The 259,067-nt window shown below is 41.9% G+C and overlaps 1 protein-coding gene and 1 pseudogene across 1 annotated transcript; one reads left to right on the top strand and one right to left on the bottom strand.

Annotated features, from left to right (window-relative positions):
* Window positions 1-1,767: 1,767 nt before the first annotated feature.
* LRRC1 (leucine rich repeat containing 1) lies at window positions 1,768-145,447 on the bottom strand. Its single transcript, XM_053668353.1, has 14 exons — window positions 145,000-145,447; window positions 92,207-92,324; window positions 60,890-60,968; window positions 57,672-57,761; window positions 38,620-38,676; window positions 38,267-38,330; window positions 37,796-37,870; window positions 29,412-29,556; window positions 27,187-27,305; window positions 25,656-25,739; window positions 14,259-14,374; window positions 6,364-6,536; window positions 5,348-5,484; window positions 1,768-3,229 (listed from the first exon to the last, which is right to left on the bottom strand). The coding sequence occupies exons 1-14, from the start codon at window positions 145,156-145,158 to the stop codon at window positions 3,071-3,073; spliced, it is 1,575 nt and encodes a 524-aa protein (XP_053524328.1). The 5' UTR covers window positions 145,159-145,447; the 3' UTR covers window positions 1,768-3,070.
* A 75,348-nt stretch (window positions 145,448-220,795) lies between these two features.
* On the top strand, window positions 220,796-222,310 carry LOC119059735 (formin-binding protein 1-like; annotated as a pseudogene).
* Window positions 222,311-259,067: the final 36,757 nt, after the last annotated feature.

Below are 259,067 nucleotides of genomic sequence, written 5' to 3' on the forward strand. Positions count from 1 at the left end.
TAACAAAGCTTTGGGTTCTTTAAAATGTCCTAACTGGCTCTTTGGGAAGTCGGGTAAGTCGACACCCATTGCTGCAGGGAGACTTCAGCTCTCTAGGATGTCACGGCCCTGGCAGCAGTGTGCCCGTGGCCTGCCGTCTACCCGCCACCCCAGGGAGTCCTGTCCGGCAGCATTCCTGCAGCCTCACCACACACCAGCCCTTGCAGTCACCTTCACAAGGTCACCACTGGCTGTTCGGAGTGACTTTCTGACAGGAGGAACTTTTCTCAGCCTCCACCCCACCCGCCAAGCATGTCCTCTGGGGTGAGGTCGACTTCACAGGAGGGCAGGGCTGCTCTGAATGGCCCCTGCGAGCGACTCCGCCCCCGCTGCCTCCCCTGGGATGTCCGACCAGGAAGCTCTGGGACACAGACGGGGCTGGCCCGGGGCCATTCCTCCTGCCTTTCCAGGAACATAGCAAACCGCCCAGGCCAATACTAGTTTCCGTTTTCTGACCTGTGCCTCTTTCCATCATCAATGACTTTTAGTATTTTACCCCGTCTAAATTCTGACAATTTTATCTGTTTAGGTGTAACTTCCCTACTAAGAAGAGGAAATAGGGGGCTATGAAAAAAGTGGGTGAACAGGTCTTACTAATGTTTCCTACGTTCACCTGTCACGCCCACAAGACCAACAGGCAGGGCCTCACCCTCCCTTTTCCTACCGGAGGGCCCTCGGGGGTGGGGGCTGACCTGCTGCCTCCCACACACTGCCCCAGGGGGGTCAGCCACCAGCCTCACAAGGAGAAGGTAACCTTTCACGTCATTAAGTTTCCCTCATAACATCAAGAGCGGGCTCCTTGGAAAAGGCGGCCTGTTCTCCGCTGGGTCTGACAGGGTGGTGCCATTGCCACGGTGCAGAAACCCAGGGCCCCAGCACCGGAGGGTGAAGAGCCCTGCAGGGCTGCCCTGCACAAACAGTGAAAAGTAACTTTTCCCTTTCAAGGAAGGAGGGAAACGGAATCTCAAAAACTAAAAGCAAAACAAGATAACCCAGGTAAAGGTGAAGAACAGGAGACAGGCCAAAGGAAACAAGTAATTAGGCACATGAAGTTTCTAGAAACATTTAAACACACATGCACCTCTAATCCACTAAAGCCATGATAAACTGAGTAGTAAAGTGTGGGATTTATATGAAAGAAACAAAAAAGAAACACTATGGAAGTTCTACTTGTTCTTCAAGGTCAAGATGGCTCTCCCCAAAGAAAACCAAGGCACTTCTCTATCAGCCCAGGAGCAGTGGCATCATCTTCATAAAGCAAAACCGACTTGGCCAAAATCTTAAACTGGAGAAAAGAAAATGGGTACTCAGATTAGGGAGCAAGGTATAAAACTGAGAAATCAAAATCCACGTATGTGCCAGGTACTTTCAACTCAATAAATAGATTAAATATATACACAAGTATACAAACAACCTAAGAAGTAAAGTGAATTCAGTAAATAGATGCATCGTAGTGAAAGATGGCTTTGAACCTGGTTGATTGAAAGCAGGTTTCTGAGGCCTCCACTTGGCTGGATGCTGCAACCCATAGCTCTAAGCCGGAGCTGAAGGCACCTGGGTCCTGTCCTGAGCAGGAGAAGGACCAGGGGTGCGGGCCCCACAGCAGTGAGTTCAAAACCGAGCAGGTGTGCAGGTGTTTCGTGGGAGGGAGCGCACTGCCAAAAATCTTGGCCACCTGCTCTCACTGGAATATGCGTGGTGATAATTAATTTTAAAAAGCTCTATGGCTAATGTACATGGTGACTTTATTTCATGGAGAGAGAACAAAAAAAACAACAATAACATGATTTTCCTAGACACCACATAGTGACTGTTATTTTTCATTCCTCTTTCATCACATCATATCAAAAAAAAATTCAATGGAAATACACCGATATATACCCCACACTCCTTAAATTAGCAGAATTAAAATTAAAGCTTGAAGCAGTATTTTGTACACTTTGATTTAAACTCTATTTACAAATTGCACTTATAAAGATAGCAATCTTTCTAATATAGTGTAGGTTATTTTGCTTTATTGTGGTTTTATATCTCAATATAAAACTTCTAAAGCTTTCTTCAGTAAAAATCATACTTTTGCAGTACATAGTTTATCCACTGAATCTGAAAACCAGTTTTCTCTTTTTGTGCTTTTCTGTTCTATCTTATTTCACGAATGGTACACACCTTCTGAGTAGGAATGACCAGACACTGCACTCACTATGAGAGACTCACTTATTAAAAGTTAAAGAAATGAAACATGGTGGCCTAATCCTTTGGTTTATCTTCTAAAAAGCATCCAATATAATTTACAAATCGGAGTAACTCTTCTTTTTGGTTAAGAACAAATTTGCTGGGCGGATCAGTAATTCAAATCCAACGCTGCTTTAAAAAGTGCCACAGTCCCAGTCCCGCCTCCCCGCACGCGAAGCCACCGTGCACGCTGGTTTGACACAACACAGGATACAGTAAGGCACAGTGTATGGTACAAATAAAAACAAACACTCCAGGATTTTTTTCCTGCACAAATACTAAAATATGTACCGTTTCCAAGATAAAATAACAAAAAAGAAATACATATTTTTGTTATGAAATACCTATACAAAATTTTAAAATTTACACCATCTGAGCTGCCAAAAAGGTTTAAAAAAGTATCGATTTTCCCCATACGTAAAACTATCTCTCATCAGTAGGCCCAAGAGAACTTGGGTTCAAAATGTCCCAGCACTTTGTGGAGGGAGGGGGACAGAAGTTCCCCGTCTTGCTCTCCCGTACCCCAATACAAGACAAAACAAAGGCAGACGTTTACAGTAGTGTATTCTACTAGTACAAACAACCGAAGTTTAGGAAAAGAAAAAAACCACACTGGGAGACCACTGGCTGACGGGGCAGAGTAAGGCACTTCCTTGCAGAGAGCAGTGTCCCGACACGTGTCGTGGGGAGCTGGTGCGCGGGGTTCTGGTGAAGGCAAAGGACCGCCGGGGGCTCCTCGCAGACGGGAACACCTCAACAGCAGGGGAAGACACGCGAGGTAAAGCCAGGAGGTGAAATCCTACACGGAAGTGGTCACTCGGTCAAGGGCATGGTTGACCTCGTTTTTGTTCGAGTCCAGCCCTTTAGCAGCATTCATGTCATTCCGTAAATTCTCCACTGTCTTCTTCATGTTCTTCAGTTCCCCGGGGTGTGGAGTGGCTCGCCTCAGCAGTGTTCTCTACAAACAAACGGTGCAGTGAGTGCTCTGGTTCTACTCCACTGCTCTCAAACACGCAGCCTCCGGGCGGCAGCCTTCCAACTCGGGCACTGAGCTGAGGGGCTGGGAAGGCTTTCTCTGGAGCTATGAGTATTTTCCAACTGCTTACAGTTAATGGGACATGAAGTGTCAACTATAACATACCTACTCAAGATACAGGACTACTTTCAGGATAAAAGAGTACTTTTTAAAATATGACATTACTGCATGATAACAATAAAAGTCTATGGACCATGAGAAAAAATAACATACAACATGTAACTGTGGTGGAAGAGAAAAAAAAAGACTAAGGGTTAAAAAATTCTACGTTAAAAATCACAATGAGCTCTATTTCCTGGAGTGGCTCTGGCTTCCTTCACCCTTGAGGCGCAGGAATTAAAAAGGGAAGCAAGAGAAAAGGACTTCTCTTCTTATTTTGCTGCTGTGTGTGCCATTTATGTCACCTACTAACAGAGACCATCTTCTTCTAATAGAGACCACAGAGCTAGAAGGGAAGTAACAGGGTAGGAGCAAAATTTTAAGTAGATAAAATCCCATTTGGTGACAGCTGAAATAAGAGACGAAGAGATAATCATTTAAAATCCAGCCTGTTTTGAGGGCTGCAAGTGCTCCTGAAAAGCTGTGCTTATGAAAATCCCAATTAGGAAGGAATTTAAGAAGCCAAAGTCAACTTGCAGGAACATTTCAAGAGCTGTCACTGACTCCTGGACATGTTGGGTGGCTGACGAACACTTTGAAGTATGGATATAAGGCTGAGAGGTGCTTTCAAATCTACCCCTGATTTCTGAATGAAGACTCAGTAATCCAACTGAGATCACAAGCATTCTGCACAAAGGTGAAGAGCAGAAGGGTGACATGGAAAAGAGAGAGAAGCTACAGCACATCGTGAAATGTGAACGGAGTCAACACAATACAGCTTTATAAATGGTGTGGGGGAAGATGAGATGAGACTTAATTCACTGGGAACAGCAACAAAGAAAAATCTGTTGTGGACCACTCTGCCTGGTTCTAGGAATTATAACTCTGCCCCCTATGGCTAAGGGCCAGGGACCACCTTTGGAATTTGAGGCGCAGGAGACAAAGCTTGTCTCTGGTGGCAAACGCTGCCTCAGTTTCCTCTCCCATGCCCCCAAAGCTTGATCAGAAGTCAATGACGGGTAAGACCCCTGACAGTGAGGGGCAACCTAAGCCAGACACAATCACTTGAGAGGCCATGATGGAAGGACTCAGTGGGATGGGAGGGCACTGCAACAAAGAACAATGGACTCTCCCCCCCTCACCCCCTGGCTTTGACAAAGCTGGAGTCCCCATGACCTCTGGGAGAAGCACTTCCTGGCTCTAATTCCATTAAGCCTGAATGCCTGATGGGGAGGGGTGTAGCTCCTTGCCTTGCCTTGCTAGAGCCTGTCCTGGGAAAAACCTGGCATCACAAAGACTTGCTGATAAACCTGTGAAATCTGCTCTGCTAAGAGTGCTTTCATTCATATAAGGGTCCGAGCAGGAAATTAGTATGTCTCCCAAAATTTTGGCAACCCCCTTCCTGACAGACACTGACTCAGACTAAGCCCTCAGGTTTCTTTGAAATGTTATCCACTGTTTGATCCTTGCCGCCCTGTATTCCTGTGTATTACAGCCCAATAAAAGCCCTTGGAGGAAGGGGCTCAAGGCCTTTTTCCCCTGAGAAACTGGCCACCTCTCCTCCCCAAGCAGATCACATCATGTCTCAGTCATGTTTACTCTCATCCGTGGCACATGGGGGGACTTTCGAGGAAAGTCGCCCCCACAAAAATCAATTTTAAGAAAGCAGTGGGGCAGGAGGGACAACAATAACAAAGAAAAAGAAGCACTGTGAACTAATCAAACAAAAAACCCCACAAAATTCCATCTGCCTTAAACACACTTGGTAAATCCATACCTAGAAGTACCTTGTTTTGTCTTCTAAAAATTCTAAAATGCTAAAGGCAAAAGAGCAATCAGACCAGTGAACACACAGGAAACCCTCATTAGGTGCCATTCTTCATCTTGGAAGGCTTTTACATTTTGAACTTCCACGGAGGCCCAGAAGGTCCATTTACAAACCGTTTCATTGTCGTCTTCGTCTTTCTCATCTTCCAGAAATCGGATGGCACTGACTCTGTTCACGGCGCGCTCATTCCAGGCCTCGTCGGAGACGTCGTTCACCAGGCTCTCCAGGGCCCCGCAGCGAGGCAGGTTCTCTGTCACGACAATACCATGTCAGCAGGGGCTCACGTTCATGACAACCACTAAGTAGTAATTCGAAAAATTAAAAACAAAAAGGCCTGGGACAGAGTTGCCCTTTCCCTTTCTTTATACTGATGCATATTCTTCTACTTGAGATCATATAAAATACCTGCTAAATTAATGTTACTATTTCGTTACGGAATGGCATAATAATTCAGAGTCCTTTTTCATGCTTCTCTCCTACCTACTAACTTCAAAAACTCCCTCATGAGAGTCAGGAGGCTGCGCGTGTCAGAGACCAGTTCCTGCCAGAGGAACACACTCTAGCGCGTGTTTCTCGGAGGGTCCGAGGGCGAGAAGGCCAAGGTGCCTCTGAGGGCCTTCCATTCAGGTGACGCCCGTTCTCCCAGAGCACTCCACTTCTCTTCCATCAAAATCAGCTCCCAGCAAAGGATTTACAGTATCCATTCGACGCTAGTGGGCATATTTTTAAAAACTACACATAATTTACAAATCAAAGATAAAATGACTCAAAACAACTCACTGGCCTAAAAACACTTTGCCCGCAGTGTTCTATACTAACCCTCCAAACCATCAGTGTGGATTTTCAGGACTATTTGTATTTTCACCCTTAGCTGTCACACACAACCTAAAGGGTGTTTAAGGAGTTTCGGACATGCTAAACAGGTGCGAGGGGTACTTTTCCTGTGAAGATGCAGGGGAACCTTCCCAGAGGAGACCCAGAGTGACCGCACATGGACTGGCTGAATTGGACAAAATACAGTCACATGTGACAGTGAGAGGACTGAGAGAGAGAGACAGAGAGAGAGAGAGAGAGAGAGAGAAATTCTTAACAATTCTTATGGCCAAGTGAACAGGGTCTGTGAATTCACCTGGGCAAGTAGGTTCACAAGGCAGCTGAGGAAGTAAGACACAGGTTAAAACCTTCTCTCCTGTGGTGAGGTCGGTGTCTGTCTGGAACGTGAGCAGAGGCTGGGACTGGTTGTCAGACAGCCACAGAGCCTTCAATTTCAAGGCCGTCAGAGACAAGGGCAGATGCAACAACCTGATTTAAAACGAACGAAGACATCAGGACCTCAAACGCTGTAATCAAATCAATTTCTGTCAATAACAACAGAAAACATTGAAAAACAACCTCCTGGGATTAGGTTCAACATTCTAGAAAATGTTACGTTTGTCATAAGATACCAATTTACTCTTTGCAGGCGGACTCTTCATTAGGTGACTGTGCCCCCCTTCCCATCAGCACCCCTAGGCCACAGGACAAAAATGAGGAACTTACAGAACCCATTTTTCAATCCTGTGCTAGGAGGTTTCAATCTAAAGAGAAAAACAAAGTCAGTGTAATTGTGAAAGCCCAGCTCTCTCACAGTCAATGGCAACCCGGTCACCGACGGGGCCGACAGAGCCCATGGGCTACCGGTTCCCAGTAGCACGTGGCAAATCAGAAGAAGAGAAAGGAGCTGCATGGGTGCTGAAGAATTTAAGTTACATTTAAAGGCTAAAACATTTTTTTCATGGACTCCATTTACTTTCTTTAGGGAGGTTAGTTCAGGTATTCCATCTTAAACCTTTACCTTTCAGTTTCTAGAGGCGCCCGCTTCTCAGACTCCTGGGTGGTAATTAATATCCACATTAGATTGTTTCAGTTTCAAATGAGGCAGCATATGCCAAGCATTTTAAAAGTTGTAATGGGACACCTGAAGATTAGTTCCATATTTATTCATACGTTTTCACAAATATTGCACAGCTTGGCTGCACCCAGTTAGAGCTACTCAGTAAAGACCACTGCCAGAAAACATGTGTCCGGCACTTGCCAAAGATTACCTTCCTGCAGTGACCCTCACCCAGGAGGGGACATACGGCAATGTCTGTAGACATTTGGTGGCGGTGCTATGGCCTCCAGCAGGTAGAGGCCAGGGAATGTTGCCAAACATTCTAAATGGATAGGACATTCCCCATACCAAAGATTTATCCGGCCCCAAATGCTAACAGTGCAAAGGGGGAAAACACTGCTTTAGTGAAAAACCAATGTTTTATGCAACTCTACTAATTCTCTTTGAAAACAACCAGACAAGGATATATCTGATAAAGTATTTCCAGTCTAAAGATGGCTCCATGTATTCCATTATGAATCCATCTTAGAAGTGACTTCATAAGCTTGATAATAATAAGCTATTCACACTCTGTTAAGTACTATAGAGGCATATTTTCTTAAAAGAAAGCTCTAGCCCATTAATCCCATAAAGAATGATAGGGCAGCATTTGTTTTGGGGTTCCTTCTTTGATAAAACTATACACCCACCTCCAGCTAACATATCCTTGTACAGGATAACAACCTATACGAGTGCATCTTATCAACAGATTAATATTGGATTATTAGACATATGAAATATATCCAATTTGAGACATATGTCTAATATGCCTGTTTTACTGTACTTTGCTTTATTGTGCTTCAGAGAGGTTGTATCTTTTATAAAATGAAGGCAGAGAAAAAATTACAACTAGCTTCACTGCAATATTCACTGTACTGAGGGTCTGGAACTGAGCCCACAGTTACCTCCAGGGTCTGCCTGGATGCCAGTTTCAATTAAATTATGGGAAATAAACTATAACTCTTGTAGAGATATGAAGGAAAACTGTACTCCAATATTATAAAACTAATCTAAGGAAACTGTAAGCGCAAACTGGTTAAGCTACTTTAATGAATGAAATAAAATATTCTCAAAGAATGCATAGAGAATAACAATTGTACTATCAATAAACTTTTCATAAGGACAATATGTTTTGCAAAGAATTTCCAATGTAAGAAATTACAAAGCTGAGAAAACACTTTCTTTCTGTAACAACGAGTCCCATGAAGACTGGTCCATCCCACACGTACGCTGGGTGGAAAGTACAGTGGACCAGCACCTCACGTGGGACCAGGTTTGAAGTCGATGCATGCACGAGAACTGCTTACGTGGAAGCACCCTGGAAAAGTCTCTGTGCATTACACATTACAGTATTCATGAATGAGCACCAAATTGGGCAAGAAATGCATATTTTTAAAATCCTAGAATCCACCCAGTGCAGGAAATACATGCTCAGACTGTGACAAGGACACCCCGGGGACCCAAAGGCACAGCAGAGCCCCAACTCCACGCCCCCTTGCTCCGAGCTGCCTGTGAGCTGCTCATGCTCACACAGCCAATGATCTCTCCCTCCACCCAAAGGCTGTTTGTTACACATACACGCAAAGGCAAGAGGTTAAAGACAGAAGACATGTATTTGCCGGGCACTGTGACAGGATTTTTAAAAAGACGTTAATACACTATGAAAGCTTAACATACACTAAAGTTATTTTTCATTTTACTGAACAAAAGGATAAGTTCTTTCAAGTATGTCCCTATTTCTTTTTTAAAGGAGTTAAGCTAATGTCTTCCAGAATGTTTCAAGCTTCAAGGTGGACAAGAAATCTATAGTCTGTATCTCTGGCCTTCTTCATCATGACAACATAAAGAAAAAAATTGAGATATGAAAGCTGACACAAAACACAGATACTCAAATATGGTCACTGTACCTTCTCAGACTAACAACTGGCTTCATAGCTAAATGCTAAAGCAAAGGTATAACCCTGGCTGGTGTGGCTCAGTGGACTGAGTACCAGCCTGTGAACCAAAGGGTTGCTGGTTCAATTCCCACTCAGGGCACATGCCTGGGTTGTGGGTGCCAGTGTGGGGGCACACAAGAGCAATCACACCTTGATGTTTTTCTCCCTCTCTTTTTCCCTCCCTTCCCCTCTCTCTAAAAATAATTAAAATCTAAAAAAAAAAGCAAATAAAATAAAAGGCCAGAGAGAGAACATCAATAGTAAATAGCTGTCTCTGAGGATGACAGAATCATATAGCAACAACTAAAATAGGTCACTGGGCTCTACCCTAACAGATCCATGTAAGATTAATTGGTCCAAATGCCAGTTTTCCTGCAAAGAATCCAAGTGCCAGCTTGAATACGGCTGCTGCTGACTGAGCCCAGACAACCCACAGGCTGTTCACAAGTGTCTTGTGGACAGAGGCGTCCTGTGATGTCAGAGAGAAAAGGACCCTGCCTCCTGCCCAGTCTGCACCCAGACGGTGCGGGATGGCAGGGCCGCTCACTGACGGCGGCCTGGGGGAGGAGACACACACGCTCCTCTGTTTCTCTTTGGTGAGACATCCCAGACACACCTGGAAAACAGAGATACTACACATCCCTGCTTTCCAGACGAGTTAATAATACATTTTTGGTTTATCCTGGCATCTTCTGTACACTACAGAACCAACACAGTAAAACAGAGCTCCATGTGTACACATCTCTGTGTTCTATTTAGGACCACATGCCCCCACCCCAAATAAAAAGCCCAGACGTACTACTTACATCGAGGGCACAAGGATGAAAGCAAACGAATGTGTGAACCCTGAGCCTCTCGTTTCTGGCTCTGGCCACGACCGACCCAACCTGAAGTGCCCTTCCCGTCCCCTGAGACACCACAGCAACTGCTGGTCAGATTTATTTAAGAACTAAACAGGGCCTACTGATTCATGTGACACTAAGTTTCCTAACGGTCGCATACTTTTTATAATTAAATGTTTCATGTTTGTTACCTCCTACTAGAACATCTAGTTTTAATGTTTAAAGATATATACAGAGGAAATAATCAGTGAAAAAAATAGCAATACCAAAATATCTAAGTGAAAGCCCCCTGTAACCCCAAGTCTCCACCTTTCCTCTAGTGGAACTACTATTGATATTTTGGTGAACTGCATTGATAAGTTTTTTAAAAAGCATGAACAAAAATGAGAACACTTATTACACTTGCTCATTATTCTGTATCATGGGCTTCCTGTGTCACTACAGAGAAACAGCTCCTTCTTTAATTGCTTGGAACTTTATAATAGAGCTATACTGCTGTTTCGTCTTTTACTATTTTTTAATTTTCCCAGCTTTACTGAGATATGATTGACATACAGCACGTGTAAGTAAGATGTGTAACATGATGATTTGATACACTTCTATATTGTAAAATGATTACCACAGAAGGCTTAACACCCCCATTACTTCACATAATCACCATTTTGCATGCATGTGTGTGGCAAAAACACTTAAGCATCTACTGTCTTGGCAACTTGCGAATACATAATACAGTACTGCAAACTGCAGTCACCACGCTGCCCACCGGGGCCCCAGCACTTGTTCAGCTCATGTTTAGATGTGCACCCTTTGGCCAGCACCTCCCCATTTCCCTCAAAACCCCGGCCCCAGGCCCTGGCAACCACATTCTACTCTCTGTTTCCATAACTTCAACTCTTTTAGATTCCACATGCAAGTAAAATCATACAATATTTGTCTTTCTCCATCTGACTTATTTCATGCCAAGGTCCATCCATGTTGTCATAAATGGCAAGATTTCCTTCTTTCTAATGGCTGAAAACTATTCCATTATATATCATATATGTGTTATACATACACACACACACAAATACACACACACCACATCTTCTACTGATAGATTCTTAGCCATATCTTGGCCATAATGACTGATGCTGCGACAAACATAGGAGTCCAGATATCTCTTTAATACTGTGTTTTCATTTCCTTTGGATATATAAGGTCTGTCCAGAAAAAGTCCAACCACTGTTAATATAATGAGAAACGTTTGCACAACATCCATTAAGCCTGAAAGCCAAGGAAAGTGGACTGGAATGCACATATGTGAGCAATGACGACTTCACTGTACTAGCCAGTGGGGGTGATAGATGCCACTGAGTGAGCATGTGTACTGTGTGGTCATGGAATTCAAAATGATTGAGCAACTAGAGCAACTAATCTGCATCAGATTTTGCATTAAGCTTGGACATTCCTCTGCAGAAACTATCCAGAAGGCCTCAGCTATGGGCAACTGGTAATTGACAGCTTTACACAACATGCCTGCTCACGCATCACGTCTCCTGCAGAGTTTTCTGGAGGAACATCAAATCACCCAGGTGACTCAGCCTCCGACGAGTTCAGGGGCACCCAGATTTGGCATCCTGTAACTTCTGCCTTTTCCCCAAACTAAAATCACCTTTGAAAGGGAAGAGATTTCAGACTGTGAATGAGATTCAGGAAAACATGACAAGACAGCTGATGGCAACTGGAGAACTGTGTGAGGTCCCAAGGTGCTTACTTTGAAGGGGACGGAGGCTTCCTTGACCTAGGTACGATGTTTCTTGGATCTTCTTCAACAAATGTCTACTTTTCACATTGTGTGGCTGGATAGATACCTTCTGGACAGACCTCATATACCCAGAAGTGGAACAGCTGGATCTTATGCTACTTCTAATTTTAAGTTCTTAAGGAACCTCTATACTATTTTTTATAGTGCCTACACAAGTCCACCTTCCCAACTAACCATGCATAAGGGTTCCCTTTTCTCCACTTCCTTGTTATTTCTTGTCTTTTTCATAATAGCCATTCTAACAGTTGTGATATAATATCTTTTAATATTTTTAAATCAATTTTTTGTATTATAAAATTCAAAGGTGTAAACTATTTCCCCACTGACAGCCATTGTTTCTAGTATTGGGTACACTAACACTGTGAGGAAGATCCTCAAATACCCAATTTCGTGTATTTGGTGGATACTCCTATGGGGATGAGTCTGAGAAACAAAGAAATGTCCCTGCGAGTAACTGATGCTATGAGACACTTCCTCTATTACTGTACCGCAAGATTGATATTTTGTTTCCAAGTGGCATTATATAGTTATCCTTGCTGTAACTCACTGCACCAAATTTATCAAAGACAATTTTTGGAAACTAAGGCATAGTCTCCTTGTGCCGTTTGCGGTTTTGTGTGCCTCAGAGAAGGGCAGAGACTTCTCTCATACTTGGTGTGATTTCTCACGACGTGAGTGACATTTCTGCAAGCTGAAAAGCTGACATGGTAGTCCTATGTTTTTATTAGTTTCTGTACTTTAAAATAAGTAGTAATTAAATATATTAATAGGCTTAAAATTTGGTCATTAATCTATATATATATGGAATAAATGACATACTTAAGTGACTCAGATGACACCTATGTAACTCAACTTTTTAATTGGCTTTTCTCCACCCTGGCTCTTCTCTGGAGAACTGGAGAATGAAACCTTCAGTCTGGAGAAAATCTGTTTTTAGACATTAGAGCCATCTTTCCACTTAAGAACTAGTGGTGCAAATTCATGCTCATCAGGAAAGCAAGAACCAGGGGAGGGTGGGGGTCACTGAGTTTCTACTGCTGGAGGTGAGAGGTCAGGAAACCACCCTTCGCAAGCTTTAAATCGCATATTAGGCTGAAGTGCAACAAAAATGCAACATTCGACTCATTAATCCAGTGTTTTCAGTCACTAGTTAGTGGTCTTATGAATCTATTAAGATGTCCTGAAAGCATTAACTTTAAAAGGGTGAGCACTCTTGAGGCCATAACTCATCTCCAGGTTCCTGCTGAGTGCTGCTGTTTACTCAGTGCCGCTGTCTATACTCCATTAGCGAGAATGAAAAACGGCAGGTGAGCCCGACCTAAGTGACCAGCTAAATCGGCACTTAGGACACAATCCCCCAGACACTCTGGATCATCTTCCCCTGCTCCGCACTCTGTCTCCTATCTAACTCTACAATCCTCAAAAGCAGTTTTTAATTACTCTTGGCAGTGCCGCCTGTGACACACAGCATTTCAAAGGGGCCTGCTATTAGTGCTGCAAAACTAACATTTTTAGCATTTTCCCAGGTATTTACTATGCACCAGGTGCTGTGAAAGGACATGATACACTGGCACATTAACCATAACATCCAACTTTAGGTTTAGGAGGATTACATACATGGAGACAGACAACTAACAGTGCTGTGTTAAGGGTAACAAAAAATGCAGATTCAGAGAAAGAAATGCTTTCTGGAGAAAGTAAAAGCATAAGTGATGAAGAATAAAAGTAGGGAAAAGAGAAGAAGGTCCGAGCTAGACAGAACAGCTTGTGTAGACTCAGGTGAAAGAAAGTGCATATGATATTTAAGGTGATGAAATTGGTTCAGAAGAGATAAGACAAATCAATATGCTACAAAGGTGAAGAGAAGATATACTCTGGAAACTAGTGGGTGAATAGTCCAACATGCCCTCTGACCCCAGAACTTGAGAAATGGTGCTGCTACGATCCTGAGGACACTAGTCTAATGGCTCTTCACTTTTTTGGATTAAGCATCACTTGGCAATTCTGACATTACTTATGGATCCTCTTGCCACGGAAGTGTCCCTGAATGCAACCTGGCTAACAATTTCAGAGGGTTCAGAATCACTAGCAAAGCATCTCAAGACCCCTGACTGAGAGTCATTCAAGCTCATTTTTTAGATGAGGAAACCATGAGGCCCACATGACTTACAAAAGCTAGGGTGAAACCTACGTCTCTCAGTTCTCGGGCAATGCTCCTTCCCTGACATCACCGTTCTGCGCCTTCCCTGACATCACCATTCTGCTGTTCTGGGACTCACGTCTGCAGCAACGTCCCCCTGAACTACGAAATACCCCACGCCCAGGCTGTCCCTGGCCCTCTCTACCCATCGGGCTCAGGCACTGCACCACCTGCACTGGAAACTTCCTGAGGCCCAGGTCATTCGACTCCCTTGTATGTTATTCCATCAGATGAAGCAAGGCAAGAAGATGGCAAGGCCGAGTGGCCAAGGCTGAGGTATGTGAACATTTGTTTCTTTCTCTGAGGCAAAGCAAACAGAATATGCTTACCTGTTCCCTGCCACATCCAGGACGTGAAGCTCTGTGGCCTGTGACACCTCAGCAGGTATCCGAGTTAGTCTGTTGTCACGCACGCAGAACACAGTGAGGCTGCAGCACCCACCGATCTGCAACAGGGAGGAAAACACATCATGTTTCCAGGTTTTGGGGGGAGAAACGGTGGTGGGCTTGTTTATCAAATGGCAAGAAATGACACATAAAATTATGCCACATGATTTTAAGTCTCACTGATGATCAACTATGATTAATTTAAATTACAGAAAACACTGAGTGGTCCAATGTGCTTGTAAAATTCCCTATAAAACAGTAAACACACATGTTCTAAATTAAATCAAGAAAATAAACAAACAGTTCAAAAATTTCATTCTGGAAAGGAGTTATTTTCCACTGCTGCAGTGCAACTACATCTCTTAAATACGTTAACCAAGCACACAGGTCCAGACAAATATTATTGGGCCATATGGAGGTTTAAGAATTCTAGGTTTCAAAAGTTAGGCCAAAGATCAAAAGCCGCACCCCTGAAGACCTGTCCATTACACTAACTTCAGTGTTCTCAAGTGTTTCAGTTTATTAAAAAGGGGGGGGCCTCATCTGATAAATGATACAGTACATTAATTTCCACCACACAACTTTTAATACCTTCCATTCATCACTTAATACGGTAAATTCCTTTTCCTTTGACCAATGAAAAATCAACAAAATTTTAGCTGATAGTGAATTTGGTAAATGCATATATTAATCTCATCGGCTATCATCTACTGGTAAAAGCATATATTAATACCTACATCGCACCAAATTTGATGATCACTTCCTTTCTTTTTTAAGCAAGCAATTCAAAGGTAACTGAGCTTCATGTAAATCTGGTCTTCAACAAAATACATAAACACAAAAGAATTCAAGGATTTTCTTGAACAAATTGGCTGTGGTTTCTACAGTCAGGCAAGCTACACTGAGGGGCGAAGAGTAACCGACCCAGCATTCTGCAGGAACCCATACAGCGCCACATTCTTCCTGTGCTCACTGTCCGCGGAGTAGCTGCTGGGAAAGGCTCATGAAAGGACCTGCTGATGTCTCTGTGACACATGGGAAAATACGCCACGGCCTTCCCCTTGCTGAGGGGCAAAAGACTTGATGGAATCTTCAGTGATGTCTGAATATAGCTTCTGACCTTTTCTATTTATGATTCTGGTTAGTATATGTATAGGTCTTAAAAAGCAGAATGCGTACTTTCTGAAACTGCTACACAATCTCCTTCACACAAAATCTTAGTATATCTTCCTTTTGGATTAATGTAAAGATTTTGAAATAATATCTTTAACCACAGTGTTTAATCATAATGGATATAAAAGAAAAATAAACAGAAGAAAACACAGACTAACACTCATCTCTTATCACTGGGAAAATACCACGATATGAAGAAAGGCTTTGAGATTATCCCCTTCATTTCTCAGTATTCGCATGTCCCGTCAAAACGGGCTTAGTCACTGTCCCCTTAACATACGTCTTACATTTCTGGTTCAGTTCTTCCCTATAGAAATGCCCTTCTATTTTACCTTTCTAAATCTTACCAATTAACCAAAATTAGCTACACCTCCTCTACTTCACAGTTTGCAGAACCCCCTGGGCCACACTGACACACTGCCCGCTCTCTGCGCGGCTTTCACAGTACTGGTCTGTCCAGACCTCTGACCGACCCTCTGACTGAGCTGCTGTTTAATTTGTGCACTTATATATAATCAGGATGCCTGGCGAGTGTAGTACCCATTCTATCTACTCACCTGTGAAGGCTATTTACCAACCAGCCTTTCTCATTTAGGTATGTTTATATGTTTGTATTTATTCATTTACTTCCTAGTGAAAGACTGCTACTTAAAGTTATTATCTGAAGCTGTACACAGCATTTTTCTTCTAGAAAGAATCACTTAAGTGGCCTCCCTTACATTTCATCAATACAGGGCCCTAATACCGTGTCCAAAAAGGATCTTCTGTGGGGCTAAGGCATTCTTCCCTCCCTTGGCAATGGCAATCATCGAGTTCCACCAGGTGCCCAGGAATATTATAGAAAAAAAGAAATCAAAACGTTGAATCTTTGGAGAACTGACACGATTAGATTATCTCAGAGACGCTGAGATGGTCCCAACAAAAACCTACTCACGGGAAGACTCCAAGGTCTTCGTGGAGAGGTACCTGCGCCAGAGCCTGGGCTCACCAGGGAACAGTGGCCTGCCTCAGCCCCGCTGTCCCCTTCAGGGAGGCAAAATGGCCAGTGTCAGTTACTCTCACACATGGCCCTCCTGATGGGACAACAAGCTCCTGGAGGGTGGACAGAAACGAGACTACAGTGTGATTCTGGGCACCGTCATAAAGTCCACTATCCCAGCCCCTGTAGGATACCTGTTTGGGGTCCTACTGCTCTTCCATGTGGACATTTTCAATTTGTATCATGTGTATATACTATTTTTTAAATAATTAACTGGTTAAGCTTTATCAGGAAGGGCTCTAAAAGTTTTCGGAGCAGTAAAACTTCTGAACAAATGATCATTCTTTAAGTGTTTGGGGGGAAATAATGTGACCTCCCCATGGAGTGTGTGAGCTGTTATTGTGCTTATAGTTTCTTTTTTTGTCTTTTTCCTCTCTCTGATCTCATACAAATTTGAGGTGTAAAAGGATGGAAATAAATTGTATTCACCAGCCTCCTAAGCACTCTGGGTTGTCAAAGCCAGCAGAGTGACCTCTGATCTCTATTGTCTATGGTTTTTGGAAAACAATGCTAACAAAAAGCCGGTGTTGTAACTCGCCAAGGTCACGTGTCACTCAAACAGTGCCCTCTTACCAAATCAGCCAAGAAGAGATGGCACAAACCCTGGCTTTTAGAAAAGATTACCAGAAGTCAAAATCATAACTCAAAAGACACAGTTCTTCACAGATGTCAGAGGAGTGCGGGGCAAAGCGGGGAGTTCGTGCTTTGAGATCACATGCACCTGGATGAGAGTCTAGGCTTGATCGTGTTTTGGGGGAGTGAATATATTATTTTATCCAAAAATAACAGTAAGAGTTCAATTAAATGAAACCACAAATATATTGGGTTGGCCAAATAATTTGTGGTTTTTTTTCTGAACAATGGCCCTAGCAGTGCTTAGCTGTCTTTAACTCCACTCAAAAAAATGTTGTTAAATGGTATTGTGACAGCTGTTGTATAAGCGTGAATTTTTAAAAAACATTTTCAAAATTGGTGAATTTTTATGCAGCCATTTTAATATTGTAGATGGAAGAAGATATGCAACATTTTCAGGGTATTATGCTTGGTTATTTCAAGAAAGACAAAACTGCAGCTGAAACACACAAAAAAAAAATTGTGCAGCCCTGGCTGGTGTAGCTCGGTGGATTGAGCGCGGGCCTGCGAACCAGACAATCGAGGTTCGATTCCCAGTCAGGGCACATGCCTGGGTTGCAGACCAGTTCCCTGCAGGCCAGTTCCCAGCAGGGGACGCACGAAAGGCAACCATACATTGATGTTTCTCTCCCTCTCTCCTTCCCTTCCCCTCTATAAGACAAAAAAAAAATTGTGCAGTATATGACACGTTTGATGTTGTGACTGACGAACACGTCAAAAGTGCTATGAGAAGCTTCTCGGTACTACTGCCACTTTGGCCAAATACCTCTTTGCTGTGGGGCTGTCTCACATATTGCAAGATGTTTGGCAGCACCCCTGGTCTCTGCCCACTAGAAGCCAATAGCAGGAGATAGCTGACATACTCAAAATCTCCATATCAATAAAGTAATTGGTGAAAATGAAAAGTTCTTTTATTTTACAGAAAAAAACTAAAAGGGACTTTTTTGGACAACCCAATAATTTAGTGTGCATCATAGAACCAGTCTATTGCTATTGCCAAATAAATGTGGTAGGTACTGTTTTTCAAAGAAGTGAAAATCCCATATCCAAATGAAAAGGTCAATCACCACTCGAGTGGCTACAGACTACTATGCTGAAGGGGCGCTGACGCTGTGAGCTCTTCCCTGAACCCACCTGAACCTGAACTCTTCAAAACATTGTCTCGCATCACCACCTATGCCCCTTCTGCCCCCTCCCCTGCAATCACCACTCCGCTGGCCTTGTCCATGAGTCCTTTCTCTTTCTGCTCAATCGCTCCACCCCCTGACCTCCCCCCACCGACAGAGCTGTTACCCGGCTCTCCATCTATGAGTCTCTCTCTCTAATTTGCTTGTTAGTTTGGTTTCTTCATTAGATTCCACATATAGGTGAGATCATACAGAACTGTCCTCCTCTAACTGGCTTGTTTCGCTTAGCATAATGTTCTCCCAGTCCATCCATGCTCTCACAAAAGGTAAAATTTTCTTCTTTTCTTACGGCTGAGTAGTATTCCATTGTGCAAATATCCCACAGTTGTTCTATCCACTCATCTACTGATGGGCTCTTGGGCTGCTTAAAAAATAATTTTTTTTAATATTGAAAAAAAAACTTTTATGGGACAAATAATCTAAATGTGAGATAATAAGAGGAGTACACAAATTTCTAATGGCAAAAGAAAGTAATTGTCAAAGAAGTAATCTGAGTATTAGCCTGGTAAAAGATGAAAAACCTATTCTGTTTGAGAAGGATTAAAAAGATAAAGTATGTGAGGTAGTAGTTGAAGGGATTCTCTCCATGTATTTGATTATTTAAAATTCAGAGACAGAAAATTAAGCAAAACTTATTTTATAGATTATATTATGGTATATTCACTATCATTTAAGTCATAATGTTATATAATGCTCTACAAAAAGTTTTAAAAAGCCATACATAAATAAATAAATAACACTGTCTCCTTGACAATGTATCACAATGATATTTTGTGTTAACACCTGTGAAGAATTGGTATGAGTTTAGTGCTACATTATTTTTAACATTCACATATATTTTCACTTTCTCTTTTGGGTTCGGGAAGGAAGAGTTTACAGGCTCCTTAAAGTAGCCATTAGAAAAAAAATGTCTATATCACTTAGCAATTCAGGGAAGCAGAGTCACTGTTTAAATAACTTATTACCAGTAACGTAGGAAGCTGGTATTTTTAAACCTCCCTCAAACCACATAATAGCACTTTTCCAGGATCCAAGGGGTTAGACTTGGGTCCTCTGAGAATTACAGATTATAGCTGAGAATCCTTGTTTAGCTGTTTTGTGTCTCTGAAGTCAAGATGATACTGTCCTCACCCGTCTGTTACTGATGTAATCCATCTCAAGGAGATGGGACCTGCAGACCATTAAGCAAACCTTTAGTTAGGTCACCTTTCACTAAGTATTAATTGCCTGCAGGTTACTTTACCCTAGAGAAGATAATCAGACAGATTCAACGATTCAAAGACAAGCCTACCTTTGTCTGCCTATATTCCCTTGTGTGAACGCCTGTCTTAAGCATAAAGGAGCTTTCACTCCCCTCTGCATCCTCCCTTCAATACCATTTGTGACAGAACTACACCCACATTTCAGTGGCAAAAAGGAAAATGTACAATAAGCAAAAATCTGGTGAAAATACAATTTAAACAGAAATATTATGATGTGTAATTTTAGAAATCAAAGACTATTTTTGGCCTTTTCAAAAACATCACAATCTGTGGCATATTATTCAAATGTTCCCCACATCATAAATATTTTGGAAACCCCATGGTTTTGGGACTCTGAATTGTTGGGCCACTGACATCAAAATATCCAGTAATAGCTATGACACTCTTCTTTTTTAATTATAAAAAAGTAACTTATGTTGACAGGAGAATAAAACTCTTGCACACATACACACATATAATGGGTAAGTTATTTAACCCCTCTCAGTTTTACAGCTTGTTAGATATTGATAATGATTTACCTACACTTCACACAACTGTTGCAAAAATTAAACCAGAATAAGCATAAAAGCGAACGGTGCCTAGCACGTGTCAGCTGCCCAACTGTATATGCTTGCACCGTGCTAGGAGACATTAGCTGCTCCTGTATGCACTGTGAGAAATGGTCTTGTGCATCATTCTTAGTGCATATCCATAATTGTGCCCTTAGGATCAAGGTCCTAGAAGTGGAACTGCAGAATCAAGGGGTGTGCACATTATTTAGGTTTTTAATACTATTACCATATTCCCTACCAGAGAAGACATAATAATTTATGCTCCCATAATAACATGCACTTCCCTGTAGCCTTGCCAAAACTTAGTATCATTATTATTACCATTTTTAAATCCTGGAAATCTGATAGGTCAAAATGCTTCCATGAACATTTCCGTGAATATTGATGGGGCTAACATTTTTTCATATTTATAGCCATTTCTGTTTTTTTCTTCTAAGAGTCATTTACTGGGAAGATCCACTTTGCTACAGTGGGAGCATCTTTTTCTCAATGATATGAAAGAACTTCTAACAGAGTTAAGAAGAGAACGCATTCATTTGCACTGTTTAAGTGCCCCCCTCCCCGCCAGGCTGTCTGTGCCTTCTTAAAGATCAGAAATCTCATTTTTATATAGACAGATGCATCAGCTATTTCTTTTATGACTTATTTCCTCTTTCAAGTTTAGGAATGCTTTCTCCACCTTGAAATCCAATGGTCAAGTATAGTTTATTCTAGTATTTCTAGATTTTATATCTTTTATTTAATAATATTTAAAATTAATAGGAATAGTCTAAATTATTCACTAAAATAATTTTAAATTGTAGTAAGAAGGCAGAAAGCTATCCATAAAATGCATACTTGATCACTAGAGACATTTCTGAATACCACAGTAACATTTATGAGTAATTAATGCTGACAGGTCACCTGATGAAGAAAACCTTTGATGAATGATCTGCAAATCCTATCTGTCTCATTTGACTGGCTAGGTGTGATGTAGTTAGGGTCACTGCCATTTTGACTTCATGCAGATGAAAGGCTGGGGCCTAAACTTGGAAATGTACTCAATTTCTTCCAGTCAGAAACTCTTTAAGGTGCAGGCTGTTTAAAGTTAGGATTTGTTTGGGGAGCATTACGAAGTCACTGGCTGTCTTTCATCACGCCCACAATCACACACACACTGACACCCTGTCTATCGGCAAGTCACACCGCAACACGGTCTCTTCTTCATTCTTCCCTCTGCCAAAGCTATGAGATTTTTAGGGGACCTCCTTTTCCCAGAAGTATACATACTTAAGCGACAAGATGAAAAGTAAAAGATACAAACAAGTTGCGTGAAAAATCAGAAGCATGCCACATGTAGCACATAAAGCCGATCTAGCCTTTCCATCAGAGACAAAATGGTGCCAACAAACTGGAATTTAGTGAAGACAGATGAGCTGCCAAGTTATGCCTTTGAGAGTTTCTGAGTAACTCAAAATGTAATTCATAGAAAAGCATTCTCTTGAGAAAAATGATCTGAACAAACTGACATAACAAAAAAGGTTCCAGGCCATGCAGTCATTTAAAAAAAACTGAGTTTAGAGGAAAATGCCCAACATTTTACAATGAAGTACACACAAAGCAGTCAGCCGATTTGGGTCTTCATGCACTTATGAAGCAATGGCAGTTAGAGATGCAACTGTGGTCTGAACAATACTTACAAGAGAACAAGTTTACCTGACTTTTCTAAATTTCCAAGCAGCTAACAATTAAGAAAACAAGAGACATTCATTGATTTGCAAATGTTTACCACAAATAACACCACGAAACACAAACAATCTATTATTGTGACCCACACAGTACAAACATTTTCCCCTCAATCATTTGGGAAAAAGTGCAAATAAATGCTGCTATACACTGAGAAGCTGTGCTATAAAATTGATAATATACAATACTATCAAGTTTTTAAAAAGACAAAAACTAGGAAGAACTACACAGACCAATGGCAATTAATACAACTATGGATTTTTGGCATATAAATTAAATTGGTCAGCATTTCTGTTTAGGTATGTCATGCATGCAACGTAACTGCTCAAGAGAAAGTAGTAAAGTTTTGAAAGAAAAGAATCCAATCAGAAAAGTGCAGAATTTGATCAAACTGTATCAAGGTTGGAGACAGAACGAGCATACACACACACACACACACGTGGTCACTGGGCATAAGCCACATGCACACCCACACACACACCACACACGCACAGGGCCGGAGGGTCTACCACATTCACTGCACAGACTCATGGCGTGATGGTGCAGCCCGACCAACATGACGCAATTTGAGGTCAGGAGGCCCTGGGGGACTTGGCTGCTCAGCCCCAACGGTCAGAGGCAAGCGTTCAACCACTTCTGCTGGGTTACCAAGCTGTGACCCGCAGCAGAAGTGGAGACAGATGCTCAGTGCACTTCCTGCTCTGGGAGCTCAGTGTGTGAGTAGGAGGGAAGGTGTGCTAGAGAAGATCCAGCTCCCAAAAGCCTAAACATTCTCCACTTTATCAGGCAGCTGACACAACAGGCACAGACTTCATTCCTTTATCAAACTCTGGATGCCAGAAAACCACTCGTAATTTCTCAGAAGACGAATAAAATGTGATAGCTAACTAAAATGCTTTGAAGCTAGAAACACTTACACTTTTGAAATCATGAAAAGCTGTTCCTAGTAACTTTATGCAGACACACAGCAGGCACTAGACATAACCCTCTAAAAAGAAACACGAAGTATGGGTTTCGGTCTCTTAAAGTGAACAGAGGACTGACCCTACAATGATGGCGACAGCCTTGCAAAAATAAAATTCTGAAGCTCTTGTCTGGAAGGTATGTGTTCCTTTCAAAGAAAGAACCAAAAAAGAGAGGGAGGGAGGCTAGGGGTGGGTGGTGAAAGTGGGGATTGTTAACACTATACTTTAAACTGCTCTCTTTGGTCTTCTCCTTGAAATATCCCTAAAATGTATTAATTTTCTACAATGTCCAAACTAAAGATAATTTGGCTTTTATTTTAACCAAATTATGGTCCTGCCACACTGCAAGGTCACACGGATGAAAAGGCTGGGCTGAGTCAGTAGTAGCTGAGCGGCCACACTGTTTCTGGCCAGTGAAAGCACAGTGAGCTGGCTGTGGGAGCACACCTTTTCAGCCCAGTCCTACAGACTCCCAGCTGTAGAAGCCTAAGTACCGAGAGCTCTTCGTTGGCCTCAATTTCCCCATCTGTGAAATGAAGAAACCCCCATGACCCTCAAAGCTGCTGTGAGGATTCAGTGAGTTAACATACATGAAAGCACCTAGTCAGCACATGGTGCTGAGGAAGGAATACTTTCTACTTCTCTGTGTGTATGTGTCCAATCTATCACCTGTCTATGTGTACTATTCGACAAGAGTAAAATCAATGTTCAGCTCTGTGTTCTGGTTTATCACTTAGAGCCTGGAACCAAAATGTTTTAATTAGCAGAATCTCTGAGTTGTGTCCCAATTATGTTGAGATGCAGACTGAAAAGAATTGGGAACAGTTTTATTTACAGGCCAGTGTTCAGATTAAGGATGTGTCAGAATATGATCACATTTATTAGGCTGGCCAAAAAGTCCATTACTTTTTTTTCCATATGATGGCTCTAGGAGTGTTTAGTTGTCTTTAACTTCATTCGAAACAATTTTGTTAGACTGTATCATGACAGCTGTGATATCAGGTTGCATTAAAAGCAAAAAAACATATAGACCTGGCTAGTATGGCTCAGTGGATTGAGTGCTAGCCTGCAAACCAAAGGGCTACCAGTTTGATTCCCAATCAGGACATGTGCCTGGGTTGCAGGCCAGGTCCCCAGTAGGAGGCACATGAGAGGCAACCACACAACGATGCATCTTTCCCTCTCTTTCTTCCTCCCTTCCTCTCTGTCTAAAAATAAATAAACAAAATCTTTTAAAGAATTTATCAAATTGGTGAATTTTTGTGCAGCCATTTTAACATTGAAGATGAAAGAAGATACACAACATTTTCAGAGTGTTATGCTTGATTATTTCAGGAAAGGTAAAAATGCAACTGAAATGCAAAAAAAAAAAAAAGATCCATGCAATATATGCAGAAGGTGCTGTGACTGATCAAATGAGTCAAAGGTGGTTTGTGAAGTTTCTTAGTACTACTGGTATCATGGCCAAGTAACTCTTTGCTGTGGGGCTGTTTTACCCATCGGAAGATATTTAGCAGCACCCTTGGCCTCTACCTACTAGAAGCCAACAGCAGGCTATGTGAGAGAACCAACATATTCAAAATACTCAAATCAATAAAGTTACTGGTGAAAATGAAAAATGTGTATTTCATAGAAAAAATTAAATGGGCTTTTTGCCCAACCTAACATAATAAATGTCCTTGTGCTTCCATTCAGGAACGCTTGCTGTCCAACGCAGGGAGCAGACTGAAACACAGGGCAGAGCACCAAGATGAGAAAAGGAAAGAAAAAATCAGGCCAAGTTCAGACACCCTGAGAAGTATCCCAGCAAACTAAGAACCCTCAAGTTCTGGAGGGTTAGATGGTGGCTTTGAAATTATTCCAAGACAAATGTTGGAAAGAGTCAAAACAGAGAAACACAAAGGAAATTGCACCTGGCCCGTGTTTATATCACACCACCCCACGCCTTTTTATGCAAGGCCCTGACAAAGGGGAATGGACTCACCAACATCTGATGGAGGGAAAAATGGTGGCTTACACTTACTTTAGGCTATGTTGCTAATAAAAATTCATTTAATAATAAATTTTTACTGCTAATAAAAGCTCAACACTACCCATCTCAAGTTCTCCTAGTTCCTAGCAGAAAGTAAGCCTTCTTTCTAAACAACATACTAGACACCATTGTTTAATATGCAATGGACTTCTCGTTTTCAGCATTTTAACCTCCCTGACAGAACTTAGCCTCTAAGCCCACAAAGCTATTCTCCCCAATGGACAGTGGCTGTCTCATTTCTTCTGCTTGAAGCACTGACAAGAAAAAAAATCCTAAAAATCTGGCTGTGCTTTCCATCTGCCTTCCTCTAGGTGAACGCTTTCGAGAAGAGTTCCTTCACTCTCCTGGATGTGGATACTGCCCAGGGTCCGTCTCTGCCCGGAAATAGGGTTGCATCAAGATCCATTTTTGTAATTTCAATGGCTATGGGGTAGTTTAGTTTCACATTAAATTCGATCAAATCTGAAGTCATCCATTTCCTCTGCCAAAATCCCAAATCGCCCATCTCAGTCGATGGCGTCACTGATCTCTATGGGTCAAGCCCAAAATGTCAATCTCTCTCTTTCTTAAAGGAAAGACACCCACCTATTTTCTTCAGTGTTACTCATGATCACTCTTTGATATACTTCCTCCAACCATCTCTATACTCACAGATGAGAATACATGCCTTTGAAAAACACCACATAAGTCTTTAAAAAGTACTTGACATTTCTGATCCCTTCTGTGTTATTTCTTGGTAATTGTTACTTTATTAGTTTTTTTAAAGCACATACCTCTTTGGGTAAAGACACTAATTTATTTCTGTCTGCATTCAAGTTGCTCAACTTCTTAAGTTTTCCAATGCTTTTAGGTAAGGTCTGTTAAAATAATATTTTTATTATTAACTTTTAACACAGCACAGTACAACTGATCTTTTCAAAAACATAAAGAACATAATTTCATCCAGTAACAGCCATAACATTTCTTCCTGAACATCAGATATTTGTAAACTGCACTCGGAGGACATGGGATGAAATGTTTTGCATTTCACTGGGAACAGAGAGACACCTGGTAAAAAGGAAATGAAGGTTCTTCAACTCAAGTGAGAATTTAATTTCTTCAAGATTCCCTCTTCCCTGCTTATACCTTTGAGAACCACACTGACATGATTGATTGGCTGCTTGTGGAAGCCCCAGTGCTGGGGCAGGGACTCATACTCTCAGCAGGCGCTGTGACACCAGGGGAGGAGAGGGGGCTGCATGGGCTGGGGTGTGGATGGAGCACAGGGTCCTACAGGAAAAGGCCAGGGCCAACATGGGGGTCTCAACACGCTCAAGGAATCCAAGGGTGAATGTTACTTTAAAATTGCTATAATTACTTTGTAAGCCTAACACCACAAACTAGGGCAGAAATTTGGTCACTTCCACACCTGCCTGAGGAGTCTGAGCTGCCTGAGGGGGATGCTGCCAGACCCCCCTGCTGATTCTGTCTTTGAATGAACCCTTGCTGTCTTTTTCTGCTTTTTCACCTACAGAGCACTACTTATCTTGATAAAGAAAGAAGGAAAAAGAAAAGGAAAAGTTGGGTAAAAAGTAAAGTGACAAAATAAAGACAGCAAAAATGAAAGTAGACTGGAGAGAGTCGGCTACGAGACCATTACGGAGGAAGAAAAGGAGACGATGAAGTGGTAATGGAGGACAGCAGCAGGCAGCGAGAAGGCAACCAGGACTCGGTGGCCCTGCTGACCTACCCCGCAGGTGGTACATGCCAAGGCCTTTACCCCAGGAAAGACAGGGAGCCTGTGTCACCCTCACCCTCAATTTCTAGGGTGGGGGGAGATGGCAGATCCAAGCCCAGCAGACACTATTCTCTGACTCCCCTCAAAAGAGCATTCCTGCCCCCAGTCCCACCCAGGCTTTCCCTGGCCGGCCATCATTTCTTCCCCTTCTCTCCCATTCTTCCCGCTTGCCAAAGAACCCAGAGAGAACGGCAGTTCCTCTGGAGGTCCTCGGACGCAGCAGCAGAGGCACTGGCAGCAGAGGCACCGGCACCTCCCTGGTGACCCTAACAGGTGTCAGTGCAGTCCCCGCACTGTGAGCGCCACAACTGGCACGCGCTCCCACGGGGGGGGGGGGGGGGCTTCAACACCATCTTCTTCACCTTTATGACATGGATTTGCTTCCCAAGTCCCCCTTTCAGAGTAACACAAGGAAATTTCCATTTAGTCCACCCACATCACAAGTAAGTAGAACCCACCCTAGTAGGTCTTTATAAATATAGAAATCACATTATCAATATTCATTTGACTGTGCAAACCACACTCACCGGGAGTCGGTTTTCCGTGAGAACTAACTCAGTGAGGCTTTCACAGTCCCCAACGGTTTCAGGCAACTGCATCAGTCTGTTCTGATCCACCTTCAGGATCGACAGTTTCTTTAGTTTTCCTGTAAAAGCATTATTTCAACTCATTAGTTACAATTGTTTTCTTAATCATCACTTTGTTATTTCCTATCTGCTGTTCTTTCTTGTTTTAAATAGTTAATTCATTTTTCCTTACCCAGGTGTTCACAATGAAACTGTATCATTCTCATTTCCACCACTAAAGGTTCGGAGTTAAAATAAATTGTTCAGAGCATCAAAAATAGCCAGCAATTAGAAGCACGTCATTTAAAAAGTCACTACCTAAAAATATCATGTCAACACTAGGAAATTTAGAGAAAAACAAAGAGCTGGCTCTTAATGATGCTTTAAAAATAAGAGATTTTTGTGTACAGAGAAGATAGACTTGTATCTTAGTCCAAGAATTCTCCTTACGCCAAAAAAAAATAATAAAGTGCAGTTTATTCTATGACTTATAAATGAAAATGACTTAGTAAAGATCCCTATATTGAAGTATTTCTACATGCCCAGAATAAAATGGTAATCTTTGAAAAGTCGCATTACAGAAAGGGTCCATTCACCCAGGGCAGGAAGATGGGCTTCCGAGTGATGCCTTCAGGCCACGCACGGAAAAGAAGAATCTGTTTACTGTAGCCTCCTCCGAGTCCCCACTGAGTGAAGAAAGTCCTGAATCTTTCAGATTCTCACTTTCACCTACCACTCAGGGGACTCGGCCTACAGAGCAGATGCCCTTTGTTATCTACTCAGACTGGCTGGCAGGCTGGCATTTTCTCCAGGATAACAAGAAAGCAGCCTCTATCTTAAATAGACATAAAACAGGAGAAAGGGAAATGTTGAAATGATTAACTCTGTGTGCCCCTACAGGGCAAAGCAGAACGAACCTTCTCAAGTCTTTATTTAGCATAGTCAATAATCTACTAACACTGTCCCCAGAGAGCTTCCACCTGTCCTGTCAGGAGACACACCAGCATTCTCTGCAGGGCACAGTGAATTGCACCTTTGATGCATCTCACCCAACAGAGGAGTCCCCTTCACAATCACTAGTAGCAAATGGTCCTGCAGCCCCACCTGGAGCACTTTTAGTGACAGGGTGTCCCTTCCTTCACCAAGCAGCCCAAACTATTTCATAACAAATGTTTCTTTTAAAGCCCTTTCTTAAATCATGGTGAGATCTGCAATCCTTTCATTTCACCATTTGTAATAGAAGACGAAATAAATCTTCAAATGCTTGAAGTCAACCATCTCATGCCTCCTATTTTTTCCCATTACAAGCAAGAAAACACCTCCAGTTCCTACAATTGCTTTCAGATGCCGCAGATGATTCTCAGGGAATATTTCTACCTCAAGTCAAAATCCCCATCAATTTTCCAACCGGCCTTAACCAAAAGGCGATGACTATATTGCTGCCGTTACCGGTTACCACTTCCGTGCTGACAAAGCAGTGGTGGTCCTGGGTCATACAGCTTCTCCGACTGCCAAAAATCTTTCAAAAAACCTCCTTCGATGTTTTGAATGAGGGTTACATAAAGGTCAAAGACAACAATCCTATGACAACTATACGGTTAAATATAGCTTCTTACACCTTCTAAGCAGCTTTGCTATGATGAAGCTGCCGTCCACACCTCTGTGTTTATTTTCTCAAACTAGACTGAATACCTTTACAGTAAAGGAAATGTCCCAACTAATTTTTTTTAAAAAAAATAGAATAGAATGGTTAATAAAAAATTATTCTCAAAGGGCTCAACTGCAGAATACCATGCTACCTTTAACAGCACTTCCCCAGGTTATGCAGTAAGGTCAAAGCTACTTCTCCTAAACTATTTAGAATGCTCAATTAGAAAAATTCTTAGTGCTTGCTCATCTACCTGAAACATATTCTATTCTTTGAGCTAATCCCTACTGAAATCATTGAGACAAGGTGTGGATGAAATGGATATGAGTCAATAATTATGAATATAATACCTATAATTGCTACCACACCAGGGTGAAGGAAATACCTGCATATAGAAAAACTTAATTGTATTAGTTTTTGCATTCCCTCTTTAAAAACATAAAGCAACAAGGAAACTAAAGGCACCCCCAGCTCCTGAGTACGGTGACCAAAGCTCAAGACAACAGCGAGCCCCTTAGCAGTTTTGTTCAATACTTACCAATGCCATCCGGAATCGTTTCCAATAAGTTCTGGGAAATGACTAAATCTGTTAATGAAGTCAAGCCACTGATTTCTTCAGGAAGTCTTTCCAACTTGTTTTCAGAGACATCTAAGCAGAGCAGGTTCTTCAAATTTCCTATTTCCTACATCAGTGACACAGAAAAAGAAATTCATGCTTAAACCTGGCACAGCACAGAGGCTTTTGCTACAGTGCTAGTTTACAGTCAAATCCTAAAGCCATCCTAAGGATGTTTCTTCTACATGTGAAGGTTAGAGTGCATTTCCAGACCCGACTCCAATGAAAACGGGAAGCTGTGTGAATCCCAGACACAGAGCCGGGAGGGACGCCAAGCCCTCCAACTTCTGGCAGGCAAGGAATCTCCACTTAACGTATGAAGAGACTGGCACCGAGAGAGAGCAGGTGACTTAAAAGTAACACAATTGGGGGGGGAAAGGCTGGAATCCAGTTCTCCAAGTCTGGACTCCACCACTTAGTAACCATATAACACTTCAGGGTGACCCTGTGATTTTCTATGTTGAGAAATCATCTACTTTTCACCTGCCGTGACAGGTTGTTGTATTTGTTACAACAAACATCAATGCAGATGCTGGCCAGAAAAACTGGGGTATACAGACCCGCTGACATATTTAACATCAAGAGAAAAGAGAAGCACACTGTTTTTAAGGAAAACAGTCTACCCAGGCATGGGACAAGTACTTGAATGAGTCTAGCAGCCTATTTAAGAGTACCTCACCTTCCAGTCACAAAAATGCATAGTTTCCCTCCTGTAACTGCTTCCACTTTTCCATTCCACTGCCACTCAATGAAATTCCCACTCTCAGTACCCTCTCACTGGGACCGTAGCTCTGACTCTTGGCCTCTCTCTACCCAGGTCTACTCGACAAACTTCGCTTCCATATATCCCACCTGGAAACACACATAGTTCTGGTCATGTAATCAAACCATGCTTCTGCTCAAAAAAAAGTCTTGTGTCTCTTCAAGTACAAATTCCTCAATCTATATTTAATTTAACCTAATTTAAATATGATGCACAGATTATCTCTTAGCAAAAACGCATTTTATGACTTGCCCCTGAGGAAATCGGAGGAATCAGTCTACATTTCTACTGATTTCATGCCAGACCTCTGAGGTTGTCCTACTATTTTCATTAATCCCTTTTAATATGCCATTGTATCCTTTTCTTTCTGTCATCAATAAACACAAAAATAATTCTGACTACTTGAGACTGTCTGATATGGTTAGTACTGATTTAATAGACATTTTAACAAAGAAGATATTTATTTTTTAAAGCATATTTTATTGATTATACTATTATAGTTGTCTCACATTTCCCCTCCCGTTTATTCCCCTCCACCCTGTGCCCCCCTCCCACCAGCATTCCCCTCCTTAGTTCATGTCCATGGGTAATGCATATAAGTTCCCTGGCTTCTCCATGTCCTATACTATTCTTAACATTCCCCCTGTCTATTTTGTGCCTACCAATTATACTCCTTATTCCCTGTACCTTTTCCCCCATTCTACCCCTTCCCCCTCCTTGCTGATAACCCTCCATGTGATCTCCATTTCTGTGATTCTGTTCCTGTTCTAGTTGTTTGCTTAGTTTGTTTTTTGTTTTTGTTTTGCTTAGGTTCAGTTGCTGATAGTTGTGAGTTTGTTATTTCAGTGTTCGAATTTTTTATCTTTTTCTTAAATAAGTCCCTTTAACGTTTCATATAATAAGGGCTTGGTGATGATGAACTCCTTGAATTTGATCTTATCTGAGAAGTACTTTATCTGCCCTTCCATTCTAAATGAAAGCTTTGCTTGATAGAGCAATCTTGGATGTAGGTCTTTGGATTTCATGACTTGGAATACTTCTTTCCAGCCCCTTCTTGCCTGTAAGGTCTCTTTTGAGAAATCAGCTGACAGTCTGATGGGAACTGCTTTGTAGGTGACTGTCCCCTTATCTCTTGCTGCTTCTAGAATTCTCTAAACAATATCTTTGCTGTATAGAGTAATCTGGGATGTATGTCCTTGCCTTTCATGACTTCGAATACTTCCTTCTAGTCCCTTCTTGCTGGCAAAGTTTCTTTTGAGAAAGCAGCTGACAGTCTTATGGGAACTCCTGTGTAGGTAACTGTTTCCTTTTCTCTTGCTACTTTTAAGATCCTCTCCTTATCCTTAATCTTTAATAATGTAATTATGATGTGCCTTGGTGTGTTTCTCCTTGGGTCCAACTTCTTTGGGACTCTCTGAGCTTCCTGGACTTCCTGAAAGTCTATTTCCTTCACCAGACTGGGGATGTTCTCCTTCATTATGTTTTCAAATTAGTTTTCAATTTCTTGCTCTTCCTCTTCTTCTGGCACCCCTATAATTTGGATGATGAAACGTTTAAAGCTGTCCCAGAGATTCCTAAGCCTCTCTTCATTTTTTTTTAATTCCTGTGTCCTCATTCTGTTCTGGTTGAATGTTAATTTCTTCCTTTTTTTCTAAATCGTTTATTTGAATCCCAGTTTCCTTTCCTTCACTGTTGGTTCCTTGTATATTTTCCTTTATTTCACTTTGCACAGCCTTCACTTTCTCTTTTATTTTGCGTTCACACTCAACCATTTCTGTGAGCATCTTGATTACCAGTGTTTTGAACTCTGCATCTGATATGTTGGCTATCTCTTCATCACTTGGTTCTATTTTTGGAGCTTTGATCTGTTCTGTCATTTGGGCCATATTTATTTTTCTTGATGCATTGCGAGGGGCAGAGCCTTAGGTATTTGCCACAGCAGGGCTACCCATTTCTCTACGTTGTGGTGCTGTATGTCAGCGTGGGGTCCGAGAAACAACAATGCTGCTTGCTTGGCTCTGGGCCAGCTTTTAATCAATCCCCCACTTCCCACAAGCAAATTGGGCCCTTCCGGTGCTGATTCCCAGGTTGGTGGGTTTGTGTACGTTCTAGAACCCTGTAGATCTCTCTAACCAACTCTCCTGTGAGGCTGTAAGTTTCTCCCACCACCACAGCCTTCACTAGTTTTTACCACTAGAGGTTTTGAGGCTTTATTGCCCCACACTGGAACCCTGGGTTGTGCAGTCTGTCTCACTCCCCAGTTGCTCCTCCTGTTTACCAGCACACAAATGTAGGACCACCTGGTCCACCAGCCAACATGTTTAAATAACACAATCACTGGTATTTTAATGTCTTTGTGTTTAGATGTGGCACTGTGCACATAATCATTTATGCACATCTGTACGCAATTATATTCTCCCCTATCATGTCTAATAACTGATATTTTATTACTTTCCTGACAGCTTCCTGGGTTTTTTTGTCATCCTTTGTCCCTGAAGCAACTAGAATTCTCTCAATCAGGATTTCTCATATTTTTCTACAGCACCCTAAGTATTAATCAAATCCTCACCCACATCACAAATTCAGCCAAGACCTCAGACAGAATCGAGTTAGTTCCTAATTCCCTCAGCGGTAGGTGATGTCATGGAAATCCCAGTGCTCTCCCTACAACAAGTAAATCTGTACTGGGGAACTCCTTTCTAGTGCCAAGACCGCCCTGCGTTCATGCAGGATTCCCCACCTAGAGTGCATGGCCCGTCACGGCTGGCTGTCGCTGCTGAGTAGAGGCAGCATCACAATTGCCTTCAAATAGCACCGAGACCATCATGAAATCTACCCTGATTTTTAAGACTGGCTATACTATATACCAAAGAATAAAATTCAGTATATTAGAAAAAATAAGAGGAAAATGTCCATTTGTTACTGTTTATTTGTTTGCTTGCTTAAGTTTTTCTCTCTCAACTAACCAGAAGGCAGGCCTGCTTACTATGATACAAGATGACAATGTATTCAGAAGTCTATACAAGACTTCATTTTATTTGGAACACAGTTCTTATACTTGGTAACACTAGAAAACACCTGAACACCCTGATGTTCCAGCTATAGCAACAATTACAAGGCAAAATGTGATCAAAATTATGCCAAAAGCCACATCGCAAAGAGTGACAGAAATGTATACCATCAGAATCAGGGGTCCTGGGGAGAATTCTGGTCAAGACGGAGGCATAGGTAGACACACTCAACCTCCCTGGACAATGCTAAAAAGAATCACAAATAACCTCAAAACAAAAAACACCCAGAACTGCCATAAAATCAAATTGTATGGAAGTCCAACAACCACTGACTTAAAGAAGCCATATTCATCCAGAGGGGTAGGAGGGGAAAGACAAGGAGCCAGGGAGGGGAGAACGTGGTGCCCCGGCAGCAAGGCAGGGGCGGTCAGAGGAATGGACAGTCCCACATTCACGTGTGATACAGAAAAGTTGGGAAGGATACCTGGGGAGCAAGTAATCCCAGCTCCAGGCCAGACCACGCAGCCCAGGGTTCCAGCACCAGAAAAATAAAGCTTCATAACTTGTGGCTATGAAAACCAGTGAAGGTTGGGGTGGCAGAGGAAACCGCCAGTCTCTCAGGAGAGTCTGTTTAAAGGGCCTACATGGTGCTAGAATGGACACAAACCCACCCACTCTGGGAACCAACACCACGGCAATAGCTACGGGGATGCCAGCCACACACAGGAAGTGGGTGAAATGACTGGAAATAGGATGAGTGCCAAATGAGCCTCCAGCAGCCAGGCAGCAGCACTGTCCCCTCTTGGACCCCTCCCTCACATACAGAGCCACAAGGCAGTGAAGCTGGTTGCCTTGCCCTGCCAGATACCTAAGGTTCCACCCCATACAACTTAACCAATGCGCTAAAACAGGGAGTCAAACCACCTCTACTTAATACACAGAAACAAACACAGGGAGGCTGCCAAGCTGAAGAGACAAAGAAATATGGCCCAAATGAAAGAGACCAAAACCCTAGAAAAAGAACTAAATGAAACAAACATAGCCAACCTATCAGATGCAGAGTTCGAAACACTTGTGATAAGGATGCTCAGAGAACTCACTGAGTACCACAAAAGCATAAAAGAACAGGAGGAAGTTACAGTAGTAAGTGAAATAAAGAAAAATCCAAAGGGAACCAACAGTGCAGGGAAGGAAGCCAGGAACAAAAAGAAGAAATAAACTGTCAACCACAACAGAATAAAGAAATAAAAAATAAAAATAAAAAAACAAGGAGAGAATAAGAAAACTCTGGGATATCTGCAAAAATGCCAATATCTGAATCAGATGCCAGAAGGAGAAGTGGAAGAGCAAGAAACTGAAAACTTATTTGAAAAAAAATCATGAAGGAGCCCTGGCTGGTTTAGCTCAGTGAATTGAGTGCCAGCCTGGAAACACAAAGGTTGCTGGTTGGATTCACATGCCTGGGTTGCAGGCCAGGTTCCCAGTCGGGGGTGCTCGAGAGGCAACCACACATTGATGTTTCTCTCCCTCTCTTTCTCCCTTACTTCCTCTCCGTCTAACAATAAAATAAATAAAATCTTTTTAAAAAAAGAAAAAATAATGAAGTAAAACTTCCCCAATCTGGCCAAGGAAATAGACATACAAGTCCAAGAAGCACTCAGTCCCAAATAAGCTGGACCCAAACAGGACCACACCAAGACATCATAATTAAAATGCCAGCTCATTGCTATGCATCTATTCACTCTCAGCCCCGAGCTCAATTAGGACTTCCGCCAAGATGGAGGTGTAGGTGGAAGCATTGTACCTCCTCGTACAACCAAGTTTAAAAACAACAAAGTTTTAGCAACAAAAACGCAGCCAAACCACAGAAAACTTAACTATCCAGAAGTCTGACAACAACTAACCCTTCAGCCAAACTAGTAAGAGGGGCAGAGCCAGCAGTAGAGTGGGATTGGGCAGGAAAGATCCACCAGACCAACCGGGCGTACGACCCAGGCACCAGGCACGCCGGCAGCCATAGGCGGATCCCAGGTGTGGAGTAGTGGGAGGACCCACTGAGGGCACAAGGTGGTGGACCCTCTAAGGGCTGACCACAGTCACACATTCACGCGCAGATAAACAGTGAAGGAACGAGCAGTGAGACAGACCATGCAGGGCCCAGTGGCAGGAAGCAGCAGAGGGGACCGCTATTGTCCCACTCTGACCCCACCCCCACATACAGAGTCACAAACCAGCGACCTGGGTGCCCCCCCCCCCGTGAACTCCTAAGGCTCCACTCCTTATATGTAACAGGCACAAACAGATAAAAACAGGGCTCAAGAACAACTCAGAGCCCCAGAGCCAATAAATCTAAGCGAGGAAGAAATAGCCAAATTTTCAGATGCACAGTTCAAAACACTGGTGATCAGGATGCTCACAAAACTGGTTGATTTTAGTCACAAATTAGAGGAACATATGAAGGCTAAATTAATTGAAATGAAGGGAAATACACAGGAAACCAATAGTAATGGAAAGGAAACTGGGACTCAAATCAAAGGAGTGGACCAGAAAGAGGAAAAAAATGATCAAACAGAAAAGGATGAAGAAACAAGAATTCAAAAAAATGAGGAAAGGCTTAGGAACCTTCAGGACATCTTTAAACATTCCAACATCCGAATTATAGGGGTACCAGAAGGGGAAGAGGAACAGCCACGAGTGGAAACCTTATTGGAACAAATAATAAAGGAGAACTTCCCCATTCTGGCAAAGGAAATAGACTTCCAGGAAATCCAGGAAGCTCAGAGAGTCCCAAAGAAGCTGGACCCAAGAAGGAACACACCAAGGCACATCATCATTACATTAGCCAAGATTAAAATGAAGGAGAGAATTCTAGAAGCAGCAAGAGATAAGGGGACAGTCACCTACAAAGCAGTTCCCATCAGACTGTCAGCTGATTTCTCAAAAGGGATCTTACTGGCAAGAAGGGGCTGGAAAGAAGTATTCCAAGTCATGAAATCCAAAGACCTACATCCAAGATTGCTCTATCCAGCAAAGCTTTCATTCAGAATGGAAGGGCAGATAAAGTACTTCTCAGATAAGATCAAATTCAAGGAGTTCATCATCACCAAGCCCTTATTATATGAAATGTTAAAGGAACTTATCTAAGAAAAAGAAGATAAAAAAGATGAACAGTGAAAGGACAGCAAACTCACAGTTATTAAGAATCACACCTAAAACAAAAGCAAACTAAGAGGACAGCTAGATCAGGAGCAGAACCAGAGAAATGAAGATCACATGGAGGGTTAACAACAGGGGAGTGGGAGAAGGAGAAGAGGGGAGATGGTACAGAAAATAAGTAGCATAGATGGTAGGTAGAAAATAGATAGGGGGAGGGCAATATTAGTATGGGAAATATAGAATCTAAAGAACTTGAGACACGTGGTCATAAACTAAAGGGGGGGAATGGTGAGGGAGGGGGTGTGCAGGGTGGAGGGGAATGAAGGGGGGAAATAGAACAACTGTAATAGCATAATCAATAAAATATATTTAAAAAAATAAATAAAATGCCAAAGGTTAAAAATAATGAGAGAATCTTAAAAGCAGCAACAGAAAAGGAGAGGTACCTACAAAGGAGTTCCCATAAGACTGTCAGCTGACTGTCATAAGACCTCAGAAGAAACCTTACAGGCAAGAAGTATTCAAAGTGATGAAAAGCAAGGACCATTTATAATCTACATTACTCTATCCAGCAAAGTTATCATTTACAATTGAAGGACAGATAAAGTGCTTCCCACACAAGGTAAAGCTAAAGGAGTTCATCATCACCAAGCCATTATTACATGAAATGTTAAAGGGACTTATTTAAGAAAAAGAAGAAAATCAAAAGTATGAACATTAAAATGATAACAAACACAACCATCAACAACTGAATCTAAAAAACAAAAATAAAAACAGGAACAAAATAAGCAAAAAACTAAAACAAGACCAGAGTCATAAATATGAAGCTCACATGGAGAATTATCAGCAGGGAGGACGAGGCAGGAGAATGAGAGAAAAGGTACAGGGAATAAGAAGTATAATTGGTAGGTACAAAATAGACAGGGGGAGGTTAAGAAAAGTACAGGAAATGGAGCAGCCAAAGAACTTACATGCATGACGCATGGACATGAACTAAGGCAGGGAGTGTTACTGGAGGGAAGCGGGTCCCCGGCAGAGGAAGGCAAAGGGGGAAAAATTGGGACAACTGTAATAGCATAATTAATAAAATACACTAAAAAAAAATCAGGGGTCAAGGTAATTTATAAATTTGCTGATCTTGAAGTAAACCATATGGGTAGCAAAGATTACGACTTCACAAACTAAAGGATATATTTACTATCTTTAGAATAGTGAATTGAGGCTTTCAGTTTTCCTATGGCCACACAGCATGATGAATGCTCGACATATTTTTGGTTGACAAGATCCATTTAATAGAAAAATCTCAGTAGACACATGAGGGTAGTGGTGTCTACTGTTTCATGTTTTGGGAGAGAAAACGGGAAATTACCACTTACCTGAGGTAATTCTGACAGTTGATTTCCATCCAACCAGAGGTCCTTCAGATGTAAGAGAGCTCCGATAGATTCTGGCTAAAACAAACAAAAATAATAATGTTACGGTAACAAAAATCCAACTTGTAGTCTTCTATTAAGAAAGACAGAATACTATTTCCATGGTTAGTTATTGGGTATCACAGAGGATGTTTGTTGGAATCCCTCCAATATCCAGCCCCCTTCCTAAAAGCACCAACACCCGTCGAGAATACCAGTCGTTTCCAGTTACACTCATCATCTCTGCTCCTGACCCTCCACCCCCCGAATCACGGGTCTTAATCCATGTGAACTGCAGCACACTCATTAACGATGCCGAGCTACATGTACGGAAATACTGGTTTGTACGCATCCCTACTGATCTCCTTCAAGATATTTTGTGTTTATAACTTAAGGAAAAAGTTAAATTCAAACCACTCTTCAATATGGACTTACCAAATTATATATTTCATTGTTTCCTAAATCAAGTTCTTCTAGTCTCCGTAGCTGGGTAAGAGAGCTATTAAAAAAAAAAAAAAACTGCTCTTAGAGAATACTTAGAAATGCCAAGCAATGTATATTCCTCACTAGTTTCCAAAAATAAGATTAATTAGGATTGTATTAATAGTGCATAGGAAGAACCATTAAGAGAAGGCTGGCATCTCCCAAACTTTCCATGAGACATAGAATGTCTTTTTGACAAAATATTGTAGTACATTTTTTTAATGCTTGAAGAAATTCATTTTATACAATATCCCCTCTTTTGTATCAAAATTAGAATTTGATACAAAATTCCCCCAGAGACTCACTCAGGAAGATATGTAAGAAGATTCTCTCTCAGTTCCAGTGAAGCCAGGTTATAAAGACTAGGAGTGAACAGAAGAAAAAGGTATAAGGAAAATTCCTAAGATTCTTCCCACTCCCCTTCCACATAACACACACTCTGAAGTACAATTCTTGATAAAACCTGCATATCACTTCCCAGGAAAAAACTTGCACCACCATCCCACCCCTACTCTCATTAAAAACAACATAATCTTCACCTCCCAGATATTAATTTTAAAAGAAAAAGCACATGGTATCATCACTGTAAGGCACCCAATTATCTCGTTCATTTGATATGTGAAAATAACTCACAAGTAGTCACTGAAAGAGTACGACTCCCACAACCAAGACAGAAGCAGTGTAACATGTGCTCCTACTAAACTTCAAAAAGTGAAAAATTTACTGTTACCATAAAAAAGCAGTAACACCTTTAATGTCACGGAGCTTAGAGTTCCTCCAAACACCAGGGAAAGACCACTCCTGTTTGAAAGTGGTGGGCACCTCAAGCCAGAGCCCAAATGCTCTACTTAGACCATAAACTCACAGAGCAAGTGGCAGGAGCTCTATGGAAATAACTGCCATTTAAATGCATCAGGGAAAGTGCAATAACATACCTCACATGATGCCTGGATCACACGCCTGACTCAATAAATGTAGCTGTAGTGATGTTGCTTTTATTTCTATTAAACCCCTGAATGGTACTCTCTTCAGCAGATTCTATTGCCTCTTCAATGTAATCTATGCCTATTAGAAGGACCGTGAAAGGAGACAGATGTCCTCCCCAGACACTGATTAACTGGGTGGCAATTCTGAATCACCAGAAACCTCAGCATCCCAAGTGATGTCAGCACTGGCACAGAGAAGACGACTGATTTGCCTATTACTCCAACAGGCAGTGTACTAAGCTCTGTACCGATTGAAAACTCAAGTTTTTGCTAATATCACCATAGTAACATCCAGATTTGGAGAATTTCTGTGTGTCAGCACACAGAACACAGGAGTCAGGCATTATCCTAACACTCTAATCTCCCTTAATCCTCTATTCTCCTTTCAACATACAAACCAGAATCACAGGTACTAACAAAGCTGGTTTCAAAACATTGGAAAATGTAAGCTTGACTGCATGAACAGCATATTTACATACTTAAAAAGCCCATTTGCTTTAAAATGTATTTGAACTATACTATGACATGCACAAATTCTGTATCTCCTCCAATTTTAGAAAACTGAAAAATAGTTTTCACAATTAAAGCAAATAAATGAAACTCTTTAGACTGTATTATTTCTGAAAAATAAAAATCCCTGCTAATGAATAATTATGACTTTAATAACATTCTCCAAATAAAATGTAACCAGGTGGAAAGCTGGAGCTACCTAGGTCAACTTTATCTGGGCCAAGTTTTACACCAAAGAAATAACAATTGCTTCCAAAAGCAATCAGTTGATAAGGGTAATAAGTAATATTTGAAAAGTCATTGTAAAAGTAAAGATTTCAAAACAAAGGGCTTTGTTTTCAGTTTTAACTTTTCATGTCACCCCTAGCCAATTTTATTGGGAGGTAGTACTCATTTGGCTACTTTCACAATATTTTAAAACTCACTGGCAGAAATGTCATTTTATACATTCATTATTTTCACACCTATTGTGACACACTAAAGACATCCACTAATACAAGGAGCAAGAAGTTCTCCTTTGCTTCAAACAAGGAGTAAAGTTCTCCTTTCCTCAGTGGGCCTCATTAAAGGCACGTTAAAAAGCAGCTTCACGGGCCTGGGAGCCCCCTGCCTCAAACAGCAGCCTGCAGCTGGGGGACAGCTGCCTGCCACCTCTGGCAGGAGGCGCTGAGCGGGGCTCCTCACACACACCATCCCGTAATTGGTAACGATCCAGCACTAGGATGGCGGGATTAGGAAAGTGAGGCTTTGTGTGAGGTCCATTAGAAAGTGCCAAAGCCACAGTTCAAATCTGGAGGAAAGTCAAAACTGCAGCCTCGTGCTTCACTGCCCTGTGGCAACTGCGGGCACTCTAGTCTCTGGGACTCTCAGAATACATCTTACCTTCTTAACCACGGCAAGGACGGTGGAATTTCTGTTGGTTTATGTACTTTTAAAAATACAATACACATTTTTAAATTATCTTTAAATATTGTCTGGAAGGTTAAAGGCATAGGCTATAGTAACTAAAAGCAAATAATGCTTGAGTAAAAACACTGCAAAAATGCCAACACATTTGTGGACGTATGTAACTCAACAGAATGTCACATTACATTAAATGCACAGTTCCCACTCCTGCACATTAACATCCAAATATAACATCCTCTTCAGTAAGAAGAGTCTGACTACAAAACCTCTTGGTTTCTATTGTTTTTGGATAGTAGGAGAAAGGTGAATGTGCAGGTGTTACAAGAAGTATCATTTTGGTACCCTTTCCAAACTTGAAAATTAATTACATAAAATAATAGCCTTTCTGAGGCAATGCTCCCCCATAATTGTAAACTATTCGAAATGAAGAACTAGAACATCTAATCATATACCAGGGACCCATGGATGAAAAGTGCCACTGTGAAAGAGCATGTTGCTTCTCAAAGGCAAGATGCCAGATGCTTGAGCTCAAATCCTGGGCTGCCCCTCATGAACTAGCTGGATTGGCTTGGCTGACATGCTCCACCACTGTATCTCAATTTCCCCTAGAATGAATATAATCAAATCTACTATAGTAAGTAGGGCATGCATATTCTCCAGTCACGTTTACAGAGACAGCTTTGTGTCTCATTTCCTTGAGACAGCCTCTGTTCCTAAGCAGTCAGGTACCTCACAAGGGCATGTACTTGAGTCAGGGTCTTCTAGAAGATTGCTAAAAGATACTATTAATCACAGAAGTCATCCCCACTACAAAAACTTCTCAAAGAACAAGCCCTGCAGACAGTGAGCCACTGGCATTGGCCAGCTGTTAACTAACCATATATTGTCCATAATTGGTGACCAGTGGGAGGGACAAGGAAGAGAAAGCAGAGGAACAGCTTTGACTACAGATTCCCACCTCCCATATAGCCCAAACCTCAGGTATAATACGGACCAGTCATTCCCAGTTCAGAGAATCATTTTAACTGATTCTAAAATAAAAGCAAGGGTTCAGTGCTCATCAGTTCTTGCTTAGGATAGTTTCAGAACAAATGCAGAATTCTACCAGACCATTCTAAAATGTGGTTCTCCAAACTGTTCTAGAACCAGCTGATATAAAATGGGATCTGCCTGAATGTAGGTTTAGACAGAAACATAAATTAAAAAATGAATCAGTAAATGAATGAATGAATGAATGATCTCCCTTCCTAGTCTTTCGGAATATAGTATCTTCAACTGAGACTTCAGTACAGTGCCCCACTTCCCCTGGCAAACAAAGCAGCCCAGTCAGTTCAATACAAGTATCTTTGCACTTTTTAGAGCACCTAATAAAGAACCCAGTGCTGAGAGGTGTTAGACTGGGGGATGTGAACCCAATTCTGTCTACTTCAGAAGCCCAGAGAAACAAGAAAACCCAAACTCCGCATGCATTTAGCAGCCACTTCAGGTACAACACGACACTGTATGGACAAAGAAAAGTGATAAGTATTTCTAACACTTTTACAAGTGTGATGAATATTAGACACTTGAAGTATAATATGAGAATTACTGATCTTTAATATTCCCACTAATAACAGCATCAGCAGCTTACGACACAACACATTGTTGTAGGTGCTTTACAAGAATTAACTTTATGGACAAGAAAACTAAGGCACACAGAGGGAACCTGAACAAGGTCTCACAACTGGTGAGTGGCAAAGCCAGGACTCTCTAAGGAATCTGCGTTTTTATTTTTATTTTTATTTTTTATCCTCACCCGAGAACATTTCTTTTCATTGCTTTTAAAGAAAATGGGAGAGCAGAAGCAGCAAGAGAGAAAAAAAGAGAGACAGAGAAACATCAATGTGAAAGAAACACGGATTGGCTGCTTGGTGTACGCACCCCGACCAGGGGTTAAACCTGAAACCTGGGTATATGCCCATGTCCCTTTGGTCTACGAGACAACGCTCCAACCAACTGAGCCACGTGGGCATGGGCCAGGAAAGAAATCTGCATTTTTAATCACTATCTTCTCCAATCTTTATGTCAACTTTGTGATTAGGTAATACATCAATATTTATATAAAGCAAAATATTCGGTAATAAGTTTTCCTCCCATCTTTGTCCCCATCTATCTGGTATTCCACCACCGAGACCCTTCCCACAGGAAATCACATTTTTGTTAGTTACACCTGCATTCACCCAAGAGTTTTCTTTGATGTAAAGACAAGCAGGCATGAATATACAGTCTCATTCTCCTCCTCTTCACATGAAAGGTAGCATCGTATACATGCCTCACACTTTGCTTTCCTCCCTTTACAGATTTGTCTCACTTACCTGTACATACCAGTATTTTTCTTAAAATTGCATAAAATCTCACCATCTACACTCACCTGAATGTTTCTAAACACTCCCCTATTAACAGCTGTTTTACCCTCTGATTTTAACTTCTGGCCAATTAAATATGTACACAGTGTTGTTGGCATGACCTCATCCTCCTCCCACAAAAAGACATGATTTTCTTCTCTCACCATCACTCCCACCTTCACTCCCACCTTCTCTCCCACCAGGTGGGGTTAAAACAAAGCCTAACAAGCAAGCCCTGCAGGAAAAGTGTCAAAGCCTTTCTGCTAAGCACACTAACGCTTAAAGTTTTACACAGTTCATGATGGCGGGGACAAAAGTAACACTCTTTTGTAAGTCAGAATGTAGATCAACTGTATTTTTAGGGTTCTATTTCAGGGACTGGGTGAGTGGTTACTGTAAAGAATTTACATCTGTTCTCTACTATTTTAAAAAAAATGCTTTTTAATCCTCTTGGATTTTTTTTTCCATTTTGGTGGCCAAAATCATTAAGTAAAAAATAAAACAAATTAAGGTAGCCCAAGAAAACAAATGGCAGTACACTATAAAGCCATTAAAATATAAACTCTACACAATTTATGGCCATGATATTTGGGGGAAACAATATTGATGGAGATAGGGGGAATTGTTTAAGCACTCACTGATTTCTGCTTTTTAGATATGAAATTATTATTTAAGAAATCTCAGGTTGTATATTTCCCATGGTGCCTCTGTTCCAAATATTTTTCTAAAAATTTTATTTGTTTTTGAAACAACACACATTTTATAGAAACTCCAAGGCCTCACGAGACGGCATTAAACATGTAACAGTTTTCAAAAAGGAGACGTATTCCTCCTAGGCAGCAGGCACTAATACATCATGGGCAAGCAGCCCTGGAGGAGGCCTTATGAGCAGGAGCCACGTGGCTCGCTGAGTTTAAACCCACTAAAATTAAGGTCACCATCCCCTAGGGTGGCAGGCACAAAGTCAGACCCACGTGCTCTACTTCCATCTGCCAGAGAACCCAGGGCTATCCACTGGCTCTACTTCTATTAGCAAACTGTCATAATTAAATGTTTGTTGGAAATAACCACTTAGTGACTGACAATTATGTTTTGGGTACTACGCCTGTCCATTATGTATACTTCTTCTCCTTTAAAAAATGCTGTTTTTTTAAGAAAAAATTTTCAATTAGACAAAGATGTTTAGATATATTTAGGTTATATAGAAGGTTTTGTACCCTCCTAACCTTCACTCCCACTCCACATCACCTGAACGTTTTGGAGGCTTTGGCTCTGTGTACCTGTCTGGTCACCATGTGTGAGTAACTGAGACAAAATGACAAAGCATTACCCGTAAGGCTGCACCACAGTTTTTCCAGTGAGAACAAACTCGGTCGGTTTCCCAGGTAAAGTGTCGTCCTCCAGCGGCGCCAGGCTGCAGTATCCCTGAGGCCCATCCTTTCATTCATTGAGCTCTAGGTCACATAGTATAAAACTCACCTTTTAATGGACGCAACTCAATGGTTTTTAGTACATGCCAAAGACTGTGCAAACAGAACCACTACCAAATTCCAGAAAATTTTCATCATCCGAAAATAAACTTCCTGCCTCTCAGAAGTCACTCCTTATACTGCCCCTCCCCTGCTCCCCAGCTGCTGCCAACCACTAGTCTAATTTCTGTCTCTAAGGGTTTGCTTACATTGGGCAAGTCACATAAATGAAAACATACAATATGTGGCCTTTTCTGCCTGGTTTCTTTTACTTAGCATGTTTTCAAGGTTCATCTGTGTTGTAGCATGTATCAGTACCTCATTACTTTTTATAGATGAATAAAACTCCATTATATGGAAAGACCACACCATAGTTTATCAGTTCATCGACTGATAAAAATCTGGGTTGTTTTCACCTTTTGGGTAATTATTAACAATTACTAGGAACACGTGTGCATAAGCTTTTGCACAGACACATTTTCAATCCTCTTGGGTATATACAGCTAGGAGTGAAACTGCTGGGTCACACGGTAACTATGCTCAATGTCTGGAGGAAGACCTGCCCCCTCAAACAGGGGCCCATCACCTTACATTCGCACCAGCAGCATGTCAGGGCTTCAGTTCCTCCACATCCTCACCGTCGTTTGTTTTCATTCATTGTTTTGATTGCAGTCACCCAGTGGGTGTACAGTGGTATAAGATTGTGATTTTGCCCTTATGAGATGTGATTTTCAAATATTTTCTCCCACCTGTAGCTTGTCTTTTCACCTTCTTGATGGTGTCCTCTGATGCACAAAAGTCTTTAATTTTGCTAAAGTCCAATTTATCCATTTTTCTGGGCTTTTGGTGTTATATGTAAGAAACCAAGGCCTAATTCAACGTCATGAAGATTTACCCCTCTGTTTTCTTATGAGAGTTTTAGCTCTTACATTTCAGTCTTTGCTCCATGTAGAGTTATTTTTTGTATGTAAAGTAGGAGTGTAACTTCATTCTATGTGGATGGATATTCAGTTGCCCCAACAGCATTCAAAAAGAAGGTTTTCCTCAATGAATTATTTTATTTAGTACTCTTAAAATTAGTTCACCATAAATGCGAGGGCTTATTTTTAAATTTCCAATTGTATTCCACTGATCTGTGCATCTGCCCTTATGCCAGAACCACAGTCTTGATTATTGTAGCTTTGTAGTTAAGTTTTAATATTTGAAGTGTGAGTCCTCCACTTGGCTGTTCTTCCTTAAGATTGCATTAGCAATTCTGGATCTGTGATATTTCAATATGATGTTTTAAAATAATTTTTAATTTTTTTAAGATTTTATTTATCTTTAAAGGGGAAGGAAAGAAGACAGGGAGAGAAACATCAATGTATGGTTGCCTCTCGTGCATCCCCTGCTGGGAACTGGCCTACAACCCAGGCATGTGCCCTGACTGGGAATGGAACCGCGATCCTCTGGTTCGCAGGCCCACGCTCAATCCACTAAGCTACACCAGCCAGGGCTCAATATGAATTTTAAGATCAACAAATGAATTCCGGAGAAGAAGCCCAATAGGATTTTAATAGGACAGAGTTGATTCTGTAGATCAACTTGGGAAGTACCACTATCTTCATAATATAAAGTCTTCCAATCTGTAAACAAAAGGTATCTTCCCATTTATTAAGGTCTTCTTTAACTTCAACAATCTTTTATAATTTGCTGTGTATCTATTATACACTTCTATTCAATGTATTCCTAAGTATTTTATTATTTTTGGTGTTTCATAAATTAAAATTTTTATTAATTTCTTGATTGTTCAAAGCTAGTATATAGAAAGACAGCTAATTTTTGTGTATTAATCTTATATACTATAATCTTTTAAAAATATATTCTTTATTGATTGAGTTCTATCATATTTTTCTCCCCTTTACTCCCCTTCGCCCTGCACCCTGTACCACCAGCATCCCCACCCTCCTTAGTTTATGTCCATGAGTCATGCATGTAAATTCTTTGGCTTCTCCATCCATTTCCTCTACTATTCTTAACTTCTGCCTGTCTATTTTGTACCTACCAATTATGCTTCTTATTCCCTGTATTTTTTCCCCCATTCTAACCCTCCTCCTCCTTGCTGATAAACCTCCATATGATCTCCATTTCTGTGACTCTGTTCCTGTTCTAGTTGTTTGTTTAGTTTGTTTTTAGTTTTTGTTTTGCTTAGGTTCAGTTGTTGATAGTTGTGAGTTTGTTGTCATTTTAGTGTTCGGATTTTTGATCATCTTTTTCTTAGATAAGCCCATTGCATATAATAAGGACTTGGTGAACTCCTTTGATGATGTCCTCCTTTAAGGACTTGATGATGAACTCCTTTAACTTGACCTTGTCTGGGAAGCACTTTATCTCCCTTTCATTCCAAATGATAGCTTTGCTAGATAGTTAGCTTGGATGGAAGTCCTTGCCTTTCATGACTTTGAATACTTCTTTCAAGCTTCTTCTTGCCTGCAAGGTTTTTTTTTGAGGAAGCAGCTGACAGCCCTATGGGAACTGTCTCCTTTTGTCTTGCTGCTTTTAAGATTCTCTCATCTTTTATCTTGGCTAAAATAATTATGATGTGCCTTCGTATGTGCTTCCTTGGGTCCAACTTCTTTGGGACTCTCTGAGCTTCCTCGACTTCCTGGAAGTCTATTTCCTTTGCCAGACTGGGCATGTTCTCCTTCATTATGTTTTCAAAAACGTTTTCAATTTCTTGCTCTTCCTCTTCTCTTTCTGGCTCCCCTATGATTCAGATGTTGGAATGTTTAAAGTTGTCCCAGAGGTTCCTAAGCCTCTCCTCACTTTCTTGAACTCCTGTTTCCTCATTCTGTTCCGGCTGAAAGTGTATTTCTTTCTTCTGCTCCAAACCACTGATTTGAGTCCCCATTTCCTTCCTTTCACTGTTGTTCCCTGATCATTTTCCTTTATTTCACTTTGCATAGCCTTCCCTTTTTCCTCTATTTTTTGACCATACTCAACCACTTCTGTGAGTATCCTGATTAGTAGGTGTTTTGAACCCTGCATATGATAGGTTGGCTATCTCTTCATCACTTAGTTCTATTTTTGGAGCGTTGATGTGTTTTTTCATTTGGGCCATATTTTTTTCTCAGACTACCTGTTACATTGTAAGGGTAGAGCCTTAGGTATTCACCAGGGTAGGGCAAATGAGGTCACTACATTGCGGTGCTATATGTGGGACAGGGGTCAGAGACAGAACAGTGCTGCTTGCTTGGCTCTGGGCCAGCTTTCAGTCACTTCCCCCATTACCCACAAGCACACTGGGTCCTTCTGGTGCTGATTCCCAGGTGGGTGGCCTTTTGTACATTGCTAGACCCTGTGGGTTTCTCCAATGAACTCTCCTGTGAGATTTGCAGATTCTACTACCACCGTAACCCCCACAAGTTTTTAAAGTCAGAGGTTTTGATGCTTTATTTCCCTGAGCTGGAACCCCGGGTTGCATGGTCCATCTCGCTCCCCAGTTCTTCCTCCTGGTTTATCGGCACACAAATGTGGAGCCACCCAGTCCAGCCACGACTATACTGTGCATCTTCTCCACCCTGGCTGCCTGTCTCTGACTCTCCTACCAGTCTAGATAACTGCTTCTTCTTTAAGTCCTTGGTTGTCAGACTTCCACACAGTTCCATTTTCTGGCAGTTCTGATTGTTTTCTGTTTTTAAATTTACTGTGGTCTTTCTTTTGGTTGTGCCAGAATGCAAAGTGCATCTACGTACGCCTCCATCTTGGCCCTAAGTCTCTGAACCTATATACTGTAATCTTGCTAAATTCATTTATTAGCTCTAATAGTCTTTGTGAATTCTTTAAAATTCTCTATATACAGATCACATCCATCTGTAGGCCAACTCATTTTTAAAAAGTAAAAAAAAAAATGTAGTGTGTGATTTACTTGAGTAGAAATTAATACAACTGACCTCAAGAAAAATATTTTCAGTATTAAAATGCTGTTTGGAAGATTAATTTTTCTCACATTTTGTCAATACCTGAAAACTTCCCAAAGTAAAATTTTCCTTCCTGACTTTAAGTGAAATCTTCCAACTTTTTTTAGTGATAGTGCTATAAAAAGCCATTGTTCACTAGGTACTGTTTCCAAGGGCATATCTGAAAAATCCATTGTATTCCATTTTCCTAGAGCCTATCAAAACTTGGAATTTGATAGGCTACTACTCTAAGAGCCTATCAAATGCTTCCCTCCTCTTCAACTGCTGCCCTTCCATGCTAACTGGAATCTTCAGTGAGATGTGATGCCTGTCCAGAAAAAGTCCAACCATTCTTAATGTAACAAGAAAGGTTTGCACCACATTAATATAACCTGACAGCCAAGGAGAATGGAATGAAATGCACATGTGTGAACAATGACAACTTCACTGTACTAGTCAGTGGGGGGTGGTAGATGATGTTGAGTGAGCATGTGCACTGTCTGGTCATGGAATTCAAAATGACTGAGCAAGCAGAGTAGTGAATCTGCATCAAACTTCGTGTTACTCTCAAACATTCCTCTGCGGAAACTATTTGATGATCTAGAAGGCCACAGCTATGGGCAACTGATGATTGGCAGCTTTATCACAAGAGTGTGCCTGCCTATGCATCATGTCTCGTGCAGTTTTTGGTGAAACATCAAATCACCCAGGTGACTCAGCCCCTCTGCAACCCAAATTTGGCACCCTGCAACTTCTGGCTTTTCCCAAAACCAAAATCACCTTTGAACGGGAAGAGATTTTAGACAGACCATCAATGAGATTCATGAAAATACAACAGGGCACCTGATGGTGACTGGGAGAACTGAGTGAGGTCCCAAGGTGCCTACTTTGAAGGGGACCGAGGCATCATTGTCCCATGTACAATGTTTCTTGTATCTTCTTCAATAAATGCCTCTATTTTGTATAGTGCGTGGCTGGATACTTTCTGGACAAACCATATGTACCTCCCAACTTTTTCTAAAAGAGATTTAAAGAAGTCTTTAAAGAGTACAAATATGTAAATCATTTCATGAAATAGAAAATTAGGGACATGGGAGGGAGGAAGAAACTAATGTACACACTGTGAAACAATAGGAAGCAAAGAAAATGCAGTTTTCTTCAAGGAAAAAGTGAAGTTTAAATTCAAGCTCTACCACCTGCCAGGAACACAGACCTGGGCAGATTACTGATCCTCCTTTCACAAACAAAGCTAATTCAGCTCGGGGTGGTTAATGCTAACCTGTGAGTACGGGTATTGTAATGGGACTCTATGAGCCTAACAGAGCACCCCACCCCACTGTAAATGCCAGGAACATCTGTCTCCCCAATGCCTTACTTCCCTTCACCACACGGAATTAGTACAGCTGCTCTCACTCATCAGTGAAGTTAGTATTGAGCTTTCTGCAACATAAGCAGAAAAGGAAGTGTGATAAATGTCCAGAACTGTTACTAAAAGGAATAAGTTCACCAGTTCTTTTAGTGAGCTATTTTTCCCCTAAAAATATATACTTTTAAAATCTCTCCCTAATCACTCCTCATGTTAGGGGAAATTAACCAATCTTAACAAAGAGTAATCATTCTTTATTAGAAGGTTTTAGAGCAAACAAAAGCAGTTTATTTCATGGCTGTTTCTTTATGTGAACTTTTTACACAAACTGAGTGTACAGCACTGACACAGAAAAGCGACTACGTGGGAAGAGGCTAATGTGGTCCTAGTAAAAAGCTTCTGCAACTCAACTGGATTACTTACGGTGGCAGTTAGAAGGCGGCAGGGTGTAGGAGGTAACACAGTGTGCTTTGTCATACATACTCGCTCAGTATGTCAGAGCAACACCAGGTTCAGTACAAACACAAAGAGTTTAACTGAGACCCCCACAGTTTCAGGGTACAAGGTGATCCAGGTGCAGACACTAATTATACATATGCACAAGCACTGAGCAATGAGACTCCCATGTACGAAGGACTAAGGTGCTTATTAAGTGGGAAGTAAAGGGTATATAGTCAGGGAACCTGTGAATTTGTAATCTATTTCACCTCTTCCAGTCACTGGAGAAGGACTGACAAAAGAGGTAGACCTTTCAATCATTAAGTAAGAAAAATATGTCAGTTTGGAAAGAGAAGGCAGGTAAAAAAATTTTAAACTCACTAACATGAAAGGATCTGAAGCTTTCTGCTGGGTTTGAGCAGAGCTCAGCCCAGTAAAAATGGCATTGCAGTAAGAAACCCCATAATGAATCTGCTACAATAAATAAGTATTGGGTTGGCCAAAAAGTCTGTCACCTTTTTTTCCATAGAAGGAAAGACACACTTTTCATTTCCACCAAAAATTTTATTGATTTGGATATTCTGAGTGTGTTGGTTATCTCCTACCTCCTCCGCTATTGGCTTCTAGTGGGTAGAGGTATGAGTGCTGCTAAACATCTTCCAATGCAGAAGACAGCCCACAGCAAAAAGATATTTGGCCAAAATGTCAGTAGTACCGAAAAGCTTCGCAAACCACTTTTGACATGTTCAATCAGTCACAGCACCTTCTCCATACACTACACAAATCTTTTTTTGTATTTCAGTTGAAATTTTTACCTTTCTTGAAATAATAAAGCATAGTATGCTGAAAATGTTGCATATTTTCTCCCATATTCACTATTAAAAGGACTGCACAGAAATTCACCAATTTTGATAAGTATTTTTTTAGTGCAACTGTTATGACAGCTGTCACAATACAATCTAACAAAATTGTTTCAAATTAAGTTAAAGACAACTAAGCACTACTATAGCCATCATACAGGAAAAAAAAAAAAAGTAACAGACTTTTTGGGCTACCCAGTACTGTTAAGTGTCTGAAACAGCAGTCTCAAAACTTAACTTGAAAAATATTTGCAACAGACTTATTTTAAGCAATTATTATATGCAACACCAAAACAAAAGAAAATGTTAAGCTAATGACAGAGCTATGCTGATGCAAAGAGGATTCGGCAGGGACCACCTCCCAGAGCACCAGTTCTCACTCCCTATAATGCCCTGGAGAGACTTCAGTGGCATCCCTGGGCCCAACAAGGCAGAGATTGAGAACCACTGGCTGGGAGCTTAACTGTCTCCCAAATGTTGTATTGTAGAATGGTGGTCCCTATGCATTTAAGAGAATACCTTCAAAATCCTTTTATTTATTTAAATAAATAGCCCTGACCAGTGTGGCTCAGTTGCTTGGGAGTCAACCCTATAAGCCAACAAGCTGTTGGTCCGATTCTCAGTCAGGGCACATGCCAGGGTTGCAGGTTTGGTCCCCGGGTCAGGTCATGTACAAGAGGCAACCAAATGATCAATTGATGTTTCTCTCCCTCTCTCCAAAAATAGATAAATAAAATCTTTAAAATAATTGTAAAATCCACTGAAGGTGAGTTAGGCTTCTCACTCAAGGTTAAACATCACCTTTACTTTGAAGGACTGAGTAAGGTATTAAGGTGCTACCACACAAAAAAAAAGAATAAGCAAATTTGGGATACTTTAATCTTAGTAAAAGAAAAATGTGAGATTTTGCATGAGGTAGCCAGTATACTTCTGTGTGGTTCAAAGGATGTTCATGACCAATCCTCATGTCATTACAAGTATTACAGAGATTCCACTATTTGAAAGATCTGCTTTATCAAAGTAACCACACTAATGGTTAGCTGTCATGTAGCCATATGATGAAGGATGGGAACACAATGCTTTGCAGTGGAATGAAAGCAGAGCAACGAGCGTGATGCCTGGTTTCTTCCCATACACTAACTGATTACATGCACGCCCAAGTATTCACAGTAGTTTATTCAAGGGAGCAACAAGTATGGCTACTGTGCACTAATGCGTCCAGAGAAGCTTCACAAGCTGACCAGAGCCCCACAGAGAATCTTACATTTGAGAGAGACAGCACACTCAAGGTCTGTCTGACACCACAGGAAGTAACTGGCTCAAGTAGTTCAGGTTCATGTTAGATAAGCACTACATTCCTTTCGAGGACATACTATCATTACACACTGGGTTTTCAGCAACTGCTGAGATAAAAGGCAGTTGCCAGGGGAAAAATCAACACAGAACAGGAAATGAGTTGTAGTTTGAGACACTAAGCAGTGCCCAACAGTACCAACATCCCATAGTAAATAATTGGGGATATGTAAAAATGAAATAAGAACATTCTTTCAACTTGAGTGTGTTGCTTTCTCAAACAGCCACTAGGCTTTAGGACAAAAATATTATCAAGTTGTTTGGATCTAACTACTTAATAAACGGAACTAGCAGGTATTGCCAGGGGCAGTAAGAAGAAGTTACTGAACCCCAAAGGGCGCCCTGGGAACCAACTGTTCTATGGTAGTGTCAGGTAAAGTAGTAGGAAAACATGGGACTCAAACCAGGAGAGCCGTACTCCCGGTCCAACTCCGCCATCACTCTTCAGATTAAATGACTGTGGGCAAATCAAACACACGACGGGACACATGCTTCCTGGTGCCCCAGCTTCCGGGTACTGCAAGTCTGTCCCCACACAAAGGTGAGCCTCTCTTCGGGCTGCACCCCTGCCCATCCTGAGGGTGCCCGAGTCCCTCAGAAATCCATACTTTCCTGGTTAATGCCATGTACTCTGCTAGGAGGCAAGAAGAGAAACAGAGGTCCTGGTTCACGGATGCTCGAAAGAAGTACACTGAGGTGGCTGGCTCACTTGACCAAATAAGCAATGTTAATTTATACAAAAGCCTCCACTACAGAATCCACAAAGATAACAAGTATCAATCACTTAAGTGGTCATTTCTTGTCTTTTTCTTTTTTAATATATACATTTATTTTATAAAGATTTTATTTTTAGAGAGGGGAAGGGAGGGAGAAAAACACCAATGTGTGGTTGACTCTCATGCACCCCCTACTGGGCACGTGGCCCACAACCCAGGCCTGTGCCCTGACTGGGAATCCAACGAGCAGCCCTTTGGTTCACCAGCCAGCACTCAATCCACTGAGCCACACCACTCAGGGCCTTCTTCTTTTTTTCTAACTGAATTGGGGTGACACTGGTCCACAAAATCATAGAGGTTTCAAGTGTACAACTCAGTAAAACAGAAATCTGCACACTACAGCATGTGGCCATGGCCTCCTTCTACCCCATTTCCTACTGGCCTTTTCCCACCGCCACCCACTCACACCCCCCTTTCCCTCTGGCCATCACCACAGTGTTGTCAGTGTCTAGGTCTTATATATGTTTGATTTTTTGCTTAATCCCTTCATCTTCTTTCATTCAGCCCCTCAACTGTTTTTTTTTTATTTTTTGGAATATCAAATACTGGTGCCTTGTTCCCAAAACCAAACTATCTGTGAGATGTTGTTTAGTTTGGTTAATAATAGCACTAAGAAACCATTTGGGAATGAATCCTTTGGGAAACTGAAAAAATCTATGCCATGAAAAAAGTTAAGTTTCAAATAATGATTTGCTTAAGTGCAGCATACTAGAGATTTTTCTCAACAATTCACCATTTCAACATTCAAGTATCTTTTCAACACGATCTAGGAAACCAGCGGTGCCCAATCTTCTCCAAAGAAGAGACTGTTCTTTGATTGTTTCTTTTCTAAAAAATATATTTTATTGATTATGCTATTACAGTTGCCCCATTTCCCCCAACCCTGCACACCCCTCCCACCCACACAGACAGGATATTAACTTTAACAGGATAAATCTTAAATCCAACAGGTAGAAATCATAAAGTATTTTGCTATGGCAACAAAAATTATTAAAAAACAGGAATAGACCTGGCTGGTGTAGCTCAGTGGATTGAGCGGGGGCCTGCAAACCACACGATCGCAGTTCGATTCCCAGTCAGGGCACATGCCTGGGTTGCAGGCTGGTTCCCTGCAGGCCAGTTCCCAGCAGGGGATGCACAAAAGGCAACCATACATTGATGTTTCTCTCCCTCTCTCCTTCCCCCCTTCCCCTCTAAAGATAAATAAATAAAATCTTTAAAAAAAAACAAAACAGGAATAGAAAACTACTTCCCATTTAATTTCACAAATTACCCTAATAAAAGTCAGTTGATTCAATTATATCTGACTTTCCCTTGCCATCCATATTCTTTTTTTTAAATCCTCACCTAAATATATGCTTATTGATTTTAGAGTGAGGAGGGTGGGGAGTGAGAGACAGGAAGAAAAAGTAGTGATACGAGAGAGAAACATCAGTTGCCTCCCACACACACCCCAACCAGGGACAAAACCCATAACCTAGGTATGTGCCTGGACCAGGAATCGAACCCACAACCTTTTGGTTTATGGGAAAACGCTCCAAACAACTTAGCCACCCAGCCAGGGCTGCCCCATGTTCTTGCGTCCTGGGTGATTGCTCACCACACGGTCCAGGCTCAAAATGGAATTTTATTTTGGAAACAATCCGTATACAAAAGGATGTAACAGTAATGCAAGTTGATTAAGTCTCAAATCAAAACAAAAAAACCAAACACCCACTACTACTCTTATTACTGGTAGAAAATACAGAAACACGAGAAATCCTGGGCATTGACAAAAATAGGTACAGATATCATCAGAAAAAATGAGGTTAAAATCGGATTAAAATATTATAATTTATTGTAAAATCATTATGAAATATTTTCCACTGAAATAATGCAGTGGGGAATCAAAGGAGCACCCTGGTTTAATAAGAATATATTTTCTCTCAAAACATTAAACCTGTTACAAAAGACACGAACTGGGAAAGAAGGGCAGTGATAGGCCAGGAAAGAATGGGAGGAAAGGTACAAAGGAACTGCATTCCAGAGACCCTGAGGGGCACAGCAGGGGCGGCGTCAGTCTGGGTGTTTAAATGACTAATACCAGGTGGGTCCAAAGTAGATTTACAGTTGTGAATACACAAACAAGAGTTTACTCTTGTATTATTATTTATTATTATTTATATTATTTTCCATACAAATAACTGTAAATCTACCTTTGCCCCACCCAGTATGAAGGAATGTAGAAGTATGAAGGTAGCTGTGCTGCAGCACACCTACCAAGGTGTTTTTTCCCACTGCTCAAAACCGGTTGTGAACTCATCAATTTTGATGCCTTTTTTCCATTTAAATTACTTTACTGTTGTTCAATTACAGTTGTCTGTATTTCCTTCCACCCCTCCAAACCTACCTCCTTCCCTTGCTTCCACCCTCCCCCATGTGTCCATGTGTCCTTTATAGTAGCTCCTGAAAACCCTTCTCCCCACTGTCCCTTCCCCACTCCCCTCTGGCTATTGTTAGATTGTCCTAATTTCAATGACTCTGATTATATTTTGTTTGCTTTTTTCTTTTGTTGATTATGTTCCTGCTAAAGGTGAGATCATATGGTATTTGTCCCTCACCACCTGGCTTATTTCACTCAGCATAATGCTCTCCAATGCCTTTTAGTGCTTCTGCCATTTTGGTTTCACCTCTTCCACATCAGCAAAATGTTTCCTTTCAAGGACTTTTTCACCCAGGGAAACACAACAAAAGTTGCTTGGGGCAAGATCAAGACTGGGTGAATAGGGAGGATGGGGCCTGTACACTAGTAAACCACCCATCATGAAACAGGTCAATGCACCGAGTCTTCAAAAACAAAAACCCACCGAAGCCGCATGCAGCCTCTCACAACAATGCCAGCTGGTGCACTGATACGAATGGGTTCCTAGAACACTCACCTAGCAGAAGTAGCCCACAGTGCAAGGGGTATGCCCTCCAGAAGATAATTCTAGTTTTGGGGGAGTCCCCCTCATATATTAGAAACATATGAAACTTGACACAGGAAAAGTAAGTGTAAGTGCATGACATCCACAGTAAAACACTGCTATTTCCACTGCAGCTGATACCATAAACTGAGGAGTACTTGGGGCTTATCTCATTCCCCTCCGGAGAGCTAAAGAGCACAATGTTTAATCAGCATGACTACTGTCACAGTGGTAAAGCATCGGTATGCACCTCGAAAACACAGGCATGCTGGCTGAAACTCGGTCAGCCAGGCGTCTTCTGTCTACACAGAAGAGAAAGGAGGGGGCAAAATTGACTGTTCAGAACTCCTGTACACCTCTAGAAAGAGAAACTTTGCAGAACAGACATCTGCCAGATACACTGTCGTCCTCAAAAACCAAGCTTCTGTTTTGTCTTAGAATTCGTCCAGGACAGGTGAACACAAAGGAGAGCCTTCAGGACACTAGGGAATGCGGGTCCACCAGGTCAGGGGGGCCGCCGCGGCTTTCACCAGCCTGATTTAACCCAAAGTACGTCCTAGAGGCATGGAAAAGGTCTGCTAAGATAATTCAATTAATTCATCTCCAGAAACACAGAACACAACATTTACTCAGCAGCATATACATCTCCCTCCAAGGAGTTTACTTCTCGCCAGGGCTGTGCCCTCTCCGACCTCTGGGCCAGCACGGTGGAAACACGCCCGCCACATTCCACCCCTCTCCGATTCCATGCCTGCTTGGCACACACACCATCCTCACTCCCTAACCTCAGGTCGACAGCGCGCAAACACAGCAGGCACAGCCGTCGTTTAGGGGCACGTCCCCTATGTTTTCCAGTGGAGTTTCATTGGCTCCCTTCCCTAACATGGCTTAAAATTATCCAGAGTGGTAGTCTCTAACAGTATTTACTCACCACCTACATAACACACGGTGCTTTGTGTAAATACTTTGGAATCCCATCAGTATGAAGAGAACTTCCAAACAAATTAGGGTTTTCACTAGTAACAGGTAGCAGCATCCTTTTTAATCATTAAAATTTAGGGGCAATCGGTTGTAAAAACAGAGGAGGTGATTTTTTTTGAGATTTTATTTATTTATCTTTAGAGGGGAAGGAAAGGAGAGAAGGAGAAAAACATCAATGTGTGGTTGCCTCTCATGCGCCCCCTGCTGGGAACCGGCCTTTAACCCAGGCATGTGCCCTGACTGGGAATCGAACCGCGATCCTCTGGTTCACACTCAATCCACTGAGCCACACCAGCCAGGGCTCGCTATGATCTTTTTTAAGGGTGATGGTAAAGACTGAGTAAATGGCTTTCTGAGCTAAAAAAAAAATCAGAATTTAAAAGGCAAGGAGGGCGTAAAGGATGATGACCTAGGCACCCTTTTGTTCTGATACACACAAACTTACTTGCCAATATTTTCAGGTAGGGATTGCAATGAGATGTCATTTACAGAAAGACATGTCAAGTTCTGTAGTTCAGGAAAGCTTTCTGGTAATCTAAAACAAACAAAAACTGTTGTTAATTGGAAAATAAAATATAAATACAGTGTATACTAAACATAATTCTAGTGATTTCGTCTATATGCTAATTGAAATAACCTCCTAAAAACTGCATTACACATACCATGTCTGCCTTGTCTTCTGTATGTGAGACACATATAAGGAAAAAAACAACACACAAGTGCAGGGGCACAACACGTACTTGTTGACGGGTGATCCAGAGATGATCACCGGAGAAAACATGCAAGCTTTAAGAATAAAGGGGGAGAGTGTGTGACTGATGAGTGCTCTACGAAAAAAAATGATAATCACTGCAGCTAAAAGTGAAGACTTTATTGATAAGCGGAAAATAAAGAGAAATTTTAGCCCACACAATTATAATAAAACACATGACAGCTTCTCAATGTTTTTTCACATACTTTATAATATCCAGAGCAAAGCTATGAATCACTCATAAATGATCAGCTGATGACCAAATGCTACTTTCTTGTTAGTTTTCTTTTAATTTGACTTAAGATGTCATTCACTCGAGATAATTATATGTTTCTCTATGTTCTACACAAAAGAATTTTTCATACTTTCCTTAAACTATACTGACTAGCAAGGTTTCAAAATAAATTATTTAAAAACTTACAAAGAAAGTTTACTTTAAATACTTCTATGGTTACCAGAATTTAGGGAGGAAAAAAACCTAACTGGAGGCAAAAGATCTCACTGTATCTAAAATGCTGAGGGCCCTCATACAGGAATCTAATGCCACAACACATCACTCACAATGGTGGTGGGCAGGCGGAGCACTTCCTGCTTCAGTGATAGTATCTAGATTAGAATCTTACACTTTTTTCCCCTCCTTCCACCTTAGTTTTTTGGAAAACTAAAAACTAAATTACTGTTTGACATTTAATATAGATTAATTCCAAACTTCAAAACGAACCCCAGGCCCTGCAAGATGAAAGTTTTAACTGAATTTTTATAATCACTGAACTACAGTCTTATTGATGGCTTTTACAAAGCTGAATCCTCTTCCATAGTATAATAGCAGTAAAATTTTTTATCTAAAAATGTTATTTATTTCAGTTAAAATGGCACAACTTATCTTTTTTGCCTGAGTTTTTACCAGAATCTATACCATTTTATAATTTTTAAAAATAACTAAAATGACCCCAAACATAAGAAAATGTATTTTTAAATGGATGATTTGTTTTTTACTGGCTGTGAACATTAGGAGCCAAACTAGTATGATGTATTGAGGAAGCAGACTTAAGTTTAGGAGAACGGAATTCTGGTCTGAGATGCCATTGGGAGGCTACATGATCTCAAAAGGTCATTTAAATTATTTGACCCTCAGTTTCTTCAGCCATAAGATATGTAGACGAGCTAAGTAATTTTTAAAATCCTTTCAACTCATGAATATTGTCTTAATTCTTAAAACAGCACACCTGCCAAATCCTACCAAACATGAAGCTAAGGTGAAACCCAGTAAATCCTCATACCATGTGGGTGTGTTCTACAGGAGACAGTTTTAAGGTAATGGTAAAATTCTATGTCAGCACGTTAGAAAAGGACAGCTAAAGATGTAGAAAAGGGGATTCAGCAATGTAATGGTTAAAAAAACTCAAGGGCAGCATGATGAATATTTCCCAGTTGCCTAACTCTACTAACGGTGTTAAGGACAAATAGCTTAGTTGAGTTCAACAAACATTTACTGAACGCTTACTCCATTCCAGAAATTATAGTAGGGCTGGAGATACACCAACAAATAGTAGAGGACCACAAGTTAGCTTTCTCAGTCTCATCCAGAGTCTTGGTCCAAGAAAGAAAACAAATGTAAATTTCAAGTATATGAAATAAGTACGCACAGAAGACTATGGAAGACCAGGGGAGGAGGGGACCATAGATTAATCAAGACATGTGATGCTCGAGCCGTACCTTAGAGAGGGTAAAATGGTTGGCATCACCCAAAAGAGAGAAGCATGAAATGAATAACCTATGAGCACTTTGTTACAGCAGAGCATGATGCCTGCCACAGGCAACTGAGGGCAATGAAGGGGGACAGACAGACAAGGTCAGAGGGGGTGGGGGAGACAGCACAGCACATTGGGGAGCTCAGACTTTATGTTAGAGGAGCAGAAGCCACTGTAGCGTTTGAAGAATAGGAAAAACTGTATGGAAGATGATTAAGGAAGAGGACAAGACTTGGGGACAGTGATGAGTTAGAAGCTACTAGGTTAGAGCTTAGTAGATTATTTTTCATAAAAATAAATGCTATTAGTAACTTAATCACTGGATTCAAAAGAGGAAAGCCAGAAATATTTTTAAAAACATATATACTTTTTAAAAATAAGCAGAAATGAAAAAAAATTAAACAGGACATTCCCCAACACTTCATATGCTAAAAAGTCCCAATCAATTTTGAAATGGGTGAGACAAATCCCAAATTTTAATTGAAACTTGAAATCTTGATATTCCTATATCCTTAAAAAAAAAGAGGAGAGGAAGACAGGAGGAGAGAAGGGAAGGGGGAATAGTAGGGCAAAGGTGGACTCAGTAGTAAAAGGGTGACAGGTGGCTTTATTTGGAGAAATAAACCGAAAGAAACCCTCACAGCTATTGCTAAAGTATGAAAATAATGGGGTCAGTAGAGTTGTTTTCTTTACTTTCTTTCTTTTTTTAAAATAAGTTAGAGGAAAGATGAGATACTAAATGTGCTTCATTCCTGGAGTGGAAAAAACCTCTCTAACAGGACTTCTCCTTAGATACCTATGGAGTAAGTTCTATGGGAGTTTAGAACTCTGTCTCATCCCTCAGACAAAAGGGGTCAAAAGAGAATTCATGAACTACTCCAATTCTTCATATTGCTTCAGAAATGCACTCCTCACTTCTGTTTTGTACACTCCAGTGGGCCTCACCCAATCCTCCAACATCTTTTCAATATTCCCTCGATGGCACAATTGTACCTTTCACTGTAGAGAGTGCTATTTAAAAGTAAAAAGCTGTGAAGGTCAACCATCCTTAAAGACAGTAATCCACCTAGGCACCTCTAAGACAACCTGTTTGTGTTTTTTGCTTGGCTCTCAAAAAGACATCCTTAGTACAACAGACAGAAAAGCAAACAGAAAGTTTACCTGGTCAGTGGGTTTCCGCTGAAGTCAGCTATCTGTAGTGCTTTACAGAATGAGATGCTTTCTGGAATTTCAGGAATATCTGTGGGAGTTTAAAAAAAAAAAACACAAGCTACCATTTACCACCGCTGTTAACAGTTTTCATCATCCTCAAGATGGACCACAGTCATATGAGAATATATGAAAATCATGACCTCTATTCAAATATGACATTAATTTCTACAGTTTTCCTACATTTATTTTATATTTGCTTTCCTACTAGAGGACAATGTGCTTTGTAATAGAACCGCATTAAAGAAAACAGTAAAAATAATACAAAACACCAAGTCCCATCACCCTGTCAAGTATCACTAATGGCATTCTGTCTGATTCCCATTAGCGTTTTTTCCCTTTTCATATCACTATATCAGTACCAAGGATTCTGAAGTAGGCATTTTAAAATTAATAGACTTTCTTCTGGTTTTAAACGTAATTTGTAAAACAAACAAAAGCCCAAAGAAAAAAATAAAAACTGCCACATTCCCATCACCCAGAGATACTTTACTCTGATGTATTATTGCTGTAGTTGCCAGTCAAACATACACATACGCAGAGTATGTGTGTATAAATAAATTATATTTCAAAATACTAGGTTTGTACTTATTTGTCATTTTCAGTTTACATTATTCTACAAACTGTTTCCATCATTATTTTTCCACATAGTTTGCCATTCTTAACAACAGAAGAGCCCAAAACATATAATTTCATACTTCATTTAAGTATTGGACATGTATGTTGTTTCCAAGTTCCTGATATTATAATTGCATTATGTCCATTTCTGATTATTTCTTTAGGCTAAGCTCCCAGAAGTGTAATTACTGTGCCAAAGGCATTAACATCTCTATAGCACTTAATAAATATTGTTAAATTGCTTTGGGAGGGGGGCAAGTTAAATATATTTATAATTCTATTAGCTTGTACAAAGTACCCAATTCACCATCTCTCCCCTCCCCTCTCTCTCTCTCTTACATTTTAAAAACTACCAAAATTACTGGTAAAACAGTCTGGCAACATTTTATTTTGTTTTATATTCCTTTTATTACTAATGAGGTTGAGTTTTTCCCCCCATATTTAATAGTAACTAAATATGGATTGATTTTGAAATGACCAAAATTGTTTATTTTAATTCCACTTTCTCGTGGTACGAAACCTAAGGTTATAGCTTTTAGGCTTTAAAAGTTTAGTTCACAGCATTTAATTTCAAGAATACATTTATCCTGGACACATCAGCATTAAGAAAGGGCCAACACAGAAAGGGTTCGCCTAGTCCCATGCGGTTTCTTCCACCAGCCTGACAGACGCAAGCTAAGCCAAAACATACCTAAAATTTCTAAACTGGGGGTGGCAGGGAGAAGGGAGAAATAAAAGGAAAAAATGGAAACCCTGGTCCGAAAACCACAAATTAATCAGAGGCTACATAAAAGCTTTTGGTTCAAATTTAAAAGCCGAAAACGTTTAAACGGGTGGCAGCATTCCCCTCACGCTATTCTCTGCCTTGCGTGGCCATACAAGGTAGTGAAGAACGAACACCACAACCCTACTTTCCGAAGTATGATAGAAATATCTACAGAGCTCACCCACAGTTGAGTATGGAATAGAGTTTTAAGACACAAAGATTTGTGGGCCCAGAGGTACAAATACAGTGGCAGATCCTTTTGCATACATTTCCTTATTTAACCTCAACATAAATTATTTTAATTTATAAATAACTGTACAAAATGGACACTGAGGCTCAGAAAGATGAAGTGACTTGCCCTTCATTACAGGCCTATTTCACTGAGTGCTGGCCCTCCCACACTGAAGAATGCATGAACATACCTGAACCCCTTACAAGATGAGCACCACTATCTACCCAGGCAAGCGAGGCAACAACATGCCATGGCCTGCCTTGATCTGAACGGTGCACTCCATGACAGTCCCTCCTCCGCCACTACTTCAGGCCCTTATGAGCAGTCTTTTGTTGAGACTGAGAAAAGAGGAGTAAATGCTGTACCCGTCACCTCGCAAGTGCCAGGGAAGAAGAGCAAGTGGGACATTAAAATACAAATTTTACAGCAGCTTCCTGCTCTAGCCAAGAAAAAGATCAAGGAAACAAAGAAAGAAGACAGGTACATCAGTCAGGTAGACCTGAATATTTCTCAGAGCGTCAGAAACATCACTGAAACTTGGGAGCAAGGCCCTATCCAGGGAACACAGGAATGCCGGCTCTAAGAAACTGGCTGGCGCTGGTCTGGCATTTGCGGATCTGAGGATAACGAAAGCAACTACCAGAGAACACTCAGTCCAGACAGAGCTGACCAAGAGGTTTGGTTTGACAGGGAAGAAAGGCATTCCCTCCTTACACTCATCTGTTTACATACATAGAAAGATGAGCAGATCAGCGAACAGAAGATAGGTCTCCTGAACAAAGACCATTTCTTTCACTAAATGCATGTTCCTACTTTGACCCCTCCAAAAATGCATTTGTCTATAAAAAATAAGAGGTTTAGACAAGAAAGGTAGTAGTATGGTTTAATGAGTCCTGATTACTGTTTGCTTTAGGCTACTAAAGGTATCAGCATAGACAACTAATGAAGGGGAATAGCTATTCGTCCTTAAACACACAGCTAAAATGTCACATCCTCAAGGATTCCTTAGTGGGGGCCCAATATTAAGTTGGATTTCCTGCTCTCAGTTCCTTGGGCTTCACCTTTATGAGAGCTATTTCAGTTTTAGTTAAATAACTGATGATGGTCAATCTCCCTTACTGAACTCTAGGCTCACTGAGAAGAAAGACTATGTTGTCTCCGAGGCTACCTCCCAAAGCTGACATAGTACTAAGTATAAAGCAGTCCATAGGTGCTGAGTGAGTGAGTGAGTGAGTGAGTGAGTGAATGAATGAACGAATGAGCGAGGAACTAACATTTCTAAGCCTCTGCAAAGACAATCCCTCATAAAATATCCTTACAGGGTAGGTATTTTACCAAAAAGAAAACTGCTTAGTCTAAGATCTCTTACAAGAGAAAGTATAAAGCTTACACATTATTGCCAGCTGAAATCCTTTTTTAATGATTTCCAAATGTTTTGCTCAGGACAAACTGAGAATTAAGACTAAATATATAAAAAAGTAATATAGATCTACAAGTTATATATACTTATATATCTTATGTACAATTTACATGTTTTAATATGTATAATTTATATATGTATCACTTTCTCAATGAAGCCTAAGCTGACCACCTATCACATTTAAAAAAATTATAATTTGAATCCTTTCTTCTGCAGCCTCCTACCCCAATTCCAAATCCTTTTCATATTCTCTATTTTCCCTAGCCATCTTTTCCTTTCCACTTACTATTACCAACCTAGTTCAGGCCCCATTCACCAGGATGACTCCAATATCCTCTTAAATGATCTCTTCCTGTATCTGATCTGACCTCCACCAAATCCAAACAGCCATAAGAGCAACCACTTTTCTATTAGGTTTGTGATCTTGGGCAAATGACTTAACTCACTTATACCTTAATTTCCTTACCTGACAAATGGATCATTGATGGACACTTTTATGTAACTCCAGCATATCATATCTCAAGTGCTTCAGAAGTTCAAAGAAGAGAATAAATTAGCCAAAGGGCAGGTATGCTTTGAACCAAATAAGAGCAAACGGAGAAGTATAGGCATGAATATGACATTGGATACAAAGTGAGGAGAGGGTCTGCCTGAACTTCAGGATATAAATATGGGAGTATCTGGAGAGAAGGCCGGAAACAAAGCCAATTACCAAAAGCCAGACTGAGTTGTTTACAATTAATTTGCTGCACACAACAGACCAGACCAGGCAGCTTTGACTCTAGAAACGTTATAAGAAAGAAGTGAACCAGGACAGGGTTGCTGTCAGCTCACTGAAAAGTCAGGGAAATGAAGGCCTTGGAGGCAGGTTCAGGGGGTTAGCCTGGATCAGCTGCCACTGCCCACTGCTCCCCTGTTGCAAGTTGTGTGGGTCCCTCAGTTTAGGAGATGCACAGCTGTGAGGGAAGAAAAGGGGGAAGGGAAAGACTCACGCATGCTCCCAGAAGAGAGTGTGCACTGGGACCTTCGGTTTTGTTTTGTTTTTTTAAAACTTTGAAAGGCTGGGAGTTTGGGGGGGTGGAGTCTTAGGGGAGTATCTCAGTAGAACAGTCATCAGTTTTCCAAGTGTCTCCCTTCAGGGTCCTGGTCTCCGCTGACTGGTCAGTGCCAGTGCAGGGGATCATTAGTCACTGCAGCCGGCCCTGGTGCCACCTGCCTGGTTTTGCTGCTCTTCTGGGCCTGGACCCAAAATACAGCTGAGGCCTAGTCTCTCTAGGGAGGAAACGCAAAGGGGTCTAAACTGCATGACCCGCGAGATGCAGGGAAAGGACGGCCACCCTGGGGGTGAGGACTGGCACCGCTTTCACCGACTGCTAGGCCCCTGGAGCTTTCCGCCCTGGTGACCTTCTGTATCGGCTGTGAACTGCCTGTGCAGTTCGCTCAGCTCTCCGTCTCAGGTTCCCATTCCTCTTGCCGAGGATGTGCCTCGCGTCTTACTCTCCTGCCTCAAAACTTCTACATAAGGTAAAACAAAAAAATCATATTTTTCATTAATTCAAACTGGCTTTGTCTCATGTGTGTACATGAATAAAAGCATGAAATTTGACACTTATAAGATGTCTGAGAATGACTGTAAAATTAAGTAATGTCTTCCTTATAACTTTCCTAAGATAACCTTCAATTCAGATCCACTCTACGCTATCATTATTTTTTAATCAAAATTACTTTAAATGAGATGTAGTTATACTTTAAAAATATAGTATAGTATATATTAAAATGTATATATTTTTAAAGATTTTTATTTATTTATCTTTAGAGGGGAAGGGAAGGAGAGAGGGAGAGAAATATCAATGTGCGGTTGCCTCTCATGCGTCCCCTGCTGGGAACTGGCCTGCAACCCAGGCATGTGCCCTGACTGGGAATCAAACAGCGATCCTTTGGTTCGCAGGCCCGCACTCAGTCCACAGAGCTACACCAGCCAGGGCCAAAATGTAGTATATTTTTAAATGCTAAAATACAGTATAGTACATATTAAAAATTAAAATACCAGATCTGTAGTTTACCAATATGACCATTACTATAGCTGGCATACAGGAAAGTAGATAATCAGGCCTAAACTCTATCAGTTCAAAAATCTTTTTCAACACCACCAGAGAGTCAACAATCCTGACTCCATTACCCCAAGAATATTGCTTTCACCACAGATACTATAACTGAAAAGTGATTTAAAAAAACATTCTCTGCCCTGACTGGCATAGCTCAGTGGATTGAGAGCAGGCTGTGAACCAAAGGGTCGCCAGTTCAATTCCCAGTCAGGACACATGCCTGGGTTGCAGCCAGGTCCCCAGTATGAGGAGTGTGAGAAGCAACCACACACTGTGATGTTTCTCTCCCTCTCTTTCTCCTTCTCTTCCCCTCTCTCTGAAAATGAATAAATAAAACCTTTTAAAAAAAGAACATTCTCTGCCTTCCTGGCATTTGCATTCTTTTCTCGGCACCCACTTTAACACGCCAAGCTGAGATTCCACCTTCAGCTACAGTACCCTCACACAAGTAACACAGGCTTACTCTAGATTCTTTTAGAAGGCATTAGGACTCTCTTCCTCAAGATGGACCATGCCTTTTCCAGAAAAGCTATTGCCATTTAAAGGCCCTTTTGTGATGGTGACAAAGAGGGACTGGAAGAAGCAACCTCTCAGGTTCTTCCAAGTGTGTGTGAGTGCAGGGACTTCCGGGCACTTCCGTGCGGGTGCGCACAGACAGCCTGTCTCCTTTATGATCACGGCTCCATGAACAGTGCAATGTCCTTTCTGAATAAATTAATTACTCTCTAGCATTTATTCCTGTTCTATTAAACAGCATCTCTTCTCCTGGGTTCAAGACCTAGCTGACGTCAGTAAGTCATAATACCAGGTTCTCTTTACTGAGTGTACCATGAAATACTAAGAAAACACGTCTGACATTCTTTAATTTTTTCTATTACAGTTTACGCTCAACATTATTATGTATTAGTTTCAAGTGTACAGCATAGCGTCTTAGACAATCATATACCAGGAAAACCACTTTGTAAAGTATATCATTGTCTAAATTTTAGATACTTTTGTGGCTATTCTCTGCCATTTTCTAACTCTTTTTGACACCTTTTGAAATAGAAAGTTAAAGGTAACAAACAAGAAATGCTTAATGAGAGCAAATCATTACATCCACCTATTAATCTTTTTGTAAAGCTGCAAAGAATAACATTTGAAACCTCAGACATATGATATGGACAATTACCATGTTGAAATCTTATTATTAAAAACAAGGCAAGAGCAATCATCTACACTTATTGCAGCAGCACGATTAACCCCACAGCAATGTGACTGTTAGCCTAATTAGTACAAGGTGCTAACAAAGTCAGGGTCCTGGATGCAGTCCAAACACACCAGTTTCTTTCCCCTGGTTCCAACCTCACTGCACTCAGGGGAGCCTTTGCCTAAAAACTTGTGCTGGAAAAACAGTCAACAGCTGATCCTTACTGAGCATGTACTGAGTCTCAGGCACAATTCTAAGCACTTTGCACAAATTAACTCATTTAAATCTTCACAACTCTAAGAAAGTTACCGTTATCATTTCCATTCTCTGAATGAGGAACCAAGGCCCCGAATGGTAAGGGCCTAGCTGAGTTTGCACAGCCACTGAGGAGGAAGGTCAGAATCTGAACCTAGGCCTTCTCACCCCAGAGCCTGCACTCTTCACCATAAAGTTACTTTGTCTCTATAAGGAATGAGTAAGGTCAAAGAAACCACAAAAGTCAACCCAAGTACCCTACTGCTACAAGCCACTGACATGTGCCACCTATGAAAGCCAAAGATAATGCTGTCTCTCAGTCTTCAGAAGCTCAGTAGAAGGGAGACAAGGGGGAAATGCTCCATTTCATCTGACCTTTTACAACAGATTTAATCTTCTCCTTTACTAAGTCTAACTAAGCAAAGCCAAACTAATAATTCTTTTCAAGATAACACAGTAACGACATAAGCACCTCACGTTCACTGCAGCATTATTTATAATCGCCAAGATATGGAAGCAGCCCAAACGTCATCATCGGTAGGTGAGTGGATAAAACAACTATGGGGCATTTACAGAATAGAATACCACTCAACCATAAAAACAGAAATTTTACCCTTTGCAATAGCATGAATGGACCTGAGGAACGTTATGCTAAGTGAAATAAGCCAGTCAGAGAAAGACAAATACCATACGATTTCACTCATATGTGGAATCTAATGAACAAACTGAACTGACATACAAAATAGAAACAGACTCATAGAGAGCAGGGTAACAGCTACAGGGGAGGGGGAGAAGGGTGGAGGGATCGAGTGAAAAGGAAAAGGACTCGTGGACATGGACATGGACATGGACAACAGAGTGGGGACTGCAGGAGACTGTAGGGAGAGGGGTGTAAGGGGAAACAAATGGTAATGGAAAAAACACAATAAAAATAACACAATACACCTTATAAATATCAAAGTAACAGAAGAAACTCTAAAATTTTATTCTGTGGTATGACTAATCTTTATCAACTTCTGATTATGACTTAGTATTGAAATTAAGTACGTTATTTAAGTATGTAACATTAAAATGTCATAATTATTTCTTGCTTAATGCAGTTCCTACAAAAGAATAGAAGGAATTTAATCAGCACAACCAACCAAAAGGCAATATGGTGTCCTAAAGTTTCCATTTATTCCCTGAATCCCCACAAATAGATTAGGCCTTCCATATGCCCTATACTTCTTTGAAGCACTTTGCTCTAAAGTACATAAAATTTACTCAGTGCCTTGCTTCCTCACTAGATGTAAATCCTCCACTACCTCGGGAACCAGATCTATATTGTCCCCCAAAGTCTCCCCAGCATTTAGCAGAGTGCAGGCCCTTAGCAGAAGTCCAGCAATACTTCCACACTACTCTGGGCCTGGAATCAGAAAACAAATTCCAGAGCCAGCATCCTCACCTAACACAGGTAAACTTCAACTGCTCTGAGCCTCCATTTCCTCATAAAAGGGAGGTCTGGGTTCTCTGCCTCATCCACTAACCAGGGTACTGACAGGTAGAACAAAATAACGTACATGGTAACTTGGTAAAGTACACAAATGGAAAGAACTAAAAGGGAGGAGAAGGCAAAACTCCCCACTTGGTACAGACTGGTTTTGTTGAGTGTGGGTCACTTTTTATATCAACATGAGGAGTCCAGGGCATGTGTTTCCCTGCCCTCATCTCATCTCCAGCATATACTCAGACCAGAGGGGGAAAATATCATCAAGGACTCTGTCAATGGCTTTTCAGTTCAAAGCACCATCGGCTGCTAATTCACCAAAATGACTGACACAAAGGGAAAGAGGAGCGGCTCCCGCTCCATGTTCTCTAGCCTTTTAGAAAACATGGAGTTGTTCTTCTGGCCGTATAGTTGAGAACCTACAAGAAAGGTGATATTGTAAACATCAAGGAAATGGGCACTGTACAAAAACGAAAGCCCCACAAATGTTACCATCACAAACGTGGAAGAGTCCACAATGTCACCCAGCAGTGAGCATTCCTGTAAACAAGTTAAGGACAAGATTCTTACCAAGAGACTGATGTACGTTTTGAGCGTATTAAACACTCTAAGAGCAGAGATAGCTTCCTGAAATGGGTGAAGGGATAAGAAAAAGAAGGAAGCCAAACAGACAGGTCCCTGGGTTCAAGTGAAGCGTCAGCCTGCTCCACCCAGAGAAGCACAGGGTGTGAAACCAACAGAAAGGAGCCTGAGCCGCTGGAACCCACTCCCTATGAGTTCATGGCATGATGAGTGTGAGACAATGAAAGACTTCTGTACTGGTAAACATGTTTCTCTTAATTGTGTAGAGTTGTGGTGTCCCTTCCCCCCTAAAAAAAATTTAAAGAAAAAAAAATAAAGAGTTCTGTCAATGTAGAAAGAACTGGGTCTTTAAATAAGTCTCTTGTTACCAGTACCGAATCTTAGACAAAGAAATGTGTAACTGAGTGAACAGTAAGAATTTGAGGACAGTATCTCAATACCACATCACTGATGTTAAACCAAATCAAAGGCAAACAAAATATAATACAGCTTAAACAAACACAAAAAAGAGAAAAAACATCCCATGAACTGCCCTACAAAGAGATCCGAGGGGAGAGATGACTAACACAAAGAAACCCAGCAACTCGCAAGTGTGCACATGGATGTAAGTGTGCGCGTGGATGTAAGTGTGCATGTGGATGTAAGTGTGCGCGTGGATGTAAGTGTGCGCGTGGATGTAAGTGTGCACGTGGATGTAAGTGTGCACGTGGATGTAAGTGTGCGCGTGGATGTAAGTGTGCACGTCGATGTAAGTGTGTGCGTGGGTGTAAGTGTGCCTAAACTCTGCACTGGCACGCAAACAGTCACTTAAGACTTGTTCGAGATGAACAATGTCCCAACTAGAGTTTCATTACATCTGTATTTCTGGTCCATAAAGAGAAAATGCTTAAGACATGACCTACAAGTAAGACCATTTGGGTTTTCCTTCTCATAAAAAAGATCAACATTTATATTAAGAACCTTCTATGTCTAACAAGGTGAAAATGCTGTGATGACACAAAAGCAAAATACAAGATTATAAAGAACTTGATCTTCTTCTCCTAACACTGTCACCTCGTATTAGAGGGGCATTAACTTAGTGGATGAATATTCTTGTCCACTGAATTCTCCAAATGTTACAGCAACTCCTGGTAAGACAATGTGCACAGCACCTCACCCTGCCCAGGGCTGAGGTGACACTTATGTGCCAGCTGGCCACCACGGTACCAAGGGTGCAAGTGCGTGTGCATGCTGTGTACACACACACCCCTTTCAACCACATAAGCACTGCATACTTTTCAGCACAATACATCTACTTTAGAGGAAGACTGAAATTGCTACCCAACTGCCTGTTGCTCCCTCTGAGAAGCCTCTTTCGAAATTAGTCACCTGAGAGCTGCTGTCACTTACCTTAGACACAGTGGAAAGCCTTGGGCACTGAGAGGATAGCATGGGACAGACTCAAGATGAGGAAAAGGGCCAGGAATGGCTCTGAAAAGAGGAACCACCCCTCTCCGAGCCCTGCTATACCACTCAGTTATGCAGCTCCAAGTAAGCAGAACTGGCATTTTGAGGGCCTGTCATGTACCAGGTGTTGTGACTGGCATGTTGCACACATCATCACTAATCCTTAACACAGATACTGAGACAGACTGTGGTAGTCCCACTAACTAATGCAGAATCAGGCTCAGAAACATAAACTAAATTCTCCGACGGTCACTCTACTGACATGCAGAAGAGCAAAGCTTTGAAATTCCAGTCTGTCTGCCTCACAGCCGAGGGAGACTGTGCAGTAACTGTGAGGATCTGGACAGGCAGATTCAGTCAGCTCCAGATACGCTAGAAGGATAAGAAATGCCAGAGGAAATGCACATGGAGACAGAGGACGTCACGAGCATGAGGTTATAGGAGGCCGTGTGGAGGAGCGGTCTGAGGGGAGAGGAAGCAAGTGAGTCTCTTGTTATGGGGACAGGGGCACCCAACATGCAAAGGGAAAGAGAACTGAGGGAGCAGAGACAAGACAACCAGGGAACAAAGTCATCAAGAGCGTTAGTCCATGTGTTACTTCCAACCAACAGGTAAGGATGATGTGCACTTCACTGTTAGGAATCTGCTGTCACCTTCAAGAGGACACAAACAGCGGTACGAGGGGAAGACAAATTGCAAAGGCTGAGACGCTGGCGGGTAAAGCGGAAGGGGGTGCAGAATGGTAGCTGCAAGTCTAGTCTGAAACATTGTATTCATGGTTGGCAAGACAAGGAAAATGGAAAGAAGGCGACAGTTTTCTGATCATGAAGTCCAATTTAATCATTTAAAAGAACTGTTGTTTAATCAGAGAGTATATCCTCACTGGGTGATTGAAAGCTCTTTGTCTTTTATTAAAAAGTGACGATAATAGTCTTTCTTAGCAAAATAAAGAGTTAGCAATCCTGTGTCACAATCCCATTTTTAAAAAATTATACTGCTCCATTAAATCCAAAAGCCTGGGAACCTGGGGTAGAGTTTGTCTGGCAATTAGAGGGAGAGAAAAGTGGTTTCTAGATTGAGGAGAATAAGGTCATTGTGCTTGGGTCTGATTTGTTTGGAATACCTGCAGAGTGAGCAGAGAGGCAGTTAGAAGTGAGACGGAAGGAAGCTGTGGAAGCTCATTCTCATTTTTGCTCAGATAGTAACAAGGAGGGCAGCACACTTGTGAGGGGAGGACTGGAGAGCGAAGGCTTCAGAACCCTGACAACGTGGAAGGGACAGAGAGGAGGCTGGTTGCAGCAGGCTGCAGACTGAGTTCGAAGGCCCATAACTTGAGAGCAGGCTCATGGGATGATGAGTTCCACCAATCCACAGCAGAAGCAAATGGCAAAATCCCAGTTTTAAGAAGGAAATGAGCTGCTACAATATGAAACATTCCCAGCCAAAGAAAAAGAAAAAGAAAAAAAAGAAAGAACACTGCATCTTTTAGGCAATGCTGCAGGGAGGTTGGGAGGGTCACATTGGCATGACATGTAGGATCCCATTATGTATAAAAACCAGGAACAGAGACCTGGCCAAAGACAGAACTCCACCGCTACAAGAAATAAACAACTAGCAGTGAACAGAACAAGCATACAAAAAGAGAGGCTGACAGCCTGCAGCAAAACACTGAATGTTGAGACTTTGGGCATACTCTGTGCATCATACTGCTTCATTTAGAATTATTTACTACTCGGGTAAAACAAGGTCCTTGTGTGCCAAGTGGGCTGACTGATTAAGACAGTCTGAATGCTATGCTGCTGGCTGCCTGACTCAATCCTGCTTAAAAATATCTGGGATTGTCAAACAAGACTAAATATGAATGCATGATCCAAGTCTGCATTTGCTGCCACAGCTGTTCCTCTGGGTATGCAGGAGGGAAAAATAGCTAAATGGAGATTTTTCTCAAAGGCACCATCCCACTTACCATATTATGCTAACCAGCACAGACTCACCCAGGAGGCCTCGGCCAGCCTGGCAAAGGCCCAGTCCCTGCCCAAGCAGCCTTTCCAGTGTCTGTCAAGGGAAGATGGGCACAGGCACGAGCAGAATGGAAGACGGGACAGAGGGACCCTTTGTCGAAGTTTTATTTTACAGTCTTGGCACATGTGCTAGCAAAAATCTTTCTTAGTTCAGAAGGTTTTCACCTAATCCAGCCACAATTACCAAAATAGCCTTTACGCCTCAGCTTTTCCTCCCCAACAGAGATTGCTAAATATACAAAAACATGTCTTAGGGTACAAGATCCTGATTCAAAAAAAATTTAACAAAAAAAATGTACAAATTACAGAACAATGAATGTTAAATTTCATATCAGATAATATGAAGGAGGAGGAAAAAACCTGTGAACAGTCTGGCACTCTTTTTACCTACCCTTTTCTGCAAACGTAATATATTTGATTCTCAATAACTACCTAAAATTCAAGATAACAGTGACTACCAAAAACTAAAGAACAATATTTGTATTCATCAGCTATTTTATTCACTCAAAAATTACAGCTTATTTTAATTATTCCCATATAATATGGGCAAAATTACAAGTACTGGTTTATGTTTCAAAATCCTCTTGAAAAATGAAGTCTTCCAATGGATGAATGCTTTGATTCCAAAATTAAGTCTTCAGCTCTCCCCCAAGCCTCCTCCGCCTCCCACAGAGCACAAGAATCTTTCCCTTCTCAGAACTGCAAATTAGCCTCTGTGGTCAGGCCCGCTCCTTTGCATGAAGTCTTTGGGCCTGATTCCATGCTGTCTTGTGTTACCTTTTTAAAGTATATCTTATCTTTCCAAACAGAATCTGTAATTCTTGTCAGCTGGGATAAACATCCTACTAAACTTGGGTATTCGCCTCACATTCCCACACCACGCACAGTGTTTGTAGACTAAGACTCAACCGCAGGATAGAATGAGTCATTCAGATTCCTAAAAACACTTTCTGGGCAAAGCGCAGAATAGATAAGAGGGTGCAGAGTCAGAAGTGAACAATACAGATCTCCAGAGGTACAGGGAGAAGCCATCTGGCCCAGATAAACTAGCAAGAACACTGATTCTCAACAGTTCTCACCAGCTTGTTCCAAAGCACATCCATTCTAACCCAGGTCTAGTAAAACCACTGAACATTCCAGAGGCTGGGGATTCCCAAATTTCAGAGTACAGAGGAATCACCTAGGGCATTAACCTGATGAGAGGGCTGGCCCCACTTCTAGCAACTGATTCACCAGGTCTAGTGTCCAGAGAAGGAATCTGCATTTTAACCCAGCATTCTTGGGAGATTCAGACAAAGACGGTCTTAAGACTGACTCTGAGAAACTGTGAGGCATTCAACTTAATTGGTTCTCAGTCAGACCTGACAGCATATCAGATCATCTGGGTCCATCATCACCTGAGACTTCCAATAAGTCAGCTAGGGGTGGGATTTGGACAGTATTTTTTCTTTTTAACCACCTCAGGTGAATCTGATGTGCTACCAGGTTAAGAACCAATGTTAATAAGGCTCCGGTCATTTTAATGTATCTGACTCCCATCCACATTTTACCTCCATAATACATATATATGTCTGCTCTCAGACTGAAGCAAAGCCAACACTTAAAGGCTGCCTGTGCTGAAGGCTTTGTCAGACTGCCTCAGATAAGATAACAAAGGAAAGGTACTTTGTTGTTTCCAAAATGACGAAAGGAGTGGGGAAAAGGGTGGAAAAGGATGGAAACAGTGGGGGAACTTAACTGCCTTCTTCCCATTTTTAAATAAAATCAGTTATTTTAAGAAATCACTCTACCTATAACACAGTACAGCTTTTCAAAAGTAACCCTTAAGAAGAAAGAAGTTCTATTAGGAAACAAAGTACAAAGGTACCACATTATACCATGTATAATGCAAACCTTTTTGCCTGAATTTTTGAGGGAAAAATAAGTATGTGCATTATACATGGGTAGTACTAATTTCATATCTATCTATCTATATAAATGTTTTTAATTCTTTTATTTATGCTTATGTGTTAAAAGTGTAACTCTAGAAAGCAGCTCTGATATCCATATGCAAAATAATACCCTGGAATACAATAACTGATTTTACTGAACATTTAAAATTGATTTAAAAAATTAAAATGAAAGGTTTTTTTTCTCTGAGTTTGGGGCAAAAACATGGGTGCACAATATACGTGGGCGCTCATTATACACAGCAAAATATGGTATTCTAAAAAGACCTCAAAAACATGGTTATATTATTCAAAATAATACTGTAGAAAAAGAACTTAAGGGCTTAAAAGTTATAAGCTGTCACCTAAAAGATGAAAAGTTATGATATTTATAATACATTTAACTTCTTAAAAAAATACAGCAGACCTTATACATTAAAATGTGTATTATCCCCTTAAAATACAAGGTCTGTCCAGAAAAAGTCCAGCCATTGTTAATATAACAAAAACAATTTGCCAAACAATGTAACCTGGCAGCCAAGGACAGTGGACTGGAATGCATGTGTGTGAACAATGACAACTTCACTGTACTAGTTAGTGGGGGTGGGAGGCACCTTTGAGTGAGCGTGCACACTGAGTGGTCATTACATTCAAAACAACTGACTAAAAAAATAAACCTGCATCCAATTTTGCGATAAGCTTGAACATTCCTCCATGGAAACTATTCAGATGACTCAGGAGGCCGCAGCTACAGGCAACTGGTGATTAGCAGCTTCATCACAACAAAGCACCCACTAATGCATCACTTCTTGTGCAGAGTTTTTTGGCAAAACATCAAATCATGTAGGTGATTCAGTGCCCCGATAGCCCATATTTGGCACCCTGAGACTTCTGATTTTTCCCAAAACTAAAATCACCTTTGAAAGGGAAGAGATTTCAGACCATCAATGAGATTCAGGAAAATACAATGGGGCAGCTGATGACAAGAGAGCTGTGTGAGGTCCCAAGACGCCTACTTTGAAGCAGACTGAGGCACATCATTGTCCTACGTACAACGTTTCTTGTATCCTGCATCCTCTTCAGTAAATATCTATTTTTCATATTACATGGCCAGATACCTTCTGGACAGATCTTGTCTTATTCATTATATGAAGCATGTATAGATATCCCAGCATTGCCACAGGATGAATGTTTTGGAGATCTTTCTTCAAATTACAATGAGTATTTCTCCAAATAATGTTTTGAGAAAATCTTGCAAAACAAATGCTGTCTCTGTGAATTACAGAAAATTCGAGACTGGGAACCAGTATAAAAATAAACCCTGGATTTCAGCTGAATCTCACCCTTAAGATGATATATTGGGTTGACCAAGGAGTCCATATGATTTTTTCCATAAAATAAAAGGCACATTGTTCATTTTCACCAATAACTTCATTGATTCAGACATTTTGAGTATGCCACCTATCTCCCATGTGGTATAGCTTTGATTGCTTTCAATTAATGTCTTGATTTGATCACTATCAACTTCAACTGGTCTACCTGACTGTGGAGCATCATCCAACAAGAAATCTCCAGCATGAAACTCAGCAAACCACTTCTGACATATTCTATCAGTCATAGCACCTTCTCTGTACACTGCACAAATCATTCTTTGCATTTTAGTTGACTTTTACCTTTCTTGAAGTAAAACATAATATGCCAAAAATGTTGCTTACTTTCTTTCACCTTCAATATTAAAATGGCTACATGAAAATTTACTAGTTTTGATAAGTTTTTATAAATGCATGCTGATATGACAGCTGTCACAATACAATCTAACAAAATTATTTCCAATGAAGTTAAAGACAACTAATCACTACTAGAGCCATCTTACAGAAAAAACAAACGAACTTTTTTAGCCAACCCAATATTGTGGCAAGTCTGGTCCCATTTCCTAATGTCCTAAAGCAATCCACACAGCTCTGCCTCCCATCCCACTTTAGGACAAAAACAGAAAGAAAAGGTGAAAGATTAGCTTTTGCTGGAAGGGTGATCCAAGTTATTATAACAGACGCATGAATTTTTAAATGGGCAAAAATCATTTTCTGTACTTAAGCCATTATTCCACAGATTCAGCTAACGATTAGGAAGGTCAGCCTATAAAGACATCCTTTTGCCTAAGTGCTGTTTAGGATCTTGACCCTGATCAGGAGCTGTTTAGGTTCTTATATGAGTGGCTCCTAGCTCCAATTCTAACTTTGAGTTTTACTGGAGATAAAAGTGCAGACTCCAAGGATGCTGATCATCACACTTTCACTGAGTAGTCCCTGGGTAAAATGGGAATAAGGAATTTTAACGAGGATTCTGATGTGCATGGTCCTCGAGCCCCCCTGGAGAAACGTGCTTCAAGTGCAGGAAGAAAGACCACAATCCAAAGTCTATAAATTTCATCATACCTGGAAGCCCCTCTTTCTGTGGTCTGATGATCAGCAGGGCATTTTGATTTACTGATATCTTTTTTACTTTGTCATCCTTTTCTTTTTCCTCATCTTCCCTTTTAAACCTACAAATACGGTTTTGCTCACATGGCTTCAACATCTCTGGGAGTAGACTGTAGCTTGTCATCTCTTGGACAGTATTTTTCTTTCTGCTATGCTTGTGAAAACATCCAGCTCTGACATGCCAAGAACGCACAGGGAAAGTTTTTAGTCTGTTTAAACTTAACACAGACATCCCAATGTGCTTCCTTTTAAAAACTTAAAATGCGCTATAAATATCACATCTTGTAATTTCATGGAAGTGCTGGGCCTATCATCTCTGATTTATTCTGTGCCTGTCATCTACCAGTTTCTGAATTAACTTCATTCACATAATTCAAGAAATCTGCATCTCTAGGCTGGATGAGGGGCAGCAGAGCCTGTACTTGTCACACAGCACCCTCCATTTACTAAGTATATAACAGTGTTTGCCTGCTACGATCGAATCTCATAATCCAGTGGGGAAGGGATACATCATAAAAATAAGCCCTATATTGGGGTTTATTTTTAATATTAATTTAATTTTAATGCTAATATTATTTATATTTAATGTTAACACTAAAAACTTAATGTATACTTAAAATATTTACTATTTTAACATTAATATTAATTTGTTATTAATTAGCACTATATTGTGAGACACCCAGCCCCGGCCCCTCAGCCAGGAGTCTGGAAGTGGGAAGAGCAGGTTGCTGACTTTTCCTTTACTTGCCTCTACTGACTTTTTATAATGGCCACATACAGATTTTATAACTTAAAAAAAATCTCAAGGTGAAATAAACTTGGAAACATAATGGATAACACACAATTACTAAAGGGTCTAGGGGAAGGAACATTGCCTGTGTGTTACCCTTAACATGGAATAACAAGGCTTAACACATCCACGGTCCACTCTGGTCCCACCATTGCTAATGACCAGACTCCAGAAAAGGAATATTGGTGACTGGCTACCCCTACCTCTTGCCTTCTGGGTCTGCCTCAGTGGCAGCAACAATGCCTGGATGGTATTTGCACAACAGACACTGATCAAAAAAACATTATGACTGAAGAATTATAAAATTCCTCCACTAATTATATCACAGTTAGCTGTTCAAGACATACGCTGTTATCATAATTACTCACATCCCCTAGAACTGGCAGATCCAGCCAGGAAACTGATTGCTCTTGTTTCCTCCAGGAAATGGTAGTTGCTGGTGTTTTTCAAGCCTTCCTCTGATCTCTCAGAGTCAAAGGGAAAGCATTAAAAAAAAAAAAGCAGTATGTGTTGCAAACCACTTCTGACACTGCTGTTGCTGACACAGATGACCTCTCTGATGCCAAACAAACCCAATGGAAACTTTTAGGTCCACACTTATTGACCATTCTTCCCATTTTACACTGGAGCCTTCCTGGTTGCGCTTCCCGCCTTTGGTTCCATAATGAAGTTCCTGTGATCCTGTTTCTCTACCTATCCCTTCCCAGTCTCTTTCAAATTTCTTTTCATCAGCCCTTTAATGATGCTGCTTTCCAAGGTCCCAGCTTTCTACAGCCAGTGCCTAAACAGTTTCATGCATGATAACTTCACCCATCAATCTGCAAGCTTTAGTCTAGACAATGGGATCGATTGCCTCTCTGATGTTTAACATGATGACACTGTTCAGCCATTCGCCTGCTGGCCCTATTCCACAATACCAGTCAACACTGCTGACAAAACCTCCTGCTGTTCCTTTTCAGAATCTTACAAGGGGCCCACTCCCTCTGCTTCCCCTTAAATGATGGTATTCTACATGCTTACCTGCCCTTCCAGCTCCACAGCCTCTCATTCTCTGGGAGTGATCTCATTCATAACCACAGCTTCTACCATCACCCTTACAAGGGTGACACTAAAAATTTGATCTCCTGCTAAAGTGTCTCCCTGAGCCTCAGAACCCTACATTCCAGCTGCCTACTGAACATCTCCATTTGCATTACCCAAAGGCATCTCGCCCTCTAGGTGTCCACAAATAAACTCTACTCACATTTTAGAACCCTACATTCCAGCTGCCTACTGAACCTCAGAACCCTACATTCCACAAATTAACTCATCCTTCCCCTTCATGTGTGATACTTTCTTCAGTGTCTCGTATCTCTCCAGTGGTTGGTAGCAGTAGTTTATTCCAGACCCAGACCTCTTACTCCCCACCCCCTCCACACCCAGCAAGCTTCTCACTTGTCACCTCATGCCTGGTTCAGCATCTCCTGTTCTCCTGCTCTCCTCTCTAGTCCTCACACCCTCAACATGGATGCCTGGCTACCTGCATCCAGCCCTCAATCAACTCCAGGCTCCCTGCCAATGCCAGGGTGGCATGTGAGCCACTCCCCCACTGGAAAGCCTTTCATGGCATCCCACAGCTTTCAAGAAACATTCCTTAGCTGAGCACACAGGCACTCAATGACCTCACTGCTCTCTAACTCCATCTTTGCCATGTACTCCAGTAATATCTTGTATTTCCCAAATTCACCACACTATTTCAAACCTTCAGACATACATTCATGTCATTTTATCTGACCAGAAATGTCCTTTCCACACTTTTTTCTCCACCTGCTACTAGTTCCTTGGAGGTTAAGTAAATGTCATCTTTTCCAGGAACTCTTAATACTCCTCCTTTACCCAGGAATGATCAAGACACCCCCAGCCTTGGTCTCCCCCAGTTATACCTCTGCGACAGGAGTCCCCACTGCCATGGCATCGCAGATGGATTTGGTCCTTCCACCCTTGCACTCTGAATCTCTTGACAGCCATCACTAAACTGACTTGCTCTCTCTGCTTCCTAGTACAGAAATCAAATGCCTGGTTAAATATTCAAGAAATGACTACAACTCATTCTAAAAATCTGTGCCTGTTCTTATCTCCCTTATCTCAGTGAAACGTACATTCAGCCAAGATTTCACAAATGCTTTGTTGTACTTTTCATAATGAAAAATGCTGCCTTCATTTAGAACATTTGAGTTATCTCTTAACACTTGGAACCCTAAATAAAGGTCAGAACAGTTGCCAGCCCAGCAAGCGGGGATTTCGGAGATAAGAATAAAGGCAACTGGCAGTAGGGAAAGGGCTCTTCTAAAAACTAAAGCATCTGCTCAGAAAATGCCGGCGACCTTCATGGAGATCTCGTTGCCATGCTCTGACTGGTCAAACCTAAAGTCTGACCAGTCCATGACAAAAGCCAAAGGCAGGGACCTTGATGTAGAGAAACAGCCATAGTTACCTTCTCTCTCTAATTACCAATGTGCAAAGCCCCCTGGATAGAGACCTAGAAAAAGAGTGTGTGTGTGTGTGTGTGTGTGTGTGTGTGTGTGTGTGTGTGTGTGTTGTGGGGGAAGCATGGGACAAGTAGGCACTCCTTGAAACAAGGTGTCCCTTGTGATCGTGACAAAGCACACTCCCATGTCCTCTGATTCGAGGCTAACCTCGAAGTGGTCTAGGCCCTCGCCACGCCGTGCACCATCAGTTTCTAGCCAGTTAGACAGACGGACCATGAAGTAAATAGCACAGTGCATTTAGATGAAGAACTGAGGAGTGCCAATGACTCACTCAGTCCCCTTGATTAAGTCTTGCTGCCTCTGACTTAGTTTACGCCTCTGCCGAGAAATCTCCGTCCCCTCAGCCCCTCTGGCATTACTCTAGTTTCCCTCCAGCTCTGGGCTGCCTTTCGTTGGGGACATATGTCAAGTTATTGGCACTCGATCCTCCCACTTTTGTCTAATTTGCTTATACCCACTAGCCCATCTTGACCCACCACTCATCAGCCTTCCGGAATAGAAGGCCTGTTCTTTAGCATTTTACAGTACCATCAAACAAAGGTTGAACAACAAAGTTAAACAGTTCAAGATACCAACTATTCATGTATAATGGTACTTTTACCCAGCACCTTCCCAAACAAAACATCTGTTAGGTAAACAAGGACCTGACTGCTTCCCAGTCCTTCTAGAGCAGCTGAGCATTTACGCTTGGTCTGCTTCTGTCCACATTCTTTCCTAATGTGCCTCTACAACTACAGGGTCCACGGGACGAATTGTGCCTCCCTACTTTATTTCAACATGAGAATCTTAAATCAGAGAGACTTCTAAACTGCTTACTCACCTCTTTGTTCACTCTGACTGGATGACTTTTAACTTATCGCATCCTTCTGGAAATTCCCATCTTGTTGGTTATCTACCTTTACAAATCCTACCTTCAAAACCTACAGCTTCCCAGTTGATGTTAACATCAGAGATCAATTTAGATACTCGCCAGAAAGACAAAAATGTAACAGTTAGTGATTAATTTGCCTTTTTTAAACATTTAAGTATTTAACCGTAATGGTATGGGAAATGTTCACAACCTAAGTGAATAAAAGGTAGAGATATTTATGTGGTATATATTTCCAATTTTGTGAATAAGTTAATGAAATAAAAAGATAAAACACACAAAACACTAACAATTATTTCTAAGTACTAGGATGTAAAATTTTTATTTTGGAAAGGCAGAATTGTGATTTTGGAGTCTAACAAACCTGGGATCAAATACCAGCTCCACTACTCACGAGCTATGCAGTTTTCTCACCTACAAGAGGGCACAAGCTTACTTCGCAGAGTCGGTTTAGGGATTAAATGAGATAATACACACGGTGTGCTTAGCCTCATAGGTGGTACAGAGTCAGCATCCTATAAATAGTCTAATGATGAAGATTTACATAGTTTTCTTGGTTTTTAACAGTGTTTCTTTATGTTTCACTATTATTAATTTTCAACAATTAGCATGTACTTTAAAAAACATAAGTGGGAAAGAAAATGATCCTAATAATTCATTTGTCTACCCTTCTCAAGGGGCTCTTAATATCTTCCTCATCTTCTCAGGAGAGGTCAAATGTAATTCACTTTATCTGTATGAAGAAAAAAAGGAAACCTGGTAAATTGTGCTCCTCAATGTTACAAGGCAGCAGTTCAAAGAGGGGAATTGCTGGCTGCTCCAGACAGAGCCTCACTGGTGAGATGAACTTGGGTGGGTTAATCAGGTGAGAGTCATCAAGGTGCCAGGTGACAAGTCTGTTCAGAGAAGGATATAAGAACATGTATGACACTAAGAAAATTCAAGTGACCAACCTGAATGCCAGGGGAACCGGTTACAGATGTCAACACGTCCGCATATCGCCTCTCTTCAATGCCCATATGGAGAATGAACTACCCCACCACAGTGCCTGGGAATACTCACACCCAAAGAAAAGAATGTGGGATGATCTTGATCATTAGCAATTAGAGGTGACAAAGTCGCATCCATAAGGGAGTATAGTACACCTGCTTCCAGACATCTCGGATGCTGTCTAATCTCGTTATTTTTCTTTCGAAGGTAAAACCCAACACAATCTTCGTTTTTGACTTTCCCTGTTCTACGCTTCTGGCAACCCACCTATCTTTTCTCAAGATGGCACAACAATGACCTCTGAAGTATTACATTGGAGCTGGGAAAGTCCTACCTTCTCTCAGTAGATGATATTTCATTTCTGGCCGTGAGATCTACAAACCACATCTTAGGATGGGCCTCTTCCACAGGTGGTTCAACAAATTAACTATGTAGGTTTCTACAATTTTAAGTGCCTTAGAATGATTTTTCCCTGCATTTATCCTCAGATTCAAAGAGTACATAGTCATAATATTGTCTCTATCCTTTCTCTAACATAGAGGAAAACCTTGAGCCCTAACTTTATCTTCTTTAATATGCTCCCAAAATAAGTAAAAGTGCCACTCCTCCGGGTTTCTTATGTCGGCTCCACCCCTGTCTAGCAGTATGATTTGGGGGCACACCACAACTTCTTCAAGCCTCAGTTTCCTCATCAGTCCTCCTGAGATGCTACTACCCACCCCAGGATTAGTACACAGATTAGATAAAAGAAAGATGTAATGAAACAGCACCATGCCCGGAGTATGGTACTCACTATCGAGACATCACCTCAGGTAGCAACCTCCCTCACCTGTACCACTCATTCCTTCAAACCTGCTTGTGTCCTTACCCCCACCCTGTATTCTTACTCTCACGGTCCTATTAAGATCTTCATAACCCAAAATGAAAGACAGGAATAGGATTAATTACAAGAGCTGTTCACTAAGTACAAGACACTGTTCTAAGTACTTGACATACACAGTCTCCTTTAAGAGTCACAATAATTTTATGAAACAAGTGCTTATTGTAATCTCCATTTTACAGAAGGCACAGAGAAGTTAAGTAACTTGTGAAGATGGTGATTCTGCCCTGAAAACCTTTAATGATGCCACACTGCCTCCTACAGCAAGCACTTCAACAGCCATTCCTCAAACATAAAGCTGTAATTTTCAAAGCATACTTTAAATCAGTTTCTAAATACTCAAAAACATCATGCATGCTTGCATAGGCTTTATGCTAACTATTTGCAAAGAGGTGCCCATCAATCACATTAATCTCTGTCTGGGTTTATACATTCTCGTGCAGATGTGGCACCCTGTCCTCTTTGGGGAGGCATCTATATTTCCTATAAATGCGTCACACACTGGAAGGTTGTTACAGTGCAATGGAATTCTGTGTGTGTTTACTAAGCCTATGTGTGATCAGTGACATAAAGGCATACAACTCCAGCGTTCAATTTAATGCCAGCTGCAACAGATGATGCTGTGCCTCGCCAACAGCCAGGTTCTCTTCTTCATGTACAAATACTTAACTGCATTTCCCAGGACCTTTCACTTAAGTTGAGGACACTAAATTGGCCAGTTGAACATGGATGGGTATGATGTACCCCACTTCTGTCATGGCCCATAAAAATCACCTATGCACACCCCGTTTCTCCTCCTCCCAAAAGGACCGTGGAGTCCACTCACAGAATGAGAATGTGGCATCACAAGGAAAGAAGCTTGGATTCTTGGCCGTATAAAGCACAGCCTCTCATCAACCACCTCCCCAATCTACACTCCCTGCCACACACACACACACACACACACACACACAGGACTATAAGTTGAGCAATAATAAAGTTCGGCATTGTGTTGAGCCCATCAGATTTATGCATTTTTAAAAATCAATAGTCTACCTTGACTAAAGCAAATAGTTTCGTATTTCAACCATCAGAGCAAATTCTTTATAACACAGTAGTAACCAGCTGTACAAGAAAAAAAAAGAAAATTTTATGACAATTCATATCATTTTAGTTCTTATTGTTGTGTGTTGGGTGCTTCTTTGATTTTTTGATAAATCTTAAAATTTTCAGTGAATATCTCAGACAAGCACTGAGATACTTGCATTTTAATGACACCATTGACTCTGGAAATCTATTACAAACATTTGAAAAAAATTTTCCAATAACAATTGGCAGGACTGTTACTGACATTTAGTTAAGGATTCTACTCATTAACTCCCTCCAAATTTGCTACTAAAGTATGAGAATGTTTTTGTGCAAATAAAGTAAGACATTTATTATGCTAAACAACAGATCTTATTTTTCATTTTCCCAGAACACCGTGATAGCGCACACCATAAAGTATGAGAATTTTTAAAGACTACCTGATTTCAACCTTAAACCAAATGTGCTCCAATTCCTTCTTCAAGCCTATTTCAAATCAGTTACAGTTCCTGACACCTCTCTTCACGCCCTGAGCACTTTATTTACATGACACACAATAGGTGTCACTGTGCAGGTGACACACATGCAGTGTCACTGATGTCTGTTGTGCCTGCAGATTTACCTCCCTGGAGGACAGAAGAGTTCAGCAAAGAGCCTTACACAAATACAGTAATTGCTCAATAAATTTTGCTTTAAGTAAAATATAATAATTCTGAAATGTTGTTGATAATGGAAGCTTTTTTTTTTAAGGCAAGGGTCCAAGACTTTTTCAAAATGAGTAAGAATTCAGAATCATAACTAATTAGCTTTGACTAGATAGAAGAGATTGAGGACTTATTCAACAGTTATGAAACTAATTTAAAAATCAAATCATTTCTATATGTAATACTCAGGTTACAGTTCTTAGCACTGTCCCCATTCACCCTTTCCTTCTTGGCTCCTTCGTCCGTGTCCTACTGTGTGTCTTTTCCAGCTCCGTAAGCTCAGAGCACGGTCTGCAGTCGGAGCAGCACGCCGCTGTCACCACCCTGACCAGGAGATGCCCTCAGGCTTCGGGTGCCCGGAGGCCCAGCATCACTCAGCTCAAGTCAGAGTCACATGACAACACAGGTGACCTCAAAATCAAAATGAAGCACTATGGCTGCTCATTCTCAATCACTTTCAGAGTTGGAAACTGTCAAACCGATACCTACCTGAAATGGCCAATTAAATAATGAGCAAAAACTGTCATCCTACATGTTGAAGTTTTGTTTTATTTCAGGAGAAGTCACTGCATTTATTTCTGTTTCTCTAACTTATCTTATTCTGTGCAAATCCACCATCATTTTGGGAAATTCAGCATTTAACAAAGAGCATTACGTGTAAAGACTAAAGGAAGGAATGAAGTGGGGGGAGGGGAGAGGAAGATAAGGAGCTACTTAAAATAGACAAAGCTTTTAGGGAACCTGGGACTAAGTGAAGAGCTTGTTGACCTAAAAAATATATTCGGAGGTGTTGTTCTCAAACTCAGAGGTTCCGTCTCTATTACAAAACTGCTAATTTAAAAAAAGGGCAGGAGTTATATAAATCTACAGCTTATTCAGCTCAGTCATGATAGTTCTTATAAAATTAACCATATTCGCATAATAAAAACTGTTCACTTATATTTTTTTGAAACTGCTATATGAGACAGATTTTGAGTAACAAGATTTTCAGTGTCCTGGTTTATTTATCCAAGTTGGCATTAAACAATGTTTGCTTGCTTTTTAAACAACTCCACTCTAGCAAGTGAAACTACTGGTCTGAAGAAAAGCAAAATAATATACTACAAGGCAGAAAGAGTTCCAAAAACGTTTTGAGTAGAGACTGTTGTAAGAATTTCCCTTTTGCTTTAACGATTTATAACATTAAGTTGTACAAATTTTCAGGTTCATTTGCTAAAATACAATGGATACTTCTTTATACAGTTCAAAAGAAAGGTGAGGAAGGATGTATTTGTAAAGATTCTCCCCACCTTTTCAGTGTTCAGTGTTGACAACACATAGATGTGAAGATGTACAGCAACCAATGCTCCCAGGAGCAACTGCAGCACAGAAAGGTGGTTAGGAAGTACCACAGAAGTCCGCTCTCTCTCCATCTCCATTTTAAAAATAATTAATATCACCTGGAATTAAAATGTGAGTAGAAGGTACTATTTTTCTATATTAACCCCTCTTCCTGAAAAAAGAGAAGGTAAAAGTTAAGACAGAGAAAGGGCTCGTATCAGGGCAGTAGCAGTACCCGCAAAGGCAAGAAAGCAAATTCTGGGTTGGAAACCGTCTGGCTCTCCAACCACAAGGTGGAGTGGCACAGTGGGGCTTTGCTTCACTGGATGTCTCCTGTGATGCTTTAACAGTCACAGACTTACCTCCGACAGTATTAAGTCCAGCACGAGCAGTGTGCTAAACAGAGCACTAAACTCAGGCTCAAATTAGGCAGTGAGAAAGGAGATTAACAATGGTTGGACTGTGGCCAGTAAGAAATCTGCATGGGTAAAAACTGGCTTCTGCCCCACTTGTGGCATGGGTATATGCAGCGATTTCAAAAAACAAAAAAGCTAAACTGTTTATAACTCCTAGGAAGACTTCTAATTTATACTGGATTTACTGCTTGCTAGAAAGTTTTTTTTTTTTTCCCAGAGCATACTCAGAAATACCAAGTGAGCTTATATAAGGTCATTTTGGCTGCCTTCAAAACTGGCTTTAGATTTCACTAAACAACCCACAGCTACACACCACCGACACTGATCATGGGTGGGCAGAAACCAACTAACCCAGGTCTTAATCAAAGTCTAGCCTCTAGACTTTGCAGGATGATGACCCTACTGGTAAACAGGCTTTTCAAATCCACTAACTCAGAAGGGTTGGCCCGGTACTAGGGATGATTTGCACTAAAACTATCTCTTAGTTTCTTGTTAATGCAAACTTGCAAAATAATTAGCCAGAGTGCACAGACTCTGGTCATGTTTTTCTGAATGCAATACTACTTGCACCATGTGTGAAATAAACTCATGACCTCATTGGCATAATATGCTATTACCAATCAGTGCTTCCCCAACTTCAGCCATCCGTGTTCCACCTTCACAATTTTTGCCGTACTCGTGGTATAGCATGTGTGTTCTGTATGATTTACCTCATTCTTTTAAACCATCTTTTTAATTTTTGAGATTTATTTTTAAAGGAAGCAAATTTCCTTAAATCACTAAAATGAATAAGAACTATCACCCCAATATACAGAAGATAAATGTAACAATAAATACAATATAGTGTTTTTAAATTTTACAGAAAGCAACCAAAAGGAAAAATTTTTAAAAGGTATCTTTCTCACTAGGATTCTATATTAAAAACTGCTGTTTTGCAGTGTCATTTAAAATCATCTCTAGCAGCACCAGTGCTGTGTGCCTTACTTACACTTTGGGAAAAACTGAACTAAATGGATAATGATACAGTACTATGATGTAAGTCAAATTACAGTATAGACTATAAAATTCAAATTACTAAGCCTTTGGGCAGGATTAATTATGCATTAAGGAAGTCTGCCCTAGATTTTTGGATAACAAGATAGTACTATGGGGTATTAACTCTTCTCACACACCCAGAATCATTTTCTTCACACAGCCAAGAACTGGTGAGCAGAGAAAGACTAAGTCCAGGCTTTCGGGCATATGCAGCTCAGACCTTAATGCAAATCTACATGTTTTTTTAGATATTTTAACAGCATATTCAGATATGAATACTCCATCCTTCAATCCGTATCCAAGCAAAACACTTAGTCTCTTTCCTTACACATATATTTTAGCTATTTGCATGAGAAATTTGTCAGGTTCATTGCCTCTCACTGGCTTGTGAGGAAGCAGGGCTTTGTCCACAGAGCAAGGCCCAGCTCTGTTGGGTGGGGCCCATCCAAAATCAGCGGGTGGCGAGTGGCAGAGCCTGGGCTCCCACGAGAGTCTTCTCTGGAGGGCACATCTGGCCATTCTGGGGACAACACTGTACACACTGTGCTCGTCCCAAGCCTACTTTTATCTCAGAAAAGGTTCCCGCAGCCTATATATAACCGGTAAGCACTACCGTCTCTCTCCCAAAGCGCACTCTTCTCTTTTTTAACACAACACACAATTCCCTTGACTTTGTGCCTGAAAAATCAGAAAACAAAGCCACAACAGTCAGGGTTTGGAGGTCTTGGCAGCTCTTCTTGGCCTAGGAAATGAGCCTGTAAAACATTCTCTCCTCCTCATTCACAGATTTGGGGGTAGGGAGGGAGAGGACACAAAACTTGTCTTTTTCCATCATTTGAGCAAGGGACATCAAACTAATTTTGCTCCTAGAATCAAAGCCAACTTGAGCTCAGGTCAGCTCTACAGCTTTCCACATTCCCCGTGGGAAGGTACAGGGCCCGGAAACGGAGTGAGTTTGTGCTCACAACCACACACAGGGGACTTGTGGGTAATATCTAACATCTCGTTACTCAGTGTGTTCAGTGGACCAGCAGGGTCAGCATCCTCTGGGAGATTCTCAACAACGCAGAGAATCTCAAGCCTCCCTCCTGGCCTACTGCATCAGAATTGCATTTTAGCAACACCCTATGATAATTCATTGCATGTTCAAATGTGACAACCACTGATGCAATGGACTTGAGTGATATGACACCAGCATCATGCCTTCCTCCTCCATGGTCAAGCAGCACTTAATTCCTACATCAGGAAATAAAGGTCCTACCAGGCACAGGCCAGCCCTGGCTATGGCCCTGGGCAGGGATTCAAAGAAACAACGGCTGATCATGGAGCAGGCAGCTCAACTGGTACAAGACAAGACTACAGGCTCATACAGGCCTCCAGATCCAGGCTCCAAACCCTTGCCAATGCCTGTACCCACACAAAATAGGAGTTCTCACACTGACTCGCAGACTTCAGACTTTGTAACTTTTATTTACCTAGTCAGTTGCCTAGGCAATTCAGATCAATGAGATTTTTATCTATAAAAAAATGAGGGAAAGCACAGTAAGATTTGCCTGACCTGGAAACAGCCCAAAACCTATGCTCCTGTTGGTGAGAATAAACAGTGATCTTGTTGTGCTCTGTCATCTCTGCAGTTTTTTCACAACCTTAAGAAAGCCCCGAACCACCATCCTGTTCCGTGCTGCCCCACTGTGCCCTTCGCCACCTGCCCAAACATACACACATCTTCGTGCTACTGAGCCGGAGCGAGGTTCTGCCAGTAGTGGAAAGGGGCAGTCAGCTCCCCTCGGCATTCCTAAAAGGGCCTGAGAGAAGAGGTGCAGGACCTGTCTGCAGGACAGAGTTCTGTAGGTGCCCTCACAGAACTCTACCACATGCAGAAGGAACGGCGAAAATGAGGGCAGGGTCCAGGGACAGAACACTTTTTTGTGTCCTGCCACGGACTTCCACGGAAGCTTAGCTTCTCTTATCAACATGCTGGAAGGTATAAATGCAGACAGATGCAGGTCATCCTTCTTTCTCGGTATGAACGTTTGAAAAGAAACAGTCGATATGGGAACTGGTAAAAGTGGTGACTGGCAATACCTGCTTTCTACAGAGCATCCCGTCCCATTAGAGTTCATCATGCAACTGGGAACTTTCCAGCTCTACGTTTTCTCTCCCCGCAAATAATTAAAGCCAATATGTCACTTTCTCAAGTATTTCAGGACACCTGCATATTTTCCTTTCTCGTGTCCTTTTCCAAATCGCTATTTTATTTATTCAGATTGTATGATTTCAGTGACCATTTTACAAAGTCACAGCTTCCTTTCAAAGCCAGCCACCCTTTATAACTGAAATACTGGCTAAGGCAAGAAAGAGCAGTTTGAGTTATGTATTCCTTAGAAATGTGCGATACAGAACAGCCTTAGAAGCAATTCTGGCCTCCAGTGCCCACTCCAAATATACATGCCACCGTTGAGGGAAACTGCTCACCAGCCAACCGAGTCTGTGCTGAGGGGTGCAGCCATGCTTTGCACTGCTTGCCACCCCTGTCCTGGGGCAGCCACTCTTTAGGGTATCCAGCAACCTGTGCCTTACAGTTTATGATTGGCTTAGAAAGATAATCTGTTTGACAAATTCTTCACCAAGAAATTTGTCAAAAACACATGCCAAAGCAGGCACAGAAGCCAAAATGTACATGGAAAAAGACCACAACACACTGGTTCCGGAGAGGCCAGTTCCAAGCCGGTGAGCAGGAAAGGAGGGAGCACCCACCAACAGACACAGACACAGACAGCAGAGAGGCCACGAGAGCCTAAGGTGACGTCGGATGCACGCTCCACACCAGCACTTTCGGAGTCCCCGACCCCACCGCTACCATCAAATCCCCTCAACCTGAGCAGAGTTGGGTCCCCTTATTTACAAATAAGCCTCTATAAAACGTAACGGGCAAAACAAATTATTTTTTCACTTTTCCCAGTAGCTCAAGGTAGGAAATAATTCTCGTGAAAAATAAAAGTAGATCCTATATTAAGAAACACATAGCTTAGCCTAAAGACAATTTCTAATTTATGGGAGGTTATAGATGACAGCAATTTAAAACCTGTTGAAGGTGGGGTGTGCAATCCTTTCTATTTCATTACGTTTTCAATCAAGTGCTGACTGTCACTGCTGCCTTGTAACAGCGACCACCGAAAAATACTGTATCCGGGCCTTGAAATTGCTGTGGAAGACGTGAGACTGAAAGACCCAGACCCAATGTGCACTGAGAAGAAATGCAGAGATTTGTATAGGAAAGCAAAAACAAAGCAGGTATGTGGTATGAGAGAAGGACAAGGATTGTCATTTTTATAAATAATTCCAGAGGGAATTACACCTGAGCCCTTGCGAGAACTGAATCCCATCATTTAAGGCAGGACCACTGGGATCTGCCACTTTAACTAAAAGTAATTAATCACATATGTGATGACGAGCAGGTTACCCACCCAGGCAGGGAGTGCTCTGAGGGCAGCAAACATGAGGTTAAACCAGGGAACTCACTTATAAGAGAAAGGGTAAACAGGACACAAATACCCTATCAGAATGTTCGATAGAAACAGAGCAACAAACATTATAGTGAAATCTGGAAATCAAAATAAACTCACAAATATACCACAAACTCCAGGGGGTAGGCCCATCAGTGGCCAAACTAGAAATAAATTAAACTGGCAGAAGATGCCTGAACAGCAAGCAGGCCTGTTCACTGCAGGAGACAGATTCTCACAGGAGCTCACCAGGCACTGAGCCAGGGGCAGTTTCCCCTCCCCTGGCCAGCCCCTAAATACCGGACAGGTGACCACACCACCAGCCCTCACTGTCACATTCAGTAAAATGAGGGACCTAGATAACAAAATTTCTCAGATAACACTCTATGAGTCAGCCTGAGCCTACTTTGAAAAAGTTATCATTTAAAAACTATGTTAAGAAAAGTTTTGGGTAAATACCTATAAGTTGACTAAACTATTCCATAATGGCATTAATTTTATCCCAAAATTTATACATAGCTTTCCCATAACCATCAGAAAAAGTACCTCCAATAACATTTACCCAGTTACATTTATTAAAAATCTCCCCCCAGTATCAGAAGAGACAAATGGACAATTCAACTAGAATCTTTTTCTTACCATTTCGAGACACATCCAGTTCCACCAGCTGCATGAAGTTTGCTATTTCTGGAGGGAGCCGCTGAATTTCATTATCACTAAGTCCAAGCTTTCGTAATTTGACTAGCTGGAAAAATTGCTGTAAGACAAAATAGTTTCACAAAGGTCTCACATATATTTGCAACATAAACTTTTGTCTAATAATAAATTTAAAACAATATGTCCTTTAAACATCAGTGAGAATGGCACCAATGTCAACTTCCTGATTTTGATACCATACTATAGTCGTATGAAGATGTTACCACTGGGATAAACTAGGCACAAAAGAGGTCTCTGTTCTATTTTTGTAACTCCCTTATTAACCTATAATCATCTCAGAGTCTAAAATTTTTTTAAATGAGTAAGTAACTTAATGAGAATATAAGCTAACTAGATGGTAGTCACATTTTCTACTTATGAAAACTATTGTTATTGAGTTGGCCAAAAAGTTCATTTGGTTTTCTCTGTAAGATGGCTCTAATAGCACTCAGCTGTCTTTAACTTCATTCAAAACAATTGTTAAGTTTGTATGTGACAGCTGTCATATGAGTGCATTTAAAAAAATCAAGATTGGTAAATTTGTATGCAGCCATTTTAATATTAAAGATGGAATAAAGTACATATTTTGACATATTTATGCTTTACTATTTCAAAAAAAGGTAAAAACATAACTGAAATACAAAAAAGTGTGCAAAAATGGAGAAGGTGCTATGACTGGTCGAATGTGTCAAAAGTGTTTTGGGAAGTTTCATGCTGGAGATTTCTCACTGGATGGTGGTCCATGATTGGGTAGACCAGTTGAAGTTGATAGTGATCAAATTGAGACATTAATTAAGAACAATAAATGTTGTATCACACGGGAGATAGCTGACATACTCAAAATATCCAAATCAATAAAGTTATTGGTGAAAGTGAACAATGTGTCTTTTATTTTACAGAAAAAAATCATAGACTTTTTGGCCAACCCAATAAATCTGCAATGCTGCTCTGGCTGCTGTGACTCAGTTGGCTGGAGCATGTTGGAGCACTGTAGCACACACCAAAAGGCCGCCAGTTCAATTCCTGATCAGGGCCACAGTCCTAGCTGCAGGTTCATCCCCAGTCCGAGCACATACAGGAGGCAACGGATCAATGTTTTTCTCTCACGTCAATGTTTCCCTCTCTCTCTACCATCAACCTTTCTCTCTCAAATGAGAATTTTTTTTAATCTGCAATGTTAAATAGACATATGCAAAAATTAGAATAAATATTTTAAAGACATTTTTTAAAGGAATTACTGTGTATCACAAAATATACAAATATCCCACAAATGTGTCACAGAAAAAATTATTTTGACTAATCTAAAAAAGAGTCCACACTAATATTTCAATTAACCATGACAGACAGAGCACATTCCTTTTCTCCCCCACACTCTTTAAAAACTGTACAAAAATGACACTAAAATAATTTATGCAGATGTAAAAATATGGAATAAACTCATAAATACAAGTAGAAGTAAGAGGGCAATGCAAACTAAATATGCAATAAAATCCCTGAAGCTAGAAAACAAATTAACAAATGGTAACTAACAAAAGAAACAAAGCAAAGCTGAAATTTAAGTCTGTGGAGTAGACAATAAGAAATTAGGTCCAGGTGCCTCTGCAGGACAAGAAACTGGTTGAAAAAAAATATGAGAAGAATAGTTAGGTCCCCATAATCTCTTTTCTACCATTTATAACAAAGAAGGAGACTGGAAATTTCCCTTCTGGAAGAGTTGACTCTCAGCACAGCTCAGAGCAGGAGTGAGGCATCCTACTAAAAACAAAGAGACTGAGTCAAAGCCTGCTCAGTGAAATCCCACCCGCCTTTCACCAGAGCCAGGCTCCCAGACAGGAGGACAGACAGATGCAGATTATACTACAGAGAGGCCCCACATTATAAGCCTCTCCCATGTACACAGAATTTCCAATCTTTTTTTCCCCTTCAAGTGCCTGCATCTCTCATTTATAAGGAGCCATTTCTCCAGACACGTGAAGAAGGTCCCTAACATGCAAAAAAAAAAACTTTGCAAGCACACTCACCTCAAAAGGAACAAATATGACGTAGAAAGCAGAAAAAAAAACTTCATCAACCCAAAATACAATTAATATCCTCAGAGAAATAAGAGATGAAGCAACATAATGCCATAAAAAAAACAGTAAGCCCTTAGAAATTAGAAATTATTGTAGCATCAATAAGAGTCCAATAAAAGAAGTGAAAAAGTTAACAAAATATAAAGTTAACAAAAAGACACAGAGATGAAGAAATGGGAGAGAAAAAAATGGGAAAATCAGAGAGTCAATCTACAAGGTACTATATACTCAACTAACTAACAGGTATCCAAAGAGAGAGAACACAGGCCACTGTAAAACATACATTTCCAGTTTGAAAGAGCCTGTAACATGGCCAGTGAAAGGAATGAAAACAGGTACTGAGGAATGTTGTAGAGTTTCAGAACTCCGGAAAGAAGAAAATTCTGTTTCCAGAGATCTGGGGTAGCAGGCGGGGAATCATAGCAAAGAATTGGGAATCAGAGTGGCACTGGACTCAAGAGCAACCTTGAAAGTGAGAAGGCAATGGAGCAATGCCTTCAAAATTTCAAAAAAAAAAGAATTCCTAACCTAGAACTACATACTCAGCTAAACCACCAATCAAATATGACAGAATAAAGATGAAATGACAGATGAAAGACATTTTCAGATAAGCCTGTCTCTAAAAATGTATCTTCTGTACACCTTTCTCAGGAATCCACCAAAATGTGGAAGTAAACTTAAAGGACTAAGATCTGAGACCCAGAAATCAGTCAAAATCAGAGAGTCAAGAAAACAGAGACAAAGGAAATGCCCAGGATAAAATACCAAAGGAAATTCCAAGATGTCAGCCAAAAGGCCCTAATAGCAACCGGTCCACAATGGAGAAAATATGGAGGCTCCCAGAAGAAAGTTTTGAACATAAAAATAAAAACAAAAAACACATCTGATGAATTATCTGATGTATTTGGAAACAGTGAGATGATTTGTTTGGTAATTTATTAGAAACAGGAATAGAGAAAACAAAGGCAAGATGAAAAAATGAGTTTTAAATTTCTGGAAAAAATAGAAAGTATAAAAAGATATAATCCTAACATAAAATCTGGCTGTGAATACTTACAGTCATTATACTTTACTATCTATATATTAGTAAAACCAAAATTTATTTTATGTCAATACTGAAGGATGGGAAGGAAATTACCATATTTTTTGGACTATAAGACACACTCCCCCCCCAAATCTGGGGGGAAAAGGGGGCACATCTTATAGTCTGATTGTAGCGTGCCTGGCTCGTGGGGGGGGCCTATGTTATTTATATTATTAAATATTTTACTACTTTTTTTGCTTCAAAATTTTTTTTCCTGTTTTCCTCCTCTAAAACCTAGGTGTGTCTTATAGTCTGGTGCATCTTACAGTCTGAAAAATTCAGTAAATGCTAAATCTCATCTTCCATAGAAATGAATCAACAGAAAACTTCAAAGTGAAAAATAAGTAAACTGTAAAAGCAAGCCAATTAGCAAGTGAAGGCCAATTTCAGTAGAAACAGTTGAGAGATGAGGACTCTCAAAGCCAGAAACTGGAGTGGAGATGGGGAGGGCAAGAGACTACTATTCACTGTCACACTCATGGCTTGTTGAGTTCCTAAAAATTATTTGTGTCTACTACTTTGCTAAAAAAATAGAAACTGAGTTTATACAGGAAAAAGTCTCTATGATAACAGGGTACTCTGAATGATATTTTGAAGCATGCTTATATTTTATGTTATTTTTTATTTAATTTATTTGGTAAAAGGAATTGTGTACTTCCATGATCGAAAAGAAAGTACCATCATTTGTGGAAGTTTTTGGTGTTTTTATAGTGTTTCATTTACTTTTTAAAATTTTTCATTTACAGTTTACATTTAATATTATCTTGTATTAGTTTTAGGTGTACAGCACGGTGGTTAGACCATCACATACTTTACAAAGTGATCCCCCCGATTATTTCCAGTGCCCGCCTGGCACCATATATAGTTATTACAGTACTACTCACTATATTCCCTATGCTGGACTTTACACCCCTGTGACTATGTTGTAACTACCACTTAATACTTCTTAATCCCTTCCCCTTTTCCACCCAGCTCTCCAACCTCCCTCCCCTCTGGCAACTATCAGTCTGTTAAAGGCTCCATCATCTGGAAAGCAACTGCGCAACCCCTAAAACATAATTTTTCATGTCCACTGACATAATGGTACTTTTGAACACTGTCCTTCTAATATAACTGAAAATAAGAAAAACAAGCTACGATGCGTGATATGTCTTCATATTATGAGTAAAAACTGGAAAACATGCATGTCAAATAAGGGAAATGACTAGCATGTTAGCATGTTAATAACTTGATATTAAGCAAGCAATAAAAATAGTTACTATAAAGACCACAGTACTTGAAAAAGGTTTACAACACAAATATAATTTTTACAGGAAACAAAATTGCAGGTACACTACATAAAAAACTATGTGTGCATGTTGACAAACAGGAAGAAAACACAGGAAAAGGGTATACTAGGTGATAAGGAAAATGCATAAACAACTTAAAATTTTACTTAAAAAGGTATTTTAAAATAAAATGAGCTATGAATCTTCAAAAATGAACACTACCAATTAGCTGTATATTCTAATTAAGGTACTCACAAAAGGACTAATCCTTTGGATTTCTTTAATCATACAGTTGAGATTTAATTTCTTAAGGTATTGAAATGTCTTTATGCTAGTGGTACTAAAGCATTAGCTGACACAAAAGCCATTCAAAAGAGCCACATATTTGAATAATTAAGCTTATGCCAATTGTTCAGCGTCTGACAGCTTCATAATGCCTCAATGTGTTTACTCAAGCATGAAAAGCTCACTCTGTTTTCCAGGAAAGGCATAATAGCAACAGCACAGAAACCATCACCAGTTCCATACATTCAAGGCCCATTCAGAAATAATATGAGAAATCAAGTCAATAAGGTACTTACATCTACAGTGAATAAGAAATTAGTTTTAGGTCTATAGAAACAACAGTGTACAAATCCCCACATCCAGCAGAAATCATAACAGCAAGCAAATTTAATTTTTGTTCTGCATGTTAAAAGCATCCTTAAATAGAGCTTGTCACAAATGCTACTTTATTCTACTTGGAAGGCACATGCCAGATGTAAAGAACAACCCTATCTGCAGGATTCCCAAATGAAAATAGTAATTCCTCAATGCTTCCCTCATTACCCTGATGGGATCTTAATTTGGTATCCAAATACTTTAAAATAACTATTTTCTTATAAGATTGACACAATGCCACTAATACTTAATCTTCAAGTTTTCAGCTTTCTCAGATAGGGACACACACACACACACACACACACACACACAGAGCAAGCTAGAAAACCTCCTGCTTTCTCTCTGAGATTAGCCAGGGCACACGAAGAACAACTCATGTAGCTGTCCTGGCACGGCGCCTCGGCGCAGGGATCATGTGACGGCACACACAGACACCATTCTTCAACTATCCGTGTTTGATTATAGCACACTGGCCCCCTGGAGCACATTTTGTACAATTATACGCAAAGAAACCCACATTGCCTTGGCTTGTTAGGCGACACCACAGTCTTCTTATAGCCACATTGTCTGTAGCAGATGTAGAGTCTTTACTTTGGCTGAACAAAATATTTCTTTTCCCCAATCTCCATTTTTAACAAGATTCTTTTTCCTTCTCTTTTGATACAGTGTTAATACCTCCCCCCTTCTTAGAATGGGACATAAGGAAATCTGTCCTACAAGAGCTGTTTACTTTTTTATTACTATATGGCCAAGGATCAGTCAACCGTCCCCTCATTTGCCCAAATGTCTCCTCCATGATGTAGAGAAAACATAAACCACTGTGGTGGATTCACCTACAGGACAACAGTGGAAACAATGTTAGTAAACTTCTGAAAACTATTTGACTCCAAGCCATAAATGACACTAAATACACTCACAGATTTCCCTGCTGGAACCATTCCTACCCTTCAACTAAATATTGACCCCTTTCCATCCTACATAACCCACATCACGCCCTACTCCTGTGCCCAGTGACCTGAACTACCCTTTTAGGCAACCCCCTTGGCAGAGATATAGCCAACCAATGATTCTAACCAGGAGGTAAGATTAACACCTCTTACAGTGTTTATCATTCAGCAATGTTCTTTGCTATCAGACTTATAAAAAGGGACTGTGACTTCATTACCCAGAAGTCCTGGGTATATACTTTAAAAAATCCCTCAGATATGTTATTCCAGAATACATACAAGAATATGCCTGATAGAATTATTCATAATAGCTCAAAGCTGTAAATAACCCAAATTCTCATCAATGGTAGATCTGATAGAGGAATATTCTTAACAATGAAATTCTAAACAGCAATGAAAATGATAGATTACTGATAGTTATAATATGCAGGAATTTTACAAGAAATATTCAGCAAATGAAGCCAGATAGAAAAGAATACATACATTATTCCACTTACATAGTGTTGAAAAAAAATCACCAAAACTAAACAATTCCCCTTAAAGATACGTACAAAGGTGGCAAAAACTATAAAGAAAAGTGAAAAAAAAAGTGATTACTGTAAAATCGGATTAGTGATCATATAAAACACAGGTGTGAGAGAGAAAAGTGCGATCAGGAAGGGCACACAATGAGCTTCTGGAGTCCTGGCAGTGTTCCATTTCTTAACCTGGGCAGTAGTTACAGGTTAAGTTCATTTAATAATCTGTTATAAGCTTAACATTTATACCTTATGTACTTTTCTATATATGTACTTTGCTACACAATAAGAAAAGTTTTTAAATTAACCAGGAAGGAAAATACCAGACCATTTGCACCAGAAGTCAAATTCTTTATTTCAGTGATTTTCAACCTGTGTGCCCCAAGAATTTTAAAAAATTCAACATCTGACTATTTAGGGCACTGACCACTTTTCCCTTAGATTGTCAAATTAAAAAATTACAACAGCTAATGCAACAATAGCCATCCAGTATGAATGAATCAAAATTATACCTACTTTTTGTCAGGTCTGCAGAAAAATATACTTTTTTGATATGCCACAGAATTTTAGTAATTCGTTTATCTGTGCCATTAGATGAAAAAGGTTAAAAATTACTACTTAACCAGTCAGTTAATTACAATAAAAACATGGGCATTATACAATATCTAGAGGAGGAGGAGAAGTGATCGTAGTAAGTAAAACAATAACAGTAATGATAATGTTACTGCTATTATGATAATGCCATTATGATGACATAGCCATCAACCTTTATTGAGGAATTTTCTATGCGTTGCAGTGAACTAAAGACTTTATATGGATTACATTCTTTAACTGCAGTGAACCAAGGACTTCTCATGGATTTCATTCTTTGATTATCTCAACATTGCCACAATGCTGATACCTACATGTATTGGATTGGCCAAAAGGTCCGTTTAGTTTTTTCCATAAAAGAAAAGACATGTTTTTCATTTTCACCAATAACTTCATTGATTTTGGGTATCTTGAGTATGTCAGCTATCTCCTGCTATTGGCTTCTAGTGGGTAGACACGAGCCTTCTGCTAACCAACTTCCAACGCCTAAGACAGCCCCACAGAATAGAATCGTTTGGCCAAAATGTCAGTAGTACCAAGAAACTTCACAAACCACTTTTGAAACATCTGAGCAGTCACAGCACCTTATCCATACACTACACAAATCCTTTTCTTCTGCATTTCAGTTGCATTTTTATCTTTCTTGAAATAATAAAGCATAATAATGCTGAAAATGCTGCATATTTTCCTATCTTCAATAATAAAATTGCTGCACAAAAACTCGTCAATTTCAAATATTTTTTGGATGGATTTGTGGTTTATTTTTTATTTTTGTTCAATAAACATTTTCTCCCCACCACTTCCTTCCACCCCAGCCATTCCCACTTCCCACCTGTGATCCTAATCCGCTTTGGTTTTGTCCATGTATCCTTTATGCGTGTTCCTGACAACCCTTCCCCCTTCCCCCCCATTATCCCCTCCCACCTCTTCTCTGGTTACCATCAGTTTGTTCTTAATTTCACTATCTCTGGTTATATTTTGTTTGCTTGTTTGTTGATTAGGGTCCACTTACAGGTGAAATCATATAGTATTTGTCTTTCACTGCCTGGCTTATTTCACTTAGCATAACGCTTTCTAGATCCATCCATGCTGTCACAAAGGGTAGGAACTCCTTTCTTTCTGCTGCACAGTATTCCATCCTATAAATGTACCAGTTTTTGATCCATTCACTTACTGATGGGCACTTAGGTTGCTTCCAGCACTTGGCAATTGTAAATTTTAATGTTTTTTAATGAACACTGATATGACAGCTATCACAATATTTGTTTTGAATGAAGTTAAAGACAACTAAGCACTCCTAGAGCCACCATTTGGAAAAAAAACTAAATGAACCTTTCGACCAATCCAGTGTCAGTTAGCTTCTGATGCACAACAAACTGTCCCCAACTGAGTAACTCAAAAAGATATACCTATTTTATTTCGCACATTTCCGTGGATTGGCTGGGCGCCTCTGCTGCTGTTACCTGAGCTTACTCATGTAACTACATACAGATGGAGGGACACAAGGGCTGATACACCCTGGCCTTGCTCTTACTTACGGTCTGGCAACTAGTGCCAGCTGTCAGCTGATCCTCTGTTCTCCACAAGGCCCCTTGTCCTTTCCCTTAAAATAATGGGGCAGCTTCCCTGGATACTGACCTCTGAGGATGATTCAAAGGGGCAAAGAAAGAGGCTGCAAGGATGATTGGGACCTAGGCCTTGAAATCTGCATAATGTTATTTCTGCCACATTTCGGGACTGGTCTCTACTGGTAGATAAAAGAAGCAGCAGAAATCACACTTAACAAGGCATGAGATGGAAAAAAACCTAGCAGACTGTTTACCACAAAATTAGATAGAATATCTTAGGAAATTCCATGGTTGATCACAGAGTAATGACTTTTCTAAAGGAAATTTTAACAGAAAATGTAATAATACACCAAATAAACTTTGGCTAAGATACAATTTTTGATATATGAGAAGGTTATATAGATAAAGGGTCAAGCTCAAGAAACAGTCACAGAATATTAGACTAATCACTTGGGTAACAGAGACCATTCAAATATTTCACATCCAGAATTTGAATGTGAAAGGTTTTAGCCAACACTCAAAAATAAAAAGTACTGATGAAATAAGTGTTACTAAGACATTTTTTGGTGTGTTTTGGCAAAGAGGTGTGCAATGGGCACGTCCCTGAATGAATCACTTGACCTCCACTCCTCTGTTTCCCTGTGTAAAGAAATAAATAAACATTAAATGAGCAATGGGCTCTTTTTACTTCCAAAAATTATAGGGTTGCATTTCAAAATACCTTCAATGCACCATTAAGAAAAAAGAAAATCCTATTAGTACACAACATATTAAATATGGGGTTAAAAATGCTCTAAATTACAGAAAGCAGATTAGTGGTTGCCTAGGAAATGGGGAATGACTGCTGATGGGCATGGAGTTTCTTCTGGGGTGATGAAAACGCTCTAAAACTGACTGTAGTGATGGCTGCACAACTCTTCTAACACACTAAAAACCTCTGAATTGAGCGCGTAAAATGGGTGAACTGAATGGTATGTGAATTATATCTCACAGATGTCAAATCGTGTATAGAACTGGTAGGCACCTAGTGAAAGAGGAATACTTTATAATAAAAGACTAAGCGAGGACTACTGGATACTTTTATTTCATTGAATCCCTATACGCACCAATGAGGTAATGTTTTTTTCTCTCCAGTTAATAAATGGGGAAAAAACTGAGATTGAGCAACATTTAGTGGATTCCCTGACACTGGTTTTAGTTAATAAAATTATTTAAGGAAAATTCCAAAAGCACAAGCACGTTGGGGGATCACAGAGTAATGCATTTTCAGGTAACTACGTGGCAAACAAAACACATTAGTGAAACTATATTCTAATAAGAGGAGTAAAAACAAAGTCGTGGGGCAAGGGGGAATTAGGCTAGAAAAACAATAACTGCTAAAACTGGGCTAATGCTGTATTCCGTCCTGATTGGTGAGCTGAGAAGGAGAGGAAAGCGAGCTACAGAAGCATGCACGTGTGCACGCACTCGCAGTGTTGCTGCCAATTCCACCGGAGCAGAGACGGCAGACGCGAAAGGACAAAAATCTACACAGACAAGGGAATGAATCAACTTCTAGCGATCTTCAACGGGTATGCCGCAAGAATGTTTAAAACATGCAATACCTGACTACTTAGCCAGGGGCACTCACCTCTTTTCCCTTAGACTGCCAAAAAAAATTTTTCTTTAAAAGAATAGCCAACACAGCAATAGCCATCCAGTGTGAATGTATCAAAATTATACCTATCTTTTCTATCAGATTGGCAAAAAATATATCTTTTGGTTTGCCATAGCATTTTGGGAATTAGTGTATATGTGCCATGCAATGAAAAAGGTTGAAAATCGTGCTTCTAGAGAATCATGGGCATGGAGACCTACCTCCAGATAAAAGTCTTAGGCAAAGGGAAGGCTGAAACAGACAGAGGAAGCAGTAGACAAAAATTTGATATAAGTTTATAATATGGTGTAACAAAAACGCATATAAAGGGTAAAAAAAAAGCCTTGGTCTAGTTTTGGAAGCAAAACAGGAGATACCACCCAGTAGCAGGGCAGTGCTGGTGAAAATTCAAAAAAGACTAATTACACTGTCCATTCAAGTGGCTATACAAATTTTTATCTGCAGATAGACACAGAATGGAATTCAAGAGACTTACAAATACTTAAGAATCACTGACACACTGCTGCATGGGCCAGGTAACACAACATGCAAGATGAGATAAAAGGTTCAACCCTTCAATAAAACTAAACACTTCTAAAATGTGAAGCAGGGAAAAATACATTTCCTTGACTATTTATTTGCCCATAAGACATAAAAAAATTAAATACATCACAGGAAAAACTCTCCTGTTCTAACATATGATTTTTTAATCCACTCATAATTCAGTGGCACAGGTACCCTTTCTTTTTTTTTCTTTTTTTTAATTTTATTTTATTGATTTTGCCATTACAGTTGTTCTATTCCCCCTTCATTCCCCTCCACCCCACACCCACCATTCCCCCCCTTTAGTTTATGACCATGTGTCTCAAGTTCTTTAGATTCTATATTTCCCATACTATTCTTGTCCCCCCATCTATTTTCTACCTACCGTCTACTTATTTTCTGTACCTTCTCCCCCCTTCTCCTCCTCCCACTCCCCTGTTGCTAACCCTCCATGTGATCTTCATTTCTATGGTTCTGCTCCTGATCTAGCTGTCCTCTTAGTTTGCTTTTGTTTTAGGTGTGGTTGTTAATAATTGTGAGTTTGCTGTCCTTTCACTGTTCTTATTTTTTATCAGTGGCACAGGTGCCCTTTCTTTATGCAACAAAGAAAATGGTACTGACTCTCCCTTACATGGCCCTAAAAAGTCACAGAGAAATCAAATTTCAGAGAAGCAAATTAGTTCCCAATGAAGTTAGCAGGTATAATTGAGCATTTTAAATAAAGATACTTACAATTTACTTTCCTTGAAATATTTGCATTTCCAATTTTTCTGTCTTCTGGCCTCCACTAATAAAGTTTTATAACGTTTTATCCTCTCTCATTGGCTAACATATTTTCACATTTTCAAGGTACTTTTTATACATTATCAAGCTGCCATCGTTAATAAACCCTAACAAAGATATTATTGACCCAAGAATACCACCAGCTGCCAAAATTAAAATATCTCAGGGGTGAATCAGTTTGAAAATCATAAAACCAAGAAGGACTTATTTATTATCCTATGATCAGACAGTGGATAAGGCTGGTAGTGGTATTTACAATGGTTTAGAGAAGAGAAGCTTTCACTAAAAGTGAGATGGGTCAGGACGGCGTTACTTGGCTGAGGCCCCGAATGTGGGGATAAGCCGTGGGCACGGGAGAACAGGCTGAGCACACAGGTAGAGAGAGTGAGCAGGATTCAGAGTGAGCAGGATTCACTCGGCACAGGGAAGGGTCAAATATGACAAAGAGAAAAGAAAGACATCAACCCGAAACACTAAAAACAAAACACAGGATGGTAAATGCAAGCAATAAACTACTATATTGCCATTAAAAATCTTACTTCTAGAGAATTTTTAATAATATGACATACATATGTGTTCCAGGGTTATGAAAAATGTAAAATTGCATATACACTATAATCCCTATTTTGCTTTTAAAAATATAATAGGAATTTTAGGAAAAGAACTCCTTTTAAAAAGGCAAATCTGGTGAGAAAAAAAGAACTTAAGCCTAATCGAAGATTATTTCACTGTGTTTTTGCACCACAGAAAACCAGATTTTATTTATCTCATTAAAGAAATGTTTCTTTAACAGGTGTCCCCTTCAAACTTGAACCAACTACATCTTCAAGCAAAACGTGAAGGAGAGAGAAATAACCAGCTTACACACAAAAAGAAAAAGTTCTTCCAATAAAAAATCAAACAGACAATCAAGTTTATTATACTGATCTTCTATTTTCACATAGAATTTCCAATATGGTTAAATTTCTCATATATTGTACTCAGGAAAGCATCACATGACTCAAATAAAATAAAAGTTTGTTCAGTGGGCATTCTGTCTTATATTCAATACAATTTACCCAAGCTAACAGCAGCAGTAGTGCATATATGTAGTGCCTAGTATATGGAGGGTTTTAAAGTGGAGGAAAAACATTCAAACAAGATGCAATCCTTACTCTCATGGGACATCCTGCAGCTGATGCACAAGAAAGGTAGATGAGAAGTTAAAATATACTTGAGGGAGAAAGTGAATCATAATAAATGGGGCACAAAAATGCTATGAAAGGATAAGCAATGTCTCTTGTCATAAACGCTCCTTCAGGGGAAAAAAGTCAGTTAGGTGGTCTCACGGTCAGTCACGCCAGACCAGTAAGATTCCTGAGACATCAAATACAAATGGATTATTCAAGGTGTTAGGAAAGCTGCTTCCGCATTTTCATAGGAAATACACCAACATCTGGATCAACGCTCTTAAGTTTTCTGAAGTAACAGGCTCAGCTAAAAAAAAAAAACCATCTGGGTTACAGTTGGATAAACAGAATGCCTTGGACTGCCTATTAGTTAATGTTTTTCACATTCTAAAGTAATGAATTAATACCCCTGGCCAAGGTCTGCTCTTTCTGGATAGCAAGCAAGAAATGGAGACACTCAGTCACTGACACAGTACTCACAAAATTAATCTGAGTTAACAGATTACGACCACTCAACAGTAGCCCATAATTGTCTACGGCAACATTTAATGGCACTTTTGGTGCATACTAATCATAACTACAAAGAAAAAAAAGACTTGTCTCTTTTTCTCAATAATGCTGAAGATGACCACACTGTTGTAAACCAGTTAACAAGAGACCTTGAAGGGAAGGAAGGAATCTGACCAATTAATACGACATACTTCAGACAAGACTCCATCTCTAACATAACCTGCATGGGTCCTTCTGAGGGCCCACGAGACTCCAAACAATTTATTTTTTTTTAACTTTTTTATTGATTATGCCATTACATTTATTCTATTCCCCCCCACCATTCCCCTCCACCCTGCATACCCCTCCCCCACCATTTCCCCCTTTAGTTCATGAACACGTGTCTCGAATTCTTTAGATTCTGTATTTCCCCTACTATTCTTACCCTCCCCCCTATTTTCTATCTACTGTCTATGCTACTTATTTTCTGTACCTTCTCCCCCCTTCTCCTCCTCCCACTCCCCTGTTGCTAACCCTCCATGTGATCTTCATTTCTATGGTTCTGCTCCTGATCTAGCTGTCCTCTTAGTTTGCTTTTGTTTTAAGTGTGGTTCTTAATAACTGTGAGTTTGCTGTCCTTTCACTGTTCATCTTTTTTATCTTCTTTTTCTTAGGTAAGTCCCTTTAACATTTCATATAATCCTGGCTGGTGTAGCTCAGTGGATTGAGCGCGGGCCTGCGAAACAGACAATCGCAGTTCAATTCCCAGTCAGGGCACATACCCGGGTTGCAGGCCGGTTCCCTGCAGGCCAGTTCCCAGCAGGGGATGCATGAAAGGCAACCATACATTGATGTTTCTCTCCCTCTCTCCTTCCCTTCCCCTCTAAAGATAAATAAATAAAATCAAAGGTAAATAAATAAAATCTTAAAAAACATTTCATATAATAAGGGCTTGGTGATGATGAACTCCTTGAATTTGGTCTTATCTGAGAAGCACTTTATCTGTCCTTCCATTCTAAATGAAAACTTTGCTGGATAGAGCAATCTTGGTTGTAGGTCTTTGGTTTTCATGACTTGGAATACCTCTTTTCAGCCCCTTCTTGCCTGGAAGGTCTCTTTTGAGAAATCCGCTGACAGTCTGATGGGAAATGCTTTATAGGAGACTGTTCCCTTATCTCTTGCTGCTTCTAGGATTCTCTCCTTCATTTTAATCTTGGCTAATGTAATGATGATGTGCCTTGGTGTGTTTCTTCTTGGGTCCCACTTCTTTGGGACTCTCTGAGCTTCCTGGATTTCCTGGAAATCTACTTTCTCTGCCAGAATGGAGAAGTTCTCTTTTATTATTTGTTCAAATAAGGTTTCCACTCATGACTCCTCCCCTTCTGGTACCCCTATAATTCGGATGTTGGAACATTTAAAGATGTCCTGGAGGTTCCTAAGCTTCTCCTCATTTTTTTGAATTCTTGTTTCTTCATTCTTTTCTGTTTGATCATTTTTTTCTTCCTTCTGGTCCACTCCATTGATTTGAGTCCAAATCTCCTTTCCATTACTATTGGTTTCCTTTGTATTACCATTCATTTCAATTAGTTTAGCTTCCATATGTTTCTCTAATTTGTGACTAAAATCAACCAGTTCTGTAAGGATCCTGATAACCAGTGTTTTGAACTGTGCATCTGAAAGATTGGCTATTTCTTCATCGCTTAGATCAATCGGTTCTGGGGCTCTGAGTTGTTCTTGAGCCATTTTTGGTCTATTCACGCCGTTAAGTAAGCAGAGCGAAGCCTTAGTTGTTTACCAGGATGGGGCGACCCAGGTCGCTGGTTTGTGATGCTGTGTATGGGGGTGTGGTCCGAGAGGGAGCAATGGCGGTCCTCTCCACTAGCCCAGTCTGTCCAGTCACACCATTCGCCCGGGGCCTGTTTATCCAATCGGAATTGTGCGAGCCTGCTGCCCCGCGCCGGCTCCCCTCTTCACTGGTTTATCTGCACGCAGATGCGCGACCGACCGCAGACAGCCAGCCGCGCTTCTTCCCTGTGTGCTCCTGTAGCTAGCCCGCAATCTGCGCTTTCGGCTGCTTGCGCACCACCCGTTAGGGGATTTTTTTTTTTTTTTGCCAACCTGCTCCGCTGCTGGCTTCACTTCTCTTACCGGTTTAGCTGAGCATTTCGTTGTCTTTGGACTCCGTATTGTCAATTTTCTGTGTGGCTTGGTTGTGTTTATTATTGTTAAAAATAGTTGTTCTTAGATTTGGTTGTGCACAGAAGCAAGGTGGTTCCACCTACACCTCCATCTTGGCGGAAGTCCAGGGCAAACAATTTAAATTTATAACTCAGTCTTTGCCTAGACTAAGAAGTCACTGTTAGGCCCTAACCAGATTTAAGGCATTTAAAAATATAATGATCGCTGTAGAGTTCAATAGTGAAGAAGGGTTTAACTCACCTGCCCAAACATTTTCTAATATATTCTAAATACACATTAGCCACAATATATATTTTCACCCTTCTACAGTCACAATTTAAGATTAAAATTATGCAACTGAATAACTTTATGAGAAGTGTGTCTTTCCACCCAGACAGGCTTGTATTCAGAGTGTTTATAGCTCCTATGGGAGCATCCTTGCATCTTCAAAATAAATCTCTCATATTTAAATGTCTCACACATACTAAATTCAGTGTCCTACTGGCTGACCAAAACAGTTAAGTGAAAAGCAAGATGGAAAAAACTGAGTAGAATCCCTAGCAACTCACAAACAGTTCTACAAAACCAAAGCAGAGCTCATGCTGATCACCACATTTTAGCTCCACCAACTGAACTAATACTAAATTCCAGTATTAATCCAGATGAAGAACCACAAACACAAGGCCTAATTTTGAAAACTTTCTGAATTGCCCTACTGTTTAAGGAAGAAGAGAAACCATTAGGTGTCCAAGAGAAAAAGTTCAGCTTCTGTGCTCTGCAGTTATGTCTGATTAAGTGCTAAAGTCCAACAAGTCTGCGTTCTTTATTAAGAGGACAGGCAGAGGACTGTCAGAGCCACTTCTTGAAGCTGCTCTTTTTGACATTCTTTAAATTTTATTCTACTATTTACCAGCAACCAAGATAAGAGGCCAAACTGACATTCCTAGCATTCATTTAATATATGAATGTACAGCAATGCCAGACGGTGGCCACACAACAGGCCACTCCACTCACCAACCACAGCATCTAAGGACATGATTCTTTCTCTGCACCTAAGCTCTTCGAAGTGCTGGTACTGTGCTTGTGTGCTGACCAGCTAGTTCCCTGGGTTAAAGACAAAATACCAAGTACTTATTCAGTGTTTTATCTTGAGAGTTCTCAGTTGTAAATCTCTCTAGTAACATGTGATCAAAAAGAAAATTCAAGAAAAAAGTAATGTAGAAATCTTATGGGATATGAGGAGAAAGTATCCAGCCATGTACTATAAAAAAGAGAGACATTTATTGAAGAAGATGCAAGACACAAGATACAAGGAACATTATTCATAGGACAGTGATGCCTCAGTCCCCTTCAAAGGACAGGTTGCTACCTTGGGAACTCACAGAGATCTTTGTTGATTGCAGCCCATACACGTTCCAAATTCTCAGGTATTCTGCTTGTTGCAGGCCTTCCAGAATGTGGATCACTTCCAAAAGATTCTCAACCATCTTTGAAGCATTTGGGCCACACTTTTACTTGCACTGCACTCAATGCATTATTCCCGAAAGTCTCCTAAATCATCCAAAAAGTTTCCGTGGAAGAATGTTCGAGCTTAATGCAAAATGATGCAGATTCATTGCTCTACTCACTTGGTCATTTTGAATGTGATGGCCACACAGTACATACACATGCTCACTCAATAGCTTCTACTGCCCCCACTGACTAGTACAGTGAAATTGTCATTGTTCAAGCATACACATTCCAGTCGACTCCCCTTGGCTGCCTATTACATCGATGTCACACAAACTGTTCTCATTACATTAATGGTGACTGGACTTTTTCCGGACAGACTTCATACTCCCAAACACAAATCTCCAAGTAAAGAATAAGAGAACAGCATTTCTTCAGCTCCTGGACTTCTAGGAAACAAGCAACAGCTCCCAACTATTCAGACAAAATGGCATGAACAATTCCCAGAGCAATTTTCTGAGGTACCTCTGTGGTCCTGATAGCTTCTGTACTACCATTTCCCTGGCCTCCTACTCGTAGCTGAGAGTCCAACTCTTCACCCAGATGTGTATAATTCATTCATCTATGTCATGGTTCACTATCATCACCAATGGGGGCTGACCCTAACCTGGTACCATTACCAACTTTTCCCTCAGGAAAGCACCTTAAACAGCCTAGTACTCTGGCCAACAACTCATCAAAGACTTCTCTTAAGAAAGAATATCTTGTATGCATGGGTGAAAACAATTTAAAATTAAAATGCTACATTACCAGAGTAAACTCTGAAAGTCTGTCTAATTTACAAGACTTTCCAACACTTTACTTTTTACAAAAGCAGTTCGAAAATAGTAAGAAATGTTTCTATAATGTACAAGATACTAGGCTAGGGGCACTGCATTTATTATCTCATTTCATCTTAAATACATCCCCGAGCCAGGCAGCTACTCTAATTTCAGAGATAATGAAACTGAAGCACGAAGAGGTTATACAGTGGGCCCAGTTTACACAGATGTGTCAGGCCAGGATTCAGACTTGTGCCCAGAATCCCATCTGTCTACTATAAACAGATGCTTCTTTGCAAGGCAAAGAAGCACTGTGGAGCCCCAAGTCTGTGATCCAAGCTCTCCAACTCACTGACTAGCTATGTGACTTCATGCAAGTTGTTCAACCTCTCTGTGCCTTGATGTCTTCATCTGTAAAAGAGGGGTAATAATAGCATCTATCCCTCATAGAAGAGCAGCAATAATTACATGAGTGAATACAGGTAAAGAATTCAGAACAGTGCCTGATGTATGAAAAATGCTTACTAAATGTTAGCTAAAATTATTACTATTATGTCACCACATAATATACACTCTTATATATCCAAGCTACTAACATTCTTCAAGTGTAATACTGGAATCCAGTTATAACACCTTTACTGTCCTTAGAATATACTGTTTTGATGGAGCTAGGTACTAAACAAGAATTTTAAGTCTCCTTTCATTTTCAAAAGCAGAGAGGGATAACAGACAAACAAAAACATCGGACACAAATGAACAAAGTGCTGGGACCAAATGCTTAAAGAGCTCTAAGAAGAGACCTAAAGACTAATTAACAAGTCCAGTAACCCACAATATACCAAGTAAATTTTTTAAACAAGTATTTCATAATAAAAATCCAGAGAGTGAAAAAGAAGTGAAGACTTAGGGGATGGGCCTGATCTGGGCACAAAAAGAAACTTAGGGTGGAGAAGAGAGCTGTGCACAAGAGAAGATGGAGACCACTCTGGGTAGGCAGCCCCTCATGTGATGGTCTGCCTGGCTCAGAACTACAGGCTGCTGCCGTGTGGCAGGGTCCTCTAGTCCTGGCCCTGTAAATACCAAGCAGCAAAGCCTACTCGAGTGCTCAAGATGGCAAACGGATTCAACTAGACCTCTGGGCTCCCTTCCAGCATTGACAGCCTGAGATTCTAATTGGGAAAAAGGAAGGAAAGCAAGTGAGACAAATTACCCATGTTTTCTTTTTCTTGGCCTTTGAACTGAATGCCTCCAGCTCTCCGATGGGTTACGTTCCAAACATTCATTTACAGGTCAGAGTTGGAAACTCAGAATGTATTTCCACATGCACAGGAACGTTACATGTTGTGATTAAACCTGAGTAAGTCTACTAAAGCCTCCTCTACCATTAGCAATACAAATGTCCTCTCAAAGCCTTCTGATGTCTGAGCACTAGTTATGGAACAAAGCACATATTCTTTAGCCTCATATTCGGGGGTCTCCTAACCTCAGTATATTCTAATAACATCATCAACACCTTTGTAGGTGCTTTCTCATATATCCTGCCACCAACACCACTGTCCAGTGATGTCATTAAGAAATGAACTTTAGAAAGGCAATCCAGCACATAAAGCAATGGAACCACACCTGAAACCCAGTCTCTCTGGCTTCAAGCCCCAGGTCCTGTCTAACCTCTGCCCCACAACCACCCTAATGGCCTTTCTAACTTCAGTGTCCACACCCACAGGTCCATGGCCCCATGTTCCAGCCCCAAGTGAATCACCTGCTGTGCATAATGCCTTTACTGTCCCCAACACCTTTCTCCAGCTATCAACATCTTACTCATCCTCAAATGCCACAACCTTTACCCAATCACCTGGGCAAAATTATAATTGCTTCTCCACAGCATTTCATCTCCGCCCCTTCGCTAGATTAATAAGCCCCCTCGTGGCAATAAAACACATTATACACACCATCCTGTCACTCAGAACACCTAACACAGTTGTGCTACACCACAGATATTCAACAGGCAGATGTTGAAGGAAATGGCATGCCACTATTTTGACTATTTTTTATTACAACACTTATTGGAATATGAGTTCTAAGTTCCAATTCAAGATCTTTAGAGCACATCTGTGCTCTGTAAGCAACCCCACCTCCACCCCCACCACCCTCAGTCAGGAAAATGGGGGGAAAGCAGCATTTGTGTCAGAACACAGAGAACCAAACTCACCAAATCTGAAAAATTACTGGGGCAAAAAAATACAATAAAAAATGAGCTATTAAAAAAAAAAAGAATACAATCGCGGTTCGATTCCCCGTCAGGGCACATGCCTGGGTTGCAAGCCAATTCCCTGCAGGCCAGTTCCCAGCAGGGGATGCACAAAAGGCAACCATACATTGATGTTTCTCCTCCTCTCTCCTTCCCTTCCCCTCTAAAGATAAATAAAATAAAAATCTTAAAAAGAAAAAGAATTACTGGGGCAATTGTTAAGCAAGAGGATTCCCGGGCCTCCACCACAGACCTGTGAATGCGTCATCTCCAGGGGAAGGCCTGGGAATCTGATGGCTTACAAAGTGCTCCCAGCTCATTCCTTTTATCAAGCAAGTTTTGGAAACACTAGGTTTGATCACTGGTCTCAATCCTGGCTGCATGTTAGAATCAGCAAAACATTACACAGTGCCCAGGGGCGGGGATCAAGGGGTGTTTAAGTCTTAGCCATCACCATTGTCTGTGGTCCACAGCACGTCTGTGGTATTAAATTTTCATAACAAAAGGCACCGCTAGGAAGAATATGCCTAAAGAGGCTGGGGCAGCACAAGAGGGTGATAATTCAAGTAAGGTTGAGGAGTACTGTATTAAAGTGGTAGACAAGAGAGTAACTTGACATTTGAATAAAAGATGTCCCCCTCACCCCAACACTTGTCCTACAGGTGCTGTGAACTGCCTATGGATTTCTACATAATCTGTTAACTGTGGAACAGGTGCAAACATGACCTCAGCACCTTCAGAACAATGCACGTTATTGAACAGAAGCTTTTCATATGGTTCTCCTGGAGACTGTTGGGGGGTCCTTTATTCTCCTTTTGCCACAGTATGGTGGAATACCCCTTTTTATTTCAAGCTGCTTGAAGGGCAGGAAAGATTCCTGTGTTCTTAACATAAATCAAAATTAGGCTCTAGGTTGGAAGAAGGTATGGCATTTATATATCAAAATAAAAATTCCAAATGCAGTCCACGAGTGGGCCTCTCCCACAGCACACAGACTGGCCAGCTGTGGTGATCGGATGTGTAATCCAGAGAAAGAAAGAGCGTGCCTGACCAAGCACATGCGCAGGCAGACTGTTGGCAGCAGGTGGTGGCAGCTCCAGAGTCTCTGGGAAAGGAAGCCCATGATGTAGAGTGCTCTTTTGACACTGATGGAGGAAGTGGTCATCACAGGTGAGCAAGGACAGGAAATACAACTATGATCGTGCCCTTCCTCTGCTTGCAAAATCCATCAGGACACTCCGCCAGTAAGGGATTCAAATGAGTAAAAGCCAGCAATAACCAGAAAAGGAAAGAGAAAGAACACAGCAATATAAGTGGAATGCAATAAAAGCACATACCATACATAATAGAACAGAAAATAGCATCAAAAGAATATTAAAAATCATACTTTTGAGCTGGAGAATAGCTTAAAGATTATCTTGTTTATATGGCCCTAAAAGCTGGCCCACCTCCTGTCCTCCACTTCCCCTGTAAACTGGTTCCTTGTCTGCTGCATAAGCATCAGGTTCCTGGCATTCACCCTCGGAGAATTTGATCCCGCAGGCCTGCAGTGGGCCCATGCATGTGGCTTTATGAAGTTACTCAGGTGACTCTGATGCACAGCCAAGTCTGAGGGGCACAGTTGTAGAGCTGGTTTTAGAACTATGGTAACCAGCTGGTTAGAGGACGGCACTGACAAGAGAACCCAGCTCTCTTCTTCGTCATATGAAGGTCTTCCAGCTCCTCACTGACTGCCACTCTCTTTTTCTAAACCGGACACAGTACAACTGCTAGCACTACTGGTCAACAAATTCTGTTTTTCTGAAGCCACTAACAACATTGGAGAGTGCCACCTACCCTGTTTCTACACCTCCAGGAAAAGGAAGCACATCTACGTTTATCACACTTCCCAATTTCCACACAAATGACTTTCTGCCAACTCCCAGTGCAATTTACAAAACAATGTCAGCAGACGGAGCTCACTAAACAGTAGAGGGAGAGGCTAACATGGTATCCAGGATCCTCGGCCTAAAAAAGACAGGCTGTCCAAATTAGCTGACTTCTATGTAATTATATTCTTAAGGTAAGGCAGCCAAAATTTAGATCCACTTTTCAACGATTTCTTCCTCCACGTAGACCCACAAAATTCCACATGCAAGTATATTCCTCCTCCACTAACTATTCAAGATTTGGAACCAAGTGCCATTATGAAGTGTACTTAAGAACCATTCAAATACCAAAGAAAAAGTTCATGTTCTGTCCCATGTATGGCTGCCAAGCAAAAATGAGTACTGCACAGGATACTGGAACATGCTAGGTACAGAGTGGCCGGACCAGCAAGGCTAGTTAGTGAAGACATCTGCTTATATCCCATGAAGAACTGAAAGGGAATAGAAGATTTGCAGAACGTCAAATGGCCTATGAGCATCTGAAGGCCTGTCACAAAGAGAAAGAATTAAGACTTGCTCAGTACACCCCAGTAACAGGAAACCAATGGAAGAAAATCGCTCTTCTATCTAAGGAACCAAAATGTGACAGTGTCTCCTGGGCATACAGTGAATTCTCTGTTCAGTCACAGGCCAGATGACTACTTAGCATGATTTTATGAAGGTAACAGGTGAATCAGATGGGAGGTTCATCCAGAAAGTGCCTTTTTTTTTAAGAGAGAGGGAAAGGGAACCAAAAAAAGAGGGAGAGAAACATAGATATAAGAAAGAAACATCAGTCAGTTGCCTCTCATATGTGCCCTAACTAGGGACTGAACCCATGACCCAGGCATGCACCCTCACTGGCAATCAAACAGGTGACCTCTCACTTTGTGGAATGACACCGGACCAACTGAGCCACACCTGTCAGGGCGAAAGTGTTTCCTTGACCTTAAGAATCTGCAAGCTCAATTTCCCTGCATTCTCTTCCTCCCACTCAACAGTTACCAAAGTTCTTGGATAACACCTTGTGATATGCACTTTGGCCTATAATTAACCAGCACCAAGTACAGTACTTGCAAGAAGCAGCAAAACAATCTACAGGTTATGTAGGGTCAGAAGATGGCATACAGAAAGTTAAAACATGATGTCACATCCCCTGGTGACTTAGAAGAAAAATAAAGGAAGCACTGACCAAGTCAGGCAGTAAAAACATAGCACTACTTTTCATGGGTCCTAGGAGGAAGGAGAAAGAGTTTGGCAAGACAATATCGCCAACTTGCCTTCTTCATGAGGATACACGCTGGAGTGTATTAAGTTCCTTATGAAAGGACTCATGCCCACCCCCATGAATTACAAACAACTTTTAAATATGAAATTTTCACTGATTCCTATCAATATTTTCCATGCTCTATTTGTAATATGAAAACAAGCCCCCGTAGATGAGAGCAGCATTATGAGCAGGAATTTCATGTTAGAGTGAAGTCCTGTGATGCCTCAGACCAAGAGCATCCTAGCCTCAGCTTTAACTATGGCATGATCGCAGTGAATGTCAGGGGAAATGGAGAATTCAGAAAACCTAGTAGTTTGAACTTGCAAGATACCTCTTAGCATTCAACCTATTTTTGTATATTTGTGATGGATAAGCTCAAAGAGCCACCGGGATATAGCATGCAACAGGGTTTGCTCAAACACTCTATCTAGCACACCTGGGAGGCTCACACCTCAACTGTGCTCACCCTTCCCACCCATGGGAATAGGCTTGCAACTCCCAAGAGCAAACATGGGGTTAATGTCTGTAAGAGCAGGAAGTCACGGAAAATAAATTCTCTGTGCAGCCATTCAGTCTTCCCTGGCATTATAAAGAAGCATATTCCACCAGGATCTAGAATAGATAAATGGAATTACAGAGCATTTAGTTATAGTCAATGAGATTTCAATACTTTGCCAGTGACAAATAAGGTGACCATTTGTCTGCTAGTCCTGAGTGAACCACAGCCAAATGTGAATCAACCACTCACCGCCCACAGGTCTAGTAGGACCTGGACAACTGCCAGGCAACCACACTGGTACTGGATACTTGCCCTACCTGGCAGCCTCTAGAAAGACATGTTCTCATTGCTCACAGTCACTTACTTACAAGGATAATGGAAATGCCAACAATGTTCTTGGCTCTCAAAATGTCAAAACTACCTTCCTGGGTTAGACTACAGCAAGCTGAATGGAACAAATCTCATCTTATTTCTCCTTGACCTCTTTTATTCCAAGGGTATATACTTCATTCAAGTGCACTTTCTCTCACTTTTTGTAGGCCTTTATTTTAGTGTTGCCCATCTGTTTAAACACTCAAGAAGCAAGTTTAAACTGCATTCCTCGGTCTCTCTCCGGCATCTGAGCCTATGCTATTGCTGTATCCTCCCCAACTCCTCTGCAATTTTCCTCCCCCGATTGCTATGTTCTTCTTGTCAAGGATCTATACTCCTTCCTAGCCACCTGACACCTTAACAATGAATGAGCTGTTCTTACAGAACCTAGAAATATCCAGCTGGGGCAAGAACAAAGAAAAACCCGTCTCTCAATTCATGACAAGTGCAGTAATCATATTTTTTCTAAGAAGTTTTATTTCAAAATATCATTGGCAAAGCCTAAATACTTTGACTGGCTCTATTTTAAAAAAATAGAAAAACAGAACAATCTCACAACACTAGAAAACAAAAAAAATTAAAGCATAGCATTAGAAAGCAAAGTATTAACTTTGATATCTTTCCAAAGTCAGTCTCACAATGCAGCACTAATAACATGGGCCAGAGTGGCTGCTGAAAAAAATGCCCCTTTTGCAGCCCTTGTGCAGGAATTTAACAATGCAGGAATTTGCAGAGACTTTGTGAAAAGCTGTCAAGGCACAATAACCTGGGAAAAAGCAGAGAGGATGTATTAAAAAAAAGAAGAGCAAGTGATTACTTCTCAAAAAATATCTGGGACCATCAGTGTTCCCAGAGTACCTGAGGGCAAAATGAAGCAGCACAGTCATCATATATCATACCACCTCCCACCAAGTACAACGGGGGCTCTTGGGGATGGGCAACAGGACACCTTTGGGCACAGGAGGCACAGTGCTGAACATCCAGGATAATTTGAGGAGGCCATCAAAAAAGTTTTCATTTAAGAACAAAAGAAGAAAGTAAATGTAATAATGAAGCAGCCTGGATTATGTTTATCTATCACCATCATAAAATATAATTAGTAATATTTTTATGAAGAAAGGGGCCTATGGAGGTAAAGTGTCTATACTGAGGCCCAGGAGAGTCGTATTTGTCTCTGTCCATAGAGAAGAAACAGATGCCAGCAAGACCAACTGCTCAGGGTTCAAGGCAGACACATGAAAAGCCATGGAGCATTCAAAGGATGCACAGCATTAACACAAATTATTTTCTGCAGTGCAAGCCGAACAGTGAATTCTGCATATTACAATAGGCATGTAATAAAGAAAAAAATTTGTTTTCAATTGTTCAAATAAGATTGGTGCGGGTGACAGATTCTTAAATCCTCTCTCAGATGATAAAGAGAAAACAGGCTCTCTGGCACCTGGAAAAAGTTTAGTCAACAGATCCTAAGGACAGTGGTCCCCAACCTCCTGGGGCCACAGACCAATACTGGTCTGTGCCTGTTAAAAACCCAGCCCCACAGCAGGAGGTAAGTTTGAATGCAATGCACTTGAATCATCCTCAACCCCTCCACACCCCACCCCAACCCATGGAAAAACTCTTTCACAAAACCAGTCCCTGGTGCCCAAAAGGTTGGGAAGTGCTGCTTAAGGAGACCCTCTATGTGGCCGCCACTGTGGGACACAAATGAGTGGCAGCCCACACTGCCCCTGCAATGACACTGCTGACATTCGAGTGTGTTGCGTTGTTCTTTTCTACCTGGTCATATCCACTGCACTTTAAAAACTTTTTTTTTTGCCAAGCTGTGATTTCACTGCATGTACACTTCAATGTGTTGCCTTTTTCGTGTAATGTTCCTAACACATCACGAATAATATCCTATGCCCTTAGAGCATCTAGAATTCTCTAAGGTATGTGATATGGATTCCCGAACAAAATGGAGAAACTTGGGCTAAAGGATAAAATAAGATGGTTCAAAGCTGGTTGATCAAAGTCAACTCCAAAAATGCTGACAAGCAGACTCTTTAACTACCTTTTAGAATAATGATGAGGTTATAGTGCAGGGCTTCACAATGTTCAATACTTTAATGACAATAACTGACATTCACCAGCAGTGTGCCTACTATGTGCAAAGCTCAGTGCTAGATGCTTTATATGCATACAGGGTGGGACAAAAGTAAGTTTACAGTTGTTTATATGGAAAATAATATAATAACTAACCAATAATAACACAAGAATAAGCTGTGTTTATTCTTGTATTATTCACAACTGCAAGCCTATTTTTGCCCCTCTGTTTATTCACTTTATTTTTATACCAAGCCTGTGAGATAGAGATTTTTACATATTATACCTAAAAAAAGAGTGTGAAAGTTCAAAGAGGTTAAGTATGTATTCTGCCATGTATAACATGCACTTTTTTGCCCAAATTTTTGAGGGAAAAATAAGGATGCATATCATACACAGGTAGTGCCTGAAATACCTTGTATCTGTTCTTTTATTTTGTAGTTGTTACATAAAATTTCTTGTGCTCAAAAATAAATGCTAAAATTCCTTTATAATACTAAAAACAACTATCTAAATATAAATAAAAATTGAATTAAAAAACTAAAACAAAAGATTTTTTTCCTGGAAGTCTGGGCCAAAAACATGGATACGCATTATACAAGGGAAGGCAGGTGCATAATGTATTTTTCAAGTACTTTTCAAGGCTCCATTGAAGGACATCTACCTCCCACCCCTTCCTAGCTCTTCCTTTCAGAAGCATAAGTCCAGGGAAGAACAAGAAGATTATTACGACAAAGATATGTTTTAAGACATAACGCTGGAAAAGATTATCCAAACATCGTTGCTCCAAACTGCTCTTCCATTTTTAACCTTCACCTGTCCTGACACTTAACTCTGTCATTTAGCTCACCTTACCAGCAGGCCATCCCAGTTCTCCTCTGACCCTTTGTCTCTCTCTTCCATGGCTCTCAGCAATCCCCCCCTTTTTTTTTGATCCTACAGAGTTTTAGTGCAGGCTCTGGTCACCCCCCACGTGAGTCACTGCTGCCACTTTCCCAGACTCTCAGCCTGCAGTGCAGTCACTCTGTGCTCCCGCACTCACAGCCACTGGCAGGGTCAATGTTCTCCCTGACAACTCCAAACTCAAGGCAGGTGTCCTACGCCAAAGCATTTATTTGGCTGCTCTACATAAGTTCCTATGCTGTCTTGGATGACTCTTACGCCAAAATATAAAAGCATTTATGAAACTGAGATTAAATGGGGATTTAAGTATCCACTGCCATTTCTTAGAAGGGACAGGAAGTGAATTTGGCAAATCACTTCAATTACCATGATTGCTTATCTCAGAAAAGAATCAAGGGCATATTTTAAAAGAAAAAAAAACCTTAGTTTAGAAAGCATTTTTGCCTTAACTACTCCCTCCTACATCTTTCTCCATGCCCATAACATCACACACACACACACAGAGTCACATATAGAGTTCATCACTGTTGTAAAAAAGATAATGTACAATATTATCTGCAACTTTCTTTTCTTACATTAAAAATACATCAAGAAAGTTCCTCCATGACAAGCAGTAGCCATGGCATGCAATTCATTCAAACCATTTCCCTGACAAGCACTCACTTTGCTTTTTTCTCCTGTTCCTTTTTTCTGTTAATCACAAATATGCATTAATAAAAATCCTCCATTTATTGGTTGGCCAAAAAGTTCAATCAGTTTTTCCATAAGATGGCTCTAGCAGCGCATAGTTGTCTTTAACTTTATTTGAAGCAATTCTGTTAGACTGTATTGTGACAGATGTCATAGCAGAGTGCATTTTTTTTAAAAACTTATCCAAACTGGCTAATTTTTGTGTAGCCATTTCAGTATTGAAGAGGGAAGAAAATAAGCAACATACTCAGCATACTATGCTTTATTATTTCAAAAAAGACAAAATGCAACTGAAATGCAAAAAAAGATCTGTAGTGTGTGGAGACGGTGCTGTGACTGATAGAGCGTATCAAAAGTAGTTTGTACACTTTCGTACTGGAGATTTCTCACTGAACGATGCTCCACAGTCAGGCAGACCAGTTGAAGCTGATAGCAATCAAATCAAATCAAGACATTAATTGAGAACAATCAGCATTATACCACACAGAAGATAGCTGACATACTCAAAATACCCAAATCAAGTGTTGAAAATCATTTGCACCAGCTTGGTTATGTTAATCACTTTGATGTTTGGGTTCCATATAAGCAAAGCGGGGTGGGGTGGGGGGGACACCTTCTTGACAATATCTCCCTGTGTGATTCTCTACTTATACATAACAAAAACGTTCTGTTTTTTAAAACAGACTGTGACAGGAGATGAAAAGTGGGTACTTTACAATAACACAGAAGAGATCCTGAGGCAAGCAAAATGAACCACCACCAACCACACCAAAGGTCAGACTTCATCCAAATAAGGTGAGGTTGTGTATATGGTGGGATTGGAGGGGAGTCCTCTATTCTGAGCTCCTTCCAGAAAACCAAACGATTAATTCCAACAAGTACTGCTCCCAATTAGACCAACTGAAAGCAGTATCCAACAAAAAGTGTCCAGAATCAGTCAACAGAAGACACATCATCTTCCATCAGGATCACGTACCCCTAAGACCACAGGTTCCTTTGATGACCAGGCAAAAACTGTCACAGCTTGGCTGGGAAGTTCTGGTTCACCCCTCATACTCACTAAACATTGCACCTTTAGATCTCCATTGATTTCGATCTTGACAAAATTCTCTTAATGGATAAAAAAATTTCAATTCCCTAAAAGACTGCAAAAGGCACCAGGAACAGTTCTTTGTTCAAAAAGATCAAGCGTTTTGGGAAGAAGGAATTGTGAAGTCATCTGAAAGATGGCAGAAGGTGGTGGGGCAAAACAGGGAATATGTTGTTCATTAAAGTTATTGGTAAAAGTGAAAAACCGTCTTTTCACTTATTTTTAAACCGAATTAACTTTTTGGCCATCCCAACATATCTTGAAACACTGGTGTTTCTATTTTTAAAGCCACATGCCAGAGTGGAATTGCTGGCTAGATTTTCAATTTTAATAGATACGGCTAGAATGGATTCCAAAGGGGCCATATCACTCACATGTCCACCACTGCCCTACATCTCAAAAGCAAGTTTTTAAAAAGATCATTGTATTAATGCTTGTATAGCCACAGACTATCTTAGGAAAGATACAAAGTAATAAAAGTAATAAAACAGCTTTTTCCTCTGAAGGAAAGTACAGACCTAGAAAGAGATACAGGAGAAGTCTACTTTTCAATGCACACTTTTTGGGTTGTCTTAATGTTTTACCATATCCGTATGTTACACATTCGAAATATAAAATGCTCTTCAAAATATCTGTAGACATTTACAAAGAATAAGTATAGAGAGCCCCTTACTTAGAGTGGTTCAACTTCAGATTTTTCAACTTTATGGTGGTACAAAAGCTATACTCAAAGTAAATTTTATGAGAGATCCAACACTTTGTTGTGAAATAGGCTTTGTTTTAGATGATTTTACCCAACTTTAGGCTAATATAAGTCTGCTGAGTATGTTTAAAGTGGGCCAGTCTAAGCTACGGTGTTCAGCAGGCTAGATATATTAAATATACTTTTGACTTGATATTTTCACCTTATGTGATGGATTTATTCATATTAAATGATGTGAGGTTTAAATGCATAGAATTTAGCCTAAACCTACCTTACTCTAGATTCTAGGGACACAAAAATTAAGGCAGTACCTTCCCTCACAGAACTCTGAGTCCAGTACAGAAAAAGACTTGTTTGCCAGAAATTCACGATGCCAGGTGGCAGATAGGATGCTCAGGGCGAGGATGCCCTCTGAGCTCACTCAGGAGCTGGTACTGCAGGTGAGGCATGAGACAGTCACTACCTGTGACTGAAATTAGAAGTGGAAACCTTAGGTGGGATTATGAGCTGACTTTTTTTCCTCTGCCTCTTTAAATATTTCTATATTTGTCAAGGTTTCCAAAATGGGCATTATAACAGTCAGAGACACAAAAAAATGAAAAAAACTCCACCCAAAAATTGTCAGATCAAAAATATTAACTTAAGTGAATTTTTAAGTTTAAAAATTCAGGCACTAATTCAAATTCTGGCTACCTCCTTTATCTTAATCTATGAACACAAAACTAACATCCTGAAATAATTTCAGGAGGAAGAGAGCTGGGTTTTTAGAGGGCATTCAAACTGTTTCAGATTGTTCAGCACATATAAAAGCATTCACAAAAAGTAGTAGTGGAATCAAAAAGAACAGGAAAGATGGAGGCAGGGTTGGGGGTGGGTTCCCCATGTCCATTATCCTCTCTGGTCCTTATGAAGTTACTTTCAAAGAAGTAGTCATATTACAGTGTATCCTAAAAAAAGTTAAAATCTTGAAGAACATACTTTAAGATACTGTGTATATATGTATTATAATAAAGCTATATTCGAAAGCAATGACTACAAAGTTAGCTCCATTTTGATTTTGGTAAATTAAAATGAACACAGAAAGACTTTTCACTGATATAGATTTAAGTTTATTGCCAGCATGTAGGTCTCATTTCTTATTCGTGATGATTTACATAGCTAAGAAATTAAAAAGTGTAACTTTTACAAGCAAATGAATAAAATAAATGTATTCTTCCTAGGAAGGAGCAAAAAAAAAAAAAAGACTTTTCACTGATATTTACAGGCACTAGGCACTCAGAATTTCCATCTCCCCACATGTTTCTCTTGTATAAACTCAAGGGCCTGCTGGGAAAGAGAGCAAGGGAATTGACTTCCAGAACATATCACTGTATGTTCAATCATGTAATAAACACAATTATTACTTCATAATAAGGAAAGAACATAGACCCAACATCTATTTTGTAGTCCAAGCCTGAACTACCTTGAATGTATTTACTAAGCCAAAATTAAAGCCTCTTTCACTGAAAAACAGCTGAAACTAGAATTGCATTAGACACACCTTCGTGCATTTGCCAAAGGAAGGAGCTCACGTTATAAAAACAAAACTTTCAATTAAAATTTTAAATGATTAGCAAGAAAAGAATGCAGAGTTATTCCACTTCAAAAGTTACAAAGAGGAGATAAAAACTAAAAGCAGCAACATGCTTGGGTACTCGTTAAACCTGCTTATATCCTGGACACAGGAAGTGTTTTGTTTTGACAGAAGCATGGGCCAAAACCAAGGCATTATTTTTCAGTGCTAGCATTAAAAACAAAAATAAAACATTTTATAAAAACCAGCCTGCCTGTCTTCCAGGAAGATCTAGAGTACCTTGGCCAAAACAAAAAGTTTCACAGGGAGGACCGTCTGTGCACAACGAACCTTGTCTCACGTGTCTGTGGACCCAGGGAAAGGAGAACTTAACCCAGGTTTGTCCACTGAAACTGAGCCTTAATTTCCCTATAGGCACAACGAGCAGAGACCAAGTCATAGTCCACAAGGTCCCACAGCCTTGTCAGGCCAGATCTGTGCACAGCTGTCACCACATTCCAACGACCTGAGGACGACTGAACCTGAGCTAGGCCTCACAGACAGCTCCTCCAAACAAGCTCAGCTCTGGGTGCATGTGCACATGCAGGTACGTGAGAGGAAGAAAAGAAAAGAGAGAAAGGCAAATCTCAAACTGCGGCCCATGAAAGGGCCCATGGTAGACTAACTTGAAACTACATGCTACATTATAAACAGCGGCATTAAATAGAACAAAGGGGTTGCCATCATCCCTGGAGTGCAGGGATGTGCTGGACTCTAGAGCAGCGACCTTCAACCTGTGTGCTGCGGCAGATGTGTAGTGCCACAGGAGTTTTTTTAAGACATGTACTACCTAACTATTTAGTCAGAGGCACTGACCTCTTTCCCTTAGATTATCAAATAAAAAAAATGACATGAGCCAACACAACAATAGCCAGCCAATGTAAATGAATCAAAATTATACCTATTTTTTGTCAGGTTGGCAAAAAATATGTATTTTTTGGCTGTGCCACAGAATTATGGTAATTAATGGAGGTGTATATGACAAGGAAAAGGCTAGAAATCAATGCTCTAGAGCATAGGAAAAAGTATAAATATGATCCTTATTCTCAGGGGTTAGTTATATTCTCCTTCTTGACAAATATGCCAGAAATTCACAGTAGCCTTGGGGACCCTTACTTTCCAAACACAGGCAATTAATGGTATGTGCCAAACACAGCTGGGTGCTTATGTATAGTAGGGGCAATCCTCATAACCACCATCTCGTGATGGTTTCACCAGATTCACTTGAATCAGCGATTTTCAACCTTTCTCATCTCATGGCATACATAAACTAATTACTAATATTCTGTAAGACACCAAAAATATATATATTTTGCTAATCCAACAAAAAATGGGTGTAATTTTGATTCATTTATAATAATAATGATAATAATAATAATAGCACAAGTATCTACCCTTTTTGCTCCAAAGGGAACTTTTAAAAAACCAAGTGACAGTAGATAGAAAATTGATGGTGGGGCAAGAATAGTATGGGAAATATAGCATCTAAAGAACTTGAGACACATGGTCATAAACTAAAGGGGGGGTAATGGTGGGGATGGGGGGGTAGGGTGGAGGGGAATGAAGGGGGGAAATAGAACAACTGTAATGGCATAATCAATAAAAAAATAAATTAAAAAAAAAACAAGTGCCTATATTTGTATATAAGGATTTCTGGTACCAAGAATTAACCAATCAGATGTAACCTTATTATGCAACATGACCAATAAAATGCATCTCTATTATAGGACCTATATATTTATACTTATGGTTCAAGACAGGGCATTCACACCGGATAGCTATTGTTGTGTTAGCAGTTATATTTTTTTTATTGGACAATCTAAGGGAAAGAGATCAGTGCCCCTAACTAAATGGTCAGTTATTGCATGGTTTAAAAAATTCTTGCAGCACCCCAATTGTAAAATCCCTGACTTAAAGGACGAGAAAACTTAGCCTCAGAGATCTTAAGTAACTCTGAAAGATCACTAATCAATTATCTTAATCAATAGTGGGTGGAGTTACGACATGGACCTACGTCTGGTGAACCCCAAAGCCCACTACAGAGTGTTTCTCACAGTGTGGCCTTGGGACCACCAGCATCACTCACCTGGGCACTTGCTAACACTACAGATTCCGGGTCCCACCACTACCCCCATGTAATAACAGAATCTCTGGAGATGGAGCTCCAGGATCCTTATGTTTTAAAAGAACTCCCCAGATGCATCTGATCAAGAACCTAGTTTAAACCACTGCAGTGCCTTTTAACAGACAGACAACAGGTATGCACACACAAGTTTGGCAACCAGTGTGATGTGTGCACGTGCTGCTTAGCACTCGTGCCGGCATTCAATCTCACACATCAGTCTTCGAAATCATCTTTAGGGAACCTACATTCCACTGGGGCCTAGCCTGAAGTTTCCAGAACTCAGTAAGCCCAGAAAGATAATCATGCAGATCTCAAAGTCTATTTTAGTCTTTCAAAGGCCAATAGAAATTGTACATTAATCTCCAAAAGACTAAGTAAAGATTGAAGTAGAATGTCCTTTGAAAAGGAAAAATTTAACTGTTAGCCACTTAGCCTATACAGTGTGATTAGAAGCAAAGTCTTTAAAGCCACGCTGAAAACGTGTGGGGACAAGTGTGACACACACCTGAACAGGCAGGCTGTGGTGTTCCGACATCTGGGCACCTCCTGTCCGGAGCTACCTCTGGGGCTCCCTGCTGCAACAGTGTCAGTGCCTCATCTCCTTTGTACACTGAACTATGCTATTTCCCAGACTGATCCCTAACCTTACTTTTTACACTAGTTCTTCACCTGTCCCAAACATCAAGTATACCTTTTCAAAGGAACAAGGATTTGCAAAGACATACAATGGTCAAAGAAAGTTATGTGTAGGTGCCCTGAAGATACGCAGTATTTTGAAATGTGAGTAAAATCTACTAAGTAATTAATCTGAAGGTCAAACATGTCCTTAGATGTGCAAATGCTTAAGTTTCACAACTTGTAATTATAATTCATATAGTCAATTCACCGAATTTAAAATCAAAGAGAATATAAAATTTTATTGAATCTATACCCAAAAAAGATCCTGACCTACACATTACTTTAACCAGCTAACTCGAGCTGAAAGCATGAACTGAAGTGATTATTTCCAGTATCCACCTGGCACCATACATAGTTATTACAATAGTATTGACTATATTCCCTATACTGTATTCACATGCCTGTGAAATTTTCTAGCTACCAATTTGTACTTCTTAATCCCTTCAATTTTCTCCCATTCTCCTAACCTCCCTTCCCCTCTGGCAACCATAGAAGTATTCTCTGTATCTGTGAGTCTGTGTCTGTTTTTTTTTCATTTATTTTGTTCTTTAGAATCTGCAAGTCTTTGACTTATTTCACGCAGCACAATACCCTCTAGGTCCATCCGTGTTGCTGCAAATGGTAACATTTCATTCTTCTTTATAGCAGAGTAACAGTCCACTGTGTATATACACTGTGTTTTCTTTATCCACTCATCTATTGATGGGCACTTGGGCTGCTTCCATATCTTGGCTACTGTACATAATGCTGCAATAAACACAGGGATGAATATGTCTTTTCAAATTAGTGTTTTGGGATTCTTCAGAAAAAAATATCCAGAATGCCTCTAATAACTGGGTTATACACCTGAACTAATACATTATACATCAACTGTAATTAAAAAATGAAAAGTTGTAAAAAAGAGAAAAAAAATGAACTGAACAAAGACAAGTAAATACAGGAAGAAGAGAAAAGAAAAAAGCCCAAAGAAAGAAAATGCTACAAATAAGCAAAAGAGGAAGCACAAATCGAGAAGAAATGAAAACAAAAGACAGGCTCTGTGTGTAGCGAGAAGGAGTAAGGATGCAGGAGGTTTCGAAGGAACTGGCAAATGTTTTATCACAATCTGCAGTTCATTTGAGCCACAGGCTTCAGATTACTATCATCTCCTATTAGCTCCCACAGAAAAACTAATTAGCTGGTTAGCCCTTTATCTTAAAACCTCCATGCTCCAAGATGAATGGGATGACCGGGAAGGTAAGGTGTTACCAATGCGCTGGGATCCAGTTCCTACCTCCTGCCACAGTCCTAGGAACTTCCACAGCGTTTGTAGAGCAGGAGGTGCAAGTGGGCAGCTCGCACAGCCAAATTCAACCTACACACTTGATTCTATAGCCCACAGCCCATTCTTTAAATAACTGAATAGGGTGCCAACACTTTAAAAAAAAGGAGACTTTACATAAAAATCTTGATTTCCAGGAAAAAAGAATTCAGTGAGGCAGTAAGAGCAAGCCATCCCCACTTGACAGGGAGGGGCCAGCAGCAAGTGGTGGCTGTCCTCTTCGGATGTGGCATGTGCCCTTCGGTTTGCCACAAGTTTGTCCATAAGTAGACCTCCTCATCTTACACACCCCGCCTGCCTGTGCCACACGTGTGCCTGACTTTGTGGCTCCTGATGCGCTGACCCATCCAATAAGCAAGCCTAGCAGCTACAGGGCTTCCTGAAACTGACGACCTCCACACCCACTGCACGTCACCATCCACTCCCAGGTCCACCCTGGAACACTGACCACACCCGGAGCTGCTTCCTTTCTCGAGTGCTCCGGATCTAGCCATGACCTCTCCCATGGCCTTATCCCCACTATTTTTTCTGTGACCACCCACCCCTGGCTGGAACTCCCTTCTTTCTCTGCCTAAATAGCCTCCCAAATACTTGTTCATCAGAAACTTCAGTTGACTCATGCCCTCTTGTCCTGCTTCCCTCTATTCTGCAGGTGGAACTGGCTCTACAGTCCACTTTCTCTGTGCTAGGCCTGTAGGACTGAGGACTCCAGAGGGAAAAAAATAGAGGGTTGCAGCACCCAGAATTCACACCAACCCCAGCAATGCCCCATAGCTCCCTCTCCACCTTCACCACCCCCAAAGCACCCCGTTCACCCTCCGCCTCCTTTTCTAGTGGACTGCCCTATCTCATCCTTCACTGAAAATAACTAAAGCCACCAGGTTTGCTCTGTTATTTATCCACATGCATCTTTTCCCTCACTCCTCAAATTCTGACAGTGAAACCCAGTCACTCAAACTGAACACTCAACTGTTAACCTTGACCCGTGAAACCACCAGACTCCATTTCCAATTCAATCACCAAAGCCTGCTCCTGGTTTGCCTCTCCATCTCCGCCAACCTTATTCCCTTCAAATCCATCCACAAGGTGCCACCAGGCTAAGCTCTCCAAATTCAAGCCTGACAAGATACTGCTGGACGTCAACTCTGTTGATGACACACTTCCATCTACAAAATAAAGGCCAAGCTCCTTAACCTGGCATTCACTGTGCCTGCCCCTTGACAACCTCTCGTTAAACCCCAGGCTTCCAACAGCACTTTGCTGTGTGGTGCCCCCTGCCCTCCACCTCCAGGAAGCTGTGCTGCCAGCTCCACAACCGAAGCCTCATCACATTTGCTCAGGTATGTGGTGCCATCACCAAACTCTGACACCTAAAGTCAGGGTGTGTCAGTCACTTTTGCCTCACCAGTGCCTAAAAGCACAGCAGGACTTCAATGTATGTTAGCTGCAGGAGGACCTCAAGACCAGAGTGGGTCTGCCAAATTGGCCTATGGCATGAAAAAGCACCAGCGTGTCAAGTCTGAGCCAACCAGCCAAGTCATTTCCCATCTGACTGACCTCAGTAAGGAGCTCAGCCTCAGTCAGTTTTCTCATCTGTAAAACAGGACTTCTAAAACCCCTCCCATATAAGGCTTACATGAGGACCAAACAAATTCTATCTAAGTGCCCCGTGGTCCAACTGGAATACCGCAGGCAGTCAGTAAAGCTGTTGATTTTTTTCAAAATAACACCTAAGAGTTCATTCCGCTCTTCCAAGGGGAGGGCAGGTTACCCAGTGTGTGGGCAGCCCAGGCCCAAGGCTTCGGAAACACTTCCTGTCTTTGGCCATTTTACTCCTCATTAACACCTCTACCCAGAGGCCAGAGGGAGAGCAGCCCGCCCTCTGTCAACATGACTAATGGTGTTGTCTTTCTGGGCTACCGCTGACCCTCTGCCAGCAGGACAGGCTGACTCAGACAGCAGAGCCCGCCCCTCCCTCTCAGGTGGACAGAAAACAAACGCAACATGCCTGGGGAGCCAGTTCTGAGCCCGCAGCCACACAGTTGGTCTGGGCAGGAGGCGCCAGGCTCAGAGGAAACTGGCCTGCAGCTGCACTGCTAGCACGGTCAGACCCTCAGAATGACGCATTATGCCAAGGCACAAGGAGAAACATTTGAGGGTGTATGCATCCAAACTACTGCACAAAAAATACACAAATTTTATAGAAGAATACAAAATATGAATTTGCAATGCAACATAAATTTTTAAACAATTTCCTGTGTATAAGGCCCCTGATTCCTTAATGCCTAGAACAGAGACACGTAAACCAAGCCCCTGATGACAGAATAACAGAAACGAACAGATGCGTGACTAAGTCAGACCCTCATAAACAGCATGAGCACTGTAAGCTGCAAGGGGCTGGAGGACACCGAGACTGGGCCTTGACTATAGATCTGAAAGGGCTTCACAGAGGCGGCACCATCGGCACTAGAGATAGAGCATTTCCAGCAGAACACACCACACGGACAAGGCCACAGAGCTCTGGAACACGTGAGACCACCAAGTCACAGAAACTTAACTATTAAAAAGTACGTCAAAATTTAACAGTTTTGAAAATAAGCATATGTAGTAATTTAATCTTTATGAAGTCCTATTTGCTTATGTTTTTCTTCTCTCATAAAAATTTCTCACACAGAGAACAAAATCTAAGAAAATGAGTATATGCACAAGCTTTTTTTTTCCAAAGACAACTTTGAAACAAATTATTCCTGCTACAGACTTTTCCTGAGCAGATGGTCTCTGAGGCTTTGGCAGAGGACAAAGGGCTCACCGGAGAGAGACACAACTCTGTGCCACTTGCTGACGGCAGAGAAGGGCGTCTGCGAGAAGCAGGCAGGCTCACACTGTACACCCCTCGTCCTTCTTCTTGCAGCAGACACTGCATCCCACACCTACTTCCAGCTCCCTCATTCCTATTCCATGCCCTTCTTCCCTACCTGCTCCCACCATAAAGGAGTAAAAAACTGGGGCTGGCCCTGGGACTCTGTCTGTGCTTTTCCTTAGAATGTCCCAGTGAGGAGCAGCAGGAGAGAGGCCCTGGAAGTCCCACAGAAGTCACACCAGTGCCCACAGCCAATCTGCTAAGCCAACCCTAAAACCACACTCTGCTGAACCCAGGCTTCCTGACCTGTGAGATCACTAAACACCTCTTTCATTTAAGGCAGTTTAGGTTGAGATGTGTGCTATTTGCAGTCAAGAGTATTCCACATACACACACTCCTGTTTCTCCAAGGTTGAACCCTGTGTCCATAAGGGGAAAACTACCAGTGAACTGAAATCACAGAAGTTACCTGACACTACTCTTCAACCAAATTTACTTGGAATCTACACCTAAACATTGAAATAAAACATTTTAGAACATACAAAATTTAAAAGACCACAAAAACTGCACACCACACTCAATAACCCTCTGCTATATTTATCTTACAAAATGTCTTTACAGACCTTTTCTTTTTAAACAGCAAATTATTAAAGGGAGGTGCAAATGGGTAAGACCGAAGAACAGGGGCTGGACTGACTCTTCACCTGGCCTCTGTGTATCTTCAGTGAACCACGAGTTACTGTGCCAGAGCTGAAGGGCATAACACTTTCCCCGGCCCTCCTCTTGCTATTTTAGAATGAAGTTATATTGAAAATTAGGTATGGTAATAACCATAACACAATACTAGGTAAGGTGAGTCTATTGTAAAATGCACATTTTCTATTAACTTAATCTTGTTAGCACTCATTTGGGAGGGTATTGGCGTATGTATAGTTCCAGAAAGTACATTAGCACGTCTTTATAATACTGACATTTACAGTCAGAACTAATAACTGCCTCAACAGCTAATTCTGTGATATCATGCTTTGACAACAGAGACAGTGTACTAGCGGAATAATTATGAGCAGGATTACAATGGGGGCACTGCTACGATAAAACCAGTGCTCATTATACTCGGTAAGACTTCCCTCCTTTTCCCAAATAGATGTGTTTCTAAGAGTGTACAAGGATACAGCTATAAGTTACGTTCTAAAGGTAAAAAATTCAGCACCAAAAAATGGGTGCCACTAATCTTCTTTGACAGATTATGCTTGAATGAGCACATTAATATTTATTTGGTGACCCAATTCTTAAAAAATAATATTTCAGCTCAGTAGTCTTTTTCTTAATGATGCAAAAACATCCCAGGAGTCTTGGGTGCCTCTCTATTCCCTGTCACAGACCAGACACGCTTCTGGCTCATCAGGTAGTTTTTGGTGCAGACAACATGGTCTCCCCAAGTGTGACATGTGGTTAGGAATAATGGCTCTTGAACCCAACCACACTGGTTTGACCCCCAGCTCTGCTACTTCCTAGTGTGTTACCTTAGCTAATTAACTTCTCTGTGTCCCAGCAGTGTCCTCAGTAGTAAAATAAAGTTTTTTATGTAAAACGAAGCTATAATTGTTGTGAGGTTTAAATGAGCTAACCATAAGAAGAACAGTGCAAGGCACACTGCTCAAACAGCATGTGCTGTCTTTGCTGTAATTCTCATCACCCAGGCTTCCTACCCTAAGCTCCGAGTCTCATAAAAACGCTCACCACGCCCCTACTCCAGTACTTACCAGTTCCTACACTGTCATATTCTCTTTCCCAGTCCCCTTAACCTGGTGGTAAATGGCTCTGCCATCCCCCAAGTTGATAAAATCGAAAACCTACAACCAATACATCATCAGGTCTTGTTGATGATGTGGACGTTACCGCCAAGATATATCTCATCACCCACGGCCACCATCCTAGTCCAAGTCACCAGCAGCTCTTCTCTGGAACCTTTCGATAAAAAGCCTCCTCTCCCGGTCTCCCCACTTCTTTCTCTTCCTCCCTGCAGACTAGTCTCTAGCCAGCAGGCACAGTGAACTTTCTAAAGCACAAATCAGATACCTTAGGAGCTTATGACCTGCCCCCTTACTTCAAATGACCAAAGGAACCAAAATCCAAACTCTTCACAGGGTCCCCAAGCCCTGCATATGTGAGCCCCACCAACATCTTCCCCTTGACTTCCTACTCCCTCCCTGTCGTAACAAATGTTCCAGCCACACTGGCCTTCTTCTGCCTGCATACTCGCCAAGTCCTCCCTCAGCGGCTCTTGGCGCCTCCACAGTCACACAGGAGCCCCGCCGCCATCAGAGGATGTCACCTTCTCAGACAGGCCCTCCCAGAGCTAAACCCACACCTCCCCGTGTCACTCTCTACTGCGTGTCCCTGTTTTGTTTTGGTTTTTACATATAGTTTTCATCACTACCTGAAATTCTTATTTGCTCATCTATTTACTGGCTGTCTCCCTTACCTAGAATGGAAGCTCCATAAGGACAAGGCAAGACATCTATCTACCTGGCTAAACGGAACTACCCCTGAATCACAGCCAGCACTCGTAAGTACTCGAGGTGAACGGGGGAGCGGGAGGGAGGGTCTACGAGGCGCCACAGAGATCTAGCCCCAGTCCCGTCCTGAATCCTGCTGCCTGGGACCCTGACACCAACATCTAGTCAGGAGGCCGACCACCCGGCAGAAAGCTGTAGCTTCTGACCCTAACACGCTCCTTCAGAAGCCGCCTCAGTCTGTCACTAACCCACTCCTGTCCTTAGTCACTGGTACCCAAGCTACGCTTCCCAAACTACAGTCTCTCAGATGCTTGACTAAACCTGGTGATAATTTCAAACAGTCACCTCTGATTTGCTTGAATTCATCTTAAAAAAGACAAGATGTAGTCAAGTTGCTCATTTTACCTCACTTCTGAAAGTGAGGAAACAGACAGAGGGGAAAGAATTCAGTGTTCAAAGGCTACTGGGGCTGGGGGTGGGGGGTGTGCGTTAACCAAAGAAAATCTGCTGATCTTTTCCCCTTAATTGGCTCTGGGAATCAACAACTGAGTATTTGGAACAGCTCCTCATTATCTAATCCTTGATTATAATGATTAAGCCCAGACTTATGGTTCTACTAAACCTCAGCGAGCAACCTCATAGAACACAAGCAGGAGGCAGAGACAGTCTCCTAAGGTTAGTGTTGTGGCATCAAGTTATAAAATTTCATAAAATTACCATCCAAATAAGTCAGAATTCAAAGGAACCTTGAACATCACTGACATCATCCCTTCATCACTCAGATATGGAAACTGTATCGGGAGATTATGTGATTTGCCCAAGGTCACAATGCTAGTGCGGACGGAACAGGGACGAGAACCCAGGGCTGACTTCACTCCAGCACGACGCCAGCCATGTGTGCAAGAAGTGCAGAAAGCCCAGCTTTCCCTGGAGGCGTCTTCGAGCTCTACTGATTGGTCTGGCTCAGCCCCATTTCTAAGTCCACTCCCCACCAGGGCTGGAAACGTCCCCAAGAACGCTGCTCACATATATATATTAAATGTCTGCTCTGCGCTAGCCACCCTGTGAGGCAGCAGGAATGCCAAGAAAAGGTGTGCAGCTTTAAGGAACTCACTTTGATGGGGGACGGAGATAATAACAAAGAGGTCAGAGTAATGACACAGATGTCCCCAAAGACCAGAGAGGAGGTAAGGAAAGACTTCCTGGGTCCCACGGGATAAAGAACAATGTGCCAGGCAAAGACGTAAAGAAAGAGAAACTGACAGTAGACAGAGGAAGAAAAATGAAGACTCAGAAGCAAGAAACGATGTGTCAGTAACCAAGGGCAGCTAACTGTTGCTGAAACACAAGGTTCAAGTTGGAAAGAGGGGAGAGAAGGTGGAAGGTGGGTAGAAGACCAAAATGTCGCCAGGTTTCACCTGGGGGGTGTGAGAAGCCAGTGCAGCAGGAAGTCATGCCACCACATTTGTCTTAGAAAGATCACTGCGACCCACTACTGAGAAGGGATTTGAAGGGGACAAGCATGAAGGAGTTTGAGCCTCTAACCATAAAATGTTCAAGAACAGTAACAACAATGATCAAACTTTATTGAGTACTCTCCATATAAAACACATTGTTCCCAGCCTTTTATACATATTAACTCATTTAATCTTCATATACCTCTATGAGGTAGAGACTATTATAGCCTTCTTCTTACAAATGAGCAAACTGAAGCACAGTGAGGCTGAGTTACTTGTCAAAGGAGTCAAAACTAAGAGGTTAATCTCCTAACCATTAAACAAACTTTCTCTTCAAGCAGAAAGTTCAGGCCTCAACCAATACTTCACTGGAAGGGACAGACGAAGGGGATGATCCCCACAGTCATCACAAGTTCATGTCCAAGCTTCCTGTCTCCCTATCCTGCACACTGTCCTGCCCCTCTGCTCCAGACACTGAACCAAGTCAACCCAAAGTAAGGGTCTCTACTCTGTAACACTGTATCACCTCACAGAAGTTCCCTGTCTGCCCTCCCCTGCCTAGCTCATGCTGCGGCACACACACACTTTATTGAGTACTCTCCATATAAAACACATTGTTACTCATGCCACCTGCACCTACCTTTAGTGAAAACCAGAGTCCTGCTTTCCTGACCCCGGCAAAGAGCAGACTCCAAGGGTCCACAGCAACTTTTAGTTTGCAGAGTCCTATGGCTCTAAGCTACATAAAGAATTTTATACCACTAAACTCCTCTCCCCAACTAAGGAGTGTAGACTGCTTGAGGGTAAGAATTAGATGTCAGACTTCCAAAGACTGGAACAGTTAACTGATTAACTGATGAAAGCCTATCTGAAGGCTTGAACAGGCTCATGAGAAAGAGTCACGGTCAAGGATAAAGGGAGCAGAGATGACAGAACCAGTCTCCAGGCCTACTGGTCCAGCCCCCAGAAAGATCACAGGACTTGGGGTCAGGAGTTGGAGATGTAACAGCCCATGTTTTCGGTTTGCCTTGACTCATCATTTTACCACTTTAGACTTCATTCCCTTAGCTCTTAGGTAGATTCTATAATCTCTAGGCCTCCATTCAACTGCTTTTTAAAAAACCTATGACAATCTACTAACATGTTAAAATTTGTAAAATGAATACCCTTTCATCCAACAATTATGCTTCTTCAAGTTTATTTCTCTTAAAGTACCATTTGCAGAGGTGTACAAAGTAATATGTATAAGAACATTTAATCCAGTATAGTTCATCACTGCAAAACATTAGAAACAACTTAAGTGCCCAGCAATGGGAGAACAGTTAAATAAATCAACGGAGATACAGTCAATACTACACCACCAGCATCAACACCGATACATACTCACATGGAAGTTGTGTAAGACAGTGTGAAGTAAAAAAAAAATAAAGTGGCAAAGCAATTTCTATAGTAGGACTCCTTTGTTAATTTTATATCTTTTAAATATTTTATTTATTAATTTTTAGAAAGAAGGAGAAGGAGCAAGAAAAATAGGGAAAGAAACATCAATGTGTGGTTTGCCTTTCACGCACCCCCAACTGGGGACCTGAACCACAACCCAGGCATGTGCCCTGAATCTAACCAGCTACTTTTGGTTCATAGACTGCCACTCAATCCACTGAGCCCCACCATCCAGGTCCTTTGTTAATTTTAACAATAATAAATATATGGTGCTATGTGAAGAGAAAAAAATCTAAAAGGATACATTCTAAAATTGTTCATGGGAATCAAGGAGAATGTCACTTTTAAAAAATTATTTGAATTCTTTTAAACCATCCAACACAGTAATACATAAAAACAAGGCCACACCATGGTCCAAAACCAGGCCACTTGTACTAACAGCACGAGCCTCAGGGGTCCCAGCATCTTCTCAATGAAATCAAGAACCTTCCAAATTGAGTACAGCCATCCGCGCCCTGGTCACGTCCTCAGAGGTTCAGAAACTACTTTCTGGCCTTCACAACTGTTCATCAGACTTGAGCTCCTAGTTTCCACTTCAAGTCAGCTGCCAGCCCCTCCTTACGACCTTTTCCCAAGAAGTGGGTGAGGACTGTGGAAAGAAAAGTGACTAGAGTGGTCAGGGTAGACAGTGTCTCTTCATCTGGCCACACTATCCAGTAATCAGCCTGGAGCATGCTGTAATTAGGTGTAACACCTCCTTCCACCCATCAAATGACAAATCCATTCCCTTCAGTTCTTGGAAGCAGAAATGTCAACTTTCTTCCAACTGAGTCAATTTCTCTTACATCTCTAAGTTACAGCCTAGATAAGGGAATTCTTCAAAATAATGAAAATAAAGATTCTTTTAAATATCCCATCTTCAAGGAGATCAAAGTATTTTACACTACACACATGCCATTAGATTTCTAAAATACCACATGCAATAGTAAATTACCATTCCTGTCCACAAAATAATACCCATGAAAAAGTAAATGGACATCCAGAAGTCTCTTCTATGCATTTACTAAGATCTGGCCCATGATCTCATCATCCCTCATAACTATCATATGAAGTAAAGGACAAACACTTCTAACCCGGAGTTCCCAGTAGAGTCCTCAAATAAGGAAACTTTCCCTGAGCAGAGAGAGAAGACTGCAGTGCACATTAGATTCTTACCCAAAAGAGCCCGACGCCTCTGTTCCATGGCATGGAAAGATCATGGTTGGGATTTCTGTCATCATGGCTGAGAAATGTTCACACTGCTATTTCTGACCCTCCTGCATAAATATCAGCTATGCTTTACCCTCAAAATTTCAAGTCCGTGGTAAAGGGTCCTCCTTAAGGAAATCCCAAGTGCCTCTTTATCACAGTACAGAAGCTGCAAATTCTGGCAGCACTGGAAGGTTATGAGGAGGGGCTGAGATAGCCCATTCCCGCTAGAAGCCACTGGGGAGAAGGGCGGGAGCTGTGGAAGCAGGCTCACTTTGCTAGTTTACCAGCATGACTCAACTGCGTCAACTCTAGAAAAGCTTTACCGTTTTACTTTTTCTCAAAGAATTGAGGTTCTGATTTAAAAAGACATGCCAGCAATGAGCTGATTTCCAAGTTATTCTAAATAACAAAAATGGTCCAAGCATTAGTCTTTTAAAGCATCAGCTGAGGATGGTAAAACTAAAGTTCATGATACAGCACACACAGTATCACGTTACTCAGAAAAACAGAATCCATAAGGTTACCAGTGTTACTGTGAGTACATTTTTATAAACTTGATGACCACATCTATCTGAAACCGAAAATAAACAACTTTTCCCACCCATAGCACACCTGGCTATCCATCTGCCACCCCAGTCAATCCTACCTAAAAACCTGCATGCAGGCTTGGCATCGTCCCAATATGCCAAGGTTGCGGGTTCAATCCCCAGTCAGGGCACAAGCTAGAAGCAACCAATGAATGCATAAATAAGTGGAATGACATGCCCAGGCTGGAATGCCTCAACTGATTGAGCACCGACCTGTGAACCAAAGGGTCCTTGGTTTGACTCCCAGTCAGAGCACATGCCTGGGTTGCAGGCCAGGTTCCCAGTAGGGCACGCACAAGAGGCAACCACACATTGACGTTTCTCTCCCTCTTTCTCCCTCCCTTCCTCTCTGTCCAAAAATAAATAATAAATAAAATCTTAAAAAAAAATAAGTGGAATAACAAATCAATACCCCTCTCTCTTTAAAAATCAATTTTTAAAAAAAGAAAAAAACTTGCCATGCCTTAGGGAGCAATTCACAAACTGAATGCAGACATACCCCATAATCAAGGAAAACACATCCATAAAAATAAGATAAATGCTTTACACATAGTGTCTCCCAAGGATTGATGAAGTGCCTCCAGTGGTTAGCACAACATGGAACATGGCACAGTAGAAAGAGCACTGACCAAAAACTCCCCACGTGAACACCCTGGAGGAAGCCATCCCCCCGCCATCCAGCAGGCCACCCTTTCCTCCGGCCTAGACCACTGCAGCAGGCTCCTGACAGGTCTCCCTGACACCGTACTTCACTGTGACCCAGACTTCCATCTCTAAAACAGACATCTAACTGTACTGCACCTCTGCTCACACACCATCCACGGGCCACCTCTGCCTATAAGCCATCTCCTTAGCAAGATTCCCATCACTCACATACCCTCATCTTAGCCGCCTGGAAAGAACTGGTTTTAGCAACAGCGACATGCTTTTTCCCCTACTTTCAGTTTAGTGTGGATGTCACCACCTCTAAAGCTTTCCCTCGGCTCTGCAGAGAATGGGAGACACCTCGATGTTGTCACTGGGGTCTGCGGAGGCTCCCTCCTGCGCATGTCACACTGTCACACCTCCTTTCTCTCAGGTGGGCTCTCAGGTCATGACTGCACAGGGAGCTGGAATCAAATGCTCACTCCAGAACGGACCTAGACCAAGTTTGTTTCTTTCTTTCTTTCCTTTTTATTTTTTTTAAATCTTTAATTGTAGTTTACACCCAATATTATTTTGTATTAGTTTCAAGTACACGGCATGGTGGTGAGATAATCATATATTTACAAAGCATTCCCCCTCATACTTCCCGTACCTGACTGGCATTTTACATAGTTATTAAAGTATTAGTGACTATACTTCCTATGCTGTACTTGACCAAGTTTCTTAAACAAGCCTCTTGAACAACTTTCTTAAATAAGTCTCAGTTTCTGCATTTGCAAAACTGAAAATATAATGGCTCAAGTGAATTGTTATTCAGTTTAAGGGAATAACAATTTATGTAGAGCACTTAATACAATGTTTGGAGTTCAGTAAAACTGTAGTAAGTGATGGCTATTACAATTATTATTAATATGTAGCAGATGCTCATTAAATGTTTCTTAATCAAAGAGACTCTAAGTTTACAACTTCTCTAGGTCTGTTCCTCACTTGTAAAGTGTAGGGGAAAGGAGAAGGAAGGGGGCAGGTATGTAGGGAAAGAAGAGTCATAAAAGAACCAGAAAACAATTAAGTGCTAAACTGTGTAATACCAACAGTGTATCTGTGAAGTGAGCACTCCTTCCCCAACTTGAGAAATGTGTGATCACCACTATAAAGGGAAAGCCCTCTCTTGGACTCTCTTCCTCCTAAGCTGTCTTAAATTATTCTTATTACAATGTAATTTAAGTATGTCCAAACATCAAACTAGGTAGGTCCTCCCTATGCTTAACTCTTATAAAACTATAACATGAAGCAATTTAAAAATCTGGTAAAAACCAATAAAAGATAACTCAACATTTATTTAACATGACAGATGGTGGTGATGCAATCTTGCAGACACGGCACAGCAGGACTGCTCACGATGTATTAAATACAATACCGCCTCAGAGCAGGGTCCCTGAAGTTCTGCAGGGCTACTCCACCGTGGGCTCTGGGACCCCTTCGGCTAGTCATCACTCCGTGAGACCTCTGTTCACTCACCCTCCAGCCATCATCCGACCCGAACCTGTGACTTCTGCTCTAAGTCCACATCCATTCTCTTCCTCTAGGTTACAAAGGAATGCTAAGTCAAACATGAACACCAAAATCTTACAATACTACTCATCTGTAAAGTTATCTAGATGTCACTGAATCTATTTTTTAAATTATTTTTAAAAGATTAAAAAATTTAATTCTGGTTTTACAAAATGAATTACAAGCTCCCAGGGGAAAAAAAAAAGTCTTCAAGCTCCAGTTTAAGAAGAAGAAATGTTTTGTTTTGTTTTAAAGATTTTATTTATTTACTTTATTTATTTATTTATTTATTTATTTATTTTATTTACTTTTAGAGAGGGGGGAAAGAAAGGAGAAAGAAAGGGAGAGAAACATCATTTTGTGTCTGCCCCCTGTGCACTCTCCACTGGGGACCCAGCTGGCAACCCAGGCACGTGCCCTGACTGGGAATCAAACCAGTGACCCTATGGTTCGCAGGCTGGCACTCAGTCCACTGAGCTACACCAGCCAGGGCTAGAAGAAATGTTTTATAATAAAGTGTCTTGCCATAAAATCCAGAAAGACCTTAGACATCTCAGACCTAACTGTGAGTGCATGCATGATCTCTTTAATCCCCAGAAGAGTGCTATAAAGCGGGCACTACTAGCGCATGGGAGGAAACCAAGGCTTAAAGAAAGCACCCTAGTGTTGGAGCTGCTATGAACGGATTCTAGCGCCCTCCCTCTTTGCTCCTTCACAACAAGCCCTAAAAGCCTCGGCAGAACAGGACCAGCAATGAACAGCAGGAATCCAGGGGAAACCAGCCAGGTAGGATGGAGAGACTGAGAGAGGACAGATAGCATTTTGAAGAAAAAAATGACAGGACTCAGTGACAAGATGAACAGGGAGAAGGAAAGTCCATGAACCTGTGAGTTCATGGCTGCCCCATCCTTCAGGAATGAAAGTGGTAGGAAAAGAAGCAGGTTAGGAGACAAGGCATGGTGGGTTTAAGACAAAAGGGAATTATTCCAAGTGGGGTAAATGTCCTCTTAATAATTTCACAGCTGGGGATGTTGAAGTCACATTCATAAATATTATTTTAAAAATATAAGGAAGTCAAAAGTGTTGAACACAGAAGAGTAAGACTAGCGAGAGAAGAACACCGAACTGACTGCCTGGCTGACTCCGTGCTGTTACTAACTTCAACAGACTGGTGTGCAGTAGAAGTCAGACTGCAGGAAGGGGAGTGAGAATAGCTGAGAAACAAGGGCAGTCTTCCCATGATGCCATGGAAGGACTCACTTCAGTGACAGGCATGTGAGTACCAGCTATATGCATCCTAGGTTGGCCCATGAACAAAATATCCCTGCCCTCATGGAGCTCGTGTTCTAGCTGGGGAGACAAGAAAAAGTAAACAAGTATAAAGTCTGCAGTTAGGTTTCAGTGGGTGCTTTGAGGGCTAGAAAAAAAATAAGGCGAGCATGAGAAAGGATAAGGGGAAGGTGCGGGTGTTTGAAATATTGTCATCTGGCAATCATGGAAAGTACTTTGACTTCTAAGAGGAAGAGGTGAAACCAGTTTTTATGCTATAAAGGTTGAAAGCATTCATTCAAAATATCTGCTGCTTATTACACTAGGCACACTTATCTGAAGGTGTTTGAGAATCGGTGCGCACTGAGGGGAAACCTGCTGACATTGAATACACAGGAGTACAGAAGGGAAAGGAAGGATCTTGTAGAGAAAGACCAAACAACTTCACCACTAGATGATTTTTACGTCTGAAGTCATTTCCAACTTGAGTATTTTCTGAGCATATCAGAAAAGCATAGATGCTGGAGTGGTGATATACTTAAGGAAAGAGAAATCAGCAGAGGAGGAAGATTTGTGTTAGACTCAGCAACATTCATTCAACAGACAAACAGTGGTTGATTAGGCAGGACCTGTAGGTCCTAGCACCTATAGGACGCTAGACTCTGTGCTCTCGAGGGTGGGCAAAAACACGGGGGCAACTCAAGGAGGTTCAAGTCTGACCATCTCTGTGTTACTACACACCCAAAGGGATGGAGCCGGGGAAGGTAAAGAGAAGCAGGTGCACGGGGAAGGGATGGTGACACTATCATCCAACCAGGCCAGGCTAAAGATGAGTGTTCTAAACCTTCCCTACAGAACAGCAGTACTGAGAAGCTATCTCGAGGTGGAACCACTGCGGAGGATGGTTGGTGCAGGTTCAAGAAAAGGTTAGAAGATTAGGTGAGTAACCATCAAGTTTGATAACTGTGGTACCTGCTCCACCCTGCAGTTACCACATCTGTACTAAAACCGTCTGTCTGCCCGCAAAGTAGTGAACAACTCATAGGAAACATACCTTCTTTAATCTCTAGCAGACAATGAAGGGTCAATCAATGTTTGATTGAGGCCCAGCTTTAATGGCAACTAAAACAGTCTGATTGGTTTGAGACCTGATTCCCGCTAGGCTGGACAAAGCTGTAATAGTTGGTGGACACGTGCACAGGAGGACAAACAGCCTATATCTGTACCTGGCCAGCTGGATAGACCTGAAAAAGTCACTTCAATTAAATCTCAATTTGTAAAATGAGGGGGTTGGAGCAAATCAGAGGTTGCAGACTTTTCAGTGGAGAAGAGATGCTTTTCATGAAGCTGAGGCTTGGAAGGGGTATGTATCTTTGCTACAGAGGTAGGGTGATTGGATTCCCCTTTTGGCTGTGCTTCCAAACATATTACAGAGAGAACATGCTGCCAGTATGGCCACAAGAACTTAGAGATTTTTCAGCGAGAGGCCCACTGGTGATGTGGCAGGTAAGGAGACAGAGGTTGGTGGAGGGGGCAGGCACAGCAATGAGCAGTGCTGAGTCATAAAGATATCAGAGGTGAAAGATCGGATGGCCCAAAGAAAGACTTGAACTGTGAACGAAACCCCGCAGGCTGGGGTTGCGGGGTGGGGGACGGGTGGAAGGGGCAGAAGGTTGGGGGGAGACCAAGGAAAAAAGAAAAAGAACTCATGGACTCTGACAATGGTGTAGTGATTTCAAGTGGGGGCTGGAGGTGGATGAGGGTATAGGGGAGATACATGGTAACAGAAAAAATTAAAATCAACTATTAAAAATAAAAATAATTTTTAAAAATTTTTCTAAAAAATCATCTGTGTTTTCAAGGTGGTTGCTCGTGTCTGGCTTACATACTCCCAGGCATACAATAAGTCAAGGAGAAGGAGATTTTTGTACCATCCAAAAACTATAAAACTAATTTAAGAGCTGTAAGAGAGATAACCACCCATAAGACCTTGAAAAATGTGTTCATTTACTGTATTCACAGCGTGCAGTCCCACTATATTTTGAGCTTCTCAGAAGTTTCCATTTAGGATCAGGAGAAATCACTGACATTTCCAAAACCCATAATTCCCATACCAAGTGAAATCCCCAGCATTACAGGAAAACCCACAACCTTTGCAGAAGGGAGTGAAAAACCAATCTAGTCCAAGAATATTTTCTAGTTTTTCAAAACAAACAAACAAACAAACAAACAAAAACACCACAAAGAGCACTGAAACATTTCTAGTTGAAGAGCTTTTTACTCAATCTTTAATAACTTCATTCTGAAGCCCTTAAAAAATATTAAGTTACATATTATATTGAATATTTCTAGCAATTCACACCAAAAATTTATTACAATTTAAGGCAGTTAAGTGAGCTTATGACTTTTAAGCTCAACTTAAGAAAGCTAAAGGCCAGACAAACCGATGAGTTTAAAAGTGCCTGCAAAATAATAAAAGCTTGAGAGAACTGGATGGCTTTTCTGCTTCTAAGCTAAATAAAGCCTGGGGGGCTTTGCAGAGATCCTAGTGAGGATAATCCCTATGATTACACAGAGCAAAGCATCCAATCAATTCCACACGAACCAAGGAAAATTAATCCAAGAAGAATAACAACACTTGAAATATTGAGAAAAGCACACAGTTCTTTTTAAAACTTAACTCTGTCAGCTCTGGAGACCAGATCAGGTCATTCTAACAAGTCAGAACATTTGAATATTGAGTGTTTCTGTGACGTATTGGCTTTCTGTTAACTAAAGGACGAAGCAAGTTATCTGCGTTCCAACGCTGAGGGCTTCAAGTCCTCTCCAGACTCCCAGAGGCCTCCCTACTTCCTGCACACCTTTGGATTAATGCACACTGACTTCCTGTACATCCCTGGATTTGGGATACCTTCCTCCTTAAGGGTTACTCAAGTTAAATTCCCGAGGCAAGCTCGAAGGTTAAAGGTTTACAGTCCCTGACTCACAATTAAAGCACAGCTTGTGTTGCTCGACAAGTTCGGCCGCAGCAAACTGGGTAATTTACATAAAACACACCACTGCTAGGGCGCAAGTCCGCGGGCTGAGTGGGGCCGCTGCCCGAGAGGGGTCTGCTAAGCGGGCCCGCGGGGCAGAGCCTCTGCTGGCGCTCACCGCGACTGCTTCCACACAAGTCCGTGGGGCGGCGGGTACCTGGGCACCTGCCCCAGCTCTCCAGGTGCAGCTCTCCTCCTGCCCCCGACCCCCACCTCCTCAAACGCCCGACTGCTCCTGGGGCTAAGGTAGGGCGGCCAAACTACAGCTCTCCCAGGCACCATACACCGCGATGAGGCCCGGAGCACATTCCTCGCAAGATGCACAGATAGAGCGGGTCACTTGCGCTAGCCCACTATCTCCAGGTCCTGGAGGACCTGTGCTGGCCAAAGAGGAGGCACTCCCGGGCCAGCGGTTGGGGAGCGGGGAGCGACGAGCGGCGTTCCTGTCCTTCCAGCAGGAAATAGCCCGAGCCACCTGGCTCCTTACCTGCCCGGGCAAAAGTGCCAGGTGTTAGTACCTAGGCGTAAACCTAAACTACTTATCTGCTCAGAATACTTCCCCAAATCGCGCGGGTTCTGATGACTAATAAAAAAAACATCAAGTTGATTTGTATAAAAGGGAAAAAAAAAACTTTTACAGAGCGAGGGGTGGGAGGAAATAAAAGGAAGAAGCAGGTGGATGCAGGTAGAGGTGGTTCCAGTGGGACCCACCGGCCTGATCTAGAGGTGAAAAGAGGACAAGTGGAGAGCGGAGGGGACAAGTGGAGAGCGAAGAGAGAGGAGGGCTGGTCGGGCTCGGCTGCGCTCCCTCAAGGCGGCACTCAGGTGAGGCCGGGCACTCACCTCGGGCAGCTCTCTGAGCTGGTTGGCGTCCAACAACAGCTCCTCCAGGCTGCGGGCGTAGCGGTAGATTTCCTCAGGGACGTAGACCAGCGAGCAGTGGCGCTTGTCGATGGTCTCCACATGACGGTTGCACCGCCACAGGGGGATGCAGTGGAACATCGCCGCCTCCGCCGCCGGGTTCCGAGCCGCGGAGACCCGGGCTCTGAGCCCGCTCCGCCCGGCGGCTCCGCTCCGCCCGCTGCCCACACCGCGCTGGTCGGCTCCTGTGCTCTCTCGCTCCTCGCGCAGACTTTCGCGGCCTGAAACGCTCCCAGGAACCTCGGGCGGGAGCCACAGCCTCGTCCCAGCGCCCCGGCCCGCCAGCCGGTGCGTCCCCTCCCACCCTCCAGTCTCCGCGCCGCGGCTGCTACTGCCGCGCCGAGCTTCCTACTCCCTGGCTCCGCGCGACTGAGCCTGCGCGCAAGTGGCCGCGCGCTGAGGGCGTTACCCCGCCCGAGGATGCTCCGTTCCGGGTTTTCCTGGCGACCTGGACCTGGAGAGGGTCTTGGAGCCCTGCGGCCCCAGGGCCCCCTGTCCTCCCACTTAGACTAGGACTTGAAGAGTCTCTGTCCCTCTGAGGAAGTCACACTGCGAAGGAGACTAGTGCAAAGATGAGGCGGGGGGGGTTGCAGTCTAAAAAGAGTAGAACTTTGATTTTTAGTTTTACTTAACCATCTCTTCTCTTCTCGCGAGCTCCCCTTCCCCAAAACAACTTTCCCTTCCGGGGTCAGGCTGGACCGCCCGGAGGTGTGCTTTGTGTGCTGTGGGCGCCCGGAGCTGTGGGATTCGGCGTGGTGGTGAGACGCCCCCGCCGCCCCGGCCACTGCTTTCTTGGACACTTGTGTGCTCGCTGTTGACAGAAGCCCCAGAGTGTGAGTCTCGCACGGCGCTCCGGCCCTTGCCGTGCCCTCTGGTCCGCGGGCACCGCCTGCAGGCTGTGTAACCTGGGAGCACATCTTCAGTGATCATTGTTTATATACTTAGTAAAAGGAAACCCCCATGCGGTCAAAAGCATTGAAGTGAGAGAGCTTGAGAGTCTCATAGGTGAGGATGTACCCCAGCAGTAGTTCAGACGTAAAAATGAGCTCGCAAAGGTGAGTTTCTGAGCCTGCTTTGCCTGGCCAGATGTTTGGCTCCCGACGGTGTAGTCTGGGCTGGTGTGGAGGTACAAGCCGTGGTAGGTGGTGCAGATCACGCGGGGACTGCCTGGTGAATATGTCCATCCATCTCCTGTTGTCTGCACCGACACCCAGTCCCTTGCAAAGGGTATTTTGCAGTCCAGGGAGGACTCTAGAGGGAATGGATAATAACGACCATTCTTCGACCCGGGTTCGTACTCAAGGACAAGGGCCAGAACCCTAAATTACCCCTCTGCCCCTGTAACTCTTTGTATCACACTCACAATCTCTCAATAACAAAACTGGTTCTTTCAAAAGGGGTTGCCCACCAGATCAAAGCCAATCACATTGATGGATTTGTGACTCCTCTGGCTGCCCCCTAGTCCTCAGACTTTCCCCTTCCAGTGCACTCAGATACCAAGTTTCACCTGTCAACTTTGCCACCCTCATTTCCGCCTCCAGCTGCCAAAGATAAAATCTACAGCCACCAAGCTGCACTTCTGCAGGAGACTGAAAGTTGAGCATGCTCAGTGGCCAAAGTAAATTTTGGTCTGAAACACATTTTCTTTTTTTGCTTTATGTTTGTTTCTTTGTTTGTTTTGGTAAGACATGTGGCTTCACAGACTCCTTAGTTCCAACTTTGCACAGGACAGTTCCCACCACCACCGCTCCCCTGTGAGTGGGAGGAGGACTCTTCATTTCAACTCCACTAAAGGTATTTCTACCCAAGCATTATCCCCTTAACTCTTTAAACCCAAGCAATCTCTAAACTCCATTACCCCACCCCCTTCACACTCTCCTTTGCTTGTCCTTGTGTGATTCCTACATTCTCAGGAAAGGTTATCTGGACTTTAAATCTTAGCCACTCTTTTTTCATTCTTGCATTCCAGAAACTCACTTTGTGCCACCTTTAGCAGAAAGCCATGGCTCCTGAGAGTCTGAGTCTGCCATTGTAGTAAGCAAGCCACTGTCTTTGCAAGTTTTTCAAGTGCAAAAGCAAGGAAGGGAAGGGAAAGGGAAAGGGAGCCTCCCTCGTCTCAATCTTCTATTGACTTCCAGAGATTATCACACTAGACTAAATGTGTTTGGTGATTAAAACACACCAAATGTGTTTTAAAGATGTGGCTGGTCTTTTTTAAAATTAAAATTTCATTAAGCATTCTCTGTGCGCCTCTCCATGGCGCTCACACTTCCTTGTGCTGTGTTATCACCTTAACCGCAAGGAGACTGTGACCTCTTGGAAATCAGGAACAGCCTCACTTGCTTTGTAGATCCCTGCAACTACCACAGTGCCAGATGCACAGTATGTGATCAGCAAACCTATGCTTACTCGATGGAAAGTCAGTGGCAGCATTCTTGACTTCCTTTGTTTCCAAGGTTCTGCCAAGACTTTGAAACATTAGTCTGGTAAGAGAGGGGTCAAAATGAAAACACCTTGTCAACTGAAGAATAGGGAATCAGTTTTTTTATCCTTCTGAAGAATAAGTTTTGTGTATTGATATAATTTCTAGTTTCTTCCCCACATACAAATGAGTTTTTTACAGAATGTAAACAAACTTTAAAAGATCATCTAAATCAACTTCTTTTTGGGTAGTGCAATTCAGTCATGTTCAGTGTGAACCATTTTTCACAGCCTTTGGGGCTACAGAGGACTAGCTTTGAAATTCGGCTCTGTAGAATTGGACACATTGCTTAACTTTTATAAGCCTAAATTTTGTCAATCTCAAATGAGGACAATGGTCCATGGGTTGTTATCAGAATTAGAGGAGATGATGTAAGTAAAATGCTTAGCAGAGTATCAGGCACACACTGATTGTTTCAGTCAACAAATATTCAGTATTCACTGTGTAAGCAAGCCTTCTGGGTGGCCCCCAACCATTCCCATCTCCGGATTGGTCTGTGTACTCAACTTCTATCTTTCTGTGCCTCAGATTACTCACTTTTGGGAAACCAGCTCTGTGTTGAGAAGCCCAGTAGAGAGGTTCACATGACAAGAAATTGAGGACTGCTGATAACAGCCAGCAAGGGACTGAGACATCTTACCAATAGCTATGTGAGTGAATAATTTTGGAAGTCAATCCTTCAGCCCCAGTCAAGCCTTCAAATGACTGTAGCACCAACCAATAGCTTAACTGCAACCTCATAAGAGATGCTGACCCAGCACTACTCAACGGAGCTGCTCCTGGATTCCTAGCCCTCAGAACTTGTGCAAAACAATGTTTGTCATTTAAGCTGCTAAGATATGGGGCAATTTATTACATGGCAACAGATAACTAAACAATGTACATGCTGTGTACAATGCATTGTGTTGGATATGATGAACCAGATAGGTCTTGCCCTTATGAAGCTTATACTTGGAGGTTAGGAGAATGATAAATGCTAAATTAATGTCCTATCATTAAGTTTGTTAAGCATGATTGTTGTCATTAACTTTTTTTAATTGAAAGTCCAACGTGATAGCTAGTAAGATAGGGACAGAATGGGGATTCAGAGATTTTAGCATGTGAATTTCAAAGTGAGACGCTACCACCTACCTATCCATTAGAATGGTTAAAAAAAAGATTGACAGTCTCAAGTGTTACTGAGGATATGGAGCAACCGCAGCTCATGCATTTCATTGCTAGTGGGAGTGTAAAATGGTAAAACCACTTTCAGAAAATAATTTGGAAGTTTCTTATAAGCATACCTACTCTAATGATCTAGTCATTCTACTCCTAGATATTTATACACAAAATAATGAAAACGTATGTTTATACAAAGACTTGTCTACAAATTTTAATACCAATTTTGTGAATAATAGCCAAAAAGTAGAAACAACCCAAATAGTTATCAAAAGATGAATGAGTAAACAAAGTATACTGTATCAGCACAACAGAATAACAACAATAAAAAAGAACAAACTATTAATATATGCAACAACTAGGAAGAATCTCAAAAACATGCTGAGTAAAAGAAGACACACATGAGTACATACATACCATGTGATTTATATATATATATACATGTACATGTGTATATGTGTGTGTGTATGGAGAGAGAGAGAGAGAGAGCATGAGAACTCATACAAATCAACACCAAAACAAATTTAATTAAAAAATGAGGAAAGGACCTGAATAGACACTTCTCTAAAGAGGACATAAAGATGGCCAACGGACATATGGAAAGATGCTCACCATCACTAATCATCAGCGAAAAGCAAATTAAAACCACAATGAAAAATCATCTCACACCTGTCAGAATATCTGTCATCAATAAATCCACAAACAAGTGCTGGCGATGACATGGAGGAAAGGGAACCCTCGTGCACTGCTAATGAAAATGCTGATTAGTGCAACCACTGTGGAAAACAGTACAAAGGGCCCTCAATATAAACAACAAAATAGCAATAGACATATAGGTACAGAGAACCGACTGACAGATGCCATAGGAGAAGGGGGTTGGGAAGCCAGATAAAAAGTTGAAAGGATAAAGAATTACTAATTGGTAGTTACAAAATAGTCATGGGAATGTATAGTAAAGCATAAGGAATATAGTCAACTACACTGTGATAACTACATATGGGGTCAGGTGGGTACTTGAAATATCAGGGGAACACTTTGTGAAGTATATGATTGTCTAACCTCTCTGACGTACACTGGAAACTAATATAAAATACTCTTGAAAGTAAACCGGAATTCAAAAATAAAATAAAAACCACTAAGAACATCCCATATACAGTGCATAAATATATAAAGGCATCAATTAAAACTTAATGTGTACTTAAAAGTAATTTAGGCCTCATACAGATATGAGAGTTAACTTCAAGAATGCAAGACATTCCAAAATCTACAAAATTTTTGTATTTAAAATGTTAATATGGTGCAATTATTTTATTACATTAGAGACATGTGCTAATATTTTGGTGGAGAACAAAGCTATCTACAGACAATTCAGAGAAGTAGAGCATTTAGCATACATAAATACAAATAAATAATAACCATGAAAGAATAAATTTCCATAAACAAAAAGAAAATAAGAACATAGCACCAGGAGCCCTGGCCAGTGTTGGTCAGTCGGGTGGAGCATCACCCCACACACCAAAAGGTTGGGGGTTCGCTTCCTGCTCAGGGCGCACACATCCCCGCTGCAGGATACACGCCAGCACCGGCGCTTATGGGAGGCGGGCTGGGGCAACCAATCAACAATTCTCACATTAATGTTTCTCTTCTCTCTTTCTGTCTCTCTCTACCTTTCCCTCCCTCTAAAAATCAATGAACAGGTCCTCAGGCGAGAATAAAATAAACTTTTAAAAAGTAGAACCAAGAGAACACTGAAATAGAGGCCTTAGCTCCACACGCCATTACATTGGGGATTACATTTCATCATACCAATTTGGGGGGAGGGGTCGCAAATATTTAGTTTATAGCATCCTATTTTCCCTGTGATAGATGGCAGCTGAAATTTGTGTTCAGTTATTTCATTCTGAACTGAACGGCATGGAAGCTGAACTACACCTGCATAATTAAGGAGTCAGCCAGAGATACGCAGCAGGTAGAGTTTACGTGCAGAAACTGCAGTTTCCGCACGCTCAATGCAACCTGAGGTTTCCCTTCTCTCTTTCTGGACACCGTGGTCACCCCGACTCTGACCTATAGATCCTCAAGTCAGTCAGACTGCTCTGAACATTAACTGTTTTTATTTATACATTAAATTGTATCTGTTTTATGTAGTGGAGAATAGTGGCTTTGCATATCCAAATCATAAAAACAGAAAACTCGCCCACTGGTATTTCCTACTTCCAAGCACAGACCCCCTTCAGATTCTGCTTCCTTTCAGCGGTCACTTTCCAGTGCCTTCAGATAGACCCTAAATTTTTTTTCCAGCATTATAATTGTTACCTGTGGGAAGATTTGTCTGATAGTAACCACTCAGTCATTACTGAAAGAAAAAAAACACTTTCCTACTTTTTATTAGAATCATGGATTTACTCAGTTTCACAGATTGTAACAGTATGTGAGCAATCCAAAGTTTCATTTCACAAAGATTTTAATCTATTCATTCAGAGGACTTATAAATGAGCAATTTGAGTTTCATATGCTTTTCCGTTTTTTCTCAGTCACTTAATAAATGTGTGAATGGTGAGTCAAATGTGAACATTTTGCCTTGGTGGGACAGAGCCCAACCTATCTCTCAGATGGGGGCCCGGTAAAGAACTCATACTTTCACATAGAATGTTTGCATCTGCCACCACAAGAGATGCATGCTATCTTGGGTGAATCATATTAACTGCAAAATTCGTTTTCTTTATTTTTACAAAAGAGATGAAAAAAGTGTCACCCTTGAAAAGCTGTTGAAAATATTGGGGATTAGTGTCGTGGAAAGATCTTTCTGTACTGCAGAAAACTACACATTAGACATTAGTTATTGTCAGTACTTCTTTCCTAGTCACCAGCCAATAGAAAGCCTGCCGTGTGTGTGCTCTGTTTGGGTAAACAACATATAAATAATTAGATTCATCGACACGAGTATTTGGACATGAAAGAGATTACACCAGAGGGGCCCAATCAAAACCAGCACCTGCCACTGAATCCGCCGCTTTCCAGGCTTCAGTCTCTGTTTTCAGAGACAGAAACAGAATCTCACGGGGTGGAGCCCAGAGGAGGCCCCCCCCCAGCAGCCCTTCTCAGGCTGTGGATTTACATTTACATAATGACTTGTTTGAAAGATCCATTAACATATATCATCTCAATTGGTCAAAATGTATTTTTCAGTCATTTAAGTAAACGCAGATACTTTGTTTATTTTCTATCTTTATCCACAAAAAATTTAAGATCATATTGACCAGCTTATTTAATAATTTTGGTTCCTGTAATATAAATTAAATCAATATGGACACTTAGTCTTCAGACCAATACCTACTTCAGAAAAATAAGAGAAAAGATGTTAATAAGCAGAACTGTGCTCCTCATAATGAGCAGTACCATCCAGACAGTTCAAATACCACTTCTAATAAAAGTAGGTTGATTAATTGAATAAAATAAACTTAAAGGATGTCTTTATTTCTCCAGTTAAGTTTGTAAAACTTAAACTTGATGCTATAAACTATTTTACCATCTGTAAAATTGGTACCAATTTGACTGGGAAATAACACCATCGAAGCTATGTCAGAATAAAATATTGTAAAGTTATTGAAAAAGCTTTTTTAAAACTTCAGCTATTGAGGTCTAATGGATGTATAAAATTATAAGCTGTTTAAAGTGTGCATTGCATTGTGATGATGTGACATTGTGAAAAGATTCCTCCATCTAGTGAATTAATATATCTCACTTCACATACCCAAGTTTCGATTTTTGGTGAGAGTATTTATGTTCTACTCTCTCAGCAACTTTCAATTATATTATACGATGTTACCCTCTATAGTCACCCTGTTTTACATTAGATCCTCAGAAATTACTTATCTGTAAGATGAGTAATTTGTTTGTTTCAGTTACATGTTTCAGTCATAAACTGAAAGTTTGTACCCTTTTACTAACCTCTTCCTATTCGTTCCCCCTCCCACCTGCTCCAGCCCCTAGAAACCACTTCTCTGCTCTGTATCTGAGTTTGACTTTTTTTCAAAATTCCACATACAAGTAATACTATGCAGTATTTGCTTTCTCTGTCTGACATAGTCATTTAGCACAATGCCCTCAGTGTCCACCCATGTTGTTACAAATGGCAGGATTTTCTTGTTTTTCATAACTGAATAATATTCTCTTGCATATATATGTACACTACATCTTTTTTATCCTTTCATCTACTAACACATTGCTTCCATCTTCTGGCTATTCTAAACGATGCTGTAATGAACATGGGAGTATGGATATCCCTTCAAGATCTTGTTTTCATTTCCTTGTATATAAACCCAGAGGTGGGATTGCTGGGTCATATGGTAGTTCTTGTTAATTTCTTGAGGAACCTCCATACTGTTTCGCATAGTGCCTCCACCGAATTACATTCCCACCAGCTCTGCACAAAGACCTCCCTTTTCTATACATCCTTGCCAACACTTGTTATTTCATTTTTGTGATAGCCATTGCAGCAGGTGTGATTTTGACCAAGGTTTTGGTCAAAACCCTGCTTAGTTGTTTTTTGAGGCCGTTGTCAGTAACTGTTGGAGAGTTGGATGCATTCTTTAGAAAAATGTTTATTTACTTCCTCTGTTCATTTTTAAATTAGATAGTTTCCCATTTTGCTGTTAAGTTGTATGAGTTATTTATATTTTGGATATGAAGTCCTTTTTAGATATATGGTTTGAAAATATTTCCTTTCATTCCATAAGTTGCCTTTCCATTTGGTTGATGATTTCCTTTGCTGTGCAGAAACTTTTTAGTTCCATGTAGTCCCGCTTCTTTATCTTTGCTTTGGTACCTTTTCTTCTCGGTGTCAAATCCAAAAAAAAATCTTTACCAAGACCAATGTCAAGATTACTTTCTACATTTTGTGCTAGAACTTTTATGGTTTCAGGTCATAAATGTGAGTTGTTAATTCATTTTGAATTGATTTTTATGCACGGTGTTAGATAGGAGCCCAGTTTTCTTTTGCATGTGGCTGCCCAGCATTTTCAGCATGATTTATTAAGGAGTCTATCTTTTCCTGTTCTATATTTTAGTCTTCTTTGTCATAAATTGACCATGTACTGCATGTGTTTATTTGGGGCTCTCTATTCTGTTTCATGTATCTGTCTGTTTTTATGCCAATATCATACTGCTTTTATCACTATAGCTTTGCAATATTGTTTGAAATTAGAAGCTTGATGCCTCCAACCTTGCTCTTCTTTCTCAAGTTTGCTTTGGCTATTGGAGTCTTTTGTGCTTCCATGCAAATTTTAAGATTCTTTGTTCTGTTTCTGTGAAAAGTGATATTAACATTTTGATAGGGATTGCATTGAATCTGTTGATCACTTTGGGTAGTTTATACATTTTGACAGTGTTAATTCATCCAATCATGAATATGTACTATCTATTTATTTGTGTCTTCAATTTTTTCCATTGAGGTCTTATGATTTTCAGTATACACTGCCTTGGTTAAAATTTTTTTAAATATTTTATTTATTTTTAGAGAGAGAGGAAGGAAGGGAGAGAGGGAGAAAGACATCAATGCATCGGAGACACACCTACTGGTTGCCTCTTGCTCACCCCTAACTGGAGACCCAGCCCACAACCCAGACGTGTGCCCTGACTGGGAACTGAGCCAGTGACCTTTGGTTTACAGGCCAGCACTCAATCCACTGAGCAGCACCAGCAGGGTGGTTAAATGTATTTCTACACATAAGGTCTGTCCAGCAAGTACGCAGCCATGTAATATGAAAAGTAGAAACATTTACTGAAGAAGATACAAGATACAAGAAACATTGTACACAGGACAATGATGCCTCAGTCCCCTTCAAAGTAGGCACCACGGGACCTCACACAGTTCTCCCAATTGCCATCAGCTGCCCCATCATATTCTCCTGAATCTTATCAATGATCTGAAATCTCTTCCTTTTCAAAGGCAATTTTTGTTTTGGAAAAAGCCAGAAGTCACGGGGTACCAAATGTGGTGCCCCAGTTGTAGGGGCCTGAGTCACCTGGGTGATTTGATGTTTTGCCAAAAAAACTGCAGAAAATGTGATGCATGAGCAGGCTCATTGTCATGATAAAAGCTGACAATCACCAATTGCCCATAGCCGTGGCCTTCTGAATCATCCAAATAGTTTCTGTGTAGGAACGTTCAAGCTTAACACAAAATTTGATGCATATTTGTTTCTCTACTCACTCAGTCATTTTGAATGTGATGCCCACACAGTACACACGCTCACTCAATGGTGTCTACCACCCCACTGACTAGTACAGTGAAGTCATCACTGTTCATGCATGTGCATTCTAGTCCACTTTCCTTGGCTTCCAGGTTACATCAATGTTGTGCAAACTGTTCCTGTTATATTGATAATAATTGGAGTTTTTCTGGACACACCTCACAATTTATTCTTTTTTTTAAAGATTTTATTTATTTATCTTTAGAGGGGAAGGGAAGGAGAGAAGGAGAGAAATATCAATATATGGTTGCCTCTCGTGTGTCCCCTGCCGGGAACTGGCCTGCAACCCCGGTATGTGCCCTAACTGGGAATTGAACCGCGATCGTGTGGTTTGCAGGTCTGCGCTCAATCCACTGAGCTACACCAGCCAGGGCACAATTTATTCTTTTTTGATATTATTGTAAATTTCTAATAGTTTGTTATTAGTGTGTAGAAACACAATTACTTTTAATCTATTTATTTTGTTCCATGACATACTGAATTTATTATTAGTTTCAACTAGTTTTTTTTTTCATGGATTCTTTAAGGTTTTCTCCATATAATATTATATTATCTACAAATAGGGACAGTTTTACATTTTTCTGATTTGGGTAATTTAGTTCTATTCTATTCTATTCTATTCTATTCTATTCTATTCTATTCTATTCTATTCTATTCTATTCTATTCCATTCCATTCCATTCTAATCTGTTCTATTTAATTCTATTCTATTCTATTCTATTCTATTCTATTCTATTCTATTCTATTCTATTCTATTCTATTCTACTCTTTTGTCTTATTACTTTGGCTAGATCTTTCAGTACTACACAGAATAAAAGTGTCAAAAGTGGGTTTCCTGCCCTGACCAGTGTGGCTCAGTAGGTTGGACATTGCTCACATACTGAAAGGTTGCTGGTTCAATTCTCGCTCAGGGCACATGCTTGGGTTGCAGGCCAGTTCCCCAGTTGGGTATGCAATTTTTCTCTCCCTCTGTCTAAAAAAATACGTATATACATACTTCTTAAAAAAAAAAAGAGTGGGCATCACGTTCATGTTCCTCATCTTTAAGGAAAAGTTTTCAGTTTCTCACCATTGAGTATAATGTTAGCTGTGGGCTTGTCATATACAGACTTTATTAAGTGGAGGCACATGCCAACTAAACCCAGGTAATTGAGAGCTTTTATCATGAACGAAAGTCAAATTTTGTCAAATGCTTTTTCTACGTCTATTGAAATTACCATAGGATTTTTTATCTTTATTTTGTTAATGTAGTATATTACATTGATTGCTTTGTGGATGTTGAACCATACTTGCACCCCTGGAGTAAATCCCACTTAGTCATGGTGTATAATTCTTTTAATGTATTGTTGAAATCAGTTTGCTAATGTTTTACATCTAAGGTTTTTTACATCCAGGGATAGGTAATTTTATTTTCTTATGGGTTTTTTTTTGGTCTGGTTTTGGTATCAGGGTAAGGGTGGTCTTGTAAAATGAGATTAAATGTGTTTCAACCTCTTTTTTTTTTTTGGAAGACTTTGAGACGGATTGGTATTAATTCTTCTTTAAATGTTTGGTGAAGTTTACCAATGAAGCCATCTGGTCTTTGACTTTTGTTTGTTGAGAGGTTTTCAATACTGGTTAAATCTCCTTGCTAGTAATTGATCTGTTCAGAAATTCTATTTCTTTATAATTAAGTTTTGATAGGTTGTGTATTTCTCCATTTCTTCTAGTAAGAAGGTTTAATAGGTTGTCAAATTAGTGAACATACAATTGTTCAAAGTAGTCTTCTATGATCCTCTTTATTTCTGTGGTATCAATCATAGTGTCTCCTCTTTTATTTTTTTATTTTTTATATTCTATTTATTTTTAGAGTGAGGGGAAGGGAAGGAGAAAGAGTGGGAGAGAAACATCAATGTGTGTGGTTGACTCTCATGTGTCCCCTTCTGGGAACCTGGCCTGCAACCCAGGCATGTGACCTGACTGGGAATCAAACCTGTGACCCTTTGCTTCACAGGCCCGTGCTCAATCCACTGAGCTACACCAGCCAGGGCTCCTCTTTTATTTATAATTTTATTTTGGAGTCCTCTTCTTTCTTGGTAAGTCTAGCTAAAAGTTTGTCTATTTTTTTTTGATGTTTTCAAAAAGCCAGCTCTTACTTTCATTCATCTTTTCTGCTGTTTTTAGTCTCCATTTCTTTTATTTTTGTTCTGATCTTTGTTATTTCTTTTCTTCTAACTGGGCTTTGTTTTTGCTTCTTTTTCTAGTTCCTTTAGGTGTAAATTTGGGTTGTTTATTTGACATCTTTCTTTTAATTAATGTAGGTATTTATTACTATGAGTTTCCTTCATAGGACTCCTTTTGCTGCATCTCATATGTTTTGGTATGCTTCATGTCCATTTTTATTTGTTTCAAGTAATTTTTTAAATTATTTTTATTTCTTCTTTGACCCATTATGTGTTCAGTAGCATGTTGTTTAGTATTTATGTATTTGTGAATTTTCCAGTTTTATTTTTATAACTGATCTCAAATTTAATATCATTAGAGTTGGAAAAGATACTGCTATTATTTCAATCTTCTTAAATTTATTAAGATCTGTGTTGTGGCCTAACATATGATCAAAACAAGAAAATATTCCATATTTGCTTGGGAATTTGTGTTCTGCTACTCTTGGATAAATGTTCTCTATATGTCTGTTATACCAGCGTGTCTGGTATTATATCTAGTTCTAGTCCAGTGTCTCCTTATTGTTTGTCTGGATGATTTACCCATTGCTAAATGCATCAAAGTCTCCTACTATTATTGTGTTGCTGTTAATATGTCTCCCTTCAGGACTGTTAATATTTTCTTTATATATTTATGTGTTCCCCTGTTTGATGCATAAATATTTATAAATGTTATTTCTTCTTGTTGGATTGACCTTTTTATTATTATGTAATTATGCCTCTTTTTCCCTTATAATGGCTTAAAGGGAAAAAGCCAAAATGTCTTTGGCTTAAAGTCTACTTTGTCTGATACAAGTATACTTACCCCTGTGTTTTTGGTTTTCATTGGTACCAAATATCTTTTTCATTTCTATCCCTTTAAATCTATGTATGTCCTTGAAGCTAAAGTGAGTATCTGGTAGGCAGCATATAGTTGGGTCTTGTTTTTTAATTCACAAGGCCACTTTATATCTACTAATTAGAAAATTTAGTCCATTTACATTTAAAGCAATCATTGATAGGTATGGACTTACTATTACCATTTGATTAATTGTTTTCCGGCTGTTTTGTAATTCTTTTGTTGTTGTTGTTTTTCTTGTCTTGCTCTTGACCTTAGTGATTTGATGATTTTATGTAGTGATTTGCTTAGATTTTTTTCCTCTTTACCTTTTGTGTAATTACTACAGACTTTTGCTTTGTGTTTACCATAAGGCCTCCATAAAACATTTCTATTTATGCCAGTTTTTTTAGCTGATAAAAGCTCATTCTAAAATTCCATATTTTTACTCTCTACCCCTCACATATTTTGTTTTTGATGTCACAATGTACATATTTTGTCTTGTGTATCTGTTAACAAATTATGTTGTTATAGTATTTTTAACTTTAAAAAATCCTCACCCGACAATATATTTATTGATTTTGGAGAGAAATAGCGGGAGAGAGAGACACATCGGTGTGAGAGAGAAACATCAATCAGTTGCCTCCCTAATGTTCTCTGAAGATCGAACCCACAGCCTAGGTGTGTGCCCTGACTGGTGATCAAACCCACAAACATTCGGTGTATGAGATGATGCTCCAACCAACTGAGACACCCAGCCAGGGCTAGTTATAGTTGTTTTTAATACTTTTTAAATTTTAACTTTCACACAAGATTTATAAGTAATTTATAAGGCCACCTTACAACATTAGATTACTTAGAATTTAACAATATACTTACCTTTACCATGTTTTTCTGCTACTAAAAAAAAGTGATTTTTTTTCTCAGAAGCTTAAAAATTCTGTTTAGCATTTCTTGTATGGCTGGTGATGTACTCCTTCAGCTTTTCCCTGTCTATAAAACTCTATCTCTCCTTTCTTTCTGAAGGACAACTTTACTGGGTGGAGTCATTTTAATTGGCAGGATTTGTTTTTCTTTCATCACCTTGAACATATTTTGCCACTTTTTTCTGGCCTACAATCTTTCTGCTGAAAATTCTTATGATGGTCTTATGAGTATTCCTTGCACATAAGTTTTTTTCCTCCTCTTGTCTCAACTTTTGACAATTCAATTACCATTGACCCTCAAACAACATGAGTTTGAACTGAGTGGGTCCTCTAATACATGGATTTTTTTTAAGTAGTATAAATGTATTTCCTATCCTTTAATACCATTTCCTTTTCTCTAGCTTACTTTATTGTAGGAATACAGTATATAATGCATATAACACAAAAAATGTGTGTTAATGGACTGTTTGTGTTATCAGTAATGCTTTGGGTCAACAGTGCGCCATTAATAAAGTTTTTGAGAAGTCAAAAATTATACACAGATTTTTGACTATGCAGAGGCTCAGTAACCCAACCTCAATGTTGTTCTGTGGTCAAGTGTATAATGTTTATTGGTGTGGGTCTTTTTGGATTTATCTTATTTAGACTTTACTGGCTTCCTGGATCTGAATATCTATGTCCTTCCCCAAGTTAGGGAAATTTTCAACCATTATTTTTTCAAACAAATTAAGCTCTCTCTCCTCCTCCCAGGAACCCTATAATATGAAAATTAGTCCACCTGATGTTTTCCCATAGGGTCACTAAGCTATCCTCATTTTCTTTTTGCTCTTCTATTTGGATGAATTCTACTGCCCTGTTTTTAGTTTCTCTGATTCTTTTTTCTACTTCAGTCTTCCATTGAACCCCTTTATTTAATTTTTCAGTTTAATTATTATATTCTTCAGCTCTGTGATTTCTTTTGGGCACTTTTTTTGTATTTTCTCTCTTTGTTGCAATTTTTACTTTGTCGTGCATTGTTTTCCTGACATCAGGAAAACATATTTCTTACTACTATTTTGAATTCTACCAGGTAAATCATTTATCTCCATTTCATTAAGTTCTGTTTTTGGAATTTTATCTTGTCTTTTGTTTGGTACATATTCCTCTATTTCTTCAGTTTTCTTCACTCTGTGTGCTAATTTCTGTGCATCTAATAAGTCAACTCTCCCAGTCCTAATAAAATGGTCTCATGTAAGAGATTAACCTTAATGTTCACCCTGTCCTGAGCTCTTGGTTGTTTCTCAAATCTTTATGATTGTCCAAGTGGCTTTCTTTGTTCTTAGAGGCTCCAGTAATAGAGGGTGTGCCAAGATTCATTTTAATGTGGTATTTTCTCATTCACCCAATGTGTAGGAGTCACTCAGCTAGTTTCTGGACTTCTTTTAAAAGAAATTGCTCCATGTGCAACCATAGATTTAGTGTGTCCAGGAAAGGACAGGAGTTCAGGAGCCTCCCATGTTGCCATCTTAGACTGGAGCTTCAATAAAGCTTTCTTAAAAGAAAGAAAACAGGGAACTTCTAGATTAATGATTACAATAGAATATTTTAACTGTCCAAGATTATCAGACAGCTTATTTTTTATTTCCCAATTATAATGCTAATAAAACACTAAGACAAAGATATATATTTAAAAGAACAATACCTAGATTTTATTCAATTATAGTTCTTTACTTCAAAGACAGCCAGAGGTCTTCTTGATTCTAACTTATTCTTACTCTTTTTTTATTAGATCAATTAACAAATCTTTTTTACTTCCCATTTCCCCCCACAACACACAAAGGAGAAATGTTTTTCAAAATGCACCAGTTTGTTGTAAAAAATATTTTCTTAATATGTGAATAACATAAATAATACATTTCTTTTTGTTAATTCTACCATTATCTTAAAATAGGTAAAAATTAAAGTGTTTGGGTGGAAATATCAGGGTCTGATATTATTATAAATATATCTTTGGGATAAGTTAAATCAATTTATAGGAAGAACACACTACAGGTATATCCTGCTTTAAGAAAATTAAGCATGAGGATACCTAATTTTACAGCAAATTTCAATGGGGAGATGACTCCTGCTGTCTCAGGATTTGTTGCTTGCCAAAAAGATTTACTGCAGGATATAAAGAAATTATTATTTTAATGCATTGGAATTAAATTATAATTAACAAAAAATTGTTTCATACAACTTTGTAGGTACATATCTAATGCACAAAGCTAAGTATAACTATTTTAGTCTTGCATATGATATTGTTATTTGAGAACAGTTAAGCAGACAAACACCTGTGAAGACATAACTCTTTGAAAGTCCTAAGTCAATCAGAATATGAACCCTCACCAGACAGTTTTAACCTCTCTAAGATACACTGTGTAACAAGAATTATGGAAAATTCATATTAAAATCACTACTTGCTTAAATTCATACACATATAGAATATTAGAAAAGCTTCCTTTAAAGATTTATTTCAGATTTTTAAATATCTTAAATGATATAGAAAATAAAAAACTTCACATTTTTAAGTTAAAACTTAAACCAATTCTCTTCCAAACCAAAAAGTATTAAAAAGCCAGTGAATTAGGAATTCAGTGAATCTCAGATGTGCTCTTCAACAAAGTAACATAGGACATCATAGTCACCTCTTCTGTGCCTCAGTCCCTCATCTCTAACCAGAGCAGATGGAACAAGAAAGTATGTAAGGTCTCTGACAACTCCAAAGGGGCTATGATTTTTCTTCATCAAAAAGTGCCACTCAGTATACCTTTTAGAAAAAGTAAATGCCACAAAGTCCATTTACTAAATAAATTATCCTATCAGGTTTTCATTTTTGTAAACATTATTGGTAATGTTTTGTATTGTAGAGTATGTTAAAGCTCTATTATGGTACACCCAGTTACCTTGCTAAGCAATCTTTATGTTCTCAATGGGTCTAAGTTTCTTATATAAAGACAGGACTAACTTTTCTATACAAGTAATGAAATAGGATTGGACTTACCACAATCCCCAGGCTGGCTTTGCAAGACTATTTAAACCATGCAGTTGGCAGACTAATATAGCCCCAGTAATATCCACATCTATGTACTTATGCTTTTGTATTATTTCCCTCTCTTGAGTGTTGGCTGGACTTATTAACTTACTTTTAAAGAATAAAAGTGCAGCAGAAGTCATGTGATGTCACTTCCAAGGTCTGATTATAAAAAGACTGTGGCTTCCATATTGGATGCTCTTTCTATCCCTCTCTTGGATTGCTTGCTCTGGGGGAAGCACGCTGCCATGGCATGTGACAGTCCTGTGGACAGACCCACATGAGTAAGCTGGGAAGCAAATCTTCTAAAGTATGTCAACAGCCACATGAGTGAACGTGGAAGCAGATTCTCCCCTCATTGAGTTTTGAGATGACTGATATCTTGGCCACAGTCTCATAAGAGACTGAACCAGAACCAGCCAGCTAATCTTACTGGATCCTTGAACTATAGATGAACCACAGATACTTTGAGATAATAAATGTTTGTCGTTTTAAGCTGCTAATTTTAGGGTAATTTGTTGTACAACTATAGATAACTAATGTATACCACAACAGGTAACTCCTAACAACAGAAATGCCATGTAAGAGACAGCCGAAGAGGTGGAACGAAGGCAGTTCAGGGGACTGAACAGGACAGGATGAAGGGAAGAGTGCTTACCGAGCCCCTGTGTTATGCTGGGCACTGTGCCAGGCACCCTACGGACAAAGGTAATTCTCGTTGCACTGTAACACTGCCGTCATTATCCCCATGTTATTCTTGAGTAACCTAAAGTTCAGAAGGGTTAAATAATTTTCCATACTTTATTCTACTAATAGGTAGCAAACACCAGATTTTGAACTCTGGAATAAACACACATACACATACACAGGCACACATATAGACAGAGGGTCTGGCAAAAATAATGCCCCTTTTTATTACAATATCTTTTATTAAAAAAATCATAAGCATGAAATTCTGTAACATAACAATATCACACTCAAGCTCACTATGTGACATTTTAGGTGACATGTTCACATTGCTATCCATCTCGTGTGAGACATTCACGTACCCTACCAACCACACTCAAGCAAGCCTTTCATCTGCCAGACCCCGTGCAGCCTAATTGCAATGAGAAAGGAGAGCAAAGACAATACTTAATAACACTGGTAAAGAGTGAAGATATACAGAGCTAAACCTTTCAGACACATACCTAACATTTTATGTGATTAGAGCAGGATATGAGCAGAGTGCTGTAGGAGCATGAAAACAGCTTGCAGTGTGGGAAGGGATGGAGGGAAAACCCCATATAGGGGTTACATTAGAAGTGAACAGCAGTCTTTCTGTTACACCTGGTAGAGCCTGGGCTCTGAATCAGACTGATGTGGGTTCAGAGCAGTCATTGTCTCTGCGACCTGGGCAAGTTACTTCTTGCTGCCATAGTTTCATTATCTGTACCGATAGAATGAGGAATTGCTTGCAAATTGCCTGGCAGGGCGTCATGTATATAGTAAACACTTAATAAATGTTCACCATTAATATTATTATTGTTTTTTCTTCAAAATTGACTCTCTCTTAATGAATATATAATTACCAGTGCCACCTTTTATGCTCACCAGTGCAGTGTGTTTGTAAGGGAAGAAAAAATGTTTCCCTACAATAATTGGGCAAGAGTTGAAGGAAGAAAAACAAAGAGACAGAGAATATGAGAAAAGGAAGGAGGATAAAAACAATAGGTATGTGTTTGTGAGATAATGATTGTGTGAGGTGAATGTACACCTCTGGGAGCAGAAGCAGAGAGGGAGGCTGGCATGTGGGCTCTCTCTGTAGGAGCAAAGGCTGCATTTTATTCATCTTCATATTGTCATGAAAGCATCAGGTCCACAGTCATTCAATACATGAATGAACTCATTCACTCTTCCATTCAGCAAGCACTGACTCAAACCTGTTGTGCTCCATCATGTTACCATGAGGGCAGCATTGTGGAGCTTATATTCTAATAAGTAAAGACAGGCAATCTGCACATAATATACAGAATAAAACTACATACATAAAGTGTGAATATATTTGGGGTGTGATAACTGCTGGGGAGATGTTACAGCAGGAAAATGGGCTGAAGAGATGAAGCAAGGAATTGTGCCAGTTTAGCTGAGGTGGTTGTTGTGCAAGTCCTGGGTGAAGGAGAAGCCATCTCCTGGAGTGGATATCCACAGCCCCCTCAGTGCCACCCACGGCCAGGGCCTGCCACACACTTGCTCATGTCTGGGACTGAGGGAGAGGAAGGGAATGGGGAGACTAGGTGTTGGATAGTCTGAGAGTGTCTGATCAATTAAACTTTGAAGATGTAAAGGTTATGATTTCTTCTGCAAACAGTTTTAAAAGATGCCGAAACATCATTTACTATAAGAAAAGAAGAGCATGCTTTGCTCATCTTTATCCAGAATTCCAAACATGCCCTTCTTCACCAACATGGACCTGACAGTTCTCTCTGCATTGTCTGCATGGTTGTCCGGCACCACGGGTAAGAAAAGTGAGGAGCCTAGAGTGGACTTGCATGACCCTGCAGGAAATGGCTCCCTAAATTTTGTACACTTGGCTCCTTACTGCTTCACCACAGTCTTGGCCTTGATTGGTTGATGGGCTCTGTACATGGGTTGAGTTTTGCTTTTGTATTTTATTGACTTTTGAAAAATAATACATGCTTATTATTTAAAATGTCAATCAATAAAAAATTTAAAACAAGTGCTAAAGTACCTCCATTCCTATCAAAAGTAGTAACTGGTAAACATTATTACAGCCTTGTTTCTATGCACATATAGAAACAGAAGGTTGGTAAATGTATAAGCAATGTAGATAGTCAAAGAAATATGCAGGTATAAATAGAAATTATTTTACAAAGATAAGATAATACTATACATGATATATTTTTAGAGATTTTATTTATTTATTTTTAGAGAGATGGGGAGGGACGGAGGGAGGGAAACATCAATGTGTGGTTTCCTCTCATGTGCCCCCTACTGGGGATCTGGCCAACAACCCAGGCATGTGCCCTGACTGCAAACCCTTTGGTTTGCAGGCTGGCACTCAATCCACTGAGCCAAACCAGCCAGATATATATATATATATATATATATATATATATATATATATATATGGCAAGAGTTGAAGGAAGAAAAACAAAGAGACAGAGAATATGAGAAAAGGAAGGAGGATAAAAACAATAGGTATGTGTTTGTGAGATAATGATTGTGTGAGGTGAATGTACACCTCTGGGAGCAGAAGCAGAGAGGGAGGCTGGCATGTGGGCTCTCTCTGTAGGAGCAAAGGCTGCATTTTATTCATCTTCATATTGTCATGAAATATATATATAGTCATATATATATATATGACTATATATATATATATAATTACTTTTATTTCTTTTTCTTTTTTTAGAGGTTTTTAAAATTTATTTATCTTTAGAGGGGAAGGGAGGGAGAGAAATATCAATGTACGGTTGCCTCTCGTGGTTCTCCTGCTGGGAACTGGCCTGCAACCCAGGCATGTGCCCTGACTGGGAATCAAACCACAATCCTTTGTCCACAGACCCACACTCAATCCACCGATCTACACCAGCCAGGATATATGATTACCTTTAAACCAACATATAGTTTGATCTGATTTTGTTTTAACTTAACCAGAAAAAAGCCTGAGGAAAACCAAAGGAATAACAGAACCTCAAGTATATGTATCTTGACACATAAGATATTAAATCCTTCTAAAATTTTTTAAATGAATATTGAAATTATTCACTTTTAGAGACTCTATTTGCATAAGACACAATTTGATATACAAATAATGATAAGGAATCCACTAAAAAACTATTAAAACAATTAAACAAGTTCATAAAAAAAGTCGCAGGATAGAAAACAATATGCAAAAATCAGTTGTATTTCTAAACTCTTGCAACAATCTGAAAAAAGAATCTGAAAATTAGATTATTTTTCATTGCTCTATTGTTAAGCAACACCAAACAATAGAGCAATGCCTTCCAAATGTCAAGGAATATATATGTTCTCATTTCCTAGTCTTCCTTTGTCATAGCAGAAGTTCTCAAATTGAGCAACTGAGAAACTCTAGTAACAGCACATTATTTGATCTGACAATACTTATTTTTTAAAACAGCCAAACGAGTTCAAGGTGGCTGCTTCTGGGAGATGGGTATTGCTGAGAACCAGGAATGGCTGTCTTTTGTTATAAGCTTTCATATTATTTGATATACATGCTTCACAAAGTAAATATATTTTGATAAAACCTCTCATTAATGTTGAGGAAAGGAAAAATTATCTGAAATATGATCAAGTATATTAAAGATATCTAGCTGTTTGGTCACGAGATTTTTCCATAGAGGTGTTGCCACTCCCCCATCACAACGGCAGAAACACTAACATGTTCTCTAATTTAGGTCAACAGTGGTTCACGTATTATTATTACTACTTTTGATAACTTTGTTAGAAACCAGATCTGCATTCTAGATTTATCTTACTCTTTCTTCTTGGTGTTATTTTATTCATGTCTTTGTCTGAAAAGGAAATTAGGTATGAAGTCTCGATTAGATTCAAGTTAAGCACTTTTAGTAAGTGGAATCCATAGGTGATGCTTTGTACTTCATTTTACAACCCCTTAGGAGATTAGTGATGTTAAGTGTGGTTGCTGGGCTAAGGTGGTGACCCTCAGATTCCTCAGTTACAAAGACATGTTTGGAAAAAAAAACACATTAATCTCTCACTCCTTAAGTGTATCACAGCCTATAGATGCCTTCTCTGTTCCCTCTCTCCATCCTGTTTTTTGAAGGGCAGCCTTCACGCAACAAGTGGCTGTGAAACAACCCAGGGTGGGGGGGAGTGAAAGCCCAGAAAAGGGAATGCAGGAGAAATCCAACAGAATGGCATGGACCCTAAAGCAAATGGTAAAAACAAGCAACAGGTTCCAAATGTGAACTGGAGAAAAGGCATAAAAATCATATCTGCCTCTGACATCTTTAGGAATGGAGAGAGACGGGGGAAATAACACATTTACTTGGCTGCCTTCAAGTCAGATTCACCTTCACCATTCAGGGGTGGGAAGCAGACACTTCCGGAACACTTGAACCCTTCTCAAGTTGTTAGACTGTGTCTTTTATTTCCTTCACTTTGGCCAGTAAGTTCAATATTCAGAGAAATGCCTTGTCTCTTACACCTTCTCGGGGAACAAAATAATGGATTAAATTGATGCTTTCTATAGTGTGCTTGAAAGACAATAATTTGGGGTATGAGGAGGAAAATCATTGAACACTTTTTCTGATTATTTTTATCTCACTCTTTTAGATTTGTGTATGTGTTTTAGAAATACATTAGTACATTCATATATAATTACAGTGTGTAAGTAAAAATGTATTGGGGGACTTATATGAAAAAAAGACATGATTGTTTGTTTTTTAAAGTAATTTGTAAGGTGATCCTTAAGCACCATGTACATATTATTCTCCGAAGACCTCTCACCTAATAAGCAGTTTAAGCTTTCATTGACCATTGTTGGCTTCATCAATCATTTCAATGGAACTACAACAATGGTGCTTTTTCTAGTTCTGTCCTTCTTCCTGAATTTGTTAGCTGGCATTGTCTTGCGAAGAAAAAGCTGTGTCTTATGAACTGAGGAGGAAGTAGGACCACAGAATTTTAAAATGTCAGTGTTTGATGACCACTGATATCTTTACCAGGGCTCCTTTTCATGATTTTGCAAATTGTGCTTCATACTACTCTGAAGGGGTTGAGGGGGAGGCTTGGCATAGTACTCTTGTTAGCCATATAACCTTTCTGACAATTTTCTGGAAGACAGCAGAAAAGCATCTTAAGGAAGGGCCTGTTTTCCAATTTAGACAGAGTTGCACTGGGGCCGGTGGCTGGGACATGTGTACCCCTATCTCTGGCTGCTCCCCTTAGAATCTTGGAAGTCAGCACCTGGGAACCAGTAGTGGTTTTGGGCTGCTCCCCAGGTGTGTGCCTCTCCCTCAACCTCATCCCACTAGACACATTTCCCCCATTTGGAGCCTCTTACCCACCATCCCGTGAAAACAGTCTAGTGAAACAAAGCAAAGCGTCCTGTTCTGTGCTGACGGAACATCTGCAGGGGCACTCTATTCCTGGCTCAGTTAGAGCAGCTGCCCTCCTAAAATCAGTTACATCCACTCCTTTGTGCTCTGCGCTGGAGCAATTCACAGAGTGATGGAAAACTTCGAGTTCTCCCTGTGCCCCATCCCCAGGGACCTGTTGGTAATTACAGCCTTCACTTGACAGTGTCCTTTGGACACAGCACACTGATGGCAGTCGCCTCCAGGAGGTGCAGCCGTTTTAGGAACAGGGTGACACTTATCTGCTTGGATTTCCACAGGCTACTAGTTTTGTTGTTAAAAGTTTCCCGGGACTTTGGGGAGTGTTTATTTCTTCTTGTACCATCACTGACAATTTTCTTTTCTCACTGTGGGTGCTGTCGTGTATAATTAAGGTCTGTGCTCCAAAATAGTCATAAGTGGTGATTACATTACCATCAGCTGAATGCCACCGACGTGATCCCTATGAAATTCAGAGAAGTTGCATGTGGTGACTTATTTTTGTTGCTTCTAACAAGAACTCAGGCCATACACCCGTGGAGCACTTCAGCTTAGAAACCAGAAGCCAGGTTTGAGCTACCCTGTCTGTATCCTGCAGTCAGGGGTTTTCCACCCTGGCACTCCTAACATTTAGGATTGGACGACTCTTTGCTGTGGACAGTGTCCTGTGCACTGTAAAATCTTGATCAGCCTCCCAGCTTCTACCCACTTCAAGCCAATAGCACCTCTTCTCCCAAACTGTGACAATCAAAAATGTCTCCAGATATTACCCAGTGTCCCCTGGGGGCAAAGTTGCCTCTAGTTGAAATCACTGCTCTCAGTGACAAAGTGTTGGTGTAGATTGTGTTCAGTTTGGTAGCGCACATTTTATTGTGTCATTCTTTCCTTTAAAAGCCTCACAAAATTTCTGCCTTGCTTCATAAGTGTATAATGGAAATAAAGTTCCTAATCATATTAATTTTTCTAAAGAGCTATTCTAAGTGATTTCTAATGAGTTTAGCCAATTAGTGGGGGACAGGAGGGGGTGCTTTTATTCAACTAATCAATGCCAATTTATTCACACTAGGCACCTTCAAAAATACTAGGAACAAATTGATTTAAAAAATAATAACGTGCCATTATGCCCCACTCTTCACCTGTTAATTTACTTTTAAGAGTAAGGTATTTTGGAAACCTAAGTTTAATAGCAATTTTACTACTTTATTTCAAAGATTCCCCCTAAAATGGCTACTCCAGGGCCTAAGATACACAATGAGAGAGGTTGATGGGATCTGCTAGGCAACCTCACCTCAACTCCTCACTTACACCCGGGCACGCTGAACCCCCTTGTGGCAATGCAATCCGAGGACCCACAGTGAAGGTATCAGGAAAGGTCTGAGCCCTGGTGCAGTAACTCCACCTAACATGCCAGTTGCTTCAGAAACCTAGGGAGCAGCAACAAAGACCTACGGTTTTTGAGGAGGGGTGGAGTTCATGCCACAAGGGATAATGAGCGAAGAAAATGCCTAGATCTATCTTTGTGATTTTGCAATTTCACTCGTTTAATAAGTTACATCCTCATGAAGCAGTTTTATTTAAATCTGAGAATTCTCTATTATTGTCATTGTGTGTCTATCACAGTGACTGAAGCACTGTCAGCATTCAATAAACATTTGATAGGTAACTAGTGGGTCATCAGCTCAGATGGACAAGGGTTTTCCAAATCCCAGAGAATTCACAGAGGGTAGTTCCAATTTTCTCTCAGTCTGACAATCAGCACAGGTTCAGTGCCTGAAGATTCTGCTGTTTTGTCAGATTTAAGGATTCTGAGGAAACTCCCAAGGGTACCCCTTGACATAGGGCAGTTTTGGAGCTCTGCACAGGTCCAGGACAACTTTTAACCCAGAACCCCTGGGGTTTCTGGAACCACTCATTCATTTCTTCATTTTAAAGATTATCTAGAATTCTAAGACCCCAGTGGAGGTTAAGGTGTGTATCAAGGCTTTTCAGACTTTAATGTGCATAGGAATCCCCTGGGGATCTTGTTAAAATCCAGATTCTGACTTCGTAGTTCTGGAATGCGGCCTAAGACTCTGCATTTCTGGCAAGCTCCCAGGTGGCACTCTGCTGCTGGTCCAAGGGATGGGACGCTAAATCAATTTAGAACCAAATCTGATTCATGATTATAATACAAATCAATAAAGCAAATGGCAACTCATTTTCTCTCCTGGAGAGTGACAGCAGAGCATTGCCTAAGATCACTCTTCTTGTTTCATTGTCCCCAACTTTAATATACATACTCTCAAAGTCACCTGGACTCATGTTGTGAAATCTTTCCTGCACAAAGTCAAGAACCACACACTAGAGACTGGCTCGAGGCAGACCCACTTCTAGCCCAGGCCCCTTTCCAGTAACAAGTTGAAAGTTCGGAAGCTCTCTCCCAGTAAAAGTCTCAGGGCTCAGGCACATGAAGTTTTCTGTATCATAAGTTTGCTAATCACTTTTGGATGTTATGAGTTGTGAAAACAATGATGATAGCTACTAGATGGGTGGTTCCCGATTGGAATTGCTTGGAGCTTGTTAAAATGTCCATGCCTTCCCCATGTTGCACCCTTACCAAAATGAACTCAGGGTGTCTGGGTTGGAAGCCAGTGATCAGTAGATTTTAAAGATTCCGAGGTGATTTCAATGTGCAGCAAACTATAGAAACCAATGTACCTAATGGTGCATTCCTTACTACAGCAAATGATAGGCTCCTGGTTTACCTGTTTAGTAAATCCAGATTCACCAACATTGAGTTTGTTTACTTAAAGCCAGACACGAGTGTTAAGTATTTGATACCACTAATAATCATTGTTTCTGTATGTAAGAAAAGAGAGAATTGTGGCCCCCACTTCACAACTACTAGATCAAAATCAGATCCACTTGATTCTCTTTCACATTAAGGTTTGACCAAACTGTAACTCCTATAATACCTAGACTAGACTAGAACTTTCCTTGTTTACCCAGTAAGCCTGACAGTGCCTTAATGATTAAGGAAGGTTAAGAAATGTTGGCTGAACTGAGTTAGGAGTGACAGTGCTGCTGGCCTGTTGCCCAAGGATAGGATGCTAAGGGCATTGTTAGCACCGCAGAGAAAGTAAACTTTCCTTAAACTGCTTCTAAGAGGGAGTCCATGTTTAGGTCACAAACTTTTGAGGATCTCATGAAAGTTAATGCCTATTTTTCTATTATTATACATTCTGTATATAGTAGGTGGTACATAAATCCCTAAAAGCCCACAAATGAGCTCCCTATGTCTGTGACAGATAAAACTTGGGTCAAAAGTAGTCACTGAAATCTCGAGGTGCATATGCAACTTCTCTTAACCTTCAGAATGGACAGAGGGCGGAGGAGGGTTTTTAAAAAGTACTTATGACAACCAAAGGAGAACCTACTGAATGGGAGAAGATGTTCATCAATGACGCATCCTATAGGGGGCTAATACCCAAAATTGATAAGGAACTCAACTCATACAACTCAACCCCAGGCAGACAAACAATTCAATTAAAAAATGGGCAGAGCACCTGAATAGACACGTCTCGAAAGAGGACATACAGATGTCAATAGACATGTGAAAAGATGCTTGACCTCACTAATCATCAGAGAAATGCAAATCAAAACCACAATGAGATACCACCTCACACCTGTCAGAATGGCCATCATCAGTAAACCAACAAACAACAGGTGTTGGCAAGGACATGGAGAAAGGGGAACTATTTTGCACTGTTGGTGGGAATGCAGGCTGGGGCAACCTCTGTGGAAAACAGTATGAGATTTCCTCAAAAAACTAAAAATGAGACTGCCTTATGACCCAACAATCTCACTGTGGGGCATATAGTCAAAGAAACACAAAACACTAATTCAAAAGGATGTATGCACTGCTATATTCATTTTAGACATTAATTACAATAGCCAAGATATGGAAGCAGCTCACATGCCCATCACAGAGAGGTGGTAAAGTAGATGTTCGTGTATACAGTGAAAGTTTACTCAGCTACAATGCTTTGCTATATAGTACACTTGAAATCTGCATGCTTTTGTGAACTAATGTCACACCAGTAAATTTCTATATTTTCTTGGTGGTCTTTTAAGAGTGAGTAAGAGCATACCTATATTTTCTTAAAAGGTTGAAATCTTCCTATTTGCAACAGCACGGATGGACTTAGAGGATATTATGCTAAGTGAACTAAGTCAGACAGACAAATAACGTGAGTTCACTTATGCATGAACTCTAATGCACAGACTCATGGTTGCAGAGAACAGACTGATAGTTGCCAGAGGGGAGGGAGGTTGGGGGCTGGGGAGAAAAGGTGAAGGGACTGAGAAGTACAGATTGGTAGTTACAAAAGAGTCACAGGGATGTAAGGTCCAGCACAGGGATTATAGTGAGTAGCACTGTAATAACTGTGCATGGTGCCACATGGGTACTGGAAATATCAGAGGGAACACTATATGAAGTATTTGATTGTCTAACCTCTTTGCTGCACACCTGAGACTAATATAAAAGAGTATTTAATGTAAACTGTAATTGAAAAACATAATTTTTAAAAAATAAAATAAATAAAAGAACTTATGACAGTTTAGTTAAAAGGCCAAACCAAAAATAACTTTATAAGAACATGGGGAAGATGTTCAGTTAGGCCGTGACACACTAGTCTCAGGGAGGTGTGCTGACAAGCCTGCTGCTTTTCTTCTTCCTTTGCATTGTGCATTACTTTGGCAATTCTTCTAACTTGAAGTAGATCTCTGATCTAGAATGACCATGAACAACAGAATCATGCACATTACCAGAAATACCCAGACCCAATCTAAAACAGAAATGGAAAATACCACTTGTGCGGGCTTCCTACCCAGCATTTATTCCTGTTATTGAGACATAAAGCAGAAGAGGGAAAACTTGCTGTCAGACAATGCCCTGTGAATGTTTATGTCTGGGAGCGAGACTGGAAAAGACTCATAATGAGGTTTGGCCTCCAAAGCCAAATTAACTGTGACTGGCAGTGAAAACCATTTTCTACGACTCCCCTGTATTTACTGACATAGCTCTTCCTCACAGAGGTGTCCAGTCTGCCGCCCGCCGGCCGCACGCATCCCAAGATGGCTGTGCATGCAGCCCAACATGAAATCGTAAATTTACTCAAAACATTATGAGGTTTTTTGGTGTGACTACCAGTCACAATGTATTTAATGTGTGGCCCAAGACAACTCTTCTTCCAGTGTGGCCCAGAGACGCCAAAAGGTTGGACAGCCCTGCTGGAGAGAGCTGCACAATCGCCTCTGTGGAGCTGGGGAGACGCGAGCTTTCTGGGTAACTCCAGAAACTGGTTCTTCCCAGCCTCTCACCCAATTCATGCCTCAGATGACTGGTGCTGGTATTTATCTTTAAGAACAAATCTGATGGGCAAATTCGTATCTTCAGTGCGGATCTGTCACTCCTACATGTTTAATTTTGGCATGCTATTTGTTATTTAGTCCCGAATCAGCATATGTGAAAGAAATGGGGGAGGGAGGAGACAAGGGGAAGGATGGAAAGAAAGGACAGTGGGGGCAGGAAAAGGCCAGGCCTAGGAACCTCAGGAACATCTAGTCCGTCCACTTCAAAACGTCGTTGCAAGTTTAAAATAAAATGTGAAAATGTTTGGTAGGTTAGGAATGAATTTTATTTTTTTCTCTCTGCTTTTCTCTATTAAATTTTCTACAATGAATAGGTATCGCTTTTACAATGAGAAAAAGATAAAGTACATTTTTAAATTAACATGATTGGAAAGCTTCCAATGGGAGAAAGAAATTCAGATTAACACAGACAAAATATATAGTAGAGGAGAGGGATCATGACACAGTAAAATTTTATGCTTACTCACTCTTAGAAGACCACCCAGAATCTCAAATGCAAAACTCAGGAAAAGCATTAGCATCAAACAATTTTCTCACAGGGCACTTGGAGTTAACTCTGCTTAGAAAGTAGAGATTTATCACACGGAGACAGTTAAAGGAGGGGAGACTGGACCAAAGACCACAGGTCTTCAGCCGCCCACCTTCTCTGACAGCACAGTGGGGGCTCTGGTCAGCAGGTCTGTTTCCTTGGGCATTTTTACTTGGAGAGTGAATCATGGGCTCGGGGCCAGGGAAGCAGAGGGGCCAGAATATGCACCCTGACTTTGAGGACTAAGTTCTCCTTTACTTAGAAAGTTCTCATGGCCAAAATGTGCTCTTTTTTTTTAACTCCCCTATATTTCTGTGGAAATTATGTTAAGATTGTTCAATAGGATTCCAGGCTCTTTTGGGTTTTCAAAGATATTTTGCTTCTTTTTCTCACTTAAATCTGGTACAGACTCTTTTTTATCTTGATCTTTCACCTTCCAAGGGAGGGTTATTGAAGTCTTTTTACCAGCTTCTCAGAGGTGTATTAAACTTTCCCACTATGAAATCATAGTGGGAAATCATAGTGGCAATCATAGTTTGCCAATTGCTACATGTGCATTGTTTTTTTTTCTTCGTGAGTATTTTATGTCTCTGTTGCTAGGTGCATATAAGCACATGTAGAATTTCTCGGATTATTCCTGGTATGATGATAATGTCTCTCTTTATTCTTGCTCTCCTTTACTTGGAAGGTGCAAGCTCAGGACAGTGCAGGTGAGGACATAAGGAAGTGAGATCAGGGAAAGTGCAAGGCTGGGTGAAGCAGAGAGTCGCCCTGCTGGCAATCACGTCCCAATGAACGCGGAAAGCACAGCACTCTGCTGAGCATGGTTCTGTTCTCTGGCATGAAAGGCTTTCTCCAAAAAGAAAGGATTGAGTTTGTCTGCCTGGCTCCCTCCCCTCTCCCACTTGCCCTTGATTGAGCTTCATCTCACGGGGACTTAATTATCCCACATTTCAGTGTTGCTTCATCTGCTTGCTCTTCAGATGCTCGTAGGAAGTGAGCTCTAATGTCCTGAAATGTGGCCTTTCATCCAGACCTGGAATGGAATGGAATGGAATGGAATGGAATGGAATGGAATGGAATGGAATGGAATGGAATGTAGGTGTGTGTGTTTAGGAAGCAGTTGGGAGATTCTGAGAAGGAAGACAAGATTTGTATCTGGTCTTGAATAACTTAGGTTCTCAGTTAATACCCTGAGGTCAGTTCAGTAAATATTGACACCCTCAGACAAAGGTTGACAAACTCAAAATCAACTGAATAAATTGATGTGTAGAGCACTTGGCCTGTGCAAGTTACCACACCAGGTACTCGGAAGGGAAAACAATGCGTAAGGCATAATTCCGGGCCTCATGAGAGACAGGCTGTCTCTGGAGGAAGATTTTGGATTTAGACAGATTGGGATTTGAATATGAAAAAGAAATATTTAACTCTCTAAGCTTTGGTTTTCTGGGCAGGATCATCATTCTTGCCATACAGGATTATAACAAGATTGAAACGAAATAACAGTTTTCAGGTAGCCACTATGTTTGATTCATGTGTTATTGCCCTTCACTGGGCTTAAATCAAAGAGTCAAGACAAATAGCTACAAAAATAGCCATTAGAGACAGAAGATCAGCAAAGAACCCTGAAGTCCTGAGTAGTTCGAGTAGACGAAGCTCTGAGAAGGCTTCCAGGTCTGTAATAGAAGAGAAAGAGTCCCTTCCCCTTTCCTGGTGCACAGTCAACCCTCAGTACATATTTTTATATTGACATTTTGATCTTTGGCACCCATCTGTCTTTGTGTACCCCTCTCCTGCCTCGTATTCTGTCTTTTAGACCCCTAGGTGGCATTAAGCCGATCCACATTCTCTGACTTGGAGTAGCAGGTAGTGGGTCACACTCCCCAACCCAACCCCCTTGCCTGGGGAGGTACTATTATTTGATAGAAGCGAACGGATTGACTGTACTTATTCCAATCAATGTCAACTAACTGCTGGCCCTTTCTCCTCCTGATGTTTTGTACCTCTTTCCTAATTGAAGCTTAGTTCTCAAGGACAAATCCCCAGTCAGAATCTGCATTCACGAGAATACACTCAGTGAGATAGCTCCTCCGCTTGTGTGGCTGCTCTTCAAGGTCTTCCTTTCACAGTATCAGGTCCGTAGGCTCTCCAGAAGCTGCCTGGTTTCCTTAGCCACTTTCCTGGAGGGGCTCTGGCCAGCAGAGAACCAAAGGTGTCTTGCAAGTGCAAGGTATTTGCAGGTCAGAGACTGTTAATTCAGAAACCACAGAGGAGGAGGTTTCTGCACTACTCCTTGTGAGGCTTTTCAATCATAGCATTTCCTCTCTAGCCCCCACTTTGTTCCTCGGCATGCTGTCTCTCTATTTTTTCTTAGCATATATTTTCTATATTAAATACAGCATCCACCGATCAAATGTTTGATACAGGAGAATTTTAAAAAGCAGCAGTTTTAAATTTCCTGTTTGAAAGCAATTGTATTATTCATTCAAGAAGCATGTGAACCCAGACTTTTTTTAAATCAGATAAAAGGGGTGAGGCTTATCAACAGTTATGACACACATGCTTCTCCTTCAGTTAGTCACTTCATCTCTGTTCCCATCTAGGCTGAGTGTTCCTCTATAGTGAGTCCAATGTGAAATTGCCCTACCTTCATGCTCTTTCACGTGGTATTTCAAGAAGTCTGCAGTGAGAAGGCAAGCTGCACAAATCCTAGCTGGAACTTGTTTGAGTCTAACTCAGCAAGGTCTTCTGCAAACTGCTACAGCCGGTTGCTCTTGCTAAATTATCTTCCTACCCTGCTTTTTGGTGGTGGCGGCAGGTTTAGGAATGAGCAGAGGCAGTGTGCTGTAGTGAAAGAAAGCTGATCGACACTGGGGCAAGGTGTCTGTCTGCCTAAACCACCCATTAGCTATCTGACTTGATCAGTTTGCTCAATCTCTTGAGACCTCTGTACTCACATTTAAAATGTCAGTGACAAACCACACCTCATGAAAGCAACAATAAATAAGATCATTTGACTCAAAAACATTTGAATACCTGTGTGCCAGACACCATGCTAAGTATGAGAATATAGATTTGAGCAAGATAAAATCCCTTCCTCAAATGGAGCAGAATCTATTAGGAAAGTCAAATGTGTAAATAGGTTACCAACTGTTTCAGAAGCACTGGATATTCCACAGTGGTTCACAAGATGGGAGATTATATCAGACACACCGGGGAGATCTTCATGTTGTACATAGTCACCCAGAGAGGGAAGATGCCACGCTCTCAATAATTCTCCGTTTAAAACTGCTACCGCCCGTTCAGCAAGGGAAAGTATGTCATTTAAGTCAATTCCCTGACATTTCCAGGTAGGGAACCTCCCATGTAACCCATTCCTACCCCAGCCCACAGAACCTCTGCTCTATGCATTAACCTTGGGCAAAATAGGTCATAACCTGAGCTTCAACTACCACTTGCTTGCTAATGACTCTGTAATCTGTGTCTTCAGTCCAGATTGCTCCGCTGAGCTCCAGAACTGTCTACCATTCGATATTTATGTTCAGGATGATCCACGGTTTCTACATTTGCAATAAAAGTAACACTGAGCTCAGGGCCCTTTTCCCTTCTGCTGGACCTAATCTTCCTGTGTTCCCCCATTGCACTGAAGGACACGGAGTTTGCCCGAGCTGACTACCTTAGAGTCATCCTAGACTTCTTGCATCCTTTGTGCCATTTTTTAGTCAGCCACCAAATCCTATCACTGCCGTCTGAAACACATGGTCTATATCTCCAACACTCTGTTCCCACTGCCCCAATCCTACTAACATCTGCAATACTCTATTATCATTTTTGGACTATCGCAATGCCCTTCCTTTCTACTTTAAAATGTTGTTCTCTCTAAACGACAATGTCTCTTTCCCACAGGGAGACCTGATGATGTCATCCACAGCTAAACTTCTTTGAATGGTTTTCTCTCCCCCTCTTAACCCCAGTACCCAGAACTATGTCTTATTCCTCTTGCTGCGTGATCAGTTCTGGGCCAGGGTAAGCTTGTGTATTCTAGGGCAGGAAGGCACATAAGTGAAGAATTGCGGAAGAGATTATCCTCCAGGGACATAATATATAGCCTGATTTGGAAACCACTGGAAGCATCAAATAGCCTAAAGGGGATTCAGTGGTCACTCACTGAACACCTGTAATGTGTCAGGCACCAAGCCAGTTGCTGAGCTGCAGTGATTAAAATACATGGTTCAGGCACTTGAGTTGGGAGAACAGCAACAAAATGAGTTTTGTGCCATTACAGGCACGTGTACAGTCCTGCCAGAGCATGGAGCTTGAGTCAGGACTGGAAGGTTGAGTAGGAACTTGCCAGGCTGCATGGGGAGATAAGGCAGCCAGGAGGTACAGCCAGAGGAAGCACGATGTCCGGGGAACAGCAGGCAGCTCGTTCCTGCAGGAGTGTGGGGTGCTCAAGAGGGATGGCCAAGGGTGTGTGAGAGTGGAGGGAAAGACTGAAGCGCTCATGCCTTTACGCCTTACGTGTCTGTCAACAAATTCTTAGTTCACATCCTTTCCCGAGTCTCCTATTAGTTCTATCAGCCCCAGGGAGCGACGTCTGCCTCATGGCTTAAGTTACGACCTGGAAAGTCACCTGTGAGTAGATGGAGATTCTAAGTGAGGTCACCGTTGGTCTACTGCTTCCGTCTTCAGTCCCCATAACAGGCCTTTAAACTCTTATATATTTTCATCTGATATCCTATCCATAGATTAGAGATGTCGTCCTTTACATAAATTAGAAGGAAAGAAAAGAAGCGCATTTAAAGAGGAAGAAGGGGCTTCAATGGTTGCATAGAAACCTCTTTGCTACAATAAATACTTAGGACAAAGGCACATGGTTTAAATCAAGTCTCCACCACATATACTGTGCTGTTTTTATGTTTTAAGCTATCAGTGTTCAATCATTACTCCTATACTGACAGTCTCATGTGTGAGTTTCTCTCCGTTAAATAAGTCTCTCCTTTGGAAGAATTCTTATGGCAATGACTATAATTACAGCCCAAGGCTGAACTGGAAAATGCAGTGATGTGACAGCTTCTGTGATAGGAAGGGTGGAGGAGGAGTGAAAGCTTATAATTTTCTTCGAGCTGTCTTGCAGCCTGACAGTGGCCCTGCCCTTGTGATGTAAATGTGCAGTAACCTGGAGATTCAGGAGAGAATACGCAACAGACACGCCCACCAAGTCACTGCTAGATGGACCACCAGTCAACAACCAAGCGAGCCTGGGTGCGTGCTGAATTCTCCCCGACGACGTCTGTCAAAGAGGTAGTCTGCAACAGCAGTTCCCAGCATCCTGGAGTATGAAGACCTCTTTTTAATGTCAAAACTGTTCAGTCCTTCCATGAAATGACTTGTTCTTTTTGAATACTTTATTTGAGGAAATATGTAATAACAAGCAACTGCACATTTGTTACTTTGAAATGAATTTTCTTGTTTTACTAACCACAATAGCTTTTATGGATACCTGAAAATATGATACACTCAGGCAACCAGCACAGCTTGGCCCCTTATGTATATAATGATGTTTGCAGCAGCCCATTAATTGGATTTTCTCCTTTCCCCCCACTGCTCCTACTTCAAGGTCACAGAGCTGGCACAGTGCATTCCTTATTTTCACTCATTTGTTTATTTAATTGTTTCTTTTCATTAAAAAGTATCAGGAGTTGACAATATTCTGGGCAACATGCTAGAGGTCTTAGATGCAGAATCAACAAACACCTGGTACCTGACCTCAAGGAATTTATGTCCAATAAAGGAGATAAATACGTAAATCTTTAACAGTACAAATGGACACAAAGGAGGATGTGGACAGTTCTGCTGGGGGGGGGAGTAGTTAGAAAAGCTTTCATGAAGAAGGGGTATCAGTCAGCTATTGCTACAAAATGTTGTGTAACAAATTGCTCAAAGACATAGTGACTTAAAATAGTAATTTGCAGGTTCATGATCTGCAAGAGAATGGCCGATTCCCTGGCTGTACTTGACTCCAGGCTTTGAGCTCCGGGCTCCACGCAGCAGACTGGGTTCAGGTTTGCTCCACACGGCTCTCATCCTCCTTGGATCAGAGTATGTTCCCATGGAGGCTCAGTCAGGAGCCAGAGAGACCAACTGTGCAAAAATAGTTCAAGTCTTTGCTCTTGCTGCAGTCCCTAATTCCATCGAACAAAGCGAGTGGCACGCCAAGCCCAAGGTCAATGGGCAGAGAGAGAGAGTATATCTCTCTGCCCAAGGTCAATGGGCAGAGAGATATACTCTGCCTTTCCATGATGTGGGTTGGATTTTGGGGGCGGGGCCCAAAATTTATCGCAGGAGAAAAACCTTTGATCTATATCCTGAGATATGATTGCAAGTTTATCAGGTGGAGCTAAACATCTGAAACATGAATCAGAAGCAATAAGGGAATGTTGGCACACGGTATTTGGCCTAAAAGAAATGAGGGGTAGGAGCCGGGACTGTTCTGGAGAATCCATCCACGCTCAGTGTCTGTCAGGGGACATACTGGGGCCATCAGTGGGCCAAGATGAGTGTGGCCTTTGCCGGCCAGAGCAGGATAGACCGAGACCTTTAACGAAAGGCCTCATCCTACTCATAGACTGTGAAGGGGCCGTGTTAAGCCAGTGTCTCCGTTTTGATGACAGTGACACTTAAAGGAAGAAAAATAGGACCCACGTTCTATGCTGCCTTCTACACTGATCCATTCTTCATGCTGCTCTCTTCAAAGGACTGAGGTTGGAGTTTGTATTGGTTTCCTGTTGCCACTGTAAGCAAATCACTACAAACTTAATGGCTTAAAAAACCACAAGCTTACTATTTGATAGTTCTGGAGGTTAGAAGTCTGAAATGGGCCTAACAGCTAGAACCAAGCTGTTGGCAGGGCCGCGTTCCTTGTAGAGACTCAGGGACATAATCTGTTTCCTTGCCTGTGCCAGCTTCTAAAGGCCGGGGCCACTCCTTAGGTTTGCAGCTCCTTCCTCCATCTTCAAAGCCAGCAGTAAAACATCTTCAGAATTTTCTCTGAGTCTGAACTTCCCCCTCCCTTCCACATTTAAAGGATGCTTGTATTTATACTGGGCTCATCCAGATAATCCAAGCTGATCTTATTTTAAGAACAGGTGGCAAGTAACCTTAATTTCACCTGCAACCTTTATTCCTCCTTGCTATGTAATTTAGGGACGTAAACATCCTCGAGAGGCCATTAGCGTCCCTACCACATGGTTCCTGGGTGGGGCAGGAGGGAGGGCAGACCGAGCAATGCCTTGAATCAGTGTAATGCTTTATGACATGCCGACACTTTCATTTTTTGTGCTGTCACCTTTGAATCGCTAAGAATACTAAGCAGACAACTATTTTATAAGCGAATGCATTGAAATCCAGATTTGTTAAATGGCAACGCAGCATAGCACTTGTCCTTGCTGCTTTTTCAATTACCACAGGGTGCTCAGAATGTAATGGATTGCTGCCTGCCTCTCTGTAGTGCAAGTATTTGTGGCATGTTGGCCTCACCACCTCAAGGTGACTTCGCTGTCAAGAACGGTAAAAGAAAGTAATACTTGTTAGACACTCTCTGTGTCCATCATGTGCCACAGACTCTATATGTGGTTTGTAATTTATTCTCTCCCCCCTTCCCCCCTGCTTAGAGATGTGTAAACGTGGGCCCCAGGTCACACAGCTGCAAAGGGCAGAGCTGGAGTCCACACCAAAACCCGCCGACTCAAAGCCAGTGCTCCTTCCCTGCTTCCGATGGGCCAGAGACCCTTCAGCTGAGTGTTCAAGAAGCAGCAGCCTGGGCTCCATGAGTTTAAAACCATGACTTGTAGAAACAAGGAACACTCACAATTTCATGGCTTCTGTTTGTCTCAGAGGGACCTGGGACTTTCCCAATGGAGAAAATGTCTCCCTCTGGTCTTAGAGACACAGAGACAATGATCGGTGTGTGGCCTGTGTCACTGGGTCTCTGAGCCAGCTTCCTTTTTCAGGAGGACGATGGAGTGGCGACCCATTTCCCTCTGTCTTCTGAGATACTGATATTCACACGGCCTGGTGCAGGCAGAGCAGGGACAGAGGCACAGGGCGTCTGTGGTCAAAGGGAGTCACTGACCCTATTATCCCATTATTAAGTCTGTGGACAGCTCCAGGTTTAAGACAGAACTTTGGAATGAAAACTGCATAGTTAATAATTTGTCCAAACCATAGAAGGAACAACAGCAAGAGTGAACCTGACCTTCAGCTATGGACTTGGGCTGACCTGTCAGTGTGGGTTCACCAGCTCCCCAGGTGCGCTACTCCGGAGGGGCGAGGGAGTGGGGGGCAGGGCATGCCGGGACCCCTCTAAACCTTCCCCTCCATTTATCCATGAACCTAAAACTTAAACTAAGGTTTACATTAACCTAAGTTAAGTTTATGTCTCTAGAGCTACATGCAATCGGGCCACATAAACCTTGACACTTAAAAAACTGTTTCAGTTTTTCAAAGGTGCAGTGAATTTCCTTCAACTCTTCACATCACCTTCTTAAATTAACAATCATGAAATAATTCAAACACTTTTAAAAAGGGAGATAACATGGCACCCACATACTTAATAGCTCGATTAAACAAATATTTATATTATACAGTATCTGTCTCAATGTTTTATAGGAATAAACATTACAGATGAAATCAAAGTTCCCAAGGCTTGTATTCGTTCTCACTCTTACTAGAGGATTCACTAACCTGAAGTTGGTGTGTAATGTCCCAGGGCTTAATACCCACAAGACCTGGATACAACGACACTTTGAGTAGTTCTGAAGTTTATATAAATGGCATCCTACAAGAAATATTCTTCTGACAATATTTTTTCACTCAGTGCTCTGGCTTCAAGGTTTGTCCCTGTAAATCTAGTCTATTCATTTTCATTGTTGTCTTGTATTTCATTGTATTACTGTAGTGTTTACTTTCCCTTATGAAAGTGATTTAATTCTTTTTACACTTAAAAGTGTCACAGTGAACATTGTTCCTCAAGGGCGTCGTCTCTGTCCCCGGGGCTGGAGCGGCCTGCGACCTGGCGGTTCCACCGGCGCACAGCTCGCTGCTTCCGGTTCTCCACGCGGTGGGGGCAGAAACTGAGAACCAGCATTTAGAACGTTTAAAAGCGGTTCAACGGAACACTTTTGTGTCTACTGAATCTAATAATTTTAAAGTACTCAGGCTTTTATTCCCTATGTCTGTTTTTAAGCTTTATTTATTTATTAATTTTTACTGTGTTTTACAAAAATATTGAACCTCAACAGGTTGAAATTAAAAAAACAGATTTGGTTTTTATTATAGACAGTTTGAGAACCTCTGCACAGCTTCCAGCCAGAAGTGGCGTTTCCGTGTGGACAAGCCGCACCCCAAACGGTGAGAGCCATTTCCAGTCTAGTCCGCAGCAGGAGGCTGTTTCCTTTTCCCCGTTAGGACAGTATTATCTTTTTCATTCAGGGCCACTTTGATAGCTGTGAAATATTTTCTTTTAATTAGCTTTTATCTGATTAATAGTGGTTTGTTAGGTTCCCATTTGCGTGACTTGAACAAGGTGGATTTTCTCAATTTGCAATTGTGGGGAAAATTTGTCTTTAACAACCTAGTTGTGGGAGGTAAAGTATTATAACAGGTATAACTGGTTTTGATGAGGAAAAGCCTAAGAATAGCTAGTTTTGACATGACAAAGGACAGGAAAAGCTAGTTGTAGCAAACGAATGCACAGGCAGGTACTTGAGTATATGGGTGTCTCTCCTGCTATTGCGGTTTTGGGACAATCACTCAGTCATCACGATCACTCAGCTAACACACTTTAGTGGAGCAATTTTCACAGAGGATTCTGTGCCTGTCTTCTAGTTCTGATCAGCCAGGGATTTTTCTAGGGCTAATGAGCAAGGACCCAGCGTGAGGCTGAGGGTGCCTCTGTGAACATCGTTGTATTCTGAGGCTATCGTTATCTGACAGGCCATTCGCTCAGCCTTTGCAGCTGGGCGAAAGGAGAACCTGGAAGGTATATGGAGGTGGACATGATTTACCAGACAAACCCGACCGATTCACCCTGCAGTCAGCCTGAGTTTTTGGAAATGCGAAACATAACCTGTGCTTCCACACCAAAACGTCTCGGGATGTCCACTGAGCAGCCTGGTAAACTCTGAGTGACTTCACACGGACCTTTCCTTCCTCTTCCATCCCGCCTTCCCTTCCTCCTGGCCCATCGCGTGAATTCCTTGCAGAGCCCCGACTCACGGCAAGCTGTCTCACACTTCCATTCCTGGGCTCAAGGAACTCATTTTCCCAGAATACTTCCTTCCCCCTGCTTGGCCTGGAACACATTTCCTCCTCCCTCAGAGCTTGGCCGAGAAGCCTCTCCCAGGGAGGACAGATGGCTGTATGCCCTACTAAGTTAAAATTTATAATATTTCTTCTTTAAAAAAAATAAACTTCTCTTAGAGTTATATAGCTCAAGGTGAACTATTACAAAAAGAACAAGTGTTATAACTATTACCCTGATCAAGGAATAGAATGTTACTATTTCTCTCCCAATAAATATATATTTACTGGCCATTTAGAAATCTAGTTTTCTGAAGTAACTGTTTATATCTTTCCCCCGTTTTTTCTAAGGTTATCTGTCTCATTAATTTTTAGGAGTTTTTGTAACTTTACTGTAGTCTAATTTATCACTATTTTCCAGATAATACACAAAATCATAGAAATAAATTTCCACTTTAAGCCATTTAGTTTGGGCAGTCCGCTACAGAGCAACAAAGTGAAGCGGAAAAGTGGTGAGAGACTTATCCGAGGGAATCAAGTTATCATTTGATACATCGGAAGCCCATGACATTCTCTGAAGAATTGTGTCAGCTTAGGCAGAGACATTTCAGAATGGAAAGAGGTCTCTGGGTCACTAAGCTTCTTTGGGAAGGAAGCAGGTTGAGGAAGTTTCTCAGGGCCAGATGGGTCACTTCCAAGGCCAAGGACAGCGGGTCTGTTTGGTTACCCTACCTCTACCTCGTGACTGTGTGTTGAGTGGGTGTGTGTGTGTATGCTGGGGTGGAGCTGGGCACAAACCACTTGTCTTTTTCATCTACAATCTGCACAATTCAGTACCTGCACCTAAGGAAACACACCCAAAGAGCAATACCTACAGGAAAACATCTGAGGAGCCCCATCTAAATTTGACCATGATTTCGATGGTGAGATTTGAGCCGATGCCATAAAGGGATGAGACTTTGGGGGTCCAGAGAGAGGGAGGTAGGTACAAGTGTATTTTACCTGTGAGAGATGTGACTCTTTGAAGACTAGAAAGTGCATTCTAGAAGCTAATCTCTAAAGATAGTTCCCAGTGAACCTCACCTCCCAGTACTCAGGCCCATTTGTAGAAGATTAAATCTGGATTAACTTTGAGATTTGCTTTAACTAGTAGAACATGGCAGAAGTAACATCATGCCAGTGCTGGGCAAAAGCCTTAACAAGGCCAGGTTGCTTCTATTTGTACACTTTCGGGGTCCCCAGGCTGCCATATAAATTCAGATACCTTGTTGGACAGACCATGTAGGAAGGCCACGTGGAGAAGGAAACCCCAGGATCACATGAAAAGAAAGAGCAGAGTCCAGCCACCCCAGCCGAGCCCCAAGGTCTCAGATAGTGAGTGAGGCCACCCTGCACGTTCCGGTCCCAGCTGCTGTCTAACTACAGCTGAGAGCCCCCAGGGAGACCAGCGGGACTGCCCAGCTGCCCCGGTCACCCCTTGGTATCACCAGCAGTGATAGAGTTGTTGCTGATTTAAGCCACTACTTTTTGGAGTGGTAACAAAGCAAAGTTTTTATACCACCAATCTGTTTCATCAACATGCTGTATCTCTCCTTCAGTTAAATCTTCAGCTCCTCCCAACGATCTTTTGTATTTTTCTGGGTAAGAGGCCCATTGTTTTTAGATTAGTTCTTGAACATGTACATTTTAAATACTATTGATAAATGTTATTATGCTTAAATTTTATTTTCTGATTGTTTGGTGCTGGTTTATAGAAATCTCATTATGGATAGAAATGAACTACACGATTTTGTTCACTGGCCATGTATTGTGACTTTGTTCAAGTTCCCTATTAATTCTAATAGCGTATCTGTAGATATTTTAGAATATATACATATAAAATCATCCTATATATGAATAATGACAGATTCATTTACTTTTTTCCAATCATAATAGGGTTTCTCTTTTTTCTTATCTTGTTGCACTGACTAGAACCTCTGATGTGATGCCGGACAGAAGTAGCCATCTTTGTCTTGTTCCTTATAACAGGGGAAAGCTGCCCATATTCAGCTGTTAAGTATGGTGTTTCTTGTGGGTCTTTCTACACACCTTTGGGAAGACAAGAGTTTTTGTTATAAGTGGATGTTGGATTTTATAAAAAGCTTTTTTTACATCTATTGAGATGATTATATGATTTTTTTATCTCGTATTATAGTGAATTACACTGACTTTTGAATTTAAACTCAATCTCACAAGTGTGAACTAAGCAGTTTGGTCATTATGTATAATTTTTTTCTTCACTATACTTGATTATTGTTTTTTAGAATTTTTACATGTACGTTTGTAAGAGAGAATGGCTTGTCATTTCCTCCCTCATATTTTCCCACCAGGGGTGGGTAGCAGCGTCACACCGGTGTCAGAAAAGGTACTGCTTTTCTATTCTCCGGAAGAGCTTGTATGAGATTGATGTAGGTACTTCTTTAAATATTTGTTAGAATTCACTAGAGAAGCATCCAGGGTGAAACAGATTTTAATTAAAGGCTAATTCTTTTCAGTAGACACTAGTAGGACTATTTAAATCCTTCCATTTCTTACTGTGTTCATTCTGATACATTCAGATCTTCTAGAAGTTTGTTCATTTTCTCTAAATTTTCAAAATTATTGGCACAAAACTATTCATGTGAAATCCTATCATTTTAATTATTTTTTATTCCTAAAATTATTTGCACATTAATTCTATCTCTCTCTTTTTTTCTCTGCCTCACTCCCTACCTTTTCCATCCTTGATCAGGTGTTTGTTGATTAAGCAATGTTTTTTTTAAAGATAGAACTTTTGGGTTAGTTAAACCTCATCATATGTTTATTTTCTGTTTTATTAGTTTCTATTTTGTTCTTTATTATTTACCTTCTCTACTTTCTTTAAGTTTTCTGTTTTTTCCTAACTTCTTCAAATGATACTTAGTCATTCATTTGTAGTGTTTCTACTTTTCTAATGCATTCGAGCCTATAAATTTCCCCTGAAGCATAACTTTGGATGTAGCCCACATCCAAAGTTATATGTCATATTTTCAATACATTTAATTAAAACTATATTTTCATTTCTATTTTGATATTTTGCTTGACCTACTGGGTTATTTAGCAATGTATTACAGTTTTCTAATTGTGGGGTTTTGTATTGGTATTTTTGTTATTTATTAGTTGCTTAATGACATTATGTCAGAGAACATATTCTGCATTATTTGTTTTTGATGTTTGTTAAGACTCCATTTATGATCCAGTATATGGTCAAATTTTTATAATGTTCTACATATACTTGAAAAATATGTAGTCTGCAGTCTGGGGATGTATTTTTTATTATGTATATATTGGTGATATCAAATCTGTTCATCAGATTCAAATTCTCATATTTTTACATTTTCCTGCTCATTATATCTCTATCCTTTAATAAAAGGGGTATGTGAAAAATCTCTCATTATGATAATGGATTTGCTATTATACCTTTTAGTTTCTGAAAATGTTATTTTATAGATGTCGATGTTATTAGGCCTATACAAAATTAAAATTATCTTCCTGTTAGATTCTCCTCTCTGATTCCACTTTAAAATTTGTTTATTGATTTTTTTAGAGAGAGAGAAACATGGATTTGTTGCTGCACTTATTTATATATTCATTGGTTGTTTGTTTTATATGCCCTGAGCGGGGATTGAACCCACAACCTTGGCATATCTGGATGACACTGTAACCAACTGAGATACCCAGCCACGGCTTTTTGGTTTTTTATGTCTAACGGGTCTATATAAGGATTCTGCTTGTTTGTTCATATTTATTCCAGGCGTTTATATAGATAAAATTGTCATTTTTCCCCTCTCCTAGTTATATTCTTCCTTTCAGTACCAATCAGGCTCCAATGTCTTTCCTCCACCAGTCTGGGAGGGCCAGTCTGCCTCTCCTTTCAGTGGCCACCATGGCAGCTTTGGTTACATGTGATGTTAGAAAATTATGCTGTAAGAGCTCAAAGAACTACTCCATTATGCGAGCCTAAGTGTTGCGCTCTCAAGGAGAGCCCGGAGAGATGATGGAAAAGCTGGTGGCCTTGAGCACCCGTGTGGTTTGTTCTTGCTCTGCTGTTTTAGATGCCATTGGCCTCCTTGTGGGTTGGGACATGCTTAACACACTCCTGCCTTAGGGCCTTTGAATTTTTCACTCCCTCTCCCCAAAACACTTTTCTTCCAGGCATTCTCGAGGCTTTCATCAGAAGCAGATGTGAAGCATATGAACAATACCTGGCATGTGGAAGTTACTATAGGAGGAGGGAAGGAACACTGTGAGTTCAAGTGTAAGGAGAGCTGCGTGGAGAGTCATTAGGGTTCAGCAGGCATGGAACTGTGGATGTGCCGCTTCTCCAGACACACCACCGTTGTTCGGGGTTCAGGTCAGAAAATGGTACGTGGTAGTGGTTTGGTTAGAAAAAGGAGCTGGATCACAAAATAAAGGGCCGTGAGGGCTAGGCCAAGGACTTTGGACGTAGCAACATGTCTCCTCTCTGGACTTCCCTCTTGGCTACAATGTAAGATTCCTGAGCATACACCCAAAAAAATGCCCTGCACGTGATGGGCAGACAGCATTCCATTTAATGGTGGTTAGCTCTCAGGCCCTGGGTGAGATTGTCTGGGTTCAGATCCACTTCATTTCTTCCTGACTGTGACCTTGGGCAAGGTATCAACCTCTCTCCACCTTCAGTCCCTCTCCTGGAGACCAAGGAGAACAGGGCTGTTGTGAGAGTTCGACAAGAGATTACATGTAAAGCTCTTGGTACGTACTCACCGTATAGTAACACTTAGTTGTTACTAATTTAGACAATTCCTAATTTCTGTGCTATTTCCCCATAATTCAAGATTCAAAAATCTGCCCTAAGGGAAAGGTAAGGATGTAGGAAGAGGACTTTTACCAGCCAGCCCAGCCTAGTAATTATACACCCATCCACGGCTCGCTCCAATTTTTTGTAACAAGTACTATCTACGGTTCCAAAAATCTGTCCAATTGAGTGAAAATGTAGCAGTGGCCACTTGGATTTTGATCTGTCTCCATGATACCCAAAACTTACTAAAAAAAAGGATGATTGGGGGACCTTCTATTGTAATCATTGCTTCTAAGAGCTGTTTCTCCTTTTAAGTACTTTTTCCCTCCCAAAGCGTAGCTGTTCAACGGGATGGTTAGAAGTCAGATGTGTATGATTCTGTAACAACTGACTTTCCTGACTGACGTGTTTTGTGGAAACCTAGCATGAAATTGAGTGCATTACCATCAAGGTCTGAAAGTAAGGAGACTTAACTAGAGCAAGTAAAGCAAAACCCGAAGCGCAATGTAGACGCATCCAAAAGCGTTTCAGTTCCTGGTCCCTGTTCGAACTTGTCCCGAAGTGCACGCTGAGGGGCGTGACAGGGTGGGCGGGTCGGCGAAAATAGTGAGGCAACACCGTCCCTGAGAAACATCCCTCAACAAATGCTAATAGTGCAGAGAGCGGCTTCGTTTGCAGCACTGATACAAAGATTAAATTAGGACCGTGCCCTGGGAAAACATAACTATGTTAGGCTGCTCCTCCCACGGAATGTTTTTCATTTCTAAGCTTAATATTTTTAACACCCAGCTCTAGTCTATTGCCCGTTGGTAAACAAAAGTGTAATGACAATAACTCCATCTAATGTGATTAATGTCTCAGAATTATATTCCATCCTAGAATTCATAGGAGGCTCTGACTTTCTATAGAAAGGCCTTCAAAATTTTTTTAAAATTGTATTTGTCTAAGCATTACCAAATGGAAAATTTTTTTCTTTTTATTGAGTTTACTGGGGTGAAACTGGTTGACAAAATTATACAGGTTTCGGGTGCACAATTTTTTACAACATTTCATCTGTACACTGTATTGTGTGTTCACACCCCAAGTCAAGTCTCTGTCCATCACTATTTATACTCATTGTACTTTCCTCCCCCCTCCCCACCCCTCCCCACGGCAGTCCCCACACTGTTGCCCATGCCCATGAGTTTTCTTTTTTTTTTACTCAATTCCTCCACTGCCACCACCCAGCTGCCCCCCAACCCTGACAGCTGTCAGCCTGCTCTCTGTCTGTGAGTCTGTCTATGTTTGGCTTGTGAGTTCAAAAAATGGAAATTTTTATTTTGCTATTGTAGTTAGTAATGAATCTTGGTTAATGAATGCTCATTTTAAAAGAAAATTCATGCAAAGCAGCCTTCCTACTAATGGTAGGAAATTACATAACTAATTAAGGTGTAAATGTTGATGTTCATTTTGCACAGAAATGGACTGCACATTTCACCTATCCTCATTTCTCAGTAATATTTTCAGTGGAGACATCATGGACAAATCTGACCTTTTGTGGACTCAGTTTTCAAATCATTATAGAAGAATGGAAATAATATTACTTTACCCATATGATTATTATGAAAATGAAGGGAAATCAAGTAAACAATAATTTAAAAAACTAGTAAGACTATACAGTTATTAACCAGTAATATTATAAGAGAAGGAAGACAATAAAATTTGTTTTCCCTTTAATATTATTAATAAATACATATGTGTGCTTATATATGCATACATTAGCTCTTGTTATTGCTTAAAGCAGAGTGGTATAAATCTATACATAACAAAAGTATATGAGAATTTTACAATCAATGCTAAGAATTTTTCTGTCCACCTGTCAAGTACTTTCTTTGTTTTTTTAAGACATAATAGCAAATTTTATATTTATAACACCAAAACAAAATTAGTGGTCATTCGAGTGAACACAGACATAATTATACAAATCAGCAGGTGCTAGAACTAATGGACAGAGTCGTTAATTGCAGAGGCTTTGCGCATTTGGAGCAGAAGGTCCAAAATGGCCCAGAAGCAGGTGCCCTAGGTGTCCTTGTGGATCACGTGGGCACTTGTAATTATTTGATGTGGTAAATGACAGCTTGCTTAAAGATGAGGCTGAACAGGACAGCTGGCAAAAGGATTAAAGGCATGTGAAAGGCCAGGGATTGTGGTAGGATCAGATCCCCAGCTCTTCCCAGCTGGAGCCAAGTGTGGCAAAGCCGGTGCCTGTGTTCCCGCCCGGGTTTCTCACTCAGGTTCCCGTCTGCTAGCTGCATTGTAGTGTATCCACGCTGGGAGCTCTTCCCTAGCTCTTCTCATGGCTGGCCCCTTCTCACTGTTTAGTCAGCTTGATTGTTACTTCTTCCTGGAAGCCAATACCTCTCAGTTTCTCCATCTCTACTTCTCCCAGCCTTTATCACTATAACTTTATCTACAACTATACTACTCGATCATTTGTTTACTGCCTATTGCATCCTGTTATCACCAACCAGAATACGTGAGTGGAGGAATTTCATCCTCAGCAGTTTCTGGGTCAGAGTAAACTCATGAATGAATGAATGAATCTTCAAGACTCCCTTCAGCTGTACAATTTTCTGTTTGATCATTTCTTCCTTCAAAAGGATTAGTTTTGTTTTCTGTTCACTAGTTTCTCATTTTCAATTTTTTAGGTAGTAGTATGTTACCTATGGCTAATGCTCTACCATGCTAACCAGCCAATATGGTCACCCTTTCCCATAGCAAAACAATTTTATTCAGTTAAAATATTTTTATGATCTATTCCTTAGAGCATAAAGGGATGCACATTTCTAACAACATAGAAAATTGTAGAGCCTCCAATTACAAAAATCTTAGAAAGGCCAGAGGAATTATACCAAACATACTTCTAAGCACATAGCTGAGGTTACAGAAAAGTAAGGGAACTACTCAGGAGCTAAACCGAAAGCCAGAGCAGCGTGGAGGAGGTAAGAAGGGGGTTGTCCCGGGAGAAAGCAGGGGACAGGAGGATGGCGTCCATCCCCGGAGCCCAGGACTTGGCCTGCAATCGTACCTGTGGAGACAGCGTTGGGAGTCCGGCCCACCTAAGGCTGAGAGTTGGAGGGGACCTGAAGAACCCCATGTTCAGTCACTGAGAGGCCTGTAAATGAATTTGTCGATTTTCTAGAGGATGACAAGGAAGTTTGTTTATTTCTATCTGGGTCTGAGGAGAAGGAAAGTCTGTTCTGAGAATTCAGAGCCAAGACCTGCCCTCACACGGGTTTGGAGTTCAGTCTTGGGACTTAAGAATTTGTAATCTGAGCAATTCACGTAAAAACTGATCCATTTTTTAGCCCAGGGCATTTGACAGAGGAGTCTATAAAACCTCGCTGAAGAAGCACATCTCTAGTCCAGGCCTCACAGGAAGCACAGATGCTTGCTGGATGCAGACTCACAGTCTAAAATTATGAAACACACGCTACGGTGAGCAGAGTCAGCAGATGCCCCAAACGCATGACTGGATGCCTAACAATCAAAGACATAAAACAATAAAAAAAGGAGAAAATAAAACTTAAAAAATGACAAGAAGTAAACAAATACAATACTGAGAAATGAAAAATGCATTCACTGAAATTAAAAACTCAAAAGACAGATTAGAAAGACCTAAGAGCATTAAAAATTAGAAAGTAGACCTGAGCATGAATCACAGAAACTAAGAGAAAAAAAATGTGATTAGAGATGAAGAAACATTGAACATAGGATGAAAAGGTATCTAATAGCACTTCTAGAAGGAAAATATATTTTAAAAACAGGAAAAAAGCAATAGTGGAAGATACGATGACTAAGAATTTTCCAAAATTTATGAAACATATAAGTTGGCAAATTTAGGAAATTCGAGATATTCTAATCAAGATAAATAATGATAAATCTGTTCCTAAACACACTGCAGTGAAACAGAAGAATATCAAAGATTTCACCAGGCAAAAATCAGAAAGCAAAGTCAGATTACATAAAGTGAATAGTAAGTGGATTGATATAAAAATTCTCAGGACGTAGAGAACACTTGTGCACCGTTGGTGGGAGCACAAACTGGTGCAGCCACTGGGGGAAACAGTGTGGAGGACCCTAAAATTTTTAAAATAGAGCTGCCATATGATTCAGCAATTACACTTTTATTTCCAAAGGAAACAAAAACACTAGTTCAAAAAAAATATGCACCCGTATGTTCACTGCAGCATTATTTACAGTGGCCAATACACAGAAGCAATCAAAGTGTCCAACAATGGATGAATGGATAAAGGAAATATCTATATATATATATATATATATATATATATATATATATATATAAATTCTCAATGTGAATTCTCAATAGCAGCCCTGAGACTAAAGACAGTGCACTAACGTCGTAAAAGATCTGAGAGAAGATAGCCATCAATCTAAAATTCTAAAATAGATAGCCATAGAATCTAAAATTCTATGCCCCACTATCACTAAAACAACAACGACAACAACAATAATAATAATGGATAGTACACCCCTAACTACTTCAGGAAAAACAAAACTAAATTCAGCAAGAAGTAGTGAGATGCAAAAAAGACACGATAAGCAAATTACTAAATATTTAAATACTAAATAAGCCTTGATCATATAAAGCAACATCATAATGACTGATTTGAGCTTATAAAAACAGAATGGAATATAAACAAGGTGGAAGAGATTACAGACTTAGAGTGTTCTAAAGTCTGTTATTTGGGAGGTAGAGACATTTGTTAACTTTAGACTTAGAAAGTTAACACATGCATGACCAAATTGTAATTATCACCACCAATAGAAATGAAACATGTAGTTTTCAAACCAATAAGGCACTCTCAAAAAGCTGTGGTCTAGGTGACAAAGCATTTCACAGCACTAGAGCTGAAGTTCTGCCTGTTTTGTGAAAGGTCCTTCCTTCCTCCAAACAGACTCAGCAGTTCTTTCCTTTCTGTTCTTGGGTGTCACGACAAACCTCCTTCAGAGCAAATTGAAATGGCCTGTCTCTTCAGCTGATCTCCTGAGCCTCGCTGGCCTCCCAGACCACTGCCTAGCACAAGGCAGACCCACCCACAAGTCACATGAATGGATGTGGCTTGTTCAAGGTCACTCGGCCACCAACAGGCAGATAGGAATGGGAACCCAGGTCTTTGCATCTCCAGGCTTGCTCCTTAATTTAAAACAATTTCCCCCAAATTATACCTGAAACACATGTTGAGTCCTGTGAGAGGGTAGCTGTTTGATTAAAGCAGTGAGAAGCCCTTCTGAGATCAAAAGGCAAATTTAGACAATGTCACATCGGTAGCTACTGTCTATCTCCTGTTTCAAGAAAACCCATGTCACAGGTGTGCTGTTGAGGGAGCAGAGTCCGAGGACAGGTCTTCAGAGTGACTGAACTTTGCAGGGAGAATGTGACCATCTCCATCCCAAGCCAGCCTCTTCAGACAGGGGCATGGTCCCAGGAAACAGAGGGGCTCTCTGCCCTCTGGCTTGTCACTGCTAGGAACTAAGACCCTTGGTATTGGCTTGGCTGAAAAGTCCGTTCGGTGTTTTCTGTATGATGGCTCTAGTAGCACTTAGTTGTCTTCAACTTCATTAGACACAATTTTGTTAGATGGTATTGTGACAGCTGTCATATCAGCATGCATTAAAAAAAAACATCAAAACTGGTTAATTTTTGTGTAGCCATTTTAATATTGAAAATGGAAGAAATAAGCAAATGATTAATTCCGACAAGTACTGCTCCCAATCAGACCAACTAAAAGCAGTACATGACCAAAAGTGTCCAGAATCAGTCAACAGAAAACACAAACTTCCATCAGGATAATGTAAGACCACATGTTTCTTTGATGACCAGGCAAAAACTGTCACAGCTTGGCTGGGAAGTTCTGGTTCACCCCTCACACTCACTAGACATTGCACTTTTGAATCCCCATTTATTTTGGTCCTTAAAAAATTCTCTTAATGGAAAAAACCATCAGTTCCCTGGAAGAATGCAAAAGGCACCAGGAACAGTTCTTTGCTTAAAAAGATTTAAAAAATTGGGAAGAAGAAATTATGAAGTTACCCAAAAGATGGCAGAAGGTGGTGGAACAAAACAGTGAATACGATGTTCAATAAAGTTATTGGCGAACGGGAAAAATGTGTCCTTTATTTTTATTTAAAAACCAAATGAAACGTTTGGCCGACCCAATAAAATGCAGTGTGTGTCTTGGACCTTACCGGTGGTCAGCTAAAGAGGTGGAAGTCTGGACGGGCTGAGAGATAGCTGAGAAGTTGCTCTTGGGAGGCTCTGCACTGAACAATTAAGAAAGGACTGGGGAGGGGGAGGGGGGCCAAAAGGTGAAGAGTGAAGGAAGAAACCAGACACCTGTTTCACAGTCCTGCTTAGGCCCAGTTTTGCTCAGAATTTTAGCTTCAATAACCTACATTTAAAATAGAAACCAACTATATCTGACTGTCCCCTGTCTCAGGATAATATTAAACAGGGGGGCAAGGCAGTGGAAGATCTCTTGAGATTCTTTGACGGGCTTCAGAAAACTAACTGCATTACAGAGAATCTCCCAAACTCAAAGCTAGATCACCCATGTAGCGTTTTCTCCACTCCTTTCCTATCAGTCAGGACCCAAGAGAAGCAGACAGAGAAGAAAAATGACTCCAAAATCATCTTTCCTTCAAAAGGAGGACAGTAAGGGAAGGCAGTAAAAGGCAGGCAGGAATGAAGGCGGACAACCTGGACAGGAGAGAAAGGGAAGCGCTGAGGGGACAGCTTTAGTCTGGGTTCATGTCTGAACCTACTGATTAATTATGGAGGCAGCCACACTATATCCAGGTATATGCCTTTGGCAAAAGGGTTCAAGTACTTAAATACAGCCTATTCCCTACACTTAGACAATCAGTCCTTTCTCCCCTTGACCTGTCACCCACATAAAGAAACAGCAGAAAGGAAACAGACTCGGCCAGAAAGACTAAAAGAGGAGTGTGAGTATGTATGTGTTTAATGTGTTATCAACACATTAAATAGAGAGTATTACCTCAGAAAGTTAACTGAAAAAAAAGGAGGATGGGTGGAGTCATTTGGCAGCAAGAATATGTAGCATTTCTGCCACACTGGAGCAACTAAGGTTAATTTTCTACTTCAGCCTTAAACTTCGAGGTGCAAGGTACAGTTCTCTCTTTTTCATTAATCTCCTTTGACACTTTTCATAGGACTGTAGTTTTACCAGGAAGCGACTTCATAACTGTCATAACATCTTAATCTCCCTGTGACTGGGACAGAGTGGAACCCTCACGGTTCCCAAAAAGATTTTTTTTTCACAATTAGCATTTCAGTCAAAACCTCAACTCCGCAAAAAGAAAGAATAAGCTGGAACCAGAGTTCCCCTGGCAGCCTGCACTGACTCCGGCTCTCTGGGGTTCTGAAGAAGTCGATTGTGATCTAGCAGTGAAAAATACAGCTTTCTTTCTAGAGCTTGCTGTTTGTAGTTGTTAAAATGCATGAGCTAATACTTTTAGCCATGAAAACTTGCCTGTTTCCAAGGATGTCACTGCACACATTTAATTGAGGAAAACTCTATTTCCCCCCGTGTGGGTTTTAGGTGAGAAGAACCCAGTTAGTGGGCACACACTTCATCAGACTGGATTGGGGTATTGAATGACCGTCCCTGTTTGGCCAAGTGACCTGCTGCCATAAAGAAGCCCTTGCAAAATGTTACTATGGAACTGTTTTAATGTTGGCGCTGACAACAGACTCTTGGCATTAGGAAATCAACCCCTGGGTTAATTAGAACTCAGACTTGCAGCCTATCCTCCGCTCTTAGAATAAACACTGTTTTCCTTTGACCTAATTACAAGATGTTCTTAAACATCATCATTTTGTAAAAGAAACAGTGAGGGCAAATTGTTTGCTGAACTACGTTGTCAGGACTCAAAAATGGGCCTGTAATTTGGAAAAAGTGTTTGTAACTAGCTGATAAAATGGAGTCTGTAGGAACCAGTGCTATTCACCGCCAGTTTGCAGATACTCTGTTCTTTCCCTTCTGCATCTTCTACATAGTTCCTCTCTTTTAAAAAAAAGTCAAATCAGAATCAGAATGTCCTTTTCCCCCCTTATCAACAGAGTTTCTGAGGTCAGTTCCACACAGCTGCAGGCTTCAGTAGTATTCTAGATCTCGTCCCCGAAGCCCCAGTAATAGCTTTCTCAGAATTAAAAATCCAATGCATAAAAAGTCACCGCACCACCACCATTAACAACAAAAAAATTCCTCAGAAACAAAAGTAACTCTCTTTGACTTGATAAGATTTGATTAAATACCTCAGATGCATACTGGGTCCGTTGTTTTGTATTACTTTGTTTTATTATTGTAGAATCTTATTTGATTATTTACCCTAAGGGACTAGAGTACCTGGAGCCTTGCCAAGCTCGATCTGCACAGGTGCCCCTATACCACATGGAAAACCATCTAGGGTGTAGAAAGAAAGACAGCATTTAAAGTGGCCTCTGGGATGCTGCTAGGACCCTAACGTTTAGAGTGGTGAGGAATCGATTCTTAAATACACAAACTCCTTGTAAGGAGGCCCTCCTAATGAACATGACTACAGACCCTGGACCAAAGGATCACAAATCTCATAGAATATAGCAAAAGGAGGCTAAGAAAACACTACATATGCAATGCACAAGTTATTATTGTAGCACCAGTCTGGAGAGCTTTTACATAGTAATGCTCAGGCAGTCTTTGAGGGTGTTCTGCAACATAACCACCACTAGAGGGCGAAGCAGACCGCTTCAGATTTTAAGCGCGGCCTCCACAGGTGAAGTTGAAATTTATGAGGAATGAAGGGCTAGATGCTGGGCAGACCTTACTCCACTTAGATAGCTCCCCATCCATTGACCTCATTCCCCTGTGTGCCTGGAGAGCTACATGCTAACACAGGGGGTTTCCATCCTAGCTACACTTTCAGACCACTTGGGGAGATTCTGAAAAACAAATGTCTGCCCCACTGCCCTTGCTTGGTTCTGATTTGATTTTTGAAAATTCTCTAGATTATTCTAATGTGAATTAAGGGTGGAAGCCTATCGAGTTACACACTGATCATATTTCACAGGGGAAACAAAACACTCCAATTTGGGATGAACATTATCACTTTCTTCTCTTGAGCCCCAGGAATGAACGGACACTTCTGTCTAACTTTTCCTTCCACCTTCAGTACCTGGGGTGGTTTGTAGGTAAAATATGTTATTATATAGAATATTACAATAAAATCAATAGGGTAGAGAATGCTGCAAAGTATTTATTTTTTGTGGTTCTCACGAGTCGCCTTCTAATTTCTAGAGCTCTCACGTCACGGGGCATCCGCCAGTTCTCCCTCCAAGGTGCTCTGTGCACTGCTCTGCTCTGTCCTGAAGGCCCAGCCTCCCCTCTGAACAGCAGAGGGAGGTGCTCCAGCCTCTGAAGCTCCCTCTTGGCTTCATCCTGGCCTTTGGGTGGCAGCCCCCACCCAAAAAGAAAGTTTTGTGCTTTCTTATGAAGTAGAAGTGGCGACAGCCACTAAAGACTACTAAAGAGTACCCTCTAAAATAACAGTAAGAAGTGTAGCATTGTACATGCACACACCAGCCGCACAGCCATCCATTATCAAGTGCTGTGTCCTGTCCATAACTGTACGTGCTGTACTTTAGTGCCACCGGCAGCGCAGCAGGCTTTCCCCCCAGCATCACCACCAACACGTGAGTAACACGTTGTGCTGTGACATGAGGGCAGCTACAACCTCACAAGGCAATAGGAATGTCTCAGCACTACTTCAATCTCAGGGGGCCGCCTTCATATGTGTGATGTCACTGACCAACGCATCATTACGTAGTACTTGACTGTGAAAATGCAGACCTTGCTGTCTCCCTCCCTCCCTCCAGGTTTTTTCGGGTCCTCACTGGCTGAGCCCAATGAAAACCAGAGGGCAAGGGATTCAGTTGGTAGAATCCTTTCAAGTCAGACTTCTGGAGATGACAGTGAGCTGGACATATAATCACGCTCACCTGAGATGAGCATTTGAAGGTCACTCCTGCCGTGCGTGCGGAGGTTGGCCTGGGATGCGGGAATCATTTCCTCACAGGAATGATGGGACTGAGAAGTTGCTCTTGGTGTAAGAGTAGTCCTTTGTAGGTAATCTGTCTTTTCCCTTGCTGCTTTGAAGACTTGTGATAATTAGAAGTTTGTGATAATGTGTTGTTGTGAGGACTTCCTTTTATGTGAGGCCCGTAGGGCTTCCTGAATCTATGGAATGTCACATCGTATCGTATGAATTTTGGAAATTTTTAGCTAATATCATCCCCCTAATTCCCTGAAACTTCAGTGTTAGATGTTTTCATGTTGCTTTATTAACCCGTCCACGGTGCCTTCCCTGGACTCTGTCTCTCTGGAGCGCGGTCTCAGAGTCTCTTCAGCTCACTCCCAGTAAACTGATACTCTCTTTGCCTCATTATCTCAGCCGGAACAGCCCCTCTCAAAGGCACACGATATTAAAACTGTCCAACATTAATAACCGGAAGCAATGCTCAGTGCGGCCAGGGAAAAGAAGACAGTAAAGGAAACCCCGTTACATTATCATCAGGTTTTTCAGCAGAAGCCCCGAAAGCCAGGGGAGAGTGGAACCAAAACCTCAAACTACTGACACAGAAAAACTGCCTTCCAATAATAATGTATCCAGCAGAGTTATCCTTGACACGTGAAGAAGAAATAAAGACTTTCCCAGACATACAGAAGTTGAAGGAAACACTGAAGGGGGTTATTCTGCCTAAAACAAAGAACAAAAGCATACAAAACTATGAAAGGGATGACTAACAGAGAGACAGAAGCAGAATGTTACCATCCTTCTTCAAAACGGGGCACTTGCTCTACACTTAAATATCACATAAGGTTAAAAGAGGTAAAACCACAAAAGATAGAATTAGATAGCTACTTTAGATCAGAAATGAGTTCACAGCATAAATAAGTATAGTCTGTAACAACAAAACATTTTTAAAAAGGGAAAGAGGGTAAAGGTCTGAATTTGCAAAGGGGAATAGAAATAAGATGCATTCAGAGGAAAACGGACCTACTGTATATATGAGACTTTCTTTTGCATAAACTTCATGGTGACCACAGAAAAATCCAAAACTCAGACATATAACTTTAAAGAAAGAGGAAACAGAGGAAAAATTATAGAATACCGCCAAACTGAAACAAAATCAACACAAAGGGAAAGGAACCATGGAGACACAGGGCTACCAGGAAACAAAAGTAGAGTGGCTGCAGGAAGTCCTCATACCTCAACAATCACCCTAAGTGGAAATGGGCTGAACTCGCCAATAAAAAAGCACGGAGCAGTGGACTGAATCAAAAATCAAGCCCCAAGAACATGCTGCCTTTGGGAGACACAGCTCAGCTTCACAGACAGATACGGACTTAAAGGGTAGAAGACAATTCTCCAAGCAAATGGCATCCAGAGAAAAACAGGTATAGCCATACTTATATCTCACAAAATAGATTTCGAGATAAAAAAGATAATAAGAGACAAGAGGGACATTTCAATGGGTAATAGGCAGGATGCATTTTATTACCATGCACAGCAATCCGTCTGAACTTCCATTTCCAACCATGACCCGAAGAAACACTAAAACACATCCTGCTACACTGATTCTCCGATGGACCCCAGCAACCACCCTGGTTATGCACCTTCCCCACTTAACCAATCAAACACCGGTGTAGGGCTGCCGGGAAGGGATTTTGCAGATGTGACTAAGGTCTCGAATCAGTTGACCTTCAGACTGCCCTGGGGGGCACTGTCCTCCTCAGATGAGCGCTGACTGGGTTCCTCCTGAGCAAAGAGGTTCCAAGTGTGAGAATTCCGTGTGAGCCTTTCTCTCCCCTGGGGGCTTTGAAAACGAAGGGCCACATGGTACAGACTGCTGTGGCCACCAGGTGCTGGGGGCAGCCCCCCCAGGGTGCTCCTCACTGACAGCTGTTAATAGGGACCTCAGACCCACAACTGGAAAAAAAGTGAATCCTGCTGACAATCTCTACATATGCTTACAGAAGGATCCCGAGCTCAGGATGAGGACACAGCTTTGTGACTCCTGACCAGAGAACCTATCCACACCATGCCTGGCTTTCTCGTGAAGGAACTACGATCAGGTAAATGAGGGCTGTTTTGAGCCCCTACGCTGTGGTGGTTTTTATACAGTAACAGACTACCAACACACAGGCGCAGCTGTGCCACAGATGGGCACATGGCATTTTTTCCACTGGAATAAATTGATGAACTGACATGTCCAGTAGTTAAATACAATAAAATCTTTCCTAACATGTTTGTGTTTTCTATTTTATGGTATTATGTAATGCAATTAAAATTTTAACACAGTTGTCATTCATTCATTCAACAACAATTAATGTCTGCTACGTACCAGAACGGCTTCATGTGCCGCAACGGAACTTTGACCTAAAGAGCCCAAAGTCTTGTGCTCACGGGTCTGATATTCTACAGGCTTCCCAGAGTGAGTCGGGGCCACTGGGACATTTTTAGTGAAGAAATGACACAATGCAACTCACCTCAGCAGGACTGCTGACCCCTATGCAGAGAACAGCCCCTGGGTGGCAGGTGAGGGGGTGGCACTGAGGCCACAGTCAGGAGTGAGAGGCTGATGGAGATGAAGGGGTGAGAGGAGAAGGGCTGGAGAGGCAGGGGTGAGGACAAGGAGCAGAGGCAGAGATCCTGAAGCAGCAGCGCTCTCGGATTTGAATGATTTACAGATGGATAGAAAATACCCCTACAGAGCGTAGCAGGGTGTTCTTTGCATTTGCCACCTAATACATTCTGTGGAACTGCCTAAAGACCTTATGTTAATCAGTTAAAAAAAATTATGTGTCCTGATAAAATATGCACACTGCTTAGATGCGAGTAATTCATAAGAGCAGGCAATGCAGGAGCGCTGGTGAAGGGCATTTTGACTGCACTGAGCACTCGCAACTTCGAGGATGTGCAGCTCCGGCTGACACGCACAGTAACAACCTGTGTCCTTGTGCTTGTCTGTATGGTGGACGTGAGCAACTCGCACTATCTCGGGGCATGGGATGAAGATCACTGCACGAGGTAATAATCCCAAGTCACACACAGATTGCGTGGGGAGTAGAACGCAGGGCCTTCGTAACTCTGACTGCAGCGCTGTCCAGACACTTCTGTCTAGGAAGCACCTGAACTCACTGATTTGCACATTAGCTCCTGATGTTCAGGGTTTCCAACACTGTGTTCCCCACTGCAGTTCACTGGTCTTTGAGAATCTCTGTCTGATGTTTTTAGGCACAGCTCCCCCAGCATTGAAGAGAACAATCCTGTCCCTCCACCTCCATACCCAGGGTGAGCTCACCATGTGACATCAAGTTCCCTGAGGTGAGTTTTCTTCTGGAAAAGTCCAGGAGAAGAGACAAGGGCTGGGAGGCAGAGAGTCCATTTCAGAGAGAGGGATTCCAGGAAGAGGAGAAATAAGGACTGGTCCCAGCATGGGGTTTTTGTCCATGGCTTCCTCACACGGCCCCTGAGGCAGGACAGAGAGCTCATGGTACAGGAGAAGGGGTCAGGACAAAGTCCCAGGTCCCTAGGCCTGGCTCTCAGGGTCTCGGGGTTTCAGCCTGAGCAAGAGTCTGAAGCTCTTTGTTGGGGAGTTCCTCATCTCCTTGTTTCACTTCTCAGTCTTGTGGAAAGCAGGACCGATAAAACAGTGTTGGTCCTGTTGAGACAGAATAAAGTGTATAAAACAAAATGGTGTCACTCATGTCAACCAAGACGGCTGCTGGTCAGCCATGACGCTTTGGTTCAAGAAGGGAACTACTTACATCACACCAGGCACCCTGCCAAAGCCCTACTAGGGCAGCACGCCCAAATTATCAGCACACACGTGTGCCTGCAGAGAGGGCACACCTACTGATAGAGTGTTGGGGGCTCTTGGCTCAATCAGCTGCCAAGAACTTGGGTATAACTGAGGTAGACTTCAGAGCCACCACCACCAGAGGTGGTCCAAGCTACTCTGGGCCTCGAGCCATCAGAGGCTCTGCCCCATGAGCCCCAGAACTTCCACACGGATGGAGACACCCACTCACTGACGCTGCCTCCCAGACAGGGGACTGAGACTCGGGGACTTGGGTTCGTTAATCCCCCATTGAGTGTCGTGCATTAACTGTGTGTGATTGTAGAAGACAGGATATTAATGCAATGTTGATGTTCTATCTCATATGAACCTGACCTTAATAAAAGCTGAGTCTGAGCAATAGCTCTTGCAGCTCTCACCTCATTCTTTGCCATTGAGAGATTACTTGTTAGGTAGAGCCTAGGAATGAGTAGCCAGAGGGAAAATAAAAGCAGGGCCCGCACCATTATAATCTAACAAAGAACTTAATACAAGAGGCTAGAAGCAAAAGGAAGACATGTCTCACCAATTGCCTCAGCAATCCCAAGCTCAGTTTGTAACATTGCCAGGAGCATAAAAATAAAATAGCGCAGGAGGGGCGAGTCCTAGAAACTGTGCTGAGAAAGGGGGCCTCCGTAACGATCTTATTAAGATTGTGGGGTGTTCTGAACGTCACCAGCAGGAGCGGAGCAGGAAGGAGGGGTAGTTCTTGAGATTCTATGCCGGGAAAGGGAGCCTCTGTAGCAATTTCACCAAGAAAAGAGCCTTTACTAACTGAGGAAGAAAGGCTTTGTAGCTGTACAATATTTTAAAGGCAGGGCTGGGCTAGAAGTCAACTGAGATATATAACCCCTGATTAGCTAAGTACCCACTTGTAGCCTTGGATCAAGTGTATGGGAAAACTCACTAACTTACTAACCAAGTACTAACAACTTCCTTTGCTCTGTTATGTGTGAGGCATTTAGACTAGCTCGGTGGCTGCTTGCAGCTTCGTGCTCGTATGTGTTTCATAAATAAAATAGCCATCTCAAACCATACGGGTTAGTCTCTTGCTTGAAATTACTCCATTGCGGCCTAGACAGGAACCGGCTACAGGGAGAGCCTTCGGACTCTCGCCCCCCCCTCCTGGTCCCTGACAAACTCAGGCAGGGCTCCTGCCTGATAGGAAAGACGACCAGGCGACCCTTCTGGAGAAGTACAGCCTACAGGGGTCGTACTGAGGCTGCTAGGGACACCTCTCACAAGCCACGTTGGGTCCTCCATCCTGGGTACCCTTGACAGACCCCAGTTCTCACTCACATTGGTGTCTGGTTTCCAGAAAAGTCAATACGCCTCATAATGTCTTGACGACAGAAGCGGACTCACACCCTCTAGACCCTGGGGAGAACGGTCCTGAGGCCCCTAACCCTCCCCCTACTTTTCCCTGACCGAGACCTGGGCCGCTGAGTGCGGGGTCTGGAGGGAGACCAACCCTGAAGTAAGGAATCAGAGTTCCCATTGACCCTGACAGTGGCTATGGGACCCATAGGAGACTTGCTCCTCCTTCACTGCCCCTCACCCAGTGTGTCTGACACCTGACCCCAGCTTTCCTGACCCCAGCTTTTCTGAGTCCTTTGATCTCCACCCAGGTCTGGACCAGAAATTCCTTTTGTGCCCCTCAGAGACCTACCTCCTACCCTGGGCTGTATCACCCTCATTCTAGAACTTTCTAAATACTAGGAGATCATCCCAAATGCCAATGGCCAGGGTGGTGTCTGGGTTGTGACCTTCCTTCCCCCACCCCAGTTGTCCTATCCATTCTCAGGATGGTCACGTGAGTGCTGCTGGAGTGTCCCATGATGGATGCCAAGTTCCTGAATTTTCTCACCCTTCTCAGACCCTCCAAAGACACACTTGACCCATCATCCCATCTCTGAACATGAGGTCACCCTGCGGTGCTGGGCCCTGGGCTTCCACCCTGAGGTGACCACCCCGACCTGGCAGCATTATGGGGGAGGATAAGACCCCAAGATGTGGAGCTCGTAGAGACCGGACCTGGGGGGGACGGGACCTTCCAGAAGTGGGTGGCTGTGGTGGTGCCTGCTGGAGAGGAGCAGAGATACACATGCCATGTGCAGCATGAGGGGCTGCCCGAGCCCCTGACCCTGAGATGGTGTGAGGAGGGGATGTGGGCTCAGAGCCTCTTCTCAGGGAACAGGGGCCTGGGGAGGACTTCAGCAGTGTCGGGACTGAGGCCTGGGGTCGGGTCCCTCACCTTCTCTTCTCTTCCTAGCGCCACCTTCTCAGACCAAAGTTGGCCTGGGCCTCCTTGGAGCAGTGGCCACTGGAGCTCTGGTGTGGAGGGGGAGCTGTCAGGTAGGGAAGGGGTGGGGTCTGAGTTTCTAGTCCCACTGGGGGTTTCAAGCCCAGGTAGAAGTGTGTCCTGCTTCGTTAAAGGGGGAGTACCATCTCCACACATGCTCTTGCCCAGTCTGGGACCCTATTTACTGGGACCCCCAACAGGTGTGAAAATAATGGATACACTTACTACCTTGATGAATTTGGTGATGGGGACCTGGTTTCCAACAGTCACAGGTCAGAGGGCAGGGTCTCTGGTGAGGACAGACCTCCAAGAGGGCAGTTGGTCAAGGTACTCTCCTTGAGAGTACAGCGGCTGTACAGGTACTCTCAGGTTTCCTGATCCTGCCTTGGGTTTGTAGTCACCATTCTGGAAACTTCTCTAGGGCCCAGGAGTAGGGATCCTTCCAGGACCTCATGGCTCTGCCTCCTGTGTCTGTGACAAAACTTCTAAAGGTGAGAAGGAGTTAGGGCAGAGGGGACAGAACTGGGTGATGGGGATTCATTGGTACATTTTGAGCATGAAGTTTACTGTTGAGAATGTCACCAGTTATAGCAACTGATCTGAATTTGCTAAGATTATTTTCCTTCTATAGGGTGAGACAGTTGCCTTCAGTGAATCAGTGGTGGAAGATTCTTCACACACACACGCACACACACACACACACACACACCCCTCGACCCTGTGTACGTGACTTCAGGAACATCTTCTTTCCCTCTCTGCAAAGAGCATCTGAGTGTGTGTACGTTCCTATCAGCAAAATATGAGGATGTGGGAGGCTGGCCTACCTGTGCCCACCGTGACCCCTCCCCACACTTTCCTGTCCTGCAGAGGGGAGCTGGGCCCTCCCCTTCCCTGTGTTTACTTCGTGGACCTGCACTTGTTTTTTTCATTTCTTACCACGAAGGGTGGATGGGTTAATTAAGGAAGAAGATCCTATGGTTTGAGATGACATAATGGAAGCACCAAGTACTTTCCAGAACCTGTGTGTTTACTCTGCTGAGACTGTTGTCGGGAGGTGAGCCTGTGAGGACTGAGCGTGGTCAGAGCTTGTGCACAGTCCGTGCTCAGTGAATTGTGGGCTTTGATGTTGTCACTCTTCAGCTGGGTCACCTCTCTGACTCTGTCCTTGTGTCGAGAGGACCTGTGGTCACAGGAACTCAACCCTCAGCCATTGTAAAATGCCCCAGTGAAGAACGTCCCCAAGACTGTGGGCAGCAAGGTGGGGCTGGGTCAGCATCCGCTCAGGTCCAGGTCTGGGTCTGGGAGTTTATTTGCAGTTTCTTTGTTTCCGCAGAGAGCAGTGTAACTGGTTTTGTTCCTGTTAGGAATTCCGGTCTCACTGAGAGAACGTGTCCCCTATCTGCCTGTCGTTATGCCCGCAAGGCCCAGGGGGTCCCTGCACACAGGAGTCTGTGGTTTGGAGACGCAAAATTTCAGAGTCATCCGGCTCTTGCCTCCTCCTGGGCCTTGACTGTTCTTTCCATCTTTTCCTAAACTCTCAAAGGAACCAGCTTCGGAATTAGCAGAGAGGAGGATCCTGTAGTTTCTCGTCTCAGACAGGTTCCTGTTGGAATTTTGCTTTGCTTACCTGCCTTCTCTCCCTGCCCTTCGCTCACTGGCTTTAGTGAAAACTCGGGGACCCATAGAGCAGAGTCTACTTTAGATTTAGGGAGAGCAGCACTGTGGGAAAAGTGCCGGTGTGTGGATGACAACGTGAGCGCAGGATGTGCTACAGAACAGCTGTGGTCTGAGGCCACGTTAACAAAGACCCTGGTCTAGCTGATTGTTCACACTCCAGTGTTGGCAGTGTGACAGATGTTTGGCACTGTTTTTGCATCGGGGAACGTCACTGACGTAAAAGAAAAAGTGCTGGCCTTGTGGAGCATATGCTGTGTGGGAAGAGACAGTGTAAACAGGGAGTGTGTCTGGGCGGGAAGTGGTAAGTGTTCTGTTACACGTCTTGGGGAAGGCAATCCCTAGTGTGGGGACAGGGAAGATGGCTTTTAGATTTGGGTGGGCCTCACTGGGAAAGTGACCTTGACAAAAGACCCAAAGGCCATGGGGAGGTCTGGAGGAAGTTCTTTCCGGACAGGAGAACCTCCAGTGTGAATGCCCTGGGGCAGCAGTGTATCTGGTTCTGGGGGGGGAGAGGAGGAGGCCGGTTCCGGGGGTGGCGCAGAGAGTAATCAGGATGAGATGGAGGCAGGGCCAGACCGTGTGGGCCTGGAAGACGGTGCTCTGAGTGAAGGATGAACAAGAAGGGTTAGAGCAGGAGACAGCATGGTCTGACGTCCCCTTTAAAGGATGGTGGTGGCCGCTGTGCTGAGAGCAGAACTGAGAGGTGAGGGAGGCAGTGGGGAGTCAGGAGGAGTCTGCAGGGCTCCAGGATAGAGATGCTTCCCCGGGTTGAGCAGTGGAAATACTGGCCATGGCGGGTTCTGGGTCCTTCCTGAAGCATTCTAGTTCCCTTGGAGCATTCATAATGGGTTAATCTGGGATATTCGAGAGAGGGTGAGTGTCACCAAAAATCTCAGAAAACAAGAGGGAAGAAGAGTCACTGTCAGTAGAGATGGGGACGACTCCGGAAGTGGCATGTTGGAGGGGGCACCACAGACATTGGTTTTAGCAGGTACTGGAACTGCGATGTCTGAGGATTACAAAAGAATCGTCCACCTGGCAGTTGGACAGATGAATCCTGAGGTCAGGAGAGATGTCAGTGGGAGAGAGAGATATTCCAGCCTTGAGAGCGGACAAGGTGGCCATGCGAGTGACTGCTACAGAAGACAGGGGAGCACTGATGAACCCAGGACCCCTGTGCTCAGTGAGCTGGTCAGCCACACACCAGGGCCGCCTGCACGGTCCTGTCTCTGCACCTGGAGGCACAACCGTGGAGTCCCACACTTTCTCATGTGCAGCAGTCACCTGGGTATCTTGTCAAGTCAGAGAGTCTGGAAAGGAGCGGGAGAGTCTGGATTTGCAGCAAGGCCAGCGCCCATATCGTTGGTCCGAGATCACACATTAGCAGCAGGAACCCCGGCCAGGACTCTGCGTGACTGTGTGTCTGCCTCACCCCCAGGGCTTCTTACATGACTGATCTGGGCCTGGTGCCTATTCCCTGAGATGGCGGGTTTGGGAGCAGCCGGAGGTTTTGCAGATGCCCACGAGTAATCCTGGGGTCCAGCCAGACTGGGAACCGGCTGAGGGAGGGAAGGGATCATAAATCCACTAAAGGTATCTTTTTCCTCAGAAAGAAACAAGTGGGCGTTTATCGTCATTTATGAGAACTCATTGGGAGTTACACGTCCTTCTCTCCACCGTGGGGTTAGTCAGGTGGAAGGCTTAGGAAGTGGGCCCGAGTCAGTATAATAAAATCCCTGAATGCTTGCTCCCTGAAACTTCCCCAGGTGTATTTCTTGGAGCAAGCAATGGAATCTCAATTTTTCCTAAGCTTAGATAAAAAGCATACACACACAGACACACACATACACATGTGTGACATTGGGGTCTAACAATATTTCAAGAATGCCACAGCACAGACTAAAGGCCACAAAGCCAGGAACAGGTGCCCAGTCCAGCCTGGGTCGGGTCCCACAGAGGACCCAGTGCCCTGCTGCTGAGCACAGATGTCACTGCTCACCACACTGACTCTGCTGGTGCTGGACCCTGCCGCCAGGTCTGCTGTCTCCGCTGCTCCTGTCACCCTGGCCAAAAGCACTCTGCACAGTCCCAGCCTGCCTGTGTCACCCCGTCCTGAGTCAGAGTCCAGCATGTGGTGACCTGACTGGTGGAGCCCTGTGCTCTGCCCAGATGCGTCATTCTGGGAGACGTGGGTTTCCCTTCTTTATGGAGGGAGGTGGTCTCTGCCTCCCACCAAGACTCTACGGGTAAAATGCCCATCATGTCGGAAGAGAGTTCAGGTGCTGGGGTGAGAACGGAAAAGAAGGACAAATGTCAAATCTTAGAGCAATGATCTGAGGTTAGACCTGTCTGGTGCTTTGTAGGCACTCAGGTGTGGCTGGAACAGCAAGTGACCAATAAATGACATCCCAGGTAGAGGTTTACTTGAGGCTCTCACTCTGAATTTCTCTGTGGGATAGTGGGGGATTTTTTTCCTCCACTAACGAACGCAGTTCTCTGATTCTCAGACACCAGCTGCATTTCCTCAATTCAGCTCAATTCCAACACAAACCACCCAGAGTGAGCTGCAAGCCCCATATATTCAAGGCTCCTTCCCACAAGACTGCACTCACTTCAGATGCAAGTCTCAAGTTCAGCCCCCCATGTGACCTGCACTTCTGTCTGACGTCGCTACAAAAGTTAGGGGTTCCCACCAAGTTCATTAATGTGCTAGATCCACTCATGGAACTCAGGAAAATGCTGTGCTTACTATTACAATTTATTATAATGGATACGAGTGAGCAGCCCGATGAAGAGGGACACGGGGCAAGGTGGGGGAGGGTCCTGAGTGCCAGAGCCTCTGTCACTCTGTAGCTGAACTGTGCGACCCCTCCCCTTCCAGAATGTGGATGTGTACACTACCACAAAACTCTCTGAACCCCCTTGTTGAGGTTTTTAATGGAACTTGCACTCCACAGGCATGATGATTAAAGCATTGGCCACTGGAGATCGAACTTGAACTCCAGCCTCTCTCCCCAGTGGCTGGGCAGGGAGGCTGGAAGTTCCAACCCTTTGATCAAGCTTGGTCTTTTGGTGACCAGCTCTGATCCTGACACTATCAAGGACCCTCAGCCAAAAGCCATCTTATTAGCATCTCGAAGACACTTGTCGCTCGAGGTGCCAAGGATTTTAGGAGCTCTGTGCCAGGACCCGGAAGCAAAGGCCCACTATTTTCTGCTGTACCACATGCCTTTGCCCGCAGATCCATGAATAGCAAAGGTATGGTAATAGTTAAAAGATTTTGGCAGGTTAGTAGAGTCCCTCTCAGTCATTAACAATTAGTCCAGCTTGTCATCTTAGTAGGGATAGTTACCTGGCCCATACATTTATGAAAATTACCCAAGATTTTTAGTCAGCGGCAATACCTACTGTACCCAAATACTCACTTATGATCCAGCATTTCCTCTACCACTTACGTACCGAGTAGGTATGCATACGCATCTGTATGTCAAAACATGTAGAGAAATCATTCATAGCAGTATGTTTTATGAAATTTGGGTGGATAACACAAATGCCCATGAGCAGTAGATGAACAGTGTGATTTGTTCCCATATTGGAACCCCTGTAGCCATGAGAGTGCATGAACTACAGCCACGAAGCCGTAGGGATGAGACCTGGGACATAGTGTTAGGTGAGAGCCCAGTGCAGGGGGGTGGCCACTGTCATGTTCCCTTCTTCCAAAAACAAACAACTCATCTACGGTGTTAGAAATGAGGATGAGTGGTTACTCGGAATTGGGGGCGGTTTATGAATGAAGATGTAAGAGAGCTTCCCGGGGTGTTGGACATGGGTGGCTGTTGTTTATCCTAATGTTCTCCTCCTGAAAATCCACCTTACACTTAGGATCTGTCCTCCTCTTTGTGTGGGTGTGGTCCTTAGGAAAGAATATTTTTCTGGAAATTTGAAATAATTCTATTTAAGACAACATAGAATTATTCTCACTGAAACCTTTCAGCAACGCTGAATTGAAATAATCACTGCAATTTTTTTGAATCCAAGGAAACAAATGTCTGTGATTTAGACATAAGAAGAGAATCTACAGCAAGAGCAGTGAGACTGGGAGCTGACTCCTGAACAGCTTTGGGACGGCTGTCAAGTCAGGACTAGGAATCAAACCCCCAGTGGGCTCCTGGGAGGCGGTGTGAGAAATGCCCCTGGGTAGTGCCTGAGGGACTCATGAACAGTGCTAGTGGCTTGGCTGGCCGGTCAAGAATGTGAGGAAAACTGACCTGGAAAATTAAGAGGTGGAGGAGAGGTGTGTTCATGGACCTCCTGCCATGGACAGAGTGGGTGGAGATGCTGGTCAGCCAGGGGAGGCCAGCAGAGGGGATCAGCGTGGTGAGGCTGCCTGTACTTGGGTAGGGAGATGCTGTGATGGATGGTGTCGCTCAGCCTCCCCCAGCAGCACAGGGCTTGCTGATGGAGTCCCTGCACAATGTGACAAATGGGAGGGAACTGCATGGGCTCAGCCACGTGGCTTTCCACTCACCAAGGCTGTTATGGTGGCTTCTACTGCTGATTGCCCAGTCAGCTGATAGCAGCTTTTTTTTTTTTTAAGAAAAATAGGTGAAACCAGATCAAAACAGAGTTGTCCTTGATAACTATGTCACTGCCAATGTAGGAGAGATTTAAACAATCTTTTTTTTAAAGACTTTTGTTTATTGACTTCAGAGAGGGGAAAAGAGGGAGAAAGAGAGGGAGAGAAATATGAATGTGTGGTTGCCTCTCACACACCCCTACTGGGAACCTGGCCTGCAACCCAGGCCCTGACTGGGAATTGGACTGAGATCCTTTGGTTCACAGGCTGGTGCTCAATCCACTGAGCCAGACCAGCTGGGGAAGATTTAAACAGTCTTAAAACTATGAAGAAATTTATGTCAATGGAAAAGACTGCAAAGGAAGAAATTAAAGTAGTTGTAAAAGTTCTATTTCCCTTCAACTATATCCAGAATCTTTTATAGGGAAGTTTTACTAAACCTTCGAGGAAAACTCCTGGTTTTATATAAAATATTCAAGAGAATGAAGTAATACAGGGAAAACCAAACAAGTCATTTATTAGAGCTAAATAACATTTATCCTAAAGCCAGTTAGGGTAGAAATAAGAAAAAAACACAAAAATCACATTTAAGAAAGCAGATGTGAAAATCCTGAGAAAATGTAGTAGATACTATCAAAGTACTATAAAGCAATTAAATATTTTGATCAAGTTGGTTATCCCAAGAATGCAAGAGTATTTCAACTTTAAATTTAAAAAATTTATTAAATTTACTGGGGTGACATTTGTTAATAGGATCATACAGGTCTCAAGTGTCTTTTTATGATGCAAGATGTGTTTGTTGCACTGTGAGCCCACCACCTGCAGTCAAATCTTGTTCCATCCCCTCATATTAGGCTCCCCCACCCCCCACCCCCTTCCCTCTGGCAACTACCACATTGCTGTCTGGGTCCATGAGTCTCAGTTTTATATCCCATGGATGAGCGAAATCAGATGGTTCTTAGCTTTTTCTGAGTGACTTACTTCATTTAGCACAATATTCTCAAGGTACATCTATGCTGTTGCAAATGGCAGCATTTTGACTTTTCTTATGGCTCAGTAGTTTCCTATGTGTATATGTACCATGTCTTTATCCTCTAGCGAAAAACACTATTGGTCATTGTAAATAATGCTGCAGTGAATATAGGGGTACATATATCTTTGTGAATACATGTTTTTGAGGTTTTTTTGATAGATACCCAGGAAAAGGATTCCTGGGCCATAAGATAACTCTATTCTTAATATTCTGAGGAACTGTCAGACTGTTTTCCATAGTGGCTGTACCATCTACATTGTCACCAGCAGTGAATGAGGGTTCCCTTTTCTCCATAAACTCTCCAACACTTGTTATTACTTGTGTTGTTGATGATAGCCATCCTCACAGGTGTGACTGTTAGGTATCCCATGGTAGTTTTGATTTACTTCTCCCTGGTAGCTAGTGAGATTGAACATCTTTTCACATATCTGTTCACCATCTGTATGTCTTCCTGGGAGAGCTGTCTATTCTGGTCCTCTGCCCATTTTTTAATTAGATTGTTTGTTTGGTGTTGAGTTTTATGAGTTCTTTATATATTTTGGATATTGAACCTTTGTTGGAGCTATCATTTGCAAGTGTCATCTCCCATTTTGTCAGTTGTGTCTGTGTTTTGTTATAGGTTTCTTTTGTGTGTGGAAACTTTTCAGTTTAATATTGTCCCACTCATTTATTTTTGTCTTTACTTCCCTTGCCTTTGGAGTCAAATTCATAAAATGTTCTCCACAACCAAGGTCCTTAAGTTTAGTGTGTATGTTTTCTTCTATGTAACTTATTGTTTCATATCTTATACTTAGGTATTTGATCCACTTTGAATTAATTTTTGTACATGAGATAAATTGTAGTATAGTTTCATTCTTTTGCATATGGCTTTCCAATTTTCCCAGCACCATTTATTGAAAAGGCTTTCTTTTTTCTACTTTGTGTTTCTGGGTTCTTTGTCAAAAAATATCTGGCCATATCCATGTGGTTTTTCATCTAGGCTCACAATTCTGTTTCATTAATCTGTGTGTCTGTTTTTCTGCCAATACCATGCTGTTTTGACTATTGTAGCTCTGTAGTATAATTTGAAGTCAGATAGTGTGATCCCTCCAGTTTTGTTCTTTTTTGTAAGAATTGCTTTGGCTATTAGGGATCTTCTGTAATTACATCTAAATCTGGTGGGGTTTTTTTGTTCTATTTCTTTTTAAAAATGACATAAAAATTTTGATGAGGATTGCATTAAATCTGTATATCACTTTAAGTAATATGGCCATTTTAACTATGTTGATTCTTCTAATCCATGAGCACAGAATATCTGTCCATTTCTGTGTATTTTTTCCAATCACTTTTGATAATGCTTTGTAGTTTTCAGTATATAGGTCTTTTATATCTCTTTTTATGTTTATTCCTAGATATCGTATTCTTTTGGTTGCAATTTCAAAAGGAATTGGGGTTTTTTAATATCTTTTTTTCAATTTTGCTATTAGTATACAAGAAAGCTATAGATTTTTGTACATTGATTTGTCCTGCAACTTTATTGTTTATTGTTTCTAATAGGTTTTTATGGTGGAGTTTTTAGGATTTTCTATACAGAATCATGTCTGTAAAAAGTGACACTTTTGCTTCTTGCTTCCCAATTTGGATGCCTTTTATTTATCTTGCCTTATTGCTCTAGCCAGGACTTCCAGAACTATGTTAAATAAAATTGGTAAGAGTGGACATCCTTGTCTTGTTCCTGATTTTAGAGGAAAATCTTGCAGTTTTTTTGTCACTGAGTATGATATTGTCATACTGATATCATATGATATGATATTGAGGCTGCAAGTTTATCACACATGGCCTTTACTATGTTGATATACTTTTGTTTTATACTCATTTTATCAGGTGATTTTAATCATAAATGGATGTTGCATCTTATCAAATACTTTTTCTGAATCTATTGAGAAGATCAAATGATTTTTTATTCTTTCTTTTGTTAATGTGGTTTATTACATTGATTTGCATATGTTGAACCATTCTTGTGCCCCTGGATTAAACCCAACTTGATCACCATGTATTATTTTGTAATGCTTTGTTGTATTCAATTTGCTAGTAAGTATTTTGTTTAGCATTTTTGCATCTGTATTCATCACAGATATTGGTCTGTAGTTTTTGTGTATGTGTGTTGTCCTTGCCAAGTTTTGGCATCAGGATTATGTTGGCCTCATAAAATGAGTTAGGAAGTATTGCCTCTTCTTCATTTTGGGGGGAGAGTTTGAGAAACGTAGGTTTTAAATCTTCTTTGAATGTTTGGTAGAATTCACTGGTGAAGCTCTCTGGTACTGGACTGTTATCTTTTAGGAGGTTTTTGATGGTTCATTCCATTTCCTCAGTGTTGATCGGTCTATTTAGATTTTCCAATTATTCATGATTTGGCCGAGGAAGGTTATGTATTTCTAAGAACTTATCCATTTCTTCTAGGTTACTGAGTTTGGTGGCAAGTAGTCTTTCATTGTATTCTGATACGATCCTTTGTATCCCTGTGGTTACTTCTCCTCTTTCATTTCTGATTTTGTTTATATGGGTCTTTTTCTTTCATAGTGAGTCTAACCAGGGGATTATCAATTTCATTAATCTTTTCAAAGAACCAGTTCTTTGTTTTATCAATTTTTATATAGTCTCTTTGTTCTTTGTGTCATTCAATTCTGTGCTAATTTTTATTATTTCTTCTCTTTGTGTTGCTTTTGTTCTTTTTCTACATCTTTAAGATGCAATGTTAAGTTTTTTACTTGGGATTTCTTTTGTTTCTTGAGATAGTGTAACAGGAAAATTGGGGTCCCCCAAAAAAAGTTTCCCCAATAACTTGGCCAGGGGAAGAGGAAGGGAACAGGGCCATTGAGAATTACTTTGCATAGCTAAAGAATTTGGCCAGTGTTTTAATAATGTTAAGCAGCTGTGCCCCGCTTCATTCAAAGCCAGGGAAATGGGAGTGGCTTTAACCCGTTATGTAGCCAGGAGGCAGCACCCCCTCCCCCACCCCCACCCGCTGCATGAGTGACTCGGAGGTGGCTCCTAAATCATGGGGCCATTCCTGTCTGGACTAACAGTGGCAGCTGGGAAAGGCAGAGGAAACCAGAGAAACCAGAGTGCTGTCAGGTGTAATCCTTTGTGGGAGGAGTCAGAAATGGGGCTACAGAGGAAGAGCAATGCTGACATTTAAACTCAGGCATGGGCCAGCCATGCCCTTTTGGCCATAAGGTTTGAAAGGATGCAGAAGGGCCCCCACTGACCCACCATGAGGGTGTGGTTTCGGATTAAGAGCAGGAGCCTGGCTTTTAAAAAAAGGTACAGGGAATAATTTGTAGGTACAAAATAGACAGGAGAATGTTGAGAATAGTATAGGAAGTGGAGAAGCCAAAGAAGTTACATGCACAACCCACTGACATGAACTAAGGGGAGAGATTGCTGGAGGGAGTGGAGGTACTGGGTGGAGGGGGACAAAGGGAAAAATGGGAGCCATAATAGCATAATCAATGAGATATACTTAAAAATAAAATGGGAGTAAATACACACCTATCAATAATCACTCACTTTAAATGTGAGTTGAATGAATGCTCCAATCAAAAGATGTTTGGTGGCTGAAATAATAAGAAAACAGAACCCATATATACGTTGTAAGTAAAGGGATGGGAAAAGATATTTAATGAATTAATTGAAATGAAAAAGTTGGGATAGCAATGCTTTATACCACACAAAACAGACTTTAAAACAAAGGCTATAACCAAACACAAAGAAGGACCCAGCAATTCCAAAAGGTATTACCTGAAGAAATCCAGAACACTATTCAAAAAGTAATAGTAAATTATAGTAAATAATACAGCATTATTTGCTACAGCAAAGAAATGGAAGCCACCTAAGTGTCCATCAACAAATGAGTAGATAAAGAAGTGGTGCATATGTACAAACGAATATAATGCAGCCATGAAAAGGAACTAAATCTGGCCATAACATGGTTGGACCTGGAGGGCATTGTGCTGCAAGATATAAGTCAAACTGAGAAAGGCATAGGCCATATGATTTCACTTACACGTGAAATCTAAAAATCAAGCAGAAACAAACTCAGAGATGCAATAAATATTTTGTTGGAAGGGGCTCGAGAGATGGGTGAAAAAAGTGAAGGGATTAACAAGTACAAATTGGTAGTTACGTAATAGTCATGGGGTTGATAGGGAATGTAGTCAATAATATTGTGGTAACTATGTGTGGTGCCAGAAGGGCATTAGATTTAACAGGGTGATCACTTTGGAAAGTATATAAATGTCTAATCACTATGCTGTACACCTGAAATGAATACAGTATTATATATCAACTGTAACTGAAAAAAACTTTAAATAAAAGAAATAAAGGAGAAATTAGACATTCTCAGGTCAGCAAAAGCTGAGAAAGTTTATCTCTACTTTTTTTTTTACTTACATATAATGCTACAAGGATCTCTTTAGGCTAAAATAAAAAGACAGTAGGAAGTAATTTCAAGGTAGATGAGATATAAAGAACACTGGTAACTGTAACTACATAGCTGGATATAAGAGCCAGCATTATTGCTTTATTGTTTTTTTTGAAACACCTTTTTTCTCTATATGAGTTAAATATAAATACGTATACAAAATCCCTCAGCTGATGAATGGATAAAGAAATGGTGGTATATCAATAAAATGGAATAATATTTGGACATGAAGAAGAATGAAGTTCTCATACCTACTATGATATGGATGGACCTTGATGACATTGGATAACTTCAGTGAGCCAGATGCAGAAAGCTACATATTGTGTGATTCCATTTATATGAAATATCCAGAAGGGGCAAGTTTGTAGAGACAAAAAGCAGATTGGTGACTCCATGGGCTGGGGTTAGAAGGAGTGGGCGTGACTGGTTAATGGGTCGGCGGTTTCACCCTTGGGTGGTGCGACTCCTCTGGAACTGGGTTGTGGCGGTGGTTGCACAACTTGTATGCACCAAGTGTCATTGAGTTGTACAAATAGTTGTACAAAATAGTTGTACTATTTTTAAAATAGTACATTTTGTTACGTGTATTTGATATTATTTTTTTAAAGGCTTGGGAATATGTCCCAAACACTTTTGTGTGGTAAACTAAGGTTTGCTTTGGGATCTGCCATCTGTGTTCCTTCATCAGGACTCGCCTGCTCCTTAGAGCTCCCCTGGGTTTTCTGCCTGTAAAAACTGTCTTTCAGAACATCCTCTAGGTTACCCGGTCGAAAGCCCAAATGACTTCCTACCTTGAATCCAAATACTCAGATGCAAGTCTGAAGCTCATTTTCAGTGGAAGTTAGGAGATTATCCAATTTGTAGGACTCCCTGGGAATGACAGTGATTAGCCTTAATTCGAGGTACGTCACGTTTGCATTTCTGAAGAGAAGCCTGCTCACTAATGAACATGTAGTTTTGGTTTGTGCAGGTGGGGTCCTCAGCAGAGGAGCCAAAGACGGCTCCAGGAATACCAGGCGCCTGTACTTCACTGGTAGCTGAACGGCTCACCCAGCTGCCACCCACGACTGAAGAAAGGTGGGAACTCTTACCTCGGCCCATCCCTTAGCTGTGTTCCCCTGATCTGGACACACTGAGAGTGGGATCTCCGCTGCTCTTTCTGCTGTTGCAGAGCCTCCGTCCATGTGGCTCACACCCTGTGGGCTTCAAAGGAGGTTGAGTGTCCTTGAATGCTCAAGGCCAACATTTTCCATGAACCCCAGTGAAGCAGTTGGTAATCTATACATTGACGGTAATCTTCGTGTTGTGTCGATGGCTCCTCGGCACTCTGCGATCAAAGGAGAGATCATGGACTGTGGGTAAAGAGTTCCTTTCTTCTCTCTGAGGAGTAATCAGTAAGGATTTCCGCCCTGTGGAGTCCAATGGAAAGATCTGTGTCAGGCTGAGGGAGGAAAGAAATCTTTTTATTGGTTACTTTTTTTATTGTGACTTTACTTCAAAGGTTTTATTTTGAAATTTTAAACGTTTTTCACATTAAAAAAATAAAAACCTTTTAGCCAAAGGAAACTTTAAAATGCACAGAAGAAATAAAGACACATGGCCTCCTCTCTAAAGACATCATTAAACTACACCATTGTTGAAAGTTCAGACTCCAGTGTGAAGCGTGTTCCCTTTGCCGTGGTCCTGATTTTCATTCAGTGGTTTTCTGTGTGTTTAAACTACAACATAGGGAATACCATCAATAATATTGTAATAACTATGTGGAACCAAGTGGGACTTGAAATATGGGGGCAAACACTTTATGAGGAACGTGGCTGTCTACCCACTATGCTGTACGCCTGAAACTAATACAAAATAATATTGAATGTAAGTTGTAATTCAAAAATAAAATTCAAAAAATATTAAAATATTATACATAGTACTGTATAAATATATTATTGAGTATTACATAGAATAAATCTATATGCATGTACATGTGTGCATTCATTTTAGAAAGCTGCATTCATATGTTATGGGTTACGGTCATCCCTCGCTATATTGGGTTCACTTACTGTGGCTTCACTGTGTCGCAGGTTTTTAAAAATATGTATATTTAATTCTGTAATGTGGAGTTTTCACTATATCATGGGATTTTGTATACTGTATTCATATAGAATTTTATATGTTGTTAAAATTACATAGGATTAAGAGTGTAGAAGGTGCTTAAGAGCATATGAAGTGTTTATAAGAGTGTGGGAAAGGTTAATAAGAGAGTGGGAAAGGTTTATAGGAGTGTGGGAAGGGATTACAAAGCCTTAATATACATATAAATAATAAAATAAATATAATGCTGCTGCTTCATGGATTCTCACCTATCGCCGGGGTCTCTGGAACTTAACTCCCACAATAGGTGAGGAATCACTGTATTTTGAATGTTATTTCTGAAATGTGTTATTACACAAGCAATTTTCCATTTTAAAAACTGCATAAATGTACACCATTTTTACAAGCTGCATACCACTTAAAACAATGGGATGCAATGAAACCTTTTTTTCTATTTGCTTTCTTGTGTTCTCTAGCAAATAATGATTTGGTAAGTGTCATCTTCATAAAGATTCTTCTTTAGTAGGGATTTTTTAAATTGGCGGACTACTCAAATGGTCAATATTAGGTCAAAGAATTTAAACACTTTTATGCCTCTTGATACCTACGGTCCAATTGCTTCTCTAAATCGCTGTACTGACAGATTCATTCATTTCACATGTACACAGCGGGCTGCTGCCATGAGCTGGTGATGACGTTGGGATGCAGAGGTGAAGGAACAGACAAGACCCCTTGCTTATGAAACATATTTCAGTGATACTCACTGGCAATAAACAAAATGTGTTCTGAGATCAGTGGTAATTGCTGTGGAGAAGAATATGCCTGGGCTAGAAGACTGGGGGTGGCGGGTGGCAGGGCACACATCTCAGTGTGTTGGACAGGGTGTTTCTTAAGACGTGACACTGAACACTTGAGCAGATACCTGAGTGGTGTGGGGAACAGCCATGTGGGTCTCCGGAGAGCAGGGTCCTATGGGAGTCAAAGCAGGGCAGCGGCCCGAGGCTGGGGCGAGAGTGTGGCAATGAGGCCTGGGTGGTGAGAGGGGCCCTGTCCTGGGGGGCTCGTAGGTGGTGGTGAGGGACGGGGAGCTCACTCTGCCCAAGGAGGGAGACCAGTGTTCTGTGTGAGGCAGTTGTGAGGCTGTATCTTCACAATTGAATTATTATTGTCTGTTATGTGGGTAATGGGCATGAGGGTCGCAGGGGCCCAGCTGGAAGGCTACCTGTTCACTGCTGTAGAGAGGACAGCACCCAGATGGGCTGTGGGAAGCGACCAGATCCAGGGGTGATATTCTAAGATGATGTTAGCAGTAATTCAAGGGAGAACCACACCTGTACTTACTGACCTTAATTCTACCATTTATTCCAGGTGGCCTTCTGCCACAAACCCAAAGTAAGATACATAAATTATTTCAAAATCAACAGCAAGGAAAATATAAAATTTATAATGTTAAGCCCTCCCCCTTCACTTGCTCACTGGGTGGGTGTGGGCAGGTGCTGTGGCTGCCGCCTCCTCTGACCACCGTACTGAGGAGCCGTGGGGAGGGGATGAGGAGGACACCCAGGGCAGGAACCTCGGGGAAGGGGACCATTCCAGCCCACTGCACTGTGGGCTGGGCAACGAGCTCTGGGATCCAGCTGGCAACTCAGAAAAACACGCACAGTGGGGAACGGATGTTCCTGAGAAAGACATCAAACTTATCAAGGGAAGAACAGAGATTGAACTCAGTATGCAAAGCAACTGAGGAAATCTTCCAAAGAAGTAGTCTACTTAAAAACTACTTGACGGAGGAGGAAGAATTCAGGTATAAGGCATGGAAGGCCTTCCTTTCCACCTTCAAGGTGATGGACGATTGTGCAGGGAGCAACCTGAGCCAGCCTGACTCTGTGAGTGGGGTCCTGAGGAGCCCCACGCAGCTGGCCGGGCTCCGAGAGCGTGGACACAGGCGCTGGAAAGGCACGACACCTAGTGGCAGAAAACAACACAGCAGATTCCTCATGGATTCTTCAGAGATCCACCCAGGGGCAGTGCTAGCGTTACAACACCCACATTCCCAACATATTTCAAAAAGGAAAAGAGATGCAGGAAAGAAGATAGTGAGAACTGGCCAGTCAGTGAAGACATATGCAGGGAGTGATGGGCAGGTGATTCCAATCATTAGGAAGTGCTGGCGTCAGATATATCACCCTGGCTCATGTGGCTCAGTGCATTGAGCTCCGTCCTGTGAACTGAAAGATGGCCAGTTTGATTCCCAGCCAGGACACATGCCTGGGTTGCAGGCCAGGTCCCCACTTGGGGGTGTGAGAGAGGCTACAAATCAGTGCGTGGTTGCCTCTCACACACCCCAACTTGGGACCTAGCCCGCAGCCAGGCATGTGCCCTGACTGGGAATTGGACCAGCGACCCTTTGGTTTGCAGGGCAGCGCTGAATCTACTGAGCCACACGGGCCAGGGCAATAAATAAAATCTTTAAAGAAGTAAAAAGAGAGTCCTTATATTTAAAAAAAATGATTTGCAACTGGCCATAGAAGCTTGTAAATCAGGGTTAGAGCCCCCGGGAGACATCGAGTTCGTGGATTACACTCAGTCTATGCAGCTACCATGTCAGAGAACACAGCAAAGAGGAGCTCAAACGAGCTGGCAAATCCAAAGGAAAGTTATGGCCTTTCAACAAACAAACACACAAACAAAACCCCCAAATCAAGCTTGTGTCCCTTTTAACTTCCCTTCTCCCATCCGCCTCCCGTCCTCCCCCTGCCTCTGCTCACCCTCTGCTGCCCCCGCAGCCCCTGCCTCCCGTTGCTCCGACCAGTCCGTCCCCTCCTGACCTCCGACTCTGCTCCAGGAGGCTGGCGCCAGGGCTTCTCTCAAGCTACCTTTACCACCAGAGGGGCTCAGCAACCTCCCGCCTGAACAGACAAGGAAAAAGCCCCAACAGGAAGCTAATGAGTTAAATAAAGAAACGCAAAGGAGATGGATCAAAGAGAAGCCATGGCAAAGTGAAAGATGTTTACCTAAAGAATCCTCCAATGGGAGACCCAACCAGTTTGGATAAAACATGAACAGAAGTTAGCTGAAATATTAAAAAAAAAAAAACAACAAGCAAACAGTGACTCTCAGAGGTTCAGAAGTTTGGGGCCCAGCTGGCTGAGGCGAAGGCAGGTCCTGGGCACGGAGTGAACGGACAGGTGTTCAACCCCTGCTCAGGACCAGAGTGGCCGTCAGCAGGTACCTCGAGATCAGGGGAGGGTGCTGGCCACGATTCCCACCACCAGTGTGATGAGTAGGAACCGCTCCCTGCCATCAGGACTTGCAAAGCTGTTTCCCTGTTTGACAGAATGAGGGAACCATTCCGGTGGTTGAATGAGAAATGCTGTGTGTCATAGAGGGTGACAACGGTGATGCGGACAAATAAAGGTGAAGAGGGCGCTCTCCCCACTTGGTACATTGAAGTCAATTTGGACAAACATGCCGAAGGTGCTAAGACTTGAATGCAACTTAGAAAAACGTTTTAAAAATTGCAGTTATTTCTCTCTGAAATGGTGCCTGTTTTCATGGGCCCTCAGTAGACCTGAGGGGTCTCACACCTGAATGTCCTGCTCTAGTTTACAGTAATTGTTTCACTTGCTGATGAAATTTTCTGTGGCAAGCTTCCAACAGCTGAGTTAAATCTGCGTCATTTAAAACCTGATAAATGTTTCTTCTTTGGGCAGCATCTGTAGGTTAAAAAAACAGTTACTTTCTGGTTTCTAACCATTTCAAAGTCTGTACCCATCACAGGGGTGCAGAACACTTTAGCTGTCTTATTTAAATCTAGTATCTGCCATAAACTGAACTACCTTAGAATGTTACATTTTGTAACTTAATGAATTGAACTATATTCCTTTCTTAAATTTTGCAATCACTCACTTCAGAGGAAGTCATAAATAAATAAAAGCTCCCCTTCGGTAGAAAAGGAAAAAAATTTAAGGCCTGGGGTAAAATTAGAACATTACTAGGCAAGCTGGAATAACTTAAACTTTTGTAGAAGTGGAGTATTTGAAAATATATTTATATATGTGTGTGTTAATATTGAATATGTATATATATTTAATATACATTTATATCTATATATTTGAAATATTTATATCTTACATATACAAATATATAAGTTTATATAAGATATTATATAGTATAAAATATTTTAATATGTATATTTATATTTAAAATGCACACATACATGCATATTTATATACATGTATATGTACATGTATGCATGTAATATATAATACATGTGTATGTATATCTGTAAAATGCATGCGTATGTGTGTATATGTGTTTATATATAAACGAATACATACATGTGAGAGAGAGAGAAATTTATTTAAGGAACTGGATCATGTGGTTTGACAGGGTCAAGGCCACACTCTGTAGCGGAGGGCAGGACATGAACTAGAGACCACAGAGAACACTGGTGCTGATGAACTTCAGGTCTGAAGGCAGTCTGCTGTCACAGTTCCCTCTTATGGGGGGGAGAACAGAGGTTTTTTTCGCAACATTTTCTATGTAGAAAATGTTTCTATGTAGAAATGTTTCTATGTAGAATTGATGGCATCAGAGTCACCCATGCTGTGAAGGGGAAGCTGCTTTACTCATGGTCTACCAGTTTAAATGTTAATCTCACCTAAAAAATGCCTTCCCAGAAAGATCTAGAATCATACTTGCTACAATATCTGGGTACCATGGCCTAGGCAAGATGGCAGGGAAAAGTAGCCTACGCTGTGGGCGTAGCTCCGTGGCCTCGGACCTACCTCAAAAGCAGCTTCAGATTCCACACTTCGGGTGGAAGGTAATTAATTCCAAGACATTCAAGGATTATGTCAACATCTGCAAAATCAGCAAGTTAAGTGTAAAACCTCAGGAATCCAAGTAGATTCTACAAAATGCAGCGATTCCCCAGAGATGACCTGAGTGTGCACTGCTGAAGAGAGAGGGTTCCTCCTGGTACCCCAAGGCAGAGGGGCCACTGGGCTGCAGCCCTAAACACAGTTGTCCTGTCCACCTGGAGTTCCTTACAGCCGGCGTCAGTGACCTAGGGTTTTGATTCTCCGGTGTGAGCTCTGTTTGAGAACTTGTATGGGTGTAGAACGTGACATCAAGGTGCTCTTATTTGGAACTGGACACCTATCCTCAGCGGCTCTGACTTCCCTGCCTGGCCCCTGAGGGGTCAGACTGTCCTGCCCCACTTTTCAGTGTCCCTTGTGTAGGAGTGGTCAGCAGACTCAGAGTCTGGGACTGCCCCAACCTCACCGTCCTCACTAATGCAGAGTTCTTTCAGCTTGTAGGGGGCGGGGATCTCCGCAGTCTCCCGATACAATGGATATCGTTATCCCATCCCCTGAAATAAAGGCACATGCACAGATAACATCGACACATGCGGTGCCCGAGCAGGAGGTTCCCAGACGCCAGGTTAGGACCTGACTCCCCATTTACACAGAGGGGGTGGGAGCGGGCTGATGTCCTGAGTGGGGGCCGCACGGGTCCTGCAGGGTTTCTCCACTGGTGTGTGTTTTCCCAGAGTGCTGAGGACTTTATTCAGGGGGAGACAGTCTTTGAAGAAGGAGAGATCATTAGGGTGGGCCTGGGGAAGGATGAGGAAGCAGAGGCAAAGCAGAATGGGCTGGGCAGGAGGCGGAGGAGGCGGAGGGGGCGCAGGAGGAGAGGGGCCTGGCCTGAGGGCAGCAGGTCCAGACTCAGAGCCCAGAGTCACTGCCCAGGGTCCAGAAGCACAGGAGGAGTGGGGCAAGTGCAGGGCCTTCTACTGGCCAGAAAAATCACAGCAGAATCTGGAAAGTTTTGTTTTGTTTTGTTCTTACATTCTATTAAGATGGATATGGTCAGTTTGCAAGCCTGGGAAATAAGGGCCTACGTTCCAGAGAATGAGTATTGAAGCCTCCTCCCAGCGTACCTCCTCACCAGTCTCCTGGAAGCCGGGCATCAAACATCCCTGACGCTCCTCTGCATCAGGAAGTCAGTCTCATTCTTCAGACTTGCCTGAAAGCCTTTGACCTTCCTCAAGGGCAAATCAGTACTCCAGGAACAAGATTTGCCTTGACCTTACTATAACCCCAGGAAGCCAGGGCACCTCAGGTTTCACACCCGGTTTGAGTGTCCACGCGACAGGTCCCTTGTGCCACACTGGGCCTTGCACTTTTTGTTGCTGTAGTGTGGACGTTAAACGTCTGTTACGCAACTGCCTGCTCCAGGGAAAACCTCCCTTTCAAAGCCCTGGAAGAAGGGTTCGATGCTATCGAAAGGTGAAGGATTATCTTAAAAGACAATTTCTGCCATGGGGTAATTTCATAAACCTTTTGGCTTTTTAAAAATCTGTAACTTATCGAGTTTAGGGCTTAGCTTCATAATACTTTTTTTTTTACTTTTTAAAATTTTTATTTTAATTGTTGTTCAAGTACAGTTTTCTGTCTTTTACTCCCATCCCAGCCCACCCCACCAGCCCTCTCGCTTCATAATACTTTCAAATTGCAAGATTCTCTCCTTGACCCCCATATACATCTAAATTTATACGAGAAGATGAAACTCCAACATTTCACAGAAAGTAAAAGTCACCAGGTTATCTCAGTCCCTGGAGATACCACTGAGAAAACTTTGGTGAGAAATCTTCAAGGCCTTCCCCTGTTTAAAACACATCCAACTGGTAAGTGGTATCGTGGCATTATAATTTAGTATGCCGTTAACCTTTTAAACAAGATTGAAATTATATTGGGAAAATGTTTTCACAGTAATACATTAAACCCTACGTCACTTTTTCATTGGCTGCCTAGCACCGTAGGACAGGACTGCCGTGGGGGCGATGGGATGTTCTCCATCCTCACAGTGGAAGTGGAGACAGGGGTGCCTGCTGTTGTCACAGCTCCACCAGCGGTGCATTTCAAACAGCTGCGCTTCGTAACATGTCGCAACACAGTTGGCTTTCCACACATTATCCTCTTTGAAATGTGTGCTTTGGCAATGTAAACAAAACAAGCAGAACACCTCGTTCTTGTTGCAGAGACACACCTGACACATCTGGAGGAAAACGGTCCTGACGCTCTGCCTGCTCCCGCGTGGTCCCTCAGCCACAGTTGCAGCTGTCTGTTTACGTCTGAGCGCAGAGAGCGGTCAACAGCTGTGCTGAAATGTCAACAAGGGAGGAGACTAGATATGGGTAAAATAACCGTTGGAAAGAATGTGGCACCTGGTACAGTGTATTTCCCCTTTAGTTTTTGCTCCTCCCTTCTTCTCTCTTCCTTTCTGCCACACTGCCCCCCTTCCCTCCTTTTCCATTCTCTCCTTCACATTTGGTGCTGCATATTCAAGCCTCGAGGTCCACACCGGTGACTGCATCCCGCTGGGACAGGTCAGACGGACAGGAAGGGCACTGCATAAGGCATTTTGTAAGCACGACAGGCCTGCGGCTACAGTGCCATTTCTGTGAAGTTACTCCAGCCTTTGACGAAGTTACACCGTGTCTAATGCAGGTCCTCCCTGAACGGGGCAGAAGCTCGGGGAGAGTTTCCTGGATCCCTGGTGGTGGCTTTTCATCCAGGGCGGCAAAGCCCAACTGAATCAGGACGATCCCGCCTTCCTTCCTTGCGACCATGGTGTAGGAAGAGTTTGGGGATATTTGAATCCAGGGGCAGCTGTGGGGAGGAGCTGGAAGAAGCATTTCTCAATACACAGACCTCAGGATGAACCTGACGCTGTTTAAAACGAGTCTGAACCCAGGGTCCCCTCCAGACCTAGGGAACCCTTGACCCCTGGACAGGGCACATCTGCATTTTCCCAACTGGCAGGTACAATCCTCAGAAGTTTGAGAACCAGAAACCCACACACATGTAGCTCTGCCCCAACCTGCCCATAAGTACCTTCATTCTGCTTTGAGATCCTCAAATGCCTTTTATGTCCTTCAGGGAGGGTTGGGGGGTGGGATCCTCAGTTCTCCTTGTAAACTCCCATCTGGCAGCAGGAGGAGCCCAGCCTTGGGTTGTGTCAGCCATGCAGGTCATCTCAAGATTTGGGGGGGATGACCCACAGTAACTCTGAGATTTGTGGGTGCTTTGTGATGCACAGTGCAGGGGTCCAAAGAAGGATACAAAATAATTAATGGGGCAGAGCAGAAGGGGCTGAAAGCAAGGATGACCTGAGTGAGGAGGGATTGGTGGGAGAGGGTCAGCCAGGCCTGGCCAGCACCCCAAGTCCAGAGCTAAACCATCAGGGCCTCTTCTACCCCCAGGAAGAGTCGGGTCCGCTTCACTTCTCATTGCAACCATCTCCAAACACCTCGGAACAAAACTAGCACATCATTATTATTACTTTTGCTATTAAAATAGCAAAAGTCTCATGGGGGGAGGGGCTGTGAGATGATAAGACAGTTTGCTGGAGGTGCCACAACCTGAAGTTCTAACAGGAGAGTTGACTTCCTGGAGGAAAGGCTTGGGACCAGCAGTCAGGAGAGCTGGGTTCTAGCTTCTTCCCTACACCCTCACTGCCTGTGACTCTTAACAAGAAAAGACTCTCCCTGGGAATGGGGCAGGAGTGCCCCCTAATGTGCGGAATAAATGACCACGGTCAACTAATTTATGATTGATGGTCAAGTGAACCCCTAACCCACAGTGTCTTGGGATTTGCCCTATTGATACAGGGTGCAGCCAGGGGGGTCCCAAAAAAAAGATTTGGAATGGCGTCCAGAATTCAAAGTGTATAGGAATATTGGAGAGACATATAAGATGTCCTCACCGCCCCCCCCCTCAGGGGGAAGAAACGAATGGAGCCAGGCCATTGAGAGCTGTTTTGCATAGCAACGGTTTTGCAGCTGACCTCTAGAATGGTTATTTAACATATCTATAACCTTGAACTGGTTTCATAGATATGTTAAATAGCTGTGGCCAAGTTTGGAGCCAGGGAGAAGGGAGTAGCTGGGACTCAGGAGAATGTAATGAGGGGCTGGGCTCCTGAGTGAAATGCCTGTGTGTGAGAGCTTGGAAAATACTGGCTCCAGGACATGAGGGGATAACTGCCCAGGTGAAGAGAGAGCCACACGGTTTCAGCAGAGTGAGGACCCCCTCTTGGTGAGGTGAAAGAGGGAGCCACATGGTTTTGGCAGGGTGCGGACCCCCTCTTTCCCAGGTGAAAGGGAAAACCATGCAGCTTTGCCAGAATGGAGATCCCTGCAGCCAGGTGAAGAAGAAAGCCACATGCTTTTGGTGGAGTGCGGACTCCTGCAGCTTTGGTAGAAAAGGTCCACAAGGCTTTGGGGTGCCCCCTTTGGCCGCGGGGCCTGAAAAAGCAACAGAGACTTTGACTGGAACTGGGTACAAAGGACTCTTGCCAGAGGACCATGAGAGGGTACCACAGTACTTTGGATTAACTCGAGATCCTGCACAGTGACACAGCTGACGGTGCCAGCGGCCTGCGCAACACAGACGTGTGCTCTTTTCCTGATTTACGGTACCCGGAGTTGGGACAGTGGGAGAAGGGAGCGCTGTGTGGGTGTAGGTGTACAACCTAAAGGATTTTGATATTTTAGTAGTGTCATAAAGCCTAAATAGCATTAAATAAACATTTTGTTTCCTTTTCACAGATCTCTGGCATTGAGAGATGTCTTTCCAATTGGCGGCGGACAGAAGAGCCCAGTAGATACTAGTATTTTGTTTTTAGGAGGGGCCCCTGTTGTATAGCAGTTTTCGGCATCCCTAGGTGGGCGGAATATTGTATTGCCCCTCCCTCGGACCTCTGGTTCAGTAACACTATAGAATCTGTAACCTACATACCATTGAGGTGTTTCAGCTTTTCAGTATTAGCTTCCTGTTTTCCTGGACGAAGCCATTCATAACAAAATAGCCAGTCTTTCTCCACTGCAGTTCTGGGTGACAGCTGTTTAGTTCTGCTGGTGCCAGGTGGACGAACTCTTCCTGTTTTGTAACATTTCCTACAACTTTAAAAAAGAGCTTTATTGAGGAATTATTTGCGATCATAAACTTCATTTGTTTTAAGTATACAGTTCAATGATTTTTAAAAATCAACCACTCTGTGGTATAATAATAAAAAAATACACGTGATCTTTGTTCCTGTGTTCCTGTCACGACGCTTGGGAATTGGGACTTTCTTGAGTGACAGGAGTGGGTTCTGTTAGTCATAACAAGTCCCTATTGATGGTACCTGAGGGTATGCTAGTGAGGTAATTTATGGCAGGTCCCCAGGGAGCCTCAGGATGAGGGCTGGTGTCCAGAAAAGCCAATGGCATCATTAAAAGGTCGGAACTCGGGGCCTCACCCCCTCATCTCACAGGAGGAAAGGTTGGGTTCAGTCAGTCATGCCTACACAGTGCAACCCCACATTAAAATCCCGGCACATGAGATTCAGAGAATGTCCTGTTGGGCGGAGTCTGAGGGAGATTACCAGGAAGGGGGCACATCCAGAGGAGGCCTGGAAGCTCCGTGTCCTCGGCTCCTACACCTTTCCCTATTCCTGTCTTACTTTGGGCTGTTCCCAAGTTGGATCCTTTGTAATAGAGCCTTCCATGTAAGTATAATGTGAGTGTATCATTTTCACTGAGTTCTGTGAGATGCTCTAGAGAATTACTGAACCTGAGGGGGATCATGGAGACTCCCCAGTTCCTATCAGCTGTAGGCAGAAGTGCAGGTAGCTTGGGGAGGCCTGAGACTTGCGGCTGCCATGCGAAGTAGGGCTCGTGGAACCGAGTCCTTAACGTATGGGTCTGTGCTAACCTCGGAATTGAATTGTTGGAAATCCAGCTGCTGTCAGAGAACTGGTGTGTGGAAGAAAAGCAGGGGAGGCCTGCTTTACAAACTCAGAGAACCGAAGTTACCACAAAGGGTGGTCTAAAATGAAAACTTATTAACAAAGAGCAGTCCACGCCAGGTAGTCATGTCCTAGTCCAGTACGTTTCCCTAACAAAGGTCAGTCTTTACCTTAGCTCAGCCCTGTCGGTTGTTTTTTGGCATCTGTGATAATAGACCTTTGGAATGTCAAGGTAACTTGCCTTTTTCTCCAAATCCACTGGGCACAAGCTGAGATCACAAATCCCCTCATTGTTACTGTTATGTTAATTGTTGATTGTTTAACTATCCCTCACCTACCTTTGAAAAAGAAGTATGCATCCCCTGGCTGGTGTGGCTCAGTGGATTGAGTGCAGGCCTGTGAACCAAAGGGTTGCTGGTTTGATTTCCATGCCTGGGTTGTAGGCCAGGTCCCCAGTAGGGGGTGTGTAAGAGACAACCACACATTGATGTTTCTCTCCCTCTTTTTCTCCCTCCCTTCCCCTCTCTCTAAAAGTAAATAAATAAAATCTTTTTTTTAAAAAAAGAAGTATGTGTCTATCATATTACCTTTTATTCAGTCCCAGAGGTTCCCTGACCCCCACCCCCACCCCGCTTTGCTTTCTCCTCCTTCCCTAATCTACCACCAATGGATTTTATGCAACCCCCTTTATGGCTCCTCCTTTGATTCTGTTGCATAAAATAAGGTGCTAAACTGCCATTCCCCAGGGCATTTCTCAATCTGTTAAAATGTTGCTACCTGGCAATTGTGGTCCGTTTGGCTGAAATAAACTCACCAGAAATTCTTCACAGGTCTGAATGTTTCTTACGTTGACAGGTGTCAGAACATATACACCATCATTGTGATCCAGTGTGAGGGATTTCGGTGGGGTGATAAAAAGTGGCACACCTTCCAAATCTTCTCTTACTTGGTCTCTTTGCAGCATTTGACATTGTTGACCATTTTTCATTCCTAAAACTCTCATCTCTTGGTTTCCGGGAACTAAACTTCTGCTCTTCATCCTCTCTCTGGCTTTATCTTCTTAGGTCCTTCGTAGGCTCGGCCCCATCTTTTTCAATCTAGAGTTGTGACCCAGGTATCTGTTTCTGGGCTTGTTCCTCAGTGCATCGCTAACTCCTAAACTGACATTCCATATGAGGCCTTTTCCCTAGGCCCAATGACCACAATCCACATGCATTTCCCCACTGATACAGCAAACTCAACACACTAAGAGGACACTCACCTCCCCTGAGCTTTGTGCCCATGTTCTGTGTTCCAAGCCTGCTCTCCTCGGATGTTGCTGGCCAGTGTGACCCAAGCCACGTCCAGGCAGACACACGTTGGAGTTGGGCTTCTCTGTGACTTGCCACCCATCGAAGTCATCCTGGTGGGAAGAGTCCGTGCTCTCCCAAACAAGAGGGATTGCTTCTTGTAAAAAAGTTAAAAAGAAAATTCGGATGCAAATGCAGAAGATGTAGTCATGACGGAAGTGCACAAGAAACTCCTCTGTGGCGGACAAAAAGTTATGGTGGACACTCAGTTACGACACAAAGTCTGAAGGAGTTACTGCTGAACACCCAGACGGTTTTCCTAGAAGATGTAAGACCCGCGTGGGGGTGGGAGGCTTCCTCTGTGCCTACACTTTACCACAGCGATAGCGCCTGAGCGATTACCACGTGATCGCAGCGCTAAGCACTTTACAGATGTAGGTCATTCGTGCTCACCACAGCCCTGAGGTCTAGGGGGTGTTTGCTCTATTTGGAGGGTGGAGGGTGAGGTAAGGACAGTTTGGCTTAGAGAGGCTGTCGTTTGCCCAAGGACACTTAACTGGTAAATTCTATAGCTTCAGTTCAAGTACAGGAAGCTCTGCCTCCAGAACATGAACTCTGGACCGTGACAGAGGACAAGACCTTTCTTGCCACAAGGCGGCCTGAAAAGTTATCTAGAAATGCCATTTCTCTCTGAGTTTTTTAAGTTGGGCCAAAAACTCTTTGTAAGCACCCTAAAATTTTTATTCTTTTTTATTGTAGAACCATGACTCATGTAGTTAGAGGTGTTTGGTGTTAAGTCTTTCTTGTACACTATTAAATACAAAAAAGAAAGGCACAGAACACCATTAACAGTTTTTGTGCAAAAATCTGTGTGTGTCTAAAAATAGACACCTACTTTAGGATATATTTTTTTTTATTGTGGAATACTGGAGAAAGGAAATGAGTAAAGTTGGGGAGAATCCTATCACTCTTCATTTTGTTGTTCTGTACAGATTAAATTTATATCATATTTTCGGACTATAAGATGCACCCCCCCAAATCTGAGAGGAATAATGGTTATTAATGCTGCTGTTTGAGTTCTTTTTACCTTTACATGGGTGAAATATTATGTTATTTATGTTATTAAATATTTTACCACATTTTTTGCTTTAAAATTTTTTGACTATTTTTCTCCTCTAAAACCTGGGTGCATCTTATGGTCTGAAAAATACGGTATGTGAATTACATGGGTGGGGAGATCATGGTCCGTGTTTTTGTTTGTTTTTACACCTCCTTGGATTGAAAGATTGAATTGATATTCATTATTTTAAAAACTATCTTCTAGAAGCTACTCTTCAAGGTCTTTCTACAAATAGACTTCCAATAAACAGAAAAGGTAAAGAGGGCAAAAACAATTTCATGATTAAATGAACAATTTTGCATGTCACCCTGCACCTGAAAATGATTCAGTGTTCCCAGAGTACTCTGAACGAAGATCTTTGTGTCGGAGCCAAACCCGCTTGTAATTAGGAGGCCACGTCAACATGCTTTGAAAACTCAGAGACTGATTTTAGTGCCTCAACACCGAAAACCAGTGTGATTTAGCACATTCTTGTGGAAATGGTACCTTTCCATCCTCTGTACATGTAAAAAGAGATTTCTTGGCCCTATTTTCTTAAAAGAGGCCTTGCAGCTTTATAAAATTGTTTCACATGCATACTTGATTCCCACTAAATTTCAAAACTTTGAAGATAGACTACTTCAGATAAGAAAATAGTGTTTGTTGATTAAAAAAACACACAGGCACTCTACCACCCTGACTACTCAGCAATGAGATGTTTCTCTAAAGCACGATGCTGGACTGGTCCTTCGGGCGCTACCAGCCCAGGTCTCCTGTGTACTGTTCTTGGCTGGCTATTTTTGGTTTACCCAGATAGTTTGAATTTAAGTTGCAAACACACAGGAAAGCTGCATGGCCTTCTGGAGCTTGTGGGTAGAAAGGTAGTCTGCTGGAGCTTGTGGGCGCCAGGCTTATGTCTAGGTTGCTCTCTTGTGAGGTGGTGCACAAGGCAAAGCCCTCAGGAGAGCCTTTATTTGGCTTAATGCTCTCCCATCATCATCCTGAAATTCCTCCTAATTTTGAACAAGGAACCCCACATTTTCACTTTGCACTGGGACCCATAAATTACGGACCTGGTCCTAGAAGGGGCCTGGCTCTTTAGGGACCCCAGCTCCACAGTGTGATGTCTCTTATTTTATGGGGCCTTTGCTCTTGTACCCTGTAACTGGCAAGTTGCTGAAGACTCAAAGCTTACATTTACTTGTTTGATAAGAGCAGCTTCTGCATGCTTATCACTCTATGTTTCCATTGTATCTTTTGTCCTGATTATCTTTTCCTTTCTTTCAGGAAATCAGTGCTGTTAGAACATACGTTGTTGCTGTTTTCCAGTGGGAGATTCCGACCAGCTAGGTACTCAGTCTCCAACCTGCTGGAGCAGAAGCCTGGGCAGTCCCCCCGTGCTGACCCCATCTTCTCTCGGGCAATCCCTCCAGGTGCGCTGCTCCTCCCATGAGGTCGCCCAGCTTCTTCCTGATCACCGTCCGTCCGGCTTCCCCCGCCCCCAACTCCACATCTGGACAATCCTAACTTAGCCTGCGGGCCAGGAACAACTCTTCCTCTCCTGCATCTGGTTAAGACACAGACCCTATGCCCCAGCTCGTTCAGATATTGGGTCCTTTGATTCTAAAAAGCCTTTCTCCTCTCAAATCCTCTGCTTTTGCAGACCCAAAGCTCTGTCTTTTACAACCTCTGTCATGAGATTTTCGAACATATTTAGACACCAAAAAGAACAACAGTGACGCTTCGTTCTCTCTGCATTCCTCCTGTAACGGCCCGAGGCTTCCTCGGGGAAAGGCTGCCTCTGAATCGCTGAGAGTGCTGAGCACAAGACACAGGCGTGGACGCAGCGAACCTCGCCTTGCGCCTCCCCGTTTGTCTGGCTGCGTGTCACTGGGGAGCTGGGGTCTTTGAGACCAGTGCCACAGCTGACTTTCTAGTTGCAGAAGCAAATCAATTCAAATTTTGGAGGTAGGCCACGTTGAGTTGGATTTCTTACCTTACATTTCAAGGACCCTCGAGTCATCTAAGTTACTAGATGCCAGAAATGGCCTCCATTGAGCTTCAAGACCCATTTATTTGGTGGAAAATAGTAACAGGCAGTCTGTTGAAATGTTTAAGGTATGATTGTAGACTTGAACTTTTGTTTCAAAACAAGAAACTTCCAAAAATTAAGCACTAGAAGTACAAAAGCCGGTTAGACTACAGGGGACAACAGAGGAGGAATGAACAGGACCCACCAGTTGGGGGCAGCCTTGCTCTTTGTCAGTATGTCAGGCCGGCGCTGGGGTGTGCAGGGCGGCAGCTGACCTCTACGTGAACCCAAGTGAATTCGTCAAAATGGGGCAGGCTGTACTTCTCATTTCCGCTATCGACTTGGATAAGCTGTCCTCTTGCATTTATTAGAAGAATCAACTTAAGAATTAAATGGGAAAGCATCAGCAAAGCATTGCTTTTCTTTGTGTTAAAATCCACGCAAAGGCTCTGGGAACTCTAAGTTGCTCCACTAAAATATCAATTGTCTCAGAAAATTTTTAGAAGAGAGGATTATTTAAATCTTTCTTCTTTTTCTTGACGTTCTGGGTAGCCACCATTGAGTCCTTTTGCGCCTTTTAAAGATCTGCTGCCCCTTCATTTCTATTGTCTGCTCTAGACTGAGATTTGGTCTTAAATTCTGAAGGGTTCGTGGCACCCCGTGTATTGGGGGGTTGCTCTCACCTGTCTGGAGAGTCTCCCTGGAAACAAGCTCCATGCCTCAGCCTTCCTTGGTCCCTCTGAGGCATGTTTCTTTTTTTTTCTTGACGTTCAATACAGATTTAGCCTCATGAACAAGCACTGTCAGAACTGCTATAATAGAGAAACACCCGCCATGTAATCTGCCACCAAGATGAACACCTCAGACAGGGCCCACGGCCGCCTCAGGCCAGACACCTTGACGAGGGACCGGCTAGTCCTGGGGAACTGACTGCCAGGGAGACTGACCAGGGCGTATGAGGAAGAAATCAGTGCTCTTGTGTCACTGTCACTATCTGTGTGGTGTCCTCCAAGGTCACACACAGAGGGGGTGGGAGCACTTACACAATTAGAACATTATTTTTGAGGTTTGTAAGAACTTGGTGTACGTTCATTGTGATTATTGATCACAAAATCCACATCAACACGTCACCTCACCCACCTAAGTCCTTCATTTCTCCACCCTTAAGGAGTGAATCCTCATCTCGGCCTCCAGTGACCAGATTGCCAGTACCTAGCTGACATTTTCTGGTGAAATAGGCTGTTGCAAATGGGTTGCTGTGGCTTTAATAGCAGTTTTTGCTTCAGAGCTGGTAACTATTTCCTTGATTTCAATTTTCTGGTTTACAAGGTAGAGAGAAAACCACAAGGTGGTGGTCATGGCTTATTGTGGTCAATTTGATATTGGCCCTGCTCCACAAGGTAGCAAATGACATTGCTTAAAGTCCAAATAAGTGAATCTTGTTGAAAGTTTAGGATGATAAGTAAAGGCCTATGTAAGAGGGATTTATTCTGAAAGAACTCCCCAAAAGTTCTCTTTGTCTTAAGATTAGTGAAACTGTAAAAGCAACCACTATATTCAATGAAGATTTCACCTAAAAGAACCAGTCCAAGGACGCTCACATGTCACTTGCATGGGATGTTAAGATTACAGTGGTCATTATGTACTCTTTTTAAAGAACGAGTCATAAAGCAGCATCCCTTACAGGAGCTGTGCAGGGCTCTGGAGAACACTCTGACTGACGGCCGGAAACAGTCCATGGTGCCTTGCTCACTTGTGTCACTGGCGTCTGAGTGGATGTGCCCTCTGACAGTGGGCCCAGTCCAGAGATGGCAAGACCCCAGAGAGGTGGCCATGGCCTTGGAAAGGCCAGATGGTTTGGGCCAAGCCCTGGGGTTTGCACCCTGACTAGGGTGGCATAGGATGTGTGCTCGGTCATGGAGAGACCTCAGGATGTACACAGGCTCCTGCGGCTGGCCAAGCACATCCCCCTCGCAGAGATCAGTCTCCCTAGGGTATATCTGGACTTCCAGTGAAATACAGAAGCATCTGAAGCTCAACCTAGACAGAGCCTGAGCTCACACCCAAACTACCATCTTTGTACACACACACACTAACACATAGACATAGACAGACACACACAGAAGCACACACAAACACATGTTCACTGTAGAAATGTAAAAAGACAACTATAACTTAAGTATCAGCTGGTGTCTCTCTCCTTGAGAACATGGGGACATTTTCTGGAACCTCAAATTCTAGAACTTGTCCAAGTCCCAATTCCTGGACAAGTTATCTTTACTTTCTTCTTCTTCTTCATATTTCTCTGACTACTCTATGTTCTTGGATGCTGACCTTTATAGGGTCCTTGCCTTCTGGCTCCTTGGTTGGGTTTGGCCAATAGAAACAACTGCAGCCAGCCTCATCCCGATGACTCTTTGAGACTGTGCTCCACCACGGGGTGTGCAAGCACCCCACTGGTGCTGGCTGCACTTGGTACACCCTGGGGCATCTGCTGATCCACCTCAGACCCAGCTCTGGCAATGAGTTTGAACCCATATCAATCTCACGAACCCCACTGGTGACTCACTAAGAACCTATCTATTGCGACTGTGGCATTGCCAGAGACTCTTTCAGTGATTGAGCCTTACAGGCAGGTGGCAGGCAGAGACAGGCAGAGGCAGATCTCATGGTGTCTTGGGACTTTTGCTGCCCTGGCCCTGGGCCCAGTGCTGGTAATAGTCAGCATGGTGTGCAGCTTGTTCCTTCTCAAGCACACCCAGGCCTAGGAGAGGCAGCCACTGACTGTGGATCACTTTGTAACTTTGAACAAGTTGGTTAGTCACGTGCAGCGTCTGACATTGGCTTGCACCAGAGTCCCTCCAGAAGCCCAGAACAAACCTACCCAGTGGCCTGTTTCAGACCACGTCAGAGCAGGTTCCAATTAGCTTCACAAGCAGCATATTGAAGGAGGTATTACAGCATGTACCAGACCTTCCTGGGGCAAATGCTGCTCTGAGTGGTCAGCATCTGCAGAGTAGCTCATACGCTGTGTTTGGGGTTGGTCCTCAGAGTCAGCCAGTCTGAAAGTTGACCCTATACACAAATGGGCCAGTAGCAATCCAGACTCAGTTATAAGTAGAGGTCCACATAACCCACACAAGGGACATTCTTGGAGCACCCAGTTCAGATGATCAAAGAGACTGCGCTACTTGGTTCCACAGGACGCATACTATGTAAGACCACCCTACCAAGACTGGGAGTTATAGCAAATCTGCCTAATACATAGGAACAAACACAAGGAAACAGCCAAAATTTGGAAGCAAAAAATATATCCCAAATGAATGAACAGACCAAAACCCCAGAAAAAGAACTAAATGAAGTAGAGATGAACAATCTATCAGATACAGAGTTCAAAAGAATGATTATAAGGATGTGCAAGGAACTTAGTGAGAATTAGAGTAACATGAAAAAGGAAATGGGAACCATAAAAAAGAACCAGCAAGAAGTGAAGAATTCAATATCTGAAGTGAAGAATATACCAGAAGGAATAAACAGTAGGTTGGATGAAGCGGAAGATCAAAGCAACTTGGAGGACAAGGTAGAAAAACATACCTAATCAGAGCAGGAAAAAAAAGAGTTAAAAAATGAAGTAGTTTAAGAGACTTTTTGGACAATGCTAAGTGTACCAACATCTACATCATAGGGGTACCAGAAAGAGAAGAAAGCAAGCAAGGAATCAAACCTATTTGAAAAAATAATGACTGAAAACCTGCCAACCTGGTGAAAGAAAATGACACACAAATCCAGGAAGCACAAAGAGCCCCAGACAAGAGGAATCCAGACAGGCGCCCACATCAAGACGCACCAAAATTAAAATCGCAAAGGTTAAAGACAAAGAGGGAAGCCTAAAAGCAACAAGAGGAAAACAAAGGGGCTCCCATAAGACTCCAGTCACCTCCCAGCTGATTTCTCAACAGAAACATTTCAGGCCAGATGGGATTGGCATGAAATAGTCAAAATGATAAAGAGTAAGGACCTACAACCAAGACTAGCAAGGCTATCATTTAAAATTGAAGGACAAATAAAGAGCTTTTCAGACGATAAAAAGCTAAAGGAGTTAGTTAGCACCAAAGCAGTATTATAAGAAAAAGTTAACGTGGCTTCTTTAAGAAAAAGAAAAAAACCCATAATAACAGAGTTAAAAGAATAAAATGATGGTAAACATGTACTTGCCAATAATCACTTTAAATCTGAATGGCTTAAATGACCTAATCAAAAGACATAGGTTAGCTGAATGAATAAGAAAACAAGAATCATATACATGCTGTCTATAAGGAACGCACCTCAAAATGGAAGGCACACATAGACTAAAAGTAAAAGGATAGAAAAAGTTATTTCATGCAAACGGAAAGGGAAAAAAAGCTGGAGTAGCAGCACTTCTATCTGACAAAATAGACCAAAATAAAGACTACAGTTAGAAACAAAGGAGGACACTACATAATGATAAAGGAAGCAGGCCAGCAAGCAGAAGTAACCCTTGTAAACTTGCATGCACCCAACACAGGAACAGCTAAATATGTAAAGCACATCTCGATGGACATAAAGGGAGAGACCGACGGTAATAGAGTCATAGCTGGGGATTTTATGCCCCATTGACATTGACAGATAGATTTTCCCAGCAGAAAATCAACAAGTCTATTCCACAAATGGTGTTGGGAAAATTGGGTAGATACACGCAAAAAATGAAACTAGGGCACCTTCTTACACCACACATAAGAATAAACTCAAAGTGGGTTAAAGACGTACATGTTATACATGAAACCATAAAATCATAGGCAAAAACATAGGCAGTAACTTCTTAGACATTGCTCATAGCAATGTTTTTTCTGATATGTCTCGTTGGGGGAGGGAAACAAAAGAAAAATGAACAAGTGACACTACAGCAAACTAAAAAGGTTTTGCACAACAGTGGAAACCATCAATGAAAGAAAAAGGTGATCCACTGAGTGGTAGAACATATTTGCCAATAATACATCTTATAAGGGGTTAATACCCCAAATTTACAAAGAACTTATAAATGTCAACACCACAATGAATAATCCAATTGAAAAAAATTGGCAAAGGACCTGAATGGACACTTCTCCAAGGAGGACATACAGAGGGCCAATAGACATATGAAAAGATGATCAACATCACTAATCATCAGAGAAGAGCATATTAAAATCAGAATGACATAACACCTCGCACTTGCCAGAATGGCCATCATCAGTAAATCAAGAAACAACAAGTGCTGGCGAGGATGTGGAGAAAAGGGGACCCTAGTGCACTGGTGGTGAGACTGCAGACTGGTGCAGCCACTGTGGAAAGCAGTATGGAGTTACCTCAAAAAATTAAAAATAAAACTGCCTTATGACTTGGCTATCTCACTTCTGGGAATATAGGCAAAGAAACCCCAAACACTAATTCTAAAGAGTATATGCACCCCCATGTTCACTGCAGCATTATTTGCAATGGCCGAGATTTGGAAACAGCCCAAGCATCAATAGATGAGTGGATAAAAAATGTTATGATACATTTACACCATGGAATACTACTCAGTTGTAAAAAAGGACATCTTACCTTTTGTTATGGCATGGATGGACCTGAAGGATGTTATGCTAAGTGAAATAAGTCAGCCAGAGAAAGACAAGTAGCATGCATTTCTTTTACATGTGGAATCTAATGAACAAAATAAACTCAAAGCTGTCAGAGGGAAGGGGGCATGGGGAGACTAACGAGGGTGAAGGGGGATAAATGGTGATGGAAGGAGACTTTACTCGGGGTGGTAAACATGCAGTACAATACACAATGTATTGTAGAATTGTATACCTGAAGCCTATATGATTATATTAACCAATGTCACTGCAATAAATTCAATTAAAAAAGAAACACCTGCAGGAGATCAGAGAGCAGAAATAGGAAGAGGAGGAGATATTTATTTCCTCTGCCTCTTTCTTGTGTTGCCATGGCGCTGCATCCCATGGTCTGGGGAGCCAGTCTGTCTTCCAAGGTGGCAAGCCCTCTGTGCATTCAGGTAACACAGTTTTCTCCCCCTGCCCCTTAAAGGAGTGTAAAGGCTCCTCTCTATTGCCGGTCCCTCAGGGCTTCACTTTCTCTTGTCTTTTCCATTAACTTTGTCCCCTTTGCCCAGTTAAACTCCTCTCAGTTAAACCCTCGAAGGACAGCTTCTTTCCCTGTTGGTATCCTGACTGCTATATGGGCCTTCCCAGGGATTTCTCTGGACTCCAGAAAGTCTTTTGGTCACATGTTTGTTGCTGTCCAGACATTCCTGCTTCTTCCTTTTATAGGTCTAAGCAAGAAATGACCACTTCACAGGTTTCTAAACAAAGCAAAATTAACAAAAATAAGTCATTGATGGCTAGAGTTTACTGGAATGTGAGCATAATAAGAAGTGATCATATCCCATGCCATATAGTCGACAACTTAAAAATCTTTATTAGACACTCATATCCAAGTGGTGTGGACCACGGGTGCTAGCATCAACCCTATGAGCCAAACTGCAGCCCTACCATGTCCTGGTTACTGCGTGATCTTGGGAGAGTTGCCTAATTTTTTTAGCCTTCCTTCCTTCCTTCCTTCCTTCCTTCCTTCCTTCCTTCCTTCCTTCCTTCTTTCCTTCCTTCCTTTCTTCCTTCTCTCTCTTCCTTCCCCCTTTTTCTTTTGTCATCAGGGTAGTTATAGCTCCAGCCACCTAGGGTTGCGTGGATTAAAGAAGTTAGTATACACAAAGTTCTCAAATGTCTGGCCATGATAAGGATACTGTTTATTAGCTATCCTTAATGATATAGTATTATTATTAGACATTCTCCAAAATCCTTCTCAGCTGGGTTCCTTAGCTCTTCTCAGGTCCTTTGCCAGTTGGCACCCTATTTTGTTCCAACTCTCCGATTTCTTTCTCCTTCTTCTCCCTTGTCTTCTCCATGGCCGCTCATAGCATGGATGGGTGGGTGGAGAAGGACAAATATTTTTGGTCAGGGCCTTGTCTACAGAAGAATTTGAATCACTCAGAGTTAGTGGTCAGGCCCACACTGGCCGCCCATTCTCACGCAATTCCATGTCAGAAACACTGAGCTGCACCATGGAGGTGATCCAGTTGCCAAGCTGCCTTTCTTGAACTAGGGCCAGGCCCCAAGGCCCCCTTGGTATGAAGTCCCCCAAGCTCCTCAGGGCACCTACTCACCAATGTAGAGGATTGAAGAGTGTCCCCAAAAGGAGGAACATGGGCCAGGAGCCATAGGGACCCTGGGGCTCCCTACAAGCCCTGGTTTGGGCTCATGGCACTGCACCTGGAAGAACCTGCCAACCCCATCAGTCCCGGGCACTAAAGGATGACTTAGAATATTTTGAGAATGTCACCAGAGTGTGGGACTCTCTGAGGTGCTGGACTGGTCTTCTCCTCACCTATGTCCTTCTGGATTGCCTGGGAATATTCTTTCTCTAGAAAGCAGAGTAATTGGATGTTGCGCAGTCTCACCCCCAGGCTTCCATGGCCCTGCCATGGAATATAGAGAAGAGGCCTTCCAACTAGCAGGACCTACTCTCTTTATAAGGCACTTACAATGATCAACTTCCACCAATGACAAATGAGGAAAAGTAAGAGGAAAGGTACCAGTAATTCCATGACCAAGAGATATTGCCTGGCCACCTTTAGGCATGCGAGCACTGCCAGCTTAGACAGATGGAGGGACATCTAAATGCACAGATATTGAAACATGCTTGTAATGCATCGTCAGGACTCCAGTTAAACCTGAAGCGAGATCAACAGCAAATCACTTTTGGTATACATATGTCTCATTAAGTTGTATCTCCCATTGACAATTGTGTTTAAACTAATATTTCCAGGTGGTACTTACACAGCCATGAGCAGGCCAGTTGAGCCTTTCGTTAATATCACACCCCAAACTTCTTCCAACTCCATATACTTCTCGTTATACTCCATAACGCAATTTCATTTTCGAACCCTCCAACCTCCCGCCCCTCCAAACAGTCTGTCAGACAGACCATTTGTTTTCCCCTTCGATTCTATTTTTAGGATAGCTTCCCTTTGGACAGGGCCACCACAGCAGCTGCAAGAGCTGATATCTGTTCTTCTGTGACAAAAACTCCTTCACCAGCGAGGGAGCACCAGGGGCTTCCTGAGCCACTCCGGATTCCGCGCTCGCAGCTGAGCTTGGCTGCCTGACAGGGGGAGGGTCCCCTCTCCTGGATCAGCTGGTGCCGACTGGGGGCTAGTCACACGCAAAAAAAAATGTTGGCGTAACAAAGGAGGAGGACTAATTTATAGCAGTTACTATTAAAAATTGCTTCTTTAGAATATGTCATCAGATAGCATTAAAGGCTTAATAAAAGCAAAGTTCTAGATTCATATCTTGTGCTAGGTTGCAATCAAGGAGGATTCAACTGTACCATATTTTGCTGTTTATAATGCATCTCCACGTTTTTGGCCCAAACTCTCAGGAATAAAAAAATCTCTTGTTTGAATCTTTAAATTCAATTATTTATTTATTTATATTGAGAAACAAACCCAATTGTTGTATTCCAGGGTATTATTTTACATACAGATATCTTTACTGCTCTCTAAAGTTATACTTTTAATGAATAAGCATAAATAAAAGAATTAAAAACATTTATATAGATATGGAATTAGTACTACCAGGTGCAATGTATATCCTTAATTTTTCCTCAAAAAATTTGGGCAAAAAAATTGCACATTATACATGGTAAAATACGGTATATTTTATTTTTAAGGAGCTAATGCATTGAGACACAGGGGCAAGTGATGAGTTTTGTATATGAACCCTAATAATTTTGCATGCTCACTATGTGCTCTCTGTCTGCTAAGCAACTTAGTTTATTTTAGCCCAGCTTCCCAACCACTGTGTGAAGTGGGTTGCTGGGAAAACAAACAAGGACAGAGAGAATGAAGAGGTTACCAGTAATCAAGTGACTTTTGCAAATGTGCAGTTTTATTTCTTCATTCCCAAGTCATAGACTATGTACACCAATTTCAAATATGAGCTAAATGGAAACTGAGCGAAAGGGGGACATGTGCTCTCCTTGCTGGGTGTTTGGTGACCGACTCTGCTCCTCTCTGCCACCTGTGGCAGTTCCAGTGGACCCCCGTGTCTCTGCAGTCTGCCCACAGCATCTGAGACCGTTCCAGCACTTGCCTCCAGTGGCCAGGACCAGCAGCACTAGTGTGAGTTTCTGAGATGAAGACAAAAGAAAAGGGCCAGTCTGGAGTAAGAAAGGTAGGTGGCCACTGAAACTTGCTTCACAAGAGGTAAAATGTTTGGCCCCAACTCAAGTCCATGGTAAGCTATTTTTACCCTGGCTGCCTTAAAGGAACCTTATTTAGTCCCAGGGGGTGACTCGGGCATGGAGAAATTGGCTCACATGATGTGACTCACATTGTATTAAAATACTTTGACCTAAAGCCTTTTGTGAGTTCAGAGAGTTGTCAAATGATGAACCCACCCATATGCTTCCTTGCTGTGAATGGTAATGTTTAGATCACAGAAGCCTGAGCAATAAAATAGGGGTAGGGACTCTGCCTTCAGTCCTCAGTACCCCTCAAAGCCCATGGCCATGCCTGGACATGCAGCTCAAATTTAATACATCAATATATCTTGGCTGCATTTATCAAGGCGTAAACACTAATTCACCGCAGTGTGTCCTATGTTAGGAGGGGGCTCAAAGACACCAGCGTAGAGGATGTATTCTATTTTCCCGGTTGGCAGAGTGAGATTTTCCATTTATACTCTCCCTTCATACTCCCCCCACCAGCGCCTGCCATCTGTTCTGGACTATCATCGTTCATGCAGGGTTGCCCCTAGTGAGCCGTGTGAGACCGTGTTTTGTCATGAACTATAAGTAGCAATGATCCAGAAGACAGACTAGAGATGAATTTATTCATCCCCTTCTTTCTCCCTGAGCAGTACTGTAAGGGAGCACAGCACTTAGAGAGCTGAAGAGCACCCAAAAGAAGTGCTTGCTACAAACTGTTGTATAAATAGTTCCTTAACATGAGCTCACATCATTCTTTCAACCAGCTTATGGTCTTCACTCACAAGAAAAACCACCCATGTCATTCATGAAGTGTTATTGAGTAGCTTCTGTGGGCAAGTAACAGTGGGGGCACAGGATGAATAAAACACAGACACTTCCCCATGGAATTTAGAAAACAATGTGGAGAATAAAATATGAAATTATAATACAAGCAGGAAGTGATTAAGTGCAGAAAGAAAGATACACGTAAGAGATATGGGAGTTCTTCCAAGAAAGTAATTTCCTGTGTTTGAGAGTCAGGAAGGAGAAAGCCTTGAAGGCATTTGAGCCAGTCCTTGTGAAAAGGGTAGCATTTAGTCAGGTACATTCAGGACCTGGCAGGGAACAGCAGAAGCAGAGGCATGAAGGTAGGGAATTGCACGGACATGTTCAGGAAATAACAAGTGAGTAATTTGGTTTCATCAGCACGAGGATACAGAGGAATAAGAGATAAAGCTTACATGCCCATTAGATGAGGAAATATGTTTAATTACAGGCTATAAATATAAATTTCCTCCATGTGCAAGTGTTCGTGCATACCAGTGACATTTTTACAGCTGTGTTTGAAGAAATCTTAACCAATGTGTGGCCTCCCGCAAGTCAGATGTGTTAACTGACCACTGGGTGCTCCCATATGGAAAACAGGGGGCAAGGGTGCTTATTGATGACTTTTGGGGAACAGAACGGGATGGAGAAGGGTAGAGCAACATCTATTGGAGCACATAGAAGATGTCTAGCACAGCAGATATTGCTGCCCAATTTTACAGATGAGCAAACAGAGGCATGGAGAGACTATGTTGTGTAAGTTCATGTAAGCTGTCAAATACCAGAGCCAGGATTTGAATCCAGGTCCATGTGACTCCATAGCTGGTGCTCTCAAATACTATTAGCCTAACATCATTGCAGAAATGTTCGTATTCCATTTGACAATGTAGACGTTCAGTTTCATTATCAAGGCACCCAATTCAGCGGCTAACATTTGGATCATGGTGGCAGATTCCAGAGAGTTGGAAGATGTTATTGCAAAATCACAGCCTGAATGCCAAGTTTGCCAAGGAGAAGAGAACCTGGACAGGTGCCGAGAATCTATAAAAATAGTGAAGGGTCTAAGTAATGGAGGATAAAGAAAGAAATAACATTATGAATAATAATAGTTAGCATTCTGATAAGTGCTAGTCAGTGGTGAAATGCTTTATGTAAATTATCTCTTTTCACAGCAGCTGAATGGGGCAGATGTTATTAATATCACCCATGACACAAATAGGTTAATTAAATTGCCTAGGATCACATAGCTAAGAGAATGGTAGAATCAGCCTACAAATCTAGGCATTTTGACCTCGGGGTCTGTGCACAGAACATCCACAAACTATCCATTTGAAAGATATCAAGTAACAACAGGGAAAAGACAGACCCACCAGTACAGGAGTCTTCCCTTATCTGCGATTTCACTTTTCATAATTTTAGTTACCCAAGGTCAACCGTGGTCCAAAATATTAAATGGAAAATTTCAGAAATTAAAAATCCGTCCATTTTAAATTTAACGCCACTCTGAGAAGCATGTTGAAAGACTGTGCCATGCTTCTCGAGAGGTGGGTCTTTGTCCGGAGTCTCCACACTGTGTATGGTCACCCACCCCTCAGTCACCCAGTAACCCTCTTGGTTTTCAGGTCAGCCACCCTAGTATCACCATGCTTGCGTTCAGGTCAATCTGTTTTATTTAATAATGGCCCCAAAGGGCAAGAGCAGCAATGCTGGTAGTTTGGATATGCCAAAGACAAGCCATAGAGGGCTCGTTACACATCGTCAGGAGGTCAGCAGCAGCCTGAGACTGCGTCACAATGGCCACGTCATTCACCTCACTTCGCTCCATCACGTAGTCTTTGGGTCACTTCGTAGCACCACAAGAGGGGTGAGCACAGTAATATAAGATATTCTGAGCGAGTGTGATCACATTTGCTTAAATTTTATTACACTGCAGATACAATTATTTTATTTTATCATTAGTTATTGTTGTGAACCTCTTCCTGTGCCTAATTTATAAGTTAAAATTTACCATAGGTAGGTACATACAGAAAAACTTGCTGTATACAGGGTGCAATCCACGACTTCAGGCATCCACTGAGGGTCCTGCACTTTATTCCCTGTGGATTAAGGGGGGACTACTGTTCAAAAGGAGACTCTTTAGGATTTTGGAGGGCTGTGTTTACTGGAAAATCAGGGAGCCTGGGGCTATGTACAGATGACTTCTTCCTAGATGACCACTCATCATTGCTGTCTAGTCAAAGTTTGCTTCTGTCAAACGTGCCTTTACAAACTGGGATCCCCTTTAGCCCCCGAACCAGGTCAACGTAGTTAGTCCTGGCCACCTCTCCTACCCCCATGCCTTCCTGGCTTCCTCTCATGCCCCCCACACGGGTAATTCTCTTTCTGTTACTTTTTGGCAGCAAGAAAAGGATCAGGTTGCTTGGAGCAGGAATTTCAAGTGTACGCTTATACACTCTTCTTAAATAACAACATTTTTCTTCCAGTGGATTCAAGACATTTTCATTTGGAAAAATTCATCTCTTATGGTGTCTCTCTGTTGTGGCTAAAGACAGTTGGCATTGTTTGGGGTCTGTACTGCATTAGCTCATTTAATTTCCATAAATAACTTGACGGGAGAATACTATTATTATCTCCAATTTGCAGTTAAGGAAACGGATTCAGAGAAGTTAATTTATCTCTCGTCTCCCAGTTAGGTATGCCTTGGAAGCGGGCAGAATCCATGCTGTTCAATCCCAGGGTTGACTCAGGGCTCATCTATGGTTTGCTTGCCCCCTGTTGAGGCCCCTGATGCTGAATGTTAACATAAATGTATCTGCTCTTAGCCCTAATTTTTCAGAACATTGCAAAAAGCATGGGGCCCCTTTAATCATGTTTAAAAAGTCGTAATTGTAGACCTGAAGGCTTAGAATCCATCTTCCAAAAGCACCATATCGTATGAGGCAGGAATCCTGGCCCCTGTTACTTGCAGGCATAAGCAGTATAGTGGCCAAGCCACTGTGTTCCAAAGTCACATTACTTAGACCGGTTGCCATGGAAAGGCAGTGATTTGTGGCTCCTAAATAGTACCTTAAATAACAAGATCCACTGAGACATGTAGCTCAGATTCATTTTTTAAAAAATCCTCTGCATTCTTAACAAATGGCCTTATTTCTGGCACCACCTTCCCCAAGGACACCAGATCGTTCGGCATTGCCTTTCACTGGCATCAGGTTATGATTCTTTGATGAAGTGAAGGGAGTGTGCCATCCCCACTCCCGTCCCCCACTCCCCCAAAATTGTGAGACTGCAATACTTTGTTATGAATTTGGGCAGAAAAAACCCCCACATCTATTCAAATAAATAAATTGATTTGCATACTCAAAAAGAAAAATTAAGAGGAACTCCTTTAGAATAGAAGCAACGACCTTCCATTTATGAAGTTCTCTTTCACGCAAAGTGTAAATAACACTGTCTTTGTGCCCTGACTGATCATTCCCTTCGTATAAGTTCCTAGAAGTAGAGCTGCTGTGTCAAAGAGAAAGGCCTTTAATACACTTTCCCTCATTGTCCTCTAGAATGGTGCTTTCCCACATTCCAGAAGGATCCCAGCATCCCCCACTCTCACCCAGATATCTTTTTAATTTTACCACTGAAAAATATATTCAAATTCTTCTTTGTCTGTTTGTCTTTACTCCCCGGGTTTGTGTTGCACAATGTCTAGTCCGACTCTCTGATCCCATTTCGACTCGGCATGCTCTCCACTCCTTGCATTTTCCCAGAGTCTCCCACCACACAACACTTGCACACGGCATTCCCTCTTCTTGAAATCTTTCTCCCCAGGTTTTTGCCTGGTGGACTTATACTGGTCATTCAGCTCTCTCTTTAAACACCTTTTTCTCAGGAATACCATCTGTTTTCCCTAATTAGATCGGACCCCCATGAAGTTTCCTTCAAAGCACTCCTTTCTGTCGAACTTTAATCTATCATGCAATTCACTTGTTAAAGTTGCATCACCATGAATAAACTGTAGCTCCGTGAACTCATGAGTTTTTTGTTATTCACTGAATTCTCAGCCTAAAGGTGGGTAGCACTTGCTAGACATCCAACACATAATGTTCGAATAAATAAATCAGTAAATACTGAGAATAAACAGAACTTGCTTTTAAGTTGCTGTTGACACAGAAAGAGAAAGAAATGCAAAAAAATTGATAATCCATGTAATAAATATGCTAGAATAGAAATCAACATATTTCAGTCCAGAAAAGAGGAGGGGCAAGGGACTAATGTTATCTGGAGCAATCATGGGTAGAAGGCATCATGGGTAAGGCCACCTGAGCTGGGATGTGAAGGGTGTGCTGCTGATAAAAAGTCAGGGGCAGGAGGGGTGAGCACTTCAGACAGGAGGAAGTAGACCTGGGACACAGTGACAGAGCACAGGACAGAATGCACAGGCACTGAGCAATTTTCTATGAGTGCAGCACAGGGGGACCCTGAAAACTGAGGGGTGGGAGAGGCCACTAAAACTTTATCGTGAAGTTTGCACAAGGCAGAGAAGACAGCAGTTGAATCTGCATTTTTAAAGATTGCTTTTGCCCAGTGGACAAAGCATGGAGGTGGAAGGGCTTCAAAACAGGAAGCAGCAGAGAGATGGTGAAGAGGCTGTTGAAATTGCCCAGGGGGTTAACTTTGGACTGGAACCAGGGAAGAAGCTGTGGGGTTGGAGAAGAAAAGGCCAGGCCAGGATAAAGAACATAATTTGTAGGTTCCCTTTTTCAAGGCGAAGTGACACGAAAGATACATATTAAGCTTTTTCCTTTCTTCCTCCACACCTCTCAGCTTGTGGTAGTATTTTTTTATTTGTTATTTAAAGCTTTCTCAGCTAAGAAAAATTAAATTCTACATGTTAGAATAAAATTTACCCCTCATCTTAAGATTGCGCAGTGCCAGATTTAAATGCAAATGTAAGCATTTAATTCATATGCAGAATCACCGAATTTACAGTTTGAATTTCATGGTTTATTCAGAGAGTGCTTCAGCCTGGCCAGAAGACAAATACAAGTCAGGCTCAGTAAGGCTGGGAGAAGGAGAAGAGGTTCCTGGAGGCACAAGCTGTTCTTGGGAGCCCAGATACTTTGCAGAGTGCAGAAGCCCCCAGGCGCCCAGGGGTTTATCCTAGAGGTGGGGTGAATGTTTGCTTGGATCCGATGGCTTGCTGGGTTCCAGTCTGGGTGGGATCCGGAACAATCTAAGCAGGTGCTTAGCTCTGGCTTGCAGTCCCAACCTCTGTCAGACAGGTAACTCCCAGGGAGCTTACAGGTCAGCAACAGGAGGTGCCCATACTGGATGGCACGGGCAGGAAGCTGCTCACATCAACAGGCCACCTACAGCTATTCAACCCCCAGCCACACCAAAGCCTCCAACCTGAGACAGGCAAACAGCCAACATGCCCACTCCTCACTGCACCTCCCAATTCCAGGTACCACAGGGTGCATGTGACTACCCCCCCTAGAACCACATTCTTATTTCTACTGTCACCCCCACATATGCTCCCTTGACCCCACCCTTGCTTCCATTCTCACACCAGGTCCCAGTGGAGGCTGGGAGCTCTCCTCACTCCACCTGGGCTTTGAGAGCCTACCCTGAGCCACTCACTGCATGGAGACCCTCCTAATGCAGCTCAGGTGCTAGTGCCTGGAGGCCCCCTGCTCTTCTTTATGATGCTCTCCTCCCTCCACTTGAGCTGAGTCCCTAGGGTTATGAACTCCATGACAGGCTACCCCTCCACATGGACAACCTCCTCCTTGGACTTGAGAACCTGCTCTCTTACCTGCATTGTCAAATGGGCAAAGGAGGAACAAAGACCGCCAAGTTAGCCCATGTGTCATTTAAGAGAGTACAGCAGGAGACCAAAGGTTGGCACGAGCAGCTCCTCCTGCTGTAAAGCAGTCATTAGTCTAACTCTTTCCCTTCCCAGTTTATTAAAGACATTCTTCTCCTAGGGACTGAATTGAAATTTCACTAACAGCAGTGGCCATTGTCAACGAGTGCAATGAGTCAGAGTAGGTTCTATTGTACTGCAAACATTTTCCCACTCAGAATAAGCCAAGTCTGAGGATCTTGTATTGCTATTCAGAATGTTCCTCTGGGGTCAAGCTGACCTGCAAAGAAGGCAAGTACTACCTCAGTGGGCCCCTAGAAAAGGTGTTTTGTTGGATGGTTTTGATTTATTTTTTTTATCCAGAACACTGTCTATAGTCTGTTATTTAGGGAGAATAAGCTATATTTCATTAAAGTTGACTGATCAGTGAATCCCTGAGTAGACTTCTCACCTTCCAAAGATTCTTTCACTTAGAGCAGGGGTTCTCACTTTAATTACTTGCTACCAGTCTGACTCCTCTCACTACATTCTTTCTTTTTTTTTTTTTAAGATAGGGAACATTTAAAAAACTTTTTATTTTGAAATAATTTGAATATTAACAAAAAGTTGCAAATATGGTACAAAGAACTCCCATATATCCTTTGCCCAAATTTCCCAGATGTTAACATTTAGAAACACTTGATTTATCAGAAGAGTTTCTTTTTTTTATTATTTTTATTTTTTTAATTGATTATGCTGTTACAGTTGTTCTATTCCCCCCTTCATTCCCCTCCACCCTACCCCCCCCCGTCCCCACCATTACCCCCCTTTAGTTTATGACCATGTGTCTCAAGTTCTTTAGATTCTATATTTCCCATGCTATTCTTGCCCCCCCATCTATTTTCTATCTACTGTCTATGCTACTTATTTTCTGTACCTTCTCCCCCCTTCTCCTCCTCCCACTCCCCTGTTGCTAACCCTCCTTGAGCTCTTCATTTCTATGTTTCCACTCCTGATCTAGCTGTCCTTTTAGTTTGCTTTCGTTTTAGGTGTGGTTGTTAATAACTGTGAGTTTGCTGTCCTTTCACTGGTCATGTTTCTTTATCTTCTTTTTCTTAGATAAGTCCCTTTAACATTTCATATAATAAGGGCTTGGTGATGATGAACTCCTTGAATTTGATCTTATCTGAGAAGCACCTTATCTGTCCTTCCATTCTAAATGAAAGTTTTGCTGGATAGAGCAATCTTGGTTGTAGGTCTTTGGATTTCATGACTTGGAATACCTCTTTCCAGCCCCTTCTTGCCTGTAAGGTCTCTTTTGAGAAATCTGCTGACAGTCTGATGGGGACTCCTTTGTAGGTGACTGTCCCCTTAGCTCTCACTGCTTCTAGGATTCTCTCCTTCATTTTAATTTTGGCTAATGTAATTATGATGTGCCTTGGTGTGTTCCTTCTCGGGTCCAACTTCTTTGGTACTCTCTGAGCTTCCTGGATTTCCTGGATGTCTATTTCCTTTGCCAGATTGGGGAAATTTTCCTTTCTTCTTTGTGCAAATAAGTTTTCCACTGGTGGCTGTGCCTTTCCCCTTTCTGGTACCCCTATAATTCGGATATTGGAGCATTTAAAGATGTCCTGGAGGTTCCTAAGACTCTCCTCATTTCTTTGAATTCTTGCTTCCTGACTCTTTTCTGTTTGGCCATTATTTGCTTTCTTCTGGTCCACTCCATTGATTTGAGTCCCAGTTTCCTTTTCATCGCTATTGGTTTCCTGTGCAATTCCATTCATTTCAATTAGTTTCGCCTTCATATGTTTCTCTAATTTGTGGCTATAATCAACCAGTTCTGTGAGGATCCTGATGACCAGTGTTTTAAACTGTGCGTCTGAGAGTTTTGCTATTTCTTCATCGCTTAGGTCTATGGGCTCAGGGACTTTGAGAACTTGCGACATTTTTGGTCTGTTCTGGCTCTTTAAGTGTGAGAAGCGGTGCCTTAGACTCCCAGGTCGCTGGGTTGTGACGCTGTATGTAGGGGCGTGGTCAGAGCGGCGCCCTCTATTGCCGCTTGCAGAGGGGACGCCGGCCCCGGTCCAACCACCCACTCCCTCGCCTGTCCGCTCGCGCACAAATAGGCGACCACAGTCAACATGCAGCACCGCTTCCCCGCTGTCGCTGTCTCCTCCTCGCCTGGTCACTCGCTCGGTCGCTCACTAGGTCCAACCCTGCGCCTGGATTCCTCGTCTGGATTCCGCGCCTGAGTCCGTCTGACCGAGTTTTCCTGTGCTACCCCGCTCCACCAGCCACTGGTTTCGCCCCTTACCGGTCAGGCTGAAGAATTTGTTGTTAACGGACTTCCGAAAAGTTCAATTTTCCGTGTTCTGGCTGTGATTTCTGTTGCTAATATTTAGTTGTCCCTAAACTTGGTTGTGTGAGAAGGCACGGCACATCCACCTATACCTCCATCTTGGCGGAAGTCCAGAAGAGTTTTAACACTAGAGTGTACAGCTCTCTCAGTTGTTGACACGCGTCAGCCGCGCCTCAATCTCACGTGTGAATTCCCGGGTGTTAGGCTCCAGTCCCTGGAGTCTCCGGAGTTGCCTGCACTTTTCCTAGAAAGCTACGGATCAGACTATAGAGGGTGAGGGCCAGAGTACAGCCAATCCTCTCCAGCGCCGGAGCTCTTCCTGGAAGCCCGACCCCTCCCGGGACCCAGGTAAACCTGCTCACTACATCCTTTCTTGATACCCTGCCTATACCCCTTCCCTTACTACTTTTATTGCCTTGGCTCTCCAGCCCAGTCCTGGATTTCCTTCCTAACCCAATGACAAATTATGGGATCCCACCCCAGGGACTAGGAATGGCTTCTTTCCAGAGTACTTGGTAGCCTTCGTGGCTCATAAGTAATGTGTCAGAGCCTGGAGTTCACATAGAGAAAGAGTGGTGTGTGTGTGTAGAGTGTGGAGTGCACAGTACCAGCCCACAAGCCGACTCCCTCTTCTCTGCATCATTTCCTGACTCATTTTCTGCCTGAACAGTCACTTATTTGTCAAACCCTGGACATGGGTTTGGGAGAGAGAAAAGATGACTTAGATGTAGAAGCAGCTCAGCAGCCTTTTCTATCATTTCTCCCATTAGAGTAGATCTTCTGCTTAGCATTGGACCTCAGTTGAAGTTCATGATGTATTTGGTATAACCCAAGGACCAACCAGATTCTGAGAATTTATGTCAGGGAACTCAAACTGACGGCTCCTCAACTGAATCCAAACCCAAAACCAGTTTGTTTTCATCCAGGGCAGTGTTTGGAAAGTGAATAAGGATGCCTGCAGGCGGGGCTGCCCTCCAGTTTGTTGACACTGTCTCAGAGCAGCCGCCGCACTCACCTTGCCTGGTCTGGGGCCCCTGGTGTAGAGCCCAGCAGATTGTGCTCATTGCATCCACCGCTGAAATGAATGACTATCCGTCCCCCACACATATTCTCCCTTACTTGTCATTATAGGATCTTGTTACCTACCCCTGTTGTTTAAAAAGGTCTTACAATATTTTCTTCCCAAGCTCTCCTTCTACCTTTGATAATACATTCTTTTTACTATTCACTGAACCACAAAATCCAGTTGGTTTGGAGCCTGGCCCTGTGCCCAGTTTTTGTAGAGAGAGCACCAGACTGAATCCTGGGTCCTGGCCTTATTCTGGACTCTGGCCTGAGAAGCTGTGCGCTGTTGGGCACCTCACCTTGGAACTCCGGCCGCCACGTTCTCATCCCAAAGTGAAGGAGTAGAAGTAAATGACCTCGGATTTCTTTCAACTGTCACATGTTACACTTTTGTGATTTTTTTTTTGGTCACAATCCAAATAGAAAAAAATGGCAGGGCAAAAGTGGCATCCATTTCATTCACTCAACAATAATTAGTGGAGACACATGTAGGTGCTAGGGATACAGTGGCTGATAAGACACTCAGGTCACTGCCTCTGTTAGAGGGAGACAGTAAGCAAGTTAACAAAGAATGTCAGATTAGGATAACTCTTACAATGGGAAACTTGACACAGAGTGAATAGTGACAAACGAGGCCAGGGAGGGCATCTCGAAGGAACTGACATTTGAGCTGTGACCTGAGTGAGGAGCAGCAGTGAGCCGTGCGAGGAATATACGAGGCAGAGGCACCAGCAAGCACAGAGGCCATGAAGCACGTCTGATGAACAAAAAGCAGGCTGATGTGTCTAAAGTGATCTGAGCAAGGTGGTAGAAGGTGCAAGGAGAGGCCAGAGGAAGCCGCAGAGGTCAGGTCATGAAGGGCTGTGTGGACTCTGATGAGGGAAGCCTGGTGAGCAGAGAAGCGGCACGCGGTTAATGTGGCTGCCGAGTGGGGTGTGAGTGGAAGCAGTCAGCGGGGGACCGGTTCAGGGCTGCTGGAGCAGTCCGGGGCAGTGGGAATGGAGAAAGCCAGCAACGTGGTTATATTTTGGGAGCTGACCCGGCAGGACTTGCTGATTGATTGAAAGGAGGGTAGATGGTGTAGGAAGCCGAAATTCCTACAACAGGAATTTCTGATCCCAGGAATTACCCGATACCATATCACTTTTGGGTTTTGGGATTGAGGAACTGAACAGACACTGTGTCACAAGTGCTTTTGTTAACAGACCCTCAAATCATAAGCATTGTTTCCAACGCTTCCAGTCTTCTTCCATATCCCTGTTCACCTTACACCAGTTAGGGCAGCTTTGTTCTCTCATTCAGCATAGGCCTACTACATGTTACTTTTAAAGTAACGTGACCGTTTGGTTAATTTCAGTACGGTTGTTTTAAACAGCTTAAATTGGAGCTTACTTAATCGGTAATCTAAGCTACTGATGAAATAAATTTTTTTTAGCATTGGCAGGCTATTAGCAACAAATGAAGATAACTTAGCTTCATGACAACCGTGAGCAAATAGTTTGGGTTCTCAATTTGTAATATCCTAGAAATTCATAGGAGGTCGCCAAGGTAAGGCTTGGGAATGTTGTGCCGTTGTCTCTCTGTACAGACGCACTGCTCAACTTCTCTCAATTGCGAATCTCATTTGAGGAAAGGCAGCCTTTCAAAGGACCCTTCCGGTGTCTGCCCTAGTGTCTGTAAGTTGGAGATTTATTCAGTCCGGTCAGCTCCTTAGCAGTCATTGCCCTCATTGCTGCTTTTGTGGGTACAGATCTGAGTATGCTCCACACAGTGTTTTTAAGTGTCCAAACCTGCTACCGAGATCCCCACTTAATAAATATCTAGTCATATGGAGTTTTGCTAATGAATTGAGTCCCTTTATAACTAAGGCAAAAGAAGAGTGAAGCCTGTCTACCTGGCTTGAAGGAAAACCAAAATGAAAACTTGACCAACACCTGACCATTACTGGCTCTAAAACTCACACATTTGGTTATTTTATTCTACCCATGTATACTGACTTACTCAAGTGTATAAACATTTCTGCTCCCTGGGGGTTATCACTTTAAGATTCTTCAGATAAACAAGTACAAAGTCATTCATTGAACGTGCTTGGCTCACTACCAAATGGCAAAAGCTTCCTCTAGACTTTGAACATTTTCAACTGCCATTTACAGATATTGCTCCTCATTTCCGTCTGAGCAAGGGTGGAAGCCCAAGCCCATGTCCCAGGTTCACTCCCAGCACCAGTCACTTGCGTGACCTCAGGTACACTGGAAAGTCATCTACTTTTTACGACTCCAGTGACTCACCAAAGCTTCCTCACACCCTAGATCTTGCCCCGCAATACTCCCAGCATGATAGCTGTTATACCAGGGTGATGAGCTATCAGATAATGCTTTTTCCTGTTATAGAGGATTATGCTGAGGCCTAAAAAAGAGGGGAAAAGGCACTGCCAGAGTCAGCAGCTGGAGCCAGCCACTCCCCACAGGGTTGACAGAGGAGCACCAATCCAAGAACCAGCCAATTCTGCTGCCCTACTGCCCACCCCACTCCCAGGCATTATAAGACAATAACCAGGTGGGAGAGGGGAAGGTGGTCTCTTGTCCTCAGACTCTGGACAGGAAGGGAGTCTTGCCTCTCTTTTTGTCTGTTTAAATAGATCTGTCCCAGACTGACCCAGGGAAAGGAGAATTGAGAGAGATGGCAAGCTGAGAGGGGTCAGCAGAGGAGCACCTTAGACACCCACCACTTGGTATAAATGTCCACTAAAGGGGCAACATGGAAGGTCACTGGTGGGATTGACTGCCTTTCTGGTGGACCTCCCAGGAGAGCGCTACCTGCTGGACGAGGGGTTGCTGCTCCCTCTGCCTGGACGACCCCTTTCCACTAGGCTTCTTCTTGTCGTTCATTACTAATCAGTTCAAATGTCATCTCCTCAGAGACACCCTGCCCTCCGGATCTCACGATCCAGAACACGAATATTCATTCAGCTGGGACGGGGGAGCAGGGAATGGAGGGTCAGAAAGTGCACCAAGGGATTCCTTTTATCACCACCGAGGTCGTCCTCAATAGCCTCAGTTTTGAGGCCTAGAAAACACAATTAGAATATGAGGCTTCCTCTAGGAAGTCTGGGAAGTAGGAGGGTAGAGAGTGGCTAGCCTAAAGGAAGTACTTAATAATATTTCAATTACACGGCTCAAATACTAAATATTTAAATACTAAAGAAAGTGGAGAGGATTATTAGACAATTCGCAGGTAAGAGTATCTCCAATCCCACTACCAGTGGTTTTCGATATGGGAACAGGCAGGTACTACTAGACGGTAAAATTTTTTTCTTATTACCAAGAAACTAAAATCTATTTTACCACGACAAAATGCTTCTTGAAACTTGATATTTTGCTTAAATAAATGAAGCATCGAGTATTTTTCATCTGACTCTTTACAAACACCCCAGGGTTAAAATTTGCACTTTAAAGGTAGGCTTTTCAGATCCAACTTCCAGGTGACAACAGCCTTGTGCTACTGTGATTTTAATGTTTGACATTAATTTAAAAGTCAGACAAGTCCTACCAAAAAAGATCTATTCCATAAACTTTTTCACCTCCCAACCATATACATACAACTCTATATACATGCTGGTATTCTTTAAAAGATCTTGTTTATTTATTTTTAGAGAGAAAGGAAGGGAGAGAGAGACACATTGGTGTGTGAGAATAACATCAGTTGCCTCTCACATGCCCCCTACTGGGGACCTAACCCACAACCAGACACATGCCCTGACCAGGAATCGAACTGGTGAACTTTCAGTTTATGGGATGACACCCAGCCCACTGAGCCACACCAGTCATGGCTACATGTTGGTATTTTTTAGTATCTTATCACTGCCATCACCTTCTTACTGCATTCCTCAAATGCTAGTCACATACATGGCCTGATTCCTATGGACTATTTAAAATGGTTTGGATATCACTTAAATGGTTTTGAGTTAAAGGTAGGAAAGCAAGCCATGTTCAATATATAAAAATTGTGTATGTGTGTGTAAAAGTTTTTTTATATTGATTCTCTATGTATGTGCAAATATACATTTGAAAATAATGCATATCAAGATATTCAAATGTGAACCTTTCAAATGGACTTTTCATAGAATCCAATATGTTGTTTACCTTACATATATTCTTTTGTGTAGACTAAAAGGTAACCATCAATGCTTGTAAAAAGACAGGAGTTAGTTAGTTGCATGAGATACTTAGAAGAAATATTAGAGTTAAGACTATTGAGTGTGCCTACTTAAGTTTTTCAATGACTGGTTTCTTGGTTTGGCCATTCTTAATGCACGTTAACTCAGAATTTAGCTTTTATTGTGAGTGTGACAGTCAATTTGTTGGGCAGGCTATTATTTTGATGCTGGAATTTAGATTTTATGTATAATTCAAGGAGGGCAAAAGATTTGGACACTGCACACATAACTAATTTATTTAACATATATTTAGAATCTACTACATTCTTCACTGCAGGTGACTGGGGAAAGTGCTAAGCATCACCCTTCTTGTTGGTTGCATGACAGCCACACAAGTATTTGCAAACCACGCATCTGTCTGACATTCCACAGGTCTGATTCCATGAAGCGTTCTCTCTCAGTCATAGGCCTGGTTTAATCCTCTCCTGCCCTGTAGTTCCTTAGCCTTTTTGCTCTGTTTTCTCTTTTTAACACAGTTTTGAGCACCATCTGGTGTATGATTGGTATATGTTTGTTTACTGCTTATCGTCTTTCTCTCCCGCATGGTCTGCAGGAGAGCAGACACTTTTGCCTGTCCTGTGCATTGCTTCCCCTGCTCCTAGGATAGTGGCTGGCACGCAGCAGCGCAGACAGCCAGTAAAGAGTTGCTCAGTTCAAGAGAGAAAGAATGAACGTGGGCTTTATTACCAGAGATAGGTTCAAAGCCAACTGACTCCTCTTACCGAGTGTGACCTGAAAAAATTCTTATTTGTGAGTGGGAAAGTTTATTTGCTTGATCACAAAAAAGATACATGTCCATTATGAGATATTCAGGTAATATAAAAAGTACAAAAATGGTAAAAAATATAATAATCCCAAACCCCAAAAGTTGTTAACCTTTTTAGTATACACCCTCTGACCTCTGACCTTAGTTCCCATGCCTGAGAAATTGTGAGTGCAGCAGCCATAACTACCGTGGAGATTGGAGATCATGTGCAGAAATGCTTGCC

Source organism: Artibeus jamaicensis, unplaced genomic scaffold, assembly GCF_021234435.1.
Source record: "Artibeus jamaicensis isolate MK-2021 breed Jamaican fruit bat unplaced genomic scaffold, CSHL_Jam_final contig_484, whole genome shotgun sequence".
Taxonomy (NCBI): domain Eukaryota; kingdom Metazoa; phylum Chordata; class Mammalia; order Chiroptera; family Phyllostomidae; genus Artibeus; species Artibeus jamaicensis.

Bases quoted from the DNA above. Each gene is read 5' to 3' on its own strand.
- LRRC1 (XM_053668353.1), bottom strand. From the start codon at position 145,158: ATGTTCCACTGCATCCCCCTGTGGCGGTGCAACCGTCATGTGGAGACC. The intron at 92,325-144,999 runs GTGAGTGCCCGG...TTTGTCTTACAG, and splicing joins AGCTCAGAGAGCTGCCCGAG to CAATTTTTCCAGCTAGTCAA. The intron at 57,762-60,889 runs GTAAACTTTCTG...TGTTTGTTTTAG, and splicing joins AGCGGAAACCCACTGACCAG to ATTACCAGAAAGCTTTCCTG.